General features: G+C 37.9%; 4 protein-coding genes, 1 long non-coding RNA gene and 1 other non-coding gene across 15 annotated transcripts; 2 read left to right on the top strand and 4 right to left on the bottom strand.

Moving 5' to 3' along the window:
* The first annotated feature begins 12,553 nt into the window (after nucleotides 1-12,553).
* HERC4 (HECT and RLD domain containing E3 ubiquitin protein ligase 4) lies at nucleotides 12,554-146,713 on the top strand. Of its 9 annotated transcripts, none has more exons than XM_032608091.1 (25): nucleotides 12,554-12,888; nucleotides 14,680-14,984; nucleotides 39,651-39,810; nucleotides 46,879-46,955; nucleotides 50,050-50,271; nucleotides 51,374-51,465; nucleotides 60,537-60,667; nucleotides 72,908-73,068; nucleotides 90,905-90,981; nucleotides 91,602-91,726; nucleotides 93,235-93,294; nucleotides 93,423-93,534; nucleotides 94,071-94,260; nucleotides 95,618-95,790; nucleotides 106,145-106,264; nucleotides 115,613-115,636; nucleotides 118,055-118,153; nucleotides 120,074-120,241; nucleotides 120,468-120,611; nucleotides 132,288-132,454; nucleotides 133,102-133,168; nucleotides 135,567-135,649; nucleotides 139,043-139,226; nucleotides 144,235-144,337; nucleotides 145,221-146,713. In XM_032608091.1, the coding sequence occupies exons 2-25, from the start codon at nucleotides 14,759-14,761 to the stop codon at nucleotides 145,427-145,429; spliced, it is 3,174 nt and encodes a 1,057-aa protein (XP_032463982.1). In that variant the 5' UTR covers nucleotides 12,554-12,888; nucleotides 14,680-14,758; the 3' UTR covers nucleotides 145,430-146,713. The 9 variants fall into 9 exon arrangements, 7 of the variants coding, with proteins under 7 accessions (XP_032463982.1, XP_032463986.1, XP_032463984.1 ...); XM_032608093.1 differs by having other exon boundaries at nucleotides 12,561-12,717; XM_032608092.1 differs by having other exon boundaries at nucleotides 12,561-12,904.
* LOC116742091 lies at nucleotides 37,033-37,137 on the bottom strand. Its single transcript, XR_004346362.1, has one exon. It is a non-coding gene; the product is annotated as a U6 spliceosomal RNA (small nuclear RNA).
* A 382-nt stretch (nucleotides 146,714-147,095) lies between the features above and the next one.
* Nucleotides 147,096-151,593, top strand: LOC116741519. Its single transcript, XR_004346185.1, has 3 exons — nucleotides 147,096-147,551; nucleotides 148,059-148,136; nucleotides 151,469-151,593. It is a non-coding gene; the product is annotated as an uncharacterized LOC116741519 (long non-coding RNA).
* Nucleotides 149,534-174,859, bottom strand: SIRT1 (sirtuin 1). 2 transcript variants are annotated; one of them, XM_032608217.1, is made up of 9 exons: nucleotides 174,432-174,859; nucleotides 172,944-173,060; nucleotides 171,618-171,859; nucleotides 170,172-170,324; nucleotides 158,886-159,033; nucleotides 158,073-158,152; nucleotides 157,065-157,251; nucleotides 154,614-155,165; nucleotides 149,534-151,615 (listed from the first exon to the last, which is right to left on the bottom strand). In XM_032608217.1, the coding sequence occupies exons 1-9, from the start codon at nucleotides 174,802-174,804 to the stop codon at nucleotides 151,287-151,289; spliced, it is 2,181 nt and encodes a 726-aa protein (XP_032464108.1). In that variant the 5' UTR covers nucleotides 174,805-174,859; the 3' UTR covers nucleotides 149,534-151,286. The 2 variants fall into 2 exon arrangements, with proteins under 2 accessions (XP_032464108.1, XP_032464109.1); XM_032608218.1 differs by lacking the exons at nucleotides 171,618-171,859; nucleotides 172,944-173,060; nucleotides 174,432-174,859 and adding an exon at nucleotides 159,535-159,659.
* Nucleotides 174,860-208,531: 33,672 nt separating this feature from the next.
* Nucleotides 208,532-213,613, bottom strand: LOC116741954. Its single transcript, XM_032609149.1, has one exon. It carries the CDS (start codon nucleotides 213,591-213,593, stop codon nucleotides 208,566-208,568), a length of 5,028 nt encoding a protein of 1,675 aa, XP_032465040.1. The 5' UTR covers nucleotides 213,594-213,613; the 3' UTR covers nucleotides 208,532-208,565.
* LOC116741924 lies at nucleotides 208,649-215,489 on the bottom strand. Its single transcript, XM_032609097.1, has 2 exons — nucleotides 215,330-215,489; nucleotides 208,649-214,996 (listed from the first exon to the last, which is right to left on the bottom strand). Exons 1-2 carry the CDS (start codon nucleotides 215,487-215,489, stop codon nucleotides 213,879-213,881), a joined length of 1,278 nt encoding a protein of 425 aa, XP_032464988.1. The 3' UTR covers nucleotides 208,649-213,878.
* Between the last annotated feature and the right edge of the window lie 10,320 nt (nucleotides 215,490-225,809).

Below are 225,809 nucleotides of genomic sequence, written 5' to 3'. Positions count from 1 at the left end.
TGTCTCGCTACACACTAAGCATCCCTCCCACCCCCCACAAAAGCTCACAAAAGACCACATATTGTGTGATTCCATTTATATGAAATGTCCAGAATAGACAAATCTACAGAAACAGATAGTAAATTTGTGGTTGCCTAGGGTTGTGGGTGAGGGGAATGTGGGAAGAAAAGAGGAGTCACTGCTCTTGGGTATAGGTTTTTGTGGGGAGGGTGAGGAAATGTTCTACAGTTGATTGTGGCAATGGTTGCAAAACTCTGTAGATATACTAAAAACCACTGTATTGTACACTTTAAATAGGTGAATTGTATGGTATGTGAATTATATCTCAATATCTCAATGTGAATTATATCTCAATATGGTATGTGAATTATATCTCAATACAATTATATCTCAATTTTTTTAAAATTCTAAAGTTCTGCCGTCCAATTGCACAGTCCCTTCAGATCAACCCTGTGAGATACCCTCTTAATAGAATGGGAGAGTTTTACCATTAATGAGTAGTAACTTAAAAAAAAAACAGGTAATATAAAAATGAATTCCAGCACAGAAGGTAGGAACTTATAGAAACCATGGTGAGTGATAGATAAATACGCCAACTGGGAATAACTCATGTGCGTCCTAAGGTAAATCACTGATCCAGTTCTTTATGAAACAACAACACAGAAAATCCTGGCCTCCTCCAGGATTCTGTTGTCTGTCTTTGACCAGCTCAACCACTCTGTACTTTGCCCATGAACAAAGCACAGTGTTGCCCACTTAGTCCTATTTGTGGTATCTCTAATCTTTCCTTTTTGGACCTGCAGTATCTCATCCATTTTTTTAATATCACTTGGAGGTACTCTTTCCTCATTCTTCTTCCACATGGTTTTACAGATTTTCTAGGACAGCCTCCTCCCTTTACGCCAACACTTAAAAAAAAAACAGCACCTACACACCCCAGAGAGCCACAGTTCAACAAGGTGAAAAGGTGTGGTTCAGATGAATACCTTGGGTGAGGATGGATACAAGAATAGTTTTATTGCTCTCTTAATCATTGGATTCCTGGAGGCACCTCTTTACTAGGCAATATTAAATCTTTCCATTGTCTGGACATTCCCTTAAGAAATCGCTTGCTTTACCTCCCAAGGTGAGTTCTGAGGAAGGGCCTTACCTGGCACAAACTGCAGTGGATCTCCACGGGGGTTCCACGGGGGCTCCTGGCCCTTCCCCTCACTTGCTGAGTGTAGGGAAATCTGCCGTGGCTTTCCCTTCCTGGGCTTGCACATCCTGCTAATTTTAGGCTGCTTCCTCATGCAGCCACCTTGGGTATCAGCATGTGGCTCCCCTCAGAGGAGCTATTTTCTCCTATGAGTCTCATTTGTTTACAACTTCTCTCCCTTTTCTTCCCCAACCCCACCTCTGTATAGCTGAGCTATTTCTTAGTAATAAATAAAATATCTTCCAGAATTATGCTTACTCTAATCTGAGTTTATATCTGAATTCAAGGGACTAAGGAAAACTTTTTATATTAGATTTTAGTTGTACTTCCCAGTAGCCAGATTTCCATATCATGTTTATCTAATAAATAAACTAGGTTTCTACTGTGGATAAGATATTAGGTCACAGGGATACAATGATGAGCAAAGCACATGTGTATTTCACTGATGTAATCTCGATAACAGATTTATCAAACTTCCACTGTGTTCTGTGCTCTCTGTTCAGACGTGGGAATAAAAAATTAATAAAGCAGAGCCTGTGTCCTCAGAGAGCTCATTAGATATTTCAGTATACATAGAGATTCAAAGAGGCAGGGCTTACAAATTCCTGAGACTTAGTTTTTATATAATGAATGGAAATTATGTCTTCATATATGTTATAGGCATAATCAAATAAATTGCTTATTAACTTAAAGGATATAAATATACAAGGGCAGTAGACAAAATGGATACGCTAAACAGCATCTCAAGGCTCTCCTTTACATGTCCCCCCGAGCATTTTGTTATTCTATGGAGCCAGAGGGGTTGAAGAACCTGGAGAAGCCAATCTAGGCAATCAAAGCACAGATAATGACTACCAGTATAACAAGACACATTCAACTTAAGATTTTTCGAGGTGATGGCGATGTTAATTAATGTATGTGGTATTCATTTCACAGTACATATGTGTATCAAATCATGACATTTTACACCCTAAACCTACGCAATATTATATGTCAATTATATCTCAATAATGCTGAAAAAAAAGATTTATATTCTACTTGAACAGAATAAGACTGAACATATCCACTATTTATATGTGTGGATAATTGCCCCTGTAAATTCATGGTGTGGGTATGTCTTCTACGTAAACATAACTAAGCTCCCCAATACTTGGAAAGAGGTCCTTAGCACCTTGTTGAGTAAAAATAGTTACAAAATTCCAAGATCCATTGAGTAAACATACTGATTTCTGTGTCTGTGCAACATACTTTGGAGTATGAAAAAACATCAGAATGATGTTCAGTAAATGTTCCCAGTATGTATCTCCTGAGGTGGTGTCTCTGATATTTTCTTCTTTATATTTTACTGAATTGTTTAAATTATTAACAATAATAACTAATGTTTTAAAATAAAATCTCTTTTAATTTTTAAATGAGAATTTCCCATACTAAACAAATTTAATTTTAAACAGAATAATTTTTTTTTTTTTTTGCTGTACACGGGCCTCTCACTGCCGTGGCCTCTCCCGTTGCGGAGCATAGGCTCTGGACACGCAGGCTCAGCGGCCATGGCTCACGGGCCCAGCCGCTCCGCGGCATGTGGGATCTTCCCGGACCGGGGCACGAACCCGTGTCCCCTGCATCGGCAGGCGGACTCTCAACCGCTGCGCCACCAGGGAACCCCCAGAATAATTTTTTGTTAAATAAAAGAAACCATCTTATCCAGTCCCTCTAATTGTAACTAGAAGGATGATAAGGTATATCACCCTTACCATAGACTCAGTGTACAATTTTATTCTCTGATGATGTAGTACTTTTTTAAAAAAATGTTTTCCACACGTAAAACAATTCTAACATTCACCATTCCACAGGATTTCTGTTTTATTGTCGACACTCTCAGTGCTTGCAAATGGGAGCAGTTTGAAAGCTGCTCTTTGGAAGTTAGCTTGCTGGGCAGTGCTTCCTTTTAAAGATTGAACAGATGAAGTTTGTTGTTTGTTGAAAGTGAACAGCACACGACCCTTCAGTTCACCTCTTAATACCCCAATGTTTACAAAGAGTAATTTTTCTTCTCTTTATTTTTTTAAAGTAAAACAGCAGGCTGAACTGCATGGCACTTTTCTTGGGCAAACATGTTTGTCATTTTATGTGGTTAAACTGTATTTAGGTGCTGTGGAGGTGGCAACTATAATTTGTCTTCTAGGAACACTCTGTCCTTCCTAGTCACTGATGCTCAACTGTTCCTTCAGGCTATCAGATCTACACTGAGACAATAAAAATACATTTTTAAACTGTAACGAAAATCTGTCCACAAAAATGTCTGTATTTTATTTATTTCTAAATGCCAGCTATTATGGCAATTTATTTCGTTTTTCTAAAAGAAGCATGAATAACAGTACACAATTTTTAAACATTTGCAATCAATGTGTATAAAAGTTATCTGTATGCTGAAGGCAACCAACAGTTGGTTCTAGAGCACGTAAGGAGTTCAGGGGAGTAGGGGAAAAGGCAAGGGAGTTTAAAAAGCTTTTCTGTCTCCTTACTTCTGTGTCTTCTGTGCTGCTTTCGTAAGTTTTTTAATGCTTAATTAAGAAATGTGGGGGGCTTCCCTGGTGGCGCAGCGGTTGAGAGTCCGCCTGCGGATGCAGGAGACACGGGTTCGTGCCCCGGTCCGGGAAGATCCCACATGCCGCGGAGCGGCTGGGCCCGTGAGCCATGGCCGCTGAGCCTGCGCGTCTGGAGCCTGTGCTCCGCAACGGTAGAGGCCACAACAGTGAGAGGCCCGCGTACCAAAAGGAAAAAAAAAAAAAATGTGTTGTTGGGAATCCCCTTGGTGGTCTAGTGGTTAGGACTCTGTGTTTTCACTGCAGGGGGCACGGGTTCTATCCCTGGTTGGGGAACTAAGATCCTGCATGCTGTGAGGCAAAAAAAAAAAAAAAAAAAAAAGATGTCAATTTCTCTTATAAAAAGTGATAATTGAATAAGATGCACAGCAAGTCTGTTTCTTTTATACCATTAGTTTGAAAGTTAGTAATAAAGGATTCAATAGATGAAGATACTCATGCTGTGGTTGACTTCTATGAAAGAAATAGTACTGTTAATTTGACTAAAACCTGTAGTTAGAATTAGTTTTAGTCCTGATTCTATTTGAAGGCTGTGAGGCATGCCACTTAAAAATATACATATGGGGCTTCCCTGGTGGCGCAGTGGTTGAGAGTCCGACTGCCGATGCAGGGGACACAGGTTCGTGCCCTGGTCCGGGAAGATCCCACATGCCGCGGAGTGGCTGGGCCCGTGAGCCATGGCCGCTGAGCCTGCGCGTCGGGAGCCTGTGCTCCGCAACGGTAGAGGCCACAACAGTGAGAGGCCCGCGTACCACAAAAAAAAAAAAAAAAAAAAATATATATATATATATACACACATACATATGTATATATATATATATATACATATGTATATATATATATATATATATAAGATCTGGGCTTCCCTGGTGGCGCAGTGGTTAAGAAGCTGCCTGCCAATGCAAGGGACACATTTTTGAGCCCTGCCCCGGGAAGATCCCACATGCCGTGGAGCAACTAAGCCCGTGTGCCACAACTACTGAGCCTGCGCTCTAGAGCCCACAAGCCACAACTACTGAGCCCACGTACCACAACTACTGAAGCCTGCATGCCTAGAGCCCGTGCTTTGCAACAAGAGAAGCTACCACAACGAGAAGTCCGCGCACCACAACGAAGAGTAGCCCCTGGCTCACCGCAACTAGAGAAAGCCCAGGCACAGCAACGAAGACCCAACACAGCCATAAATAAACAAACAAACAAACAAATAAATAAGATCTCACCCTTTGGCTTGATGCAGGTTATATTGCTGATTCACTTTGGTATGGGACCTGGCACAAGGAACAAAAAAAAGCAAACTTTCCAGATTTCATACTTCTAACAGCTAAATTTGAACTTTTCAACCTCAGATATCTTTATGAGACCCTTTGAAATCAGTAGCAACAAAATAGCTCAACTTGCAACCCAAAGTTTGACTGTTAAGCTCTAGTAGTTGAGATTCCGTCTCTTTATTGCTATTTTAATTGTTTTCCTTAAAAGAAAAACACATAGGGACTTCCCTGGTGGTGCAGTGGTTAAGAATCCGCCTGCCAGTGCAGGGGACATGGGTTCGATTTCTGGTCCGGGAAGATCCCACATGCCGCGGAGCAGCTAAGCCTGTGCGCCACAACTACTGAAGCCCTCGTGCCTAGAGCCTGTGCCCCGCAACAAGAGAAGCCACTGCAATGAGAAGCACGTGCACCGCAAGGAAGAGTAGCCCCTGCTCGCCGCAACTAGAGAAAGCCTGCGCACAGCAACGAAGACTCAACACAGCCAAAAATAAAAAAATAAGTAAATTTATTTTTAAAAAAATAGAGAAGAAAAACACATAGACTTAAAAGATTCATATACATACAGATCCCACACTTCATACCATATTTCTTTGGTGATGCTCATTATTAATTAGAACTTGCAGAATTCTCATCTTATGATTGCTGTGGGATAAAATTAATTTTAAAGCATAGTTTATTCTACAGTTAAGACTTTGTTTTTAAAAACAACTTTTTTTTTCTGCCAACCCTCCCCCCTGCAAAAACAAAATAAGACAACAACAACAAACACCATAGTCATTCTGAGCACTTTCTCTGTTTAGAAACTATAGTAACTGGAATAATCACACTGTAATTTCAAAGGCATGGACACATCCCCACATACTGGTCAATGGCCACATTACATGTGATTTTTTTTCAGGCTTATGCCTGTTTGAATGCCAGCTGAATTCCTGTAATTGGATGGAAAACAAACACAAAGAAATTATAGAGTTATAAAAAGAGAGCATTTAAAAAATATTTCAGGCATTTATAATATGATCATTACTACTGTTTCACGCTGGGATACTGTGAAGGAAATTGGAGTCAGAATGTAAATTTAGAGCAGGAAATGAGATTAGTATAAATGTGAGAATGAAAGTTGAGAAGGATTCTATAATAAATATCCAGAATTATTATTCTTTATGTTGTTAAGTGGCATATATCATAACATGTAATAATATGAATAAAATTGTTTTGCTTGTATCTATTAAAAAGAGGGGGAAATTTTTTTCTGTGCTTTCTCATTTATGTGGCAGAAGAGAATTCTTTCTCACCATCTCATTCACTTCTGGGCTAGGCCCATACCCTGTAGGATAACAGAAAAAGGACTTTTTATGATGCAGTTCAAAAGGAAGAAAAAGATTGTTACGGGCTGAATTGTGTCCCCCTGCCAAATTCATATGCTTAAGTCCCAATCTCCAGTACCTCAGAATATGACTGTATTTGGAGATGGAGCTTTTTTTTTTTTTTTACGGTACGCGGGCCTTTCGCTGTTGCGGCCTCTCCCGCTGCGGAGCGCAGGCTCAGCGGCCATGGCTCACGGGCCCAGCCGCTCCGCGGCATGTGGGATCTTCCTGGATCGGAGCATGAACCCGTGTCCCCTGCATCAGCAGGCGGACTCTCAACCACTGCGCCACCAGGGAAGCCCAGAGATGGAGCTTTAAAGCGGTAATTAAGGTAAAATGAGTGGGCCCCAACCCAGTACACCTGGTGTCTCTGTAAGAAGAGACTAGGGCAGAGAGAATGCACAGAGGGAGGAATGGCCATAGGAACACCCAGCGAGGAGGTAGCCATCTGTACGTCAAGGAAAGAGGCCTCAGGAGAAACCAAACCTGCCAACACCTCGATGTCTGACTTCTAGCCTCCAGAACTGTGAGAAAATCAATTTCTGTTGTTTTAAGCCACCCAGTCTGTGGTATTTTGGTATGGCAGCCGTACCAAACTAATACAGAAACACACTCTTGATTTTTCAAACTTAAAAAACAGACCACTTCATTTTTCCTAGTCAAAACCTGTCCTTCTCCTTCCTCCTTCAGCAGCTATCCTCATCTTGGTAAATGTCCTCAAGTCAGAAAACTACCAGTGGCCCAGCACTCCTCCCATTCTCTGCTCCCCTACAAACCATCCATCACAACTCTGTTAATTCTATTTCCAAAGTATGTTTTAAATCTACCTTCTTTACTTTATCTCCATCACAACCACCTTAGTCCCCACCGCTATTATCTCCCACTTGGATTATTATAAAAGCCTCCTAAGTGATTTATCTCTGCCCATGTTCACCCTCCTGTAATTCAGCAATACTGTGCAGTTAGCAACAAGAGGAATCTTTTTCTTAACAAATATAATCATTGCCCTCCTCTCCTGGCTTAAAACCTCTGAGCAGGGGCTTCCCTGGTGGCGCAGTGGTTGAGAATCCGCCTGCTAATGCAGGGGACACGGGTTCGAGCCCTGGTCTGGGAGAATCCCACATGCCGTGGAGCAACTAGGCCCGTGAGCCACAATTACTGAGCCTGTGCGTCTGGAGCCTGTGCTCTGCAACAAGAGAGGCTGCGATAGTGAGAGGCCCGCATACCGCGATGAAGAGTGGCCCCCGCTCGCCACAACTAGAGAAAGCCCTCACACAGAAATGAAGACCCAACACAGCAAAAAAAAAAAAAAAAAAAAAAACCCCCTAAGCAGTACTTAGAGTAAAACTCCTTAATGTGCTCTTACTGACTGCCTGTCACCAAACATTTCTTGTACCCTTGTGCTCCATCTACACTAATTTTCTTTCAGTTCCTGGAAAATGCCAAGTTCTTTCCTGCCTCAAGGGCTTCGTGTTTCTCCCTCCACCTAGAATATTTTCTCATCCCTATCTTCACAAGGCTTGATCCTTCTCTTTGGTTTCAGTTTTAATAGCAACTCCTCCACTGACTTTACTGTCCATTCTGTTCAAGGACTTCCTACTCTGTTATTCTCCATCTCTATCTCTTTTTTGTCTCCTTAGTATTTATTACAATTTGGAATACTTTTATTGCCTGCCTACTTGTTTTTTCCTATCTCTACTACTAGAACGGGAAGGCAGCACAGAGTAGGTGTTCAGTAAAGATTTGTTGAAGAATCTTAAAATATCTGACTGCCATGTGTATATTCTAAGCTGAAGTCATAATGCTAGGTCAAAGACCAATGAGAAGGGATGACCATGGGGCCCATAAGACAGGGGATTAAAAGGACAGAATTCTCCAGGTGGAGGGACTCACTGAGGGACTGAAGAAAACATGGCCATGCAACCACTTGATTGAAGGCTCCAACCTTGGAAAGCAAGGGTGTGTAAAATAAAATAAAACGGGCTTTTCCTGTTGTCCACTCAAGGTAGAATCTACAATTTGGTGGCAGTAGGTGACAAATTCTTTCGGACAATACCATCCTGTCCTTTCTCCCTTCCTTTTTTTTTTTGCCATTCCTCACGGCTTATGAGATTTTAGTTCCCTGACCAAGGATCGAACCTGGTCCCCCAGCAGTGGAAGCACAGAGTCCTAACCACTGAACCGCCAGAGAATTCCCTATCCTGTCCTTTCAAAGTTAACAATGAAAGGATTAACCTTGCCATACATATCATTTCCCCACTGTTGGAACTTATGTTGTTTTTAATTTTTGCTTTTAGAAATAATATAACAATAAACATCTTTGTTCACAGTTTTATTTGCCTGCCTTTTTGTTTTTCTCTCTCTCACCTACCAGAATTGGGAAAGAGGCACATAGTAGGCGCTTAATAAAGATTTGTTGAATCCACCTTGTATTTCCTTAGGACAGAGTCCAGAAGTGACATAATGTAGGTAAATAGTTCTGTGCAATGTCTCACAATAATTATTGCTGTTAATATGAACTATTGTTAAATGAAATTTACTGACTCTTGAAACATATTGCCGAATTTACTTATAAAATGGTTGTAATAATTTACGTTGCCAGCACCATTAATTAATTAATTCAATAAATAATTTTTGAGCACATGCTATAGGCCAGGAACTGTTCAAGATATTAAGGAACAGAGCACTTAGGAAAACAAAGTCCCTGCCTTTATGGAGTTTTCTTTCTAGTGAAAAAGACAAACATTTATATATCTACCTATATAATATATATTTATAGATTTTACATAATTATTTTATCTTTTAATTTTTTATAAATTTTTTTTTATTTTTGGCTGCGTTGGGTCTTCGTTGCTGTGCACAAGCTTTCTCTAGTTGCGGCGCACAGGCTTTCTCTAGTTGCTTCGTTGTGGTGCGTGGCTTATCTTGTTGCAGAGCACGGGCTCTGGGCACGCAGGCTCAGTAGTTGTGGCGTACGGGTTTAGTTGCTCTGTAGCACGTGGGATCTTCCTGGACCATGGCTCGAACCCGTGTTCCCTGCCTTGGCAGGCGGATTTTTTTTTTTTTTTTTTTTTTTTTTTTTTTTTGGCGGTACGCGGGCCTCTCACTGTTGTGGCCTCTCCCGTTGCGGAGCACAGGCTGCGGACGCGCAGGCTCGGCGGCCATGGCTCACGGGCCCAGCTGCTCCGCGGCACGTGGGATCTTCCCGGACCGGGGCACGAACCTGTGTCCCCTGCATCGGCAGGCAGACTCTCAACCACTGCCACACCAGGGAAGCCCATGGCAGGCGGATTCTTAACCACTGTGCCATCAGGAAGTCCCAACATAATTATTTTAAATTTATCTATATATAACATATGGAATATAATAAATAAAATACTATACATTTATGTATTATACAATAAATATCAGGTAGTGATAACAGATATAAAATAAAGCAGGATAAGTTATTGAGAGTGAGGGGCTAGTTTTTTTGGTTAGGGTGATCAGGGAAGACTGGGGAGGTGACATGGGCAGAGACTTGAATGAAGGAGGTTAGGTGGGGTACAGCACAAGCAGTATGGCTATATGGAAGGGAGCAGGGGAAAGAGTGGGACAGGATGAATACCTAGTTTAGTGGTCTCTCAACAGTCTGAGCTTTTTTTTAAATGAAAACACGATAGGTAAAAAATATTTTACTTTTGTTCTAAATAAGAATTATATCATTATTTGTGATATGGAATGCTTTCCCAAAAGTTCTCTTACTACTTGTTATTTCGGGAGAGATAATGTTAGCAATAATAAAGCTAACATTTACAAAATACTGGCCATGTTCAAGGCACTGTACATGTTACCTTATTAAATCCTCACAACCCAGTGAGGTAGGTATAGATTATTAACTTCCCCCGTTTATAGAAATTGTGACTGAGAAGTAATTTTCTGTAAAACAGACCATTAGTAAATGTCTATAGGTGTTTTGGGGAGGATAGAAGGACAGAGGTCTGAGTGGCCTGTAGGCTTAGGCTCTGAGTCCAGACAAACCAGCACCACAGGCCATACTCATCATCAATTACTCATGCTGCTTTTATACAACAAATTCACATTATCCTAATAAACTTCTGATCCTATACTTGTTTCACTTTTAAGGTAATCACAGGCTATTTTCTGAGATCTTGTATCACAGTTTCATAGATTTATAAGGTTAAAAGGAACATCTAGAAAAGTCTTTTCCACTTTCTACAAGCAAGACCTATATTTAAAAATATTCTAGCGAGAGATGCATCCATGTAGCAGAGATAGCTGTCCACTAATTCATGCTCTCTCTTCTATGGCATAAAGTAGTACCAGCGAACTCAGCAGGGGTTATGTTTCCCAGTCCCCTTGCATCTAGGGGTGTTGTTCTTGCTAACATTATGTGTGCAGATGTGATATGTGGCACCTCCCAGACAAAAGTTTTAAGAAGCTCCTGGTGCCCTCATCTCCCCAAGTTCCTGGAAATTAGTTTTGACTCATTAGGAACACCCACTTGGAATGTTAAAAAGGTAAAAAATACACTCTTATTATGTTAACACTCATATTTTAGTGTTTATTTGTTGCAGCATCTATTACATATCTTAAAGACCCAAATCCCATAACTTCCCCTTTAATAATATATTCTGAGGCATCAAGTCCTGAAGGTTAAAAGACAACAAAAGCCCTACAAGGGCAATGAAGCTATCAAAATAAGAAGTATGTTTCATGGGCAACATCACCACTCCTAGTATTGAAATTATGCTTTCTTTGCTTAAGTACCTTGTCATTTTTATTCTTATTTCTGTAATATACAGAAATAAGGTTGTGGGTTGAATTGGGTTGCCAAGAGATGGTTGAAGTTCCAGTGCCTGAGAATGTGACCTTATTGGGAAATAGGGTCTTTGCAGATGCAATCCAGTTAAAAAAAGGTCACAATGGATTAGGGCAGGTCTTAATCTAATGACTAGTGTCCTTGTAAGAGGGACATTTGGACACAGAAACACAGGGAAGAACACCATGTGGAGATGGAGGCAGGGATTCGAGTGGTGCATCTACAAGCCAAAGAATGCCAAGGATTGTCAGCAGCCACCAGAAGCTAAGAGAGAAGTATGGAGAAGATTCTCTGAGACCCCAAGAGACAACCAATCCTGCTGCCTCTTTGATTTCAGATTTCTGGCCTCCATAACTGTGAGACAATAAATTTCTGTTGTTTCAAGCCATCCAATTTGTAGTATAGTGTTACAGCAGCCCTAAGAAACTAAAACACATACATATTCTAGCACAAACACTTTCCAATCTGAAATATATTTTTCAGTGAGATAAAGAAACATGGCTTACCGTGGAATTCTTTCTAGGTTCTCAACATTCACTCTGAAGTCAAGGTACTAGAAAAGTCTGACATAAAATTTCAAGAGTGCCTTGTTTCAGGTTTTCCTCCTTGACTGGCCTAGGAAATCCGGAGTTTGTTTTTGTGAGGCAGGGACTCTAGCCATATACATTATTTAATTTTCTCTAAATGAAGGAGGCCCTGCATTATAAGTTTAGCTTCCAGGGAGAGTGCAGAAAGTGATGGCAGCCAACACTTTATCAGGAGCCTGAACTGGTGGTGTTGATATTTAATGCCAGTAGGCTCCATCATTGCTGCAATACATCTGGCATCCTCAGAATAGCTCCAGTTGGGGCTAAGGGATAAAATAAAAGACTTCAACAACCTTTATATCCGTATTTGTGATGTTTTATCTGCTACTTAAAATTCTCCTTGGATAAAGGTGGAATAAAATAATAGAAACTGGAACTAATAGGCAAAAAGACAACCTAGCCAAAAAAGGAAGAGATTTTTTTCACTAAAAGGCCCTAGTGCACGCTGAAACGCTGTGACAAGACACACCAAACACCTCCATTTGTCTTGCAAATTCCAACTTCTGTGCTTGGCATTTTTCTCTTAAGGCAAGGGAAAGCACCACACTGCGCAGGCGCCCGGGTCGGTGCGCCCTGGGAGGATTCCGGCGCAGGCGCGCGGGCCACGAAGTGGGCGGGCTCGCGCGCGTGCTCCGCGGTTCACTTCCGGCCGACGCCGACCCCCTCCCCCTCACCCCGCGTTGCCTCCTCCCTCTCTCCCTTCTCCTCCCCAGTCTGCCCCAACTCTTCCCCACCCCTAACGCTCTCCGCCTCGCTCGCCTCCTGTCCTTCCCCTCCCGCTCCATCCGGGTCGCTGACGGCTGGCTCTGGGCTAGAGAGCAGTGGCGGCTGCTTTTCTCTGAGGAACCCGGTAAAGTTTCACAGGAGCCGAGAAGGTGAGCCGCGGAGCAGCTTCACCGGCGCCGGAGGAGCTCTGGTGTTCGCAGCCACTGGCTGAAGGAGGAGGGTCCGGGAGCTGGAGACCTGTCTCAGCTGCTGCGCTGCCTCCCTCTTGCGGGAGGCGCCGCCCCCAGCCGCCCTGGGCTTCCCCTGCCTTGAGGGGCCGGGTGAGTCGTTGCCCCGGTGGGTTCGGGGGCGTGTGACGGCGTTAGGGAGGGGGCTGGGCGGATACAGGCCGGCCTGGCGCTGGGTGCTTTCTCAGCGTTTCCTCGGGCGGGGGTGGGGGGACGAGGGCAGTGTCGGGCCCCCTGGCCCGGGGGCTGGAATGTCGCACCTCCCCGGGGAAGGGCCTCCCTGGGACAAGGGCCGCCGAGGTGCCGAGCCTCGTGCGCCGGCCTCTGCGGCTACTGCGAGCGGACGGCTGCAGCAGTTGACTGGCCGGCCCGCGAGGTTGGGTGTGTGCAGATGATTTCTCTCTCCCGGTCCCCGTAAGCTGATCTCAGTGCATATTCAGGGAATGATGGGAATAAACTGCTTCTGTTTCCCCTACCTGTTGCTGGCAAGAGGACGCCTTTCCCATTACCCCTCTTTTTTAAAGAAAAGGATTAAACCTCGTACGTTGGAATTTGGGGTGTTGTCCTGTCCTCTCCTTAAAAAAACAAAACAAAAACCGGGAAGACAGTGCAGAACTCTCGGGACCTATCGGGTTCTGATGCCCCCAAAAGAATAAAATCAAACTTTTCTTAATGGATGGGTCATGGATGGAATGAGACAGCTTCAGCACTTGCTAGCCCGCACTTAGGAAAGTTGGGTTTTGAAACTTCTTAGGTTCTGTGTAAGGAATGTGGGTACCTACACGGGAATAAGGCTGACTTCCTGTAATTGTGTTATTTAGTAACGCGATATATCTAAAAATCTGTGTAGGTTTAGATGAAGTGGACTCTTTGTTATCCGTGTCTATATAAGCGAAGAAATATTCAGTCACCGTACTGGAAAGTTCTACAGATTTCGCCACCAAACTCTCAGTGTCCCAGTCCGCATTTCTATTCTTGAAAAATCGGCAGTGCCGGAGTTATTTGCAGTTTTTTTTCCATCTTCAAATAATTGTCTTAGGGGTATAGATAGATGTAGATCGCCTTCGGGAGATATTTTTCAGTCATGGTTCCCACTCGAAATAGAAAATGTTGAATTTTGGGGGAGAGTCTTGATCTTTAAACTGCATACTTTTGTATTATAATTAGGTACACTGATTGAGTTTTTAAATTAAATTAGTAGTGAGGTCAGAGTGTTAATATTTTGATTTGTAAAGTATGATCTTTGGAGGTGATTTTCTTAATATCAAAGCTTACCTAGAGAACTGTAATTTTATCTGGGGCCTGTTAGTTGGAAGAGTCTTTTAAGTTGTGGGAAACAAAGTTTCCATTATTGGCTTTATTTCTAGTACAGATAAGAACTTCAGTTTTCTGTTAATGTGGAGGTAGGTGTTAGAAAATCTAATTATTCTGTGACTTGAGGGAGATTGCAAGGTTTTATGTTTCTGTAGTTGGCTAAATTTTTCACTGAGTATATATCTGATTTTGGGGCCAGTGGATAGATGTCATATTTCTTGCTCCCACTGAAATTATTCAAAGCAAAAAGGAAAAAAAAGATTAACTTCATCAGGATACTTAATATTTCAATTTGATTAGTCTATTATAAGGCAACAAAAAGTCAAAACTAGTTAATATTTAGATTTTGCAAAGAATCATGGGGAGTGATGTATTTTTCCTAAACATTTCTGTATGATAATTTAAAAAATATACAACTGATTGGTTTTTGAAATTGAATGATACTTCTGTAACATTATAAAGTAAATTTCATGTTTACTACATAGTGATTATTGTAGCCTAGTACTTGAAAGAGCAGTTATACATTATGTTTCCTTTGAAGTCATATTAACTTTTTTTCTATCTTCTCAGACATAGGGATACCTCCAACTTGCCAGTGTTTCAGAAGGGAGTGTTTTATTGAAACTGGAAGACCAAAAGAATTACAAACATGTTGTGCTGGGGAAATGCATCTTTTGGACAGCTAGGTTTGGGTGGAATTGATGAAGAAATTGTACTAGAGCCCAGAAAAAGTGACTTTTTTATAAATAAAAAGGTTCGAGATGTAGGATGTGGACTCAGACATACTGTATTTGTTCTGGATGATGGAACAGTATACACATGTGGATGTAATGATCTAGGGCAGCTAGGTCATGAAAAATCGAGAAAGAAACCAGGTAAGTTGAAAATTTTTTTGTTTGCTATTTCTAATAATTATATCATTTAAGTTTGAAATGTCAAACAATTTCTCTAGTCCTAAACCCATGTTTTCTTTTTATCAGGCTTTAAAAGCAAACCAGGCATTAAATAGATCCTTTACAGTTTGCATGCTTCTAAGTAATTATTTTGTGGTTTCTTTTTTTAACAACTGCTACTATAAACCCTTATTTTTTTTTTTATTCTTTTTTTTTTTTTTTGCGGTACGCGGGCCTCTCACTGTTGTGGCCTCTCCCGTTGCGGAGCACAGGCTCCGGACGCGCAGGCTCAGCTGCCATGGCTCACGGGCCTAGCGGCTCACGGGCCTAGCGGCTCCGCGGCATGTGGGATCTTCGCGGACCGGGTCACGAACCCGCGTCCCCTGCATCGACAGGCGGACTCTCAACCACTGCGCCACCAGGGAAGCCCTACAAACCCTTATTGTATGAAGCTGTGGTTTCAGAACATAATTATGGTGATGTAAAACAATAGCGAAAACCAGCCTGCAGTGTATAGATCTTCTTTGGTACTAAGTATATTGGTATAGAATATACAGTATGTAGGTCCTCTTTTATCAGTACTGGTCAGCCACCCTGGGCAGATTTTATTTTTTATCTTCTTCTTTTTTTAGGGGGGGGGCAGATTTTATTTTATTTTATATTTATATTTTTATTTTTTGCGGTACGCGGGCCTCTCACTGCTGTGGCCTCTCCCGTCGCGGAGCACAGACTGCGGACACGCAGGCTCAGCGGCCATGGCTCACGGGCCCAGCCGCTCCGCGGCATGTGGGATCTTCCCGGACCGGGGCACGAACCCGTGTCCCCTGCATCGGCAGGCGGACTGTCAACCACTGTGCCACCAGGGAAGCCCTGGGCAGATTTTAAATGCATAATTTACTGTGTTGTATTCCATGTATCAGAAAGGGGGAAAATTAAGATGAAAGCTTTTTACTTTCACTTAGTTGCTGAAAATATAATCCTAAGTATTCTCTTGTTCTTCCTATTATATTTTAAATACATGATTTCATTTAGTTTGAAATATCTTTTATTTCCCTAGTATCTTACTTTCAAGTAATAACACTAGCTATTAAAAGTTTTGTGTCTATGAGATGTCCTGATTATGTAGTAGCCATACGAACCAAATTTAGAATAATTTGTAGGGTAATGAGAATTTTGAGGAATTTGGTCACATTTCATGTTCTGTTTTCCTGGATATACATATTTTAAGGTCAAATATTACCACATTTAGAAAAATTGTTATGTGAATTGCACTTTCAGTTGTGTTAACTAAAAGTTAATTCTTAAGATGGCAAATTCAGATAAGATTACAGCTGTACTGATTTACAGTTTCTTTTAACTTTAACAATAATGGCACCTCAGTATTTTCTATGGCAGTTATCTTTCTTTACCACGTCATTATTTAAGTGGTTTCTATTGTTAGTCTACTTTTGAGAGGTTAATATAAGTGTAATAAGGTATTAAATTAAGGTATGTTACTCTTTTTTCATACCATCTCACCACCATGCCCAGCCTCACTTTTCTAACTTGTAAATTATGGTGTAGTTTTCATCCTTCGTTGATAGGGTTTTAATCTCTTTTCTTCTGCCTTGATTTGTAATTTAATTTTTTTGGATGAATGGTAGTGATGCTTAATACAATAGGTTTAATTATTGCAAAACTCAAGGTAAATCGTAGTTTTCTTGTACTCTACCTCATGAAGAATATTCTATGGAATCTTATCAGATTTTCATGATCTTAGGCATTGAGGTTGTCATGTTGTTAGACATGAATGGTAATTTATTGATATGTATTTGTTATCACTGCTTCAGAGGCAGATGGATCCTTTACCTTTTTTGCTTAGCTTGGAATGCTGCCTCAGGTTGAGATTTTCATGGTATTGGGGCTGTTACTATTCTTATACTTAACATGCCCCTCAGAAATAACTGAACATATCTCTGTATTGCTTTAGTAATTTCTCAGAGGACTCAGGGCAAGTAGAAAGTAGAAAGCTAGCAAAAAGAAATTGCCAATATAGTTACTGAAATTTACTAAGATTTACATTTTTTAAATGTTATTAAACATCTGTTCTGTGTCCAACACAAGGGTGATAGACGCTGTGCACTAATAGTATAATGATTATTATAGTGCCTGGAACAGCTTTTAACCCTATAGGTGAGGTTCTGAGAAACTTAACTAGCCAGAAGAGGCTTCTTTGTGGTCATGCTGACACTGTGATGATTACGTTGTGACATTTATATCACTCTATTGATTCATCGTGGAAGCAATATTTGGCGATATAAAGTTGGGAGGGTGGGTTCACCTGATTTTTGATACCTGTTTAGGATTGCCTTGTTGTCCAGAGTACATCACAGTCTATGGAATAGAAAAATGAAAGGCATAAACTTTGTCTTTGAAAAATTTAGAGCCTGGGTTGGGCATTAAGGCATATGTAAATGAAATAACTAGAGAGAATTGAAATTTGACCTGATGTGGTATGTATTTTGAGACTGGGAAGTTTAAATGATGGGAAATGTCATTGTGGGATAGAATTGAAGAGTTCTGGGAGAAAATGAAGCCTTAAGTTTAATTCAATGATTGGTCACATAAATAGCCAGAAGATAAATCTAGAGCTGAAATAGTTTTATGGAAGAGAATCCTTATCCTGAGAAAAACTTTTTATTGCTAGAAGTCCAGATTCAATGATGTATTGAAGTGTACCTAGTTAAAGAGGTAGGAAAAAGTAAAAGTTCAAAGGGAGGTAGGTAGTTGCTCTGATAGGAGCTTAATCTTTTTTTTTTTTTTTTTTTTTTTTTTTTTTTAGGAGCTTAATCTTTTAACCTCAGTTTTGATTTAAGGGGATTGAGTGGAAAATGTAATAATGTTTTTAACCAAAATTATTTCTCTTTGGAATAATTCCTTAATGATTTAAATATACTCCTTTTCTAGCCTTTTTTTTTTTTTTAATTTGTGAGTTTGAGGAATGAATTAGAAGATACAGAGTTCTCATTTAATTGCTTTTGAAGTCTTTGGGTAACAGAATGAGTCTGGTTGAATTTTAGGACCATGTAATAAACAATAGTTCACTTCATCAGAGCTTTAAACTTGTGTCATGAAGAAAGCAAACAGAAAGCTAAGAATTGTTTTCTTATAGAGATTGGCTTTATAAGCATACTGAATATTAAGAAGTAAAAGAGAAAGAGGTCGCCTCATTCATTAAGGATAAGCTATTCTTGAGAGTCATGGTAACGTCCTGGAGGACTCAGCCTTACAGTGTAGTAAATAGATTTGACCTATGGCCTGTTGGGAGAAGTTTCCATTCTGGACATTCTAGTAACCACATGGGAAGATTTCACTGATTTCCTTTATTATACCAAGAGTGCAGATTACATCCATGTTCATCTCCGTTCTCTTGTATATGTATAATCCTTGCTGTCACTACTAGCTCTTTCTGAACTATTTCCAGAGAAGTGAACATCTATTTCACTTTCATGTATGTATTTTTCCTTCATAGGAATTTTTTTAAACCTTTTAAAATCTAGAGGCGCTCAGTTTTTTCCTTAATTCGTAGCTAATAGGTAAATAGTATATTTAATCTTCAAAGTGCTAGGTCAGTCCACCTAAATAAAGTGTTAGTTTTATTTTTGTACTTCCAGATTTGCTTCTGGAAATTTTAAGATAACATTTAGAAAGTGTACTTTTCTTAATAAGATTATTTACTGTGTATCCACCATAGGTAGAATTTGGTGTCCATGGACCTAAATATATGTTTTACACACCTGTTTCCATTTGTTTTGTGTTAGAAACAGTGCTAAACTATTTTATGTCCATAATTTGAAAATAATGTGATACAGTTTGTTAAAAATGACTGTTTTAATAGCGTTTTATGGTGTACAAAGTTCTTTTGCATAGATTATGTATCTTATTTAATCCTCACAACAGTCTTGCTTGTTAGCTAGGGCAGGTGTTATGGTCCCCCTTTTTCAGATGAGGAAACTGAAGTTAAAAGAGCTTAACCACTAGAATAGTAAATATTAAGAGAACATTCTAAACCCTGTGGTTTTATCTTTATCCCACAAAGTTTTGCCCCTGCCATATTTAGAAGGTAGAGGAATATTTATTCAAGGAGGAAACTAGTTTACATCATTATTTTAATGTAATTCTGAGGGTTTAAAAAACTCTTAAAAATTACTATTTTATGACTAAAGGTGTACAGTGATGACATCATGTTTTTTTAATCCCTCCCCAGTCCCTTCCCTGTGCATAAATTCAAAGAGAAGCCATTTTAGGAACTGTGTAAGAAGGTTGAGAATTCTAGTTTCAGATGTAATATTGTATCAACATTAACTAAAAATTCAAATATATATGTTTTATTCTTGAACTGAAGACTGACTTCATTGCAAAGCCAGTAATAGATAAAGTTTTGAATAGTATGATAAAATTTTTTGTAGCTTGTGCTCAACTCTTCTACTGAAGATAAAAATATTATGAGCATTGATTCTGTTTTTTGTGGCCCAAAATGGTAATTTCTACTGTTGATCGTTCCAATAAAAACATTTTGGTCATATAGCAGTAATTTGCTTGCCTTTCTTGCTTCTTCATTTTCTGACCTGCTCTCTCTTTTCATAAAACATAAATCTATAAATGAACTCCTTAAAATATAGTTGAAATTTAAAAAGTAATATAGGAAAATAAATGTATAAATATGGGAAATAAAATTGTTCATATAAGAGTGGATTAAAAAATTCAAATAATCCCATATATTCCTTAATGAACCAAAGAAGCTCATTATGTTTTATAACTACTAATTTTCATAATACCTTTTAAGGAAGAGAAGGATGTGGATGATATGAAGACTTGAAAAAATAATTACTTGGTTCAGGAATGGAGGCTTGCTTTGGATGCTTTACTTTGAGAAAGGTTAGTGTCCAAGAATCACAGTGTTGAGGGTAGGGAAAAAAAATCATAATGCAAACAGATGACTACTGTTAGAGAGATGTATAATAATACTTTACTTTGTGTAGGACCCTACATCTGAGGAATTTCAAGAGCATTACACAATAACTCATGGTTCCTTTCAAAATGCTTGTGACACAATTTGCAAGAATTATCCTCATCTTAGGGGATAAATTTACGGAGAAATGGCAGCACAAGTTGGTAAGTAACTTGTCAAAACAGCAGGTGACTGGTGAACAGCTATAAATTGAATCTGAAAATTTTAAGTCTACCAGTCTCCTACCTTATTCACTAAATTGTGCTTATGTTTAGAATTATTTACAGTAGTATCTTCTATTTGAGGCAGATCAAATACTAATGCACAGATTGTTTTTTTGCCATTCTATTGATGGCCTATTGAAATGAATCATTATTTTACCAAGATGCTTGCATTGTGATACCACTTTGGTATTTCATCATAACCTTGTGTGGTATGAAGAATATTTAAGCAAAGGAACAAAAACTTACTGTGGTAACACACAGTCTTCTTTCCTCTGTTATATATCATATTCTCTATCTCTTTGTTGTCTAATGCTGTGCTGTGCTACTATCCAAGGTCCATAGTAACTGCCAGGCAGAACTGATTTGGTGGCTAACATTGGAACTTGGGTTAATTATGTTGTATCAAGTCTGCCATGTATCTCTCTGTAGGATGCATTGGTTTGGTGAATGCTTTATAAAACCATTAACCCACAGAGAAGCAATGATAGTAGTAGATGCCTAATCTGAACAGTCTAACAAATAGGGGCTTCTTTAAATGATTTTGAACCAATGATTTTCTCTTTGTGTTTGGTATGTTAGTGTTTTTTTCTGATTGGAAGTGAGCCACATATGTTCCTTGAAAGAACAGGAGTATGGAAAGTTTCACAGTTTGAGCAGTTACTAAGGATTCTTGTTACAGATGATAGCCAAGATGGTCTAGGTTCTATCACCTTAGTATAAGTACAGTCGTCTCTCAGAATCCGTGGAGGATTGGTTCCAGGAGCCTCGAAGATACCAAAGTCCATGGATGCTCAAGTCCCTTATATAAAATGGCATAGTATTTGCATATAACCTACACATATATTTTAAATCATTTCTAGATTACTTATAATACCTAATACAATGTAAATAGCTATAAATACAATGTAAATGATATGTAAATAGCTGCTGGCATGGGAAATTCAAGTTTTGCTTTTTGGAAATTTCTGGAATTTTTTTTTTTTCCCCAAATACAGTTGACCTTTGAACAACATGGGTGTTGGGGGTACTGATCCCCCATGCAAGTGAAAGGCTCCATACTGCTATCTCTGCCTTAAGAACAAAGGGATTGAAAGTGACTCACCCAAGGGCAAGAAGCTGAAACAGTTTGGATAGAATCAGAACTCAAACCCTAGCTTTATTATTCCACATTTTGTGATCTCTGAGCATAAACTTTTCCCTTACACAAAGATCTGTAAAATGAGAATACAGGCATTATATTTATTGAAGTAAACCGATGTATAAGTGGATCCTTGCAGTTCAAACCCATCTTGTTCAAGGGTCAGCTGTACTTTCCATCCACGTGTTGGTTGAATGCTGAGATGCAGAGCTCACGGATAAGGAGGGCCGACTGTATTCTTTGGGTTTCATGTCCCCAATATGTCACATGAGTGTAGCACTGTTGTTAGAGCTCATTTCTCACAAACCCCATGTTTTTTGTTTTTTGTTTTTTCCCCGGTACGCGGGCCTCTCACTGTTGTGGCCTCTCCTATTGCGGAGCACAGGCTCCGGACGCGCAGGCTCAGCGGCCATGGCTCACGGGCCTAGCCGCTCCGCGGCATGTGGGATCTTCCCAGACCGGGGCACGAACCTGTGTCCCCTGCATCGGCAGGCGGACTCTCAACCACTGCGCCACCAGGGAAGCTCCCGCATTATTTTTAAAATCGCTTTGAAGAAATAAATCAAGTCTCATTTCATAGATGTTAAGTTTTCCTAGGCTGTAAGGCATATCATGTACTTGGGATACATATTAAAACTAATAGAGAACATGTATTCAGCCATTGTTATAGGGTTTCTTTGGACTAGGATTGTGTTAAGTGAGTAGAAAAGTGAGAAACATTAATAAAGAATCCGTATTAAAAAGCTCATGGTTTATCTTATTTCAGCTTCTATGGTTTTTTTTTTCCCCCATGCTGATGGAACTTAAAAGGCAATAATTATTCATTATTATCTTAATGAATTGTTGTGATTCCTTTACATGCTAGAAAGATCTGTGCTGTGTACAGTTGTATTACTGGAGTTAATTTTGTTAAAAGGGAAATTTCTTGAATTTTGGTGGCTTTCTTTAAACCATAATAATTTATTTACCTGGAATTACTCTTTTTTCTTCAGTTCTAGTATGGCAGAATTTTATTTTAGCTTTCCTTGGCCATAAGGAAAACATTCTATAATTCTTTAGTAATGTATTTTTCACGTTATTTTAAAATACCTTATTTCTTTATTAATGTCTAAGTTTAGTTTCATTTTATTCCTTTGCTGGGTGTCATACTATTCTGAAATAGCACATTTTTAGTTTTTCATAGTTTTATTACGTATTCTTTTTTAAAAACTTATTTATTTTTAGTTTTGGCTGCGTTGGGTCTTCGTTTCTGCATGCGGGCTTTCTCTAGCTGCGGTGAGTGGGGGGGCTACTCTTCGTTGCAGTGCACGGGCTTCTCATTGTGGTGGCTTCTCTTGCTGTGGAGCATGGGCTCTAGGCACACGGGCTTCAGTAGTTGTGGCTTGGGGGCTCTAGAGCACAGGCTCAGTACTTGTGGCACACGGGCTTAGTTGCTCCACGGCATGTGAGATCTTCCCAGACCAGGGCTTGAACCCGTGTCCCCTGTGTTGGCAGGTGGATTCTTAACCACTGCGCCACCAGGGAAGTCCCTTATTACATATTCTTGGGAGGGGAATCAGGAAATATAGGGAAAATAAAAATCAACCATAATGCCATCATGCACAGATAAATACTGCCATCATTTGACAGTTTTTCTATACTCATATATGTTTCCGATTATGGACTGGGAATATGTTTTTCCTTATCAACTTTTTTTTTTCAGTAATAATTTAATAACACTTTAGTAAATATTTCCCCATGGTTTTAAAATACTGTTTAGGGATATTTTAATGATTATTTAACCTTTCATCATTTTTTAAAAAATGTATTTATTTTATTTATATTTGCTGCGTTGCATCTTCGTTGCTGCACCTGGGCTTTCTCTAGTTGCAGCGAGCGGGGGCTACTCTTCGTTGTGGTGCGCAGGCTTCTCATTGCAGTGGCTTCTCTTGTTGTGGAGCACGGGCTCTAGGCGGGCAGGCTTCAGTAGTTGTGGCACGTGGGCTCTATAGAGTGCAGGCTCAGTAGTTGTGGCTCGTGGGCTCTAGAGCGCTGGCTCAGTAGTTGTGGCACGTGGGCTTTGTTGCTCCGCGACATGTGGGATCTTCCTGGACCAGGGCTCGAACCTGTGTCCCCTCCGTTGGCAGGCAGATTCTTAACCACTGCACCACCAGGGAAGTCCCCAAGGAAACAAAGGTTTTGAAGTCACAAGATGCAGTCACATAGAAGTTCTTGATTTCACTAATAGCTGAAATAATTGTAACTATAAGTTGTATATGTGCTGGCATGTAGGCAAGAGCCCCTGGGAAATGTGCCCTGTGAGAGAATGATGTTGCTTCTGTGAAGGAGAAATGAAAGTGAGGAAGGAATAGGGTAAGGCTAAAAGAGACCCTGAGGACCCTTAGGAGTTTTTGAAGACAATTGGAGGAAAGTTTAGGTGCTTTACCTATAAATTCTGGAATCTAAAAAATAAAACAAACTAGTGAAGATAACAAAAAAGAAACAGACTCAGAGATACTGAGCACAAACTAGTGGTTACAGGTGAGGAGAGGGAAGGAAGGAGGGGCAAGATAGGGGTAGGGAATTAAGAGGCACTACTCTGTATAAAATAAATAAGCTACAAAGATATATTGTGCAGCACAGGGAATATAGCCAATATTTTATAACTATAAATGGAGTATAATCTTTAAAAATTGTGAATCACTATGTTGTACACTTGAAACTTAGATAATATTGTAAATCACCTATACCTCAATTAAAAAACAAAACCTAGTGGAAACAAGATTCAATTAGATGTCAACAGTCAAAGCAAAGGCAGCATTTACAATAGCAAGAAAAAGACAAAATGACTTAGGCATAACCTAAGAAATGTGTGAGACATAATATGAAGAAGACTTGAAAGTACGTACGAGGGATAGAAAAAACTTGAAAAATTGAAACCACATTTGTGGATGGGAATACTCAACCTACATAGACCTTTCAGTTTCTCTAAAATTAATATCAGTTTAATATGATCCTGATAAAAATAGCAAGTGTTTTATTTTTCCCCCCCCCCAGGAACTTGACAAATGGATTCTCTAGTTCATATGGAAAATGTAAACCAATGTAGCCAGGAAAACTCTGAAAAACAAGGGCGAAATATATGTGTGTATATATATATATAGTAACATATTTTAATTTTAAAGCCTTGGTAGTTAAAACTGTCCCACAAATAGACATATTAAATAAAATAGAATAGAAAGCCCAGACATAAACTAATCAACGGAGAAAAAAATTCAAGTGAGGGATAGTCAATAAATGATCTTGGTATAAGTAGGAGCATCGTCTAGGGAATAAAAGAGTTGGATTAATACCTCACGCCATGTATGTATTGGATAAATTCCAAATGAATCACATATTTAAATGTAAAGGTTACAATGATAAATGTGCTCAAAGAAAACATGGACTAATTATTTTAAAATTATTTTGGAGTCAGGAAATCCTTTCTGAATTGTGAAAAGATAAAGTAAACTGCATGGAAGTAAAAATAATTTTGCTATGTAGAAGTCACTGTAAAAGTTAAAAGACAAATAGGAAATATTTATGAATTTTAATATTTATATTGAAATCAAAATGCAAGTCTCCGAGATATAAAGCACTCCTAGAAATTGATGAGATAAGGAGAAGACAGTAGCAAAATGGGCAAAGGATAGGAAGAGGCACTTCACAGAAAAGGAAATACAAATGACTTTTAAACAGTGAATACTCTTCAGCCTCATTCATACTAAGAGAAATGCAGAAGACTATGTGTATGACTGGGGTACCATCTCTATAGTGAGGCTGTCAGTAAATAAGTGTTCATAGGTTGTTAGTGTAAATTGATAAACCCTTATGAGGGTTATTTTGCCAGCATGTATCAGAATTACAAATGCACAAACCCTTTCTCCAAGAAGTCCAAGAGTATAGCCCTTGATTTGATAGCTATGTTTGTACATATACGAAATGAGTGTTGCTGCAACATTGTTTATAATAGCAAATATTAGAAACAATCTTATGACAGTCTGTTGGGAACTGGTCAAATAATTCAGTCAGTGTAATGCTATATAGTTATGAAGAGAATGAAGGAGTTTTTTGCATACTAATATAGAAAGAGCTCTAAGATAAATTAAGTAAAAAGAGCAAGGTGTAGACCATTGTGTATAAAGCTGTATTTTGGATTAAAAAAAGACAAATATACATTTGTATTCGCTTATAGATATATTAAGAAAAACCCTGGAAGAATATATCCAACTAATAATGGGTATATTTATTCTTGGTGCAGAGGTAAGATAAGGGGTGAGAACTAGACTGGTAGAAGACATGGATGATAGACACAGATTTTTCCCTACATGTATTTAAAAAAAAATGTAGACATATTATCTGTTAATTTTTTTAAAATAAAAGGGTAGGCTCTGGAATTAGAGTGCTTGGATACAAATCCTGGCTCTTTCACTTCTTAACTATGTTATCTTGGGCACATAGCTTAGTCTCTGTGTTAAGTATTCGCTTCTGTAAAATTAGGATAATCATGCCAAGGGTGGTTGTAAGGGATTAAGTGAGATATCACATGAAGTGCAAAGAACAATGCCTAGCATGTGGTAAGTGCTCAATAAACGTTTTCTAAAAAGAAAAAAGCCATTAATGTAGTGTGAGAATGTAATTTTAGGTAAGCCTTACACTGAAGTGGCTATATGCTTGAGATAGACAATACGTATCTTTTCATTTAGAACTGAAATTCAGGCATTTATTCAACAGAGGATGTCTACTTTGTCCTAGACGTTGTGCTAACCATGAAAGTACTTATGTTTAGTCTTCAGTTACCTTTTGGAGCTCATATTCAAAAATTATACCAAAATTTCCCAAAAATATATGTTTGTTTTGTTTAGAGGTAATGTTATATCAGAGCAAGATATAAAATAAATTCAATTCCTTTACTGTTAGACTAAAGATATAGTAATAACAGAAAAAACATAGATGCCTTTTTTGTTCTTGTGAGAAGCACATAAATGATAGGAGTTAGAGTCATCGTTTATTTTCAAAAGTTTATTTACTGAAGAGTATTAATTAGAACATTTCTTGGTCCATTCAGGCTGCTACAACAAAATTACTATAGTCTGGGTGGTTTAAACAACAAACCTGTATTTCTCTCGTTTTTTTTTTTTTTTTTTCTCTCGGTTTTTGAGGCTGGGGAATCCAAGATCAAGGTAAGGTGCTAGCAGATTTGTTACCTAGTGAGGACTTGCTTCTTGGTTCTTAGATGGCCATCTTTTCATTATGTCCTTATATGGTAGAAGGGTGAGGGAGCTGTCTAAGAAAGGGCACTAATCATGAGGGCTTCACCCTTATGACCTAATTACCTCCTAAAGCCCTACCTCCTAATACCATAACATTGGGGGCTAGAATTTCAGCATATGAATTTGGGGGAGGGGGTGACAAACATACAGTCTATAACAGAAGGTATAGTTTGTGTACTGATATTTTGAGGAACAGACACTTAAATTCTGCTTATTCATACTTTTAAACCTGCCCCTCCCAAAGTGATAAGCTGACCTTTAAATTTAAATTTTTAAATTTGTAAACTGTTCTAAGAATGTGCATGTTGGATACGGTATGGTAAAGTCATTGTGGCCATAAAGGGAAGAGAGAATGAGGCTTGGAAGTTCATTATGCTCACTGGTTCCAGAGAGAGGAGGTCACTGCATGCCACACAGAGCTGCAGGGGAAGATACCAGGGTAGTCAGGAGGCAGAAAACAAGAGCTCAGGGGAGATTTTAAGGTTGTAGCCTTATTGAGGTTTTCCTGGGAAAGGCAAACTAGGCAGAATAAACAGATTAGGATTGGCTAGTTTGATTAATTCCTCCAGGCTTTGGTCTATAGGGTTGGTTTCTTGTTTCCTGATACCTGGCCCTGGGTTGATTTAAGGTAAGGGAGATATGGGTTTGGTGTGTGAGAGTTAGATAAGGAGATAGTTGGTGGAATGAACTCTGGATTGGTCAATTTGCATATGAAAGGCAGGTGTTGGTAGGCAAGTTGTTATCTTTAGGAATTAGCTAGTCCTGGGAGGCGCCGACTCTTCTGGTGTCTATGATCCCCTCCCCCCACCATTCCTATGTCAACATCAAGAATATAGAAAGTAAGAATATAGTTAATTGTCTCTGTGATGAATGAATGCCAAATATACAAAAAAGTATCTAAGAAAACACAGAACAAAAATTCTGGCAGTATATTCTGAGGGTTCATTCTTGCTAGTCTTAAAAAGAAATTGAAGTAAAGCAGTTATTTGATAGTATATTTATGTTGGAGTCTTTATATTTCAATTTTACTTCTCCTTTCCTCTTCAAAGCAGTTAATTTCAGCAGTTCCTAGCCATAAAGAAAGGACTGTCCTGAAGAAAAAATAATGTAAAGCCCTGAGTATTTATACGGTTTTAAGTATGTTTTGAAAATAGATTATTAAAACATAACCTTGTTGTTTAAGTATTATTAACAAAAGGACAACAGTTCAATCAGTAGGGAAATGTTTATATCTTAGTGCCTTTATCTGTGAAGTAGGGATGATGGTATACCTGTCTCATGATGTTTATGAGGATTAAATGAGATTAAACAAAGGGCTTAGCACAGTGCCAGGCACATAATCGTCTTGTTTATGTTACCTGTATGTAGGTAAGAATGCATAAAAGGGGTATGAGCTTGTAAACATATCCGTTATAAAGAATTTTTTAATCTAGTTGCATCTCCATATGAACATTATTATGGGCTGTCAACCAAGACATGTAAGTTACTGTATGTTAAGTTTTGGTTTTATCAAAGAACTTATTAAAATGTTTTCATGACTATGAGTTGTACCATTCCAAATTCTTATTGGTAATTATTGGTAATAATTTTAGAGAATAAGCATTTTCATTAAATATTTTTTGTTTTACTTAATTCTTAATTTTTTAGAATATATTTTATGATGATCATTATATGATCATATTAGACATCCTTTAAAAAGTGTCAGTAAACAATAATTTTACTTTAGGAATAGGGAAATAACATGCTGCCTTGAGTGAAGTAGCCATTTGATTATTTGTTATCTCTATCACAAAATTAGCAATATGATTATTTAAAGTAAAAAAAAAGCATTCTGAACTATTTATTGGTGTTACTCACTAATCCCAAGTGACTAATGTCTTCATCTTTTAAAAATTCAGCATCGTAAAATGTGTCAACTACACATTCACTTGTTCAATTAAACAATTAAAGAACCATAAAAGAAGAAAAAAACACATGTAGATAATCAGTGTTGACAATTTAGTATTTATTTTTCCAGTTTTTTCTCTGCATATATATTGGGGCTGTATGTGACATATTTTTATACAAGAATGGAGTTACACAGTACCTTTTTAATTTCACAGTATAGCATCTTGTGAACATTAAATTTCTAGAGATGGATATAAGTGAACTTTGCATTGCTCTAGTTGGAGTTTTGAGTTATTCAGAGAGAAGGGAAGAGGAAAATCTATATTTACAGCAACTAGTGAGGCATAGTAGGCAGAGGATTCTGGCTGAATTAAACATTTACTAAGTAATTGATATGGAGCTACTTTTTTTTGTGGCTGCGTTGGGTCTTTGTTGCTGCGCGCAGACTTTCTGTAGTTGCTTCGAGTGGGGGCTTCTCTTAGTTGCTGTATATGAGCTTCTCATTGCAGTGGCTTCTCTTGTTGCAGAGCACGGGCTCTAGGCATGCAGGCTTCAGTAGTTGTGGCACACGGGCTCTAGAGTGCAGGGTCAGTAGTTGTGGCGCATGGGCTTAGTTGCTCCACGGCATGTGGGATCCTCCCGGACCAGGGCTGGAACCCGTGTCACCTGCACGGGCAGGTGGATGCTTAACCACCGTGCCACCAGGGAAGTCCCTGAAATGGAGCTTCTTAAAATTAGCTTTTCACAAAGTATATTCCTTCTGACCTCCAGTTTTGTAATTGTTATTAACATGACTGTGCTTGTTGCTATTCATAACTATATATTTTTTTAGACCCTGATAACTTGAGAATAAAATATCAACAAAGATTTTTGTTCTCTGTATAAAATACTGACAGTTGTTCAAACTGTTGAAGTTTTTTCTTTTTTAATTAAACATACATGTAGAACTTCATTAAGCTCATATACCACATTAAGAGTTAAGATTTTCTTTTTTTAAACGTAGATTTTATTTATTTATTTTTGGCTGTGTTGGGTCTTCGTTGCTGCACGCGGGCTCTCTTTAGTTGCGTTGAGCTGGGGCTACTCTTCGTTGGGTGCGCGGGCTTCTCATTGCAGTGGCTTCTCTTGTTGCGGAGCACGGGCTCTAGGCGCGTGGGCTTTGGTGGTTGTGGCTCACGGGCTCTAGAGTGCAGGCTCAGTAGTTGTGGCGCATGGGCTTAGTTGCTCCGCAGCACATTGGATCTTCCCGGACCAGGACTCAAACCCGTGTCCCATGCATTGGCAGGTGGATTCTCAACCACTGCGCCACCAGGGAAGCCCAGAATTGTGTTTTTAAAAACTCTAAATTTTTCTTTGCTCATGGAAATACTGCTAGGTATCATAAATGGGTTTTCAAACCCATCTTTAAAACACATTATACCTAAGTGTAATACTCTATCAATAATTATATTTAACTGAGCTTTGTAACATTTTCTGTGGAAAAATTCATTGGAGTTTTACATTTGGGTGTCAGAAATTATCTTCACGCATCACTTATCCTGGCTTGTTTAGCTCTCTTGCTTTATTGGTTCCAGAAAGCTTAAGATAGATATTTGTGAGCAGCATTTAACTTAACTGTGTATCACATTTGAAATATAAATAATACTTTACTATAGCCACTGTTTCCTAGAGAAGAAAATTTATCAGACCAGGTTAGTTATTTCCCTAGTATTTTGATTTGGAGAAACAAAGGACATTTGTTCCTGTGGGGTTTGGGGTGAGTTATAATTTGGGGACTTACTATATCTTAAAAAAAAAAAAATTCTTTTTTTCCCTGATTACCAAAATAGTACATTTTTATAACTTTTTAAAAGTTACAGAAATAAATGATTTGAAAAGTGGAAGCCACTTTTTCCCTACATCCTAAAGATGACTACTACTGTTTCTTTATAATTTCATATCTTTTATACCTGTATTAAAATACGTAATCTTGTACACACATACATAAAGTTCTGTGGTTCTCTTTTTCATTTAACGTATTTTTATCTTTTCATGTTATACTGTATAGACATTCATTTTAATAGAAGCACCGATTTCTATTACATGGATACTCCATAATTTATTTACCTACCTGTTACTGGAAGTCATGTTATTTCCTGTTGTTGTTATTGTTGTTTCCCAAAAGGAAAGTTTCTGGGTCAGAGGACATGCATGTTTAGAATTGTAATACGCATTGCCAACTTGCTCTTGCTCTCTAAAAAGTTTTTTTTTTTGAGCTTGTATTTTAAAGATTGTTTAGAGAAATGTGTCTTTTGCCAATTCTGTGTAAATTTTTTTTGCCATTTAAAAAGTTGTTTGGTATGGAAATAATGTAATTCGAACTAGAAACTTCTAAATTTCAAAATCAAGTTTATCTGTGATTGAATTATTCAGAATAAGTTATTTATTTCTGTGGATCACCTTTAAAACAAAGATGGTAGTACTTGGGTAACTTGACAGGAATGTTTTGAACCCAAAAATATTTATTTAAGTGTATTTGTTTGCTAGGGCTGCCATAACAAAGTACCACAAACTGGGTGGCTTAAGTAACAGAAATGTATTGTTTCACAGTTTTGGAGGCTAGAAACCCAGCATCAGGGTGTCCTCAGCAATGGTTCGTTCTAAAGATTATGAAGGAAGGATCCATTCCAGGCCTCTCTCCTAGCTTCTGGTGGTTTGCAAGCAGTCGTTCACATGCATTCTCTTTGTGTGCTTGTCTGTGACGATGATTCCTCTTTTATTGGGACACAAGTCAAATTAAGGGCCTACCCTGCTCCATATGACCTCATCTTAACTAATTATATCCTTGATGGCCATTTTTCAAATAAGGTCACATTCTGGGGTACTGGGGATTAGGACTTTCAGCATATCAATTTGGGGGTAACCCAGTTTATCCCATAATAACAAGGTTTTGAGATCTGTAGATGAAAGAGGATACAGAGTAATGATAATGTTTATATTTTCCTTCAAATAGCTGTTTTAGAATTTCGAATAAGATGCAACTTTTAAGAGATGCTAGATCAGTCTGGATCATAGTCAGTCAATACTCACAGAGCTTTTCATGGTCATTCCTGGACATGCACACATGCAGGGCTGCAAAATACTTGAGTCTCCCGATGTGTAGATTCCCAGCTGAGGTTCAACAAAGCACTGCCTTGCCTTCCTGTTATAATATGTCCTTTTTGTGATATATTTAATGCCACACTTTTTGCATTTTTGTTGGTGATTTCACTGTTTAAAATGGCCCCCAAGCATATTGCTGAGGTGCTATCTAGTGTTCCTAAGCACAAGAAGGCTATGATGTGTCATAGAAAAAAATCCATTGAGGCATGAGTTTACAGTGCTGTTGGCTCTGAATTCAATGTTAATGAATCAACAATATAATTAAGATGTCTTTAAATGGAAACGCACATAACACAAGGTTATGAATTGATCAGTTGATGAAATGTTGTGATGTAGAGGCTTGTAGCAACCTAATCTTGTATTTTCCCTAGGGGCAGTCATTCGGTATTTGCTAAATAGGTATTTGGTGACTTTATGGAACATAACTACTGTGAATAACAAGAATTGATGTATTCCCAACTAGACTAAAATAAAAAGACTAAAAATTATAAGTGGAACAGTGATGGGGTTTCCTAGAAGGGTGGTGCGGTGGTGAAATAAATCATCATATTTAGCATTCTTTTCTTCATACATTGTGCAGAGTTTTGCATTATCTTTCAAGGAAGTGTGAAAGAAGTTTGGAGTCACTGTTTTTGTAGTTTTTATTTTTCTCTTTGTACCTTTCATTAAGCACAGTTGAGAATGAAAAAAAAATTTTTTTCTGTCCATAATGGCAAAGAGAAGAAAACTGACAGAGGAACATGTTCATAATTATGAGACATATCAGAAGGTGAATGTAGATACACCGCTGTATGGATATGGTGAAATTGATCATGTAAGTGAACTCTTAAAGAATGAGTCTGGAGATGATATTCTACATGAATTTTCACAAACTCAGGAATTGGTGAACATATTTGTTAGATCCCAAAGGAAATAGGTTGTTCTTATTCAGTTACTTATTCAGATGGAAGGATTTTATCATGTAACATTTTACAACAAGAACCTGGATCTATTCTGTGTTGCTAAAAGGATGTGCAACTGTATTCTTTCTTTTATGATGTTTCTGCAGCAAAATTTATTTGATGCAGTTTGTTAGTGAACAAATGCTGAAGTCAGAGGTGGATACAAAGGTAATTGGAGGAAATAAATGATGTAGAAATGAAAACCGTCATTAGGTTGAACATCTTTTTTTTTTTTTTTTTTGCGGTACGCGGGCCTCTTACTGTTGTGGCCTCTCCCGTTGTGGAGCACAGGCTCCGGACGCGCAGGCTCAGCGGCCATGGCTCACGGGCCCAGCCGCTCCGCGGCATGTGGGATCTTCCCAGACCAGGGCACGAACCCGTGTCCCCTGCATCGGCAGGCGGACTCTCAACCACTGTGCCACCAGGGAAAGCCCTAGGTTGAACATTTTAATTGGTTTTTACAAATCTAAAAATGACAACATTTTGTGTTTATGGAGCAAAGAAGATGGCCTTTTTCTCCTTAATAAAACGATGCACCATCAGTTTTCAAAAATACTGCATTTTAACAGTACAAGTGTTAAGAACAACCAGAAGTAATGATGAGCTAGGGCTTATTAGATTTGTATTTGGAATATATCTGCTGTCAGTATTTACAAGATGGATATGTTATATCTATCTAGTTCTTTATCTTTCTGTTTTTGCTCCTCTCTCTGAACAATGTATTTTTTTCCTGCCTTTTTCAAGACAGTCTCCTCCACTTAAGTTTTTTTTGCTTTTTTGTGCCTCCCCAAACTAAATGTTCCTTTTTTCTTTCCTTGAAGAGAAATATTGTGAACCATAAATACTGATATGAACAGTGTTACTTTTCTCAAACTTTTTATATGAACGTTTTGAAGCATAAAGAAAAGTAGAAAGAATAGCACAATGACCAACAGTTAACATTTTACCACGTGTTTTTATCTGTACGTATTTGTATTTTTTAAAAAAAGTACCTTATTCTGAATTACAGTCAACTGTAAGGATCATGTGCTGTTATTAAACCTTTTCCAACAAGTTTAGCATCATATGCTCATAATTCTAACATCTTCTTGTAGCTTCCATTTATCAGAGGAATCAATTGTTTTAGGTTTTTTTAAGGAATTTTTTCTTTTTTTAAAAATGTATTTATTTTTGGCTGCATTGTGTCTTCATTGCTGCGCGCAGGCTTTCTCTAGTTGCGGCAAGAGGGGGGCTACTCTTTGTTGCAGTGCGCGGGCTTCTCGTTGCGATGGCTTCTCTTTGTTGCGGAGCACGGGCCCTAGGCGTGTAGGGCGTCAGTAGATGTGGTGCACGGGCTCAGTAATTGTGGCTCACGGGCTCTAGAGTGCAGGCTCAGTGGTTGTGGCGCATGGGTTTAGTTGCCCCGCAGCATGTGAGGTCTTCCTGGACCAGGGATCGAACCCATGTCCCCTGCATTGGCAGGTGGATTCTTAACCACTGCACCACCAGGGAAGCCCGTCGATTGTTTTTTTCATGGGCTTTCTTGACAAGTTTTTCTTTTGTTTTCTGTCCTTTTTCATATATATCCATACTCAACCTAAACTAAAGTGAATTTAATCCCTCTTACCCCTCTCTTTTCTGTTTGTTGGCCTTGAAAGGCAAATGTAGCTTGGTGATTAAAACTTTGAGTTAGCATAGTACCTGGTACATAGTAAACACTCAACAAATCCTAGCTGTTAGGTTTGGTATGAATTCTGTTTTGTTTTGTTTTTTTCTCTTTCTCATACAGGGCATCATTAAGCCAGGTTTTCTAGTGAATTTTTTGGTTTGTTTTGCTGGGTTCATTTATTCCCCCTTCTTTCTTGCTTATCATTGACTTTTTTGCAAGCCACCTTGTTTCGAGCATTCATCCAGAATTTGACCTGGATGTGAAATGTCTCAATATAACATTGACCTAACTTTCTAGCATACTGGGAGGAAACGGTTGAGGTTTTTCATTTTAATTAGCCATTTGGAAAAAATAAGTAGTTTAAAAAAATTGTACAAGAACTTAACAGTTTGTATATTTGTTGTCTGAAAAGCCTGTATTAAGTAGTAGTCCCAAGACATATGTTATTATGTTTCTTTAATAATATATTTCTCAGTAGTTATTCATTCTCAAAATAGGTATCTTAGTAATTTGATGGGGCTCAAATTCTGAAAGAACCACAATTATTTATCTTGAGTTTTTAGTGTGTAGAAAAAAAAGTAAAGAGCCCAGTTCGGTTTTAAAGTGAAAACAATGGTTTTTATACATTGCTTTAACTATTTTCTCTAATGTTCTATTTAATTTTTAAAATAATTTTAATTTTGAATAGATAATATATCCACATGGTTCAAAAATCAAAATAATATAAATACACATTGAGAAGGTTTGCTATTACACTTGACCACCCTATTTCCCTTCTACCCACATCCCCTATGGGCAGCTATGTTTATTAGTTTTTTATCTTTTCAAAGTTTCTTTGTGTAAATGTAAGCAAATATGAATATATATTCATATTCTTTCCTCTTCCTTACACAAAAAATAGCAAATCGTGTACATTATTCCACGTCTTGATTTTTTTCCCTACTTTTCTAATATACCCTTGAGATCTTTCCATATCAGCATGTAGCATTTCCTCTTTATTTATGTTTTCAGAGCATAGTGTCCCAGTGTGTGGATGGAATCCTTTATTGATGGATACTGGGAATATTTCCCGTGTTTTTGTTATTATATATAGCACTGCAAACACGTAAATACACACACATTCACACACACGCACATATGTATTTGTACTCTACCCTCCTAGGTTCTCCAGCTGGGGCTTGTCTAGACGAAGGACAGATTAACAGGGAGAAAAACAAAACAAGTTTATTGCCTTGCGTTTACATGCAGGAGCACTCAGTAATGAGTAACTTAAGGTGGTAGTAGAACATGGGCTTATATAGCATCTTAATAAAAGAACAATAAATAGAGAAGTAACAAGACGAAAAGGACTTTGAGTTTCTGGGGTGGCAAATTTTGGGAAGGTAAATATGTGGGGGAACTTAGATAAGGGCTAGTTAGTAAAGTTTGTTATGTAGCTTCTGCTGGTGCTGTCTCTGAGCTGATAAATCTAGAGTTGCCTCCAGTGATTAACTCTTGTCCTTCCTGGTAGAGAGGGAAGGTGGGACACTTCAACAAATTTATGTCCTGCTTTTAGGCACATAAGAGAGCAGAGAGCTTTTCTTCTTAGTGGCCTTCAGCTCAAAGCAGTCCTTATGCCAAAGTGGCATGTTTTGGGTTGGCATATTCTGCTGCCCTTTAGTACTTAGATGTATCTGCAGGGTATGGAATTGCTGGATCCAAAAGGTAATTGCATATGTTTTGTTAGGGTTTGCCACATTCTTTTGTATAAAGGTGGTTCTGTTTTATACTTCCACTATCAATATACAAAAGTGCCTTTTCCCCCAACAGATTGTTATCAAACATATGGATTTTTATGAGATGAAAAATGTTATCTTGGTGTGTATTTATAAATACACGTTTTCAAATTAATAAACTTTCTAAGAACAGTTTAAAGTTCACAGCAAAATTGAGCAGAAAGTACAGAGTTCCCATACACTCTATACTACATGTATACAACCTCCCCCACTATCTGCAGTCTGTACCACAGTGGTACATTTATTACCATTAATGAACCTGTACTGACACATCATTGTCATCGAGTCCATAGTTTACATTAGCATTCACTCTGTGTTGTATATTCAATGGGTTTTGATGACTGCATAATGATACTTAGTATTGTACAGAATAGTAATAGTATCATACAGAATAGTTTCACTACCCTAAAAATCCCCTCTGCTCTGCCTGTTCATCCCTCCCTCCCTCTAACCCCAAGCAACCACTAATCTTTTTACTGTCTCCAAAGTTTTGCCTTTTCCAGAATGTCAAATGGTTGGATCATACATTTTGTAGCCTTTTCAGATTGGCTTCTTTCACTTAGTAATACACATTTTAGTTTCCTCCATGTGTTTTTGTGGCTTGAGAGCTCATTTATTTTTAGCACTGAATAATATTCCACTGTCTGGATATACCACAGTTTATCCATTCACTTACTGAAGGACATTTTGATTGCTTCCAAGTTTTGGCAATTATGAATAAAGATGCTATAAACATCTGTGTGCACGTTTTTCTGTGGACATAAGTTTTCAACTCCTTTGAGTAAATACGAAAGAGCACAATTCCTGGATCTTATAATGGTATGGTTGGTTTTGTAAGAAACTACCAAACTGTCTTCCAAAGCGTCTGTATCATTTTGCATGCCCATTAGCAACGAATGAGAGTTATTGTTGCTCTGTATTCTTACCAGTGTTTGGTATTGTCAGTTTTTTGGGTTTTGGCTATTTTTTGATACTTTAGGTACTTTTTTATTGAAAAAAATATGGAACGCTTCACGAATTTGCATGTCATCCTTGCACAGGGGCCATGCTAATCTACTCTGTATCGTTCCAATTTTAGTATATGTGCTGCCGAAGTGAGCCATTTTAATAGGTTTATAGTGGTATCTCATTTAAATTTGCAGTTCCCTGTTGATATATGATGTACAGCATGCCTTCATATGGTTATTTGCCATCTTTATGTCTTCTTGGTGTGGTGTCGGCTCACGTCTTTTGCACTGTTTTTTAATTGGGTTTATTTTCTTACTGTTGAGTTTTAAGAGGGTGGTTTGTGTTTTTGTTTTTTTTTGTTTTGGATAACAGTCCTTTATTAGATGTGTCTTTTGCACATATTTTCTCCCAGTCAGTGCCTTGTCTTCTCATTCCTTTGATAAATTTTTATAATTAAGTATGCAAAATAAATGTATGGCTTTATGAATTTTCTAAGTGAACGTATTATTGGCTTCTCAGTGTAGTTTGAATTTTCATTTCTCTCATCAGTGAAGTTGAACATCTTTTCATAGGGTTAAGGGCCATTTCTGTTTCTTCTTTGTGTGAACTATCAATTCACATCTTTTGCCATTTTTCATTGAATTATTGCTCTCCCCCACCCCCGCCTCAGTTAGTCTTTAAATATTAGGGAGGTTATTTCTTTATTTGACATGAATAACATTTTTCCTGTTTTTTTTTTTAATCAGTCTTTTCACTTTGCTTTTAGTTTATTCTGCTGTATTTGAAGAAATGATTTGAATTTTCTCTCATGGGTACAGGGAATCTCTTCCTCTTTCCTTACTTACACAGCTTAATGTCACTGTCTTCCAGAATTCTTCTTACTATCTTTCAGGGCTTTAAAAAGTATCTCATGTTGCCCTGGTACCTTTTGTATGTCTTTACCTTTGCGTTTAATAACCATCCTTATCTTGCCTGTTTTTCTATAGACTGTAAACTCCTTGAGGACTAGAACTCTGTTTTATTTACCTTTATGTGTCTAGTGCTTGGAGCACACATGGTATACAATAAATATTAGTGTTTGGTATGCATGATTGTTTCTTTGTTGCTTGGATTTTTGGTGCCTTTGATTTTACAGCCATTGCTATCTAATTTAAGTACTCTTCATATATTATTGTTGAACCAACCAGTCTTATTCATCCTTCTTGTCATCCTTTCATTTCTGCTCTTTACTACATTTCCTTTGAGGATAGTTTTGGAGAGATATCGACTCATTTCAGGGGCCTCTGTGAAAGATTAACAGATCTTTTGTGCATTTTACTTCTTCATAATTAAGATTTATGGGATGCTTTGATGTAAATAAATGATGCCATACTTTTAAGTCCTTTTTCTTTTTTTTTTCGTGGGGGGAGGCAATGTGTTATATATGTTTTGTTTTTATATGTTTCTACAATATAATTTTATAAGAACATATATACAAAATATACACAAAAAGTGAGAGATTAGTATAGTGAACGTCCATGTACTATTCATCAACTTTACGAGTTATTAACTTGTAGTACTTTAAGGTAAGTACTTAAAATAACATATCCTTAGAGTTATACAGATTCCTGAAGGCTGTCTAAGGGCTGACCTCCCACCCCAAAATGCAGAATAAGTACCCAGATACAATTTGAATTTCTCTGTACATAGGGATTCAAACTTCTTTCATGTAATCTGCTTTATTATTGAACAGCTGCATTTGTACATTGATCTAAAATGTGCTTCTGAAGAAACCCTGATTCAGTTTTAACAGCTCTGCAACAAGAGACTTTCAGTTAATGAAGACATAGCTGTCTTATTAAGCTAAAGAAGGTTAATTTTTTTTTAAAAAGTTTAATTTTAAATGAAGTCTTAAAAAAAACTTGTAGTGTACTAGTAAAAAAAAAACTGATAGTGCACATCTTAAAGAGACTAAGGAAGCAATTTCACTTTCTTTACTGATTTGTCAGTGGCTACTGACAGTCTTATGAAGGGCCAATATTTTAAATTAATTTCTGGTTAAAAGCTTGGACATGTTTTAATCACATGTAGAATTTTTATGTCTTTGATGTTAAAAGTAGCAGTCCATAAACTGATATCTATTTGTTATGGTCACATTGCCTTTCAGTTCTCTCCTCAGTGTATCTAGTAGATGCTTTATTTATGAGATCTGTAAAGAATTTGTTTCTTGTCAGAAATTGCTAATTCAGATTATTTCCTTAATTTCAGGATCACTCCATAGTAGTATCCATTTGGTAATGTATATGTCAGTTACGATTTTATTGTTAAAAAACAGCCGAGTTATTTAAATGGTTCCCTTTCAGCTGGACTCCTCTCTTTTATTGGTAATGGCTTTGAATGAAGAGCACTTTTCGGAGAGAATCTTTATAAACCCTTAATTTCTTTACCCAAATGTTAAAGTCACTTAGTATTCTGAGTTGATTATGCCCTATGACATATCTCTGTATTTACCACAGCGAGAATTTCGTATGGAACATATTTGTTAAGTTTTTGAGAATAACTGAAGTTATATTTAGTCTGTATTTCAGCATTTCCTTAGCTTTTTTGTACAAGATGAAGACTATTGTTTTATTCTTGTTGGGAGTTTAAAACTAGAATGTAATGTCTCTCTTCTTGATTTCTGTAGAGCAGGTTGTTGCGCTGGATGCTCAAAATATCGTTGCTGTTTCATGTGGAGAAGCTCATACATTAGCACTAAATGACAAGGGCCAGGTGTATGCTTGGGGTCTCGATTCTGATGGACAACTTGGCCTGCTAGGATCAGAGGAATGTATCAGAGTACCCAGGTAACAAAGGTGACCGACAAGAGGTCTTTAACAATCTTTTATAATAAATTTGCTATCTAAGTTATTCTGCTTACTACTGGGCATTTAAGAGTTGACACCGAATTACTTCTGTCCTTTGAGTTCTTAAGGCATTTACTAGGTAGGTTCTTGCCTTTAATTTGGATTGAGTGCTGTTTTTTATATACTCCATATTTCCCCAAATTATTTATGTTTGTAAAGAAAAGGGGTAGGGAATGCATACTTTATTATAAATTTTCTCTCACTAAAAATTTTAAGTGGGTTAAGACTAATTGAAACCATTAATTATACTATCTTGAGTACCTCAGCCATTGAAATATTTATTATATATTGGTTGTTTGCATGTTTCTTTCTCTTGTTTTTTTAGTCTTTATTGTTTTTATTGAATATAGAAGTCCCACATGCTTAAAGTGTAGAAAGAATAAGTCACTTTCTACGTTTTTACATAGCAGTGACCACAATTTAATTTATGCTAACCACTAATTCATCATAGAATTATTTCAAAATTTAAAAATAAGCAATGCTTCATCAATGTTGTAGTCTTACAGGTTTATATAGGACATAACCATTGCTGTAATATTAAAAACTGTAAGCATGAACATAAAGATTTAAAGAAGAGTATCCAGTTCTTTTAGACATATAATTAATACACTAACTCATGCTTAGTGTTTAAAATTATACAAATTCTTGCCTCCTTAAACTCTTGTTTTTTGTTTTCTTTTTTCCCCCTAGTAATAGTTATAGGGACAAAAGAGAACTCTCCAGGGAGCCAAGGTATTACACTAATTTTAGATATATTTCAGGTAGCATTTTTGTAATATACACATATAGATATTTTGTTTTTAATTTAACATTGATAATGTTTGTTTTGGTTTAAGAGGTAGATGTAACTACTAGGATAAGAAAATGGAGCACAGGAACTAATATATTTCAGAACAGGAGGGAATTCCCTGGTGGTCCAGTGGTTAAGACTCCACGCTTTCACTGCTGCGGGCTTGGGTTCACTCCCTGGTCGGGTAACTAAGATCCCACAAGGTGTGCAGTGCAAAAAAAAAACAAAACAAAAAAACAGAACAGGAGCTCTTATCGTTAGAAATGAGTTTTTTAAATAAAAGCCCATAACCTTCCTTCATATATATATGTATGTCTATTTAAAAACTTAAAGTATACATTTGAAGTATTTGCTTTGTTTTAGCATAGTAAAAGTTTTTTTCATCTTTAGTTTGACATTTTATGTTTGTTCTAGTAATGAACTGTCTGTTGAGACTTCTGGATACACACATTAACATGTTTTGTTTATCGAACTTGTAACCAAATTCCACAAAACTCCCCAAACAAATTTCTTCCCCTTTGTTTCTTCTGCAGTAGCAATTAAATAACACACTTTACATTATGCTTTTAGTGCCTTAATGATGGTGCTGTTGGGAGAGAAATTTTTTTCTTTAAGCTAAGTAAATTGAATTTTTTTAGTCATTTCAGTTTTGATTTCTTTCAAAAAATGTTAATTTGCAGCCAAATGGCTGTTGGCTACAAAATACAAAGCATTCATAGGAACAGAGTGATCTCACATTTGTCATATTGTCTACTGATTTTATTTCTTTCCACAAGTAATTGTTGTAGAATGGGATTTTTTATTTAAGGTTTTTAAGAACTTTGTGTTTTTAGGATTGAAGAGAAACATGTTAGATTTTCTAAGTCAGTATTTTCAAAACCATGATTCACAGCAAGGCTATCTAGTTTCTCTTATTTTTACTCCGCTTAATTCTCATACTTACTTTTTTTTTTTTTTTTTTTTGCTGTTCAGTTCTGATATGAGAAATTTCAGTCAGTAATCCATAGATGATTAGTAAATGGAGAGAAAGGTAATTATAAGGAGAAGAGTTTATTATATAACGATTTATTTGAAGGTTGCCCAATAATTCTGTATCTGTGACTTTACTTTATGAACCTGGATGGGGACCTGTAGGATCTTGAGTCCTTTGGTTTAAACTTCTCTGTTTGTGTATTTGCTGAACATCTGTATTAATTTTCAGCTGTGTATTAAGGCATCTTTCCTGTTCAGTCTTTTCAGTTTTTCATGGACTAATCTGATTTGTTGTGACGTATATATATATAATTTTTACTGATACTTTCATGTCTTAAAGGGCAATTTAGTATTTCAGTAGAAATATATTTTTATGAAAGACCACCATTGATTTTTTTTTTTTTCTTTTTAAATCTCAGCACCAAATCATTTTTTAGATGCAAGGCTTTTTCTAGGTGCTTAGAGATGTCAGCCAGCTTTGTAACTTTCACATACACTTTGAATAAAATGTGTAGAATATAGGAGGAAACTCAGACATATGTGAATAGATTTTTTAAAATTAGTGTTTATAATTTTCATAAGAATGATCAGAAAAGTGAATATTCACATTAGGCTGTATTTTCTTGAGAACAAAACCCATTTTTATGTTAATAGATGAGAGTATGTAAATTAAGCAACACTTTAATTTTAAAGATGAATGTAAAATTAATAATAAATAGATTATATTTGAAACTCTTACTCTTTGGTAATCTTTTCCTACTTCTGATTTTGTTTTGTTTTGAAATCATTATTTCTTGGGGAAAGACAAATTATTCAATATCAGTGGTCTCTGTGGACCTGCATTTCTGGCTAGTCATTTCTTTTTATATGTAGGATATATGTTACACCTTTATTTTAAAAAAAGTTAATCTGATTTTACTGTCTTTTAATGAAAATAGAAAAACAATTGTTGGCAATGAGGTTGTAGTTTATTTTTTAAAGTTCTGTTTTTTTGGACTTTGTAAGAAAAAATTATGACAGGATGGTATAATATGATGATTCTTGTGAGAACAGCAATTTCTGGGCTACAGGAACTAATTAAACATGTTTGAATTGTCACCTTGGTCAAAAATAAAATTTATTTTCTTGATTGAACTTTTAAAAGTATATTACAGGGAATTCCCTGACAGTCCAGTGGTTAGGAGTTGGTGCTTTCACTACCATGGCCCGGGTTGGATCCTGGTCGGGGAACTAAGATCCTGCAAGCTATGTGGCACTGCTCGCCCCCCCTCCCGCCAAAAAAAAGAAGTTTATTACAATTTCTGCCTAATATTAGCATCTAAAATACAGAACATTTCAGATTAAAAAGAAAATTAAAAAAAAATTAGAAGAGTTTTTAATGGTAGAGACTAGATCAGTTGTTAGCCTAAATTTTTCAAAATCAAAGAGTTGGTGCTAAGACTTTTCTCAAATCAGTAAGAAAGTTGTGGCTTAATTGAAAAATAGAAAATTGTTGATTATGTTTTACTGGCAAAATATATTTTTAAAGCCACTTTATTGAGGTATGATTGGCATACAAAAAGCTGTACTTAATGTATACACCTTGATGAGTTTGGAATTGGCATAATATTTAATGCTTTAGTTCTTCAACTTCTTGATTATATATAATATAAACTTTTCACTAGTCCTTGTTAACAGTTGTTAAAGAATTTTACCTTAACATACAATTGGAAATGCCTGGTTTTTGCCTATATTGCCACTGTACATTAAGTTTGAAAAATGTAACAACACAACAGTACACATATTCAACAGTATATGTTTTGACTTCAAGACTTCCTAAGGGAGAGGTGTATAAATCTTATTTCCAAGTTTATTAACGTTTTCTTACAAATTTCAAACGTTTCAAAATTCAGTGAAGAAATTATTCTTTTCTTTTTTTTTTTTTTCTGGTGAAGGAAAGTGTAGCATTTATTGCAAGGTGACATGCAAGGAGAATGGGCAGCTGATGCTTAAAAGACCCAAACTTCCTAATGGTTTTTAGGGATGGGTTTTTAAAGACAAAGTGAGGATGAGGGTCATGGGGAATGTGATCATTTCATGCAATCTTCTGATTGGTGTGTGGTGAGGTAACCAGGTGAGGTCACAGAGATTGATCACGTTATCAGTCTTCAGGCTTCAGCCAATCTGGGGGCTACATGCTCATGGTCATCATTCTCTGTCTGGTTGGGGTCTGGTTTCTGTAAAACAGCTTCTTCCAAGGAGCTGAAATCACTTGATTCCACACATTCAAAGGCAAATGGCAAATACACCAGGCCATTTCTACATCCAAAAAGTCATGGCAGTAATTTGCAGAAAAGTCATCCAGATCATTGCAAGTTTTGATTGAGCCCATTATGTTGCTAACACTGTTCAAGCCTATTTCCTGACAGAAGAGGCCACATCACATCATATAGACCACATGAGGAGCAGCAAGTGTGGTCAGGAGGCAGAACAGGAGGGCGAAATTATTCTTTTCTTTACAATGAATAATTTTAAATGTCATAGCCATTTTAAAATGTTTGACAAGAACTCTAAACTTTAGGGAGTTATTTTAAATTTATAAGCAGTTATAAAATGTTTCCCCTAGACATCTGAATTCTGATTTTCTTTTCATAGTTCTGATTAATTGGGAATCTTCATGTATGTGTGTATATATATTTTTTATTTACAAAATTTATTCTGGCTTATTTTACTCTCCTGTTAACTGCATTTGAATCCTTTTAAAAATTGAAAACCAGAAAACATTTACATTATCTTTTTTACTCATTGGGGATTATTTTTGATGAATTCTATAAAATTTTGTTGCATTAAGAATTTTCTAATTTGTCTCTTTAGGAAAAATGGAATGTTGTAAAGTTGTTATACTATTCACAAGTATTTTTGTTTCTTTTTAAAATTCCTGAAAGCTTAAAACAAAACAAGAAAGCATATCCTCTTCTCTTCCCCACCCCCCCCAAAATCTTCAGTGTATTCAATCTCCATAGAGGTAAAAAGAGAGGTTTTTTTCCTTTAAAACAGTAATGCCACAGAAGAATATCTTAACTTGTCTCTGTAGCAGACATGGCTAAAGAAATTAGCGTTTATGTTATATTCTAAGCCGTATGATAATATTTTGGTAATGAGAATCACTTTCTGTAAATTGCTGTGTAAATTTAGAAGTCTTTTGGAAGCAAATTTTATGAATAGTTTAATACTAAAGCTTCAAAGAAGTTGCAGATTTACTTATCCTCTAACAGTGGATACTTCACATACTTTTTTTTTCCCCATATTTTTTGCCAGGCACTATGGTAGGTCTAGGGATTCCATGGGTATAAGATAATAATAGTCCATCCTCACAGAGCTTATTGTTTAGTAGAGTATACTAATAGTAATAATTAAATGAATAAGTACACCAGTAATTAGTAGAGATAAATGCTGTGAAGGAAAAAAACATAGGGTGCTATGAGAATGTAGAATTTTAAAAGATTTTACTTAGTCATGCAAATTGGACTTGATATTTGGAGCAATTAGTTTTTAAAAATATTTAATACAGTTCACTAGTCAGTGTATGATATGCCTAATATGCATAAGCAGTAACAGTAAATGTTTAGTAACTTCAGCACAGTTGTATGTATCCGTGTATTTTTTATTCCTGTTTTTGCATTGCCAGTGTTTGATTTTGCTAACTGCAAAAAAAAAAAAAAAAGACGTTTTGCTATATTTGAAAATCTGAAGGTACATTGGACCCTGTTAACTTGTTGGATTCTGCTAAATGTAGCAGTACAACTCTCAAGCTTTGTAGGACATAAATCCACTAAATAAAATTATTTTTAATACAATATGGAATTAGAGTAACTCTCTTTTTTCCCACTCAAAATTTGGTTTGCTGAAGCTGCCTCCCGAAAATCATGGGTATTGACACTCTGGTCAGAACTTGCTCTGGACTCTCATATGGCAGAATTAGGTCAGGTGGCAGTATCAGGTAAAGGGAAATAAGAAACATAATATATTTCCACACCTCCTTTTTTCTTAAAAACATTCATTCAGGAAAAACAGAATGAGCAAGTGAAGGGGAGCTACATAAAGAAAACCTGGGATGGTTGATGCACATAGTTTCTTGATTTTTGTAATGTTTTAAATCCTTTAGAATTACATTGCAGTTAAGGAAAAATCAGAAATCGGGGGAAAAAAGAAACTATAAAAAATATAAGTAAGAAACATGAGATGGCAGAAATATGACTGAACACATCACTGATCATAATACATATGAATTGATTAAATTTCTCTAGTAAAGAATTAAATTTAATATCAGTGATTTAGATGCAAAGCAAAAGGATAGTCCAAAAGGAATAGGTTTCATGATTTGTGAATTGGTAGCACCACATGATAGGAATCCTTGTTGGTTCTTAAGGAACCTGACAGAGGAGAACATATAATAAACTAGGCCAAACACCAATTTTCGACAAATTGGATCATGTACATTTGTTTTACAAATATATTGCCAAGTTTCATACTTTAAGCTAAAGATTTTTCACATTTTGATGGTAATATCTGCATCATAAAAGCACTGAGGGGCTTCCCTGGTGGCACAGTGGTTAAGAATCCACCTGCCAATGCAGGGGACATGGATTTGAGCCCTGGTCTGGGAAGATCCCACATGCCGCGGAACAACTAAGCCCATGCACTACAACTACTGAGCCTGCGCTCTAGAGCCCATGAGCCATAACTACTGAGCCCACGTGCCACAACTACTGAAGTCTGCGTGCCTAAAGCCCATGCTCCGCAATAGAAGCCACCAGAACAAGAAGCCCGCACACTGCAATGAAGAACGGCCGCTGCTCACCGCAACTAGAGAAAGCCCACATGTAGCGACGAAGACCCAGTGCAGCCAAGAATAAAAATAAATCGATAAATAAATAAATTAATTAATTAAAAAAATAAAAAGAAAGCACTGAGCTGTGAGCATAGTTTACTGTGCTTAAACATTGTCCTTTCAAAGTGTTTTCTCATCATATCTCTTAATTTTTTCATATTTAGATTTTGTTTACTGATTTTAGCATAAATTTTTGGTAAATTGGGCCTGTATGAGAAAAAATATCATGAACTGCTAGGTCATGCTAGTAAGGAACTGCTGGTAAGGAGACTACTTGCACATAGTAGGTGGTCAATAAATCGCATAAATAAATAATATTCAGGATCCATTTGTTAAATGGAATTAACTGATCCTGATCTCTCTTCTTACTTTTTAGAAATATTAAAAGTTTGTCGGATATCCAGATAGTACAGGTTGCTTGTGGCTACTATCATTCACTTGCACTTTCTAAAGGTAAGCATTGCTTTTATTTTCTTACCCCTTTTCAGTTTTATTACTTGATACTTTGAGTTGAAATTCCTCCAACTTCGTTCTTATTAAAGATTGTCTTGGTTCTTCTTGATCCTTTTCATATCTATATACATTTTAGAATTAGCTAGTCAGTTTTCACAGATACTTAAAGTGTTGGAATTTTGATTGGGATTGCATTACCTCTAAATCAGTTTGAGGAGAACCTTTATAATATTGAGTCTTTCAATTCTTGAGCATGCTATATCCCTCCATTTATTTTAATCTCTTTTTTAAATTTTTCTCAAGAGTATTTTGTCATTTTCTGTGGAGAGGTCTTATATACGTTTTATTAGATTTTTCCCTAGATATTTGATATTTTTTGTTACTCTGGTGTCATTTTCAAATCGTTTATTACTAGCATATAGACATGAAATTGATTTTTTGTGTCTAATTGTTCTTTAGCTTGCCGAACATTATTCCTTTATAGCTGGGGAAGCTTATAACTTGCCCAAGTTCATTTGCGCTTACAGGTAAACTTTTTATGAATAGAAACAGAGAGGTCTAAGCATCCTGTAACCTTTATTTGACTTCTTCCTATGCCAGCTAAGGATTGTAACATGGGTTAGTAAAGAACCTGCCATATATTTGTTTTTTATTATTTAAAAAAATAAGTTCCAGTGGCTTCATTATTATTATTTTTAATTTATTAAATGCCTAGTAAGGCCTACTATGAATGAAACAGTAGACTAGAACTATAGGGAAATACGGATAAGAGAAAGTTTTAGGGATCGTACCATCTAGTAGAAGAGGCAGATATACAAATAATATAATTGAGGCAGAAAAAATATATACTACTTTTGGTCAAAGGAAAAGTAAAATATGATGGGCATAAGGAAAAAAGTTTAATTAGTTTCAATCAATAGAATTGGTAATAATAAAGAAGGGATTGATATTTGATGCAAGTCTTGAAAGATGATTACAATTTCTTCAGAATTAGAGAGGTTGTGAAGCAGCTAGGGAAAATGTTGAGGATTGGCTAAGGTAATAGTACTAGTAAAGGCATAGAATCTGGGAAATATTTTGTGTATTTGAGTATCGGAATATAGTTTTACGTGGGTATTTTGAGAGCATGGGAGACATTTTCATACTTCAGTTGAGACTAAAGTAAAAACAAATCTGTTACAAAGGGCCTTACATGCCATATTAAGGAATTTGGATTTATTCCATCAAAGGAATAAAGTAGGGGGTGGAGGCTGGCATCCCTGTATTCTTTGTTGTTACTTTGCCAACTCCTCTTTTGATACTTTGGTAGGTAAATCCAAGATAAATTTAAACCCAAAGGTTTTACCGATGAGGACAGTTTTTCTATCTTGACGTATCTTACAGGTATTCTTTTCCCTTATTCAGCTTCATGTTTTAGTAGTATCTTATGCATCTAATGGAAAAAAAAATTTTTTTTTTTGATCACTCAGTACAAACTAGGCACATTAGGGTGTACAGTAAACAGTGGTAAGCAGTACACTACCAGCCCTTATGGTACAGTCACACAAATAACAATATAGTTTACATACTATGAAAAAAGAGTATAAATAAAAAAGTTTGGGATATTTAGATAATATAACAGGGGTACTGAACTTAATCTGGCAGATCAAGGAAGGCTTTCTGCTGGGAGACAATAGAAGTAAACTAGACAAGGGTGAGGGAAAGATTTAGGCAGAGTGTGTGAGACAGCAAGTGTGTGAGAAATGGTCATTGGAGAATATAAAGGAAGGTGAGTATGGCTAGAGTATAGTAAGTGAGGGAAGAGGCTGGTATGAAATGAGCTCAGAAACATAGGTACATTTTACAGAACCTTATAAGCCTTGTTAAAAGTGTTTATCTCAAGAGCAGTGAGAAAGCACTGATTTCCGTTTTTTTCAGGTGAGCAGCATTTCAAATCTACATTTTTTTAAAGAGTCAACTCATTTGAGATTTATTGTGGAATAAACACACAGACATAAATTTATAGAACAGTTAATTTGAAACTTATCCAGACCATTATTAATGGTGTCTGTCATATATCAGATCTACATTTTTATATCTCTTTGTATATATACAAATGTCTGCTGGTATGTCCATAGAGTATTTCTGGAAGTACATATCAGCAGTTAGTAAGAGTGCTTGTTTCTTGGGAGAGGAACCAGAGATCTAGTTTTGAAGGGAGGCTTACTTTTAATAAGTGTGTACTATTTTATAGTATGAATTTTTAAAACTCAGATATTAGTGTGTCAATTATTAGTTTAGTGCCATTTATTTAATAAAAATAAGTAAAAAGATGTTTAAAGTTGCAAAAAATGTAGCAGTGGGTGAGCAAATGTGACGAGAACTATTACAAGAACCAGGTGAAATGGTGAGGAGTGGATCTATTCGCCATATTTTTCTTTAGAAAGAAAACTGTATATAACTTGATGATAGATTGATAAAAATCTGTATATAAGGTAAGAGAGGAGAGGAGTATTAAGGATGACTCCTGTGTTTATGGTTTGTGCTGCTGTATCAGTTAAGGTGTTATCTACTGAGAATGAGGAACACGAGGAAGAGGTCCAGGTATGGGAGGTAGGATGGGGGTCATGAATTGAGTTTAGGGCATGTTGAACTGGAAATACCTTTCAAATATCGAAGTATAGCTGTCAGGTAAACAATTGGATACATGAGTTTATTGCTCAGAGGAGAGATCTGGGCTAGTGATAAATTTTGAATGTGATAGCATATAATTGATAACTGAAACCTTGAACTTGAATGAGTACCTCCTGGGAGAAGTCATAGAATAAAAGTGAGACCTGAGGAATACTAAAACGAGATGGTCCTTTCTTGAGGAACATCAGGAAATGGAATTATCCCCAGTTATGTGACTTACCCATTCATCAGTAAAGTCAAACTAAAACTGTATTAACATGGATTATTCAAGGTAGTATTGTTTCCATATAAGAAATAAATTTAATAAGGAGGAATATGTATTTTCATCAAAGAGGAAGAATATCCCAAAATAACTGATGATTTTCAAGTGAAATTTTTTTTGTGTGAGAAAAATAGTAATTTATGATTCTTGTTTTAACAGCAAGTGAAGTCTTCTGTTGGGGACAGAATAAATATGGCCAGTTGGGTTTAGGCATTGACTGTAAAAAGCAAGCTTCACCACAACTGATTAAGTCTTTACTTGGAATCCCTTTCATGCAAGTTGCAGCAGGAGGAGCCCATAGTTTTGTACTCACCCTTTCTGGAGCTATCTTTGGATGGGGACGCAACAAATTTGGTCAACTAGGTCTTAATGATGAAAATGGTAGGTTTGCATTATTTATAAATATATTTTTAAAAAGAGATGATGTTTTGAGATATATCAGTGATTCTTATGTCAGAGAGAAGTGTACCCAAATCTTCCCTGGTGTTGAGGTGGGGATGAGAGGTTAATTTTAAAATTCCATTTGATAATAATATTTTTAGGAGATTGTGGGAAGGCCAAAAATATTATTTTATTCTAGAATAAAATATAGAAAGTATATCTGGACAAAAATCTTCAATGTTGGATGTTCACTAAAAGAAAGTTGAGAAAAACATTACTTCAAATTGGTAATCATATTATCAGCCACCATCAGTGGAAAAAAATTATAAAATTATCCTGAAAAGTAACATGAAGTGTTCATCTATTTGAGTATTTCAAGGAAATATTTAAATCTGAGTCATTTAATTAATCACTGTTAACAGTGATGCTAGAGTCTTGAAAATAAACTTTTTGAATTTTAAAGAATTATAACTGCTTAAAACAAGTTGGGATCTTGGAAACTGATTTTTCATAGCTATATTAGGTTGAATGCCAGTATTTGAAATACAAAAACTAATTGAATAAAGTTCAACATAATTATAATGACTTAGACAAAAGTGAGTTGTTGATCTAGTAACAACTGGTAATGATAAATAATACTCTCAGAATTTTAAAATATTTTGTTTTGCATGAGAAAAATATGTCAGATTAGGACATTATATCTCTTTTCTACTATAAAATAGCAGAAGGTATAATTTTCAGGCTTTTTAAAGTAGGATCCTATGAGCTTAATTATCATGAGGTGAATATAAAGAATGATGTGCATGTACTAGAAGCAGTCAGATAGCTTTGAAATTCCTTGATTGTGGAGTCCTATGCAGATTGGCGTTTAGGCAGTTTAGTACTTAAGTTACTTAGTTTAGAGCTCTCCTTTATCACAGTAGCATGACTAGAAAGGCGTGGGAGCCCAACTTAGTAGGCTTGTACCACAAAATCATTGAATTGTTAAAATTGTTTAGTTATCACCGTCTTCCACAGTTCAGGAAGCTGTAGAGGAAACACATTTTAGAAGCTTTTAATTTTAAAAATACTGTTCGTTAATGTCTCTTGTTGGAATTTTCAGATAGGTATGTTCCTAATTTACTGAAGTCACTAAGAACTCAGAAAATAGTTTATATTTGTTGTGGAGAAGATCACACTGCTGCACTAACCAAGGTATTGTACGCCTATAAAACTTTTTTATTAATAGTTATGGTAGTTATTTCATAATTAGTGAATATTTTCATGGTATTTACTTTGAAACTTGAGTGTTATTGATGTCTAAAAAATAATTTATCTTAAAAAAGGGACTTAGGTTATTATCTGTTCTCAAAAACTTTACGTTAAATTTCAACTGTTTCATGTTATGAAATGTGAATTGTGATCTACTGTTTGTGTGATGATAATATATATTGTTGAATTTTTCAACTTCATGTGAAATACTGCTTTAATAATACTGTGAATGAAATAATTTCTTTTTAGTTTGTCAGGCTTGCTGTGCTTTGTGTATCAATCCCATTTATATTGCATAACTCTGACTAATTTTAATGTAGCTCCCATGTGCCTTATAACAAGTAATAGAGACTGAATCCCTCTATTATCCATAGACCAGGTATTATTCAAGCAGTTATAATGGGCTTTCAGCACAATCTTGTTAATGGCTTTAACTCTGACCTCTCACTTAGTTGGGTATGTGCCAGTTCAGTATCAATACTGTATAGTTCTCTAGCAATTAGAAGTAAAATGAAAATAAAAACATTAAACTAACCTTTACCAGCAGTATTATTTATTATAGTCATGTTAACATAAAGGAACTGGCAAGTTATCATTGGCTAAATTAGAAATTAATGTTTTTGCTTTTTTATCTTTATATCCTGCATAGTAGATAAAATTGGCAAGAAAAAATTCTAATCAGATTTATAAAATTTCTACACATGTACTCCCACATTGGGAATTTTAGAAGAATTATTCTCAGTCCTTATCAAATATAGTGTACTAAAGGTACTTTAAAAAAATATTATAATGACCAGTTATAAAAGTTAATTTTTAAAAATTTTATATTACTTGCTTTTGAGTAAGGAAGTTTTACTATCCCTACTGATCTTATTACCATATTTCATTGATTTTTTTTGTCATTCAAATTGCAGATGTAATCACTGTCGGCAAGTTATAAATTTTAGTAATTCTCTTCTATCATTCGTATTTAGGAGAACTAAGGCTGTATTGAAGATAATAGTAAAAAATACTTTGTATAATATCTTTCCATAGGACTAACTTTGTGGTAGAAAGAGTCACATGTTAATGCTTTTCAAATTCAGCCTTTCTTTATTTTCCCAAGATTTCTAAAGATTTCTCTTTATTGAGTTTTCTAAAAATGCTAATTCTATTAATCTTCTGTATTTCTCTCTCAAAACAGTAGCTGGTGATACTTGTTCACTGGAATTCTTGGTATATATTATTTTTAACAAAATCAGATAGTTTTAAATATTTCAAAAGTAAAATATTTTATTGTTCCTTGTTTAAAGTTAGAATATAGTTCTATATCAATGTCTTTTGCTTTTCTGGAAGAGCTTCTTGCAAATAGATTAGTATTGCTTTACAAAGCAGTTTCCTTGTGCAAAACAAACATTAGGAAAACTTTTAAAACAGATTTTAAAAATCAGAATAAATGGAAAGACATGCATGTTAATGGATATGAGGACACTACCATAATGATGTCAGTATTTTTCAAGTTCTTTTACAAATTCTTTATGCAAATCACATATGCATATACCTTTTGACTTATCAGTCCCTTAGTAATTTTAAGAATCTGTTCCAAAGGTACTAAGTTATGTATACACAAGGCCATTTATGGTGGCAGTATTTTAATAACAAAAGAAGAGAAGAAATCCAGATTCCCATCAGTAGCAGTCTAATTCAGTAAACTATGGTAACTCCACTGTGTGGTACCATGCCCTGTAAAACAGAATGAGGAAGATCTCTATATTATGTTGTGGAACGATTGTCAGGATATATTATTGTTAAGGAAAAAGAAGAAGGTACATGTTATTTATATTTGAAAAGAATTAATAGGTAGACCAAATGAGCCTTGCCTTATAGGTTTGACTTTGGAACCTAGAAACTGTTACACATAATTAAAAAGCTTATATGTTAAAAGAATTGTTCAAAATTACAAGTGGCACAAATACAGAAAGAAGAATTCTTTTAGGGCATTTTAAAGTATAGTATTTTGTTGTGCATCACTGATGGCAAATAGCCTGAAGATAAACCAAATTCACAAAGAGGTCTTAAACTGCATTCTGTAGTCTTATTGTTAGTAGTAAAATTGGCAGCATTTATTTTCAGTATATTGTATGTAGAATAAGATAAAGCAATTAAGTATTTGTATTACTCTCATTATAAACTATGATTTTCAGCTTAAGAGAAAGGAGATATAAAATGGTAGCAATTAAAACCCTGTAATCTTTGCTTTGAATCACAAGTATCAGTGTGAATTCTTATTTTTCTCCTTCTAAAATAAGTTTGTTTGGTTTGGTTTTTGTTTGGTTTTTTGGTGTGTGGTTTGTTGTTGTTTTTTGCTATGACCACCAAAAGGTTCTAGAAATAACTAAATATTTGTAATCTGGAAGCAATGAACATCCTTTGATTGTTGTAGACTCTATACTAAAAAGAACCAGGGCTTCTTAGAGAAGAGCCTGATCTCATACCTGGGACCAAAAAAAAAAGTATGAAAATAGCCTTGAGTATTTTGTGTCACAAAAACAAAGACTACTAAGATCATGTCACAAGGACAACTTGGAGGAGTTTTCAGTGGTTAACAAAAATAAATAATGTCTGCAATAAATGGAAAGATACCAAATATATAAAAATCTGTGACTTCATAATGATCGTCTTCTTACCCAAATCAGCACAAAGCAAACTTCATTGCTTATCTTTGGAGGTTGCTAGGGCAACAACTTATTTTTCTAAAAATCTGTAAATGAGAAAGAAGCATTTCTTCTACCTCTTAATTGCAGATTGTATTTTATAATAGCTCAATAGTTGATGAGTTAACTTCTCTATAGAAGAATTTTGACTAATAAACTTAGAAGAAATAATAAGATTAGAAAAATCTCCATTTCATATTCCCTAATGAAATAATGGATCTAGGCAAAGATCATCGTTAAGCTTAATGGGTATAGATTAGGCTGAAACACACTGTCCCACTTACTTATTTTTAACTTTACCTATCAGACATATGCTTTCTGACATGGTGTAATAAAATACTAATCAAGAAAGTTTAAATATGATCTCTATATTAAATAATATTAAAGAAATATTAACGGGGTCCATTCCTCAAGAACATATAACAATTGTACCTATATATGTTCCCAGCACAGCAAATATTAACAAGTATTAACAGATCTGAAGGCAGAAATAGACAGCAACACAATAACAGTAGGAGACTTAAGTACCCCACTTTCAACAGAGACTGGATCATCCTGACAGAAAATCAGTAAGGAATATTTGACTTGAAGTACAGTTTATATCAAATGGACCTAACAAACATATACAGAACATTGTATCCAAGAGTAGCAGGAGATACATTCTTCTCAAGCAAACAGTGGAACATTCTGCAGGAGAGATCATGCTAGGTCAAAAACACGTCTTAACAAATATAAGACGATTGAAATAATATCATGTATGTTTTCCAACCATAGTAGTATGAAACTAGGAATCATTAACAGGAGGAAAGCCAGAAAATTCACAAATATGTGGAAATTAAAAAGTACACTCTGGGCTTCCCTGGTGGCGCAGTGGTTGAAAGTCCGCCTGCCGATGCAGGGGACACGGGTTCATGCCCCGGTCCGGGAAGATCCCACATGCTGCGGAGTGGCTGGGCCTGTGAGCCATGGCTGCTGAGCCTGCGCGTCCAGAGCCTGTGCTCCGCAATGGGAGAGGCCCACGTACCGCAAAAAAAAAAAAAAGTACACTTGTGAATAATCATTGGGTCATAGAAGAAATAAAAGGGAAATTTTAAAATATCTTGAGAAATGAAAATGGGAACACGACAAAACTTATGGGAAGCAGCAAAAGCAGCTCTAATAGGGAAGTTTATAGCAATAAACACCTACAATAAGAAAAAAGATTGCAAATAAACAGCTTAATTTTATACCTCAAGGAACTAGGAAAAACAACATACTAAGTCCAAAGTTAGCAGAAGGAAGGGAATTACAAAGATCAGAGCAGAAATAAATGAAATAGAGATTAGAAAAACATCAGAGAAGAACAACACACCTAAGAGCTGTTTTTCTGAAAAGATTTTTTTTAATGGACAAATCTTTAGCTAGACTAAGAAGAAAAGACTCAAATAAAATCAGACCGGGAGGAGACATTACAGCTGATAATGCAGAAATACAAAGGTTCATAAGAGACTACTATCAATAATTATACACCAACAAATTTATCACATAACCTAGATGAAATGGATACATTCCAGAAGCATACTAACTGCCAAAACTGAATCATAAAGAAACAAAATCTGAAAATACCTCTGATGAGTAAGGAGATTGAATCAGTAGTCAAAAGTCTCCCAACAAAGAAAAGCACAGGACTGGATGTCTTCAAAAATCTCCCAACAAAGAGAAGCTCATTCACTGGATGGTGAATTCTACTATTTAAAAAATAATTAACACCAGTCAATCTCAAACTCCTCTGAAAAACAGAAGAGGAGGGAACACTTCCAAACTTATTTTATAAGGCCGGCACCATCCTGATACCAAAGACATAGAAAGACACTGCGAGGAGAGTAAATTACAAGCCAACATCCTTGATGAATGTAGATGCAGAACTACTCAATACTAGCAAACTAAATTCAACAGTACACTTAAATGATTATATAGCCAGTGATCAAGTGGGATTTATCCCTGGGATGCAAGGATGGTTCAGCATTTACAAATCAGTGTTATACACCACATTAACAGAATGAAGGATACAAATCATATTATCATCTTAGTAGATACAAGAAAAGCATTTGACAAAATTGAGCATCTTTTTATGATAAAAACTGTCAAAGTGAATATGGAGGGAACATGCCTCAACATAATAAAGGCCATCTATGACAAACCCACCACTAACATAATACTTAATGGTGAAAATTTGAAAGCTTTTCCTTTAAGATCAGGAACAAGACAGGATGCCCACTCTGACCACTGCTATTCAAGATAATACTGGGAGTCCTAGCCACAGCAGTTAGTCAAGAGAAAGAAATTAAAGGCATCCAAATTAGAAAGGAAAAACTAAAATTGTCTCTTTGCAGATGTCTTGATATTTTATATAGAAAACCCTAAAGACTCCTCAAAAAATCTGTTAGAACCAATAAATACAGTGAAGTTGTAGGATACAAATTAACATATAAAAATCAGTTGTGGGGGTGCTTCCCTGGTGGCTCAGTGGTTGAGAATCCGCCTGCCAATGCAGGGGACACAGGTTTGAGCCCTGGTCTGGGAAGATGCCATGTGCTGCAGAGCAGCTAAGCCTGTGCGCCACAACTACTGAGCCTGTGCGCTAGAGCCCATGAGCCACAACTACTGAGCCTACATACCACAACTACTGAAGCCCACACACCTAGAGCCCGTGCTCCGCAACAAGAGAAACCACTGCAGTGAGAAGCCCACGCACCACGATGAAGAGTAGCCCCCGGTCGCCTCAACTAGAGAAAGCCCACACACAACAATGAAGACCCAACACAGCCAAAAAAAAAAAAATCAGTTGCGGGACTTCCTTTGTGGTCCATTGGCTAAGACTCCATGCTCCTAATGCAGGTGGCCCAGGTTTGATCCCTGGTCAGGGAACTAGATCCCACATGCTGCAACTAAGAAGTTTGCGTTCCGCAACTAAAGATCCCACATGCTGCAACAAAGATCCCACAGATGACAATGAAGATCCTGCGTGCCACAACTAAGGCCTGACGCAAACAAATAAGCAAGTAAATATTTTTTAAAGGATCAGTTGTGTTTTTATACACTGAAAACAAACTGTCTGAAAGAGAAATGAAGCAGTAGTCCCATTTACAATAGTATCAAAAACGTAATGCTGGGCTTCCCTGGTGGCGCAGTGGTTGAGAGTCCGCCTGCCGATGCAGGGGACACGGGTTCGTGCCCCAGTCTGGGAAGATCCCACATGCCGTGGAGCAGCTGGGCCTGTGAGCCATGGCCGCTGAGCCTGCAGTCTGGAGCCTGTGCTCCTCAATGGGAGAGGCCACAACAGTGAGAGGCCCGCGTACCGCAAAAAAACCCAAACAAACAATAAAAAACCCCGTAATGCTTAGTAATAAAGGTGAGCCAAGCAGATGAAAGACCTGTACACTGAAAACTGTATGAGACATCAATGAAAGAAACTGAAGAAAACAGAAATAATTGGAAAGATATCTCATGTTCTTGGATTGGAAGAAGTAATATTGTTAAAATATCCATACTGCTCAAAGTGAGCTACAGATTCAATGCAATCTCTATCCAGATTCCAATGACATTTTTCACAGAAATAGAACAATCTTAAAATTCATATAGAACCACAAAAGACTCAGAATAGCCAAAGCAGTCTTGAGAAAGAACAATGAAGTGAAGGCATAACAGTTTCTGATTTTAAACTATATTACAAAGCTGTAGTAATCAAAGCAGTATGATACTGGCATAAAAGCAGACACATATACCAGCCAAACAGAATAGATCGCCCAGAAATAAATGCAATTAATCATGGATACGGTGCCAAGAGCACACAGTGGAAAAGGATAGCCTCTTCAATAAATGATGCTGGGAAATATGGATATCCATATGCAAAAACTGGACTTCTAATTCACACCACTCACAAAATGTAGCTCAAATGGAGTAAAGACTTAAATGTAAGACCTGAAACTGTAAAACTTCTAGGAGAAAACATGGGAAAGTTCCTTGACATTAGTCTTGGTAGGCATTTTTTGGATGTGACACCAAAAGCGCACGGGTAACAAAAGCAAAAGTAAACTAAAAGCTTCTGCACAGCAAAGAAAACAGTCAACAAAATTAAAAGTCATCCTGTGGAATGAGAGAAAATACTTGTAAATCATATATCTGATTAGGGGTTAATACTTAAACTATATAAGGAACTCACGTAACTCATGGCTGAAAAACAATGTAAATTTAAAATGGGCAAAGGGCCAGAATAGACATTTTTCCAGAGTAGATATACAAATGACCAAAAGGTACATGAAAAGGGTGCTCAATGTCAATATCACAATCATCAGGAAAATACAGATCAAGACCACAATGAGATATCACCTCACATCTGTTAGGATTGCTATAATTTTTTTAAAAAAGGACAAGTATATGGAGGAAAGGGGAGCCCTGTATACTGCTGGTGGGAATATAAATTGGTACGGCCATTAGGGAAAACAATATGAAGCTTCCTCAAAAACTTAAAAATAGAACTACTGTAGGACCCAGCAATTCCACTTTTGGATGTATTTCTGAAGGAAATGAAAACAGGGTCTCAGAGAGGTAAATACATTCTCATGTTTTTTGAAGCATTATTCACAATAGCCAAGATACTTAACCTAAGTGTCCCTTGCTAAATGAGTGGATAAAGGAAATGTGTACATGTCTGTGTGCATATGTGCGCGCGCGCGCACACACACACACACTGGAATATTATTCAGCCATAAAAAGGGGAAATCCTTTCATTTGTGACAACATATATGAACCTCAAGGGCATTATGGTAAGTGAAATAAGCCAGGCAAAGACAAACACTAAATGGTATCACTTATATGTGGCATTGTTAAAAAAAAAAAAAAAAAAAAAAAAGTGGGGTGGGGACAGAAAGTCAAATTCATAGAAACAAAGAGTAGAATGGTGGTTGCCAGGGTGTAGGGGGTGAGGGAAATGGGGATATGTGGTCAAAGGGTACAAACTTTCTGTTACAAGATTATTAAATTCTGAGGATCTAATGTATAGCATGGTGACTGTAATTGACGATACAGTATTCTATGCTTGAAATCTGCTAAGAGTAGATCTGAAGCTTTCTCACACACACACAAGAAGGATTATATGAGGTTTGGAAGTGTTAATTAACTTGACTGGTAATAATTTCACAGAGTATATGTATGTCAAGTCATGTTGTGCCCTTTATATACAATTTTATGTCAAGTCAATGATATCAATAAAACTGGAAAAAACATAAGAAATAAAAAACACTTGCTATTTCTGTCCAAAAAAAGGAAATTAATACTTTTTGTGTGATAATAGTATTGTGTCATATATTTTTATCCGTTAGAGGTATATGCCATTGAAGATACATATGCATTTATATGTGAAATGATTTGTTGACCACAGTGTACTTTAAAGTACTCCAGTACTTTTTTTGCTTTAAAGTACCCCCCTAAAAGGGAAGTGGGACGGGCATCAATGAAACAGGATTATCTGAGTTTTGCCATTTGAAACTGAGTGATGTTATGTGATCATTCATATATAGATAAATACATATATGTATATATGTCTTTTGTGCATTTGTTTAAATTTCCCATGATAAAAAAATTTTAAACAGAAAAATCAATTTCCTTACATAGTAATCTGTATAAATACTTATATCCTGCTTTCATCATTTAGTAGCATAAATTTGTACACATAGCTGCAACTATGAAGAAAAGCAGTTGAATTGAAAAGTACTAACTGTGCTTGTGTTAAAATATCATGAATTACTTTTAAAAACATAACCTTTAATCCTGTTATGCATTTTTATGATAAATATTTTAAAGACCATTTATATTTTATGCTAAGACCATTTATGCTAAGAATAGCTATATTAGTACACTCTCTGGTTACATACACTCTTTTTTTGCAGAGCTACTTTGGAAACTGAAAATGATACCATTTTTAGGTTTTGTGAAATTTTATAGGTGTGTACTTTTGATTCAACAAGACTATAATGATAGTAAAAGGCGATGCAAAAAATAATCATTAGTATCTCTTTAATGATGACTTTATAATGATGAGAACATAGTTAAATACTTTTAAAGTATGTGAAAATAATAAGCCATATCAGCCTGGAACTCTTAGATTTAAGACATTTTACCTTGAAAAGTCAAGGTATCTTGACTATCTTATCATCTGTTAAATTGTGAAGACAATAGAAGAGAAAATTTGACTCCATATTAAAGATTAACTTATTTTCCTGAAGATTATTTTCTTTTATCAGGCTTTCTAATGACAAAGGGTTTTGTTTTTGTTTTTTTTAGGAAGGTGGAGTGTTTACTTTCGGAGCTGGAGGGTATGGTCAGTTGGGTCATAACTCTACCAGTCATGAAATAAACCCAAGGAAAGTGTTTGAACTTATGGGAAGCATTGTCACTCAGATTGCTTGTGGAAGGTAAGCAGTTTTAGAAAAGAGTATTTTCATCTATAGCCCAATTATTTAGGATTTTTTTTTAACAGTCCAGGGGTCTTTTTTTTTTTTTTTTTTTTAATCTATTATGCCATGAATTAATAGGGAATGGCTTCTAGCAGCTTAGGCCCCTTTCCATTGGTTCTCACAAAGTGTGCTTCTGTGGTGGAACAGGCTGGCACTTCATTTGAACCTGAGTGCCTTTCTGTTTGGCTTCCTTTGTTTTTTTTTCTTTCTTTCTTTTTTAAATTGGAGTATAATTGTTTTACCATGTTGTTACTTTCTGCTGTACAACAAAGTGAATCAGCTATATATATACATATATCCCTTCCCTCTTGGACCTCCCTCCCACCCCACCCCCCATCCCACCCCCCATCCCACCCATCTAGGTCATCACACTGAGCTGAGCTCCCTGTGCTATACAGCAGGTTCCCACTAGCTATCTGTTTTGTACATGGTAGTGTATATATGTGAATCCTAATCTCCTAATTCATTCCACACTCCCTTTCCCCCACTGTGTCCACCCTCCCATTCTCTACATCTGTGTCTCTATTCCTACCCTGCAAATAGGATAATCTGTACCATTTTTCTAGATTCCACATATATGCGTTAACATACGAATTTGTTTTTCTGACTTCACTCTGTATGACAGACTTTAGGTCCATCCATGTCTCTACAAATGACCCAGTTTTTTTTTTTTTTTTTTTAATGACCCAGTTTTGTCCCTTTTTATGGCTGAGTAATATTCCACCGTATATATGTACCACATCTTCTTTATCCATTTATCTGTCAGTGGACATTTAGGTTGCTTCCTTGTCCTGGCTATTGTGAATAGTGCTGCAATGAACATTGGGGTACATTTTTTTTTTTCCTGATCATTTTTCTTCATATGTTTCAGGAAGCTATCAGGGTGCTGAATATGCTTCATATGTACATTAATTCTCTTGGCAAGAAGAATCTTGCCCTTAACTTGTTTGTTTACAACAGTGCCAATAGCATGCAGGGTAACATTGTAGACTCTTCCAGTTTTACCTTGGTAACATTTGTGGGGCATTTCTTTTTGAACAGTGTCATTTCCTTGATGTTTACAGTATCGCATAGTTTCTTGTAGATTTGCATGTGTTGTGGCCAAAGGAGGAACTTCATGTTTTCTGGAATGCCTCGATAAGATATAGTGGTGCCTCTCCTCTTTCCCTTTGTGTTAGTCATTTTTGCAAATTACTGTAATATGGTAGTTCCAACTGAAAGTGGAGATTTTTAAAATGAATTGTTCAGGAATCTAGTAATCTAAAACAAAAAACCATTATCTTCTACCTGCCTGATTTGCTGCTAAGGAATCATAGTAAGAGGAGAAACTTCTTTTATACTGATTATTTTACCTTTCTCTATTTGAAACAAATTTATCTGAGGCAAGATATTAATAAGGTAAATGTAATACTGTATATAACATTAAGTAAATATAATTTATCGTATGTAACATCACACTTGAAGGGAAACTATAGATCGTCCTTTTTCCTTTTCCACCTTTTTTTTCTTTAAAGAATGAAGAAATTGACCAATTAATTACTTAAGACATAAGATTAGTTAGTGGTGAAAGTTGAATTGGACTACTGATCTCCTGATTCCCAGTTGTTGGGAGTAGATAGGAATCAGAGCTTTGTAACTGAGCTTCATCTTTGATGGATTAAATTTTGGTGGATTCCGCAGAGGCAAAATATCCTTTGCTTGACTAACTCAGTTTTGACCACTTAGCTTAGTTTTCCAGCTAGTATGTATCTTTATACAATATAGTTAAGTTTTCCAATATTAATTCAAGTACACAGAATTACACTGTAGGTAGCCTTTGGTGACTTTTTTCTTTTTTTAACATCATGCTATATGATTATCCATATGTGTATAGCTATGGTTCTCCGTCGTTAGGTCTTATTGCTGTGTTTTACTCAATTATATGCATATATAATTATTTTCTCAGTCATGGGCATTTGGGTATTTCCAGTTTTTGGCAATTACAAATAATGTTGCTTTGAACATTTATTATGTAATATACATAAACTTTAATATTTCTAAAGTATATACCTAGAATGGAATTTCTGGGCCAGAGAGTATACTGAATTTGAGTTTTGCAGGTTAATGTCACCCTATTTACCAGAATGGTTATACCAGTTTACCTTCCCATCATTATTGTATAAGAATTCCTGTGTCCTTTTCACCATTTGGTATTGTTAGACTTTTAAATTTTTGCTAATCTCTTGGATATATAGTGGTAGTTAATCATGATTTTAATTTGCATTTCCATGATTTGATAGGGATTGCATTGAGTTGGTAGATCACTTTCAGAAGTATTGATGTCTTAACAATTTTAAGTCTTTCAAGCCATGAATGTGGGATGTCTTTCCATTTATTTACTTTCTTTCAGTAATATTTTGTAGTTTTCATTGTATATCTTTTATCTATTTGCTTTCTCTATGCCTCACACTTTTTTTTGTCCCTGATTTTCTACATTATTGCCTTCTTCTGTGTTTAGTTTATTTTTTGCAGTGAAATGTTTTAGTTTCCTCTCATTTCCTTTTCTGTATATTCTATAGCTATCTTTTTGTGGTTACCATGGGGATTACATTTAATATCCTAAAGTTATTAACACTCTAACTCAAATTTATACTAGGTCAACTTCAATAATATACAAAACTTTGTTCCTATATAGCTCTGTCCCCACCCCATTTCAGTTATTGGTGTCACAAGATAACTTTTGTATACATTGTGTGTCAGAAAACATAAATTAATAATTTTATGCATTAGTCTCTTAAATTCTGTAGAAAACAAAATTTGGAGGAAAAAAAAACACAAAATTACAATAATACTAGCTTTTATAATCACCCATATATTTACCTTTACTGAGATCTTTATTTTTTCATACAGCTTCAAGTTACTGTCTAGTGTCCTTTCATTTCAACCTGTAGGATTCCTTTTAGTATTTCTTAAAGGGCAGGTCTGGTGATAAACTCCCTGAGCTTTTATCTGTAAATGTCTTAATTTCTTTCTCACTTTTGAAGGACAGTTTTGTCAGATATAAGGTTCTTTGTTGACAGGTTTTTTCTTTCAGCAGTTTGAATGTATAAGCCCACTGCCTTCTGACCTGCAAAGTTTCTGCTGAGAAGTCTACTGATAATCCTATTGAGGATCCCTTGTATGTGACAAGTCACTTCTCTCTTGCTTCATTCAGGTTTCTTTGTCTTTCGACAGTGTGATTGTAATGTGTCTCAGTATGGTCTCTTTCAGTTCATCCTACTTGGAGTTTCTTGATGTTTATGTCCAAGTTTGGGTATTTTTTGGTTATTATTTCTTCAGATGATCTTTTTACCTTCTGGAACGTCCCACAGTGCCTATGTTCGTCCACTTGATGATGTCCCTTAGGTCCCTTAGGTTCTCTTTACTTTTGTTTAGTCTTTTTTCTTTCTTTTCCTGAGACTTAATAATTTCAATTGTTTTATGTTCAAGTTCCTGTATTCTTTTTTCTTTCTGCTCAAATCTGCCTTTGAATCCCTCCAGTGAGTTTTTTATTTTAGTTAATGTATTTTTCATCTCCAGAACTTCCTTTTGGTGTGTTTTTAGGTTTTCTATTTTTTTATTGGTATTTCCATTTTCTTCATATATTTTCTTGACTATTTCCATGTCTTCCTTTTGTTATTTGAGCATCTTTAAGAAAATTATTTTAGTTTTTGTCTGTTAAGGTTCATCATCTGGTTGTTCTCAGGGAACAACCCTGTTTTATTTTTTTAAAGTAGACTTTATTTTTTACAGCATTTTTAGGTTCACCAGAAAATTAAATGGTATATTTGTTTCAGTTGATGAACCTGCTGTTGACAAAAATAATCAATAAACAATCTGTAATAGGAAAAGAAAGGAGTTTTATTTGAGCCAAACTGAGGACAATAGCCTGGAAGACAGCTTCTCATATAACTCTGAGGAACTATTCCTCCAGAGAAGCATGGTTTTCAGCACAGTTTTATATCTTGTCAGAAGAAAGAACATCAGACAAGTCAGGGATACATTCCTTCAGGGTTTCCCAAAAAACAGATCAGCATGTACACAGCAAGTCCATATGGCCTTGGCACCTGGGAAGAGAGTCTTACCATCTAAGGAGTGCCAGCATTGGCATCCCAGGAAGGGAGGGATTTAATCTTTATTTTTAACATGGATATTCTTTACTTCAGGTCATTGTGCCCTTCTCTTTAATAATTACAGCAGATATACTGTAATTTGATAGGCCACAAACAGACTGTTTTAGTTAGGATTAAAATCACATTAACTTATGTATAAGCCAGAATGACTTCCCCATACCTCAATATGTGAAAATTTCTTTCATCACTACATTGACAGGTCATTTCATCACTACATTGACAGGTCATTACAGGTGTACATAGTGAATGTTACGGTTCATTCTGTGGGTTTGGACAAATGTATAATGATGTGCATCCACCATTATAGTATCATACAGGGTAATTTCAATGCCCTAAAAATCCTGTATGCTCCCCTTATTTATCCCCCCCACTTCCCTAACTCCTTGCAGTCACTGATTTTTACTCTCATAGTTTTGCCTTTTCCGGAATGAAATATAGTTGGAGTCACATAGTATGTAGACTTCTCAGATTGTCTTCTTTCACTTAGTAATATGCATTTATGGTTCCTCCATGTTTTTTCATGGCTTGATTGCTGATTTCTTTTTAATGCTAACTAATATTCCAGTGTCTAGATGTACCAGTTTGTTTATCCATTCACCTACTGAAGGACATCTCGGTTGCTTTCAAGGTTTGGCAGTTATGAATAAAGCTATTACAAGTATCTGTGTCAGGTTTTTGTGTACACACAGGTTTTTAACTCTTTTGGATGAATAATGAAGAGCACAATTGCTGAATCATATTGTAACAGTATGTTTAGTTTTGTAAAAAACCATAAAACTGCCTTCCAAAGGAGCTATATCATTTTTTCCTTTGAATGCGCCTTACTTTCCAATTTCTTTGTATTCTCTGTGACTTTTTTTCTTTTTGAAAACTGTACATTTGAACCTAATAATGTGGTAACTCTAGAAATAATATTCTTTCCCTTCTCTAGGGTTTGCTGTTTTTTGTTTTGTTTTTATTTTTTGATTTTTATAGGTTGTCTCTGTGCCAAGGATCAGCCTGAGGTATAAACATAAGGTCTTCTCAGGTCATTTCTGAGACTGCACCTTTTCCGGGGCGTGCACAATGACTTTCTAAATTCCTGTGTATATGCAGTTACATTTGAATATCCTAGGTCTTAAATGACTGACTTCTAAAAGGGGCAGAAGAAAAAAGAAAGGGGAGAAAATAGAAGAAAATAAAAGGGAAGAAAACACCAGCCACCAGCCCTTTAAATCCTCTGGAAGTCTCTTCAGCTGGAGGTGAATAGGCTTGTAACAGTGGTCAGAAGGGGTGCAGAAAAGACTTACCCACGTTTGTATCTGTACCTCTGTGATCAGAAGCAGCAATCAGTGATCAGAGGACCAATCTCAAATATAAGGACCTTATTGCCTACCCTGGCTCCCACAAGTTATGTCTGAGATACTCTTGGAGCATGTGGATTATTGCCTGTCACAGGGCTGAGGGTGAAGGAGGGTAGGTAGCTACTACTGTGCTAAGTGCTGAAATTAATCATAATTAACTGCAGTTTACCACCCAAGCCTTCCCTTGGAAATTGCAAGCCTTTAATAGACGTCAGAGTTTTAAAATAGTTATATCAGACAGATTCTGTCACAGCAGTTGTTGTCTAAGCTAGGAGACAGATTCCTGGTGCTTCCTGCTCCACCATCTTCTCAGAATCATCCTCTCATAGCTCCATCTTTGAAAACCCCTTTGCCCTCCTGCTTTTTAGTGCTACTGTTGCCATAAATTAAGTTCCATGTGTATGTGGATCTATTTCTGTCTTCTCTATCTTATTCCTTCAATCTGTGTGTCTATCCCTGTTTGATTATTCTTGATTTCTCCTTGTATGTCTGTCAGTTTTTGCTTTTGAGGCTGTGTTCTTAAGTGTATAAAATTTAAATTTTATCCATTCTTGATGAATTGAACCTTTTGTCTTTGTGGTGGTGATCCTCTAGATCTCTAATATCATTTTTGTTTCCTTAAAATCTGTTTTATCTGATGTGAATAGAGCTCCACCTGCTTTTATATTGGTATATATATATATATATATATATATATATATATATATTTTATCTATTTATTTTTTTTCTATTCTTTTACTTTGTCTTTCTGTATGTTTTAGATGAATCTCATGTAAATAGCATTAAGTTAGATTTTTTTAAAAAATCCATCCTAACAATCTTTGTCTTTTAAATGGACAGATTTGGCAAGTTTTATTTTTTTTAATTATTACTAATATATTTGGGTTTAAACCTGCCATCATATTTTGTACTGTTTGTGCTACCAGTTTATTTTCGTTTTCTTTCTTTGTTGCCTTTCTTTGGATTAATAATTTTTTTAAAAAATTTATTTATTTTTGGCTGTGTTGGGTCTTCCTTGCGGTGCGCGGGCTTCTCATTGCCTCGGCTTCTCTTGTTGCAGAGCATGGCCTCTAGTGCGCGGCCTTCAGTAGTTGTGGCTCGCGGGCTCTAGAGCGCAGGCTCGGTAGTTGTGGCGCACGGGCTTAGCTGCTCTGCAGCATATGAGATCTTTCCGGACCAGGGCTCGAACCCGTGTCCCCTGCATTGGCAGGTGGATTCCCAACCACTGCATCACCAGGGAAGCCTGGATTAATAATTTTTTTAGTCAGTTTATTTGTTTTAATTAATTAATTTATGGCTGTGTTGGGTCTTCGTTGCTGCGCGTGGGCTTTCTGTAGTTGCAGTGAGCAGGGGCTACTCTTCATTGCGGTGCATGGGCTTCTCATTGCAGTGGCTTCTCTTGTTGAAGAGCACGGGCTCTAGGTGTGTGGGCTTCAATAGTTGTGGCACACGGGCTCAGTAGTTGTGGCTCGTGGGCTTAATTGCTCTGCGGCATGTGGGATCTTCCAGGAACAGGGCTTGAACCCGTGTCCCCTGTATTGGCAGGCAGATTCTTAACCACTGCACCACCAGGGAAGTCCTTTTAGTCAGTTTAATTCCCTCTACCCATTTGGAAATATGGGAACTCTTTTTTAGTTGTTACTCTAGAAATAACAACATTAATCTTTAAGTTATATTAATACTTTCCCCCTTTTCTGGAAGTTGTAAGACCTCCACTTACCTTCCCAACTTTTCATTCTCTATATTTATTTATTTTCTTTTTTAGGCCACGCCGTGCAGCATGTGGGATCTTAGTTCCCTGACCAGGGATCGAACCCATGCCCCCTGCATTGGGAGTGCAGAATCTTAACAACTGGACCACCAGGGAATTCCCATTCATTCTCTATATATTTTTAAACCCCAGAAGAATATTGCTTCATATAGTCAGTGTACATTTAGAAATGGCTCTACACACATTTACTACCATTTTTTTTCTCTTTAGTTTTTACAATTAGTTTCATTTTCCTTTTATCAGCCACCCTTTGGAATTTTCTTTAAGTAGATTTGCAGGTGGCAGACTCTTGTGTGTATCTAAAAATGTCTGTATTGCACCTTCGTTCATGAATGATGTTGTTGGTTATAGAATTCTAGCTTGGCATTTGCTTGCAGCACTTAAGATAATGTTCTACTGTCTTTCGGCTTCAGTTTTTCTGAGAAGTCGGCTGCTGGTATGTTGCTCCTTTGAAGGTAATTTGTCTCTTTTCTCTCTCTCTTCAGTTTTGCTTTCATTTGTCAAGGTATGGATTTCCTCATTTTCTTACTGGACTTCTTGAATCTGTGGAATAATCTCTCTTTAGATACAACTTTTCCTTTCCTCATAGGACTCTGATTGGATGTGTATTAAATCGTCTCACTCCACCTTGTAGTCTTACTTTCCACATTTTTGTCCCTCTTTGCTGCCTTCTTGATTACTTTTATGATTTATATTTCAGTTCATTAATTCTCATACTATATTTTTTGTTAAACCTGTATTCTTGATTTTGGTTATTGTGATTTTTCAGTTCTGGTGTTTCATACTGGTTCTTCTTAAAAATCTGAAACAAATTTTTTCTTTAATCTTTCCAGCTGTCTGTCAGTTTTCAACCTTGGCCTTTATTTCTTGGACATTAAACAAGTATTAAACATAATTATTCTAGATTCTTGTGTTTGAAAATTCTGATATCTGAAATCTTTAGGGATCTATTTCTATTGTTTATTCTTTCTGCTAGGTTTTGTTCATGGTACCCTGTTTCTTTGCCCAGTTTTGTGTGTTTGACCATGTATTTGAAAAATTATTTATGGGGATGATTTGACAAAGCCTTCCTTTCCTTTTTTCATATATGAATCAGGATAAAAGGTAAATAAAAGCTCAACATATAAGTGAGCAGAAATGCTTGCTCTCTTAATCTTGTTTATTAGACTGTTGAAGTTATACATGAATATATATTCACTAAAGTGTAGAGAGTTCAAATTTCCTTGTTTATCTACTTCATGAGTAATTCATTAAAAGATTATAAATATTTTTAGGTAATTTTTTTCCAATGAAATATTTAATCAGTCCCTTGTGAGATATCACAGATTGTTTAATGTTACCCAGTTTTGTAATTCTTAACAGAAAAAATGTGCGTGATTTTAATAGTTATTCTTAGCTCTGTAAACTTAGTTCTTTCCAGTAATTTTATTTATTTAATTATTGGACTGGGGGTGGAATTTGTTATATATTAATTGAGATGTAAAAAATTATCTACAGAGGGAATGTCGGTTGGTATCATGACCAGTTTGATTTCCAGATAGTTGGTACTGTAAGAACTATGTATTATTTCCTTATTAAATAATTGTCCAAAACTTCCTGAAGGAAGCAGGCAAGGGACACCAGAAATGTGAACTCATCAAAGAGATAATCCAAACGGAAAATATTCAAATTCCAGTAGTATAGCATCATATTGTTTTTGAGCTATTATATCAAATATAGGACTTGAGATAGTTATGTTTGTTCAGTGGCTCTCAACTCTTGACTTCATGCTGTAATCCTTCGGAGAGTTTTTAGTAATATGTGTTGTTGCCTAGGCTCACTCCTAGGCAACTCCAAAATGCAGCCAGGGTTAAGAACCACCGCTTCAGTAGACCAGTTTGAAGAGGAATTTAACAAACTAGTATTGAGCAGTTGTTTTTAAACTGTTGATGTGTTCCTTTGAAATGTCACAGTGGCTGCTTCCTGAAGGAGGCAGACTGGGCAATGTTAAACCCTTCTTTAGCCAGAACAGTTTGTCTGTTTTATATGCTAGGATTCCATTTAATGTTTATTTTGTTAAGAGTATTCTTGATTTAGAATTTTTTTATTAACCTTGGCTCATCTGGCTCTGAAATAAGATGGTTGTTAGATTCTACTTAGTTTTCCAGTAACGTGACAGACTAGATAACTTGAAAACCCTTTTGAATCAAAACACCTTTTAGGGCTTCCGTGGTGACGCAGTGGTTGAGAGTCCGCCTGCCAATGCAGGGGATGCGGGTTCGTGCCCCAGTCTGGGAGGATCCTGCATACCGCAGAGCGGCTGGGCCCATGGGCCATGGCCACTGAGCCTGCGCGTCTGGAGCCTGTGCTCTGCAGCGGGAGAGGCCACAACAGTGAGAGGCCCGCATACTGCAAAAAACAAACAAACAAAAAACCCAAAACACCTTTTAAATACTATAGATTAGTTTGCCAGCGAGTAAAGGGAATTCCGCAGGGCAAAAACAAGGAAATCTGAAAACCATACCTTTTAGTTTGAACCGACTCTGGAGCTGCTCTGAAAAAATTTGCCAATCTAGGTAATGTATTAATTAGCTTATTTTGCTAAACAAATCACCCCAAAACTTAGTGGTTTATTAATACAATGACCTATTTAGCTAATATCTCTGTGGTTCAGTGATTTGGACTGGGCTTAGCTGGGCAGTTCTTTTTTTTTTTTTTTTTTTTTTGGCTGCGTTGGGCCTTTGTTGCTGAGCGTGGGCTTTCTCGAATTGTGGCAAGTGGGGACTACTCTTTGTTGCGGTGCGTGAGCTTCTCGTTGTGGTGGCTTCTCTTGTTGTAGAGCACAGGCTCTTGGAGTGCAGGCTTCAGTAGTTGTGGCATGTGGGCTCAGTAGTTGTGGCTCATGGGCTCAGTAGTTGTGGCTCGTGGGCTTAGTTGCTCTGCAGTGTGTGGATCTTCCCGGACCAGGGATCGAACCCGTGTCTTCTGCATTGGCAGGCAGATTTCTTAACCACTGCGCCACCAGAGAAGTCCCTGGGCAATTCTCATCTTAGCTGAACTCAGTTAATCAGCCGATGATCTGGGTAGGGACTGGGTAGTCTGTGGGGACCTTAGCTGGGTCAGCTTGTCTCTGCTTCAGATTATATATCATCCTTCAAATGCTAACCTTGGGTTATTCTCATGATGGTAGAGCAGAGTTCCAAAAGAGAGAGGGAAGGAGTGCAAAGCCACTGGTGAGGCATAGGCTCAGATCTGATGCGCTGTCGTTTCTGCTGCATTCTGTTCAAAGCAAGCCACAGGTCAGAGACCAGTTTTAAGACATGGAGAAGTAGATTCACCATCTTGGTGGGAACACCTGCAGAAGTCATATTGTAAGGATAATGGGTACAGGGAAAAGAATAACGGGTCCTTTTTTTTTCTTTTTTTTTTTTTTTTTTTTGGGGTACACGGACCTCTCACTGTTGTGACCTCTCCCATTGCGGAGCACAGGCTCCAGACGTGCAGGCTTAGCGGCCATGGCTCACGGGCCTAGCCGCTCTGCGGTATGTGGGATCTTCCCGGACCAGGGCACGAACCCGTGTCCCCTGCATCGGCAGGCGGACTCTCAGCCACTGTGCCACCAGGGAAGCCCCTTGGGTCCTTTTCATAAACAGTATACCACAGATGGCAAAGGAGTTTGGAAAAGAAGATGAGACCTAAGAACTGGTAGAGGCAGTATGAGGCCTGTGAAACCATCTCCTCCCAGTAAAGCTGCCTCATGGGAAGAGTTCACAATGCAATATTCTCTTGCTAGTTTAAGGAGACTTTTCTGGCCTTGGCCTATTTTCTGGTTTGGATCTCCCCTCAGAATTTGTAACCACAGGACTGCCCTAAAGTAGGTTTGGGGCTTGTCAGAGTAGTCCTGGGTTGGTGTATATGTATTATATTTCACAATATATTAAGGGTTTTAAATGAAGTAACTGGCTGGCTGTTTTGAAAAAAAGAACTAGAAATGCTATAAAACATAGTCATTAAAAGTTTAAATTCAGTGGATAGTTGAAACAGCAGGTTGGACGCACTGCTAAAGAGAAAAATAATGACTTGAAAGATAGATCCAAGGAAATTACTCACAAGGGGTATGGATATTAAAGAGAAGTTAAAAGACTTGTTGGGTATGTTGGGAAGATAAAACGTTTGTCTAATATTATCAAGAAGAGAATTGAATAAATGGGAGAGAGACAGTATTTGCAGAAATAACACTTAAGAATTTGTCAGACTTGATTGAAACCATAAAACCTGAGATTGAGGAACACAAGGTCTGAGCTGGATAATCACCTTTAACCCATTCCTAAACATACAGTAGTGAAGCATCAGAAGGAGTTGGATAGTGGGTTTTCTTTAGCTTCAGTTCCGTAATTTCTTAGGTTTGCTTCTACTCTGCAATCTCTAGAGGAGTCTGAGTGTATATACATAAGGATAAATTTCTTTTGAAGAAAGGAAACATTGTTTTATCATGCAGTTTTATATATACCAATCTTCTGCCCAGTTCTTATCTTAAAACTTTTGAGTGATGCCCAGATGGTGGGCCTTCATAGACCACAGAGCTCTAAGCTAGAACCTGACAGAGAGGGAAGGAGGCTGGGGAGCTTTCTTGGACAGCATAGTTAGATGCTGCCTCTAGTGCTAAATCATATATTGTAAGGGATTCCAGTATATAGCTGGGCCTTTTAAAATTTGGACATTTGTGGGAATTTTCTGGAATATGCTTTATACAGCCTGCCTGTGTGGTACAGAATTCATTCAGTATAGAGTAAGGCTATTAAATATTTTGTACAGAAACTTTTAAAACTATAATGGTTTTATTAACTTATTTTTGAAGACAAAAATTATATCAGTAATATTTGCTATGCTTTTCTGAATGTAAATTGTTTGAAAGGTAACATTAAGTCTGAGGTTTTCTATCATTTTACTCTAGGCAGCACACTTCTGCTTTTGTTCCTTCATCAGGACGAATTTATTCTTTTGGACTTGGTGGTAATGGACAGCTAGGAACTGGTTCAACAAGCAACAGAAAAAGTCCTTTCACTGTGAAAGGAAACTGGTTCTCTTATAATGGACAATGTCCACCAGATTTTGGTAAGTTCTTTTACATTAAAGCTTTGCTGCACACACTAAAATTATTGTTAAAATGTTGCTCTTAAAAGATGAACTTTTCTATGTTTTAAATGAAAGAATCGCGAGATACATTGTTTAGTGAAAACAGCAAGATACAGAATACTGTATATGGTTGCTTAGTTTGTTTATATATATGCATAAGGAAACCCAGGATAAATAAAATAATGAAAGTAGGTTGGGCATATGGGAACTGAATGGTGACTAGATACCAGTGGGAGGGAAGTGTTTTTTTTTTTATTTTTGATTATGGTAAAATACACATAATACAAAGTTTATGAACTTAACTATTTTTAAGTGCACAGTCAGTAGTGTTAAGTACATTCACATTGTTGTATAACTACCTCCAGAGCGTTTTTGTCTTGCAAAACTGAAACTCTGTGTTCATGAAACAACAATTCTCCATTCACTCTTCCCACTAGCTGGCAACCATTCTGCATTCTGTCTCTGTGAATTTGACTTAGCTCTAAATATCTCATAAGTGGAATCATACAGTATTTTTTTGTGTGTGATTGGCTTGTTTTATAAACTTAGCATAATGTCCTTAAGGTTCATCCATGTTACAGCATGTGTATAGACCACATTTTGTTTATCTGTGAGTTGCTGATGGACGTTTGGATTGTTTCCACCTTTTGACTACTGTGAATAATGCTGCTATAAACATGGGTGTATAAATATCTCTTCAAGACTCTGCTTTCAATTCTTTGGGGTATATACGAGACTTTAAAATTATATAACATTTTCTATTTATCTGAAATTTGAACATATGAATATATTACCTGTTCGAAATATTAAAATTTGCTTTTATATCCCTACTGCTTTAGCCAAATCTATATTTTTGTTTTCTGTTACTCTTTTAATAGATCTGGTTATCTTTTCAATGATCCTAACTTACTACTTAAAGAATTTGAAATGTTCAGATGCTGTTTTCTCATTCACTTCTTTGACATGCTGCAACCAAAATGCACTTTTAAAAATATTTCCTTTACCATCCTAAACTACACCTCAGAATTGTTTTTTCATTTATTTTATCTATGTTTGATTGTCTTTGGGATTTTTCTCTGAGTTGTGGGACTTGAGTCAAGACTAATCTGTGATGAACCTACTATGAAGGTTGACATTTGAAAAGGTCCATCACTTTTTATTATGAATTACCTTTGAAGATACTTTTTTTTTCGTAGCTAAAAGGATATCTCTGTTATACTTTTATTTAACAAACGTCAGGATATGATACTATTTTTTTCTTGTTTTTGTTTGATTTTGTGTTAGAATATGGCTTCGCTTTCTTCCAGTCACTCTTAGGTTTGGAACCTGCATTTATTTTAGTAGTATTGTTCTTTTTCTTATGTCCTTAGGAGCATGTTGGTGTTTCATCATATCAGTTTCTTCCACAAAGCACCATTAATAACCTAACAAAGAGATTTGTAATTTAAAGCAGCATGGATATTGTAAGGAATCATGTATTTCTGTTATACAGTTTAGTCACTTAGAGATGCATTTTGTTGCCTTTGAAACTGCATACCTTAAGATTATTTGCATTAAAGTGGGAAAGGAAATGGAGTTATAAAAGCAGTCATTTTTGCTACAATTTAGTTTCATTAAAAAATTGTTTATTCACAGTAGCCAAAAGGCATAAACAACTCATGTCCATCAACAGATGAATGGATAGAAAAGTATGGTATATACATGTAATTGAATATTAGCCATATAGAGGAATGAAATTTTGGTACATGCCACAGCATGGAAGAACCTTGAAAACGTGCTAAGTGAAAGAAGCCTGACACAAAAGGATAAATATTGTATGACTCCTCTTGTATGAGGTACCTAGAACAAATTTATAGAGACAGAGAGAACACTGGTTTCCAGGGTCTGGAGGGAGGGGAGAATGAGGAGTTGTTTAATGGGTACAGATTTTCTGTTTGGGATGATAAAATGTACTGGAGGTGAATAATGGTGTTAGTTGCACAACACTGTGAATTTGCTTGATGCCATGAATTAACACTTTAAAATGGTTAAAACAGTAAATTTTCTGTTGTGTATATCTTACCACTATTTTATATATATAATATATATAATGGCTGATAATTATTTTTTACTATACTAAAGCTGTGTAGGATAGGAACTAATTAAATGTGAATTTAATTTACTCAGCCCCTCTAGAAGTTAAGTCCGTGGCCCCCCACCATAAATCAGTCACATTGTTAGCATAAACTATCTGGTATGGCCTCGAGGCCACAGGTAAAAACAGACACTCTTTTTTTTCACACACACACACACACACACACACACACACACACACACACACACTGTATTTTATTTTTACAAGAGATAAATAAACTGATACCAAGCATTGTAAATGGATGACCACAACAAAAGCAACAATGATTGCAATTACCAAACACGAAACACACTCATACTATGTCATAATATTGACATTCAGTCCAGTAATCCTCCACTGTATCAGGTCCTTTACTTTGTAGTGAAAATTGATTTGTATATTTTTTGCCTCTGAGCCCTTGTGGGATTTATTTTATTTTATTTTTTAAAATTATTGTTTTTATTCAAACAGAAAGTCACAAAAATTATAATCATCCTCATCAGTTCACTCAGTCCCATGTAATTAATTTTTTTTTTCATCTTGATCTTTTGTTAACACTTTTATGAATTCATCAGTTTTCCGTTAGAGTTGTGAAAATGCTTATTCATTCAGTTCATCAGTATGGTCAGTTACCAGAAACCTGTACTTGTCAAGAGTCTTTTCCATGAATTCCTTGAAGATGAAGCCCTTTTATAGGAACATTTTTGCAAAAGCATCAGAGTACACCCAGAACTGTCTGTAAATGACAAAAGACTTAAAAATGACCACGGTTAAAGATTTGATGAAAGTTCATAATAATGCAATTGACAAGGAAATTTAGTTATTTCTGAGATACACATTTTAAAGTAATAACTAGAATTATGACTTATAACATTATACCAGAACATATAAGATTTTTAGACATTTCATGTAATGTCTGAAACATTTATATTAACATATTTCCATACAAATAACCCAAAGAAAGTTTAGTATTAGTTGTTTTTTTTGTTTGTTTGTTTGCTTTTTTATACTGCAGGTTCTTACTAGTCATCAATTGTATACACATCAGTGTATACATGTCATTCCCAATCGCCCAGTTCAGCACGCCACCATCCACATCCCACTGCAGTTTTCCCCCCTTGGTGTCCATACGTTTGTTCTCTACATCTGTGTCTCAACTTCTGCCCTGCAAACTGGTTCATCTGTACCATTTTTCTAGGTTCCACATACATGCGTTAATATACGATATTTATTTTTCTCTTTCTGACTTACTTCACTCTGTATGACAGTCTCTAGGTCCATCCAGGTCTCAATGACTTAATTTCTTAATGACTCAATTTCGTTCCTTTTTATGGCTGAGTAATATTCCATTGTATATATGTACCACAACTTCTTTATCCATTCATCTGTCAATGGGCATTTAGGTTGCTTCCATGACCTGGCTATTGTAAATAGTGCTGCAATGAACATTTGGGTGCATGTGTCTTTTTGAATTATGGTTTTCTCTGGATATATGCCCAGTAGTGGGCATTTTTAGTTTTTTAAGGAACCTCCATACTGTTCTCCATAGTGGCTATATCAATTTACATTCCCACCAACAGTGCAAGAGGGTTCCCTTTTCTCCACACCCTCTCCAGCATTTGTTGTTTGTAGATTTTCTGATGATGGCCATTCTAACTGGTGTGAAGTGATACCTCATTGTAGTTTTGATTTGCATTTCTCGTAATAATTAGTGATGTTGAGCAGCTTTTCATGTGCTTCTTGGCCATCTGTAGGTCTTCTTTGGAGAAATGTCTATTTAGGTCTTCTGCCCATTTTTGGATTGGGTTGTTTGTTTCTTTAATATTGAGCTGCATGAGCTGTTTATATATTTTGGGGATTAGTCCTTTGTCCATTGATTCGTTTGCAAATATTTTCTCCCATTCTGAGGGCTGTCTTTTCGTCTTGTTTATGGTTTCCTTTGCTGTGCAAAAGCTTTGAAGTTTCATTAGGTCCCATTTGTTTATTTTTGTTTTTATTTCCGTTACTCTAGGAGGTGGATCAAAAAAGATCTTGCTGTGGTTTATGTCAAAGAGTGTTCTTTCTATGTTTTCTTCCAAGAGTTTTATAGTGTCCGGTCTTACATTTAGGTCTCTAATCCATTTTGAGTTTATTTTTGCGTATGGTGTTAGGGAATGTTCTAATTTCATTCTTTTACATGTAGCTGTCCAGTTTTCCCAGCACCACTTATTGAAGAGACTGTCTTTTCTCCATTGTATATCTTTGCCTTCTTTGTCATAGATTAGTTGACCATAGGTGCGTGGGTTTATCTCTGGGCTTTCTATCTTGTTCCATTGATCTATGTTTCTGTTTTTGTGCCAGTACCATATTGTCTTGATTACTGTAGCTTTGTAGTATAATCTGAAGTCAGGGAGTCTGATTCCTCCAGCTCTGTTTTTTTCCCTCAAGACTGCTTTGGCTATTCGGGGTCTATAAAAAGACACTCTTAACAGGATATTCCCAAGACTTTGAGACTCTCTCCTTGGAGCTAGGCAAAGGGCAAACCTTTCTTTTTTTTTTTTTTTTTTTTTTTTTTTTTTTTTGTGGTATGCGGGCCTCTCACTGTTGTGGCCTCTCCCATTGCGGAGCACAGGCTCCGGACGCGCAGGCTCAGCCACCATGGCTCATGGGCCCAGCCGCTCCGTGGCATGTGGGATCCTCCTGGACCGGGGCACGAACCCGTGTCCCCTGCATCGGCAGGTGGACTCTCAACCACTGCGCCACCAGGGAAGCCCCAAACCTTTCTTTAGAATGTGTATAGTATTAGTGTATAGGGCAACTGTATTAGTTTGCTAGGGCTGCTATAATAAAATATCACAAACTCAGTTCTTGAACAATACAAATTTATTGACTCAGTTGTGAAGGCTAGAAGTCCAAGATCAAGGTGTTGGCAGTGTTGCTTCCTTCTGAGGGCTATAAGAGAGAATCTGTTCCATATGTCTCCTAGCTTTTGGTGGTTTGCTGGCAATCTTTGGTATTTCTTGGCTAGTAGATCTCTGCCTTCATCCTGCCATGGCATTGTCTCTATGTGCCTATCTGTGTCCACATTTCGCCCTTTTATAAGGACACCAATCATTTTGTATTACTGGTCCACCCTACTCAAATATGACTTCAACTTATGTAATTACATCTGCAGTGACCCTATTTCTGAAGAAGGTCACTTTCTCAGGGTACTAGGGATTAGGACTTCAACATACGAATTTTGGGGGAGCACAATTCATCACATGACAAGGTCCCAGACCTGACAAGTTTTAATCTTCTACTGCGCCAGAGACATCATAAGCATTGGCTCCATAAGTACAACCAACTTTATTCTTTAAGATGACTTGTCATATCTAATTCAGTAGCCGTCGTTCTTAATACGACATTTCAGGTAAGTTCTTGGTTACATAATTGATTTGCTCAATCAGTTATGAAAGAAGTACAAACTAGTGGGAAGGGGAACATATTCTTACTGAATCCATGCAGATAGCAACATTACTGTTAAAAGAACAGAAACCTATTAAATTTGAATTATTATTGAATTCTGGGGATCAGTAAGAATCAGATAAAATGTTTTTAATTGACATAACATTATATTTGTTTCATGTATATAGCATAACAATTTGATATTTGTATATATTGCAAATGATCACCACAATAAGTCTAGTTAACATCTGTCATCATTGTTAAAAATTTTTTTTCTTGTTATGAAACTAAGATTTACTCTCAGCAACTTTCTAATTTGCAGTACAGTATTATTAACTGTAGTCACCATACTGAACATTTCAGTCCCATGATTTAGTTTATTTTATAACTGGAATTTTGTGCCTTTTGACCTCCTTTATCCATTTTGCCTGGCCCCCATCCCCAGGCACCTCTGGCAACCACTAATCTGTTCTCCGTATCTATGAGCTTGGTTTCAGTTTGTTGTTGTTGTTTGTTTTTTAGATTCCACATGTAAGTGAGATCATACAGTATTTGTCTTTCTCTTTCTGACTTATTTCACTTAGCATAATGCCCTCTAGGAATCATGTGTGTTGTCACAAATGGCAAGATTTCCGTCTTTTTTATGGCTAAATAATATTCCATTGTATGTATATTTGTATGTATGTGTATATATGCATGTGTGTATGTATACACTTACACACACTTACACACACACACACACACACACACACACACACACCATGTTTTCTTTATCCATTCATCCATCAGCGGAAACTTAAGTTGCTTCCATACCTTGGCTATTGTAAATAATGCTAAAATGAACATGGTGGTGCATACATCTTTTCAAATTAGTGTTTTTGTTTTACCCAGAAGTGGAATTGCTGGATCATATGGTAGTTCTGTTTCTAATTTTTTGAAGAACCCCCATACTCTTTCCATAGTGGCTGCACCAATTTATACTCCCACTAACAGTGCAAGAGGGTTCTCTTTTCTCCACATCTTCACCAACACTTGTTATTTCTTGTCTTTTTGTTAATAACCAGTCTAACAACTGTGAGTTGATATCTCATTGTGATTTGCATTTCCCTGATGATTAATGATGTTGAGCATCTTTTAACGTGCCTGTAGGCCATCTGTATGTCTTCTTTGGAAAAATGTCTATTCAGCTCTTCTGCCTATTTTTTTAAAGCAGGCTGTTTGTTTTTTGATGTTGAGTTATATGAGCTGTTTATATATTTTGGATATTAACCCCTTATCAGTCATATCATTTGCAGATATTTTCTGCCAATCAGTAGGTTGTCTTTTTGTTTTGTCAGTGATTTCCTTTGCTGTGCAAAAGCTTTTAAGTCTAATTAGGTCCCATTTGTTTATTTTTGCTTTTGTTACCTTTGCCTTAGGAGACAGACCCAAAAAACTGTTGCTACGATTTATGTCAAAGAGTGATCTGCCTGTTTTCCTCTAGGAGTTTTATGGTTTTAGGTCTTACATTTTGGTCTTTAATCCATGTTGATGGTTTCCTTTGCTGTGCAAGAAGCTTTTTAGTGTGATGTAGTCCTACTTGTTTATTTTTGCTTTTGATACTTTTACTTTGGGTGCTAAATCCAAAAAATCATCCTCAAGACTGATGTCAGGGAGCTTACTGCCTATGTTTTCTTCTAGGAGTTTTATGATTTAGGTCATATATTCAAGTCTTTAGTCCATTTTGAGTTAGTTTTTTTTTAATAAATTTATTTTTATTATCATTTTTGGCTGCATCAGGTCTTCGTTGCTGTGTGCGGGCTTTCTCTAGTTGTGGCAAGCGGGGCTACTCTTTGTTGTGGCAAGCGGGCTTCTCATTGCAGTGGCTTCTCTTGTTGCGGAGCACGGGCTGTAGGTGCGCGGGCTTCAGTAGTTGTGGCTTGCAGGCTCTAGAGTGCAGGCTCAGTAGTTGTGGCACACGGGCTTAGTTGCTCCGCAGCATGTGGGATCTTCCTGGACCAGGGCTTGATCCCGTGTCCCCTGCATTGGCAGGCATATTCTTTACCACTGTACTACCAGGGAAGCTCTTGAGTTGGTTTTTGTGTATGGTGTAAGATAGTGGTCCAATTTCATTCTTTTGCATGTGGCTGTCCAATTTTCCCAGCACTATTCATTGAAAAGACTGTCCTTTTCCCACTGTGTATTCTTAGCTTCTTTGTCTTAAATAAACTGATCATATATGCATTGGTTTATTTCTTGGCTCTGTATTCTATGTCTGTTTTTAATGCTGATACCATACTGTTTTGATTACTGTAGTGTTGTGATATAGTTCAACCCTGCCCTCACTCTTGATTGTCTCTCAAATCTTTGTTAATGTCCAAACAGTCTATATTATTTTAAGTGGCTCTCAGTTGAGAATGTGCCAAGACCTGTCAGTATCCCAAAGGGGAGAATTTCAGCAATACCTAAATTCAAGCTGATTGAGGCCAGACCCTCAGGCAGTAGCTTTTAAGTATGCAAATGTATATCTGTCCTGTGGGACTGCAAGAGAAAGTCATACTGCTGCCAGAACTAGGCAACCTAGAGGTGTCCCTTGGGTGGCAGCTGTGAAAATCAGGGCACCAGCTAAGGGTACAAGCTCCTTTCCAGGAGATACTGGCAAGTTAAAGCAAGGTAGAGGGAGAGCACAAAGATGGCATCCACCAGCTTTTGTCCCCAAAGATCACCTCAGTAGGTTGCTAGAGGTGTAGAAACCTTAGGCCAAAGCTCCAGGACAAGCAGATAGGCCTTTTTCGCAGAAAACTGGGGTATGTTTCTGTTTGTTGTTTGTGCTGTGCACTGGGGGTGGTAGCCAACCAAAAATTGTCTCTCCAGTTGTTACAGTCCCGTGGGACCCAGGATACAAGCCCAGCTGTCCACCAGAACCAGGCAATCAAAGGGCATCAGTTAGGTGGCAACCACAAAAATGGGGACATCAGATGGGAATACGAGGTCCCCTATGGAAGAAATGGATGTTCTGGAGTGCAGCAGAGGGATGTTGCAAAGATAAGGCCCTCCTTCTGAGATCTCTGAGAGGATTACAACAGGCCCTTTGATGTGGGTTTAATTAGAAGCCTGCCACTTAGGCCAAAGCTGTATTAGGTAAACTAATAATCCTCTTCTACAGAAAGATTGGGCACCTCAGTCTGTTGCCTCTTGCTGTGCCCTGGGGTGGTAGTCAGTTAAGAACTCTTTGTCCATTGGTTTTAGTCCTGTGGGACCCTTGAGCATAATCCCCCGCTGGCCCCCAGAGTCAGGTGATCTAGAGGTGTGCCCTGAATGGCAGCTGCAAAAATCAGGGCCTTAGAAGAGGATATAAGTTCCTTTCCGGGAGATACTGGCAAGCTGAAGGGAGAAGAGAAATGTTTTTTAACATTTCGTTTCAGCGTACCAAAGCAGAGTTTACAAAATTGATGTGAATTAGATTACTTTAGAAGAAGGAGAAATGACTCCCTATAAGGGAGATCCAGAAAACAGAAAATTAAAGCAAAGTTAAACATTATGGATCTTGGATTGTCAGTTTCATAAAACTCCTTATCAGCTTAAAAAAATATATGAGAAATCCTAATGTAGTCCACTGGTGTCTTTTGAAAGTTCTCTAAGCCACGTCCCCTCAGAAGCCTGTACCCAAGTATCTATTCTTTGATGTATAAGTGGTTTCAAATAACAGGTACAGTCCTTTTCACAGGGCTCTGAGACTATCCTTCTTTGTTGAAAGTACAAACTCTGGCCTGTAGCTTATAGGAAGGCCTTCAGACAAGCATCAGAATAAAACAAAAACTAGTCAATAGATGAAAGAGGCTTAAAATGACTATGGCTTATTTATTATTGATAATTGTCAAGTGGAAAGATATGACGAGGATTCATAATAATAAATACAGTTGACAAGGAAATTTGGTTGTTTCTGTGACATGGAGAACACATTAGAGGCATGTTTTGGAGATACTGTGGTTTGGTTCCAGAATACCACAATAAAGTGAGTCAGATAAAATTTTTGGTTTCTTGGTGCATGTAAAAGTTATGTTTACACTATTCTGTAGTCTATTAAGTGTGCAGTAGCATTATTTCTTTAAAAAATGTACATATTATATCTTAATTAAAAATACTTTATTACTAAAAAATGCTAACAATCATCTGACAACACAAATCATCAATTACCACAAATCAGCAATTTGTAAAAACCACAATATCTGTGAAGCACAATAAAGCGAGTTATGCCTGTATTCCAAAAAGGTTTTTAAACAAGAATGTTTCTAAAGATGATGATTAAGCCTATTGTCAAAGAAGTCAGTGACTCCTTACATCTGATTTATGAATATGAATGAGTATAACCTTTTACAGTTGAAAAAAATCTTGAGATATAGTATGATAATCCTGAGACCTAATGTACCAGGAATAACACCAAGAATATCAAGTAAAGAGATTCAGTAAGTCAGGGATCAAGTTTAGACATCTATATTTTTATAAAACGCCATTTGAAAATCACTGACCTAGAAGATGATAGATGTGAATAAAATAAAGGTTCAATAATAACTGAAATTGTGGGAACAAAACCTGAAATTAGGACAGACAGCACTGTACCTCCAGAACTCTTATAAATACAGGAAAACTTGACAACTATTTCATAAGAGTTTTGAATAATGTTTCCCTTCATATTTAAACATATGGTAAGCAAGGACATTGGTGAATCTCCATGGACTTCTCATAAAACACTTTTTGAAATATATTAAGTTTTGAAATTTTTATATTATATTACCATATAAATTAGAAATTTTATAGTAATTACATTTTTGAAATATCTTTATTAATTTAGAGAGGTGAAATATTTATATTAATTTTACCATATAAATTTAACCTAGGGAAGGTTAAGTGTCTTCTGATTTGACAACTCTTCCCATGCAACTCTTAGAATAGTAACACATCAAATAAACTTAATTATTTCTAGCATCTCTACTTATATGTTGAAAGGACAAATCATTGTGATTCTCCATAGCCTCTCTGGGAAATCTCAAAGATATTTTCACTAACACATAGAAGGTATCTTGGAAGTTTTATTTTCCTAAGTTTAGGATCTGATTTGGCGAAGTGTGTTAGTTTGCTAGGGCTGCCATAACAAAATACCACAGACTGGGTGGCTTAAACAGCAGAAATTTATTTTCTCACAGTTCCGGAAGCTAGAAGTCTAAGATCACTCTGTCAGCAGGTTTGGTTTCTTCTGAAGCCTTGGCTTGCAGATGGCTACCTTCTTGCTGTGTCCTCATGTGACCTTTTCTCTGTGTGTGTGCGCGCACACACGTTGCTGGTGTCTCTTCCTGTTGTTATACGGACAGCAGGCATATTGGATTAGGGCCCCACCCTAACAGCCTCATTTTACCTTAATAACCTCTCTAAAGGTCCGATCTCCAAATACAGTCATATTCCGAGGTACTGAGGATTACAGCTTCAACATATGAATTTGGGGGCGGGGGTGGACACAATTCAGCCCATAACAGGAAGACAAAGATCAAAAAAGTTGTGAGGGGAGATTGGAACACTTTATTAAAAGATGTAACCTTTGATGCTTGAGAAATAATACTTGGTTACCTGTTTTACTGAAGTGACAATAAAACATTTCAAAATAAATGTAAATGGTAATATGATTGAAAAGAACTTTAGCTTATTCATAAGTGAGGAAGGAGTCTTTGTTCTTTTTTTTCCACTTAAATAATGAAAAACAAAATCAACATCAAGTATAGAAAATTATTCTAGTAAAACACAGAATTTTTGCTCTTGGCAGATTACACAAAAGTAAAAAAATAACATAGGTGAAGGCATGGGAGCACACCCTTCAAAATTGAGTGAACTTTGCTAAGATTTTAACATATTGTATAACTTATTTCAGAATCAAGTATAAACCAAGGAAAATAAAAGTCACTTACCATGTTGTGTCTTCAGTTATGTTCTTCCGTATTGTGGAACCAGCTGATAGTTGCTCAAGGACAGTGGTATTGTGTCATAGGTTTCATGAGGTTAGAATGACTTTCATGTTAGTACTGTTACCTGTGTTAACATGCAGTGCCTTTGTTCTTGTTCACTTTCAGATAAGTCTATGAGTATTTTTTAAATTTCTTAATTTTCAATTCTGATGTGTTATGTATTAGTACTTTTAAGCCCTTTGGGGTCCTGAATAAGTCCTAAGAGTGTAAAGGGATTCAGGGATCATCAAAAAACTACTTTTCCTTGTAAATCAAAGGCACATACATAGTTGTATCTCTGTCAGTATTGCTCCTAAATAGAAGTACACTTTACAGCATTGTAAATAGCTCAAAACATCATTTAGGTAGATAAGTTTCTGAAGAGTGCCCTAATCAAGACTCAGTAAATGGCGGGGGTGGGGAGGGGAGGGTGCATGGGCAGGGGAGCCTATTTCAAAATTTTCTGTTTTTCCTGACAGTGTATTTTGTAGAGAATAAGGAGGTGAACTAGCCCTCCTAGATATGACAACGTATACTATAAAACTGTAACAGTTAAATCAGATTATTCGTATACATATAGACTTTTTTGTGTGTTTTTTAGTTTATTATTTGGCTACTCTGGGTCTTCATTACAGCCTGCGGGCTTTCTCTAGTTGCGGTGAGTGGGGGCTACTCTTTGTTGTGGTGCGCGGGCTTCTCGTTGCGGTGGCTTCTCCTGTTGCAGAGCATGGGCTCTAGGTGCGTGGGTTTCAGTAGTTGTGGCATGTGGGCTCAGTAGTTGTGGCTCGCGGACTGTAGAGTGCAGGCTCAGTAGTTGTGGCACACAGGCTTAGTTGCTCTGTGGCATGTGGGATCTTCCCAGACCAGCAGCCCGTGTCCCCTGCATTGGCAGGGGGATTCTTGATCACTGCACCACCAGAGAGGTCCCTAGACATTTAGATTATTATAGCTTAGTGGAAATCCGTGGGTGGCAGGGGAATCCATGTATTGCCATTGTTGTTGGGTTGGCCAAAAAGTTCGTTCGGTTTCCCGTAAGCTGGCTCTAGTAGCGCTTAGTTGTCTTTTACTTCATTTGAAACAATTTTGTAAGATTGTATTATGACAGCTGTCATATCAGTGTGCGTTAAAAAAAGACATCAAAATTGGTGAATTTTTGTGTAGCCATTTTAATACGGAAGATGGAAGAAAAAAAGTAACTTTTTTGGCATATTATGCTTTATTATTTCAAGAAGGGTAAAAATGCAACTGAAACGCAAAGAAAAGATTTGTGCAGTATATGGAGAAGGTGCTGGGACTGATCGAACGTGTCAAAAGTGGTTTGTGAAGTTTTGTGCTGGAGATTTCTTGCTGGACGATGCTCCACGGTCCAGTAGACCAGTTGAAGTTGATAGCGGTAAAATTGAGACATTAATTGAGAACAGTCAACGTTATACCATGCAGGAGATAGCCAACATACTCAAAATATCCAAATCAAGCATCAAAAATCATTTGCACCAACTTGGTTATGTTAATCGCTTTGGTGTTTGGGTTCCACATAAGTTAAGTGAAAAAAAACCTTGACCGTATTTCTGCATGCAATTCTGTCCTTAAGCATGATGAAAACATTCCATTTTTAAAACAAATTGTGATGGGTGATGAAAAATGGACACTGTACAATAATGTGGAACAGAAGAGATCGTGGGGCAAGCAAAATGAAACCACCACCAACCACACCAAAGGCCGGTCTTCAAAGAAGGGATGTTGTGTATATGGTGGGATTGGAAGGGAGTCCTCTATTATGAGCTCCTTCTGGAAAACCAAACGATTAATTCCAGCAAGTACTGCTCCCAGTTAGACCAACTGAAAGCAGCACTTGACGAAAAGTGTCCAGAATTAGTCAACAGAAAACGCATCTTCTTCCTTCAGGATAATGCACATGTTTCTTTGATGACCAGGCAAAAACTGTTACAGCTTGGCTGGGAAGTTCTGATTCATCCGCCATATTCACCAGACATTGCACCTTCGGATTTCCATTTATTTCGGTCTTTACAAAATTCTTTTAATGGAAAATATTTCAATTCCCTGGAAGACTGTAAATGGCACCTGGAACAGTTCTTTGATCAAAAAGATAAAAGGTTTTGGGAAGACGGAATTATGAAGTTGCCTGAAAAATGGCAGAAGGTAGTGGAACAAAATGGTGAATATGTTGTTAAATAAAGTTCTTGGTGAAAATGAAAAATGTGTTTTATTTTTACTTAGAAACCGAAGGAACTTTTTGGCCAACCCAATATATAGGTTTTGTTCAAACTCCAGTTGATTGGCAGTGGCTCTTGGAGTTATAGGAAGGACTATACGAAGTGCAAGTTATGAGAAGGACTTTGAGAATACTTTCGGGATGGAGGAGAGTGCCAAAGTTTTTTAGTGTAGCGTGTTATAGGTAGAAGAGGTGTAGTGTCTCTTCATAACTTTAAAATAGGGCATCACTAATATGTGGAGAAGGGGAAAGAATTATTCAACACATGAAAATTGGGAGGAAAATGTCAGTTTAGACCCTAACCTAACAGTATAAACTAAAATAAATTATAGATGGATTAAAGTTAAATGTAAAAGAGTTCTTAAGACAAGAAAATAATTCTATAATTTGAGGATGGGAAAAAGCTTTCTCACCATTATGGCAGTGAAAGTCACCATTAAGAAAGAGGGCCAACTTCCCTGGTGGTCCAGTGGCTAAGACTCCACGCTTCCAACACAGGGGGCCAGGGTTCAATCCCTGGTCAGGGAACTAGATCCCACATGCTGCAGCGAAGATCCTGCATGCTGCAACTAAGACCCAATGCAGCCAAATAAATAAATATTTTTTATAAAGAAACCCACTTCCTCTTTAAAAAAAAAAAAGAATGAGATAAATACATTTGATTTAAGGGAAAAAGAAACTTGTGAGTCAAAATTAAATAATTATTTAGAAAAAATGTTTGTAACGAATATAACCTGAGGTTAGTAGCCTGAATGTCCAAAGTGCTCATACATATTGGTGTGAAAAACAGTAAGACACCTAATAAATGAATAAGACAAACATTTAGACATGTAATAGATAAAGGAAGTTAACGGAAATTCCCATTGAGGAAATCCATGTTACTAAGAAATATGTAAATATTATAATCAAATAAATGCAAATTCAAAAAGCCAGATGCTAGTAAATAAATGGAAAAGAACAGCATTAGTCTTTCCTATTACAGGTTAATGAACTATGTGGTAGATAGGGGGAAGCTAATGGTCCAACCACAAGATGAGGAAGTAATATTAGTGTATCATTTTTCAACCCACAATGAATTAATGGTCTAAGCATTGGGCATCAGTGGTTACTAACGTCACAAAAAGGAACCCAACTATACATTATGTGCTTACTGATGGAAGAACAGCCCCTTCCACCACCATGTAATAGTTTTGTCAAAATAATTGACTGATTGGGGCTTCCCTGGTGGCGCAGTGGTTAAGAATCTGCCTGCTAATGCAGGGCACACAGGTTCGAGCCCTGGTCTGGGAGGATCCTACATGCCGCAGAGCAGCTAGGCCCGTGAGCCACAACTACTGAGCCTGTGCGTCTGGAGCCTGTGCTCCTCAGCAAGAGAGGCCGCGATAGTGAGAGGCCTGCACACCGCGATGAAGAGTGGCCCCCGCTTGCCACAACTAGAGAAAAGCCCTTGCACAGAAATGAAGACCCAACACAGCAAAAATTAATTAATTAATAAACTCCTACCCCCAACATCTTCTTAAAAAAAATTGACTAATTAATTAAATCCTCTCTAGATCCAACTACCAATTTACAGGAAATACAGAAGACTGAGAGAAATGTTAGGAGAATCCTTGAGGATATAATCAGCAAAATCCAATCTGTAGGAAGCTGTGTAGGACAAATGACTAGGTTTCACAGACCTTTTTTTACAGTAGTAATTAAAAGGAAATTAAGGAAAATAATTTTTGGTGCCCTACTCACAGCCCCCAGAAACCCATTCATGTACTATAGATTAGTCATCATTTACTTGATGATTATTTAAAGAAGGCAGAATCACCTTTTAGGAACAAACGAATAACATTCTGCTCAATCTTTTGAGGAAGTGCATGACTTCATGTAGACTTGTGAGGATGATGTAGAGAAAAGATTTTAAGTTGAATAATTGGTTTATTTAATATTTTAGATTTACCCTTTTAATCTGTTCTTAAAAATTTTTGGCCGTAGAGCAGTCTTGTTGTGGAAAATTTGGTCATATTGTTCTGATTTCTGAAACTCTTATTATTATCTAAGCTAGATAATTTTTTATATTATATATTCATATTAAATATTTACTGAGTTCTTTTACAAATAAAACATTGTGCTTGGTAGTAGGGAATGATCAAGAAAATTAAGATGTGGTCCCCTCCTTAAGAATTTATAATTCTGTAGTGGTGGTGGTCACAAATAATACAAGGTGAAGAACTAGTCAACTGGGCTTCCCTAGTGGCACAGTGGTTAAGAATCCACCTGCCAATGCAGGGGACACGGGTTCAAGCCCTGGTACGGGAAGATCCCACATGCTGCGGAGTATCTAAACCAGTGCGCCACAACTGCTGAGCCCACGCTCTGTAGAGTCCGCAAGCCACAACTACTAAGCCTGTGTGCCACAACTACTGAAGCCCGTGCACCTAGAGCCTGTGTTCCACTGCAATGAGAAGCCTGCGCACCACAGTGAAGAGTAGCCCCTGCTCCCCGCAACTAGAGAAAGCCCACGCACAGCAACGAAGACCCAACGCAGCCAAAAATAAATAAATTTATATTAAAAAGAAAGAATTAGTCAACTAAAGAGTGGGGGGTCAGCAGTAGGAACACAGAAATGGATTATATTTGGAAATAACTGGCCTTAAGTTACATTGTGGAGCTATGGTGTTTTGGTATGTGATACTTCTAAATACTAGGCTAGTGGTATTTTTGATAATAGATACTCTTTCCATTTTGAGGTACAGGAGAGGAGAAAAAGGAAGAGGCTGTGAATGTCTTTTTAAAAAGGCACTTTACTGAAACGAAATTGAGTTATTTGTAGTGAGGTGGATGGACCTAGAGTCTGTCATACAGAGTGAAGTAAGTCAGAAAGAGAAAAACAAATACCATATGCTAACACATATATATGGAATCTAAAAAAAAAAGGTTCTGAAGAACCTAGGGGCAGGACAAGAATAAAGACACAGATGTAGAGAATGGACTTGAGGACACTGGGAGGGGGAAGGGTAAGCTGGGAAGAAGTGAGAGAGTGGCATTGACATATACACTACCAAATAAATGTAAAATAGATACCTAGTGGGAAGCAGCTGCATCTCAAGGGGCTATCAGCTCCATGCTTTGTGACCTCCTAGAGGGGTGGGATAGGGAAGGGTGGGAGGGAGATGCAAGTGGGAGAGGATATGGGGATGTATGTATACATATAGCTGATTCACTTTGTTATACAGCAGAAACTAACACAACATTGTAAAGCAATTATACGGCAATAAAGATGTTAAAAAAAAAGAAAACTTTTAAGGAAAAATAAACATCACAATAAAATACAAAACTTGAAAAAAGGCGCTTTATTGTTCCTTCTTTACTTCTACTAAATTTGCGTATTAACTTTTTTGTTTTTGGACCTGATTTGGGTGTTACTGATAAATAGTTGTTAACAAAGAGCTATGTGTCTGTCATCTTTCTTTTGTACAGCTATATTGAAAGAGAAAATAATTTTACATTATGAATTTTGCATTACTCAGGAAGATTTAACATATACTTGTTTGTTGTCATTCTTTTTAAAAGTAAATATTCCTTTTTTTTTTTTGGCTGTACCCTGCGAGGCTTATGGGATCTTAGTTGCCCAACCAGGGATTGAACCCAGGCCACAAGCAGTGAAAACGCCAAGTCCTAACCACTGGACCACCAGGGAATTCCCCAAAATGAATATTCTTAATTTTTATTTTCTTCTGAGCTATCTTCTATACCTTTCATTCAAATTTTACACCATCTTCAGTTTAAAATATATTGAGATAATAAAGATCTAGACTAGAAACTGCCATTTTTTGGTGAGCAGGTCAAAAGAAAGACTTGTAAAACTTATCAAATGCTTGTGCTTGTGGGATCATTAACATTTGTCACTTGGTCAGTCTCATCTCCATAGCAGTCAGACCATTCCCAGTCATTTTGTATCATTGAGCCCATGATTGGGAGGTCTCATTAAGTTAGATGATTAAGAGAAAATCCAGTAGCATATTTGATGCTCTGAAAAATACATATAAATCTTGAATGTTTTATATTTTATTTTTATTACAGATTCTGAAGAATATTTCTGTGTAAAAAGAATTTTCTCAGGTGGAGATCAAAGCTTTTCACATTACTCTAATCCCCAGGTAATAGTAATCATATAAATAATTACTAAGCTCAGATAATTTAGAAGTTGTTTTTAAACCCATATTAATGTTCTTTATATGTTATAAAGTAATTGCCTTAATTTTTTTTTCCTCAAGTCTACAAAAATTTTCAGATCCATTTGATAAGTTGGGTTTTTTTTGATAAGTTTTTTTTTTAATTTCTTTATTTATTTTTGGCTGCTTTGGGTCTTTGTTGCTGCACATGGGCTTTCCCTAGTTGCAGCGAGTGGGGCTACTCTTCATTGTGGTGCACAGGCTTCTCATTGCGTTGGCTTCTCTTTGTTGCAGAACATGGGCTCTAGGTGCGCGGGCTTCAATATTTGTGGCTTGTGGGCTCTAGAGCACAGTCTCAGTAGTTGTGGCACACGGGCTTAGTTGCTCCGCAGCATGTGGGATCTTCCCGGACCAGGACTCGCGACTGTGTGCCCTGCATTGGCAGGCGGATTCCTAACCACTGCGCCACCAGGGAAGTCCCCATTTGATAAGTTTTTGTTCCAGGTGTTTAGTAGAGATTAACTTCCAAATACATAGTGGAGGCGTGTCTTGGTTTATATATAATATCTCTTCCCTCTGACTCATCTGCTTATTTTAAAATTTAGAACTGTGGGCCACCAGATGACTTTAGATATCCTGATCCTTCGAAGCAGATCTGGACTGTGAATGAAGCTCTAATTCAAAAATGGCTGAGCTACCCCTCTGGAAGATTTCCTGTAGAGATAGCCAAGTAAGAAAAATATTTTATCTACACAAAGTCTCTTAACTCCATGGTAGAGGAACCTGTACTTAGGAGTTTTTATTTAAATAAATATTTCATTAAATATCATTTACAGAATGGTTTATATACAAAAGTTTAATTGTCTAGAATTTCTGTAATAGTGGATATTTTAGGAGATCTCATGTAGATGTTTATAAGTTACAATTCTTTCATATACATAATGATATATTAAATGATAACTTAAAATATTAAATATAGCCACTTTAGGATTGGGTTTGCAAGAATGTTCCTTCTAGCTTCATAGTGGTCACTGTCTTTTAACTTCTATATTCCATGGAAGAGTTGAGTATTTCTTCTTTCTTGAATATTTTTCTTGAAGATGGACTTGTTTAGTACTTAAAGTTTTTGTTGTTGTTGAAGGTGGTGTAGGTATTTGGGATGAGGGGCTATAGCTGATCAGCTGTGTTTTTAATTCGAAATTATTTTACCAAACTAAAATTTTTCTTAAAAGCCTGAAGTGTAGTCTTCAGAAAAATAACATTCCAGATTAGATTTACCACCATGTGGAATTAAGAAAGTTAAATGTGCATGTTTATATAAAAAATTTTTTTAGATAACAAAAAAAAAATTTTTTTAGGAACATCAGATTTATTTGATGAATCAGAGGACAGTAGTAATGTTTGAGAGAGTAATAAAGAGATAAACAGTAATACCTTTATCAAGATTTACTTAATCTTTAGTAATTTATAGAATTCTGATTTATTTTGAATGTTGGTTGGAGGAATGCTCTGTAGCATTAAATACTATATTTTATTTTTTATTAAATAATAAAGGTGATGTGGATTTTTCCACATAAATAATAAATAAATAAAAGATGATTTTATTTTTTATTAAAAAATAAAGGGGATGAATGGATAAAGAAGATGTGGCACTATATACAATGGAATATTAACTCAGCCATAAAAAGGAACAAAATTGAGTTATTTGTAGTGAGGTGGATGGACCTAGAGTCTGTCATACAGAGTGAAGTAAGTCAGAAAGAGAAAGAGAAATACCGTATGCTAACGTATATACGCGGAATCTAAAAAATAAAATAAAATAAAGGGTACGGATGAACCTAGTTGTAGGGCAGGAATAAAGAGATAGACGTACAGAATGGACTTGAGGACATGGGGTAGGAGGGGGAAGCTGGGGTGAAGTGAGAGTAGCATTGACATATATACGCTACCGAATGTAAAATAGTTGGCTGGTGGGAAGCAGCAGCAGCATAGCACAGGGATATTGGCTTGGTGCTTTGCAATGACCTAGAGGGGTGGAATAGGGAGGATGGGAGGGAGGCTTAAGAGGGAGGGGTTATGGGGACATGTGTATGAATATTTGCTTTGTTGTGCAACAGAAACTAAGACAGTATTGTGAAGCAATTATACTCCAATTAAGATCTATTAAAAAAAAACCACCAAAGGTGAACAATTAGATTTCTCATTTTGTGATTTTGTGATTTTTAAATTTCTTTTTAGTGAAATAGATGGAACGTTTTCTTCGTCTGGTTGTCTAAATGGAAGTTTTTTAGCTGTTAGGTGAGTGACAATTCTTTGGTATACCAAATTTTTCAAATTTATTATATTAAATAATGTCATTAAAAAGAAGTGAAAAAATTTTAAAGTTGCATTTTATTATTTTCTCTCTCTCTCTCTTTTTTAAATAGCAATGATGATCACTATAGAACGGGCACCAGATTTTCAGGGGTTGATATGAATGCTGCTAGGCTTTTATTCCACAAACTTATACAATCTGATCATCCTCAGATATCTCAGCAGGTTTGTTTTTAAAGCATTTTATATTTGTATTATGTAGCCTGTTGAGTTTTTTATTCCATGTTTTTTTATATGTTTGTGACCTAATTAACTTTACAGTTTCATACACTTTATTGAGATGTCTGTATAATTTATTTAATATACTAATGTAAGAATTAAAATAGGGTATTATTTTAAACTGTTTGTAATTTAGCTGTCAAATATCTGTAAATCTTTCCAGATGTTCAGAGCAGACTCTTAATTACTTAATATTACCATGTTGGTTACGTCTATATAACTATAGATGTAGAGTTTAAATTGAGATATAAATAAAAATCTTGTATGCAAGATTTTAAAAATTCTCTTAGCACTGCTTAGGGCATTAATTTTCATTGTGCTCCAAAGTGCATTCATTAATTCATTGTAAGATGGTTTCTTTTTTTTTTTTTTTCCCTTCACCATTTCACGTTTGCTGTAGTATAAGGTTTTCTTTTTCTTTCTTTTTTTGGAATATGCATTCATTTTAAATGAAGTAGGTTTTACTTTTTGTCAAAATATAGGTGGCAGCTAGCTTGGAAAAGAATCTTATTCCTAAACTGACTAGCTCCTTACCTGATGTTGAAGCATTGAGATTTTATCTTACTCTACCAGAATGTCCCCTGATGAGTGATTCCAACAATTTCACCACAATAGCAATTCCTTTTGGTACAGCTCTTGTGAACCTAGAAAAGGCACCACTGAAAGTACTTGGTAAGAATTTCAATACTTTTTTTTTTTTTTTACAACCTTTTCTTTTTAAATGAAAATGCTCATAACTTCTTTGCTGTTTGAAATTTTGCTACCCTGCTTATTTTGACATTGTCTTAAGGTGAGATAAACCTGTTTTTCAGTTTGTTGCTTTTTGCTAGTCATCTGATGCTAGTTGTTAGAGTTGGAGGCAAAGCTGTTAAATATTAAAATTTTAATCAAGCACAACAGCAGAGACAGTATCGGGAAAGATAAAAACTGTTTTTGGTATTCGCCTTCCTCATCCCCTCCAGAGTGATCTTACTGTTAAAGAAGTAAAGCAGGAGGAACAATTAAAACTGAACAAACATGGGTATTAAATCCTCCTTGAACTTTTTTAACCCTTTGCCTTGTATTTCCCTCACTTGCTAATTTTCTGATGTCTCTGCATGTAGGTGAGATTCCACTGTTTATTTGATCTTATTCCTCTGGGTTTTTGGCCTAAACTTTCCTCACTTTAATTTTTCTAATTGTATACATTTCATCTCTATCTGCTGACCATTATAGTTTGCCTGCTACATTTAGTAGCAGTGCTTTCCTTCTTAATAGTATTTGTTAGGTATGTGAATCTGAGATACATAAGAGTAATAAAATCAGTACAAGAAGTTTTAGGCTGAGGGTGAGCAGAGGAAGCAACAAGCAAGGGGTAGAATCCTGGAATCTGAGGGAATTAGCCAGTGGTTAGAAGAGTGAAGCAGGGACTCAAAAGCATATTGCTTCCATATTGTCAGAAGTTTTTGTGTTCCCTTCTGTCTGCTGCATAAGATTGTCATATTTGTAGTTAATAACTACAAATAGTGAACGTGGGGAAGGACAGACATGGTACACTTTACATTGTTCAGTTTCTGTATTTGATTTTCAGGAGTACCTTGCATTTTTAGGATGGTGCTTCACCATATTTCAACTTTATGTTACGTAAGTTGAAAGATAAAAGTTGGAGAGATCTTTAAATATTGGAGCAATACAGTTTTAAAAGTGTTTTGTTTAAAAATTAAAATCCTAATTTCCAAAGCACTTTTTAACAAGTGGTTTTAGTACTAGGTATTAAGTTTTTAATGTAGCTTAGGAAACCAAGAATGTAAATTCAATAGACCTTTCTAACTTTATTTTTGCTTTTGAGAACTTTTAGAACCATATTCTTTAACTTGAGGGTGGGGTGGTATCTATAAACCCTAGAAATGTTACGTAAAATACCATATTATGTATATCTTCCTGAGGTTTTCAAAGGGTTAAGAGCCACTGCTTTCGAAAAACAGTCAGTATGATTTTGAAAATTGTGACTTTTTAAATTTTATTTTGTGTGTTCACCCTTTAATAACAGAAAACTGGTGGTCAGTACTTGAACCTCCACTATTCCTCAAGATTGTAGAACTTTTTAAGGAGGTTGTGGTACATCTTTTGAAACTCTACAAGATCGGCATTCCCCCTTCTGAAAGAAGAATTTTCAACAGTTTTCTTCATACCGCATTAAAGGTTTTAGAAATATTACATAGGGTATGTCCAATAGTCCGTTTATTTTCCTCTCTCCCCATTGCCACTAACAAACTGATGATGTTTATTTTAACATGAATATATTACAGAATTAGATTGACATAAAAGGTATAGGAATTTGGAGAAGTTATCTAAATTTTCCTTTAAAAGAAAGAATATATCTATACTTTAGAGCTTTGGTCTTATTTGACTTTGTTAGGCGTTTATGGATAACTTGTCTGTAGTTGGGCAGAACAATAGCATACTAATGAATTAGATTCTCCTTATGTTTTATTTGAAGAACATGATTTGTTAGTTTAAATAATACACTTTTTGTTATTTATTGATGGTTATAATATGAACGAGATTTCATCCTAGTTGTGATTTTGAACATTTAAACTCATGTTCCTTTTGCTGTTGGGTACTAATAGCTTCAATCAAAGTACAACCTTTGAAACAGATGACTAACTTGAAATTGGAACCATATATAATTCATTAATTTGCCTATTGTTCTTTCCTGCCCTTCTTCCCAGTGGAAGAAATAGTCCCCTTTACACTTGTAGCAGTTCAAAGTTATATGAAGAAGTAGAGTCTCAGCTGTTAATTAAAGATGGATTTGAGACATCCCTGACAGCTGGTAGGTATATCTCTGTTGTGCCATTTGGTATTTTTAAGATGCTATTTTGGGAGACATGACCTAAGGGAGAAGGATATGTTTCTAGCCTCTAGAATGACTGAAAAACCCATATGAACCATTAATCTTTAGTTTCCTCCCCTTAACAGCTTCTTTAGTGTTTTCACACCCTTCTTGCCTGGTACTAAGGTAAATGATAAAGGATAAAGGAGATAAGTCCTTCTGTTCTCTGTAAGAAAGAACCCTTATGGACCATTAATTTTTTCCTTTTTATTCTTTTAATGAAGTTCCTGGGTACTTTCTCAACTACTTCTTGCACTTTTTTCTTTTGTATTTAGTATGTCTAAGCTCTCTAGAAAAGTCATTTCTCTTATTATAACTGAAGATATGATAGCCATTTTTTTCATAGGGGGAAATAAGTCATTCTTATGTTTGCCTTTCCCAGTCCAAGGCTTTCTTGCAACACTTTAGGGTTAACTGGATTCTGCAGTAAACTGCTGTTAAGATCTTCTGTTGTCATGGAATGGGTCTCTACTTTTCTTTATGCCTTTTGTCTAGGATTCAAGAGGTTGATTAGATTCTTTCTTTCCTCTGGACTCTCTTCCTACTACTTCAGTGAACCATCCTTTGTCAGCAGGACCCTCTTCCCAAATAATTATTCATCCCCCCCTTTCTTATCTGCATTACCTCTTAAAAAAATTTTTTTTTCCCTTAGCTGTGTCTTTTTCTACAAATGAAAGTGAGGGAAGGAGAAGTGGAGGAGGAAATTGAACCTTTTGTCTTTCATAATTACAGACAGAACTTGAGCAAGTAATTTATGTGCCTGGCTCAGAAGCCTCAGTCTCTGTTGAGGAGAACCTTCTGGGGTTCCATCTCCAGAGATATTTTTGATGGAGCCATGCTAGAACAAGGATCCTAAATTATTGCTAGCTGAAAGGGAAAGGAAAATAATGTAACAGTGGCCAAGGTTAGAAACCTCCATCGTACACTAATTCGTGTGAGCACTTTACGTATATCCCTCATTTAACTTTTTAAACTCTTTACAGTTATATTTTGACCCTTAATCTGAATATCAATGGTCATAAACCAGTAAGTAGCAGAGTTGAAATACAAATCCAAATCGACTTCCAAAGTCCCTGCTGTTTCTAATGTACTTCTGTATCAGCAGATATAGTAATATAATATATTTAGATGGTTCTTTGCTTTTATTTTATGTCCCTAGATCTAGAGGCTTATACTTCCAGATTACAGATAGCATTGTATTGTTAAAAAAAGACCATGGGGCTTCCCTGGTGGCACAGTGGTTGAGAGTCCGCCTGCTGATGCAGGGGACATGGGTTCGTGCCCCGGTCCGGGAGGATCCCACGTTCCGCGGAGCAGCTGGGCCCGTGTGCCATGGCCGCTGAGCCTGTGCGTCAGGAGCCTGTGCTCCGCAGTGGGAGATGCCACAGCAGTGAGAGGCCCGCGTACTGCAAAAAAAAAAAAGATTCTAACTCCATCTGTGCTGCTGCTTATCAGTGTGATTTTGAACAAGTCTTTGTCTTTATCACATATGCAAATGGAGAATCATCTATAAAATAAGGATTTAAATAATGGCCTGATGGTTTCCCAGGATTGATGTGTTGTTTAGATTACATAATATATATAATTATTATACATTCAGAGATTTTGTTATCACCACCACCATTTGGATGGGAAATTGCTACTTTTATCTTGATTCATTTGGTCATGAGGAAACTGAGTTCCTGTTTGAAGTTGTTACATACTCAAAAGCAGGGTAATAATGTTCCTGTTTGAAGTTGTTAAATACTCAAAAGCAGGGTAATAACGGTATCAGTTTCATAAGCATCTCTTACTGGGAGTCCTTAGGACAATCATTTATCTTTCTTTTACCTCTTACATTGGAGAAAACTTTACTTGATCCTAATCTGTCATAGATAACTGTGGATATTCACTATCAGAGATGATTCACTTTCATCTTTAGTGGAACCTAAATTGCTAATCAGAGATTTGTGTTTTTGAAGACACCTTATGTCTGACAACTGTGTATATATTTCTTCTCTCTGCTCCATGGTTAAGAATTAGGAAACGTTTCTCACACAATTTCCTTCTTGACCTAATCCTGGAGCAGGATTAGGAACTATAGAACTGGACTCTATTTCCTGATCATTTCAGGATATATGAATGACTTGTTTCTCCCTTATGACATGTCCTTTGGGAAGCTTTGAGTTAGAAATTATTCACAGTGCTCCAAATGGCATCACAAGAAAGATAATTTTGGTACCTGCTGTCAGGAATGGATGTATTACCACGTAAATGAGTTTGCTGGCAAGTAATTGTGTTATTTAGTAGTTTCTGAGTTTTCACACAGTACCTTATAGAGATATTAATAATGACAAAAGAAAAGACTTACTTTGACTAGCCTAAGTGCTACGTATCATGTTAATCTTCTAAGTCAGTGATTTTCAACCCCCCCCCTTTTTTTTGCAAGGAACCCTTAAAAAACCCAAACATATAAGACATATGTATACTACCATATACCACCTCTGAGCTCACATTTATAAATCAGAATACTAAATTGTAATTAAAATGTGAAATGTTATGATCAAACATACATAGATTTTATTTTGTACATATTGGGCAGTAACACTGATTGTATAGGTTGTTTTGAACTTCTACCATATGATTTTTTTTTTATTCATTTTACAGATATTTACTGAGTGCCTATTATGTGCTTATCATGGTACTAAACAGTAGTGATGCAGTGACAAGGAAAAGATGTGATTTCTGCCCTTGTTAAGATTATAAATGTAGGGACTTCCCTGGTGGTCCAGTGGCTAAGACTCCACACTCCCAGTGCAGGGGCCTGAATTCAATCCCTGGTAAGGGAACTAGATCCCATATGCTGCAACTAAAGATCCCGTGTGCCGCAACGAAAATCCCGAGTGCCGCAACTAAGACCTGGTGCACCCAAATAAATAAATATTTCAAAAAATGCTTAAAAAAAAAAGATTATAAGCATTTATGATGCAGCATGGTAAGTGCTAGATTAAGGAAAATGAAGTGTGCTATGAAAACACGTAGGAGGGCACATAACTCGGAAGAATTAAAGAAGACTTCCTGAAAAAAATAATGTCTTGTCAATCTTACCTACCATACAAATGTATTTATATATATATATATTTTAAACTGTTGATTTTATATGTAAATCTATATCCACGTCTTTTGGATCAGTCTTCTGTTCAGTGCCTAATTTCCCTACTTTTAAAGCAATATTAACTGATTTTATCTTTAGTTATTAAATCACTGTGTCTGAATTAACGATCAGCCATCATTTCCCACCAAGTCTTAAGCTTGACTGAAATTTGCTTGTTCCTGAACCAAACCTGATTTCTAAATTGTTAGTTTTTATTCTAACATAGCATTTCTTTTCAAAAACATATGTCGTATCTGCAGGATGTAAAAGCTGCAAACACTGGTTGCTATTGGTGAAAGAAAATTTACCTTTAAAAATAAAAAATATTCCAGATAAGGAAAAGTATGTATCAGAGGTCAGTGGCACATGAATCACTTTCAACAAGAGTTGCTAAAACTTTTTAAAACAAATTTATTTATTTGTTTGTTTAATTAATTTATTTATGGCTGCTTTGGGTCTTTGTTGCTGCATGCAGGTTTTCTCTAGTTGTGGCGAGTGGGGGCTACTCTTCATTGTGGTGTGTGGACTTTTCATTGCCGTGGCTTCTCTTGTTGCGGAGCATGGGCTCTAGGCACATGGGCTTCAGTAGTTGTGGCATGTGGGCTCATTAGTTGTGGCGCTCAGGCTCAGTACTTGTGGCTCACGGGCTTAGTTGCTCCACGGCATGTGAGATCTTTCCTGACCAGGGCTTGAACCCCTGTCTGCTGCATTGGCAGGCATATTCTTTTTTTTTTTTTTCTTCGGTACGCAGGCCTCTCACTGTTGTGGCCTCTCCCGTTGCGGAGCACAGGCTCCGGATACGCAGGCTCAGCGGCCGTGGCTCACGGGCCTAGCCGCTCCGTGGCATGTGGGATCTTCCCAGACCGGGGCACGAACCCGTGTCCCCTGCATCGGCAGGCGGACTCTCAACCGCTGCGCCACCAGGGAAGCCCGGCAGGCATATTCTTAACCACTGCACCACCAGGGAAGTCCCAAGCGTCACTAAATTTTTTAAGTGTCCAATGTAATATAAAAGTTAATGTATATATTTATAAACATAAATATTGGAGAGGGAAAAGCAAATGAGTTTTTGTGTGTAATTACTGGGTATGTTTTCTTTTATGGTAGAAAGAGTTTGGCTGTAGGGCAAGGGTCTGAAGACTTTTTCTATGAAGGGCTAGATAGTAATATTTTATACTTTGTGAGCTGCGTGGTTTCTGTTACAGCTGCTCAACTCTATCTTATGTTTTTGATGCTATTGTAAATGATAATTAAAATTTTTTATTTTCTGATTGTTGCTAGTATGGAGAAATTTAGTTGAGTTTCTGTTGTTAGTGTGGCAAAATTTAGTTGAGTTTTCACCTTGTACTCTGTGACCTTGATAAATCAATTTAATATTTCTCTTATAGATTAATTAGGATTTTTATGTGCACATTCATGTTATTTTCTTGCCTTGTTTTATAGGCTAAGACTTCCCAGTACAGTGTTGAATATAAATGGTTGCAGTGGACATTCTTGTCTAATTCTTCATCTTAGAAAGAAAGCATTTAATATTTTACCCATAAATATGATGTTAGCTGTAGAGTTGTGTTTTTGTTTTGTTTTCTTTTAAGGTGGGCTTTATCTGTTTGAAGAAGTTCCCTTCTATTCCAGGTTTGCTGAGTGTGTTTATTATGAAGGAATGTTGAATTTTGTTAGATACTTTTTTCTGCATCTATTGAGATGAACAATTATTTATTTATTTTGCTTTTTTTCTGAAATTTAGTGAAATTCATTTATATTTGAATGTTAAACCAGTCTTGCATTCCTGGGATAAACTCCACTTGGACATTTTGTATTATTTTATGTATATTGCTGGATTTAATTTGCTCACATCTTGTTGAGGGTTTTATGTCTGTGTTCATGAGCGATGTTGACCTAGTCAGTTTTGTTTCTCATCAGCTTTTTAGTATCAGGGTTATCCTAATTCATAAAGTGAATTAAGAAATGATCTATCTTTCTCTGTTTTGTGAGTTTGTTTAAGATTGGTATTATTGGGACTTCCTTGGTGGCACAGTGGTTAAGAATCCTTCTGCCAGTGTAGGCGACACGGGTTCAAGCCCTGGTCCGGGAAGATCCCACATGCCCATGGAGCAGCTGGGCCCGTGCGCCACAACCACTGAACCTGCGCTCTAGAGCCTGCGAGCCACAACTACTGAGCCCATGTGCCACAACTAACTGAAGCCTGTGCGCCTAGAGCCCGTGCTCTTCAGCAGGAGAAGCCACTGCAATAAGAAGCCCATGCACTGCAACGAAGAGTAGCCCCCACTCGCCGCAACTAGAGAAAAGCCTGCGCGCAGCAACAAAAACCCAGCGCAGCCAAAAATAAATAAATATATAATTTAAAACAAAACCACTTAGATATGTCACCTCTTGGGAAAAAAAAAAGATTGGTATTATTTCTTCCTTAAATGTTTGATAGAATTCACCAGTGAAGCTATCTTGGCCTGGAATTTTCTTTTGGGAAATTAAAAAATTTAATATTAAATTAAAAAAATAAATAGAGTGTAATTTATGTTTTCTGTTTCATATCTTTCCTTTCCTCTACTTGATTTGTCCTTAATTTGATCATCATTTTCCAGGCTCTTAAAGCTGAGGCTTTTTTTTGGGGGGGAGGGGGGTGCTGTGCCATACAGTGTATGGGATTGAACCCCAGGCCATGGCAGTGAAAGTGCTGAGTCCTAACCACTAGACCACCAGGGAATTCCTGAGCCGAGGCTTATTAGATCATTGATTTTAGACCATTTATTCTAACATCATTTAATGCTATAAATTCCCTTCTATACTCTGCTTTACCAGAATTCCACTAATTTTGATGTGTTTTTATTTTCATTAAGTCATCTCTGAGTCTGGCTCTGTTGATTACTTTGTCTCTAGACTTTTTTATGTGGTCTTTGTTTTATTTACTTATTTGCTTTTTGATATGTGTCACAATTTTTGGTTGTCTGTAAAATGGTAAACGCTGAAGTAATTAGATTTAAATCCTGTATGTGTATACCTCGTATGTGGTTGTTAGTGTAGGGATTTAAGCCAGTCTAATCTGCAGTTGAATTGGAATTGCGTTTTTAGTTTGCTGTAGTTAACTTCATTGCACCGGAGACCTCAGATTCCTCTAATATTGTCTGATGCTTAAGGTGAAGGTGAAATGTCAAAGATTTCTTCTCAGTGTTTGTGCTTCACTCTGCATGCCTGCTCCAAAGAGGGATTTCTCTCCCCACTTTTGCCCCTCCTCAGTGGTGAGCTGGTGTTGCTTATTACTTAGTGCTTTCAAGATTGGTAGAGGAGAAGGGACAGAAAAAGTTCTTTGTTATTGTGGTATAGTGTTGGTCTTAGGTAGATAGCTGGGTGTGTACCAGGGTCTCGGGGATGGGATTTTCTCAGAGTTTCTGCTCCCACCTCCAGCAGTAGAGAGCCTCTAGCGCTACTGATACAAGATTCTGGGCTCAGGACAGTTCTTGTCCCCCTTCTTCCCAGGGATTGAGGATTTTTCCCCTCTTCCAGCAACATGGCATAGAATTTGCTTCCCCTTCCTCAGTGGCTTAAAGTTTTTGCTTTCTCTATGTGAGAGAAGGATCTGGACAGGGTGGCAGGCCTTGTTTCTTTCTCACAGAGGCAGCCAATGCCTTGCACCACTGAGAGAGTCTCTCGATCTCCTGCCCTGTTTCCACTCATCCTCCTGGACACCCAGTAGAGGTCTGTGGCAAGAGTCTATGAGTGAGTGCAAACTGCCTGAGGCTCCCGGGGGTTTTATCCTCTCAAGTTATCCCATACTCAGCCTTAAGCAATTTCTTAGAATTTTAGCTGATTTCTTCTTCGCTGCTTGTATAACAGTGCTAAACTTCCTCTTGCTCTGCCATGGTGACCCATTTCTTTGGAAGTATCTGTCCATCCTTGGACTTCAGGCTACTTTGTTATCTTGTGACTTTAGCTCTCTGATGGATACAAGGAAAGTTTGGGGTAATTTAGAAATGTTTTAATTGCCAGTTTTCTAGGATTTTCCAAATATATTTTTGTTATTGACTTTTAGTTTATTTCTGTTGTGGTCAAAGAACGTACTTTGTATATGTTGGATTTTTTTAATGATATTCATTAAGGCTTGTTATATGGTCCGGGTTATGATATATGTTAGTGAACATCCCATGTACAATTACTGGGTGGAATGTTCTATTTTTTCTTTCCATTTTATTGGGATATAACTGACATATAGCTCCGTATAAGTTTAAGGTGTACAGCAATAATGATTTGACTTACATACATTATAAAATGATTACCACAATAAGTTTACTCAACATCCATTATCTCATACAGATACAACATTAAAGACATAGAAAAAAATTTGTTTCCTTGTGATGAGAACTCTTAGGATTTACTCTCTTAACATCTTTCATACATATAACATACAGAAGTGTTAACTATATTTATGTTGTTTTACATTACATCCCTAGTATTTATTTATCTTATAACTGGAAGTTGGTACCTTTTGACCCCCTTCATCCACTTCCCCCTCCCCCCACCCCCACCTCCGGTAACCACAAATCTGATCTCCTTTTCTATGAGTTTGTTTTTGAAGTACAGTTGACTTATAACACTATATTAGTTCCTGGTGCAAAACATAATTTGATATTTCTATACATTTCAAAATGATTGCCATGGTAAGTCTAGTTGTCATCTGTCACCGTACAAAGATATTGCATAATTATTGACTATATTTCCCACACTGTACACTTTCATACCTGTGACTCATTTATTTCATAACTGAAAGTTTGTACCTCTTTATCTCCTTCACCTATTTCTCTCCTGCCCCCACCTCCCTCTCTTCTGGCAACGAGTTCAAGTTGGTTGAAACTGATGTTCAAATCTTTCTTACTTACTGATTTTGCCCTTCTTTTTTTTTTTTTGTAAATCAGTTACCAAGAGAGGGGTGTTAAAACTTCTAACGATGATGGTGGTTCTGTCAATTTTCCCTTCTTGTATTTTGAAGCGCTGTTATTTGGGATTGTCATGACTTCTTGATAAATTAATTCTTTTATCATTATGAAATGTACCTTTTTTCCCCTCTGGAGATGCTTGTCTTGAAATGTACTCTTAAGAGTAGCCTCCCAGTTGCTGCTTTCTGTTGGGGTGTTGTCCGTCCCTGTTCCCCCACCCCAAATCTCACTTGTGCTTTCATGGTTTAAGAGTTAGCCAAAGAGGTGGGGGGGATTTACATGCAGATTTTGGGACTTTGTCCTCAGGATTCCTTTCTGGGATTTTTCTTCCTCATTGTCTGCCATGTTGGCAGCTTCAATCTCACACTTCTCTGTCTGATAAAACTGTTGCTTTCTGCATGTGCTACATCCCCTACCCCTTATGCTGCTTTGGAAGTACTCCCATGTTAAAAAAAAAATGTGGTTCGCAACATGTGCTTTCCTTCTTTCAGAGATTGTATTCATTCTTGTTTCTGCCTGCTTTGGGTTGATCTCCAGTGTTTTTAAATAGTTGTTTTTTTAATATACTGTCCAGAGATTATAACTGTTATTGTCAGGAGGATTAGTCTGATAAAAAGTACTCTGCCATATCCAGCACTAGAACTCTTCTAGTTTCTTTTAATTTGGAATAACCCCCACCTTTCGATCTCATTACCTTGACTTTTTGGAGAGTCCTGGCCAGTCTTCTTGTAAAGTTCCTACAATTAGGATAATTGTCTGTTTCCTTATAATGATGTTTAACTTGTTCCTCTTTTCCTGTATTTCCTATAAACTGGAATTTGAATCAAGGACTTGATTAGATTCAGGTTAGACATTTTCTTGGTTCACAGATAATGTCTGTACTTCCTGTTGCATTATGTCAGCAGGAAATTTTTTTTTTTTTTGGCCATGCTTCGAGGCACGTGGGATCTTAGTTCCCTGACCAGGGATCGAACCTGCGCCCCCTGCAGTGGAAGCGTGGAGTCTTAACCACTGGACTGCCAGGGAAGTCCCAGCAGGAACATAATATTTGATTGTCCCAGTATGGGTGGTGGTTAGTTTGATCACTCAGTTAAGGTGGTGGTCTCCACTGTTAAGACTTGTTTTTCCTTTTGTAATTAGTAAGTAATTTTCTAGTATGGTAATTTGCACTGTCTTCATTTTTCACATCCTACCCAAATGTCATCCTCTTAGTTTATTATAATCAGATGCCACTATTGAGTGATGATTAACAAGCATTAGCTATTCTTACTATTATTTAAGTCCCATTCCCAACCAGAAGACTTTATAGTTTCTAGTCTTTGTATACTATATATACTTATGGTACATATCTCCTATTGTGTGGTGGTTACATAAATATTTTTTAATGGATTTTGAGATACTAAATACAGATATCACATCTTGTAAATCTTGGTGTTTCCCGTAGCACTTAACTAGCATTTTGCATATGGTAGGCACTCAGTAAATTATTCTTTTATAGGAAGAGAAAATAGCTAAGAAGTCTCAATTCTGTTTAAACATTTTTCAGTCTCTTTCTTAGGTACTGGTTAAACTTAATGTTAATTACATTTTTGTTTTTTGTAGGTAAATGAGAAAACTGGACAGATTATACAATATGATAAATTTTATATACATGAAGTACAAGAATTGATAGACATACGGAATGATTATATCAACTGGGTCCAACAGCAGGCCTATGGAATGGTATGTTTCCTATTGCATTTTATGGTTTCATTTTTATGTATCATTTGTTCTAATACAAAAGGAACAATTGTGTATTTTTGAAACAACAAAGCTTTTTCAGAGCTTTTATTCAGAGCTCATTTTTTAAATAAAAACATATTGCAAAGGAGCAGTTATATATTATACAGTATTTATAAGTAAGCATTCTGCTCTTATACCAAAGCTAAACCAAAGAAATAGATTACACTTTTCTACAGAAAAATGCAAATATGACTTATTTTTCTAAGTCTCATTTATTTTGCATGAGGTTGTCTCTTAATTGTCTAATGTTGAGGATACTGGAGTCTCTGATACTTGAACTCTAAGAACGTATTAAAATTGTGAGATCAGTGCCTCAGAACTACCAGAAGTGAGCTGTGGTACCATTGATTCTAGTTTTTATTTTTCCCCTTTTATGTGCTTAATTTGATTTCAGTTTTTTGGCATACCTCCACAAGTGCCACATATTTCTTTCCATGTGGCTAAGTCTCTAATAACTAGATACTTAATTAAAATAATAGCATAGGGACTTCCCTGGCCGTCCAGTGGTTAAGACTCTGCGCTTCCACCGCAGGAGGTGAGGGTTCGATCCCTGGTCAGGGAACTAAGATCCCACGTGCCGCATGGCCAAAAAAATAAAAATAAAATAAAAATAAAACTAATATCATAGTCTTATAAAACTTTAATTAGTCAGACAAAATTTCAGTATAGAAATTGGTAAGCAGCTAGATATAAAACAGGTTTAGACTCTTATTTGCTAACCATTATAATATACTTAAGGCCAACTTTTCCACCCCTGAAGCAGGTAATTTAAGCAACATGCATTTAACAGTTCTAGGAAGGTGAATAGCCTTTCATTGCTTGCTAGGTACCAACTGCAAGCTCCTTGTGGATAGGCACTCTGTCAGTTTATTCACCAGTACTTCTTACAGTATCTCAAATATGTCTTGTAGGCACTTAGAAAGTACAGTAGTTTTTGAATGGCAGTGCAGTTGGTGCATACTGTTTTTAGGATGCTCTTACCTATAGGAATCAGGTCACTTCTAGTACATGTTTGCTTCCCTAGATACTTGCATCTGGATTGGGAGAGATTTGTTGATTTTATTTTTCCTGCAGAATCACTAGGAGACTCAGTCAAGTTTACAAACATCCTACAGGTTTATGTCTGCTCATTTGCATATTCAACAAATACTTATTAAGACTCTCCTTTGTAACAGGCACTTATTTAGGTATAAGAAATACAGTGGGGCTTCCCTGGTGGCGCAGTGGTTGAGAGTCTGCCTGCCGATGCAGGGGACACGGGTTCGTGCTCCGGTCCGGGAAGATCCCACATGCCGCAGAGCGGCTGGGCCCGTGAGCCATGGCCGCTGAGCCTGCACGTCCGGAGCCTGTGCTCCACAACGGGAGAGGCCACAACAGTGAGAGGCCCGCGTATCGCAAAAAAAAAAAAAAAAAAAAAAGAAATACAGTGATTAACCAGATGGATAAGGCCCTGTTCTCATGAAACTTATAATCTAGTGGGCAAGATGGATAGTAATCAAGTAAAGCAAAAAAAAAAAAAAGCTTATAATATGCACTATATAGAGAATTAAAATAAGAGAAGGTAGTAAAGACAGGATGATTTCTTGTGATTGGGTAATCAGAAAAGTCTTGTCTAATGAAGTATGATCTGTAATCTAAATGACAAAAAGCAGCCATGTAAGATCAGAGCAAAGAAAATTTCAGGAAAAAGTACATCTACTAAAAGACCTTAGGTGAGAGCAAGCTTGACATGTTTGAAGAATAGAAAAAGGCCAGTATGGCTAAAATATGGGAATGGGGAGAGTTCTGGGAAAGGATCAGAGAAATGGGCAGGTGCCAGATCATGCAAGGTTTAGTAAATTAGGATCGGGGACATGGATTTTATCTGAAGTGTTATGGTAAGCCATTGGAGGGTGGTAAGCAGGGGGTGAATACTGTACAGTGTAATTTATATTCTGAAATAACCACTCTGTCAGCTTTGTGGAAAATGGAGTGAGGGGAATGGAGTAGATAAGGGGAGAGAAAATGATGGGTTTGACTAGGATTGGTAGTTGTATAGATGGAAGATGAAAATGGACTTGGGTACCTCTTGGAGGTAAGACGGCCAAGCATTGCTGATGGATATGAGATGAGGAAAGGAGAGAAATCAACAAAGGAGGTTAAGAGAGGTAGGAGGAAAACTAGGAGAGAGTTGTGGGAACCAAAATTGAAAAGTGAAGGAGAAACCATATTGAACGCTGCTGAGAAATAGGATAAAACCATAGAATTGATCAATGCATTTGGTTACGTGAAGGTCATTGGTAACCTTGATAATGCGTCTAGAGTAAGTATGCTTAAGAGAAATTTAGGGGTGAGGATAGGGAACAAAAGCCATAGGCAGTACTCTCAAGAAGTTCTGCGCTGAAGAGAAGGGAGTAAAAAAGTAGGGTGGTTAGCTGGTGTCAAGGGACAACAGTTTTTTTTTTTTTTTTTTTTTTTTTTGGGACAACAGTTTTTTAAGAAAGAAAATACTTGACCTCTGGAAAGCTTTGAATAAATATTTCCTTTTTCCTTCCCTATTTAAACTAAAGCTCTCACCTAGATAAAGCTTTTCAAACTCTTCCTCCAGTGAACCCCTAAGACAGGAGAAAAAAACATATTTCTTGAGGTTATTAATTTTCCCTCTGCAGGACTTGTGTGAAGTCTCATATTTTATCTTCAAGAGAATGCAAATTTGGGGCTTCATAAATATTTACTGCAGGGGGGTGGTGGTATGATGAATTAGGAGATTGGGATTGACATATATACTCTAGTATGTATAAAATGGATAACTAATAAGAACCTGCTGTATAAAAAAATAAATAAAATTCAAAAATAAATAAATATTTACTGCAATATAAAAGGGATTAAAATTATTTACCATTGAGGAAAACTGATGATTCAGAAAATGAACTTTTTTTATCGAAAAACTTGCATGTAAACCCTGATACACCACCTAGATGCCCTAGGTCTTTGACCAGTGTTTTTGAGACTGGAGTGATTATATAGACTCCTTTGAAAATAAAATAATTCCTTTAAGAAGCTTAGTGTTGGGCTTCCCTGGTGGTGCAGTGGTTGAGAGTCCGCCTGCCGATGCAGGGGACACGGGTTCGTGCCCCGGTCCGGGAGGATCCCACATGCCGCGGAGCGGCTGGGCCCGTGAGCCATGGCCGCTAAGCCTGCGCGTCCGGAGCTCACTTACCTTATTTACGGTTATCTTATTTAAATATATACAAACACTAAACTAGTTCTAAACTCCTGGTACATAGCTTTTAAAAGAATTCTTAAGGCATAACAAATTGGTAAGTTAATTATAACTCTACAAATTTAATAATCAAGTTAATATTTGATATGGAAGATGATTATGTTCTCTTGTTCAGGAATCTCAGCTCACAACGTAAATATAAGGAAGGAGTGTGACGTAAGAGCACCTAGCTTTATATCCCACCTCAACGTTTTCTTTTTAGTTTTTTTATTGAATATAATTCCTTGTGCTATACAGTAAATCCTTGTTTCTTATCTACTTTAATGTATAGTAGTTCGTAGCTGTAGTCCCCTACTCCTAATTTGTCCCTCCTCCCTCCTCCCCTTTGATAACCATAAGTTTGTTTTCTGTGTCTGTGAGTCTCTTCTGTTTTGTATATCGATTCATTTGTATTATTTTTTAGATTCCACATGTAAGTGATATCATATAGTGTTTGTCTTTCTGTCTGACTTATTTCACTAAGCATTTCACTCTCTCCTGGAGAGTTATATCCTCTTGGATCACTGTGAATTAGATCTGATGTTCTTTGACATCCGAATTTTTATCTGGTATGTAGGTCATAAACTACTTGTATTCTGAACAAGTTAAGAGAAATGCCAGTCTAATAGGATTTTTAAGCTAGCTGTAATCTTGTGCTACATGGAAAAGCTATGGTTTGAATGTTTGCTTTTAAGCTTGGCAGACTTGTATCCAAACTCCTCTTGGTATGTATCTGTGATGATATCAAATTGAATTTCCTTAGGAATTCTTTCAGTGCTACCGTTTTCTGGTAAGAGGGAGACAGTAGAGGACCACATTCTTATTTCTAGACTTTCTAAGTTGATGTACTTGAAAATTGCCCTCTATTACTCTACTCTTTCAACCACATGTTTTTCCTTTCTCTCCATTTATAGACAGACTGGTATTGAATAGGTGGTTGTGGCAGTGGAAACTTGTTCTTTAATGTGCATAGTGGACTTAATGTCACATCTTAGAAATGAGAATCTAGAACCCGTGATTTGGGTTCTTCTGGTCTTCCGGAAATAGAAAGCTGACAATTTACTTTGAAGGTCTTTGACTGACTCTTAAGTAGTTTATTAATTTATATTATGACATCTGAAGGTGCTTCTTTCTTTGAGAGAGTTCAGATCACTTTCACATTTACACATAACACTAAAGACTTTTCCTGAGGCTCTTTAATAAAATTCATGCTTGCATTACTAGTCTTAATACTAGGTTGAACATCATGTTGGCCCTGTAAGTAAAGTTAGTAAAGTTTTAAAGTGTCTATCCTAAAGATACTCATATGCTGTTTTGTGATGATATAAATGTGTATATGTGTATTTATGTGCACATAGACATATATACACACATATATGTACTTATATCTGTGTATACAATGTACATATGTATACCATTATTGAACAGGAGTTATGATCTTGAAATAATTCCATTCCTTCATGTGAAAGTTTAAAATATTCCTTGATGAAGATATTCCTATGAATTATAAGAAATATGTCTATAAATTGTATTTATATATATACACATATATTTTATATATAAATATATACACGTATATATGTAAAACTTTACCTTGTTCTAAACACTGCAAGAAAATTATTTTACCTTTATTATATTACCTTTATTATATATTACCTTTATTATATTTCTCTTTATGCCATAGTCTGTTGAGATTTCTTTCTCCATTTCCTTTCTTTCCCAGTCGAGGATTTTAAGAATCCATCAGGAATATACACCTTAAACTAACACAGTGCTGTATGTCATTTATATCTCAGTAGAACTAGAAGGAAAAAAACAAAATAAAAAAGAGAACCCGTCAGGTATATACTTTCCTGGTCTCTAAACATTAAAAACTAATTCTGTGAAATTCTTTGCATTCCTTGTAATATCCTCTTGTACAGCTGAGACTAACTTTTCACTTCATCCTCTTCCATTTTCCCATCCTGTTTCACCTGTTTCCCTTTTCATGTTTCCATGAAGTTTTTGCTTGATCCTCCTACTCCTGCTGGTTACTGTATAAGCTTCTCTGTTTTGATTGTTTTTCCAGACTCTGATATTAGGGTATGACATTTTTTCAGTTGGATTCCTTTTGCTTTTTATCTGTTTTTCTCCCTCTACAATAATTTCTTGGCAAAATAAAAGAGCACATGAGTTCTCTCTCTTTTTATCTTCTGCTATTTGATGTTTTCCTCCACTTTCTAGGTATTAGTCTCAGTTTATTTGCTTACCTCTTTTAACTTTGCTCTAAAATTGTTTATAAAAATACTTTAGTGGGGAATTCCCTAGCAGTCCAATAGTTAGGGCTCCATGCCTTCACTGCCAAGGGCCAGGTTTGATCCCTGGTTGGGTAACTAGGATCCCACAAGCTGCACAGTGCGGCCAAACACAAACAAAAGAAACAAAAAAACTTTAGTGGTTACAACTAAACTCTTTGCTCTTTTTTCTTCCCTTGCTTATACTTTTCTTTACTGTACATATGTATCAATATATATCTAGTGAAAATTGATTAATTTAGAATAAAGTGTAGAAAGGTCTATGCTGAGTCTGTGCCTCTTATAATTAAAAATCAAGTTAAGCATTTTTTAAAGTGCATATTCTCTTATTTCAAGAACTGTGTATGCCTATGTAAGACATGTCAGATACAAGTAAGTACTAATAAATACATTTGATAAATTGGTGACATTTTTACAGTCTTTGATATTACACTTTATATATTTTTTAAGTCATAAATTTTACTTCATTTTTAATTGTGCTGTGTTTGTAAATCATTACTGTATTTCTTCTGTGGCATTAAGGTTTTGTACTTTAACTGCGGACAGTGCTGAGCTAACAACATGACATGCTCATCAGCAAACTAGGAAGATAGACTGACATAACAGCTAGGGAGACCAGCTTTGGGAAGATAGGCCAGTACTTAACTTTCTAGGTTTGAGTTTCTTCCTCATTTAATGAAATGAGGAAATTAAAATATATTTGTGTTCTTTAATATTGCAATACATTTAATACTTGCAGTATAAACCTTGCAGCTATAATATTTCCCAGAAGGTTCATACTAGCTTTTTAAAGTTCCCTTGTCATTTTTAATGGCATTAATGTTTTGCAGACTCTTCGACTGATTCCTTATGCCTTGAATTACCAAGTTATATTGGTTTATTTTTCATTTTCTTCGTGTTTTAGAAGTATCTTTTTTTTTTTTTCTCAACCTAGTCACCAACACCTTTCATATTTATTTGAATTACTTCAGTAACTTCGGTATCCTCTGTTTATACCTCCTCAGAATAATCCTATGTTATACCCTGAAATAATGATGACACCAGCAATGATACAGTGTTTTGCCATAAGTAATTTGTTGAAACTAAAACATGCCAAGGAGTTGCATCTTTTTTGTCTATAACTAACTAGAACTATCATTAACCATTGATGTTAAAAGCAGCCTTAGTGTAAGTCTGCTTTGGACCATGAGACCCTGACTTTTGAACATTCCTTTAGGCCTTTCTTACTCAAGTTTCTAGGACATTGGGTAACTAAAATTAGGCATGCCTTGACCTAATTTCAGGGCCCTCAGTCTACAAACAGCCAACAGTTAGTGCTTGAGTATGTGGATGTGGAGCCACTAGTAGGTCACACATTGAATGATGTGGTAAATTTTTAGCAATAGACCTTTCATTGACCTCATGTATTTTGTAATATCCTGTCCGCACCCCCCACCACATTTTTTCCTTCTAAATTTTCCTTGGAAATACTACTTTGGTTCATTTAGACTTTCAGCTAATATAACAACTATCTTGCAACTCTAATATTTCCCAGAGGAGTTTATCCTTGCTTTTTTACATATTACTTTTTTTCTTTTTAAATGTTTGAGCTTTTGTCTTAGATCCTTAACACTTAAATTGAAATTTCGAATGATGACCTTAATATGGTTTTCCCTTTGATGGCTCTCCCCTAGGTAAATCATTTTGCCTGATATCTAATAGTCTCTTTTCCCAAGTTTTCCACATGTCCCATTATTTTTCATATTCCTTCTAGCTCCCATCTGTCTCTACCATCAAACTTTTGTTCTGTGTTAATATGGTTTAGTTACACTATAAATTATGACTATCTTATTGGCTTCCCAGTGCTAAAGGATACGCCTAGAACCTTTATCTTTTACATGTAGCAATTAAAAAGTGCATATATAGTAATGTTTCATTATTAAGAATAAAATCCATCTTCCATGATACCAGGTATCAAATATAGTTTTCAAGCTGGCCATAGGTAGTCAGAAAATACTGAAAAGTGTTTCTTTGCTTATTCACACCTTCTTAGCTGTAACAGCACTTTAAAAAACATCCCACAAGATATACTATAAAAGTATTTCAGTTGTTCCTGTTAAATTGCTTTAAATTAAACTGAGTGCAATCTAAAAGGGTTTTTCTGCAAACAGCTTGTAAATATATTCTTCTGTTAACGTGCCCAATGGGGCACGTATATAGTGATAACTTGGTACTCTGAATTTTTTGAAAGAAGCTATTAATAATTACCTTTCTCAGAACAGGAAGTTAGAGTCATATTTTACTTATGCTTACACTGCTTTGGCTTTATTTAGCACAATATAGTGAACAAACCCTGAGTGTTTGCTAATACCTTAAAACTTCCAGTGAAACCCCTTGTGGCGTGCAAGAATTTAGCCAATTACAAAGTTAGAGGGAATCGTCCACACAAGACTGCCTTCACTTCTGATACCAATTGCAAGCTTAGAGGATTCCTAGAACCATTCTCAAGTTCAGTAATTTGCTACAAGACTTCACAGAACTAACTGGAAACTGTTATAGTGACGTCTATAGTTTATTATAGGGAAAGAGTACAGATTAAAATGCCAAGGGGAAAAGTGCATAAGGGTAGAGTCTGGGAAAGGTACCAAAGGCTGAGCTTCTGTTTTCCTCTCCCTGAGGAGTCATGGACAAGTTATTTTCCCAGCATCCATCTGTGTCAATACTGTCAGGGTGTTCCCAACCAAGGAAGCTCACTGGAGCCTTGGTGCCCAGAGTTTTTGTTGAGGTTCCATCACATACTGCCCATGTGGCTGACCTTTACTTTCCAGACCTTCTGGAGGCAGAACTGATAACCACATGTCCCAGAGCCTCCAGGCAAACAAAGATACTCCTGTCCAGGTATGACGTTCCAAAGTCCTGTGGATCATCTCCCAGTAGCTGAGGGCAAAATCAGACCTCTCTTTGGGTAAGATTAATTCCTCACTATATGAGGTGCCATCTGCAAATTTAGTAACATACTTTTGGAGATTCTAGTACTTTATTTGAGTCTATACCCTGAGAATATATGAAAGCTTTCTTCAAGAAAGTGTTATGCATTTCTGTTCAATGCAGTGGTAAGCTTTCATTATAATTTTCATTATTATATCCTTCATAAATACCTCTTTCTCTCTTCATTTCTACTTACCAACCCCTATGCCCTGTCTTGTACTTTCTGTTTTAGCTAATTCAGTGTTAAAGAACGCTTAATATAAGATACCTGTGTTTCACTGGTTATTTCTGATGAATAAAAACAATTACGGCTTATTTTCTCACTTTCCACATAGCATTTTAATCTACTAAACACTTTTCAAATATTCTGTCAAGATTAACCAAGTCTTAAAATCTGGGGGATATTTTCTCCATTTTCCAGGTGGAGAGATTGAGCCATAAAATTATTTCTTCAAGACCAAGTTAGGCTTAGGATTAGTTTCCCTGTTCTACCTAAATTCTGCAAATGGTGTAACTTAGTTGCTGAAACCAAATTTCATTATGTTCAAGCCTCAATGATTTTATGATCACAAGATACCTGAAACGAAGGTCTTATTACATTTATAGATATATCAGGTATATGTGGAAAGGGTAAGTTTTGTTGTAGATGTATTTTGGTCTACTTCATTAATTCAGTATTCTGCTATAGCAAAATAAATGAAATGCTGCTTTGAATAGAAATAGTTAAATTTGGACACTAACAATGCTCTTTCCTCATTACTGTTACGTTCTGCACTGCTGTCTTAGGATGTCAACCATGGATTAACTGAGGTAAGTTTGGTGTAATAAAGTCTCATGTTCAGAGTAAGATATACCCTGTTTTGTCTTAAGTGATTGAAGACCCCAAAGTTCCTCTTTTTTGTGACTTTAAAGCATATATATATATGTATATATACATATATATTTTAATGAGTGTATAGAACTTGCCCTGTATAACATTTCAGAGGAATTTTCTGAAGAAAATTAGACCCTCTGTTTTAGTTAGCATTACACCTATATATGATGCCTTTTAACAATGTTTGTCTTAAAATAGTTCCTATCCTCCTAAAGCCTTCCAGTATAAAATTTACGGTGTCCTCAGAATACAAAAAAGCAAACTTATAAAATTTCACAAATGCCTACCAAGAAGGCAGAAAATGTTTTATGTTAGAGAAGTAGAATGATTTTCAATTTTTAAACTAATAATTGACACTCAAAATGGCCATAAAATAGAATAAACTTTCAGTATGGTCATCTCCCTCGCTTTTTTTTAATGTACTATCTTAATATATAAAGTTCTGGCACTTTGGCTTACATAATCAACAATCCTGAGCCACCTTTTTAATACCTGGGAATGTTGTATTATATTTCTGTTATAGACTTCAGGTTTTGTTGTTTGCTTTGCTTTTTTCACAGCACTTGAACCAATGAAGCATTTAGAAGTAGGTTTAAGCTATGGGCCTGACATTGTTTGCTTCCTCATCCTCAAATAGAAGTAGCACATAAAATTATGAAATCAAAGAGTTTTGGAGCCAAAGGGGACTTTAGAAATCATCTCAGTCTTTTAGAGTTTCAGAGTAGTAAAAAGACGTTCTATCATCCATAGCTAGTTAGTGACACAAATACAGGGTGGAGGGTAAACTTGTCATATGAGAAATAGCCAAGAATGATAACTTACTTAAGGGTTAATGTCACTCAGCATATTGTCTTTCATGTTGAGAACAACAAGTTGATAGTCTTGTGTTCTATACTGATTGGGCACTATTGAATTATTTCATTGTTTTTGATGGCCATAGTTGAAAGAGGCTTAGACAAATTGAAATACATTTAAAAGAAGGTTATTGGGGACTTCCGTGGTGGTCCAGTGGTTAAGACTCCATGCTCCCAATGCAGGGGGCCCAGGTTCGATCCCTGGTCAGGGAACTAGATCCCATGTGCCACAACTAAGACCCGGCGCAGCCTAATAAATAAATAAATAAAATAAAAGAAGGCGGTTGGGAAGGAGTAGAGCTGGAAACCATATTATTTTCAGGATGGTTGGAAAAACTGGGCATGTTTAGTGTGGGAAAAAGACAACCTAGGGAGAGCATGGCAGCACGAAGTATCTAAACCATATAAACTTCCCTGCAGGGGCAGAATGAAGACTGAAATAGAAAGTGAAGTGATGTATAGAAATGCAGATTCAGACTCAATATAAAGAACTTTCTAAGAACTTAAAAAGAAGAGGATTGTTTCATGGTGTATTAAGTCTTCACTGGAAGCCTTATAATAAGAAGGGGCTCTGTGTCAAGGCTGGCACAAAAATTTTGCTTTGTTGGGTATATGGTAGTATAACATCCTCCAACTGCAAGATCTGTGACTGGCAATTCATAGCTCTTTGTATTTTTCTGCCCTGTTAAAAACTTAGCAATCAATCACTATGTTTTACCTGCTAGGATAAATAATTGTCGATAAGGTGACTAATGTCTGATAATGGTAATAATAGATCAGCTATTATTGATCAACTTTGAAGATTGACAGAAAATAATAATACTAATCGTGCTTATTTTGTAAGTTAAATGAATGAACAGATTGTTGGGCTTATAATAGTGTTGTCCCCCTAATGACCTGGCAGTAAATATCTGTTGAATGAATAAGTAGATTGCTTATCATTGGCCTCACTTGCTAGAGTAGCCCAAATATATAAGAACTGGGAACTGTATTTAACATAGGAGCCCCACATTTAGAATAAATTTGCAGCCTAATTCACTGAAACTTGGAGTTAAGATGTTAAGCAAAAGATACCTGTAATTTACAATTTTATGGATTCTCAAGTATACAGTTATCTCCTAAAATTAGGAATTAGGGTTATTCCAATGCCTCATCTAATTATCAGTAAAAATTCTATATTCAGAAATAAGCCACGTTTTATGTATGGACACCAAAGGGGGAAAGTGGCGGGAGCGGGGGGGCGATGGTGTGATGAAGTGGGAGATTTGGGTTGACATGTATACACTAATATGTATAAAATGGATAACTAATAAGAACCTGCTGTATAAAAAATAAAATTAAATTTAAAAAAAGAAATTAGCCACATTTTATTTATAATTCCTGAATGACACAAAAGTGAATAAACCAAGAATATGATCAACTTTACACAAGAAATGACAGTACCTACAAGAAGTAAGTTACAACCCAATTTGTACTAATAAGCTAATTTTTTATTTCTAGTTGGCAGATATCCCTGTTACAATCTGCACATATCCATTTGTATTTGATGCCCAAGCAAAAACTACTCTGTTACAAACAGATGCAGTCTTACAGATGCAGGTAAAATATTGTATAGTACTAATTTAATTTGAGAGTAGTTTTTGAATTGTTTCTCTGGTGTTTTTTTAAAGTATTTGAAATATCTTTGGGGATATTTTGTACTTTTGTGGTCTGTCTTTTGCAAAGCTACTTTTACAGGCTTCCCTGGTGGTGCAGTGGTTGGGAGTCTGCCTGCCGATGCAGGGGACACAGGTTCGTGCCCCGGTCCGGGAAGATCCCACATGCCGCAGAGCGGCTGGGCCCGTGAGCCATGGACGCTGAGCCTGCGCGTCCAGAGCCTTTGCTCTGCAACGGAAGAGGCCACAACAGTGAGAGGCCCACATACCGCAAAAAAAAAAAAAAGCTACTTTTACCAAAGTACCTTTGGTACCTATGAAGAGGGCTGTTGCATGTGAAATGTGTATTCTTATGAGGGATACTTATATATATTTAAAAGGACATAGAATAATTTAGATTTTTATCATTTCATATTTAAAAAATGGTATAATCTTCTTTCATTATAGAAATATACAGTCTTTATAAACAGTTTGACTAGTTTACTTGATAAAATGGTTTGTTTCAAATCTTGCTTTATTATATATTCCCTATTTATATACTTGGTAAAAGATGAAAATCAGTAGAGGTGAGGTGATGTTAAAAAGTAGGAGGCATTTGATCAGCCGTTAGGAGGAGGGTATGAACATTTTAGTAATGAATAAGGTACTTTCCTGAGGTTGGTCATCTCCTCTTCCTCCTCCCCACTGTCCTTCCCCTCCGCCCCCCCACTTTAAGCTGAACATTCTTTCCTTTATAATGAGAAATTTTAAAACTACTTTACATTATGACCGTGAAGGACTACAGTAGGTTTGCTTTATCATTTGAACTTGTAAATTTAAAAGTTTTTGAGTTTCTTCCTCTGGTATAGAATATCAGACTATAGAGGCTGAGGACTAAGGATGAGATGAGACCTTGAGCACTTAATATTCTAAAAATGCTTTTTAAAATTACCCCTCCCCCAATTTTGATGGCAATTTTTATTCCTTTAAAATAAATGCGTTTACTATTCTAAATTCTTCCATATATTTAAACAATAAATAATAGTAGGAGGAATTTTAGAGATGTGCTTATTTCCATTTTCATCAACAGAAGAAATAAATATTTTTGTAGGATTCTATACTAACAGCTAGATTGCTAGTTTTTTAGCAATCTCTGTTAAATGCTAAGTTAATCAGGACTTCCCTGGTGGTCCAGTGGTTAAGACTCTGTGCTCCCAATGCAGGCGGCCGGTGTTCGATCCCTGGTCAGGGAGCTAGATCCCACATGCGGCAACAAAGATCCTGCATGCTGCAACTAAGACTTGGTGCAGCCAAATAAATGAATAAATATTAAAAAAAAAGAGAGAAAGAAAGTTAATCACTTGGTGCTTTCAATGTAGGATATTCCATTTTAGAATTAAGAACACAAGGAAAATCATAGGAAAAAAATAAAAGCTTTAAATGGTAAAAGCCAAATGCTTGGTTTGTGAGCATATATGGTGATAACTCTACTAAATGAATTTCTATAAACCTTTTAGTTGGCCAGGCTGTTTCTTTTTCTCTTTAAAGGTTTGTTTTAATGCTGTTTTCTTTTTCTCCTCACTCTCCATCCTAGTTATTTTTTGAGAAACAAGTGTTCAGATATATCATAATTATTACAGATCCATGCTTACTTAGCTTAATGGTATCATCAGTTATACATTACTATAAAAAAATTCAAAAGGATACTCTTTATGCTCAGTTTATTAAGCTCTGATGCTGTGCTGAATACTGTGTTAGGTGCTGTGTGAATTCAGTAGTATAGGAATTATAGGATGTCTATAGTTAGTAGGTAGAGGTTAGCTTATTCAGTCACAGCAGCTTCTTTATAGCATTGCTGTTAAATTTTTAATCTTTTGTTTTCTAGATGGCTATTGACCAGGCCCACAGACAGAATGTCTCCTCTCTTTTTCTCCCAGTGATTGAATCTGTGAATCCTTGCTTAATTCTAGTGGTACGTAGAGAAAATATAGTAGGAGATGCAATGGAAGTCCTTAGGAAAACAAAGAATATAGACTACAAAAAGCCACTCAAGGTAATTTAACATTTTCTGTTGTATAATTGGAACTTTTATTCAGAAAATATGTTTAAAGTTTTCCTGTTCATTTTTAGTGTATCTTTGAATCTTAATAAAATTATATACTTAAAAATTTTTTAGCTATTAATTGCCACGCTTTTATTCATAATAAATAACGTGTTGTAGGGTTTCCAGAATATACGTTCATTTCTTTACATTCAGTGTTTGCATTAACCTGTTTTAGGTTATATTTGTTGGAGAAGATGCTGTTGATGCAGGAGGGGTACGCAAAGAATTTTTCTTGCTCATCATGAGGGAATTATTGGATCCTAAATATGGCATGTTTAGGTATTATGAAGATTCCAGGCTCATTTGGTTTTCTGATAAGGTAAAAAGTCTAACCGTCTAAATTACTTCTATATCTATCTATCTATCTGTCTGTCTGTCTGTATACACCTATGTATATATACCTATATGTTTCAACTTAGCTCAGTAATAAATAGGAGTTATTACTGGATACCTAACATATTTTATTTACAGATCTTCTTTGTTACAACTTTAGAAATTATAAACGTTTGGATTCAGAGTCATCAGAACACATTAATGCTTACCACACATTTCAAATTAGCAAAATAAATTACGGAATGGTCATCCTGAAAATGATGTTGACTGTTCTGCTGAGTTAGATTTGAGGATTGAATAAGTACCAGATGAACTTTTCTTCTGGGGAGAATTAATTTATCATTAGGGATCATTGATTTCTCTACCTTATAATTTAGGGCAGAGGTAACTACTCAGAAAACTACAGTCCCTGAAAGTTCTTCCCAGCACATAAAGTCAGTGCCTACTCATTTATCTATTGTCCATTGCTACTTTCTAGCTAAAACTGGCAGAGGCAGAGTGGGGAGTTACAACGAGCCCCTATGGCCAACAAAGCCTAAAATATTTGCTGTCTGCCCCTTTACAGGAAAAGTTTGCCGGCCCCTGATTTAGAAACTGTAAGTGAAATGGATGGTTCAGTTTGTAGAACTCTGAGTTGAAAGAAATTTGAATTATTTACTGTTTGTTCTAAAAGTCTTGATGTATTATTTATTCATTCTTCCAGGAGACTGGCTGTCCTTTGTGATGTTAGCAGTCATGATGATCAGTGCCTAGGCTAGTTAATTTATTAGGGGTGGCAAAATGGTACTACTCCTACTCTAACATTTCTTTTTCATTTTTGTAGCTTGAATACTTATATGTAAAGAAATTTTCTCATATCCGCTATTTAATCCTTATTAGTACAGTTCATATGGGAAAGAATTCTCTCTGTAGTTATTTTTCAAAAGAATTAGCATGCTCCAGTGGTGACAATTCATTTTTTGATTCTGTTTTCGAATATTATTATATATTCATGGACTTAAACATAGTTGATGTTTTTCAGTCTATTGCAGTTATTATCTTTATTAATATTATCCCACTTTTATCCAGGGAGAGCTCTTCAGCTTGGCACCTGAGTCCTTTTGACACAATCTTAGTACTGTTTAGTAGCTTCCTTGCTACCTGGTGTACTTGGTGTGATAAAATGTTCCAGACTTATACATTTATTGCCTAACAATACCAACCTTTCAACCAATATTATGATAACTGAAAATATAGTTGACCCTTGAACAACATGGGTTTGACCTGTGTAGGTTCACTTATACGCAGATTTTTTTCAATAAATACATACTGTGATACTATACGGTCCTCAGTTGGTTGAATCTGAGGATAGAGGACCGACTATAAGATTATACTCAGATTTTCGACAGCACAGGGGATCAGCGCCCCAACCCCTGAGCTGTTCAAGGGTCAACTGTAGTTTTGTTTTGTTTCATTTTTAAGTATTTTGCAGGGTTTTTTTGCCCTTTGAGTATACCCCAGGTGAGATACACAGGCAAATAACTGTGTTTTTTGTTTGTTTGTTTGTTTGTTTGTTTTAACATCTCTATAATAACTGTGTTTTGATATCACTTGAAATTGGTACACTCTGTATCATTATACCAAGTAGATACACACGTAGGTTAACTTGTAGAATTTTTAATTTTTAGGGATTGCTTGTTTAATTTCAATTTAGTTTTATAGTTATATGAAATAGTTACATAGTTCCAAAGTCAAGTCTACAAAATAACATATCTAAAAAAGTATAACTTTTGTCTCTACCCCCTCCACTGTACTTCCTCCCTCCTCTTAAAGTTATTCTTTTCAAAAGGAATGTTATAGTTTAACCGTTTTTTGAAAAAATAAATATAAGTACGTATGTAGTAGTATACCACATACCAATGTCAGTTTCCTGGTTTGAAGTATGGTTATTTAAGCTGTTATTATTGGGGAAAACTGAGTAAAGAGTACAGAGAAATTCTGTACTATTTGTGTAATTTCTTGTGAGTGTTAAAGTATTTGAAAATAAGTATTTTTTAAAAGAAGTGCTATACTATACATACTTTTTTCTTCATCAAGAAAGGGTATTTTATTTTACATGAATAATTAAAGCATGTTTGCATGTTGTTGTGATGAATTACTCAGAAAGTAGAAAATCAGCTTTGCAGGAGGGGATATCAGCCGCAGGAGCACAGTCCTTAAATTGTGAAGAAAAGATGCAGACGAGTATGCTAGTGGAGGATTGACTCTAATCAGACACATAGATCCATAATATCATGAGAGAAAGCCAAGTATGTATGTAAATACAAATATTCTGGTAGATTTGATGGTGGGAGGTTGTGCAAGTTCTCTTAGAATTATTTCTACTTTACAGTGAAATAAGACGCAAGTTTGTTAGAAAGTTCAAATAGGAGGAAGGTTGTTGGAGGGTTGAAGAAGAAAGGAGAAAGAGTGAAATAATCACTTAGGGGAGTGGGAAAATAAGATGACCATGTAAATAAATACAGGGTTAGACTGGCGGCATTGGAGGCCCATTTGAAACTTACGTTCATGAATTTTAAAAGGAGACCAGTCAACATGGTTGTGTTTTTTTTCTTTAGTCACATTTAGCTGCTTGGGTAGAGGTAAAAATGAGACAGACAGTTGATTTAACTAGGTTGTGGTTTTAGCAAGTGAGTATAAACAGAAGGGAAGAAAGATTGATTATCTTGATTGATTATAGAATTTAAGCTTTGTAAGGAGGAAAATGTAAGGACTTGGTTGGGAGGTGATGATTTTTTAAAAAGTAGTGTGGTTAACGGCTTGTAGTTGCTGGTGGAGTTGAGTTGTAGTGTGAGTCAAAGTATTGGGGGGAGTGAGTTACAAAGTAAGAAATGATGGTCAGATAGGGAATGCTTAAAATTTGGGTGGTTGCATTTAAATATAAAATATGACCATGGGAATGGGTGTCTGAGATGTGATGGGAGGACAAGACTGTTGGAAATATTTTGTTGGAAAATTGCAGTTCAAGGAACTGAGAGGCTAGTGTGTTGGATGCCTTTTTTGGCCCGGGTATTGAAATCGTCAAAAACGATGGCAGGAATAGTGGTAGAAAAAGAAAGCAAAAGATAGTGCCAGAATCTGTGAATGAGTGCACTGTGAATGTCTTTAGATGTCAGCACAAGGAGCAGTAGCAGGGAAATGGTCAGTTGGCATGTGTTGGACAGAAGCTGGGATTTTAAGAAGGTAAATGGAAGGAGGTCTAGAAGGAGTGAAGAGCCAGGAGACCTCTCTCTAGGCCTGGTTGTATGAGGGGTTGGAAGGTTAAACAAACACCATTTATTATGAGCTGCAGGGGAAATAGCATCTTCAGGAGACAGCCTTGTTCATTTAGAAAAGGGGCAAGGAGCAAGGAGAATTTGGAGAGGTTTAGGATATAGGCAGTTTTCCAAATGATAGATTGTGAGTTCCAGAACAGAGAAGGGGTTTGGTGGAGCAGGGACAGTTAGTAACGTTGTGTCAGATTTTAGGGCCTGTACACTGCCACATGGAAGTGGGTTACGGACAACCTGTGAGTTTTTAGGCCTCCTTTGTTGACAGTTAGGCATGTAAGACATGGTTGAATAGTCCTGATGGCCTCTGAGGTAGGTGGACAATCTGTTCAAATTATGGTCTCTTTCTTGGCACTGATCTCTTAGGGCAGTTTGTAGTGGTGTAGCAGATAGAATTTGAAGAGTGTCCGTGGGGTGGAGGCCTGTCTGCCAGGAACACAAAGCGTTCTATGGGCCTCTATTCAGTTCTGCAGAAAGGTAATGTTTTGAGACCAGGGGAGGGGCAGTCGTAACAAGCTTTATTGTATATCTTTGTGGGTTTTTTTGGCCGTGCCCTTGCAGCATGCGGGATCTTATTTCCCCAACCAGGGCTCAAACCCATGCCCCCTGCAGTGGAAGTGCGGAGTCCTAACCACTGGACCAGCAGGGAATTCCTTGTGGATCTCTTATACCTTTTCAGTTATATCTTGATTTGGGCAATAGGAGCCCCGTAGAGCTGCTCTTCTTCTGTGTACTTTTGACATGTCCCCATTGTTCTTTAATTATTCATTACATTTGGTACAGAAAATGTTCCAGGCTCATTTTGTGTTTTCTCTACCCCAGTCCTGGCTTTAGCCATTTCTCCTAAGAGCCCTGACTTCCTTAAGTATAAAATGGTATTTAGAAGTCAAGCTCTGGATGCTACGTGTATTCATTGCTACCAAGGAGTCATTGCTTTCAGAGTCTCACAGCAGACAGAACTAGTAACTATATGTATGTATACACACATGACATACATCTCCTGGATTTCAACATGTATGGATATTTATATATATGTATACATGTACACACACATATTTGTGTGTGTATATATATATATATACATACACACATGTTAAAAACCATGAGATGATACTGACACCTCTAATTCTATACAAACACCACAGAGTTTACTTTAGCCTTCTCCCTTTCCGTTTTATGTGACTTAAATCACTAGTGAGAAACTTAACAGCCATCATCTTCCAGGTATTTACTCAGTAAGTAGCTAGTCTTCTGGTTACATTGGCCAAAAGCTTAGCCCCAGACATACTGGACCACCTCCTCAGAGAAGGTGTAGGAAGGAAGGAGGAAGGCAGAGGGCTATATGTTCTTTTTAATTTAATATTATTTTTAATGAGGTAAAATTCACATAACATAAAATTCATCATTTTAAGAATTTAAAAATGTACAATTCAGTGGCATTTAGTACATTCACAGTGTTGTGCAACCATCACCACTCTCTAGTTCCAGAACATTTCATTACCTCAAAAGGAAACCTGTAGACATTAAGCAGTTTCTCCCCATTTCCTTCTTCCTTCAGCTTCAGACAATCACTGCTTTACTATCTATCTCTGTGGCTTTGTCTATTCTTGATATTTGCTGTTAATGGAAACCATATAGTGTATGGCCTTTGGTGTCTGGCTTCTTTCACTTAGGATAATGTTTCCGAGGCTCATCCATGTTGTATCATGTGTCAGGACTTAATTCCTTTTTATAGTTGAATAATATTCCATTATATAGATATACCACATTTGTATATTCATTCATCAGTTGATGGACATTTGGGTTGTTTACCTCTTTTGGCTAAATATTATGAATAGTACTGCTGTGAAAACTTGTGTACATGTTATTGTTTGCAGTTATTTTGGGTATATACCTATGAATGGAATTGTTCAGTTATGTGATAATTCTGTTTGACTTCTTGAGGAACCACCAAATTGTGTCCCACAGTGGCTATACCATTTTACATTCCCATCAGCAATACATGAGGATTACAATTTCTCTACAATCCTGGTCAACATTTGCCACTTTCCTTTAAAATATATATATATATTTAAATATATTTTATATATGTATTTCTGTATTTTTCTTATTATGATAGTGGGTATGAAGTGGTATCTCACTGTGGTTTTTTAAAATTAATTAATTAATTTGTTTATTTTGGCTGCACCGTGTCTTAGTTGTGGCATGTGGGATATTTGCTGCGGCATGTTTACTTGTGGCATGCAGGCTTCTTAGTTGCGGCATGCATGTGGAATCTAGTTCCCTGACCAGGGATTGAACCTGGGGCCCCCTGCATTGGGAGCATGTAGTCTTACCCACCGGACTACCAGGGAAGTCCCTCTCATTGTGATTTGATTTGCATCCCCTACTGGCTAATGATGTGCTTGTTTGACCATTTGTATGCCTTCTTTAGCAAAATGTCTTTTTAAGTCTTATACACTTTTTTAATTGGCTTGTTTTTCTTTTTGTTGCTGAGTTTTAGGAGTTCTTTTATGTATTCTGGATACTAGACCCTTGTCAAATATATGATTTGCAAATATTCTCTCCCAGTGTATGAAATTTTGGTGAAGTCTTTTTTTTTTTCTTTTTTTTGTCTATTATGTTATTGCTTGTGCTTTTTGGTGTTATAACTAAGAAACCATGGACAAATTCAGGGTCATGAAGATTTACCCCTGAGTTTTCTTCTAAGAGTTTTATAGTTTTAGCTGTTATATTTAGGTCTTTCATCTATTTTGAGTTCATTTTTGTCCATGGTGTGAGGTAAGAGTTCAACTTCATTCTTTGCATGTGAATACCTGGTTGTCCCACCATTGTTTGTTAAGTCTTGGCACCCTGTTGAAAATTAATTGACTGTAGCTATATGGATTTATTTCTGGACTCTCAATTTTATTCCAGTGGTGTATATGTCTATTCTTATGCCAGTACTACACTGTCTCGTTTACTATAGCTTTGCAGATTTTAAAATTGGAATGTGTGAGTTCTCCCACTTCGCTCTTCTCGTTCAAGATTCTTTTGACAATTAGCGGTCCCTTACAATTCTGTATGAATGAATGAACTGTATGAATTTTACAGTTAGCTTTTCCATTTCTGCAAAAAAGGCCATTGAGGTTTTGATAGAGAATGCATTAAATCAGTTTGGGAAGTATGGCCATCTTAACAATATTATCTTCTAGTCTATGAACATTGGATGTCTTTCCAGTTACTTAGGTCTTTTAATTTCTTTCAGCAATGTTTTATAGTTTTCAGTGTACAAGTCTTACACTTCCTTGGTTAAATTTATTTTCAGTATTTTATTCTTTTTGATGCTATCGTAAATGGAATTATTTTCTTTATTTTTAGTTCATTGCTACTGTGTAGAAATAGAGCTGATTTTTTGTGTTGATCATGTGCTGAATTCACTTATTAGCACTAATAGTTTGTTTTGTGCATTCTTTAGGATTTCTGTATACAAAATCATGTCATCTATAAATTCAATAGATTTAATTTTACTTCTTTCTTTCCAATTTGTATACCTTTATTTCTTTCTCTTGTCTGATTGCCCCACCTTGAACTTCCAGTATGCTTTCAAATGCAAGTGGTGACAGTGGACATGCTTCTCAATTTTTCCTGATCTGAGTGGAATGTCAACTGTGGGTTTTTCATAAATACCTTGAATCATGTTAAGGAAATTCCCTTCTATGCCTAGTTTACTGAGTTTATTTATCATGAAGGGGTGTTGAATTTTATTCATATGTTTTTTTCTGCATCAGTTGAGATGATCACGTGGTTTCCTTCCTTCATTCCGTTATGTGATATATTACATTGGTTGATTTTCTTATGTTGAACGACATTGCAGTCCTGGGATAAAGCCCACTTGGTCATGGTGTGTAATCCTTTTAATGTGCTGCTGGATTCAGTTTCCTAGTATTCTGTTGATGATTTTTCTGTTATTATTTGTAAGGAATACTGCTGTATAGTTTTCTTTTATGTGTGTGTGTGATGTCGTTGTCTGGCTTTGGTGTCATGGTATACCTGACCTCATAGAATGAGTTAAGAACTGTTTCCTTCTCTTCCATTTTTGGAAGAGTTTGAGAATGATTGGTGTGAATTCTTCTAAATGTTTGGTAGAATATGGTCTCAGGTTTTTGTTGGTTGGAAGGTTTTTGATTGATGATTCAGTCTCTTGTTATAAGTTTCTTTAGGTTTTCTAATTCTTCTAGTGTCAGTTAGTAGTTTGTTTGTTTCTAGGAATTTGTCCATTTCATCTGGCTTATCTATTTTGATGGCATGGAGTTATTCATAGTATTCTCTTATAATCCTTTTTATTTCTCTGAGGTTGATAGTAATGTCCACACTTTCGGTCCTGATTTTAGTAAGTCTTCTCTCTTTTTTTCTTGGTCATTCTAGCTAAAGGTTTGTTAATTCTGTTAATCTTTTAAAAGAATCACCTTGGGGCTTCCTTGGTGGTGCAGTGGTTGAGAGTCCGCCTGCCGATGCAGAGGACATGGCTTCGTGTCCCGGTACGGGAAGATCCCACATGCCGCGGAGCAGCTGGGCCCGTGAGCCATGGCCACTGAGCCTGCGTGTCCGGAGCCTGTGCTCCACAACAGGAGAGGCCACAACAGTGTGAGGCCCGTGTACCGCCAAAAAAAAAGAAAAGGATCACCATTAGGTTTTGTTGCTTTGTGTATTGCTTTTCCATTCTCATTTCATTTATCTCCACTTTAATCTTTATTATTTTCCCCCTCTGCTAGGTTTGGGTTTGGTTTGCTCTTCTTTTTGTAGCTCCTTAGGATATAAAGTTAGGTTATTTATTTGAGAAATTGTTTCTTTTTAATTAATTAATTAATTGTTTTATTTGGCTGCATCGGGTCTTAGTTGTGGCACACAGGATCTTCGTTGTGGTGCGCGGGCCTCTCTAGCTGTGGTGCGTGGGCTCAGTAGTTGCAGTGCACGGGCCCAGTAGTTGTGACACACGGGCTCCAGAGCACGTGGGCTCAGTAGTTGTGGCACTCAGGCTCTCTAGTTACGGCACATGGGCTTAGTTGCCCCGTGGCATGTGAGATCCTCGTTCCCCAACCAGGGATCAAACCTATGTCCCCTGCATTGGAAGGCAGATTCTTAACCACTGGACCACCAGGGAAGTCCCCTTGTTTTTAATAGATGTTTACAAATATAAAAACTTCTTTTTGAACACTGCTTGCCCTGCATTCCGTAAGTTTTCGTGTGTGTATTTTCATTTTCAGGAGTCTCTTAAGTATTTTCTGATTTCCCTTATGATACCTTCTTTGACCCATTGGTTTTTGTAAGAGTGTGTTGTTTAATTTCCACATCTTTGTGAATTTTCCATATTTCCTTCTGATATTGATTTCCAGTTTCATTCCATTATGTTCTGAAAAGATATATTTTATGATTTTAATCTTTTTAAATGTAGTCTTTTAAAATTTATTGTTTTTCTTTGTTTTCCATAATACCTCTTATTCATCCAGTTTTCTTGTGTTTGTTTCTTTTGTCTTTTTCTTGTGGTTCTTGACTGTTTGTTATTTTAGAGTGTGACACTGAAATGCTACCTAGATACTTTATGTGTATGGGCACTGTGTACTAGCCCTATTCATAGAGTGATTAGGTGGGGGCCTCTCAAGGGCGAACCCTCAAATGTCAGCATATGTAAGTTTTTTATTCTTTGTGTTTACAGGAAAGGTTGTAGCCCTGGCTGTCAGTGTTCTAGTAGTGTTCCAAACACTGCAAAGGGAAGCTAGGATTCTCACTGTTCACTGTACAGACCTTCATTTGATCCCTTTCTTTTTTGTTTTTTTTTTTTCTTTTTTGTTTTTTTTTTTTTTGCAGTACGCGGGCCTCCCACCGCTGTGGCCTCTCCCATTGCGGAGCACAGGCTCCGGACGCGCAGGCTCAGCGGCCATGGCTCACGGGCCCAGCCGCTCCGCGGCACGTGGGATCCTCCTGGACCGGGGCACAAACCCGCATCCCCTGCATCGGCAGGCGGACCCTCAACCACTGCGCCACCAGGGAAGCCCGATCTCTTTGTTTTTAACGCAGCACCCTGACCATCAGCTACCTCAGATTCCAAAGCCTCTTTAGTTCATCCTTTCCAAAAAGGCAACAACCTTTCCAGCAAGCATCCTATTTTCGACCCCACTCTGATACCTCTGACTTTCAGATTCCTATGTTTTACTAACTGAGCTACCTGGACTACCTCTGACTTTACAGGTATTAATTGGCACTTCCAGTTCCTGAGCCTACAGGACAGATGAACTTGTTTTTTACTGGCTTTCCTCTAAAAGCTACTGTTTCAGTTTTTTCTGCTTTACCGAAACAGACAAGCTATCCATTTACTTCTCATATTTTGAAATATTGAAATCTCTTTAGTGCTATTAAAACCCTCCCCTATTCTTTTTTTCTTGTGGGTTTATGCCATTTTTAGTCCTTTATTCTCACTTAGAGGGATTTCTGGAAGAAGAGAGATTAACACATATTCAGTCTGCCCTACTTAAGAAGGACTTTCTAAACTTCAACATAATGTAGGACATCACAGAAGAAAAAGTTTAATTTGACCAATGAAAAATATGATATAACAAAACATAAAAAGCATACATGTAACAAAGATGACACAGGGTAATAACCCTGACATATGATGAATTCAGATACAAATATATAAGTAAACACTAGCCCCCAAAAGATAAATGGGCCAAGTATACAAAGAGGCATTTCACAAACACACAAATCCCTAATTTTCAGTATCACCAAGAGTAAAAAATATATAGTAAAACAAGTTGTCATTTTTTAAATTCAGAAATATGTTTTATGTGTATATGGTATGTGTATGCAGATGAAAATGTGGAAAGATAGTCATTTTCCTGGACTACAAATGGCGGTACAAACTAGAACAGTTGTGGAGGAAAAGAGTTTGATAGTATGCTTAACTTTCCTTTGACTTTGAAATTCTTCCTTGCAAAGCAGAATTTCTTCTAAGGAGGTATTCCAAACTACGGACCAAAATATATGCAAAAAAGATGCCCATCTTCTTTTGAAAATTACTAGCTAATTCGAATAATATTTATTGAGCCTTCACTGTGTGCTTCAGGAACTGTGCTAAAAGTATTTTACATACATTATTCCACTTAATCCTCACAACAACCATATGAAATTAATACTACTTTTATCTTGAAAACACTGAGGCTAGATAGTGAATGAACCAGGTCTGGAGCCCCAGATCTAGTTTAAAAATTGTTTGCTCTTAATTGTCATGCTTACTGAATTTCCTGTGACCATATGTTAATTCTCTAAAGATTACTGGGGTGGGAGAGGTGAGGGGAATAAGCATTGTTTTTAATATTTTAATAATCTAAATGTCCAACTATAGTTAAAATAGCTAACTTAGTAAGCCATGGAACTTTTATATGATATAATATGCAACCATTAAAAATTGTGTTCTGGAACAATTTTTTTTTTTAATTAATTAATTTATTTTTGGCTGCTTTGGGTCTTTGTTGCTGCGCTCAGGCTTTCTCTAGTTGCAATGAGCAGGGGCTACTCTTCATTGTGGTGCGTGGGCTTCTCACCGCGGTGACTTCTTTTATTGTGGATCATAGGCTCTAGGCACGTGGGCTCTAGAGCGCAGGCTCAGTAGTTGTGGCGCATGGGCTTAGTTGCTCTGCGGCATGTGGGATCTTCCCGGACCAGGGCTCGAACCCGTGTCCCCTGCATTGGCAGGTGGATTCTTAACCACTGTGCCACCAGGGAGGTCCTGGAAGAATATTTAATGACATAAGAAAATACTTGTGTTGTAATTAGAAAAATGAGAAAACCTTAAATATAATGTTTTAAATTATTTTTCTGAACTTATAGTAGATGGAAATACATTAAAAAAATTTTAATCGTTGTTTTTGGGTGTTTCTCAGTGATTGGATTACAGGTGTTTAATTCATTTTCTTCCTTAGGTTTTTTATTTTCCAAATTTTGAATGTGTATAATTTTTTAAGTCAGAAAAAAAGTTCTAGTAATCATTTCATTTATTAATGTAATGTTTAAAGATGTGAAAACGATTCTATTTCTGGGGAAAAAGCCAGTTGTGAAATTATATATTTAGTATCGTCTCAACTAAATTTTAATTTTGTTTGTCCCAGAAAATACGTTGAATGCAAATGTGCAAAAATACTAACAGTGATATTGTCCCAGGGAGATGGGAATGAGAATGAACTTTTTTCCTATTATTCATTACTTTTTTCTGTGTCTCCAAAACTTTCTACCACAAGTATGTGTTTTTGTAATCAGAGAAAGTTTAATGTTTTAACTTGGAGAACAAGTCTTTACTTATTTTTCCCTTATAATTTTAGACATTTGAAGACAGTGATTTGTTCCACTTGATTGGTGTTATCTGTGGATTAGCAATTTATAATTTTACTATTGTGGACCTCCATTTTCCTTTGGCTTTGTATAAGAAACTGCTAAAAAAGAAGCCATCTCTGGATGATTTGAAAGAACTAATGCCTGATGTTGGGAGGTTAGTTGTAAAAAGTGGCAAGAGTGGGGTTTAGAAAATAGGAAATGGGGAATGTCCAGAAGCTTTCCTTTTAGGAATAATTATGTTTCTGTTGTTCTTGTTGAATTTCCAAAATAAACTAATAGCCCTTCTAATAAAGGAAAACCCATTGTGTTACTCAGACTGAGAATTTTCTGCTGAAAGCATTATGTGTATAAAACCATGTACTGAATTTTTAGTTTAACAATACGTTGTGAATATCTGATAATAAATTTAGGAAGGTAATGTTTCCTGAATGTAGTTAAATGATTTATTTGGACTTTTACTTCTAATCACCTTCATTCCTACATGTAATATGTAAAGTTTCTTTTTATTTATTACATAAAATGGAATAAAAATTGTATATAAATAAGAACAAGTGTTGAAAATAGGTGGATACATGCTTTTGTATTCAAAGCAGGAGATGAAAGCCTTAGAGTAGGATTTTTTTTCTTCAGCATTGTTTATAAGTTTGCCATTGTACATCCACCATTCTGAAACAAATGTAAAAGTACAAATTAACAAAACGATTTGATCAAGAATGAATGAAAATATATACTTAGTCATAAGCAAAATAGTCAAAATACTCAATAATATTTTACTTCAAAGAAACATATATTGTTTTTCAGAAACATGCAACAGTTACTGGATTATCCAGAAGATGATGTTGAGGAAACATTTTGTCTTAATTTTACGGTAAGATGAAAAGTCATAGAGTAGCCTGAGTGTTCATCATCCCTTTTTATTTATCAGCTGTGCCTTATGGTTTTCTTTATTTTGATGGATGATATTCTTAAAGAACCCTTTAGCTAACATTTATTGAGCATTAACTGTATGCTAGTCACAGTACATGCATTATTTCATTTAATCCTCATAATCCCAAGAGATAGGTATTATTATCCTTATTTTACATATAAAGAAAACTGAAAACAATCATCACACTTTAGAGATAGTATTTGTATCCAGCTCTGTGACTTCAAAGCCTTTGTTGTTTAACATTATACTAAAGATCTTTACAAATACAAGGGGTCCACTTTATTAAAGTGTTCATTTTTTGAGTCTGCAATTACAAGAATGTTTAGAGAAGCATAGGTTATTGTAACATGAAAATATTCACTAATGAATTTGCCACCTAAAAGATTAATTCCCACTCAGATATCCCTTTCACACTAACATTCATCCTTGCCTATTTAGTCTTACGGTTGGATGCAATACAAATACATTGGAATATTATTTGAAAGATGAAATTGCAAATCTTGTGAAAGATACAGAACTTAATTCTCTGAGAGGGGTGTTCAGTAAATCATCCAGTTACATGCAAAGCCACTGACAAATGAGAATCTGGCAGAAGTAGACTAGTTGACAGCTAAAGAAGAGAAAATCAGCAAGGATTATAAGTCACTTCAGAAGTAACAATTTCAGTATTATAAATTAGACTCTTGGGAAAATGGTAAAACCTTCAGTTTTTCAAACTTTGTTTGTCCCCCACCCCTAAACAGTTCTCTTTATGTTTTTATGGTCAAAGCTGACAAAAGATACCATATTCCACTATCACACAACTTGCCAAAAAATTATGTGCCCCCTCAATAAAGTTTATCCATTCTTTGATCATTTTAAGAATTGGCACATAGTTTAGTTTTAAGAAAATTTGATAGATTTAGGGGAAATAAGTTAATTTATTTTAATAATGTTTAATAGTTTTCAAGAAAAAAAATTCTCCTTGGACTTCTGTTTACTATGAAATTTTAGTTCTCCTTTTCAGTTGATTCACTTATAACCATGTCAGTTATCATTGAATCTTTACTGTTCATCTCAATTGACTGAAACATTGGGTTCCAAGCAATTTAATTTCTGATTTATCAATCACCAAGTTTGTGAATGCTTAGTATATCTAAGAACTGTGGTAATTGAAACATTCCTTCCTACTACCATTTCTTTCCCAGACGTTCAGTGGCTCTTTATTACTTGTAGCATAATAGCTTTATAATGGACTTAAAAGACCTTTGTAATCTGGCTTTCTTTCTAACTTTCACTGTATCCTTCCATTCATACTGCATTTTGTCATGTCTCACAATATTCTTTTATATACCTTACCATTCCTGCTTTTTAGGGGCATACTTTTTTTTGATATTTGCTCTCATATCTATTCTTTTGTTCAGTCTCTGTACTCAGTCAGAAATTTCCACCCTCTCCTAAACTTTCAGAGCCCTACTTACCCTTCCAGGTGCTTTTCAAATGACATTTCTTCCTCAAGGTTTTTAATGCTTCCTCTAGTTAGAAGTAAGTTTTCTTTCTTCTGTGGTCTGGTAGTATTTTGTTCATGTCTGTATTATAGCATTGATTTTATTATAATGAGTTGTTTACATATCACATTTCTCCTCTTTTATTAGATAGTAAACTCCAGAGCAGGGATTTATTCATCTCTTATCATCCCACTCCCACCATAGTGTTTTATAGACAACAGATACTAAAAAAAATGTTTCAAAAGAAGAGGATAATATTCCAAAAAAAAGGGAATAGGAAGAAGAAAGATTCAAAGGTGGGAATGGTAACATTAGGAAAATGAGTACACTAGTAAGGGAAATTTAAAGTTTCAAAATAACCGACTCTTTATAGACCAAATTAATGGCAAACTGGAAAAACAACTTGTAATTAAGAATGCAGCAAGGAAGAATTCAAGAGTAGCAGCTATCATGTGGGAATAATGCATAGCTAGTCTAAACTGAATGCATTCTGACTTCGAGTCTTTCACTTGTCCGTGGAAAACATCCTTTCTAATATTTTACTCCTATAGTGACCCTTCTGAAGTTTTACACATGATAAATACTCAGTTTCCTGTTTTTAACAAACCAAACACTTGTTGATTTGTAATTAGTTAGTCAAGGTAGGATTTCAAACTGCCAGAGAAGATGAAGATTTCTAGTTGTGGCTTTATGCAGAATTCACAAATAAGCTTATGGTAGCAGAATTTTACTGCAAATTTATTACTTCTTATATTTAATGAGAGAAAGGTAGATTATAATAATAGGTTATTAAAATAATCTAATAAGTTTTGAGTCTGACATTGACTTTTTTTAAAAATTTAAATTAATAGATCACAGTTGAAAACTTTGGTGCAACAGAAGTGAAAGAACTGGTTCTAAATGGTGCAGACACAGCTGTTAACAAACAAAATCGGTAAGTGAATTATAAGCAGCATCAGTGGTAGTAAAAAGATTCAGTAGGCATTTTCTTCTGTATTTAGAAATATGTCACAACCTTAAGTTTTTACTCAGATAAAACTTATTTTGAATGGTAAGGACGTAATTAATCTTCCTTTTGCTCCTTTTAAGACATTAATAAAGGGATTAAAAGATCATTAACAACAAGAACAAAGAGAAGGGAGAGGAGACAACAGCAAACACCTTTTTGGAAGCTAGAAGCCAGTGGTGCCTAACTTCAGCCAGCCAGAAAAAGCTGCAACATAAGATGGACTGGGAGCCAAGAAGGCAGACAGTTCATATTGCAGAACAGAGGCCTCAGGCACTGAGAATAAAAAACAGGTTAAAATGTGTATGTCTGTGGAGTTTAAGGGGAAGCTGGAAACAGAAAGATTGGCTGTTATAAGAAGCAGTTAGAAACCCATTTCCCTTAGTACACAAGTAGCTGGCAACTTCCCCTCTCCAGCCTAGGCAGATTGGAAATTTACATTCTGGGGAGATTGAACTAAAGGAACTGTGGATTTGAGGGCAGTTAGGTACAGCCAGGGACAAAGGGCTGAAATGAAAACAGGGAGATTAAGTGACAGTCTACAGCTCCCTCCTCCTTGACACTCTATATTGGAGGATTCTTCTCTGGGAAAACTGCCTAACTTTTAAATGTAAGTGAATAACCAAAGATCAGTAGACATTTAAGAAAGGACCAAAACAGTGAAAAAGAATGCCAAGGAAACACAAACAGTGTAGGATGAAAAACAAAACTTCAATGAAAATTGAAATCAGTATCCTCAAGATGGTAAGAGTAGCATCCATAAGGATACTATTAAAAACTGAAAAAAATTCACTGAAGGAAATGGAATGAATGAAATTTGTCAAAGAAATGGTACGAAAAAAAACTTCCCAGAACTGAGTGACATGCCTTTTAAGATGGAAAGCATGTGAACTGAAAAAACATACGCCAAGGCAAAAATACATGAAATTTCAAAATCCAAAGAAAAAGGGACCCTAAAACCTTTCAGAAAAAAAAAAGCAGACCATACGCAAAGAATTAAGAATCAAAATAACATCAGGCTTCTAAAGAATGACACTGAAGCTAGGAGATCAAAATTCTGGGAAAAAAATTATTTTTAACATAGAATTCTATATTGAAACTATCAAGTATGTGGTGTATAAAAACATTTTTATACATGCAGAGTCTCAGAGAATTTACTTCCAGCACATTTTTCTTAAGAATGTGTGGAGGATGTGTCCTACCAAAACAAGGAATTGAACCAAGAACGAGGAAGACAGGGGATCCAAAAAAAACAAATAGAGACAAAGAGGAACAGCAGTGTGTACATGATTTAGAAAGAGCAGTCAGTCTGCGGTAGATCAAGAAGATGGAGGGCTCCAGGAGGAATGTCTTCAGGAGAAAAATGCAACCTAAAATATTTGAATGAATCTAGAGGAGATTGACATTTCTGTTGAAGTTGGAGATGAGGTAGCAACCTAAGGGAAACAAAAGTTCTTTTTAAGAAAAGTAATCATAGAATACTCCCTAGCTGAATATTTATAATCATAAAAATGTTAACAATAAATATTGAACCAATATTCAGTATTCACTGCATCAGATAATATTTATAATTGTAAATCAAGGAATAACAATAGAACTGTGTTGAAGTTTGAAGGTAAATATCAGAAGGAATAGCAAAAATAGTTAACAAATAGTTTTCTTCAAATTGCCAGGGACTTGATCCAAATGATTATAATCCTGATTCTACTACTTAGAAGCTGTATAACTAAGTTTAGGTAAATTAGTTCATGTCTCCATGCCTCATAGTCTCTTTTTCCATAAAATGGGATGATAAATTATATATACTTCATGGGGTTATTCTGAGGATTAAATGAGGCGATAATTTTAAAATGCTTAGAGTAGTACCTAGCACATGTATGTGCTCAGTAAATGTTGGCTGTTAGGATTATTACTGTTTGACATTTTAAAATGTATATACTTCTACTTTGATAAAAAACAAAGCTGTTTTAAAAATAATGTGAAAATAATTTAGGTCTTTCTACTTACCCTTTAAAAAAAAGCTTGGTTTTGAAAAACTTTGACTATGATTTAGAAAGATTGTTTTTTTCAGCTTTTAAAGTTTCTATTGTTGGACTAATTCTTTAAGTTTCTAACAAATATTGTTTCCCATAGATTATTTAGAACTAATTTAAAGAATTTTGATCTTTGTACTGCCAGTCCTAGTTACATAATGAAAGTGTTGAAGGCAAAAATGTTAGCCCATAAAACAATTTAACCTTTTGTACTTAAAGAGACTTAACTAGTATAAATTTGACTTCCTCATTAGATTAATTATAAAATTATGCATTACAAAATTATCTGTTTCTTCTCATCAGAACCTTATGCTGATAAGCATATGCTATTATTAATTTTTCCTTAGGGCCACCCAGTTTTATAATATCCTCCTTTAACCTTTTTTTTTTTTCCCTCTTTGTAAATTCAGTTTGGTATTATTTTAAACTTTGCTAAAATGATTATCTGTAGATGACTAAATTTACCAGTATTCCCATTTATAGAATCATCCTTTTTAATTTGGAAAACAGGAGTATGAAATATCGAAATCCTCTAGTACCCATTCTCATTATTGGTTTGACCAGATAGCTCATAAAGTGTTTGTGGCTAACAGAACAAATTGAATAAAATTGTAGTTCTAATTACTGGGTAAAGGGGTTTCCTTTTGTATCATAAAGGAAGAAAAGCATCCAAAGTGTTCATGTGTATGTGTGTATTTATATGTATGTGCACATACATTTGAAAAGAAACTGCACTTGTAATCTTTAATGATTATCCTTAAAGAATACTTAGTGTCCCTCTTGGGTTTTTAGTTTTTTAAATAAATTGTGTTATCAGATTCCTTGAAACCCAAGGAAAAACAGACTGTAGTCTGTCAAATAGTCTGAATCCGAAAGCTCTCATTTTTTTTTGTCACCTAGTATTTTTAAGAGGTTATTCTTTTTAGGGATGTATGTGGAATGGTACGTATAAATTCTGAATAATTTGTGAATTTAAAAAATTTTTTATAGCCATTTGTATCATCATTCTCCCCATTAGGAAATGAAATCTTTCACTTAGAAATAGCCTAAGAATGGCTGTAAATGAGAGATTGTACATGCCTCATAGATATACCAGATTTTTGTATAGAAAGAATAATAGACTTCTTCATAAAGACTTTGTCCCTTTGAACCTTACTCATACTTTCTCAGTTTTATACATAAGTAGCAAAAAGTACAGCTGCATTCAAAGTTTTAATAAGACTTCAATATGTATTCTCTATAAAAAGTGATTTTTATATTCTGTGCATGTGTGCTTTTTCATTTCTAGGCAGGAGTTTGTTGATGCTTATGTGGATTACATATTCAGTAAATCAGTGGCTTCCTTATTTGATGCTTTTCATGCGGGCTTTCATAAGGTCTGTGGAGGAAAAGTCCTTCAGCTCTTCCAGCCTAATGAACTACAAGCAATGGTTATTGGAAATACAAATTATGACTGGAAGGAACTGGAAAAGGTAGGGGAAAACAAATCTCTGATATTGTTTAAATGGAAAGGCAAAAGGAAAACATGGCTTGTTGATGGAAATCTTGCTCTTTCATTTATTATTTTCCATTTTACACTATTTAGTACTATCGTTTTTATAGGAAAACACTGTACCCTTCTTACTCCACAATGAATGAATTTTAATTGTATGAATTAGATAGCATTTTTATATCTCTGGTATTGATATAGAAAAATACTATCTATGATAGAGGCTGAATAGAAGCCCCAGCTAAAACTGAATGGGCTTTCATTCTGCCTCAATCCTAGGAAAACCATTATGAAAAGCACTCACAGTGATTAAGATCTTTGTTTCCTTTTTTTCTGATTAGTCTCAATGTTACGTTTTTTATCAGAGAATAAATAATACTCATGATTTTCATTACTGATGCCTTAACCAATACAGGAAACTTTAGGGAGAAGATTGGGAATTTTTAAACAACTTTTTTCTTTTCCTTCTTTTCTATACAAGTAATTCTCAGATATTTCTTCAGATAAACATTTAGTGAAAAGTGCTACGTTAGATCAACTTTAAGAAAGATGTATGCAGGGTTGATCTGTACATTTTTCCATCTTTGTAATCTAGCAACCTCTGATACAGCTTTTGCATTAGTAGTTCTATACTGTATACCTGTTAAGTTAGCTAACATAAAAAATATGTTATTAAGTCTAACAAGGATACAAAGCATTAGGAACTTTCATACATTGCTGTTGAGAATACAAATGATACAGCCACTTTGGAAACAGTTTGACATTTTCTTATAAAATTAAACATATATTTGTTACATTCTCTAGCAGTTCCATTCCTAGATATTATGTTCACACAAAAATCTATAAACAAGGGAGGAAAGAAGCATTATTGTTTAATAGGTACAGAGTTTCAGTTTTGGAAGATGAAAAGCTTCTGGAGATGGAAAGTGGTGATGGTTGCATGTAATGCCAATGTATTTAATGCTACCAAACTGTACACTTTAAAAAGGTTAAGATGATCAGCTTCAGGTTATGTGTATTTTACTACAAGTTTTTTTTTTTAATTATGTTTTTAAAAATCTGCAAACAAGTCAAACAACACAGATATCCTTCAATGGGTGAATGGATAAACCAACTGTGCTGCATCCATACAGTAGAATACTACTGTGTGTTAAAACGGAAGGCACTGTTGACACATGCAATGCCTGAGATGACTCTCAGAGTCCTTATGCTGAGTGAAAGAAGTCAGTCTCAGAGAATTACATACCATATGATTCCACTTACATGACATTCTTGAAAAGCCAAAACTATGGTGAACAGGGGCTAGGGATGGAGAGAGTGTGACTGCAGAGGGGTAACACAAGAGAGTTCTTTGGGTTGATGGAATTGTTCAGTATCCTGATTGTGGTGGTGGTTTATCTCTACATGTGTTTCAAATTCATGGAACTATACACACATCAGAAAAAGTCAATTTTACTGTGTAATAATCTAGGGAATAAAAGTTTTAAATTAAAAAAAAGTTAGGACTTCTGGTTAGACGTATTGGAATAAACACATTTTTCTCTGCTCCCTCCCAAAATCTCACTAGAATGACAATAAAGGAATAAAAATAGGAATAACCACCCCCCCACCCCCCCAAAAAAAAATACAGTGAGCAAGAGAAAAAATAGTTTTAGAAGATAGAAAGTAGGTGGATGGGTACTTCCCTGGTGGTCCAATGGTAAGGAATCCACCTTCCAATGCAGGGGAGGTGCGTTTGATCCCTGGTCAGGGAACTAAGATCCCACATGCCGCGGGACAACTAAGCCCGCCCGCCACAACTACTGAGCTCGCACGCCTCAGCAAGAGAGCCTGCATACCACAAACTACAGAGCCCACATGCTCTGGAGCCCCCACGCCACAACTAGAGAGAGAAAACCTACGTGCCACAACTAGAGAGAGACCCGAACAGATAGTGGCACCATAACAAGAAGATCCTGCATGCCTCAACAAAGATCCCATGTGCTGCAGCTAAGTAAGACCCGATGCAGCAAAAAAAAATAAGGAAAATAAATAAATAAAATAAATATTTTTAAAAGGAGAGAGAATAGGTGGATGAGTTGAGTGACTTAGAACAAAGAAAATTGAATTGGAAGCCTCCAGAGGGACAGGGTTGTCAAGAGGCAACCCGTGTCACAATGTAGAATCTCTGAAAGGCTCAGGAATTGGCACGTCATGCTACTGTAATGGCAGGGATGCAGGACAGGGCTAAGAGCAATAGGATTACTTCAGAGCTGGCTTAAGGAATTATTAGACCTCTCACATCCCCTTTCCTACCCAGCAAAATACAACTCTGGAGAGAGGCTTTAGAATCTGGGAAAACAGGTAGAACTGAAGCTGGCACTCAGAAAGCTGGTAGCCAGGCTTAAATCCTCTAGGAAGGAGAGTGAAGATTTCTTTTTGGGGGTAAATTGATCTGCTGAAGAGAAGAAAGCTGTATTGACTTTAAGGATACCCCAGTGGAAATGGACCCCACCTCCAGTCACTCTACAATGAAAACAATGTAATGACCTCTCATCACACTTTAGATCCTACACAGTTTATCCTTCTTGCCTCATCTTCTTTCATTCCTCCTCTCTCTCTGCTTCAGCCTTATTGGCTTCTTTGCTGAGCCTAGAACCCTCCAGTCTTGTGGCCTTTCTATTTCCTGTGCCTGAAATTCCCTTCACCTTGGTAATTCCAAACGTTTCTTGCTCTCACTTCCTTTATGTCTTTATATCTTTTCAGAGACCTTCACTTGGTAACTTACTAAAAATTGCACATGTGCACATATACATCCCTATCTCCCTTCTGTGCTTTTATTTTTCTTCTTTGAATTTGACTAAATAAAACTTTGTCTTTACTGTCTGCTGCTCCTTACCCCCCACTACAAATGTAGGCACCATAAAGGCAGGATTTTTTTCTCTGTGTTCACTGCTGTATTTCCAGAACCTTAGAAGGGTACTCAGCAAGTAGTTAAAACCTTGCCTGAAGATATAACTGATAGAAGTGTTCATTCAGTAAGACAGGACATTTTTTAAAGTATATTTTAGTGTACTTAGTATACTTAGTTTTTTCCACTGTGTATCTGATTCATTATAATTTCATTGATTATGATTTATGACTTTAGATGCTCTTCTTCATCAGGACTGTGTAGACATTTCCCCAGAACCATCTTGAGGTTTAAAAAAAAAGGAAAATAGAAAAAACTAGGCATCCTCCTTTCATTTCCCCACTAACATGGTCACAGACTAATTCAAACAAGTTAATACATCAGCTGATTTCTAAAATCAAACCATTTTCTCCAAACCTTTATAAATTAATAGCAAGGGCTTCCCTGGTGGCGCAGCGGTTTAGAGTCCGCCTGCCGATGCAGGGGACACGGGTTCGTGCCCCGGTCCGGGAAGATCCCACATGCCGCGGAGCGGCTGGGCCCGTGAGCCATGGCCGCTGAGCCTGCGCGTCCGGAGCCTGTGCTCCGCAACGGGAGAGGCCACAACAGTGAGAGGCCCGCGTACCGCAAAAAAAAAAATTTAATAGCAAATATGTTGTGGATTTCTCAGGCGTTCAGTCATTGAGATAATCATGGCTACAAAAAGAGCCCCAAATTCAAGAAGCCCACAAGCAAATATTCATTGAGCCCCTACTGGTTGCCTGATACTATGCAACAGATTAGGAAGAGAGCAGTAAATAAGATTGAGACATGGTCTTTGTCCTCTAGTAAGGAGGCTGGACATTAAGTAATTGAACTGTGATGAATATAAAGGAAGGGAGTTTAGTGAATGGTATATAAGGAGAAGCCTGACCTAGGCTACAGAAACTGGGAAAGCGTCTCATAGATGGTACACTCCACCAGGTAAGTAAGAACTTTGTTCACTGAAGTTTCCCCACGGCCCCAAACTTTGACTAAAGCTCATTATATATGTGTTGAATGAGTCAATGAATGAATTAGGTGACATTTAATCTGAACCCTAAAGGATAAATAGAAATTGGCCTGATGAACAAAGAAAGGAGTGTGTGTTAAAGGGGAAGTGTATTAGCTGTTTTGTTGCAAATTACCCCAAAACATAGTGGCTGAAAGATGACAGTGACATTTATTGTCTCACATAGTTTCTGAGGGTCTGGAATTCAGAGGTGTATTTAGTCCAGTGATTTTAGCTCAGAGGTCTCTCACGTGGTTGCAGTCATAATACTGACTGTTGCTGTTAGTCATCTGAGATTTAAGGATAGAATTTCCCTTCCAAGATGGCTCACTCATATGGCTGTTGACCAAAGGCCTCAGAATCTCACCATGAGGACCTCTCCATGGGGCTGTTTGAATGTCCTCATGAAATGGCAGCTGGCTCCCCCTTAGACTGAGTGATCAAAAAGAAGCTAAAGCCACAGAAGTTTTTGTCATCTAGCCTCAGAAGTCATGCATTCTCATATCTACAATATCCTAATCATTAGAGGTCAGGTCTGTTCAGTGTGGGAAGGGACTACACAAGGGCATGAATAGCAGAAGGCAGAGATCTTTGAGGGCCATCTTGGAAACTACCACAGAAAATTACCGGTGTTGGTCTTAGAACCATTTATTTTTTAAAGAGAAGATAGAATAATACAAAATTATTAGTATGACTTCTGTTCATCAATATAGGGAAAGAAAATTTTATAATTATTACAGATACTTAATTCCATGTTGAACTTTAATAATCCATTAATATTTTAGTAATTCTGGTTTATCCTTTAAATATTTACTTTGGAAGATATTACAGTCCTATCATGTTCTTTGAATTGGGAGGTGGGAGACATTTCTGCTGATTTCATACATATTTTCTTCCCTTTCCCCTGGAACTAACAATTGCAAAATGCCCAAGTAGTAGTAAGTAGTTAACTGAATCACATGAGTTTCAAACACCTGGACAATGTTAGCTTTATGTGCTAAGGAAGCCAGTTTGTCAGATTCGAGATAAAACATATCTCTTAATATTAATAAAAGGTTGTGTTGTTTTTAGAATACAGAATACAAAGGAGAATATTGGGCAGAACATCCTACAATAAAAATGTTTTGGGAAGTATTTCACGAATTACCATTGGAAAAGAAAAAGCAATTTTTGTGTAAGTATTTCTAATTTTGTGTTTTATGAGAATGGAATCTAATAAACTTATTCTCACAGGAGATTAATTGATTCACTTTAGTGGGTAAGGTTTTTTCCTTATTATACCAAGGTCCTGTTTTTAATTTTTCTAATCTACATTATTACATGTGTTTTCATATTTTGAAAGCTAAATTCAGTTAAGCTTCCAAAATAGAATTGTTTCTTTCAGATGAAAGAAAACAATTTATAACACTGATTACAATAAACTAGGGATGTAATTCCTTTTAGAATTTCTAAAAAGATCTCTGCAATGTAGCTCTTTTCTGTGTTCAGTCTTCATTTTCTTTTTCTCCTTGCTTCTGCATGAAAACTTTGGGAATTGGTATAGAAAATAGAACTCTTCTATTCCAGGACTTCTCTTATTTATAGCCTAATCTGTGTCTGTTTTGCATATCATAGGATGACAGGTCATCTTCAGTGATTTGAGATTTGGCTGCCAATTATAAATTTCTGTTTAAAAATGACAGAAACAAGACAAGTAGAAAAAGGGATCATAATCAAAACTGCATTTTGTTTATAAACTAGTTCTAAATGGCTCTTCTTTTCAAAAAGAAGTTTTCTCAGAGTGTTTCAGGGACAGTAGTAATTCATGTACTAAACATTTATTAAGCATCTCCTATGTGCTAATATTAAGATTACACTTTTAAAGAAAAAATATTGTTTGGATGTGTCTCAAAATCAGGCTTCCACAAATTCTGGAGATAGGCTTCCAGTAGAAGTAACATTTCCATTAGAGCAAATGTTACTGTAAAGCTTTGCTGTGGTGATTGTCTTAATAACTTGATACTCCATATTGTTGTTTTGATAAAAAGTAGTTGGCTCAATGGTTTTTTTCTTGGCAGTATTTTTGACAGGTAGTGATCGCATTCCTATTCTTGGTATGAAGAGTCTAATACTAGTCATCCAGTCAACAGGAGGTGGTGAGGAATATCTCCCAGTTTCCCATACCTGTTTTAATCTTCTGGATCTTCCAAAATACACGGACAAAGAAACTCTACGCTCTAAACTGATCCAAGCTATTGACCACAATGAAGGCTTCAGTTTAATATAACTTTGGAGTTACAACTATTCAGTTTACTGCAAAAGCATTAAACTAACTATTAGTGTGTTTTTTTGTGGTGATGAATCCAGCAAGGTGACAGAGGTACTATTATAATTCTTACTTGCAAAATGTTCAATGCAGTGAGTATTCATGAAAGCCAAAAAACATTAAAGGAAATGAACAAACTGTGTTAATATTAAACTTACTGTACAGAACCATGGATTTTTTTTTTGGCATCTTCCAATAAACATACAAGTATTGTGAATACATGGAAGTTTTACTAACATGAATTTTAAGAGTTTGCATATTTCACAAATGATCTGGTGTGTGAGTGCATGAAAATGTTGCTTAATTTTTCTTCAATCACGGCTCAAAAACCTTTAACTTTGGCCTGCAATAGTCATTTGATTATTTTTTCATTTTGTAAATACTGTTAAGTTTTGTAATAAAATAGTTATGTTCTGATACCAGTACAGTTTCTATGGTTGTAATTGAACTGAGCTGACTTTTAAGGGTTAAAAATTATTATGTAAACCTTATTCTGAGAATCTATGAAAGCAAAAAATTAGTATGGTGAAAATAGTCTTTGCTTTTTTGCTAGAATACATGTCCTTGTGCAAATCTAAATTACAAATAGTTCTCTAAATAACTTATAGTTCTTTCCTTTTGTGACTCTTGAGATACTATTGCTAAGTGGGAGGTTATCAGAAAGCTTAATATTTAGTAATGGAAGAACTTTGTCCTACAGTTGCCAGAATAGTCACTGACTACCGTGAGAACCAGTCACTGGGTTATAGCTTTTAAAACTATTGATGCTGCAGGTTGGTATTTAAACGGAATTTTCAGTGCTTTAGAACTGTTTACTTGAATTTTAAGAAACATCTTAACAGTTTTATGGTGCTGATGCTTAGTTATCTCCTGTCATTAAATTGTAACACTGAGTGATGCAACACATGTGACTTTCTGCTATAATGCAACTGTTTTTTTATTTTTTAAATGCCATGAAAACTGTTTAAATATTATTCATTGGTTTAATATTTAAACTTTCATTGGTTCTCACAATAAGATTCCAAATTCTTCAAAAAGAGTAATGTCTCAGGGAAGGTCTCTTAAAATTTTGGATAGTTCCCATTCCCATACAAATTCATCTATTTTACAGAGGTCCCCAAGTCTCTTATCTGTAATTCTAAAATCCAGAACTCTGGAAAAGAATTGTGTATATAATTTTACAGCAAAACCTGATCTGAACTGTTGAGGCTATTTATGGTATTAAATGGGACTGTTCGTACGTTTTACTGTGGCAATGTTTAATGTTTGATTACTTTCTGTGTTCGATCTAGGTGCTGCCTCAGACCTCTATGGGTTGCTACATTATAAGTGTGCTTTAAAAAATTATTTAACATTCATAATTCCAAAATGCTGCAAATGAGCCCAAGGGTTTTGGAGAAGGGATTGTGGACCTGTACTTTTATTAACTTCATTTATTTATTTATATTTTGTCTGCATTGGATCTTTGTTGCTGCGCAGTCTTTCTCTGCAGCAAGTGGGGGCTACTCTTCGTTGCGGTGCACGAGCTTCTCGCTGCGGTGGCTTCTCTTGTGGTGGAGCACAGGCTGTAGGTGTCCGGGCTCCAGTAGTTGCAGCACGGGGGCTCAGTAGTTGGGGCGCACGGGTTTAGTTGCTCCACAGCATGTGGGATCTTCCCAGACCAGGGACTGAACCCGTGGCAGGTGGATTCTTAACCACTGTGCCATCAGGGAAGTCCCATGGATGCCTGTACTTTTCAGTAGTTTAACTTAACAAACTTTGGTGGACCATAGGTGTCTTTCTATAGATACAAGCCCTAATAATTTTCCTTAAAGTACATTTTTCCCAATGAAAATTCTTCCATGTATCTGTTATTATACTGTTTCTCTGCACATCCATTCCTTGAGAATATTGATTATTCACATCGAAAACTAAATGTTACGTATCAGATGCTTTTTTTTTTTTAGTAACCTCTGTTTGCTATGAAGCTCACCTGTGAAATAGCAGCCACTTTGGATTAATACAGGTGGAGTTCGTTTAACAAATATTTTAACAAGGGCCTGACGTCTTACCTGGGAACACAACAGTACAAAGCATAATTTGGGTAAGTCTGATATTTTCCTGTTTCTGTTGCTGCAGACCTACAGTAGAATTAACAGCAGGGAGATTCATGGTAGAAAATTAAAATACCACTGAAGATTTTTCAAATTGCCATTTGCTTTAAAAAGCAACAAAAATACCGAGCTTTATAGATTAGAAAGTAGGCAAATGCTGAGTTCATTAAATTATAAGGACCATGATTAGTGAGTTGGCTAAACTTTTGAAAATACTTGGCCTCCACACAGACCTATTTGTAAGAGCAACTTTATGTTTTTAGCTCCCCTGTTTTAAGTCAGTAGTAATTTTAACCAATAGCCATTGTTCAGACTGATTGAGAAGGCAGTAGAACCAAGACACGCCTTTAAGTTGGCATGAAATAAAACCAGAATGTAGTTTTCAAAACAGAGACCTAAATTAAGAGCTCCAGCCTTCACATAGGGCCTACTCATAAGGACCATTCATTAGGGTTATTTCTATCAGGTTTGGTTTTTTTTTTTTTTTTGCACTGTAGATGATCTTCACTGCATTTAGTTTAAGCAAGTCTTTTGATGAAGTGTAACATGTAGAAGACAGTCTTCCTCCGCATATGGTGAGCTCTCTGAAAGCACGGGCGAGTGGCCCTGCTCCCAGCCTCTTCCCAATCCCCAGCCTGTTTTGCACTTGGGCCACATCCAAACTCCTTATTATAGAGTTTTGGTCTCCCTTCTGAATAGTTCAGTAGCTGCCCACTCTTACACCGCTAACACTTCTAGAGATAAATTGGGAATAGTCTGTTTGTTTTATGTAAGTCTGCCTTACCTTCCCTGTTAGGCCAGCCCCCGGGAATGGAGTGTTAAATGCAGAAGGGAACTCCCCAACTCCTTTCCCTTCTCAACCCTTACTATACTTTTGAATCACCTGGGGCTACTTCTTAATACTATGTGCAAGCCCCACCTTAGGCCTGTTAAATGTCACCTGTAAGAGGTGATGCTCAGGTTACTTTCAGAAATTTCCCAGTGATCTTTAATCCCAGTTGGGAGGCACTTAAAAAGAGGAGTCATTAGACCATTTCTCCCCATTTCTGCTAACATCCCAAGGCTGACTGTTGATTTTTAAGGAGTCGGAAGAGCTTTTTGATTATGTCTAGGAGTTGAGACTTGTTTCAAATAAAATTTATCAAATAATGCTGTAAGATGCTAATTAAACCATGTGCCATTAATTAGGGTATTGTACCAGTGGAATATATGATGCATTAACCAAGGGAAGTGGAAACAGCATTGAATACATGGCTTTAATTAAATCAGGTCTTGCCAGGTACTTGATTACTTAAAACGACCACGTACCCTCCTTTTTAAGGTGTGAACTACCTGACTTCTTTTTCCATTTTGTGCATATATGGAATGATGTCACTGTTTCTTATTTTTTTTTTTTTTGTTATTTTTTATAACATCTGTGGATGGGGTTTTACAGGTAATTTTTCTAGTGCAAACAAGAATACACAGGGGCAGAGGGGTTTTCTTGTTTTTACATTTACTTCAAAAGTCTGCTGGGGAGGAAGGTAAGCGACCTGAGAGCAGGAACCTGCCAGTCAAGATTTATTCATTACCTCTTTGTAAGGGGCGTGTTCCTGCCCTCTTGAATAGTAGGAAAGTTCATACCAAATATGGTCTAGAGTCATTTTTTGTCCACTCCTTGTGTTTGGACACAGGATTACAGCACATGAGTTCAAAGTGCTGGTCCTTTGTCAAATCTTCATACGTCAAGTTAGTTATTCTTAGGCAGGGTTAAAGGAGGGGAAAAGGCAGGGCCTGAGGCTCCTGGCCTAGAATGGTTGAAATATTAGTTTTGAAACGTTTGGTGATGCACCAGTTGCTACAACCAGAACATTCATTGCCAAAGTACTGTTCTGGTGAGACTGATAGATATAAATTAAATGAAGAAATGTAGTATGAGAAGAAAGCATCTAATATATAGCCCTCAAAGCTGTACAAAAGCTGCAAAATTTTATACCTTAAACAGAAAAAAGTCAAATGACAATTTTAATAGACTTTAAAACAGTGTACAAGTATAAAACACTGGTTTTGTATTTCAAAAGTTGGAGGAAGATATCCAGTCATTAAACAGTCTACAAAACATATGCCAGTAGATTACATAAAAGACTATGTACAATATAAAAAGAGCTGAAAACAGTCTTCACTGTAAAAATAAGTTAAAACAAATTTTTCAATTTAAAATATTATCTATAGCACAAACACAGATCATGCAAATGGCAAACTAAATATACTGCATTCTTTAGTGTAGTCAAATTCAGATTGAGACATCTTTCAGGTAGGGAAATGGCCATTCAATAAAATTCTTTTCTCTGGAAGTAACGGTCCTAGCTGGGTACTTTATGCTTAAAGAACAGCTATATTTCAAACCCTTTTTGTTAAACTGTAATAAATACTAAAGCAACACAGGAATACTTTATTTGAAAGCAATGTTGGGGGAAAGGTCTGCAAAATAAATTCTTACTGTGCAATTTTATAAAGTATGAACTGTTTTTTAAAGGCTAGAAGCTTCTGCAGCTGAAAAAGTTGATCTCTAGTTTTAAGGCAGGCTAAGCTTTTAAATACGTTATAAGAACTAGTTTAATTAACTATTCTGCTATTACAAGTTACACCACGCTCATCTCCATAGTACTAGGCTAGTTGTTTGGTGTTTATTACACACCAAATCCTCCCAACAGGAAACATGTACTTACTGGCTTTGAAACTGTAATCAGGGGGTCTGCTGCTCTCATTTATGGGGGGTGGGGGGAGAGGTAACAGTCCAAAATACTACACTCTCCCCCCCAGTTGAAGTACCATTATTATTGATTCATAAAGGCTTTGCAGATTCACATCTTGGCAGTTTAATACCTATGGAGATTGATAGGTATATTTAAATAACAATGGCAAATATTCTCGAAACTAAGGGGACCCAGGCAGGCACTATTGTTTCTAAAGCAACTGAAACATTTCCAAAGCATTTATTTGTTTTTTAGGTTAGTTTTATAAGCCAATATAGACGATTACTATATGGCCACAGGAAGTACAAAAGCCATCTTCATTTGAACAAATACAATATTCCCGAAACTGTTAGCACCAAGTCTCACTTTAAAAAGCAAAGACAACTGAGTGCTCTCCCACATATTGTTGACTTCCTTCTACTCAGATTGCATGTCATGAGATATTTTTAAAAGTTAGCTGCCACAAGTTCTGGAAAATGCCAGTGTTTGTTTGAAAATAGGTAATTGTGCTATAAAGAATCAAAAGTTTAGCGGAACAGAGAATGAGGATTTCAAACCATTCAGTGTTACAAAGAAAAGTGTGAAAATACCATTCTTTGGTCTAGATTAGCTGTTCCCTTTACATTAATTTAACATTCCAATGGCTTTTTGAAAATTTTAAAATGTTGAACCTCACTAGGCAAAAACAAAATTATATATACATATGGATGTATCATACAAATGAACCTTTAAAAGAAAGTCTTGTCCAACAGCTGATTAAAGATACTTAGGTACCTTTCTGTTTTAAAAAAAGAGTTAGTGTTTGAGTGTATAAGCACAGAAATAAGTAAGTTAAAAATTACCCATGGGGGAAAAAAACTTTTACCAGTCTATAAATAATATACCTTTCTGGTGTCCTTGCTCTACTGAGTTCACAAGTAAACATTCAATTTGACATGCTCAAGATCCTAATGCTGGTGGAACAATTCCTGTACCTGGACAAATATTACATTATGATTTGTTCGATGGATAGTTAATGCATGTTGCTTCCTGTTTCATAGATGTAGCTTCATTAACTGCCTCTTGATCACCTCCATCAGCTCCAAATCCAGTTCCTCCGGCTCTCTCATTAACATCAGCATCATCTTCCAAACCATTGTAAAATTCTTCAATCTCACTTTCATCCTCCATAGGTTCTTCTAAACTTGGACTCTGGCATGTTCCACTATCACTGTTACTGCCACAAGAACTAGAGGATAAGACATCATCTTCAGAGTCTGAATATACCTCAGCACCATGGAAAATATAACGGTTTGGTGGTAAAAACAGATATTGATTACCTGAAACACAGTAATAAGAGAGAAGTGGGTTATTTCCAGTTTTCTAAGACTTGGTCTGAGTGGGCTGTCTGGAATAAAGTGTAGCTTTTAGCCTTTTACCTGAGTATCATTACTAGAGGCTATTACTGTAGTTTCTCAAACACAAGCTATAGACTCAGTCCTGCATGAAAATCTTAGTTCTGCCACTCATCAACTTTGTAAATTGGGAGTTTTCTCTGTGCCTCAATTTCCTCATCTGGATATGAAATAATTTTCACAACCCTATGAGGCAAGTATGAAAAAAATGTAGACAGCCACGTTCGATGAAACTCCCTTTGAACAGATTTGATGAAATGAAATGAAGTATCCAGCCCACCACCCACCCTCTGAATCTATTTTTACAAGAGTCCTATCACGTTAAAGTGTGAGAAGCACTGATCTAGCGCTGGCCTTTTAAGCTTTCTTTCCCAACTCCCTCCCAAATTAGCATTCGCAGTATAAGATTTGACCTCCGATGGTAAGAAGTATTCCCTGCTTTTGTTTACATTTTGATGTAAGTGAATGGGTAGGAACCTTAAACATTAATGATGAAATGTTTTATACCCTTATATTCACAAGCACCAAGTACCTTCTGACTTAAGTCTGTTGTCACACCGTGTTATATTTATTGCACCATATCCCAGACTGACTCACAAAAGCCTAACTGCATAGTTTATCTGGAGTGACATAACATCTACCAAACGTTTCTCTTCAAAATGACCTTCAAGCTTTTTTATACCCCATCATGACCCAGTTCTCACCTATTATGTGTTGTAGCATGGAAACCACTTATTCCATTGTGTTTCAGTGACTGGAGAAAGAAAACCCCACCTGGTGCTTCTAATTAGGGCCATGTCCTTTGAATCACATCCCCTCAGTCTGTTAAAGGGTCGCAGCACGTGGCTCTCCTGCCCTTTCCTTTCTATAGGTTAGGCCATGTTTACAAAAAGAACACTTCAGGGACTTCCCTGGCAGTCCAGTGGTTAAATTAAGACTGCTCTCAATGCAGGGGGCCTGGGTTCTATCCCTGATGGGGGAACTAAGATCCTGCATGCCGTGCAGAGCAGCCAAAAACATAAATATATTTTAAAAAAAATTCTTTCTGCTCTGGCCTCCCCTGAAGAACGGAATCATCTATTTCTCAGTGGACATACCCTATACCTGTCTGTTTCTGCCCTCTTGGCAACCCTCAAGACATTTACATTTTACTTCCTATATGCTCCAACTTCCTCCTTTTCATTCTCGACTTCCTATATGCTCCAATTCCTCCCTTTCTGCCTCGACCTCACAACAAACAGTGGCAAACTAAAATGAGTAAAGTCCAGCTGTTGTTTGGTTTTAACCACTAAAAATGTTAAGTTTTACACTCTTTACATCCGTTATCTTTTCAAATGCTATGAGAGAGAAGTAGATCTGACAACTCAGTCTAATTCCAAAGCCTGTACCTTTAAAGGTCTAAATTGGTAGAATAAAACCAAGGTATGATACCAATTTCCTGGGGCAGAGTTTTGTATGTTTGACCCATCTGTCAAAAAGACAGCCAGAGAATGCTGCCAGTGCGTAGGGAGACTTTGTGTATGATAGAGACTTATCTTACCTGACTAAATCAACAGTAATTTCTCTACTTCTGACACTTGCCACATTTGAAAGCGTAAGTATTCTTCTATGCTCTTTCTAGCTTCCCCCCCCCGTAGACTTTCCCTAATTACAGTTCAAGACCAAAGTCAGGTTTTTTAGAAAGCCTTCAATAACCTAGTGCCCTCCAAGTAGCATAAACCTTTTAAAATATCACCTATTTTTTTCTCATTCACCTATTTTTGTAATTATATACACAAATATCAGTAGCTTGATCAGTGTCTCCAGAACTTGCTGTATGGAAAATGCCCAAAGGCTTATTCAACTGAACTAAAATTTATTTAGAGCAAATGATTACAACACTTAATACATTTGTCTCAAATTTGTCAGTTTTCACCATGTATAATAAGTGGAATGGGACTTAATGTTTTAAGCTGTACAAAGTTGTCGCATCTAAGAGCACAAGTTTCTGTTTGATTAATACTTGGTCATAAGTGGTTTCAAAAAGTAGAAAGTGATTTCACTTATGTTAATACTTATGGATAGAGGTTAAGAATCTGCCTGCCAATGCAGGGGACACGGCTTTGAGCCCTGGTCTGTGAAGATCCCACATGCTGCAGAGCAACTAAGCCCGTGCGCCGCAACTACTGAGCCCTAGTGCTGCAACTACTGAAGCCCATGCGCCTAGAGCCCGTGCTCCACAACAAGAGGAGCCACCGCAATGAGAAGCCCGCTGGCCGCAACTAGAGAAAGCCTGTGCACAGCAACAAAGACCCAATGCAGCCAAAATTAATTATTTTTTTAAAAAGACTTCCCCTGTGTCAAAACAGGGTAGATGGTATTTCTGATACTCAGTGGTGAAGAACCAGCTGTTTTCTAGATCTGAAACAACACGACCTAATGGTTAAGAGAACCCAGAATCCACCTGGTTCTTCCACACCCTAGTCATTACCTTGCCTGGGGTACTTAACCTCTATGGTCCTCGGTTTCCCACCTGTACCAGAGTAGTAATAGTTCCTGCCTCAGGATACTAAAATCAGAAAATGTGAAGTCACTACTGCCCCACAGTAAGTACCCAAATCTCAATCATTTCTACTAGCTAAAGCTCTCACCAGAAAATCGCAGAGCACTCAGTATTTCCCAATTAAATGCTTACCTTCTCATTCCCTAGAGAAACACAAGGTACAGAGCATGCTTTCACACCACTTTTCCCCCATATTATGGAAGATACCGTTTTATCTTTTTCTGGCTTAAAATCTCAACTTTACAGTTTCTCTAAACACAATCAACTATTACATTTAGCCGCATAAAATTCCCCTAACTAGCCTGCCAAAATGGCTCACTTCTTACAAATATTTCTTTAGAATAATTATAACCTTCAAAATGTTTCAACAGCCTTTCTTACCATCAAGCCGTTTACTAATCTGCTCCTTTGCAAGTCTAGCTGGCCAGCATTTTCTCACTGTTTCAGCAACTGAAGTTCTTTCATTTTTCTCCCCAGTACTGGAGGCAACATTCTTCAAATCCGGACTCTCCAACTGTTCAACGCTCCTAGCAGAAGTCTGTACTTCCTGTAATTTTTCTTCAACACAGTTTTTTGATTCAGACGCATCTGGATCATCAACATTACTCTTTGTTTCTTGGTCTAAAAGAGTGACAATCACTGAAGAATCTGCTGGTGAGGTTCCTTCTGGTGAACTTGAGCCTTCTGAAATATTGAGGGGTGTGGGTGGCAACTCTGACAAGTGAGCCAATTCTTTTTGTGTTCGTGGAGGTTTTTCAGTAATTTCTGAAAGCTTTACAGGGTTGCAGCAAAGTTTGGCGTATTCACCACCTAACCTGTGACACAATTCATTAATAATGACATCACAGTCTCCAAGAAGCTCTACATCAAAATGCAGGTGAGGCAAAGGTTCCCTATTAATTAATATCTGAGGCACTTCATGGGGTATGGAACCTAAGAATAGGGTGAAAAAAGTAAGAATTAGAGAAAGGAAAGGAGGTACACTAATAAAACCAAAAGAAATGCACTATGTAAAAATCTAACAATTCCCTGGCAGTCCAGTGGTTAGGACTCTGCGCTTTCATTGCCACGGCCAGGGTTCTATCCCTGGTCAGGGAACCAAGATCCTGCAAGACCTCAGGCATGGCCAAAAAAAAAAAAATCTAATATGCTCCCAATACCAAAGAAGACACCCAACTCTAGTATTCAACCAAGCTATTACATACCATCAAACTATCAAGTAAACAGGCAGCAAAATTTCAGGTTCTGCTCCTGTCACCTGGTTACCTCTGGGTAATCGCCTCACTTTTTATTCTGTATTCAATTTCCTTGTCTGTATAATGGGGTAATAACAGTACTTCTCCACAAGCCTGCAGTGAGCACTGAGTTAATATGCAGAGAAGAGTTCTTGGCACAGTATAGGTAATAGTTATTCTACTAAAATGGCTTCTGATATGTGCAAATTCATACCAGTCTGTTCTCCACTATTATGTACCAATGTCTTACATTTTTTTAGAAGTACCTTTGCCTATCACCAACACGTTTTACTACCCCACAGGAAACTTGGAAGAAGTTCTCTGCCTCACATTTAAATAGAAAAAAATAACATGCAAATTATACATTAAATTTTCTTTTTTTTTGTTACAAATTGTCCTATAATCTACTTTAACAGAATTTCACAGCTACTTGAGGAAGGCTGAGTTAAACTGCTAAAGCCACTACATGTGGGCTAGGAAAAAGATGCAGAATTGGAGAGTTTAACTCTGTTTCTTCCAGCAGTTTGCTCTATCTGTTTGCTGGTATGGGGGTCCAATTTTAATTCTCCAGTTAAGGGTTTGATATACTCTCCTCTCCTCCTTCCCTCACTTTTATGGCACAAATGATGCTACTAAATTAGTACCTCTATCTTCCTCCCCCTTGCTTGCTCATTAGAGGGAGAAAAAAGGTAGTATGGGAGCATGGATTAAAGAAATATTCCTGAGAATAATAGGGACTTAAATTATTTTTGAGCATTTTTATACACATGAACACCCTTGTGGGTAGAGCTGATCCACATACAATGATTGACAAGGCATGACTGTTATTCTTACAAAAACAAACCAATCATTGTGAGCCCCAAAATTCTATTTTACATGAGTACGTTACACATCTATCAAGCTATACATCTGAACTTACTGGACCAAAAATCAATTACATTTGAAAGATTAACTACTCAAATTAAGACTAAAAATACAGATTATTTTTAATGTTTCCTCAGTATATGTAAAATTAGCTCATGCTAACTCCTGCCACATTAAAGCACATTCCACTGAAAAGTTTAAGTTGAACTGTTTCCCCTTGTTATTACTTCTGTTTTGAAAGCCCTCTTGCCCCACTGAAATGTCAGATTAACCAATCTTCCTGAGCAAGAATATTGTCACCTAAAAAAATTAAAGTTTGGGGGCTTCCCTGGTGGCACAGTGGTTAAGAATCCACCTGCCAATGCAGGGGACATGGGTTCGAGCCCTGGTCTGGGAAGATCCCACGTGCCGTGGAGCAACTAAGCCCGTGTTCTAGAGCCCACAAGCCACAACTACTGAGCCTGTGCTCCTAGAGCCAGTGCTCCGCAACAAGAGAAGCCACCACAATGAGAAGCCCGCGCACAGCAATGAAGAGTAGCCCCTGCTCACCGCAACTAGAGAAAGCCCACGTGCAGCAACGAAGACCCAACGCAGCCAAAAAAAAAAAAAGTCCGGCTCTTCACCACTCTTGAACAAAAAACAGAATGATATCATTGGGGTCTACTCTACAGACCCACAACCCATGGCAAAATATACAGAAATGGTTCTCTAAAAAAAATCATCACCCACTTACTCGGAATTAGTGCTACTGGTCTTACTTTCAGGGAAGACCCAATAACAATGAGAAGATCAACTTCATCTTTGTCATACTTCATGGCTCTATGAAACTGTTCTGGTAAATTTTCACCAAAAAAGACAATCTCTGGTTTCATGATAGCAAGTGGTTCATCAGCTGGGCACCTAGGACATCGAGGAACCACCTGCATGTTCCAGATTTTAGTTGAGGTGGGAAAGAGAAGGGCAAGCCCGAGTTAGAGTCAACATTTCCACACTTCCCAAGAAATCATTTCAAAATTATCAAAGAAAACAGAAAAGCTGTGGATAAATAGCAGGGAAAACTGGATTAAACCTATACATCAACTATCAATGACCCGTTAAGTTTATTAACATACAATGAAATACAATTGTGCTATTATCTGTGTATGCTGCTATTATATCTGTATAGACCTACATTTGATATTCAAGAGTCCATTATATATTAAGAGGAAAAAGCAGCATGTGTATATATGTACACAGATGAGACTTCTTAACTTTTAAAAAATTAAAGTCTGTAAAATACGATTCCATTTTAATATGCTATCTTCTCATAATTATATGATTAACTATATATGCAACTAAGCATACAGAATTTATTTCTGGATGGTTTTTATTCTCTGCCATATTTTCCTGTATTTTTTGATAAATGAGCGTACATGAAATATTTTTTACAAAATGAATCTGACAGGCACTTTTAAAAAGGGAGAGTAAGGAGAAAAACTAATGTTAAGTAACACCACACTTAATGATCTGGGTTTTTATTTTAGGCTTATATATTAGGTAGTCAACTTCATCAATCAAGAGATTATGTAGCAATGTTTTTAACTTAAGGTTTTTGTGTATTTCTCTGGAATTCCCAATGGTAACTAATATTTGTTTTCCTGGATGTTTCTGTACCACATAAATACTTCCAGAGAAAAAGGACTGAGGTAAAAGAAACAGATCAGAGACATGCACAGTTCCTAAGATATGGGTGATAAATTACCTGATTAAAAATATCTCCTCGTACAGCTTCACAGTCAACTTTGTATTTACAAATCAGGCAAGATGCTGTTGCAAAGGAACCTAAAAACAACCAACAAATATATGCTTTATTAAAGAAATTTTTCCATTTCTTCAATAACGGTTATAATGTAAGCTTGACAACAGAAAAGCTAGTGACTTTAAAATTTTTAAGAGACTCCATGTTGTTAAAAAAAAAATAAAATAAAAAAGAGACTCCATGAGAGAGATGCTGATATAACGATGCTTCCTAAAGCTACTCTTTTAATAAAATATACCAACTCCTCCAGGACTAAAACTGCAGACTTGGAAGGTTACAACTGTATTACCTTAGCTTAACAGCTGTGTTTCAAAAACAGTTTAGATACATAAGAAAATGGTCTGTTCATACTTGTTTCAGATTTAGTCTTCAAATTTCTGAAGCCTACATCTGAACTACTCAGCAGTTCCTTTGGTTTCCTAAAGATGCCATCTTTTTTTCATCCATAGCTAATATTACTTTTGTAATCAAAAAAGGTTATTTAAAAGAATTTAATGTTACATAATTGCTGCATCTTTTGAAATCCAAAAGCACATTAATATCTGACATTTTGTACAATTAAGTGTCAAGGCCAATATTTCTGGTTTCATATTTTTGCAATCTACTTTCCTTCATTTATCTACAACTGATCAGATAACATGATTCAACAATAAGGCTTAATCTCCATTCCTGGATGGCAGCCTTTTTTCTAATCCTAACTTTTCCTACAAAACTAACTAATATGTAACAGAAAAAGCAATCCTGAAGTTTACTAACCATGACACTGAATTATCCTTTGGATTCCTGCAACCTGTTCCAGTGTATCTATGTTCTGAGTATAGTTGCGAAGTAGTTTTCCTTCCTTATCTGACAAGGCTATGAATTTGTGACAAAGAGATGGTTGGAATTGTCCAGGATATATTTCCTAGATAACGCAAAAAGCAGAAAAAAGATTATGTAAGTGTTAACAAATGTCACAGGTTTAACAACAACAAAAAAACAAAACCACCAATGATAATTAAAAAATACATGAGCATCTCAAAGCATCTAGATGGATGCCACACACACTTACGAAAGGATTGTTGCTGTCATATGTGTAAAACTCAGCAATTAGTGAACATGGCCTCTTGAAAAGGATAAAGTCGACCCACAAACATCTCTTATAAATGCTAATTGATATTTTAATAAGAGTCAGAAGAAATACATACCTTAATATATATCTAATTTTTGTTGGCTGCAAATGATTTTTTTTGTAAGGAAAAAGGGAAAAAGTTTAAATTGAAATTAAAGATATCAAAGATATGGTGACTTCTTTTTTAAAACTAAAAAAGGCACTGTCAACATAATATTAAAAAATTTTTTGATTCATCATTTATTATAAATATCAACCTGTTGGAAGTTTAAAGCTGAAGTTTTAATTCCTTACCAAAATTGTTTTCCTTCCACTGCACAGGCACATACTGGTATAGTATAGAGTTGCTCATGAATGCTGAGTTGCTGGATTTTGTGTGTGTGTTTTTCCCCCCAAATAATGCTTCAATGCTGTTTCTTCTTTAAAAACAAAGAATTCAGATATACACATGGCAAAAAGATCAGAGAAAAAGTATCAATTTTGGTCCTCTCAACTTTTGACAGTGTTTTCATTAAACTTCATTTAGTAAGTGACTATGGCAAAGGAAGTTTCTTCTCTTTTTTCTTTGAAGTAGTAGTTCTGCCTACTTCCTTACCATTCATTACAGCCTCTAACCTATTACAATGCTAGCAAAAAAACAAGATACAACCTTATGTCCATCAACAGAGGACTGGTCTGACAAATAGGGTACATCAGTTATAGTGGAGTATGCAGCCATTAAAATGAATGAGGGAGGTCTCGAGACACTGACCTGGAAGATGGCCCATGACATATGTGAAAAAAAAAAAATCAAGCTAGTCACCACTGTGTAGCTTTGTTTTTGTTTTGTTATTAAGCAAAAACGGGAAGTATATGCAAAGTATACAGATACATTAATTTAAACATCAAGTCAGGAAGGATACAAACAATCTATAAAATGGGGATGGGGGGTAGGGGACTTCACTTCTGACATTATACAAAAAAGTCTGACAGTTAAGATTCTAGATGACTACTTCTAAACTACTTAATATTTCAAGTTTAGAAAAAACTACTGGGATACCTTTTAAGTAAAAATAATACGCAAATCTCATTATAAAGACTATCACATCCATGTCCATATGCTGCTGAAAACCCAAGAATTCTGCCTCATTCAAATTTTTATCATAAAGTTCATGAACTTTGCAATTTAAGAAAGACAATGCATATAGAAAGAAGTAACAAGTGAAGAGTTTATTAAAGCTAATGTTTTAGAAAACTGAAAGCCACATTATGTTTTGGACCATTAGGTTGTGCTCTCTATTAATCACTGTTTTCTTCCCAGGTTGCTTTGTTCTAATACATTTAGAGGATTAAACACCAGCACCTTGCAAACCTCCCCTCTGGAAACAGTTGTTAAAGAGTATTTTAACAAATATTATAATATTCTAGGCAACAGATAAAATAGGATCTAAAGTAGTAAGGAAAGTGCTAATAGCACGCCAAAAGCAGCACAAGAACAAATGGCTGACTACCTCCAGAACAAGGTTGGTCAGAGTACCAGGACTCCATCCTCCCGGAATGAACTTTTGTGTGCCTTATCCCCACCCTTTTCAAAAGGGGAGGGTGGGCTTCCCTGGTGGCACAGTGGTTGAGAGTCTGCCTGCCGATGCAGGGGACACGGGTTCGTGCCTCGGTCCAGGAGGATCCCACGTGCCGTAGAGCAGCTGGGCCCGTGAGCCATGGCCCCTGAGCCCGCGCGTCTGGAGCCTGTGCTCCGCAGCGGGAGAGGCCACAACAGTGAGAGGCCGGCGTACCGCAAAAAAAAAAAAAAAAAAAAAAAAAAAAAGGGTAAGAAGAACAAAAACCTGTGGGACACTAGATTCAGCTCTACACTCTAGTTTCCCTTCATGTTGTATCAGTTCAGGGAAATTTAGTCCTTAAATTTACCAATCAATTCCTGTAGTTGGGAATAATTTATGAAGGGTTTGTTTCATCTTATAAGCCTACATTTTATGATGACTTGAAACTTAACTTTGTCTCTTTTCTTTCAAATATGTAGTGGACCATGTCTGAATCATTAGATTTAGTACTGTGTTCAAACTAAGGGATATAATCTGAAATAATGGGAAAAAAATTACTCTGAAAGGACTTTTTAATAGAATTACTCCTAAATCAGGATCTTACTTAACAAGGAAAGCTTGCTAAAAACTAATTGGAGATACAACTTTCAGATAAAATATAGATTAATTCTTCATGTTGAAACTGTGACACTTTAGTTCTAAGCAAGACAGGCCATCCCAAATCTCAACCTCCTTAAGGCCCATTAAGGAACCAATCATGTGGGCTGGACCATTATTATTGCCACAGAGATCCATTTAGAATAGAGTGGAAGCACAGCTGGGACCAAAGGCTCAAATACTATTAAAATGACAGGCTGCTTTCACAGCAGTGTCCAGAAACATGCGAACAATCCAGTAATTGGCCATAGGCAACCAATGTGACCAAAACTAAAGCTTAGAACTATCTGCCCCAGTAAGCTTTCATGTAGAAATAATGGTTTTTCTCCAGAGATGCTCTCTGCTTGCTTGCTTGCTTCTTAAAATTTCTAGCAATATGAATGAGATTCCAGTCAAAAGCAGGGGTGTTAACTGCAGCCCCTCAAAACTAAAAGGACTCATCAAAGTTTGAGATGCCACTATTTGCTAGGTAGTAAGTAGATAGAGCTGTTAAGAAACTAGAATTTACATTCTCCATGCTGTCAAAAAATAAGTGAAACTAATTGATCCTGGTAAGGAAGCTCCTCATAATCCCTGGTCTTGTTTCATTCATTCCACTAAACCATAGACTACTAAAAATCTTACCTATTCAATACTTGCAAAATAAAGTTAAGTCACCTGACCAATTTAACTACTTTTTTTCCTGTTAAACATGTGACTTCCCCAAGGAACTCAAGCTTCAGCAAACTTTTTCCACACTGGGACACCAGTTGGCAAGTATTTAAGGCTTTGCGGGCCATTCAGTCTCTGTCCTTACGGTCTATGTGGCAGCCACTCAAGTCTTCTATTGTAGTATATCTGCAGCCACAGGCAATAGGCCAATGAATGAGCATAGCTGTGTTCCAGTGGAACTTTATTTACAATCACTGATATTAGAATTTCATATAATGTTCATATGATGTGAAGTATTATTCTTTTGATTCTTTTCCCCATCCATTTAAAAATTTTAGTTCAAAGCTGTACAAAAAAAAGGCAGCAGGCCACATTTGGACTGAGGCTGTAATTTGCCGGCCCCTGTACTAATCTAACACAAGAGAACTTCAATTAGTCAAGCATTCATTACTACTTAATGTAAGTAACAGGCATAACAGCAGCACTTTATAATAATGCTGTAGAATGGGCTGAGGACTGGGTTTTTACATTTTCAAGGACTGTAAAGGAAAAGAACACAGTATGACAGAGTTCCCATGTGGTCCACAAAGCAGGTTACATTTACTACCTGGCCCTTTACAGAAAAAGGTCTGCTGACCCTCCTGTAGACATGTATCCCCCATCTTGCAGATGAAAAAACCAAAGCACAGAAGTAACGCCAAAAGTCACAAGAGCTAGCAAGTAGCAGAAGTATCATTCAAACCCAGTTTTGATGCCAAAGTGCAGCTCTTATCCACTACGCAATTTCTGATCCCTCAACCTCATGTTTCCTATTTTTCTTTTAGGCTAAATACCATTTCTATTAGGTATTGCAAATCAGTCCACTAAAACTAATCTAGTAAGTATATTTCACATTGCACATCCTTCACGGGATTAGTGGAGCCTGGAATTCCAATCACCCTCTAATGTAAAAACACTCTTCAAGAATACATGTTCTTGGGGACTCCCCTGGTGGCTGGCTGGTGGTTAAGACTCTGTGCTCCAAATGCAGGGGGCCCTAGTTTGATCCCTGGTCAGGGCCCACATGCATGCTGCAGCTAAAAGTTCACATGCCACAACTAAGGAGCTGGTGAGCCACAACTGAGGAGCCCGCCTGCGGCAACTAAGACCAAGCGCAACCAAATAAATAAAAAAACAAAAACAAAAAAAACCCACACATGTTCTCGGGAATTCCCTGGCAGTCCTGTGGTTAAGGACTTGGTGCTTTCACTGCCATGCCCTGGGATCAATCCCTGGTCAGGGAACTAAGATACACAAGCTGCAGGTGGCAACCAAAAAAACGCATGTTCTCACAAATCAGTATGAGAAAGAAAAGCATCTCAGTGGAAAAGAAAAAAAAAAAAAAAAATCTAAGAACAGACAGGCAACTCAAAGATATACACATGGCAAGTAGTAAGAAGCAGTCATCTACACTAGTAAAAACTGAACACTAATGAGAACATGCTAATTTTTAATTTATTACACTGATAGTTTTAACTGCCTTAAAAACAACTCTAGATATCCACTAACAGGAGACTGATTATATATATTGGGGTACAACTATCAAACAGTACTATGCAGCCTTTTCTTTAAAATGAGGTATATCTAAGTGCCGCCATGAAACTACTTCCACGATATTAAATGGGAAAAAAGCACTGTAGAGAAAAGGGTATGTGATTCTGTTGGTAATCATTTTTAAAGTGTTATTAGAAACTTACAATACTTCTCCCCCCTACACACACACAAACAGGTTTACTCATTTTTTTTTTTTCCTAGAAGGAAACCCAATGAAACATTTTACCATGGTAACCTTTGAGAAAGAGATTAGGGGTAGGGAAGACTGAAGGGAGAGGCCAACTATCATTTGTTGTGTACTGTTTGAATTTCTTCTTAAAACCATATACACAACATACACACCAACACACAGACACACACACACTTTCTAAAAAATACTTTAATACTAATAACGTATCACGGGAGGCTTTTATTGTGGGGGAGAGGGCATGGGCATGCTAAATCAGTTTTCTTGTACACTTCTACACTTCTGATGGGAGTATATATTGCTGCCTGCTTTCCAGGCAGCAATAAGGTAAAACAAATCAGGACCCTTAGCAGTTTTGCTTTCAGAAATTTATCCTAAGAACATTATAAACATACCAGAAAGGACTATCAGAGCAATACCTTTTTAATAACAGAAAGCAGGAAACATCCAAAAGGAACACTAGTTACAGCAGACCACTTGATGAACACTATGACCGTTATCAAGTATTCAAGCATCTGAAAGTTTATTAAACAGAAATACTACAAATCCAAAGCAGTAGGTAAAAGACCCCATTTTTATAATATACACCCAAATATAATACTCTACACTTATATGTAATCCACCTACACAAGTCAGTATTAACATACTGTCTTCAAGTGAATGGGACTGTGGCCTTTTTTGGGGGTGGGGGTGTGTGCTTTTTTTGATTTTTAAGTAATGAGCTGGTTTTGAGATTTCTTAGCTTTATAACTACATAATCTGGTATATCTGCACATTATCAATAAAGTGACAATTTACTGAATATACGTTTTTGGAAGTTCATATTTCTCCCTCTACTTTTTCTTGAATTTTATCACTTTAAGGGAAAGAACATTCACTGTACTCAATATGGGCGAGCAACTACACACTCGGAACACAGTCCTTTAAAAAAAAAAAGTTCTTTTATACAACCTCAGTTTCACCTTCACTGACTCTTAAACCACTCATTTTTATCAGTACCAGTGAATTTAGACTCCTCAGGACCATGACCACAACCTCATTATCAATTTAAACCCTTATTATGCAAGAGGACAACAGTTCAGAACAAGAATATATAGCTTTAATGTTGGCCTTAATTGTTCTTGTGTAGAAGAATTCAAAGCGGTACTAAAGCTAGGGGCACTTAACATGCTGGTGCTCAAACAGGGAGCAATTTTGCAAGAGACATTTGGCAACATCTTGACACATTTTTGATTGTTAAGACTGGGGTGGGGGGCTAATGGCATTTAAAGGGAGGAGGCCATTGGTTGCTGCTAAATATCCTACAGTGCACAGAACTGCTACTCACAGCAAAGAATTATCCATCCCAGAGTCAACAGGTTGAGAAACTGCTCTAATGAACCAGTTACCTCTTTCACACACCTCTCCGTTACTTTTGAGTTTCCAGTCTAGATGAAATCTGCTTCTTCTCAGTTATATACAATCAATGGCTTGATACATCTGTAGAAACTTTCCTTCCAAAATGCCTAAATTCACAATATTTCCTGTTTTCATGGCTTTCTATTAAATTTATTTTCTCTCAAAAGGAACCCTCCTACACTATTGGTGGGAATGTAAATTGGTACAGCCACTATGGAGAACAGTATGGAGGTTCCTTAAAAAACTAAAAATAGAGCTACCATATGATCCTGCAATCCCACTACTGGGCATTTATCCAGAGAAACCTATACTTCAAAAAGATACATGCAACCCCAATGTTCATTGCAGCACTACTTACAACAGCCAAAACATGGAAGCAACCTAAATGTCCATCAACAGATGACTGGATAAAGATGTGGTAAATATGTACAGTGGAATATTACACAGCCATAAAAAAGAATGAAATAATGCCATTTGCGGCAACATAGATGGACCTAGAGATTATCATGCTAAGTGAAGTAGGCCAGACAATGACAAATATACCACTTATATTTTTTTAAAAAAAGAGATACAAATGAACTTATTTACAAAACAGAAATAGACCCACAGACATAGAAAAATACTTATGGTTACCAAAGGGGAAAGGGGAGGGGGGATAAATCAGGAGTTTGGGATTAACATATACACACTCCTATATATAAAATAGATAACCAATGAGGACCTACTGTATAGCACAGGAAACTATACTCAATATTTTATAATAACCTATAAGGGGAAGAATTCAAAGAATAGATACATATATATGTATAACTGAATCACTGTGCTGTACACCTGAAACTAACACAACATTGTAAATCAACTATACTTCAATTAAAAAAATTCATTTTCTCTCATAACTAGCAAAGTTACCATCTTTTAATTAACTTTCTCCTTAGTACAGACACTGGAAGAAAACTTTAGGTTATGACTATTTTACTCATGTATTCTTTTTGGAATCCAGTAATTACAATATTTACATACTCTCCCCATCCTTCATTTTTAAATACTATCCTTTATTCTTTGTCCTTACTTATTTGTCCTTCAGCTTTTTCCTATTCATTTTTAGACCAAAATTAACTCAGTCTCTCTTACCTATTACTATTTATTTTAAGTGCTATTTCACCAACTAGGTACTTTCCTTTTGGCAGTTCCTAATGTAAGAATTGAAGTACAACAATCCTATATGAGTGGTAGTTATAAAGATTATTTATTTAGCTCCTACCATAACTTAAACGTTTATAGAGAAGTGAAACATGCTGCCCCTCCAACTTTTTCTTCTCCTAGGTACTATGAAATCTGTACACTGTAACACATCAACACTGTGCCATTTTTACTCCAATTCAGATATTTTATTTTCTCTTAGGCACTGTCTAGATTTCTATTATGTGTATTTTTATAGTTTGTCTTTGTAAGAATAATTCTTAATTGCTCTTATAGATTCTTACATGTCAAAACTAGTTTAAGCTAAAAAGAATAATTCTTAATTGCTTTTATAGATTCTTACATGTCAAAACCAGTTTAAGCTAAAACTGAATACCCATTATATACCTTAGACAACTAAGGTTACAATCTTTCTCACCTTGCTATTTGTATTCTCAGTTACCACATTTTCCCCAAGTGTCAGGCAATTTAGTATATACTGAAGTAATGGGGAAAAAGCTGAAAAGTTAGTTTGAGCATGTTTTTTGTTTCCTCTCAGAACAAAGAATTTACAACAAAAACCTTGTGAGCATTACATAAATGCACTAGTGAATCAAGCTCTTATAATCAGATGCAAGATCAAAGTAAATTCTAGTTACTTGATGCCTTTCTTAAAGTGCTAATTTCTGGGGAATTCCCTGGGAGTCCAGTGGTTAGGACTCCGCACTCCCACTGCAGACTGCAGGAGGCACCGGTTCAATCCCTGGTCTGGGAACTAAGATCCCACATGTCATGCAGCGCGGCCAGAAAAAAAAAAATTGTTAATTTCTGATAACTAGAGCCAGTGTCCTAGGTCCAATTCAAGAAACCAGTAACTAAGTGACATTTCATTGGTGTTCAGTCATGCAGTAGAACCCCTAGCACCAGTATGTTAAAAACAGTGAATCTTCATGAATTCATATTCTTGTAACAAAGGAAAAGAGATACTCTACATTATTTGTTCAATTTAGTGTGAACCAGCTGTCTGTTCTAAAGGCTAGATATAGATGGCCATCATCACTGCTGATACATGAAGTTCCAAATTTTTTATAAGTTTCAAGTTGATTACTGGAAAGATGCAAATTTCTTAGTAGCCTACAAAATTTTTAAATTTAGTTTTCAGTTCTAGCAAGTAAATCATATCCAAGAAAATCTAATGTAATTTCCCCATTTTACTCTAATTCCCATTTATAAGCACACTTGCACAAAAAAAAATTATTTCTTTAGACAGTCCATCAATCTAAGCTAGTACCATGTATTCTGAATTGGCAGAGCTCTTCTTATAGGTATGTAAATAGACCACATGATTTGAAAGTAGCTGAGGTTATCCCTTAATGGAAATTCAGGTCCACTTCACTTCTATGCTCATTAAAAAATAACCAGTAATACAAAAGACCCTTTCAAATATACTAAAGTTTAGCAACAACAATTTTACAGTTTCTTTCCATAAAGCTAAACTATAGAGAAAAAGACTTCTAAAGTAAAATTTCTTGGGACTTCCCGGGTGGTCCAAAGGCTAAAGACTCCACGCTCCCAATGCAGGGGACGTGGGTTCGATCCCTGGTCAGGAAACCAGACCCTGCATGCCGCAACTACAAGATCCCGCGCGCAGCAACTACAGACCCGGCACACCCAAATAAATAAATCTTTTTTTTTAAATAAAAAAGATAAAATTTCTTGGGTATGGTATAATGCATAGTTATCCCTCCATATTTGCAGGTTCCACATCCTTGGATTCAACCAACTGTAGACTGAAAATATTCAGAGAAAAAGAATACCAGAAAGTTCCAAAAGCCAAGACTTGTATTTGCTGCACCAGAGACTATTAACATCATATAAGCATACCTCTGAGACATCGTGAGTTTGGTTCCAGACCAAAGCAATAAAGTGAATTATCCCAGTAAAGTCAGTCAAATGAATTTTTTGGTTTCCCTGTACATATAAAGTTATTTTTATACTATATGGTAATCTATTAAGTATGCGATAGCATTATGTCTCAAAAAAAGTACATATCTTAATTAAAAATACTTTATTGCTAAAAAATGCTAATCATCATCTAAGTCCTCAGCAGTAACGAAGATCACTGATCCCAGATCACAGTAACAAATAATGAAAAAGTCTGAAATACTGTGAATGACCAAAATGTGGTACAGAGACACAAAGTGAGCAAATGCTATTGGAAAAATGGCACCTACAGACTCACTTGATCACAATCCCTCAAATTTGTAAAAACAAAAAAGGCCCACAGAATATGTGAAGGGCAATAAAGTGAAGCAAAATAAAACAAGGTATGCCTATACTAGGTATTATAAGTAATCTAGAGGTGATTTAAAGTATACAGGGAGGGAACTTCCCTGGTGGTCCAGTGGTTAAGAATCCACCTTCCAATGCAGGGGACATTCAATCCCTGGTCAGGGAACTAAGATTCCACATGCCGCAGGGCAACTGAGCCGCGGTCCTCAATTAGAGAAGCCCCTCAAACCTCAACGAAGATCCAGCAACTAAGACCAGATGCAGCCAAAACTAAAATAAAATTTAAAAAAAAAGTATACAGGGAGGATGTGCATAGATTATGTGCAAATACTATGCCATTTTATATAAGGGACTTGAGCATCCTCAGATTTTGGTATCTGAGGGATCCTGGAACTAATCCCCCTCAGATACCAAGGGAAGACTGTAACATCAAACTTTAAACTCCAGAGCAGAGCTGCCAAATAAAAACATAATATGAATCATACACACAATTCAAATTTTCTAGTAACCACATTAACAATGTGAAATCTTCTTCATTTATAACCCAATATCAAAGTATTATTATTTACACACATAATCATTATTTATATATATAATAGAACAGAATTTATATTTTGCATGTTTTCTATACTAGGTTTCCAAAATCTGGTATGTCTTCCACACTTACATAACACCTCAGAACACTTATGCATTCAACAGCCCCACGTGGCAAATGGCTTCTGAACTGAACAGAGGAGCACTAAAGACGCTAGAGCATAACAGATCAACCTTGACTCAAATGCAATCTAAGATTCTTCTCCACCTCTAATCACAAATTTCTCAGGCACATCCTCGTGTGTTAAAACCTAGCTACTATAAAACATACCAGGGCTTCCCTGGTGGCGCAGTGGTTGAGAGTCCACCTGCCGATGCAGGGGACACGGGTTCGGGACACGGATTCGTGCCCCGGTCCGGGAAGATCCCACATGCCACAGAGCAGCTGGGCCCGTGAGCCATGGCCGCTGAGCCTGTGCGTCCGGAGCCTGTGCTCCGCAACGGGAGAGGCCACAACAGTGAGAGGCCCGCGTACACAAAAAAAAACATACCAAAGGCAGATGTTATAATCTTTATGATTCATAAAAAATATTCAAAATCAAAACACTGATGTTACTTTTATATGATCTACTAACCTCTAAAAAAGCCTGGACAATGTAAAGGCCATTACTGAAGTGCAAATTTGAAAAATATGCAATAGCCTCTTCTTTGAAAATAAGCTCAATCCTAAAACGAAGAAAAGCAAATGACAGTCCCTTCTGGGAAGAAGGGAATTCTGACTAAAATGACTATTTCAATGATTTTACTCCACCACAGTACTAATAGTCAATTTACTAGACTGCCATTCAAAACAATTTCTCATGAGAGAAGGTCAAAGAAACAACTAGAAGAGTTTGTAGTACCTTTGCAAACTTGAAGAATGGTCTTGGATCTTTTCTGAAATATTCAATGTCAAACATTGCTTGAGGATCTGGAAGGTCTGGAAAGTCTACTGCAAGGCGAGCATAAATACCATCTCTTGACCTGAAGTCAGGTATTCCACAAGAAACAGAAACCTGAAATACGCATGGCATAATTTGTACAATTAAATCTTCTACTGCTACCTTAATAATTATTAGTCCTCTTATCACACAATTAGGGAAGAGCTGAAAAATATTTTTAGTTTGAAACTTCTTTTGGGGAATGGAGATAATGCCCTACTTTAACTTCTAATAGAAATAAAACACTCAGAAAACCAGTATAATTAAATCCATCACATATTCCTTTCATAATGGGGTAAAGAATTTTAAGTCAGGCTAACTTTAAAGCTTTATAAGCATTTAACCAACAAATTAAAACAATTCCAACTTGATTGAGAACGAAGTAAACCATTCCAAATTATTTTAACTAGAAAGCAGGCAAGAATTTCTATCACAGTGAACTATTTCCAAAGAAATCCCTCTTCTGGGTTAGAGTGCTACTACTTCAAGAACGCTAAATTTCTTTATTTTCCTTAAAAAACTATGTTGTACAATATTTCAATTTTTAAGAATAGATTTAAACACTATGCTTTTTCTACAAATAAACCTTGACATTACAAATAGGGACTTCAGAAGTTATCCTTTTGTTTCACAATTTTGTCAGCATTTACTCCACTTTAGCCTGAGAGCAAAACAAACTTGCCTAAATCACATTGGGGAGCAAAGTGCAACTATTCTTCATGATCATTTAAGATTAAATAACACCCTCCCTTAACCAAAAGGTTAGAAAGCAGGACTGATTTTTCTCCAACAGCTGTCCTGGTCGCTACCATGTAACATATTCTGCATTCAACACACAATATGAAATAGCCTAACTAACTAGTTATTTGAGACCTAAAGTGGAACAAATGAAAAATCTCAACCCACTACAATCACATCACCTTAATTTAAAATGTAGGAGAGGTAAGAATCTGTTACCTTTCCAACACTGCATTACTTGCCAACACATATTAGGCTCCCTGTTTCCCCATGAAGGTCAAACAAATAACCAATTTCTATATCAGACCCTGACACACTTTAAAGCAAGCAAAATTCCCTGCATCTCTTTAGAAGTTGTGGTATAATGTAGGTAAAAATCTTGCCTTAATTCCACTTACCTACTGTGCCAGTAAACAGACCTGAATCTTTTTTAAGGTTATCAAGAGGTTTTTAAAAAACTGAACCAATTTAGTAATTGCTCCTGCACTCACTTTTTAGCAGTTTCCAAACACAAATGCCCATCATCATATAAGGATAAATTCTACACCAGAAAAATGTTTCTGAATTGGGCAAGGCTTAAGAAAAAACATATACCACCTCCCATACTAGTGTTTTATACATCTTACATACCCCAGCTCCAGTTAGAACTATTATTTTTTTGCACTCTTGCAGTAATTTCACAGCATCTTCAATTGTATTAATATCTTTTCTTTTTTTCCTTTTTGGTGGTTCTGAAAGGATATTAATGACAATCTGCCACAGTGTCATATCATCCAATTCAGGTGGAGGAATTGTTTCTGGTAGTAAATCTTTAAGAATCGTTCGAGGATCTGTGCCAATCATGAGATGTTGCTGAACAAAACTATATGGACCTATATCAAGAGGGAAAAGAACTAGATCAGATCCACTTCCAAGTAACTGAAAATCTCATTTATTTTTTGAAGTAAGAAATTAGCAATGCTTAACACTGTTTTGCAGAGTAAAAAAAATGCACTATAAAGGTGTTTCATTCACAGCATCTTAAAATCTAACGCTATATCCCAAAGAGATTATTAGGGAGAGATCAGGAGTTGAGCCTGCCCCTAGAGCTATAAAATACCAAGTATGTATTTTAAGAGTCAAACTAATTAACTACTAGAATTAAATTTCTATGGTTAAAATCTAGAATACAACATAAACATGACAGAAATATGTACAAAAGGGTTCTACAAATCAACACAGGAAAGATCTTACCAGTCCCGAAAGCCCATACTATTTACCATTAAAGACATAAAGAAAAAAGAAAAGGAAATCTATACTTTACTATCTTTAAAATTTTTCCAGTAATAATCTTCAAGTTAATCTTAACCAGTCTCCCAAAATGATACATATACAATGCTGATGTTCTGAACTTTAATTCTTTACCCTGAAATTTCTTAGATCAGTTTCCTAGCTTGAGAAAACCAAAAATACAGTAAATATAAACACTAAAAATGAACTAATCATTACTATGTTTAAGCAGTCAAGGCATTTTTGAAAAAACCCAGCACATTAAAAGAAAGAACATTTTGAGATGGTTATGTTACTACCTTGGTATAAAAATCTGATACTGTGCTCTACTTCAAAATATTTCTCATTTCATCAAAATACTTAATAAATATTTACTGAGGACAAACTATGTGCCAGGCACTTTTCTAGGCACTGACAAAACAGTCTACAAATCAGTCAGAAATCCCTGCCCCAACGGGACTTATATTCTAGTACAGGAAACCAGCAATAAAAAAGTTACATACAGAGATTATTTTAAAACAAAAACAGTACAAAGCACTAGACTTTCCCTAAAACCAGGATGATATTAAATCTCATCAAACACCTAAGAACCTCATCACCAGGCTACAAGGGGACAGAGAAATATATTTTTTGTTGACATAAAAAGAGAATACTGAAAAAGATAGCTCTTAAACTGTGAGACCATACCTATCCGTGGTCTTGGAGTCCAGTCACTAGAACTTGCATGTGAGGCTCTATCATCCTCATCACTTTCACACGAATGGAAACCGTTGGTGATGATTTCATCACCAAACAGAAGATTATCTGCAAAAGAAACCAAAAGTAACTCAAGGTTTCTGAAACAATCTGCATCTAAAATTATAAAGATCTATAATTATGATGCAACAATTTTCAATGAATAAAACACTTAACATTCATACTGCCTGTGTAAAGAATGCCTACTGGATCAATCTGCACCATTCACAGGAACAGTATATCCTCATCTTTAGGGATTCTGCTTGGAATCTAAGTTTCAGTTCATCAAAATCTAGAAAGAAATTATGTCTACTTAATCAAAACACAAAAAGTAGTAACCTAGTTAGACTGAATTTATCGATCACAAATAATAGTTCATAAAACTTATCAAATAAAAAAAAAAAAAAAAAAAACTTATCAAATAAAAATTTACCCAAAAAAGTCGTGCAACTATTACCATGGCAACTTGCACTTCTCTCATATAACACTAAACATACAAAAATACCTTTGCATTATTCATTTCCCTTATTTAACTATGTATCTTGAAAACAGGGGTTGTTTCTCTAATCCAATCCCTAATGCACACGTTGTTGCCTTTTGATATGATCAAATGGCCCACTGACTGGATTTATTGATACAAATATTAATAAAGACGCACATCTATCCGGACAGAAACTCTGAAACACTCAAGGATGACAAGACATATACAACTATCACATCTGCTTTACTATGCCAGAAAAATGTCAATTCGTGTTTCAGGGTTACATATACACACACAAGAAGATATTTAATCTAGGAACACGATTAGAGAAAAAATACTACTCAAAGTACTCTAAAACTACTATTACTCTCCTATGCCCACTATTAGTTGCACCACAGAGGGGTAACGTCTTTAGAAGCAACTACACTCTTTAAAATTTAAAACAAGTTTAAAAATAAAGGCCCTCCAAAAAAAAAAAAAACCACACACACAAATTGCACAGGTGTCAGTTTGCAAAGGCAACTGCAAAAGGTTGGTGCAAGGGACAGTCAAAAAGTTTCAGGTTTAAGTGTGCGGGGGGTGGGGGGTGGGGGTGGGCGGAGAAGCAAGACATTTAACAAAAGCAATACGTTAAAAGAGTAGGAGGAGAGAGAAACTTTTTTTTAAACCAGCTGCGAGGCTAGCTCGCCCCGCGGCTGCGCAAAGCGCGAGGCCACTGGGGCGGGCCGCCGGCCGAGGGAGGAGGGAGGGGAGAGAGCAAGGGAGGGAGTGAGTCCTCGGGCCGCTCCGGCAGCCGGGCCCGCAGCCCCGGAGGCACGCAGCTAAGAAGGGCCCTAGTGAAGAGGGGGACGCCGCAGAGCCAGCCCCCAGCCCCCAACCCGCCCGACACTCCCCCACCCCAGGAGGGGCCCCGGGAGGGGGGGGGATGCGCAGTCCCGGCCCGCCCGCGCCCTGCGCACCTCGGTACCCAATAGCCGCCGCCGCCTCTTCCTCCTCCTCGCCCTCGTCGTCGTCGTCGTCGTAGAAGTCGTCGGCCGGCGGCGCCTCCCGGGATAGGCCCTGTAAGCCCGGCCCATTGTCTCCTTCTCCGGCCGCCGCCGCCTGGGCCTCCCGCCGCAGCGCCGCCGCCGGGCAGCCGCCGGCCGCCGCCGGCAGCTCACGTTCGGGGGCCGCCCCGCCGGGCTCGCCCGGGCTCCGCCCGACGCCGGGGCCGTCTCTCCGCGGCCTCTTGCGGAGCGGCTCCCCGGCAGGAGGCGACGGGGCCTCCCTCTCAGCCGTCACTGCCGAGGGGGAGCCGCCGGGCTGAAAGGCAAGCGCCGCCTCGTCCGCCATCTTTCAACTGCCTCTCTGGCCCTCCTCCCTCGCCTCCTCTCCTCCCGCTCGACTCGCGGCACTGGCGCCCCCGCGGCTCCGGCTGCGGGAGATTTAAACCCCGTCACGTGACCCGCCCCTTTTCGCCCCCGCCCTCCCGCCGCTCCCGCCACCCACGCGGGCCGGACCACAACACGGCGGGTCACGTGGCAGGCGGAGGCGGTGTGGGCCTGGAGGAAACGCGGCCGGGGCTGCTGCGGCCCCACCCCTCGGCGGCAGGCGAGTCTTGCAGCCAAACTTGTCTTTCAAACTGTCGTCAAATCACTGCTGCCTGGTTGGGTCAAGTTTTGGTTCGCACTGCGAGTTTCCGCTTTTGCCTGAAGTGCACACCTTGCTCGCCTTACTTTGTCTTTTCTGGATTTACGCTAAGGGTTAAAACTTAGTTCCTGAAAGGCGATCAGGAATGAAGCTGGCCAAGGCTCAGCTTCCTGAAATACGCTAGGTAGTCGGTCTCTTTGTTACGGTTATCAGTAGACGCAAAAGGACACAGTTAACTCTTCAACCTCCTCACCCCATTCTGACAACTCCTCTTCGCCTCCTTTTTTCTCTTTGCTTCTCTCCTGAGCCGGTTGCTTTTTCTCCCTCTCTCCATCCCTTGTAGGGTGGTGTAGGCTGTCATATCCTGAAAGGCGTGTGTCAGCTCTGGAAGGACCTTTGACGGGGGTGGGAGGGTGATCAGCCTATCTGCTTTCTGGCCCCAGCTTGGCTCCAAATGTGGGATTTACCTTCTCTGGGTTTCACGGAATTAGTATACAGGGTAAAGTGGGGCGTTATGAGGAGAACTGGACTGAGCATGACTTGGCCCCTATAAACATCTGGATTTGGGTTAGAATTTGAGGTCCTTCCCTTCTAGCGTGAGCACTTTATTTAGCTTTTCTAAACCCAATGTCTTCATCTCTAAAATGCTAATACCTTTTTTGTAGGGTTGTGATGAGAAATAAGATAGCCAGATGTAAAGTGAAGGGTACGTAATAGCTAAAAAATATTACTTTCCTACTTGAAGGCCCTCTACTTTCCACTTTTCCTGAAATTTCCAGGACTCTGTCACTCCACATCTAGCCTTAAGTAAGGACTCATATAATACATGGCAAATCCAGAGCCAAACTTGGCAGGCATCTCTGCCTCTGGACATGGCACTTCTATCCACTTAAGGGACCTCTGTGAGTTTATAGTATTATCAGTCCTTAAGCTTAAAGTGGGTTCTGTCTATACCATGGCAATTACTGTTTGAACTTAAGAAACCAATCTACGGTGTTTCTTACTTAAAAAAAAAAAGTTCTAATTTTGAAAATGTAACTCTGGGGTCCCATCTAAAGCCAAAAGTCTTTGTACCTCAAATTAAACTGAGAATCTCTCCTTACAACTGGTTGCTTCATTTCTGAAAGTGATGATCTCCTTCATCCTAGAAGCCTTGAAATCATTGAAGTGTTCCTTCAGATTGATGCCCTCTACTGAATCAGTCAGCAAATCCTGTTGTCTTTTCTTCGCTCCTACACTCTTTCCAGTTCCTAACTACATAGGCACCTCACCCTTCCTGGCTGACATACTTGGCCCTGTTTCCTCCCTACTTCATCTATCTTATCTCACAAAATATTTCATAAATTGATTCTCAGCTATGTTGGTAGGATGTAATATATAAAATGAGAGTCAGTATCCTATCAAAATAGAAAGAGAAGTCCCAGATTTTTTGAAAAAGACATTTGTAAGCTTATGGACATCCTATTATTTCATTCATTCATTTATATATGTTGTGCATAAAAGACACTTGATGGTGTTTATTAAATGCTGTGTGATCACTGTGATTACTACTGTACTGAAAGGTCAGATGGGGCACACATGGCCGGTAGGATAAATGAGAGACAGAAATTGTATTCTAAAACAAAATGAACCCTCCTAACTAGAGTTATGGCCTTACCAGTAGTTGAAAACTACTTGCGTGAAATTCAGGTCATTCTTAGCCCCTAAACCTGGCAAATTCACATTCAGTTTTTCAAACTCCCGTTAATCTGGTGTTGACCTTCTTGTAAATATTTTTAGCATTACCATTCTCTAAATTGAGCTTTTCATATTACAAAGCCACTTTTTTAAAATGAGGAAGCTCTTCAAGTTCTCATGTGGAATGATCTCCAAGTTGCATAGTGCAAAATGTAGAACAGTGTGTACAGTATAGTGCTATTTGTGAAAAAATAAAAGGGAGTGTGTGGAAAGGAGACCAAATGTATGTATTTGCTTCTATACATGCAAAATAACTCTGGAAGCATTTAAAATACATACGTGCCTGCCACGTATTTGTCATACTTTTCTGCCTGTGCCTCCTTCCCTAGAACAAGTCCTCTCTACTCCTTATTCAGTACATTAGACTCTAATGATTAGAGAGCACATTCCCTATTTTATTTGTTAACTTATTTTTCTCTGTGTGTTTTATTGACTGTCTCCCCCAACTATAGCAGGAATTTTGTTCATCAGGTTCACCTCTGTATTGTCAGCTGTCTAGTAGAGAACTGGCACATATATTTATCACATATATTTATTGAATGAAAGAATAAATGAAGAACATAAAGGAATCTTGGCACATAGGAAAACAATTATTTAATGAAGGGTGATGGGAAGCATGGATGCTTAAAAAAAAATTAAAAAAGAAAAAAAGGCAAGGCAAGGAAATTTGGTTTGTAGCCAGCACAGTTCACGTGAGAAAGTTAGTGAAACATACAATATGAGATTTCTGGTACCTTGGTTGACAGGATGAACATTGGTGCATTGGGCTATGAGGTGTCTTCCAACACCAACAACCAAATCTCTGATTCTCCAGACAATAACTGGGTGTTCAACAATTCAACTCATTTTTGACACTGAATACTGGGAGTTGGTGAACACCCCACAGCTCAAGGTCTTAGTCTCACAGGACTGCCCCCACTTCAGATGCCAGTCACAAGTCCTAGACCTCCTGGACTTCTGACCAACTGGCTATGAATTGGGAGTTCCCATGACACTCTCCTAAAGTTCAATAATTTCCTAGAGTGGCTCACAGAACTCAATAAACTCAATAAGACACACCACTTATAATTACAAAGTAAAGGTAACTTTTGTATCCTTACAAAGGATACACATGAACAGCCAGATGAAGAGGTACAAAGGCAAAGTCCACAAAGGTCCTGAGCAAAGGGGCTTTTCACGTGGAGTTGGGGTGCCTACCCTCCCAGCACTTCATTGTGTTCACCAGCTTGGAAGCTCTCTGAATCTCTTTGTTCAAGAGTTTTTATAGAACTTAATCTCTAGCACACCCTGCCTCTCACTCTGGAGGTCAGGAGTAGAGCTGAAAAGTTCCCATCCTCTAATCACTTGGTCTTTCTGGTGACCTGCCCATCTCAAAGCTATATTGGGGGTCCCACCCTAAGGCCTACCTTAAGCTACCTCATTAGCATAAACTCAGGAGTGCTGGAAGGGCCTTCTTATGAATAATAAATGATGCTCCTATCACTCAGGAAACTACAAGGGTGTTAGGAGTTCTGTTGTTTGGAACAGGGGACAAAAACAAAATATTTTGTATTATACCAAAGACTGTCATAGACGTCAGACACTAGTCACTAAGATTTTTAACTTGTTTTCTAGTCCTCAGCTTTCTCTTTTTTTGTTTTGTTTTGTTTTTTATTTTAATCTTTTGGCCAAGCCACACAGCTTGTGGGAATCTCACTTCCCCAACCAGGGATTGAACCCAGGCCACGGCAGTGAAAGCGCAGAATCCTAACCACTAGACCACCAGGGAACTCCCCTAGTCCTCAGCTTTCTAAGCAGACTTCAACAGTAATTTGGTTTCCCATATGGAATTTTCTACTTGGGACAAAATGTTCAAAGAGCCAACATTAATATTCTGGCTGACTTCACAATTCTATTTAAATAAACAAATAAATTGGCCTTATACCCTTGATATGTCTCACATGACTACAATTAGTAGGGGAGTTAGTATCAACTCTTTTTGTACTAAAATGATATTGGCAGAATGATTATTATTGTGAAAAAATACAAATACAGATTCCTACCTTACACTAGATACAAAAATAAATTCCAGGTAGACTGAAGATCTAAAGGAAAAAATACAATAAAAATATTATAAGACATTTTAGAATATTATATAACTTTGCATCAAGAAAAACCTTTTTAACTGAGACAGGAAACATTTAAAATAGATACATTTTACTATATAAAAACTGTAAATATGTTCAAATCTATTTGTAGACAGTAATATGCAAGTAAAACAATGAGGTTCCATTTTTCACTCCTCAAACACACAAAAACAAAACAAATTTTATTTTTACCATCTATTGCTTACCAGGATATGGGGGAACTGATACTATAATACATTATTGTCATAGTGTTGGAAAGTAATCTGGAAATATTTATTAAAATTATAAATACCATACATATACCTATACATTTCAATTCAAAATCTCACTTAGCTTAAAGAAATAAAAGTGTGAATATGTAAGGCTATGAACACAAGAATGTTTATTATGGCATTAACGTTGTTGGGAAAAAAGTCCAGAAACAATCCCAATGTCTTCAACAGAAAATCTGTTGATCAAATTATGATGTATACATACTATGGCATATTATGCAACCATTAAAAAGATCTATAACTGTTGTTCTTGAGGACTGTTTATATGATACACTGGGAGGGACAAAAGTAAGTTGCACAAAAATGTGTATATTATGATCCTTTTTTATTATTTAATAAATATACCTTTTTATTATTTTAAAACCCCTATATACCTATATAGAAACCTATATACAAATATGGCTGTAGAGGCTTGGAAGAAGTATGGAAAATTACATATCAAAATGCTAACGTTTTAACATCCATGATGAAGTGGGTAGGAATTATTGGCAGGGTTGAAGACACCTCAAAAAATGTTTCTTGCCATAATATGTATTAAAATGAACACTTTTAAAAAATATAATTTAAAAGCAAAAGAGTAATCATTTTTTGAAACTACAACCTGAGGGCTAGGCTCTGGGTTCTGGTGGCCTCAAAAAGCCCTTCCCACCCTGTGAGGCCTGAGCCATTGGCTGACTTTCCTGTCTTACATTGCTTCTTTTTAAATTTCCTACATATAACCACAAGTTTAGCAGATGTTATTCTTTCACAGCTTCACGTGTTCTTTTGTCTTTTTTATTAGGTTATAAGTGTTATACTTCCCTACAGAATTTAGTATTCTGTACCTTATCAAACACCATTTGGGAAGCTGTGTGGGACTTCCAAACCAAATCAAACAGACAGTTTGGTAATGTAGCCTGCCTTCCACCAGCAATATAAAGATCGAGACCAATGGTTCTCAGCTGGAGTGATTTTGACCCCCTTTCCTCCAGGGGATATTTGGCAATCTGGAGACATTTTTGGTTGTCACAGCTCAGAGGGAGGATGTACTACTGACATTCAGCAGATAGAGGCCAGTGATACTATTAAACATTCTACAGTGAAGAGGACAACCCCTCACAACAAAGAATTACCCAGCCAAAATGTCAAGTGCACAGTTGAGAAACTCTGGCCTACAGTCATGTGGCTATACACAAGGAAGCCTGGGAAATTGTATCATTCAGGGTGACAGAATGGAACTGAGGGCAAACAGACAATGATCAGCATTGAAATATAGTCCAGGAGGAGATAAACATGGCAGAGTAGGAGGACTTGGAGTTCACCTCCCTCTGCAAATACATCAAAAATACATCTAGGGGGCTTCCCTGGTGGCGCAGTGGTTGGGAGTCCGCCTGCCGATGCAGGGGACACGGGTTCGTGCCCCGGTCTGGGAGGATCCCACGTGCCGCGGAGCGGCTGGGCCCGTGGGCCATGGCCGCTGGGCCTGCGCGTCCGGAGCCTGTCCTCCGCAACGGGAGAGGCCACAGCGGTGAGAGGCCCGCGTAACGCATAAAAAAAAAAAATACATCTAGGGACTTCCCTGATGGTCCAGTGCATGAGACTCCACACTCCGAATGCAGGGGGCCCGGGTTTGATCCCTGGTTCAATCCCTGGTTCCCTGGGGGGAACTGGATCCTGCATGCATGCCACAACTGAGTCCGCATGCCACAACTAAGAAGTCCTCATGCCGCAACTAAAGATCCTGCATGCCACAACAAAGATCCCACATGCAGCAACTAAGACCTGGCACAGCCAAAATAAGTAAATAAATAAATATTTTTTTTAAATCTGCATGTGGAGCAATTCTCACTAAAATCAAACTGGAGACAGACAGAAAGATTCCTGTAAAACCAAGGCTGTAAGGAAGATCCACATGGAATTGGAGAGGAGGGAAAAAGAAGCAATCAGGTTGGGGCCTGCATGCCTGGGAAGGGACATAGAAGAGGAGGGGGATTATATATACTCAGAGATCCTCCCCAGAGAGTGAGCAGTTCAAACCAAATACTGGGCACCCCACCCTGGGGTACGACACTGGAAGGATGAGTCCCCTTAGCTGGTTAGAAAACCAGTGGGACTATAGCAGGACTGTAAGAAACCTAGACTCTGCTTGTGAACAGTGTGCACACACTTGTTTACTCTTGAAACAAGGCAGAGGAAACAGAATGGAACTGCCTGGGACACTGGCCTGTTTCCTGCGACCGACAGTGCATGACCCAGGCTGAGTCAAGCACCAGCTCCAGCCCCACTAGTTCCATGATGCAGCTCCACTTTAGGACAAGGACTGTCACAGGCAAGGAGAGTATGCAGTGGTAGGGGACAGAGCTGATTCAGGCCCAAGCAGCAACTGAGCCAGGTGAGGACAGACATTGCTGGCACTTGGGGTGGCAGCAGCTAGGGAGTGGTCTGACTGGTGCCAGGACCACTCTAGCTCATGCCACAACCCAAACCAAGCACCTGCTCAGTCCCTCTTGCTCCAGCACTGCTCCCCTCTGGGGTGAGGGTACCAATGCTGGGAGGGTGGAGAGCACACATTTAGAGGGGAAAAAACAAACATGGACCCAACCCTCAGGGCTTTTGTTCCAACAACTTGAGACCTGCCCCCACCCCCAGTAGGCTGGTGCTGGCCACTGAGCAGAGGAGGAGCCCCAACTCACACCTTGCCCTGGCTCTAGCCCCTCCATCTCTAAACCCACCTCCCACCAAGATGATAGCTGCCAGGACACCGTGGAGGAAGATGTGACTCACAATGATGTCAGATACAGCTCTCCCACCAAGGCCACTGGGCACATGCAAACTGTATAGGGATGCTCTCACACAAGGACACTCCTTTAAGACCTGGATAAGTAAATGTTTCACCTAATTTCATAGGGACAGAGAAAGTCAAGCAAAATGAGAAGACAGGAGAATTTGTTTCAAATGAAAGAACAAGAGAAAAACCCTGAACAAACAACTAATGAAACAGAGGTAAACAATTTACCAGATAAAGCATTCAAAGCATTAGTAATAAGAATGCTAACACAATAGGGAAAAGAGTAGATGAACACAGTGAGAATTTTAACAAGGAACTAGAAAAAAAAAATCAATCAGAACTGAAGAATACAGGGGGACTTACCTGGTGGCCCAGTGGTTAAGAATCTGCCTTCCAAGGGGATGCAGGTTCAATCCCTGGTCGGGGAACTAAGATCCCACGTGCCATGAGGCAACTAAGCCCACGCGCTGCAACTACTGAGGCTGCACACCACAACTAGAGAGCCCGTGTGCCGCAACTACTGAGCCCCTGCACTCTGGAGCCTGTGCACCACAATGAGAGAGAAGCCCATGTGCCGCAATGAAAGATCCTTATACACAACTAAGACCCAATGCAGCCAAAAATAAGTAAATAAATAAACAAACAAACAAATAAATATTTTTAAAAAGAACTGAAGAATACAATAACTGAAATGAAAAACACAAGAGAAGGAATTTACAGCTGAGTAGGTGATAAAGAAGAATGCATAAGTGATCTGGAAGGCAACTTATGATGGAAATCACCCAATCAGAACAGCAAAAAGAAAAACAAATTTTAAAAATGAGACTGGTTAAAGGGACCTGTAGAACAACATCAAACATATCAGCATTCGCATTATAGGGTTCCCAGAAGCAGAAGAGAGTAAGGGGTTGAAAATGTGCTTGATGAAATTATGGCTGAAAACTTCCCAAAATTAAAGAAGGAAACAGATATCTAGGTACAGGAGGCAGAAGGGATTCCAAACAAGATGAACCCAAACAGACCCACACCAAAACATATCATAATTAAAAATGGCAAAAGAGAAGGAGAAAGAGAGAATTCTAAAGGCAGAAAGAGAAGAACAAAGAGTCATGTACAAGGGAACCCCCCTAGGCTATCAGCTGATTCCTCTGCAGAAACTTTGCAGGCCAGAATAGAGTGGCATGATTTTATTTAAAGTGCTGAAAGGGAAAAACCTACAACCTTATCCAGCAAGATTATCATTTACAATTGAAGGAGAGATAAACAACTTCCCTGAAAAGCAAAAATTAAAAGAGTTCACGAGGGCTTCCCTGGTGGCGCAGTGGTTGAGAGTCCACCTGCTGATGCAGGGGACACGGATTCGTGCCCTGGTCTGGGAAGATCCCACATGCTGCGGAGCAGCTGGGCCCGTGAGCCATGGCCACTGAGCCTGCGCGTTCAGAGCCTGTGCTCCGCGACGGGAGAGGTCACAACGGGAGAGGCCTGCGTACCGCAAAAAAAAAAAAAAGAGTTCACAAATACTAAACCAACCCTAAAAGAAATGTTAAAGAGTCTTCTCTAAGTGCAAAAGAAAAGTCTTCAACAAGGAGTAAGAATCTACTGGAAAGGAAAAATCCCAATAGTAAAGGCAAATATATAATACAGGCTGAGGATCAACCACTTAAATAAGCTAATACCAAGATTAAAACAAAAAAAAATTGTAAAATCAACTGTAACTACAACAAACAGTTAAGGGATAAACATGAAGATGTAAAATATGACATCAAAAACACAAAACATGGGGCAGGGGAGTAAAAAATATAGATTTTTAAAGAATGTGTTTGAACTTAAGTGACTACCAGTTTAAAACAAGTAATAGATATGGTTACAGGTCAACATATATGAACCTCATGGTAACAATAAATGAAAAATCTGCAATAGGGGGACTTCCCTGGTGGTCCATGGTTAGGACTCTGCGCTTTCGATGCCAAGGGCCTGGGTTCAATCCCTGGTCAGGGAACTAAGATCCCACAAGGCACATGCTGTGGCCAAAAAACAAAACAAAACAAAACCTACAATAGATACACAAAAACTAGAGTGAAAGGATCACAAGCATACTACTGTAGAAAATCATCAGGGCTTCCCTGGTGGTGCAGTGGTTAACAATCTGCCTGCCAATGCAGGGGACATGGGTTTGAGCCCTGGTCTGGGAAGATCCCACATGCTGTGGAGCAACTAAGCCCGTGCGCCACAACTACTGAGCCTGCGCTCTAGAGCCCATGAGCCACAACTACTGAAGCCCACACACCACAACTACTGAAGCCAGCATGCCTAGAGGCCGGGCTCTGCAACAAGAGAAGCCACTGCAATGAGAAGCCTGTGCACCGCAATGAAGAGTAGCCACCGCTCGCCACAGCTAGAGAAAGGCTGCGTGCAGCAATGAAGACCCAACGCAGCCAAAAATAAAAATAAATAAAATAAATAAATTAAAAAAAAAAAGAAAATCATCAAACCACAGAAAATAAAACCAAGAGAACAAGAAAAGAACAGAGAAGAGCTATAAGAACAACCAGAAAACAAGAAACAAAATGGCAATAAATATATAGCTATCAATAATCACTTTAGAATCCATTTCAGTAGCTCCAATTACCATCTGGAATATGCTAATGATTTGACAAAAAAATCTCTCAATGGTCCAAATCTCTCTTTGGAACCCTAGATATATGTATCTGAAACATTCTAAACCACAGAATCATGTCAGAACAACATGTGGGAAACTGAATCATCATCTACCAACTGAAAATCTATTACAGGTAAACTTTATTTTATTTTATTTTAATTTAAGTTAATTTTATTTTTTTGGCTGCATTGGGTCTTCATTGCTGTGTGTGGGCCCTCTCTAGTTGTGGCAAGTGGGGGCTACTCTTCGTTGTGGTGTGCGGGCTTCTCACTGTGGTGGCTTCTCTTATGGAGCACAGGCTCTAGGCATGTGGGCATCAGTAGTTACAGCACATGGGCTCTAGGGTACAGGCTCAGTAGTTGTGGTGCACGGGCTTAGTTGCTCTGTGGCCCGTGGGATCTTCCCAGACCAGGGATCGAACCTGTGTCCCCTGCATTGGCAGGCGGATACTTAACCACTGTGCCACCAGGGAAGTCCCTACAGGTAAACTTTAAAAGGCATTAAGGGAGGGCTTCCCTGGTGGCGCAGTGGTTGAGAGTCCGCCTGCCAATGCAGGGCGGGTTCATGCCCCAGTCTGGGAAGATCCCACGTGCCGCAGAGAGGCTGGGCCTGTGAGCCATGGCAGCTGAGCCTGTGTGTCCGGAGCCTGTGCTCCACAACAGGAGAGGCCACAGCAGTGAGAGGCCTGAGTAACGCAAAAAAAAAAAAAAGAAGGCATTAAGGGAGACAGAAACAAGATGACAGAGTAGAAGTACGTGAGCTCACATTCTCTCACAAAAATACCAAAATCACAACTAACCACTGAACCATTGACAAAAAAAACACAGGAACCTACCAAAAAAGATACCCTATATCTAAAGACAAAGAAGAAGCCACAACAAGATGGTAGGAGGGGTGCAATCACAAATCAAATCCCATACCTGCTGGGTGGGTGACCCACAAACTGGAAAATAATTATACCACAGAAGTTCTCCTATAGGAGTGAAAGTTCTGAGCCCCACGTCAGGCTCCCCAGCCTGAGGGTCTCGCAAAGGGAGGAGGAGCCACCAGAGAATTTGACTTTGAAGACCAAAGAGGTTTGATCGCAGGAATTCCACAGGACTGGGGGAAACAGAAACTCCACTCTTGAAGGGCGCACACAAGGTTTCGTGTGCACCAGAACCCAGGGAAAAAAGCAATGACCTCATAAGAGACTGGGCCAGACTTACCTGTTAGTATTGGAGGGTCTCCTGCAGAGGCTGGGGGCAGCTGTAGCTCACTGTGGGGACAAAGACAGTGGCAACAAATCAATCAATGTAATACACCATATTAACAAATTGAAGAATAAGAACCATATGGTCATCTCAATAGATGCAGAAAAAGATTTTGACAAAATTCAACACCCATTTATGATAAAAACTCTCCAGAAAGTGGGCATAGAGGGAACCTACCTCAACATAATAAAGGCCGTATACAACAAACCTACAGTAAACATCATTCTCAATGGTGAAAAACTGAAAGCGTTTCCTCTAAGATCAGGAACAAGACAAGGATGTCTGCTCCCGCCATAATTATTTAACATAGTTTTGGAAGTCCTAGCCAGGGCAATCAGAGAAGAAAAAGAAATAAAAGGAATACAAATTGGAAAAGAAGAAGTAAAACTGGCACCATGTGCAGATGACATGACACTATACATAGATAATCCTAAAGATGCCACCAGAAAACTTCTAGAGCTAATCAATGAATTTGGTAAAGTTGCAGGATACAAAACTAATGCACAGAAATCTCTTGCATACCTATACACTAACAACAAAAGGTCAGAAAGAGAAATTAAGGAAACAATCCCATTCACCACTGCAACAAAAAGAATAAAATACCTAGGAACAAACCTACCTAAGGAGATAAAAGACCTGTACTCAAAAAACTATAAGACACTGATGAAAGAAATCAAAGATGACACAAACAGATGGAGAGATACACCATGTTCTTGGATTGGAAGAATCAATATTATGAAAATGACTATACTACCCAAAGCAATCTATAGATTCAATGCAATCCCATCAAATTACCAATGGCATTTTTCATAGAACTAGAACAAAAAATATCTTAAAATCTGTATGGAGACACAAAAGACCTGAAATAGCCAAAGCAATCTTGAGGGAAAAAAGCAGAGCTGAAGGAATCAGACTCCCTGACTTCAGACTATACTACAAAGCTACAGTAATCAAGACAATATGGCACTGGCACAAAAACAGAAATATAGATCAATGGAAGAGGATAGAAAGCCCAGAGATAAAGCCACGCACATATGGTCAACTTATCTTTGATAAAGGAGGCGAGAATATACAATGGAGAAAAGACAGCCTCTTCAATAAGTGGTGCTGGGAAAACTGGACAGCCACATGTAAAAGAATTAGGGCTTCCCTGGTGGCGCAGTTGTTGAGAGTCCACCTGCTGATGCAGGGGATGCGGGTTTGTGCCCCGGTCCGGGAAGATCCCACATGCCGTGGAGCAGCTAGGCCCGTGAGCCATGCTGCTGAGCCTGCACATCCGGAGCCTGTGCTCCGCAATGGGAGAGGCCCGTGTACCGCAAAAAAAAAAAAAGAATTAAGTTAGAACACTCCCCAACACCATACACAAAAATAAACTCAAAATGGATTAAAGACCTAAATGTAAGCCTGGACACAATAAAACTCTTAGAGGAAAACATAGGAAGAACACTCTTTGACTTAAATCACAGCAAGATCTTTTTTGACTCATTTCCTAGAGAAATAGAAATAAAAATGAAAATAAACAAATGGGACCTAATGAAACTTAAAAGCTTTTGCACAGCATAGGAAACTATAAGCAAGATGAAAAGACAACCCTCAGAATGGGAGAAAATATTTGCAAACAAATCGATGGACAAAGGACTAATCTCCAAAATATATAAACAGCTCATGCAGCTCAATATTAAAAAAACAAAAAACCCAATCAAAAAATGGGCAGAAGACCTAAATAGACATTTCTCCAAAGAAGACATACAGATGGCCAAGAGGCACATGAAAAGCTACTCAACATCACTAATCATTAGAGAAATGCAAAACAAAACTACAAAGAGGTATCACCTCACTCCAGTTAGAATGGGCATCATCAGAAAATCTACAAATGACGAATGCTGGAGAGGGTGTGGAGAAAAGGGAACCCTCTTGCACTATTGGTGGGAATGTAAATTGATATAGCCACTATGGAGAATGGTATGGAGGTTCCTTAAAAAACTAAAAATAGAATTACCATATGACCCAGCAATCCCACTACTGGGCATATACCCAGAGAAAACCATAATTCAAAAAGACACATGCACCACAATGTTCACTGCAGCACTCTTTACAATAGCCAGGTCATGGAAGCAACCTAAATGCTTATTGACAGATGAATGGATAAAGATGTGGTACATATATACAATGGAATATTACTCAGCCATAAAAAGGAAAGAAGTTGGGTCATTTGCAGAGATGTGGATGGACCTAGGGACTGTCATACAGAGTGAAGTAAGTCAGAAAGAGAAGAACAAATATCGTATATTAACGTATATATGTGGAATCTAGAAAAATGGTACAGATGAACCGGTTTGCAAGGCAGAAATAGAGACACAGATGTAGGGAACAAACATATGGACACCAAGCGGGGAAAGTGGTGGTGGGAGAGTTGGTGGTGGTGGTGGGGGGGGTGTGAATTGGGCGATTGGGATTGACATCTATACACTAATATGTATAAAATAAATAACTAATAAGAACCTGCTGTATAAAAAAATAAATAAAATAAAATTCAAAAAAAAGGACAAAAAAAATTAAATTAAAAAAAAAGGACACTGGCAGCTGTAGTTCTGGGGAGTACTCATTGGCCTGAGCTCTCCTGGAGGCCACCCTTTTCTTGCCAGGACCTGGCCCCACCTAACAGCCTATGGGCTCCAGTGCTGGGATGCATCAGGTGATAGGGCAGGAACACAGCCCCACCCTCAGCAGGCAGGCTGCTTAGAGTCTTCCTGAGAACACAACTGTCCACTAAACACACCCCTTGACATGGCCCCTCCCACCAGAGGGACAAGACCCAGCAACACCCACCAGTGGGCAGGAAGCAGTGCCTCCCACCAGGAAGCCTGCTCAAGCCTCTTAGACAGCCTCATCCAGGAGGCAGACAGCAAAAGCAAGAAGAACTACAACCCTGCAGCCTGAGGAATAGAAACCGCAATCACAGAAAGTTAGACAAAATGAGATGGCAGAGGAATATGTCCCAGATAAAGGAACAAGGTAAAACCCCAGATGAACAACTAAGTGAAGCAGAGATAAGCAATCTACCAGAAAAAGAATTCAGAGAAATGATAGTAAAGATGATCTAAGTTCTTGGAAAAAGAATGGAGGCATAGATCAAGAAGATAAAAGAAATGTTTAACAAAGAACTAGAAGAACTAAAGAACAAACAGAATTACAATAAAATAACTGAAATGAAAAAAATCTCCAAAATTTACAAACAGCTCATGTGCTCAATATCAAAAAAAGAACCCAATCAAAAAATGATCAGAATGTGATAGGGAGGGTGGGAGGGAGGGAGATGCAAGAGGGAAGAGCTATGGGGACATATGTATATGTATAACTGATTCACATTGTTATAAAGCAAAAACTAACACACCATTGTAAAGCGATTATACTCCAATAAAGATGTTAAAAGAAAAATGATCAGAAGACCTAAATAGACATTTCTTGAAAGAAGACATACAGATGGCCAAGAGGCATATAAAAAGATGCTCAATATTGCTAATTAGTAGAGAAATGCAAATCAAAACTACGAGATCTCACCTCACACTAGTCAGAATGGCCACCATCAAAAAGTCTACAAAGAGCAAATGCTGGAGAGTGTGTGGAGAAAAGGGAAGCCTCCTACACTGTTGGTGGGAATGTAAATTGGTACAGCCGCAATGGAGGACAATATGGAGGTTCCTTAAAAAACCAAGAATAGAGCTACCATATGATCCAGTGATCCCACTCCTGGGCATATATCCAGAGAAAATCATCGTTTGAAAAGATACATGCACCCCAATGTTCATTACAGTGCTATTTACAATAGCCAAGACATGGATGCAATTTAAATGTCCATCGACAGAGGAATGGATAAAGAAGAAGTGGTACATATATACAATGCAACATCACTCAGCCATTAAAAAGATTGAAATAGGGGCTTCCCCGGTGGCGCAGTGGTTAAGAATCCACCTGCCAATGCAGGGGACACAGGTTCGAACTTTGGTCTGGGAAGATCCCACATGTCACAGAGCAATTAAGCCCGTGCGCCACAACTAGTGTAGCCCACATGCCTACAGCCTGTGCTCCACAACAAGAGAAGCCACTACAATGAGAAGCCTGTGCACCACAATGAAGAGTAGCCCCCACTCACCTCAACTAGAGAAAAGCCCGCGTGCAGACAAAAATAAAATAAATTTTTAAAAAGTAAAAGGATTTAAAAAACAGAAAAAAGATTGAAATAATGCCGTTTGCAGCAACATGGATGGACCAGAGATTATCATACTAAGTGAAATAAGTCAGACAGAGAAATACAAATATAATTATCATATCGCTTATATGTGGAATATAATAAAATGGTACAAAGAAACTTCTAGGGACTTCCCTGGTAGCACAGTGGTTTAGAATCTGCCTGCCAATGCAGGGGACATGGGTTCGAGCCCTGGTCCAGGAAGACCCCACATGCCATGGAGCAACTAACCCATGTGCCACAACTACCGAGCCTGCGCTCTAGAGCCCGTGTGCCACAACTACTGAGCCCGTGTGCCACAACTACTGAAGCCCACGCCCCTAAAGCCCATGCTCCACAACAAGATAAGCCACCTCAGTGAGAAGTCCATGCACTGCATGGAAGAATAGCCACTGCTCGCCGCAACTAGAGAAAGCCCGCGTGCAGCAATGAAGACCCAATGCAGCCAAAAATTAAAAATTAAAAATTAAAAAAAGATTAGGAGACCACCTGAGACCCTGCACGACACACCCTAATCTTGTCAGCAATCCCACCCTTAAAAAAAAAAACTTATATACAAAACACAAACAGACTCAGAGACTTAGAGAACGAACTTCTGGTTACCAGGGTAGGGGGAGTATAGATTGGGAGTTTGGGATTGACCATACTGCTATATTTAAAATAGATAACTAACAAGGACCTACTGTATAGCACAAGCAACTCTGCTCAATATTCTGTAACAACCTAAATGGGAAAAGAATTTTAAAAAGAATAAATACATGTATATGCATAACTGAATTTGTTAATCCACTATACTCCAATATAAAATTTAAAAAATTTTAAAGACTATAAAACATTTAAAAAATCACTTTTAGTGTCAAAATAAACAAATGGGACCTAATTAGACTTAAAAGCTTTTGCACAACAAAGGAAACCACTGACAAAAGACAACTTATTGAATGGGAGAAAATATTTGCAAATGATATGACAGATAAGAGGTTAATATCCAAAATATATAAACAGCTCATACAACTCAATATAAAAAAAAAGATTAAAAAGTGGACAGAAGACCTGAATAAACATATTTCCAAAGAAGACATATAGATTGTCAATGGGCACAAGAAAAGATGCTCAACATCATTAACCATGAGAGAAATGCAAATCAAAACCACATTGAGGGGGCTTCCCTGGTGGCGCAGGGGTTGAGAGTCCGCCTGCCGATGCAGAGGACGTGGGTTCGTGCCCCGGTCCGGGAAAGATCCCACATGCTGCTGAGTGGCTGGGCCCATGAGCCATGGCCGCTGGGCCTGCGCGTCCGGAGCCTGTGCTCCGCAACAGGAGAGGCCACAACAGTAAGAGGCCCACGTACTGCAAAAAAAAAACAAAAAACAAAAAACACATTGAGATATCACCTCACACCTGTCAGAATGGCTATCATCAAAAAGGTCTACAAATAACAAATGTTGGCAAGGACGTAGAGAAAAGGGTACCCTCATGCCCTGGTGGTGAGAATGTAAATTGGTGCAGCCAGTATGGAAAACAGTATGGATGTTCCTCAAAATGCTAAAAACAGACTGCCTTAGGGTCCAGCAATTCCAATCCTGGGTACATATACAAAAACCAAAACAAAACACTACTTTTAAAAGATACATGCTCCCCAGCGTTCATAGCAGCATTATTTACAATAGCCTATATATATATATATATATATATATATATATATATATATATATATATAAAAACTTGGTCATAAAAAGGAATGAAATTTTGCCATTCGCAACAACATGGATGGACCTAGAGGGTATTATGTTTAGTGAAATAAATCAGACAGAGAAAGACAAATACTGTTATCACTTACATGTGGTTTCTAAAAAATAAAACAGGGAATTCCCTGGCAGTCCAGTGGTTAGGATGCCACGCTTCCACTGCAGCGGGCACAGGTTCAATCACTGGTCAGGGAATTAAGATCCTGCATACCATGCAACATGGCCAAAAAATAAATAAATAAAAATAAATAAGTAATCAAAAATAAAAATAAAACAAACAAATGAATATAACAAAACAGAAACAGACTCATAGGTATAGAGAACAAACTAGTGGTTACCAGTGGGGAGAGGGGAAGGGGGGGGCAAGATAGGGGTAGGGGATTAAGAGGTACAAACTACTATATATAAAATTAAAAAACAAGAATATATTGTACAGTATAGGGAATTATAGCCATGATTTATAATAACTTTAAATCCAGTATAAAATAATCTATAAATATATTGAATCACTATGTGGCACACCTGAAACTAATATAATTTTGTAAATCAACTATACTTCCAAATAAATAAATAAATAAAATGTAGCAGTGTAACTAGTGTGTCCGTTGGTTCCACCCATTATAACTTTATAAAAAGTTTCCTATTAGCTTATCACTTAGTGGATCCACTTCTTTAATGATGTTCTTTGATGAATGGAAGTATTCATTTTAATGTGGACTAATTTACCAATCTTGTTCTTTATATTCAGTTGTTTGTTTTCTTTTTTCCCCATTTAAAAAATTTTGACACATAACATTGTATTAGTTTCAGATGTACAACGTAAGGATTCAATATATGTATATATTATGAAATGATATGTTAACCAAAATACCTTTAGTTAACATTTTTCATCACACATAATTTTTTGTGTGTGATGAGAATTTTTAAGATTAACTCTCTGAGTAACTTTCAAAAAATAATATAGTATGGTTGGGCTTCCCTGGTGGCACAGTGGTTGAGAATCCGCCTGAAAATGCAGGAGACACGGGTTTGAGCCCTGGTCCAGGAAGATCCCACGTGCCGCAGAGCAACTAAGCCTGCGCGCCACAACTACTGAAGCCCGTGTACCTAGAGCCCATGCTCCACAACTACTGAGCCCGTGTGCCACAACTACTGAAGCCCGCACACCTTAGAGCCCCTGCTCTGCAAGAAGAAAAGCCACCACAATGAAAAGCCCGTGCACCGCAACGAAGAGTAGGCCCTGCTCACTGCAACTAGAGAAAGCCTGCACGCAGCAATGAAGACCCAACACAGCCAAAAATAAATTTATTTTAAAAAAAAAAATATATATATATAGTATTGTTAACTATAGTCTAGTCACCATGCTCTACATTATACCCCAGGACATATCTTCTAACTGGAAGTTTGTGCCTTTTGACCAACCTCACCCATTTCGCCTACCCCCCTCCCCCAACCCCCACAACCATCAATCTGTTCTCTATGAGTTGTTTGCTTGTTTTTAGATTCCACATACAAATGATATCATACTGTATTTATCTTTCTCTTTCTAACTTCACTTAGCATATGCCCTAAAGGTCCATCCAGGTCTTCCCTGGTGGCCCAGTGATTAAGACTCCACACTTCTTGGAGGGTTGCAAGGGGTGCAGGTTCCATCCCTGGTTGGGGAGCTAAGATCCCACATGCCACATGGTGCGGTCAAAAGAATATTAAAAAAAAAAAAAGCTAGTGACTAAAGGTCCATCCATGTTGTCAGAAACCACAAGATTTCTTTCTTTTTTTATGGCTGAATAACATATAAGATATATTACATTTTTCTTTATACATTCATCTGTTGACAGACGCAAGCTCTTTCCATGTCTTGGCTATTGGAAATAATGCTGCAATGAACATGGGGGTGCAGATATCTTTTCAAGATAGTGATTTTGTTTTTTTTCAGATAAATACCCAGAAGTGGAATTGTTGGATGATATAGTAGTCATATTTTTAATTTTTTGAGGAATTTCTACACTATTTTCCATAATGGTTGCCTTCCCAATAACATTACACAGGTTCTCTTTTCTCTACATCCTCCCCAACACTTACCTCTTATCTTTTTGATGATGGCCATTCTGATAGTGTAAGGTTTTGATTTGCCTTTTCCTAATCATTGGTGATTTTGAGCACCTTTTCATCTATCTCTTGTGGATTTGTATATCTTCTTTGGAAAAATGTCTATCAGATCCTCTGCCTATTGTTTAATCAGATTATTTTATTTTCTACTGAGTTGTAGGAGTTTTAGATAGATAGATAGATAAATAGATAGATAGATAGATAGATAGATATAGATAGATATTAACCCCTTATCAGATATATGATTTGCAAATATTTTCTCCCATTTGGTAGGTTGGTTTTTCATTTTATTGATGGTTTCCTTTGCTGTACAGAAGTTTTTTATTTTTTTTTTAAATTTTTATTTATTTTTTTGGCCACACTGCACAGCTTGCAGGATCTTAGTTCCCTGACCAGGGACTAAACCCGAGCTCTGGCAGTGAAAGTGCTGAGTCCTAACCACTGGACTGTCAGGGAATTCCCTACAGAAGCTTTTTAGTTTGATGTAGTCCCACTTGTTTATTTTTGCTTTTGCTGCCTTTGCTTTTGGTGTCAAATCTAAAAAGTCACTGCCAAGACCAATGTCTGGGAGCTTAGCCCCTGTGTTTTCTTCTAGTAAGTTTATGTTTACAGGTTTTACGTTCAAGTCTAATGCATTTTGAGTTGATTTTTGTGTTTGGTGTAAGATAGTGGTCCAGTTTCATTCTTTTGCACATGGCCATCCAGTTTTCCCAACACCATTTACTGAGAACACTATCCTTTCCCCATTGTATATTCTTGGCTCCCTCGTTGTGTTTTTTAAGTTCTCTATATATTCTGGATCAAATTCCTTTCTTAGATATTTGATTTGCAATTATTTCTCCCAGTCTGCAACCTGTCTTTTTATTCTATTAACCATCTCCTTTGCAGAGCAGAGGTTTTTAATATTGATAAAGATCAATTTATTCTTTTTCCTTTTATGAATTTTTCTGTTGGTATCATATCTATAAACTCTTTGCTTAACCCAATGTCCCAAATATTTTTTCTTTTTGGCCACCCTGTGCAGCTTGCAGGATCTTAGTTCCCTGACCAGGGATTGAATACAGGCCCTCAGCAGTGAAAGTGTGGAGTCCTAACTACTGGACCACCAGGGAATTCCCTGGAAGTTTTATGGTGGCACACTTTACATTTAAGTCTATGCTTCATCTTGGGGTAGTTGTTTTGTTTCTTTGTTTGTTTCACGGTACGCGGGCCTCTCACTGTTGTGGCCTCTCCCGTTGCAGAGCACAGGCTCTGGACGCACATGCTCAGCGGCCATGGCTCACGGGCCCAGCCACTCCGTGGCATGTGGGATCTTCCCAGACCGGGGCACAAACCCGTGTCCCCTGCATCGGCAGGCAGACTCTCAACCACTGTGCCACCAGGGAAGCCCTTGGGTTAGTTTTTGCATAAAGTATTTAAGTATGGGTTGAGGAAATTTTTGTTTTTGTTTTGTTATTTTTTGCCTATGGATATCTACTTGTTCTATCACCATTTCTTGAAAATACTATCCCTTCTATGTTTAATTGCCTTTGTACCTTTGTCAAAAATCAATTGATCATATTTGCGTGGGTCTCTTTCTGGACTCTATTCTGTTCCATGGATGTGCATCTCTACTCTTTCACCAGTACTACACTATCTTAATTGTGTAGCTTTATAGTAAATCTTGAATTCTGGTAATATGTCCTCCAACTTTGTTCTCTTTCAAAATTGTTCGGGCTATTTTAATTCCTTTGACTTTCCATATAAAATTTTAGATTCAGGTTATCAGTACTATCTAAAAAATCTTGCTGGGATTTTGACTGGGATTACATTGAAACAATAAATCAATTTGGAGAGAATCGACATCATAACAATACCAAGTGTTCAAACATTCCAACAGAGCACACCTCCCTGTTTCTTTAGATCTTTGATATAGTTCAACAGTATTTTGTAGCTTTCGGTATATAGATCCTGCACATATTTTTTCAGATTTATACCCAAATATTTCATTTTGGGGTGGCTACTATAACTGGTAATTTAAAATTTTTTAGAATTCTAATTGTTCATTACCAGAATATAAAAATACAATCGATTTTTAAAATATCCTACTTATCTGTGACTTTGTTAAACTCATTTATTAGTTTTAGGAGCTTTTTAGTAGATTCTTTGATATTGTCTACATAAACAATCATGTTGTCTGAGAATAGAGACAGTTTTATTCTTTCTTTTCAAATCTGTATGTGTTTTCTTGTTCTTGCCTTACTGCACTGGTTATAATTTCCAATATGATGTTGAATGGGAATAATGAGAGCAGATATTCTTGCCTTCTTCAGATATTAGAAGGAAACATTCAGTCTTTCCTATTATGTATGATGTTAGCTGTAACTTTTTGTAGATGTTCTTTCTCAGGAGATGAAAGTTCTGTTTACCCCTAGTTTGCTGAGAGGTTTTTTTTAAAATCATAAACAGATGTTGAATTTTCTTTTCTTTCTTTTTTTGTTCCCAAAGTTTAAAAAAAATATTTATTTATTTATTTTTGGCTGTGCGGGGTCTCAGGTGCAGCACGTGGGATCTTAGTTGTGGTATGCGGGTTACTTTGTAGTTGCAGCATGCGGACTTCTTAGTTGTGGCATGTGAACTGTTAGTTGCGGCAAGCATGCAGGATCTAGTTCCCTGACCAGGGATCGAACTCAGTCCCCCTGCATTGGGAGTGTGGAGTCTTACCCACTGGACCACCAGGGAAGTCCCTGAATTTTCTTAAATGCTTTTTCTGCACCTATTGAGATGATCATATGGTTTTTCTTCCTTAGTCTCTTGAAACAGTGAGTTACACTGATTGATTTTTGAATATTGAGCCAGCCTTGCATTCCCAGGATAACTTCCACTGGATTCATTTTGCTAACATTTTGTAAAAGATTGCTGCATCTATGTTAGTGGTACTCATCTGTAGTTTTAATTTGTTCTAATAGCTTTCTCTGGTTTGGGACTCAGGGTAATGCAGACTTCCCAAAATGAGTTGGAAAGTGTTCTCGTCTCTTCTATTTTCTGGTATTATTTCTTCCTTAAATGTTGGTAGTCTGGAGTTTTCTTTGTTGGAGGATTTTTTTAAACATATTTATTTATTTATTTATTTATTTATTTATTTATTTTTGGCTGCGTTGGGTCTTCATTGCTGTGTGTGGGCTTTCTTTTTAGTTACGGCGAGCGGGGGCTACTCTTCGTTGTGGTGTATGGGCTTCTTATTGTGGTGGCTTCTCTTGTTGTGGAGCATGGGCTCTAGGCCCACGTGGGCTTCAGTAGTTGTGGCTTGTGGACTCTAGAGCACAGGCCAGTAGTTGTGGCGCATGGGCTTAGTTGCTCCATGGCATATGGGATCTTCCCAGACCAGAGATCAAACCCATGTCCTCGGCATTGGCAGGCAGATTCTCAACCACTGTGCCACCAGGGAAGCCCTGTTGGAGGACTTTTAACTACAAATTCAGTTTCTTCAATAGGTCTAGAACTAAGAAGCTTATCTATTTCTTCTTGTGTGAGTTTTGGTACTTTTTAATCCTTCAAAGAATTGGTCCCTTTCTTCTAAGTAATTTAATTAACGGGACTAGACTTATTTGGAGTACAGTGACACCTCGGATATATTTTGGCTTTGGTTCTAGACCACCATGATAAAGTGAAAAATGCAGTAAAGTGAGTCACATAAATTTTTTGGTTTCCCTGTGCGTATAAAAGGTGTTATGTTTGGACTTCCCTGGTGGCACAGTGGTTAAGAATCCTCCTGCCAATGTAGGGGACACGGGTTCGAGCCCTGGCCTGGGAAGATCCCACATGCCGCAGAGCAGCTAGGCCCGTGCGCCACAACTACTGAGCCTGTGCTCTGGAGCCGGTGAGCCACAACAACTGAAGCCCATGTGCCTAGAGCCCGTGTGCCTGGAGCCCGTGCTCCACAACAAGAGAAGCCACCACGATGAGAAGCCCACACACCACAACGAAGATCCAACGCAGCCAAAAATTAATTAATGTACAAAAAATAAATAAATGGGGTTTTCTTTCAAAAAAAAAAAAAGGTGTTATGTTTACACTATACTATAGCCTAGTAAGTGATGTCTGAAAAAAAATGTACAGATCTTACTTAAGAAATATTTATTGCTAAAAAATGCTAACCGGGACTTCTCTGGTGGCGCAGTGGTTAAGATTCTGTACTCCCAATGCAGGGTGCCCGGGTTTGATCCCTGGCCAGAGAACAAGATCCCACATGCATGCCACAGCTAAGAGTTAGCATTCCACAACTGAGGAGGTGGTGAGCCACAACTAAGGAGCCAGTGAGCTGCAACTAAGGAGCCCGTGCGTGAGCTGCAACTAAGACCTGGCACAACCAAATAAATAAATAAATAAAAATTTTAAAATAAAATGTTAACCATCTTCTGAAAATGCAGGGTTGCCACAGATCTTCAATTTGTAAAAAACGCAAAGTCTGTGAAGTGAAATAAACTGAAGAGTGATAAAATGAGGCATGACTGTATTATTATTATTTTAATATATTTATTTATTAATTTTTGGCTGCATTTGGTCTTCGTTGCTGCACATAGGCTTTCTCTAGCTGTGGCGAGCAGGGGCTACTCTTTGCTGTGGTGCATGGGTTTCTCATTGCGGTGGCTTCTCTTGTTGCAGAGCATGGGCTCTAAGCGCACGGGCTTCAGTAGTTGTGGCATGCGGCCTCAGTAGTTGTGGCACGCAGGCTCAGTAGTTGTGGCTCGTGGGCTCTAGAACACAGGCTCAGTAGTTGTGGTGCATGGGCTTAGTTACTCTGCTGCATGTGGGATCTTCCCAGACCAGGGCTCAAACCCATGTCCCCTGCATTGGCAGGCAGATTCTTAACAACTGCGCCACCAGGGAAGTCCCTGACTGTATTATTATTATCTTTTAGATGTCTGTAGGGTCTGCAGTAATACCTCCTCTTTCATTCCTAATATTGGTAATTTGTTCCTTTTAAAAACATTTATTTATTCATTTATTTTGGCTGTGCTGGGTCTTAGCTGTGGCATGCGGACTTCTTAGTTGGGGCATGTGAACTTCTTAGTTGCAGCACATGAACTCTTCGCTTCGGCATGCATGTGGGATCTAGTTCCCCAACTAGGCATGGAACCCAGGCCCCCTGCATTGGGAGCACAGAGTCTTACCCACTGGACCACCAGGGAAGTCCAGATATTGGTAATTTGTGTCTTGTCCTTTTTTTTCTTGGTCATTCTGGCCAGAGGTTTATTACTTTCATTGATCAGAATTAGGGAATTTCCTTCTCCAGCTCTCTCCTCTCCAGATTTTCCCCACACTGTCTAGCTACCAGGGTCCCCTTTTCTCAGTTTTTTTTTTTTTTTGCCACACCATGCAGCATGTGGGATTTTAGTTCCCTGACCAGAGATTGAACCTGTGCCCCCTGCAGTGGAAGCACAGAATCTTAACCACTGGGCCACCAGAGAAGTCTCCTTTTCTCAGTTTCCTCACTAGAAAGATTAGTTTTTTTCTTGGAGTTTTAGTTGCCAGGCTGCCACAGAGTTCTGCATGATTGGGGCCAACTTTTGGGCAAAGCAGTGAAATAAAAGAGAGAAAAAATAATGCGGATTCCCCTGACACTTTTCAGACCACAGGGTCCATTTATCTCAGTTCTTCTGGCCTAAAAGATAGGTTTCTTGTTGGGATTTTAAATTCATATGCTACTGCCACCACAGTATAGCTCTGTGACTGGGGCTGTGCTTGTGGTAGGGCCAGAAGAGGAAAAAAAAAAGGATATTTCCTCCACATTCTCCTGCTTGTAGGAACTCCCTTTCATGGTCTTCTGACCAGAAATATAGCATTTCACTAGGAGTTTCTGAAGCCTGTGACAACTGTGCAGTTATGTGCTGTGGCTATCTTTGGGTCAAAGCCAGGAGATAAAAGATTAAAAATATAGGAAACTCATTCCTGTATGTGTCCTTCTTCACCTTTGGGTCCCCTCCCCAATCTGCCTGCTACTATTTACTTTTATTTATTTACTTTTTAAAGCTATTTTCTTTTCTTTTTTAAAAATATTTATTCATTTATTTTGGCTGGGTCTCAGCTGTAGCATGTGGGATTTTCGTTGTGGCATGTTTTTAGTTGCAGCATGTGGGCTTCTTCTTAGTTGCAGCATGTGGACTCTTAGCTGCGGCATGCATGAGGGATCTAGTTCCCTGACCAGGGATCAAACCCAGACCCCCTGCTTTGGGAGCATGGAGTCCCACTCATGGGACCACCTGGGAAGTCCCTACTATTTACTTTTAAAGAGTCCTTTTGTATTTTTGTCCAGAGTTTTTAGTTCTAATCATTGGGAAAGATAGGGTGTAGTGGGCTTACTCCATCTAGGTCAGTACCAGAAGTCTTGTAAAGTCTTTTATGGATCACATATCATACTTCTGTACTATAAAAATATATATTTAAGTTGAAATTTAGTTTAAAAAATTCCCCTGAGTGTTAAAAACATTTCTTCTGGATTGAGTTACTATTACCATTATTATTATGCAACTTATCAAAACAACATTAATATGGTTCTGATAAATAATTATTAAGAAAAAAATTTGTTGGAAGAGCTATCCTAATGACATGAATGGGAGTTTTAAATTTTTAAAAAATTATTTTAATATATGTGAATGAATATTAGTTATTATTAGAATGGGACAGGTCCAGCATCAGTAATCTCTGAAAAACCTTCTCCATCTATATAAGTAGATGTAAATGGAAGCAATTCTGTTATTGCTCTGTCACCCAATGCTTTGAACTTCTTCCTAGTTATACGCCAAAAAATCACATAACTTTCTATTTTCAAAAGTTATTTTTAATGATTTAATAGCTGTCAATTTGATTAGTTTCTCCTTTGGTTTTTGAAAGAACTGGAAACTACCTGACTTTCAAAAGGATTTGTTACTTAGTGATTTGTCATTCATTTCTTCATTTTGCGGGAAGGTTAGCAAGACTTACTAACTACCAATTATACCCAGTTTTCTTCTATTAGAGGTACCTTGTTTAATCTAATAAAGGCTAGAATATTAAATATTGTTAAATTCAATACAACAAAACACTTTTTTTTTTTTTTTTTTTTTTTTGCGTTATGCGGGCCTCTCACTGTTGTGGCCTCTCCCGTTGCGGAGCACAGGCTCCGGACGCGCAGGCTCAGTGGCCATGGCTCACGGGCCCAGCCGCTCCGCGGCATGTGGGATCTTCCCGGATCGGGATACGAACCCGTGTCCCCTGCATCGGCAGGCGGACTCCCAACCACTGCGCCACCAGGGAAGCCCAACAAAACACTTTTGATCATAAAATTTACATTGCTTTAGTTTTCACATTTAAAATGAAAAATGTTCTGTTACCTTAGACACAGTTAAACAGCTCAATAGCCACATGTGGCTAGTGGTTACTCTACTGGGCAGTGTAGGTTTAGAAAATGTCCACCACATAATCTAAATAGTAAAGCTAGTCCTCATTATCAACCTAATCAGCAAAATCAAATTTACTTTCTGTCAGAAAAAGTGTTCATTTCTCAAGCAAAAATTATGTTAATGTGTAATGTAACTGTTATCAAAACGCTTTATAAGCTATATAAACTATATAACACTTTTTAAACTACTATAAAAACATATAAAATAGATTACTAAAAGCAGCCAGATAAGATTTTAAAGGTGGTCAAAAGGTGCAAATTTCCAGTTACAAAATAAATAAGTTCTGGAGATGTAATGTACAGCAATGGTGACTATAGCTAGTATCTGGGAGGAAGAGTTTTCCTCTACCCTTCTAAGTTCTTCAGGCTGGTCTAACAATTAAATTGACATGAGACAGATTAACAGGAGAAAAATCAAACAAAAGTTTTAGAACAAGTGCACACAGGAAAGACCCAGGAGAACTGAGTAATGGTCTAAACCCTCACCTTAAATACCATCTTCACCTAAAGACAAAAGAGGGCATTGGGGTAGTGGTTTGGGACTTCAAAGGAGAGGAAAGCAATTTACATGGAGATGCATAAGCAGATATTAGGTAAACAAATGTTTGCTGGGTCATGCAGAGACAATGGGACACAGAGAGGAATTTTAACTAGGATTTTGCTAGGTTCCTCCCTATCTACCACACCTAGTTTGTATTGTAGTATCTCTGGTGATAGCTCCCTTCCTGGAACATTTCTTTTAAGAGGTTAGGGGGAAGGTCAAAGTTTCTTCCTGTGGCTTTTGGGCCTTAAAAATAAAAGGCTAATATAATCTTCATGCCAAAGAGACACATTTTGGGGTGGCAAATTTTGCTCCCCTACATTAGTAATACTGTATTCTATATTTAAGTGTTGCTAAGAGAGTAGATCTTAAAAGTTTTCAACACAAGAAAACAAAATTGTAACTATGTGCAGTGATGGATGTTAACTAGACTTATTGTGGTGATGATTTTGCAGTACAGTCAGCCCTTGAATGACTTGAGGGTTAGGGGCACTGACCTCCTGCAGTTGAAAATCCACTTTACAGTTGGCCCTCCATTTCTGCAGTTCAGCATCTGCAGATTCAACCAATCTCAGATTGTATAGTACTGTAGTACATATTTACTAAAAAAAATCCACACATAAATGGACCCACGCAATTCAAACCTGTGTTGCTCAAGTGTCAACTGCATATACGTATATCAAATCATTATGTTGTACATCTGAAATTAATATGTTACATGTCAGTTATATCTCAATAAAAAATAAAATAAAAATGAATAGAAAAAATATTTAATCACATTTTTGTAAGATCAACTTACATACTACTAAAACTTCTGTAAATAATATATTTAACGTATAATTAATAGAATTTTAAAAGTAAGTATTCGATAATGTCACAAAAACTTTAATGAATATAACCTCTTTTCCATTCTGTAAGGTCAGCGACCACCTATTTTTTTCACTTTTGGATTCAGATTTTCACCCAATGCCTAGCATATTGCTCTGGAGCTCAATTAATGTTTAGTTGTTGTTGTTTGTTTTATTCGGTAGGCGGGCCTCTCACTGCTGTGGCCTCTCCTGTTGCGGAGCACAGGCTCCGGACGCGCAGGCTCAGTGGCCATGGCTCACGGGCCCAGCAGCTCCGCGGCATGTGGGGATCTTCCCGGACCGGGGCACGAACCCGTGTCCCCTGCATCAGCAGGTGGACTCCCAAACACTGTGCCACCAGGGAAGCCCAATAAATGTTTTATAATGAATCAAAAAGTTCGTAATCATTAATACTGTATAACTTCACATAGCCAATTAAGTTTTGGTACTAGTGCCTCGAAGGAAGAGTCAGAAACCCAACGGAGAAAACTAAGATGAGTAATATTTTCTTCAATGGCTTCCAATTCCTAATGATGGGAAGCCCCTTGAACAGTATTTTCTCTTTCGAAATATGTCTCCATACTTGAGAGATAATGGAGAAAACTAAGATGAGTAATATTTTCAATGGCTTCCAATTCCTAATGATGGGAAGCCCCTTGAACAGTATTTTCTCTTTCGAAATATGTCTCCATACTTGAGACATAATGGTATAAATCAGAATGATCTGCTGTAGTCTAACAATTTTTCCTGGACTTCATGTGGCAGAAATTTCTCTGTGGTTAAGTGGTAAATATAACAGGCTAACTTCAGATTAGTAAGTGAGGTTCCATGCTAATAGCACAGATCTTCTGAGGAAAAGTTGGTGCAGAAAGGCTTCCCTGGTGGCGCAGTGGTTGAGAGTCCTCCTGCCGATGCAGGAAACACGGGTTTGTGCCCCAGTCCGGGAAGATCGCACATGCCGCGGAGCGGCTGGGCCCGTGAGCCATGGCCGCTGAGCCTGCGCGTCCGGAGCCTGTGCTCCGCAACGGGAGAGGCCCGCGTAAAGAGTAAATAAGCTGCAGATTAGCTAGCTTTCAGGGCAATATTAAGGGTTGGCTAAATAGAGCAATGCAAGAAAGAAATGTTTTTTTTTAAAATAAATAAATAAATAAATAAACACAGGGGTTAGGGATACCGACCCTCTGTGCAGTCAATGTATGTTCTTTGAGCTTGTAAGCTTACACCTATCTGGTATAAGCAAATAGGGTAGGAGGTCCCTAGAGAAAGAGAACTAGGCATGGCTTTCTTGACATAAGAGAAGCCATTTTTTGCCTCCCGGCCACAACGCTTGCCCTTTAACAGGTCTCAGTAATTAATGATCTTAAGACAAATGACGGAGTGCAAGAACAAAGGAAAAGCAGTCAAGAAATAATACATGAGCAATAAATACAGTGCTGGTTCCTCAAGGGATGTACATAACAATCTGATACAGAACTTCGAGTTCTGCAGGAACTATGGCCCCCACCCAGGTGGAGGATGCTGAGACCCCAAACTGGTCTGAATGTAAGGAATGATGATGTTCTTTTCTGACCCTTGTGACTTCAATCAATTAAACCTTGGACTCTGGCAACCTTTGCCCCAATTCTATGCTGAATTCTCTTCTGCTCAAGCCCCTTCATGAATATGCATACACCAACCCAAACCCCTTCATGAATAAACAGGCACCCTTAGCTTAAAACTTCCCCAATTTTCCTGTTCAGGGAGACACTGCTTTGGGGAAGATCCCCGGTGTTCTCCTTGCTTACTGCAAGTAATAAATCCTTCCTTCTCCTGCTCTTTGGCTTGGTTGTGTCTTTTGGCTCAACACCCACCAAGAAGCAAACCTAGTTTTCAGGTAACAGTGGTAACTTTTTTTTTTTTTTTTTTCCTCGGTCCGCGGGCCTCTCACTGTTATGGCCTCGACCGTTGCGGAGCACAGGCTCCGGACGCGCAGGCTCACGGGCCAAGCCGCTCCGCGGCATGTGGGATCTTCCCGGACCGGGGCACGAACCCGTGTTCCCTGCATCGGCAGGCGGACTCTCAACCACTGCGCCACCAGGGAAGCCCCCCCAGTGGTAACTTTTTATGCAATATAGAAAACAGGTGGTCTGTAGTAAGGTAATAAATATTTGGGGTGTGACTTAATGAAACATGCTATAATTATTATATTTAATACTCCACACAGAATCTAAAAGAAATTACTTAAAATGTTTATCTATGGGTTTTAATCCAGTGTCAAAAACTTTTGAAAGATTTGGTACTCCACGGAAACCTTCTAGTTACATTTAAAAGAACTAGCCTTACTAACCTATACGGCTTCAGCTACCCAACTGTGTTTTCTTTCCCGCTAACGACACATCCTGAGGATTAGTGCTGTAATAGATGAGAATTTTTTAAACTTAAATTCATAATAAAAGCTATTTTAAGCCTTTCACTATTTCTTACTGAAGCGCTCTTTGCTTCCCCCAGACTTTCTTTTATGAACAGTGCATTCTTGGACAATAGTTGGAGAATTTTAAAAAAAGAGGCTGTTAAATAAGAATCACCACCACTCCCATTGTCCACACTATTTTAGAACATTCCAAGGCTGAAACACCCCATTTATAAATCAGTGATGCACCCTTAACAGAAATATGTTTAAGTCTGGGGAAGGCTGGAAGCTAAGGAGGATTTATGGCATCTTGATTAAACATTAGAGAGGACATTTCCAATTGTCGATTTGTACGGCATCTTAGAAGTTCTCACACTTGGGACATAGTTATACTGCAGTAACATTCAGGATGGACATGAGGAGTCTTTTTTCTTTAAGGTAGGAGAAATGCTGTTGTGAAGGGGAAAAGGGGACGGATAGCCTGAGTCATGCTATGGAAAGGTACAGTTGAGGGTCTGGGTACAGAATTTCTTAAAAATTCTATACAACTACTTACCCCTGGACATTCTTCTAGTACTGCAGTTTGAACACCTTCGCCCTAGAGTACGGGCTCCTCCCTGTATTTCTTCCAGTCCTCCCCTCCCTTAGCACTCACTGGGAGAGGCAGGTAATATAACAGTAGACAATGGCGTCCCAATGTCCTCCGAGACAGGAGACTTCTGTCCTAACTGGACAAGGCAGGATAACCACAGTCAGTTTCTTGCTTTGTAATTCTCCGTTACATATTTCCTGAAAGCCATTTTTTAACTTCATTATTTCAGAAAGGCACATTACCATGTGAAATGAACCATTCCCTTTAAGTCCCCAACAGAGTTTTGTTGAACACCTACCTCATGCAAAAATTCTGTTTCACTGGGGGAGGGGATGTTGAGATAAGAAGGTTCCTGAGTTTTAGGAACTGGCAGTCTAGATGGGGAAATAGACTCACGTTTAGAAAACTCAGACATAAGATCGTTTTGTTTTAAACAACGTCTATCCTCCTGAAGATCTCCCATCAATTCAAATGTTTTTCAAGACTAATTTGATAAGTCTGTGGTGAAATGATTTTTGTTTAGCAGCTCAGGTAGCAACAATATCTGCAATGGCCTCAGTTCCCCAGCTTTGAAATCATATAATTCTTGGTGAATTTTTTAACTTGGAAAATGTTCATTTTCTCCATATTTACACATTCACTAGACCATGTATTAATATTCTTATACCACGGGATTTTACCATTTTATAATTCACATTCTCAAATAGTGCATCTGCTTTTCTGTCCGAGGAAGAAAAGTACTGTAACGCAATTGAATGTGTTTTGAGGAGAGTACTTTATTTTGTAAATTAAACATCAGGACTCAGAGATGTGTCACTTGGCACTTGGTAGGTGGGCAACAAACGTGTATTGAAACAACAAAAAAGAAAAATCAAACCAAAAAAAAAAAAAAGGAAAGGAAAATAAACAGGAAAAACAAATGAATAATGCAGTGAACTCACTCTCAGGGTGCAGTGTACACATGTGGAAATGAGACAGTTCCCAAAAATCCTGAACAAGTTTTGGAAGACTTTTTGTGGGTGGAGGTTGGGGGGGCAAACAATATACCTGAAAAAAAAAGAAAAAACAAAAAACAATGGGACGGAAAGAGGCAGTTTTGCTCTACCTGAAGCTCGAATGTAATCACTCAGTACTGCCCATCAAACTGGGATTTGCACTTCCCCACTCTCCTGTTAAGCCTGCAGGGCAAACAGCGGGGAGGGGGGAGGTTTTTTCTTCCCTCTTACATTCCTTCCCTCTCAGACCAAAAGGAGCTGGATATGGAGACACAAAAGTTTAACCACTGAGCTGGAAAAAGGTCAATCAGAAAACACACCCACGAGCAAACCCAGGGCATTGCCAAGGGGAACCGGATACTGAACCATAGGAGGATTATATCCAGAGGGCAGACGTCCCAAAATCGGGGTGGGGAGGTGGAGGGCAGTAGATTCCAGGTCAGCACTAAGACCAGTGTGAGACCTGGGGACTGGGAAGGTACCGAAATCTAAATCTTAATGTAGCATCTTAAAGTTTACTTTAAATAATCCAATAGAAAGCGATGGCAGTTTCTAGGGCCCTTATTATGCAAAAACTGCTCAGTGAATCTTTGAAGGGAGTCATTTTAAAGATAGAGGAATGGAATCCAGGTGGAACTGGGCAAGCACTGATTTTCAGCCTTGGCTTCTCTCTAGGGAGCTCTTAAAAACCTGGATGCTGAGGCCGCACCCCAGGCTGATTATATCAGAATCTCTGGGGGTTGGACCCAGGCATCAAAATTTTTAAAGCTGCTCAGCTGATTACAGTATACAATGAAGTCCCACTGAAAGACTCTTTTGGAGACAGCTGGGACACCAAGTTCTTAACCTTCCAGGCAGATGCTCATTGCATTTAAGTTAATACATTTCTATTTCTAAGTCAAACTTTGATTTAGTCTGTGAGAAGAACTCAAAGGTAGATATATCAGGGCATAATTGATAATTAGAGCATATATTCCACAGAAGCTACTGTAGAAGGTATCAAATTTCTTAGTTGGCTTCCTCCCTTCCTTTTTTCTTTTAGAGCCCAGAAGTTTTAAGTGAACTAAATAGTACTTTGAGGCCTGAGAGTCTCTAAGTTAGTGTTCCTGGGTCTTCAGGGTTTTAAACAAATTTCTATAACCTCAATTTTATGTAGTTTGAACTTGAAACTGCTTCACAAAGTAACTGCAGTCAGAGTGAAGTGATTGAAATGCCCACGGTCACGAGACCCCTCCACAAGACCACCAGAGACAAGAGTCAAAGCCAAACGGCAAGGGTCATTTATTGCAGGTTCGAACCTGGACCTCCGCGCGCAATCGTTGCCGGTGACGCTAAGAGGTCCCGATGGAGTTTAGTACAGCTCTTTTATAGACAGGTACAAACAAGCTCGCGACCTTCAGGGGTGGGGGGTACTGACTGGCTAACTTTTAAACAAAGACATTAGTCACTGATTGGTTAACTTTTAAACAAAGACACTAGTCACCGTCTGATTGGTTGGATGGTTGCAAAAGGGGGTTCAGCAAGCATAGTTACAGAAGCGAGAGCGGCTGGTTAAGTTTCGGTTTCCTGAGGCTTTGTTTTTCAATTAGGAATACTTAAGATGGGGCCATAGTTACGAACAGTACAAACAGGAAGATCGATGCAATCCTAGCAGCACTACGGCCTAATGGCAGGGCATCAATTCAGTCCTATTTCTACCAAAGTAGAACATAGCCCTTCATTCCCCCTTCTTTCATGAACCAGAGGAGCCAATCTTGGGTCCTCAAGGCTCAGTTTCTTCATTTTCTAAGTCCTCGTATGGCTGATATTGTGATCTTAATACCATTAGCTGAACTGTGTTTATTCTTTTTTGGACGAAATCCATGATTTTGTTGAATATACAGGGGCCTATAGTGAGGAGGAGAAGGAGGCATAGTAGAGGGCCCAGGAAGGGGAGGAGGAAGGGAAGCATCCCATGAAATCCTGACCAAAGGGGATTGTCCGCTAATTCTTTCCAACGGCGGGCTAAGTCTTCCTGGAGCTGGTGAATTTTGTTTCTTACAATGCCTGATTTATTTGCATAAAAACAACATTTTTCTTTTAGAGCGAGGCATATCCCACCCTGTTCAGCTGTCAGCAAGTCTAAGCCCCTCCTATTTTGTAGGACCACCTCGGCCAGCGAATCTAATTGGTCCTGTAAGTCCTGAATGGTTCCAGAGAGGGCTTCTACATCTTCTATTAATTGTCTAGACAGCTGATTATAGGAGTGAAGGGAGACCCCAAGACCTGTACTCCCTGTGGCCACAGCTCCTGTAATTCCTAGTCCTACCAGGAGGGGTATGGCTGTAATGGCTCGTTTGGTTCTTCCTGCCCAAAGGTCAAAGCTGGGAATGGGCAATGGAGTGTCTCCCGAGATCAGGTCTACATTAGGGAGGAGGGTGGCTAGGTTGCAGACCCCTGTCCAGTTCTGGGGTAAATAGGTGTATGCTAGGTTATTTCCACAGACAAAGACAGTGGTGTTAGGACTACAGAGGGAGGAGTTTACGGGGATATACTGACTACATCCAGTAGATGAAAGGATTCCCAAGTCAATACTGGCGTTAGAGAGGGAATCGTTCTTGACAAAGCATGAGGTATTAAAGGTAGTTGAAAACTTTGAAAATTGTATGGGAAACGGCTCCGGGAGTAAAGTTGGGTTACATTGTTTGCTGATGTTTAAATTGGCGAAAATGGGGATGGCTATAGGGCGGGGCGGTCCTTGAGGAAGGCAGAGCCAGCAATCTTGTGCTAAGTTGGGGTTGGTGGTATTTAAAAGCGCAAAAGTAGCTTCTAGTATAGTCGTGGTTTGGGGGTCCAGTTCAGAGGGATTGACCTTAGGGCGAATTAGGGGGTGGTAGCTGAGCTGTGGGTACAGATCCTGATAGGCCTTTTCTATTTGTCTTCGGGTTTCTATCTGGCGCACTTCGTCTTGGGGCCCTCCACCGTCTGACATATGTATGGGGGCCCTGGTATTCCAGCACACCGGGGTCCCGGGAGTGCCAATGCATCCAGCCTGAAGGTATTTATTATTATCACTAATGGTGGGACTTTTATTATTTTGTAGTGTGGCTGTGAAATAAGTCTTGTTATTGGTCCCTGTACATTGCTGGTAAGAGGAGTAGCACGTGCTATGCATTGATTCCTGAAAAGTAGAACAGGGACAAATAGCTCGGGGGGGGAGTGGTTTAGGCTTATGGTGGCATTGCCAGCTGGTTTTGACCCCGGTGTCTCCATATACCTGAACAAGGTATGCAGTTATTCCCCCGCAATCCTGCATATGAGTATACCTTCGGGGAACAACAGGAGTCTCGCTAGTACCTCCCCTGCACTCGCACGGTGCACCATATAGTTGTTGCATTAAAGCATTCTTATTGGGGGGGGGTTGAATCCTCCCCTCGTGGCCCGAGGGTTGAGGGTTAGGACTGTCATTAGAGCTATCAGCAGTACCTTGGTCCTCATGGGGGAGGGTATGGCGTAAGGTCAGTTTGAGGGGATTGTCCTTACTCCGATCAACCGTCCAGGTGACGTCAGCTTTAGTGGACTTGATGAGGTCAGAAAGTGGGTCCACCGGCTTGACGTGGGTGTAATGGATCCAGGCAGCTATGCTGTCCACCTTGATGGCCGTCGGCGTTGTCAGGATGATCTGGTAAGGTCCTTTCCACCTGGGTTCTAGGGTCTCTTGTCGATGGCGTTTGACAAGGACCCAGTCACCTGGTCGGAGCTGGTGTGGAGTAGGCGGGGGTCCTGTTGTATATAGCTCTTTTAGTTTGGGCCAGATTGTCTCATGTATCCGCTGTAAGGCTTGGAGGGAAGACAGGAGATTATTTTCTGGGTCCGATTGGATAAGGTTAGTCTTTAGGTTAGGGATAATAGGAGGAGGCCTACCATGTATTATTTCGTAGGGGGTAAATCCTAGCTTATAGGGGGAATTTCGCACCCTAAACAGAGCGTAGGGGAGTAGGACTACCCAGTTAGCGCCAGTCTCCATGGTTAATTTAGTCAAGGTCTCTTTTAGAGTTCTATTCATTCTTTCTACCTGTCCTGAACTCTGGGGGCGGTATGTACAATGTAATTTCCAATCAGCCCCAAGTATGGAAGCCAGATCCTGACTTACCTTAGAAACGAAGGCCGGCCCGTTGTCTGACCCTATCATAACTGGAAAGCCATACCTGGGCAGGATTTCTTCTAGTAGCTTTTTAGCTACTATTTGTGCTGTCTCATTCTTGGTCGGGAATGCCTCAGTCCAACCTGAAAAGGTATCTATAAACACCAGTAAATATCTATATCCATATTTGCCAGGCTTTACCTCCGTGAAGTCCATTTCCCAGTAGGCTCCGGGCTGGTTCCCTCTTTCCCGGATGCCAGCGGTTGGTGGGTGGGTGTTAGCATTATGGAGTTGGCAGACTGCACAGCCAGCAACCAGTCGTTCAGTTTTTTCGGAGACATTTTTAATTTTAAGTCCAGTCTGTCTGATGAGATCCTGTAGCCGTCGGGCACCCAAGTGGGTGCTACAATGGATCCGTTCAAGGACCAAGGTTCCTAGTTTTTCTGGAAGGAGGATATTGTTCTTAGCGTCCCGCCACCATCCGTCTTTAACCTGGGTTAGAGGGAGTTTGTTTATCCATCTAATGTCATCTTCCGAGTAGTCGGGTTGGGGCGGTAATTCCCGGGGCCCTGGATCCGGCAGTTGTAGGGGAAGTAATGGTATTGGAGTGTATGCCGCCTTTCGAGCCGTCTGGTCTGCCAAATTGTTGCCCCGGGCGACTGGATTTGTGGGTTTTTGATGCCCCGGGCAATGTACAATGGCTAACTTTTTGGGTTCCCATATGGCCGCTAGCAAGGCCAGGATTTCCTCTTTGTTCTTGATGTCTTTGCCCTCTGCTGTGAGTAGTCCCCGCTCTCGGTATATTGCCCCATGTATGTGTGCGGTAGCGAAAGCATACCGGCTGTCTGTATATATGGTGGCTTTTTGGTCTTTGCTCATCTTAAGAGCTTGGGTCAGGGCAATTAATTCAGCTTTTTGGGCTGAGGTCCCTGGGGGGAGAGTCTTTGTCCATATCACCTCAGTTTCCGATGTTACCGCTGCCCCCGCATACCTCTGACCTTGCTGGACAAAACTACTGCCGTCAGTGAACCATATGACTTGTGCATCTAATAGGGGCTGGTCACATAGGTCTTCCTGAACCCCATGGATCTGAGCCAGTACCTCTGCACAATCATGGAGTGGGGAGTCTAAGTCTGGGTCAGGTAATAGAGAGGCAGGGTTTAAAGCCCGTGGTGGAGTGTAGCTGATTTTGAGAGGATTTAACAGTAGACCCTGGTAGTGGACCAATCGAGCATTGCTCATCCATCGGTCGGGAGGCTGTTTGAGAACCCCGTCGATGGCGTGGGGGGTGGTGACATGTAATTCCTGTCCCATAGTTAGTTTGTTGGCATCCTTTACCATTAGGGCTGTGGCGGCGATCACCCGGAGGCAAGGAGGCCAGCCTGCAGCCACGGGGTCCAATTTCTTCGATAGGTAAGCGATAGGCCTGGTCCAAGGACCGAGGGGTTGGGTCAACACGGCCTTAGCTATGCCTTTGTTTTCATCCACAAAGAGGTGGAAGGGTTTGGAGACATCAGGGAGACCCAGGGCGGGTGCGGATAGCAAGGCAGTTTTGATCTGCTGAAACGATTGCTCAGCCTCCTCTGTCCATTCAAAGGGCGTCTGTTCTTTGGTGGCTAAGTATAGTGGTTTGGCCATTTCAGCAAATTTGGGTATCCATAAACGGCAGAACCCAGCTGACCCCAAAAATTCTCTCACCTGTCGAGGCGTGGTGGGTCTGGGGATGCGGAGGACAGTCTCTTTCCGTGCATCTGTGAGCCATCGTTGCCCCCCTTTCAGTAGGTATCCCAGGTAAGTTACCTCAGGCCTGCAGATCTGCGCCTTTTTGGCAGAGGCCCGGTATCCCAGGGTGCCGAGAGTCTGTAGGAGGTTTCTGGTTCCCTGCAGGCAGGCTTCAGTGGTCCCAGCAGCTATTAAGAGATCATCAACATACTGCAGGAGGGTTATATTGGGGTTTTGTCTCCGGTACTCACTGAGATCCTCGTGTAGGGCCTCATCAAACAAGGTAGGTGAGTTCTTGAATCCTTGGGGAAGTCTGGTCCAGGTGAGTTGTCCGTTTATGCCTCTCTCGGGATCCGACCATTCGAAGGCAAAGAGTTCTTGACTTTTGGGTGCTAAGGGTAAACTAAAAAAGGCATCTTTGAGGTCCAGCACAGTATACCATTGTTTTTCTGGACTAAGGGCGCTCAAAAGAGTATATGGATTGGGTACGGTAGGATGGATGTCTATGACTCGTCTGTTAACTTCCCTCAGGTCCTGTACTGGGCGGTAGTCTTTACTGTTAGGTTTGCGGACTGGCAGCAGGGGTGTGTTCCAGGCCGACTGGCAGGGACGCAGTATACCTAGGTCAAGAAGCCGGCGAATATGTGGAGTGATACCAGTTTTGGCCTCTATGGGCATGGGATATTGTCGGACACGTGCAGGATCTGCCCCTGGTTTGATTTCTATGAATAGGGATGGGCGATGTTTGGCTAGTCCCATCCCACCTGTTTCTGCCCATGCTTCGGGGAACTGCTGAAGCCATGACTTTATATCTTGATTTTGGGAGGGTGGTTCCTGGTGAAGTCGGTACTCATCTTCCAAGTTCAGGGTGAGCACAGATATGGGTTGGTTGTGAGGGTCTGTTATGATCGGCCCCTCTGACCGAAAATGAATTTGCGCTCCCATTTTAGTAAGTAAGTCTCTCCCCAGTAAGGGGCAAGGGCTATCGGGAATGACCAGAAAGGAGTGGGTTACTTTTCCCGTGCCCAAGTCTACAGTTCTCTGAGTGGTCCAGGGGTAACGTTTAACTCCCGTAGCTCCCTGGACCCAGGAGGTTTTGTCAGAAATTTTCCCGTGGGGCTTAACCAAGACCGAATGCTGTGCCCCTGTATCCACCAGGAATTGGACTGGTTTCCCCTCCACTTGTAGGGTTACCCTGGGTTCGGGGAGGGGGTCCGAACCCCGTCCCCCCTACTCTGCATCATGTGTAAACAGGACTGGGGTGGTGGCCTTCGGTTGCCATTGCCCCTGGTTGGGGCGCGGCTGCCTTTTTTTGGGGCATTCCCAAGCCCAATGGCCTTTTTCCTTGCAATAGGCACATTGATCTCTGTCCAATGGTCGCCTGGGAGGTCGAGTGGCTGGGGGGCCCCCTTGATCTTTCTGAACAATGGCGGCCAGGACCTTAGTCATTTTCTCAGTGGCTTTAAGTTGTCTATCCTCTGGGGCGTCTCGGTTATTAAAGACGCGCTGAGCAATACGGAGTAGGTCCTGTATCTGTTTGCCCTCCAGATCTTCTAACTTCTGGAGTTTCTTTTTAATATCAGGGGCTGCCTGGTTAACGAAGGACATTACAACGGCAGCCTGATTTTCGGGGGCCTCTGGATCCATAGGGGTATATTGCCTAAAGGCTTCCATTAATCTTTCTAAATAAGAGGAGGGACTTTCTGTTTTACCTTGTACAATTGAATATACCTTGGCCAAATTAGTGGGCTTGCGCGCGGCAGCCCGGAGACCCGCCATTAGAGTCTGGCGATAAATGAGCAGTCGTCCCCTACCTTCTCCGGTGTTGTAGTTCCAATCATCCTGCGGGGGGCGAGTTAAGGGAAAGGCTGCATTAATAAGATCAGGGTTAGCGGTGGGTTGACCATCATCTCCAGGAACCAGTTTTCTTGCCTCCAGCTGGATTCGTTCTCGTTCCTCGGTAGTGAACAGGATCCGGAGAAGCTGTTGGCAGTCATCCCAGGTGGGCTGATGGGTAAACATAACACTATCTAGAAGAGCTATCAAGTCTTTAGGATTATCAGAAAAACGAGCATTCTGGGTTTTCCAATTATATAAGTCACTGGTAGAGAATGGCCAATATTGGAGTCGGGGGTTCCCTGTCTCATCGGGAGGGCCTATTTCTCGCAGGGGTAGGGCTGTGGTGGAATCTGGATGGCGGAACCCTAGGTCGCGCTGAGTGCGTCCACGGGTGCGTCCAGCCGGCCCAGGGGAGTTATTTTCATTGGGCAGGAGGGCCGGCAGTGCCTCTGCCTCTCGCTCCTCCGGTTCTGACCTGGGTGGCCTCTCGGGAGGGGCCACAGGAGGTTCTTCCAAGGGGAGAGGAGCAGGGTCAGGAGCAGGAAGGGGGACCGGTTGTGGGGCCAAAGGAGGATGTTGATATGGAGGGGGTTCTATGAGAAGGAGGTCTTGGCTGTCAGAAAGTATGGGTGCGGTTGAGGTCTGAGGCTTGGGAGGTTTGGTTGGTCGGGCTGTAAGGATCTTATATGTCCCTGATGACAAAAAGGGGGCCATCCAGGGAGGTGGGTTTTCTACCAGGTCCTGCCATACCAAGATGTAGGGGATTTGGTCCGGATGGCCTTCTTTCCCTGGTAAGAAAACTCTAGATTTAATTTTTAGGACTATAGGAAGACAAAAGGTACCCTCGGTGGGCCAACCAACCCCGAAAGTTGGCCATTCAGAGCGGCAGAAGGTAATAAGTTTTCTTTTCCGGATGTCCAGACTGAGATCGTGTCCTCGGGATTTCACATCCCCAAAATTAGTGAGAAGGAGGGAGAGAGGGGTACTCTGTGTTTGGCCCATGTTTAGGTCCTGGAAGAGGTTGGTTAGAAAAGGTTATTCTGAAAACGAAAGTGATTAAGAGCAGTCCCAATAGCGGAGCCTGTAAAAGGAGGAAGGGAGGTTATCGCGTGCGCGCTTCAGATGGGCTATCAACCCCCAGATGGGTCGCGGTGGACGTCTCCAACCACGCCCGACTAGGTGTCCTATAGCGCGTCCGCCAGGACTGTCCTAGTCCCCAAAACAGAAGGTACCTTGAGCCAGCTTACTTACCGATCGGTTGTCAGCGATGACCCGTTGACCTGATGTCTGGTGGGCTTGGGGGCATCCCGGACGAGCCCCCAAATGAAATGCCCACGGTCACGAGACCCCTCCACAAGACCACCAGAGACAAGAGTCAAAGCCAAACGGCAAGGGTCATTTATTGCAGGTTCGAACCTGGACCTCCGCGCGCACTCGTTGCCGGTGACGCTAAGAGGTCCCGATGGAGTTTAGTACAGCTCTTTTATAGACAGGTACAAACAAGCTCGCGACCTTCAGGGGTGGGGGGTACTGACTGGCTAACTTTTAAACAAAGACATTAGTCACTGATTGGTTAACTTTTAAACAAAGACACTAGTCACCGTCTGATTGGTTGGATGGTTGCAAAAGGGGGTTCAGCAAGCATAGTTACAGAAGCGAGAGCGGCTGGTTAAGTTTCGGTTTCCTGAGGCTTTGTTTTTCAATTAGGAATACTTAAGATGGGGCCATAGTTACGAACAGTACAAACAGGAAGATCGATGCAATCCTAGCAGCACTACGGCCTAATGGCAGGGCATCAATTCAGTCCTATTTCTACCAAAGTAGAACATAGCCCTTCAGTGATCATCCTTTTTCTTTCTTTCTTTTTTTTTTTTGGCTGCACCCCCAGAGGCTTGCAGGATCTTAGCTCCCTGACCAGGGAGTGAACCTGGCTCCAGCAGCAAAAGTGCCTAGTCCTAACCACTGCACTGCCAGGGAATTCCAGATCACTGTTCTTCTTTCTTTCTTTAAGAAATAAATTTATTTATTTATGGCTGCGTTGGGTCTTCGTTGCTTTGCGTGGGCTTTCTCTAGTTGCTACAAGTGGAGGCTACTCTTTGTTGTGGTGTGCGGGCTTCTCATTGCAGTGGCTTCTCTAGTTGCGGAGCACAGGATCTAGGGGCACGGGCTTCAGTAGTTGTGGCACGTGGGCTCAGTAGTTGTGGCTCGAAGGCTCTAGAGCACAGGTTCAGTAGTTGTGGCACACGGGCTTAGCTGCTCCACCACATGTGGGATCTTCCCAGACCAAGGATCGAACCCGTGTCCCCTGCATAGGCAGGCGGATTCTTAACCACTGCACCACCAGGGAAGTCCCTCGATCATTATTTTTCAATGAAGTTAAAATGTATATACAGATATGCACGAATATTAACTTACATTTTGATGAGTTTTAGTAAATGAAAACAACACCACCACTCCAAGATGTGGAAAATTTCCATCACCCCAGGAAATTTCTTTATGCCCTTTACCCCTCTCCCCATAGCAACCACTCTTCCAATTTCCGCCTTCCTAGATCAGTTTTGCCAGTTCTTGAACTTAATTCGAATGGAATTACACATCATGTACTCTTTTCACGGTGATCTTTTGAAAAACACAAAATTGGATCATGTAAATCCTCTGTTGAAAACCTTTAATGGCTCCCTACTACTCTTGGAATAAAATCCAGATTTCTCCTTGTGTCCAGAAAGGGCCTGTATCCCTCTCAATCCTCCAGCACTGCCTCCCAACTCTCTCCCATGCTTACTATGATGGTGATCTAGCGACCCTGGTTACCCTTCCTAGCTCCTTCCTACCTGGGGACTTGGCTCAGCTGTATTCCCGTTAACTCCTACTCACTTTCAGGCGTTGTCTTAAATATTACCTCCTCTCAGAGGCATTCCCTGGTGCCCCAATTCTAAAGTAGGTTCTCCTTAGGTTTCATTTCTGTCACTATCACAGTTAGTAATTATATATTTACACAAACTTGTTTTAAAAAATTTTGTCTGTGCTGCATGGTATGCTGGATCTTAATTACATGTATTTATTCTACTTTAAAACTGTCTATCTCCTTCACTTTACCCACAAGGGTAGGGGCCATGTCTGTTTTGTCCACCACTGTATTTCCAGCTCGTAGCCCAGAGCCTGAAACATATTAGGTGTTCAATAAGTATTTGATAAAATAAACGAATAAAATGGTTTAATTTGACTCTTGAACCTACTGAGTTGCAAAATGATAAAAAAAAAAAAAAAAAAAAGAGATGGGGAAGAAAGGCAAGAAAGATGTGGGCAGGTAAGAGTGGGATTCCGAAGGAGAACTGCTCCTCTTTAATCTTGAACAGTGAGAGTGAGGAGTGTGTTATATACAACAATGGAAAGAACACTCGGGAAGAAGTCAGATCACCTAGTTTGCTGACTTCTCTGGACCTGTAACCCATCTCCTCATTTATAAAGTGCAGGATCTGGACTAGAACATTTCATCAGTACTGCCTCTCCTCCACGTAGCACGTGGAAATATATGGGGGTATTTTCCACAGTTCCACAATAATTGGAGACCACTATTGGCAGTTTAACTCAGAGCACCAGGAATGTTAAATGTCTTGCATTGTATGACACAGTCTCAACCCTGTATTATCCAAAGTATGTGTTGAGAAACAACTCTATGAATCTAGTAGGCATGGCCTGTGGTTCCTCATTTTGTGATACTTCATAGACTATCATACAGGTAAAAGCTTACTGCATTTAAATTACCTTACTTAGAAAATTATCTATTTATGTCAGACTGCTTGCTTTAGTCTGTGATAAAAACTTAATGGTGTGGGACTTCCCTGGTGGCACAGTGGTTAAGAATCTGCCTGCCAATGCAGGGGACACGGGTTCGAGCCCTGGTCCAGGAAGACCCCACATGCCGCAGAGCAACTAAGCCTGTGCGCCGCAACTACTGAGCCTGCGCTCTAGAGCCTTCGAGCCACAACTACTGAGCCTGCGCTCTAGAGCCCGCGAGCCACAATGTCACTACTGAAGCCCGCGCACCTAGAGCCCATGCTCCAGAGCAAAGAGAAGCCACTGCAATGAGAAGCCCGCGCACCGCAACGAAGAGTAGCCCCTGCTCGCCACAACTAGAGAAAACCCTCGAGAAGAAACGAAGACCCAACGCAGCCAAAAACAAACAAACAAATAAATAAATTTATTAAAAAAAAACCTTAATGGTAGACATACTATCAGGGAATAATTGATATTTGAGGTATATATTCCACTGGAACTACATAGAAGATATCATATTTATTAGTTTCTTCCCCTTCCTTTTTTTTCTTAAAGAGCACAGTAGTGGTAAGCATTTCTCCAAGAAATTAAAAGAGCTTGATGCAATTTCATTCTTCCTTAGTAGAAGTGTAGGTAGACGTCAATTTACATTTGGGAAACTGTTATGGACTGAATGTTTGTGTCCCCCCAAAATCATACAATGAAACCCTAACACTCAATGTGATGGTATTTGGAGGTGGGGCCTTTAGCGGGTAATTAGGTTTAGATGAGGTCATGAGGGTGTAATGCCCATGATGGGATTAATGTCCTTATGGGAAGACTTCTTATTAGAGGAAGAGAGACCAGTGCTCCCACTTTCTGCCATGTGAGGACAGTGAGAAGGTGGTCCTCTGCAAGAGAGAAGTCTCTTACCAGGGAACGAAATTGGCTGGCACCTTGATCTTAGACTTCCCAGCCTCTAGAACTGTGAGAAATAAATTCCTGTTGTTTAAACCACCCAGTGTATGGTATTTTGTTAAGGCAGCCTGAGCTAATACAGAAACTAAGGCTCAAAGAAGACAAACATTAAAATTACACAGAGAACCCTCCTGTGGTAAGGCTGATATTTTTAGTGTTGTGCTTCCTAGGCTAATGTTTTACCCACCAGAACTGACTCTCAATTATAGTAATTAAGGAGACTATTTGTTAAGTGTAGTCTTATTGTCACAATTCTAGGCCCCTGCCCACTCTAAAATTCTATGTTGTTAAAAATATATATATATGGTGGAAACAACACAAATGTCCATCAAATGACAAATGGATTTAAAAATATTTATTCATACCATGGAATATTATTTGGCCATAAAAGGGAATGAAGTACCAAAGCATGATACAACACGGATGAATCTTAAAATCGTTAATACTAAGTGGAAGAAGCCTCTCACAAAAACCTACTCATTATATGATTCCATTTATATGCAATGTCCAGAAAACGCAAATCTATAGAGAAAGTAGATTTGTGGTTTCTTAGGTCTGGGGGTAATGGAGGGATGGGGACTGACATCTATAGGATATGGCTTTCTTTTTGAGGTGACACAAATGTTCTAAAATTGACTGTGGGGGGGTAGGGATAAATTAGGAGGTTGGGATTGCCATATACACACTACTATATGTAAAATAGATAACTAATATGAACCTACTGTATAGCACAGGGAACTCTACTCAGTACTCTGTAATGGGAATATGGGAATAGAATCTAAAAGAGTAGATATATGTGTATGTATAACTGATTCACTTTGCTGTACAGCAGAAACTAACACAACATTGTAAATCAACTAGACTCCAATAAAAATTAATAAAAAAATAAAATTAACTGTGGTGATGGTTGTGAATATACTAAAAACCATTCAACTGTATACTTTAAGTGGGTGAATTACACGGTTATGTGAACTTACATCGATAAAGCTATTTTAAAAATATGAAAAGGTATTCAACTTCATGCATACTTAGAGAAATGAAAATAAGAATAACAACCATTTTTCATCCATCAGATTGGCAAACATTTTCAAGCCTATAATATTTAGGACTTGGCGAGGGTGTGGGGAAGTTGGTGCTCTTGTACACTGCTGGTGGGAGTAGAAACTGAGGCAGCCTTCTTGGAGGGAAATCTGGTAAGACGTTTCATGATTCTATATATATATGAACCTGTATCAGTAGGTGTATATATATACACATACACACACCTATTGATTTAGTCATTCCACTCCCAGGAATTTACGCCACTGTACAGTTATCAAGCATAAAAATGATTACCAAAACATTGATTACAATAACAAAAATTGAAAACAACCAAAAGTCAATCAATAGAGAGTTGAGCAAAATAAATGATAGATCCATATAAAATTATGAATACCGTGCAGCTGTTAAAAAATGAAGGTGCATAACAGTATATATATAATATGCTACTGTTTTGTGCAAAAAAGGGATGAAAATAAGAATAAAAAAATATATGTGGGCTTCCCTGGTGGCGCAGTGGTTGAGAGTCCGCCTGCCGATGCAGGGGACACGGGTTCGTGCCCTGGTCCGGGAAGATCCCACATGCCGCGGAGCGGCTGGGCCCGTGAGCCATGGTCGCTGAGCCTGCGCATCTGGAGCCTGTGCTTCGCAACGGGAAAGGCCACAACAGTGAGAGGCCCACATACCGCAAAAAAAAAAAATAATAATACATAAATAAATAAATAAATAAATAAATATATGTATGTGTGTGTTTGCATAAAGAAGGATACACAAAAACTAATATAAATGGTTACCTGGTTGAGTAGGAACTAAGTAGCTATTAGGCAGAAATGGATGTCAGACTTTCCACTGAATACTTCTTACATTGTTTTATTTTTGAGGCTTTTGAATATCTAACCAGAATAAATTAAATTTAAAAATTAAGGATATGACTGAAATAAAAGAATAAGCTTATCTACAGTAAGTAAAATACAACTTATATAAGATACTTTTTTTTTTTACATCCCCTCTCTAGTTTTCTAGTTTTCATTTTTCCCATCTATTTCATTTTTGGGGACATGCTTCCATCTGTTCTGAATTCTCTATAAACCTTATCATCTCAAGATACTTTAAGTGAATATGTACAGCACTCTTTCATGTACTTATTCAATTACCAAATACTTTTAGGTCCTTAATTTATGCTCTAGATACTAGTGATATGGAAGAAAATAAGGTAGCCAAGGTTCCTGCTATGATGGAGATTACAGTTTAGTAATGAGTAGGTAGGCAATCACATAAATAAACAAGGTAATTTCAAACAGTGATAGAAGAAAATAAAACATGGTGGTGGGGAGAGACTTGGGTTGGGGAATAGTTACTTGATGGGTGTCACGAAGATCTCTCTGAGGAAATAACCTATGAACTAACCCCTGAGTGAGGATAACCTGGGAGAAGAGAGTGGTCCAGGAAGATAATGTAGCGAGTGCAAAGGTCTTGAGAATGGAACAAGTTGGCAAGTTTGAAGATCTAGAATATAGTCTGTAGAGCAGGCAGAGAGTGGTAGGAGATGAAATCAGAATGGTAGTCAGGGGACAAATCATGGGTTTAAATAAAAGAATAGTACGTATGTTTGCATATAAATTGAAAATATCTGGAAGGACACACAAAATCTTATTAACATTATTAAGTGGCTATTTTATGGGGATAATGGTTAGTAGTACTCTAATTTCCTAGACTCCAGCAGGATTTGGATTTTTAAAAGTATTTTAAAGTGCATAAAAGAAATATGCTTCAAAGGAAAAAAATGTTAATAGTGTTGAAGTAGGAATCTAGGAAAGTGAATTTTGTACCTAGAAGCTTGATGATTCCTTTGGTCCTAGTCCCTCTAGTGGCGGCTGTGGGGCAGTGCTGGTGACAGTGTCTAAGCACAAGCATCCCATGGTGAGATGCTAAAGTTAATGAACTCTGAAATACTCAGAAGTTTGAATTCTTGAAATCGTGTAATCCTTGCCACAGGGTGAGTGGGAAAAATCCAAAAATCGCTACAGTGATTGTTAGTCACCTACTGTATAGCATAAAGCAGGGGTCAGCAAAGTCTTCAGATTTTAAAATCAAAACATGAGGAAAACGCTCCAGTGCAGTAGTCTCACAACTGTGTGGCTTAAACATCCAGGCCCTGGTCACACCATCTCTTCTGAGCCTTTCCTCAGGCCTACACTGCCCTGTCTTCTCTCCACCTGGACGAGCTACATCTCCCACCCCTCTTTGTCAGCTCACCCCTTCTACATAGCTTCCCCCGACAACTTGCTTTCCCCCTCAACTCATCCCTTGGCATTTCCTGACCAGGATAAAAATAGCTGACATTTAGGGAGCTGTCACTGGGTACCAGACACCGTTAATGTTACCTTGTTCAATCCTCAAATCAATCCTGCGAGGTGGTCCTGTTATTACCTGCCTCATACAGATGGAGAAGGTAGACCTGAGGCATCGGGGCATAAAGTAGGATCAGGGCTGCTAAGTGATGGCTTGGAATTGAATCCCTGTCTGACTCTAGACTACAGGCATTTAGCCAGCAATCGATACTCGAATATAGTTTTTTATTTGGATAGATAGTGACTATATAATCAGTGTAGATCACAGGGCATAAATTCAGATGTATATAGGGACCAGGATGTGAGTACAGAGAACCTGACATCATAGTCTTTATATATATATATATATATATATATATATATATATATAAATTTTATTTATTTATTGGTTGCATTGGGTCTTCGTTGCTGTGTGTGGGCTTTCTCTAGTTGCGGCGAGTAGGGGCTACTCTTCGCTGTGGTGCGTGGGCTTCTCATTGCAGTGGCTTCTCTTGTTGAAGAGCACAGGCTCTAGGTGCGCAGGCTTCAGTAGTTGTGGCACACAGGCTCAGTAGTTGTGGCACATGGGCTTAGTTGCTCCGCAGTATGTGGGATCTTCCCAGACCAGGGCTCGAACCCTTGTCCCCTGCATTGGCAGGCAGATTCTTAACCAGTGCGCCACCAGGGAAGGCCCATAATTGTCTATTTTCTCAAAGGGATATGTTCTCCCTTGTTTTTCTTGAAACATGTGGCTTTTGTGCTCTATTTTTTGTTCTACGTTTGATAAAATAGGGATCAAAAATATTTCACTTTCCTCTTATAAAGATTTGTGATAATGCCTGGCAACTGACACTTGGCCTCAGTATCAGAGAGCAACAGAGTTAGGAGACTGCGGCAAACTCAACAGCATGGGCCCCATCTAAAGGGGGTGTTCCCAGCTCAGCTCCAGACAAATGCTGCCGTTGGGAATGGTAATTGAATCCCAAATCATCAGATCTTTCAATTTTTTAAGAGAAGGTAGAAGTCTGGAATTTTATGCAAAACTTCCCAATTTAAAAATGTTGCACAGGGAGATCAGCTCGGTGCTTTGTGACCACCTAGAGGGGTGGGATAGGGAGGGTGGGAGGGAGATGCAAGAGGGAGGGGATATGGGGATATATGTATACATAGAGCTGATTCACTTTGTTATACCAGCAACTAACACAATAATATAAAGCAATTGTACTCCAATAAAGATGCTAAAAAAATGTTGGCAATGATTTCACAACATTTTAGGAACATGGTTTGGTAGGACCAAATTTTGATTTGATCAGTCGGTCACAAGTTCAATCTTGTCTCTTTAATTGCAATGCAAGTTCCTTGTGAGGAACTGCTAAAACATTTCATTTACATCTCTCACAGTGCTAGGCACAAACCAAGTACTCAGAGATTTTTTGCTCAGCCGTGAAGCTGCTCATGAGTATTATTCTATATTTAGATTTCAATTCCTTTTGGCAAACATTTATCTGGCAAGTGTGGGCTTTTACAGAATCACAGTATCTATGAACTTATCACTGAATCAAATGGATTCTCTGAATTTACTAAAGAGAACAATGGGGCCTACGACACAGAAAGTATTCATTAAAAGTTTCTTGTTTTTTTAAAATAAATTTATTTTATTTTATTATTATCATAATTTTTCTGGCTGCATTGGGTCTTTGTTGCTGCAGGTGGGCTTTCTCTAGTTGCAGCAAGATGGGTCTAACTCTTCGTTGCAGTGTGTGGTCTTCTCATTGTGGTGGCTTCTCTTGCTGTGGAGCATGGGCTGTAGGTGCACAGGCTTCAGTAGTTGTGGCACACGGGCTCTAGAGCACAGGCTCAGTACTTGTGGCACACGGGCTTAGTTGCTCCGTGGCATGTGGGATCTTCCTGGACCAGGGCTTGAACTCGTGTCCCCTGCATTGGCAGGCGGATTCTTAACCACTGAACCACCAGGGAAGGCCAAGTTTCTTGTTTTTATTCCATTCATATTTCCTGAGTATCAGATTAATATCCTTGGTCTAGTTCATACCTTGATGCACTTTATAATCACTGGCCATAGATTAAAAAAAAAAATCCATGCCCCGCCCCTAGAAATTCCATTTTAATTGACCTACAGAAGGGTCCTGGCACTGGTATGTGTATATATATGTATATACATATATGTGTATGTACATGTGTGTGTGTATATACGTATACTCACCAAGTGATTTCTTTTTGGCTGGGCCACCAGCTTGTGGGATCAAACCTGGGCCCCTTGCAGTGGAAGCCCAGAGTTCTAACCACTGGAGTGCCAGGGAATTCCCCACCAAGTGATTTTAATGTGTAGCCAGACTAGAGGATCACTGGTCTAGGTTCTGGGAATCAGAACTCATAGGACCAGATAATCTCAGATCTTACTGCCAGAAGTTATCTCATGAGTTATTTGGCCCAGTTTCATGCACTTAAGTCACTATTTGCCTAAAACTACCATCATATCTGATTTGACTACTATATTACCAATATACTCCACTGAAATTCTATTTGAGAAGAGAGGAAGAAAGCTGAAATGTCAGGGAGATATTCAAGTGCTTGTTTCCCAAACATAATCAAGTGACTGTTCAAGTAATTTCTTTCTGTTTAAAAGAAATCTGTTACAGTAATAGTAGGTCCAAACTAATAACTCAGTGACTTCTGCCTCACTAACGAGTGGCATATTAACCACTTTTCCATGATAATTAAAAATGAATTATTTTTTTAACGTTTTTTTTTTTTTTTTTTGCGGTACGCGGGCCTCTCACCGCTGTGGCCTCTCCCCCTGTGGAGCACAGGCTCCGGACGCGCAGGCCCAGCCACCATGGCTCACGGGCCCAGCCGCTCCACGGCACGTGGGATCCTCCCGGACCGGGGCACGAACCCGCGTCCCCTGCATCGGCAGGCGGACTCTCTCAACCACTGCGCCACCAGGGAAGCCCTTTTTTAACGTTTTTATTGGAGTGTAATTGCTTTACAATGGTGTGTTAGTTTCTGCTTTATAACAAAGTGAATCAGTTATATATATACATATATCGCTATCTCTTCCCTCTTGCGTCTCCCTCCCTCCCACCCTCCCTATCCCACCCTTCTAGCTGGTCACAAAGCACCCAGCTGATCTCCCTGTGCTATGCGACTGCTTCCCACTAGCTATCTATTTTACGTTTGGTAGTGTATATATGTCCATGTC

This window comes from Phocoena sinus, chromosome 16 (assembly GCF_008692025.1).
Source record: "Phocoena sinus isolate mPhoSin1 chromosome 16, mPhoSin1.pri, whole genome shotgun sequence".
Lineage (NCBI taxonomy): Eukaryota > Metazoa > Chordata > Mammalia > Artiodactyla > Phocoenidae > Phocoena > Phocoena sinus.
Note: the sequence above shows the minus strand (reverse complement) of the source record. Positions and strands in the feature narration are given on the sequence as shown.

What these genes read in the sequence shown, in the direction of transcription:
- SIRT1 (XM_032608217.1), bottom strand. Translation starts at nt 174,804, where the DNA reads ATGGCGGACGAGGCGGCGCTTGCCTTTCAGCCCGGCGGCTCCCCCTCG. An exon ending in GGCGGCTATTGGGTACCGAG is followed by an intron (nt 173,061 to 174,431) that starts GTGCGCAGGGCG and finishes TTTCTTTTGCAG; the next exon opens with ATAATCTTCTGTTTGGTGAT. An exon ending in CATTCTTCAAGTTTGCAAAG is followed by an intron (nt 159,034 to 170,171) that starts GTACTACAAACT and finishes TGCGTTATCTAG; the next exon opens with GAAATATATCCTGGACAATT.
- LOC116741954 (XM_032609149.1), bottom strand. Translation starts at nt 213,593, where the DNA reads ATGGGAGCGCAAATTCATTTTCGGTCAGAGGGGCCGATCATAACAGAC.
- HERC4 (XM_032608091.1), top strand. Translation starts at nt 14,759, where the DNA reads ATGTTGTGCTGGGGAAATGCATCTTTTGGACAGCTAGGTTTGGGTGGA. An exon ending in GAATGTATCAGAGTACCCAG is followed by an intron (nt 39,811 to 46,878) that starts GTAACAAAGGTG and finishes CTTACTTTTTAG; the next exon opens with AAATATTAAAAGTTTGTCGG. An exon ending in TCATTTGGTTTTCTGATAAG is followed by an intron (nt 120,612 to 132,287) that starts GTAAAAAGTCTA and finishes TTATAATTTTAG; the next exon opens with ACATTTGAAGACAGTGATTT.
- LOC116741924 (XM_032609097.1), bottom strand. Translation starts at nt 215,489, where the DNA reads ATGGGCCAAACACAGAGTACCCCTCTCTCCCTCCTTCTCACTAATTTT. An exon ending in GGTTGGTTGGCCCACCGAGG is followed by an intron (nt 214,997 to 215,329) that starts GTACCTTTTGTC and finishes TCCCCTTGGAAG; the next exon opens with AACCTCCTGTGGCCCCTCCC.